Source organism: Homo sapiens, chromosome 9, assembly GCF_000001405.40.
Source record: "Homo sapiens chromosome 9, GRCh38.p14 Primary Assembly".
Lineage (NCBI taxonomy): Eukaryota > Metazoa > Chordata > Mammalia > Primates > Hominidae > Homo > Homo sapiens.
In genome coordinates this window covers 81,558,880-81,845,231 of record NC_000009.12, presented here as the reverse complement: position 1 = coordinate 81,845,231, position 286,352 = coordinate 81,558,880, and the positions used below count along the sequence as shown (strand labels likewise).

General features: G+C 43.3%; 1 protein-coding gene, 2 long non-coding RNA genes and 1 pseudogene across 26 annotated transcripts, besides 20 other annotated features; 2 read left to right on the top strand and 2 right to left on the bottom strand.

Moving 5' to 3' along the window:
* Window positions 706-1,486: an enhancer, noted in NCBI's record as "OCT4-NANOG-H3K4me1 hESC enhancer chr9:84458661-84459441 (GRCh37/hg19 assembly coordinates)". NCBI's record gives its function as "activates a minimal SCP1, AML or CMV promoter by ChIP-STARR-seq in naive H9 embryonic stem cells {active_cell/tissue: H9 hESC(naive)}" and the evidence as "EXISTENCE:reporter gene assay evidence [ECO:0000049][PMID:30033119]".
* Window positions 24,644-25,233: an enhancer, noted in NCBI's record as "NANOG hESC enhancer chr9:84434914-84435503 (GRCh37/hg19 assembly coordinates)". NCBI's record gives its function as "activates a minimal SCP1, AML or CMV promoter by ChIP-STARR-seq in naive H9 embryonic stem cells {active_cell/tissue: H9 hESC(naive)}" and the evidence as "EXISTENCE:reporter gene assay evidence [ECO:0000049][PMID:30033119]".
* Window positions 60,841-61,353: an enhancer, noted in NCBI's record as "NANOG hESC enhancer chr9:84398794-84399306 (GRCh37/hg19 assembly coordinates)". NCBI's record gives its function as "activates a minimal SCP1, AML or CMV promoter by ChIP-STARR-seq in primed H9 embryonic stem cells {active_cell/tissue: H9 hESC(primed)}" and the evidence as "EXISTENCE:reporter gene assay evidence [ECO:0000049][PMID:30033119]".
* On the bottom strand, window positions 68,332-155,519 carry TLE1-DT (TLE1 divergent transcript). Its single transcript, NR_109772.1, has 4 exons — window positions 155,273-155,519; window positions 97,153-97,264; window positions 95,420-95,546; window positions 68,332-69,294 (listed from the first exon to the last, which is right to left on the bottom strand). It is a non-coding gene; the product is annotated as a TLE1 divergent transcript (long non-coding RNA).
* Window positions 84,225-84,726: an enhancer, noted in NCBI's record as "H3K4me1 hESC enhancer chr9:84375421-84375922 (GRCh37/hg19 assembly coordinates)". NCBI's record gives its function as "activates a minimal SCP1, AML or CMV promoter by ChIP-STARR-seq in primed H9 embryonic stem cells {active_cell/tissue: H9 hESC(primed)}" and the evidence as "EXISTENCE:reporter gene assay evidence [ECO:0000049][PMID:30033119]".
* Window positions 110,900-111,061: a silencer, noted in NCBI's record as "fragment chr9:84349086-84349247 (GRCh37/hg19 assembly coordinates)". NCBI's record gives its function as "represses an EF-1alpha promoter that drives an FKBP-Casp9 reporter gene in an ReSE screen in K562 erythroleukemia cells {active_cell/tissue: K562}" and the evidence as "EXISTENCE:reporter gene assay evidence [ECO:0000049][PMID:32094911]".
* On the top strand, window positions 119,883-119,989 carry RNU6-1035P (RNA, U6 small nuclear 1035, pseudogene; annotated as a pseudogene).
* Window positions 155,138-155,287: a silencer, noted in NCBI's record as "silent region_19976". NCBI's record gives its function as "represses an Ori minimal core promoter by ATAC-STARR-seq in GM12878 lymphoblastoid cells {active_cell/tissue: GM12878}" and the evidence as "EXISTENCE:reporter gene assay evidence [ECO:0000049][PMID:35858748]".
* Window positions 155,438-155,787: a silencer, noted in NCBI's record as "silent region_19975". NCBI's record gives its function as "represses an Ori minimal core promoter by ATAC-STARR-seq in GM12878 lymphoblastoid cells {active_cell/tissue: GM12878}" and the evidence as "EXISTENCE:reporter gene assay evidence [ECO:0000049][PMID:35858748]".
* Window positions 155,438-156,374: a biological region, named in NCBI's record as "NANOG-H3K27ac-H3K4me1 hESC enhancer GRCh37_chr9:84303773-84304487".
* Window positions 155,660-156,374: an enhancer, noted in NCBI's record as "NANOG-H3K27ac-H3K4me1 hESC enhancer chr9:84303773-84304487 (GRCh37/hg19 assembly coordinates)". NCBI's record gives its function as "activates a minimal SCP1, AML or CMV promoter by ChIP-STARR-seq in primed H9 embryonic stem cells {active_cell/tissue: H9 hESC(primed)}" and the evidence as "EXISTENCE:reporter gene assay evidence [ECO:0000049][PMID:30033119]".
* TLE1 (TLE family member 1, transcriptional corepressor) lies at window positions 155,685-261,549 on the top strand. 23 transcript variants are annotated; one of them, XM_005252154.2, is made up of 21 exons: window positions 155,685-157,015; window positions 157,798-157,898; window positions 159,336-159,399; window positions 159,512-159,556; window positions 191,196-191,258; window positions 192,944-193,018; window positions 210,934-211,135; window positions 211,868-211,884; window positions 224,675-224,791; window positions 228,533-228,586; window positions 229,098-229,250; window positions 231,711-231,855; window positions 232,839-232,940; window positions 233,273-233,463; window positions 234,936-235,012; window positions 251,958-252,207; window positions 254,180-254,427; window positions 257,404-257,551; window positions 259,577-259,727; window positions 260,708-260,784; window positions 260,927-261,549. In XM_005252154.2, exons 1-21 carry the CDS (start codon window positions 156,992-156,994, stop codon window positions 261,032-261,034), a joined length of 2,412 nt encoding a protein of 803 aa, XP_005252211.1. In that variant the 5' UTR covers window positions 155,685-156,991; the 3' UTR covers window positions 261,035-261,549. The 23 variants fall into 23 exon arrangements, with proteins under 23 accessions (XP_005252211.1, XP_005252210.1, XP_006717321.1 ...); XM_005252153.2 differs by having other exon boundaries at window positions 210,931-211,135; XM_006717258.2 differs by having other exon boundaries at window positions 192,944-193,048.
* Window positions 160,030-160,937: an enhancer, noted in NCBI's record as "VISTA enhancer hs556". NCBI's record gives its function as "enhancer in: neural tube[3/5] | hindbrain (rhombencephalon)[4/5] | midbrain (mesencephalon)[3/5]" and the evidence as "EXISTENCE:transgenic organism evidence [ECO:0001131][PMID:17130149]".
* Window positions 168,844-169,138: a silencer, noted in NCBI's record as "tiled region #7656; HepG2 Repressive non-DNase unmatched - State 17:Gen3'". NCBI's record gives its function as "represses a minimal TATA promoter and a strong SV40 promoter by Sharpr-MPRA in HepG2 cells {active_cell/tissue: HepG2}" and the evidence as "EXISTENCE:reporter gene assay evidence [ECO:0000049][PMID:27701403]".
* Window positions 171,564-171,858: an enhancer, noted in NCBI's record as "tiled region #9381; HepG2 Activating non-DNase unmatched - State 14:Gen5'". NCBI's record gives its function as "activates a minimal TATA promoter and a strong SV40 promoter by Sharpr-MPRA in HepG2 cells {active_cell/tissue: HepG2}" and the evidence as "EXISTENCE:reporter gene assay evidence [ECO:0000049][PMID:27701403]".
* Window positions 181,615-182,116: an enhancer, noted in NCBI's record as "H3K4me1 hESC enhancer chr9:84278031-84278532 (GRCh37/hg19 assembly coordinates)". NCBI's record gives its function as "activates a minimal SCP1, AML or CMV promoter by ChIP-STARR-seq in naive H9 embryonic stem cells {active_cell/tissue: H9 hESC(naive)}" and the evidence as "EXISTENCE:reporter gene assay evidence [ECO:0000049][PMID:30033119]".
* Window positions 193,197-195,952: an enhancer, noted in NCBI's record as "VISTA enhancer hs1359". NCBI's record gives its function as "enhancer in: neural tube[8/10] | hindbrain (rhombencephalon)[8/10] | midbrain (mesencephalon)[8/10] | forebrain[8/10]" and the evidence as "EXISTENCE:transgenic organism evidence [ECO:0001131][PMID:17130149]".
* Window positions 220,961-221,484: an enhancer, noted in NCBI's record as "NANOG hESC enhancer chr9:84238663-84239186 (GRCh37/hg19 assembly coordinates)". NCBI's record gives its function as "activates a minimal SCP1, AML or CMV promoter by ChIP-STARR-seq in naive and primed H9 embryonic stem cells {active_cell/tissue: H9 hESC(naive and primed)}" and the evidence as "EXISTENCE:reporter gene assay evidence [ECO:0000049][PMID:30033119]".
* Window positions 222,283-222,898: an enhancer, noted in NCBI's record as "NANOG-H3K4me1 hESC enhancer chr9:84237249-84237864 (GRCh37/hg19 assembly coordinates)". NCBI's record gives its function as "activates a minimal SCP1, AML or CMV promoter by ChIP-STARR-seq in primed H9 embryonic stem cells {active_cell/tissue: H9 hESC(primed)}" and the evidence as "EXISTENCE:reporter gene assay evidence [ECO:0000049][PMID:30033119]".
* Window positions 222,899-223,514: an enhancer, noted in NCBI's record as "NANOG hESC enhancer chr9:84236633-84237248 (GRCh37/hg19 assembly coordinates)". NCBI's record gives its function as "activates a minimal SCP1, AML or CMV promoter by ChIP-STARR-seq in primed H9 embryonic stem cells {active_cell/tissue: H9 hESC(primed)}" and the evidence as "EXISTENCE:reporter gene assay evidence [ECO:0000049][PMID:30033119]".
* Window positions 248,653-249,346: an enhancer, noted in NCBI's record as "OCT4-NANOG-H3K4me1 hESC enhancer chr9:84210801-84211494 (GRCh37/hg19 assembly coordinates)". NCBI's record gives its function as "activates a minimal SCP1, AML or CMV promoter by ChIP-STARR-seq in naive and primed H9 embryonic stem cells {active_cell/tissue: H9 hESC(naive and primed)}" and the evidence as "EXISTENCE:reporter gene assay evidence [ECO:0000049][PMID:30033119]".
* Window positions 249,347-250,042: an enhancer, noted in NCBI's record as "H3K4me1 hESC enhancer chr9:84210105-84210800 (GRCh37/hg19 assembly coordinates)". NCBI's record gives its function as "activates a minimal SCP1, AML or CMV promoter by ChIP-STARR-seq in primed H9 embryonic stem cells {active_cell/tissue: H9 hESC(primed)}" and the evidence as "EXISTENCE:reporter gene assay evidence [ECO:0000049][PMID:30033119]".
* Window positions 251,701-252,900: an enhancer, noted in NCBI's record as "MED14-independent group 3 enhancer chr9:84207247-84208446 (GRCh37/hg19 assembly coordinates)". NCBI's record gives its function as "activates an origin of replication core promoter dependent on BRD2, BRD4, P300/CBP and CDK7 cofactors, and independent of MED14, by STARR-seq in HCT116 cells {active_cell/tissue: HCT116}" and the evidence as "EXISTENCE:reporter gene assay evidence [ECO:0000049][PMID:35650434]".
* LOC105376106 (uncharacterized) lies at window positions 255,122-257,557 on the bottom strand. 2 transcript variants are annotated; one of them, XR_929992.3, is made up of 2 exons: window positions 257,356-257,557; window positions 255,122-255,724 (listed from the first exon to the last, which is right to left on the bottom strand). It is a non-coding gene; the product is annotated as an uncharacterized LOC105376106 (long non-coding RNA). The 2 variants fall into 2 exon arrangements; XR_929993.3 differs by having other exon boundaries at window positions 255,122-255,329.
* Window positions 261,550-286,352: the final 24,803 nt, after the last annotated feature.

Below are 286,352 nucleotides of genomic sequence, written 5' to 3'. Positions count from 1 at the left end.
ACCTCGTGATCTACCCTCCTCGGCCTCCCAAAGTGCTGGGATTACAGGTGTAAACCACCGTGCCCGGCCTACAGTGTACTTTAAAGTAAATATTACAAAGTCAAAAGATCTACTGTAGGCTGGGCACGGTGGCTTACACCTGCAATCCCAGCACTTTGGGAGGCTGAGGTGGGTGGATCACCTGAGGTCAGGAGTTTGAGACCAGCCTGGCCAACAAGGCAAAACCCCATCTATACTAATAATAACAAAAAAAAAAGGTAGCCAAGCATGGTAGCAGGCACCTGTAGTCCCAGCTACTCGGGAGGCTGAAGCAAGAGAAACACTTGAACCCAGGAGGCAGAGACTGCAGTGAGCCAAGATGGTGCCACTGCACTCCAGCCTGGGCGAGAGAGTGAAACTCTGTCTCAAAAAAAAATTTGCGGTGCAAATAAACATGCACAGATATGAACTAATGACCCATTAATATGCCCTTTGGCTTTCAGTCTCTCACAACACATCGAGGGCAACTATTTTGGGGCCCTGTCTCATCTGGAATGTCTACTATAAGACACCAGGTAGGGAAATCAATTTGCTAAAGAAGTTCAAACCTGTTGTGTGACTAAACAGAAAACAGTAAATTAAATTAGCAGCCACATGAGGTTGAATGGTGTACCTGGGAATGACAATGACAGCAACCTAGCCATGAGACTGTCCTCTGGGCCAGAGGGCAGAGAGGTCAGAGTTCATAGTGGACCCTGACATATGTTCCCTCTCTGCTGACCTGGACCAGCTGTCCCTTCCTATGTACACAATGAGCAGAGGCCCCAGCTTCTGATGTCAGTGTGTTGGTGACAGTGCAGCTGAAGGTGTGAGAGGTGTCAGGGAATGTGACTGCTGATCTACATGCATTCCCTAAAAGGAAGTCTCAGATATGACTCAAAGCACTTATCAATCACTCATGTGGGCAGAAAATGACAAGCAAATTGCAGGCCCCATCAAACATTTCTTATGCTGATGCATCCGTAAGACAACCTATGGGGAGGACTCCCACAGAGCAGTGAATGTTTATGAGCGAAGTGATTAAAAGCTGCTTCAGATCCAGCTTTAAAACTGGTGAACAAAACACGAACTCAGTAGCGGTTTCCCCAGGACCCCGTAGACAATTATTTCAATCCAGTGGGGGTGCATGTCTGCCTGCGGGAGAGGGGACAGCAGTGCTGCCGAGCCGCAGACTCAGGCCCACCTCTGCTAAAGCCTGGCTGAGCCCTTCTCTGCTCGAGTCACCTTGGGCCAGTGAACACCTCTGAGGCTCAGTTTCTTCACCTGCAAAACAGGAGATACCTAAGTCATAAGAGTTGTGAGAAATAGTGGTAGGTGGTCATTAGTGTTCTGACAGCTTATAGAATGGTGCCACGTGTGCTGCAGGAGGTCAATACAAGAAGAACTAACACTTATTTAGAGCTTGCTTTGTGTGCCACATATTGCTTTAAGAACTTTAAGTGTATTGTTTATTTAATCCTCTCAGTACCACCAAGGCAAGTACTAATGTCATCTGCATTTTATAAGAGAGGAAAATGAGGAAAAGCAGTAAGTTCCCACATCTAATAAGTGAAAGAATTGGGACTCAAACTCAAGCTTTTTTCTGACACCAAAGTCCATGCTCTTCACCCGTAAATGGTGACAAGTCTTTGTCCTGAGAATTACTCATAGAAGACAAGATGGTGGCCGGGCGCGGTGGCTCACGCCTGTAATCCCAGCACTTTGGGAGGCCGAGGCGGGCGGATCACGAGGTCAAGAGATCGAGACCATCCCGGCTAAAACGGTGAAACCCCGTCTCTACTAAAAAATACAAAAAAATTAGCCGGGCGTAGTGGCGGGCGCCTGTAGTCCCAGCTACTTGGGAGGCTGAGGCAGGAGAATGGCGTGAACCCGGGAGGCGGAGCTTGCAGTGAGCCGAGATCCCGCCACTGCACTCCAGCCTGGGCGACAGAGCGAGACTCCGTCTCAAAAAAAAAAAAAAAAAAAAAAAAAAAGACAAGATGGTGTCAACAAACTGTGTCTTCTTTTTTTCTCCCCCCTAACTCCCTCCACCCTGTGAATCTTGCTCTCCTTGCACTCTGAAGGGGACTCAAGTCTTGCAGGAGCCCCCAAATCCTGCAGAGGCTGCTGAGTCCAAGCTAAACTGCTCTGGGTTGAGGGGAAATCACTCCAGAGCCTTTTCTAGCTTTGCTATGGGCACTCAGCCTAACCTTTATTTTGTAACTGATTTACCCTGCCCAGAAGTCAGCCTCAGCTACTTTCTGTGAGAACTGGGTAGACGCAGGAAATACTCGGCTGGCCAACCAGAAAATTAAATAAGAAAGTCATCAGGCCCTGAAGCTTAATACTCAAATGCCAAACAATTTAGAACAATGAGTCACTCTTTCAAAATAGAAATAGTTGTCTTCCAATGTCTTAGTTCTTGCAGAATAACATAGCGTCATGGTTAAAAACACAACCTGTGACTGGGCGCGGTGGCTCACGCCTGTAATCCCAGCACTTTGAGAGGCCGAGGCAGGCAGATCATGAGGTCAGGAGTTGGAGAGCAGCCTAGCCAACATGGTGAAACCCCGCCACTACTAAAAATACAAAAATTAGCCAGGCATGGTGGCACATGCCTGTAATCCCAGCACTTTGAGAGGCCAAGGTGGGCGTATCACAAGGTCAGGAGTTCGAGACCAGCCTGGCTAACATGGTGAAACCCCATCTCTACTAAAAATACAAAAATTAGCCGGGCATGGTGGCACACGCCTGTAATGTCAGCTACTCGGGAGGCTGCGGCAGGAGAATTGCTTGAACCCGGGAGGCAGAGGTTGCTATGAGCCAAGATCATGCCATTTCACTCCAACTCTGGGCAACAGAGCAAGACTACATCTCAGGTAAAAAAAATAAAATAAAATAAAATAAAAACCACAGCCTGCAAGCCAGAGCTCTAGTACCAGCTCTAGCTGTGTGACCTTGAGCAAGTTTCTTAACCTCTCTGTGCTACAGTTTCCTTATTTTTTAACATGAGAATAATAGGTTCTACCTCAGAAGTGGTTGTGGGGATTAATGAATTAATATTAGTGTTTCTATAACTCATGTCTTTCTTGCAATTCCCTATAAAGATCAAACAAATTCCCCTATGTTAAATTACTCATTTTGATAACTATGTGAGGAGATGATGCACAGATGGCTTTCAAGAACACTAATGACCACGTTCTTAAATACTTTGGAACATACCTGGCACATAATAAGAGCTATATAAATATTAGCTTGTATTACCATTATTATTCTATTGTGTTTCAGTCCAGGCATATAGGCTTTGCAGCAATGTCTTGAAAGAATTTTTCTTGAAAATCTTTTTTCCTATTTTTACCCTCTCACTACTAGCTACCCAACCCCTCTAAACCCCCTCCCCACCAACCCATCTTTTCCTTAAAAGCAAAGGAAATCACATTTAAAGGCCTCGTGGAATTACAACACTCAACATGCTCATAAAAGTCAGGAAATGCGAAAGTTAGTATTCTCTGAAGACGTTAAGTCAGTATAGTGGTTCTAACATAAACATTTCAGAGGGCTCAGTGTAGCCTCTTGAAGTTTCTGGTGGTGAGCTTTGAGGTCTTCACAACTGCCCCCGCCTCACCAACTGCTTTTGTCTTGTAGAATGCCTCCTATGGGTATCAGGTGGCCTCTGGACCTGTCATTTCAAAGGAACACTGCCCCTGCTGTAGACTCACAGCCATCTCATAGAGCAGTGCTTCTCACACTTAAGCATCAGAATCCCCTGGCAGGCTTGCCAAAACACAGATCGCCAGGCCCCACTCCCGGAGTTTCAGACTTAGTAGATCTGAGATGGGGCCTGATGATCTGCATTTCCATCAAGCGCCCAGATGATGCTGATGCCACTGGTCTGGACCACATTTTGGGAACCACCGCATGGGCACTTCTCTCCACTAGAAATATACTTCCCTCACTTCAAATCCCATAGAGCTCCCCCAGCTGCACCAAAAATGGAATGAAAAATTCTGTTCGCGGCCGGGCGCAGTCCAGAACTTTGGGAGGCCCAGGCGGGCGGATCACGAGGTCAGGAGATCGAGACCATCCTGGCTAACACAGTGAAACTCCGTCTCTACTAAAATTATAAAAAAAATTAGCCGGGCATGGTGGTGGGCGCCTGTAGTCCCAGCTACTCGAGAGGCTGAAGCAGGAAAATGGCGAGAACCCGGGAGGCGGAGCTTGCAGTGAGCCGAGATCGCGCCACTGCACTCCAGCCTGGGCGACAGAGCGAGACTCGTCTCAAAAAAAAAAAAAAAAAAGGAAAAGAAAAATTCTGTTCGTGAATGTATATGATTCCTCAATTTTTTAAGAAATGGAAAACAAATTCTGTTGCCACTCCAACACAGCCTAGACAAAACAAGACTCACCTCACCTCAGCTGCTGCACTCATTTTACACACACCCCCTTTGTCTTTTCCACCCGTATCTTTGCACAGATGCTCAGGATGGTGTGTATGTTTAGACATCTCCAACCCTGCTTGTTTACATGTACACATTTGTGTTTTTCCTTCTCCCCCATTAAACTATAAAGTCCTTGAATGTCTTTCTCGCCAAGGCTCCAAAGCACCTGATGCTGAACACACGGTGGGTGTTGAATAAATGCAGCTGACTGATAAAAATGTCGACTCTACTATTGTACCTGGTAAGCAAAGTGAACAGATATTGCCATGAGAACTTAAAACTCTGCATCAGAGACCAAAGTGTGTTTATTTTTGCAGCATTAATATAGTCAAAAGATGACTTTCCACTCATATATAAATATGCGATATGTTGCCAATCAGCATTTTAAATGCTTTGATGCCATTCTCAGAAATACCATCTGTGCCTCATCTTCTCACATAGTTATCAAAATGAGTAATTTAACATAGGGCAATTTGTTTTATCCTTATAGGGAATTGCAAGAAAGACATGAGTTATGGAAATATTAGTGTCATTGTAATCAACTTTGATTTTATGAGACATTCAAGGATGTGCAGCACCTATATCTCAATCTTTCCATAATTAAATAAACGAATGATATTAGCCCTGGAAGCTATTAATGAGAATATTTTCTGAGAGTTAATAATTAACCCAAAATTATTATTATTATGTACTGATTTACAAATCACATTTAGTTTCATGATAAAAAGGATGAGATCATTATTGTTTTATCTATTGAACAGCTAGGAGTTGAACTGCACCAAGTTAAGGATAGAGTATATTACCAGTCGTTCCCAAGCAAACAAAGACTTTTAGAGAGCCAGTCAGAAAGGTTGTCTTCCGTCCTAATGTCCTCTGAGGTCTAGAATATACATTAACCATAATGACATTGGAGGTCAAATATTTACCCAATACTGTTGAAAGAAGTCAGTGTTATACCTAGTCCCATGCGATGTGATAATGTGTGGTCTTTTAGCAGATTTTTTTTTTTTTTTTAAAGATTTGATGCTTAGCTGGGCGCGGTGGCTCATGCCTGTAATCCCAGCACTTTGGGAGTCTGAGGCCACCTGAGGTCAGGAGTTCAAGACTAACCTGGCCAACATGGTGAAACCCCATCTCTACTAAAAATACAAAAATTAGGCGGGCATGGTGGTGGGCACCCATAATCCCAGCTACTCGGGAGGCTGAGGCAGGAAAATCGCTTGAACCTGGAGGGCGGAGGTTGCAAAGAGCTGAGATCATGCCACTGCACTCCAGCCTGGGTGACAGAGAGAGACTCCATCCACCCCCCCCCCCCCCAAAAAAAAGAGAGAGAGAGATTTAATACTACATCTCACCTTCTACTGATTCTATTCTCTTCCAATCATTAAATTAAGGAGAATTTTGCTGGTGCATTCTGAACATTTAGTTTCTTTCAGCTTAAATCTTTCTAAAGTTCAACCAGGGACCAATAATGAGTTCTAACTGAGAATAAGTGTAGGTTGTTTCTGAATTTTTAAAAAAGTGATTTCATGCTATTGTTACTTTCATAATGAAACTTAGTGACATCTGGGTTGATTTCTTTTTCTGGTCTGATTCCCAGTGTTGCTTTTATACACCCAAGTCAGATCTTGTTTTATAAAAGAAGCTGTATTCTTTCACTTGAGCTGGCCTTTTCTTACACATACCACATAATTACAGGCAACACACCTCTCCTTCTTGCAATTAATTCATCTTTACCCCCAAAGAAATTAGGACAGTAGAGGACAAAGGGTACTCTTTTGTCTTTACAGGTTGAAATCACATGTTGCTATATCATATATAGATTTTAAGCTAGTCAGACTTTTGGCTTATGGAGTGAATTTAGAACCAAAAGGGCAGATGCTACACATTAAGATATGCCAAGAGCAACCATGGTCAAGAAAACCTGGAAAATAATCTTGATTCTCCTCTGCTCTTCCAAAAGCAGAGCTAGAACTGACTTCAAAGGAAACTGATCAATACTTGGGCTAATTCCTAGAAGATGAGAATTCAATTTAGTTTAACTGGTGCTAAAAACTGTAGATAATATGAAAGCAATAGTCCACACAAACCCAGTTTCAAGAAAGTTAGAGAACACTAAAGGAATGATAAGGGGTCAAAAGCTTTGGTAGCAAAGTATTTTATTTTTCCAGGATTTTGTTGTGGTTTATTTTCTGAATTCTATTGAGTTTCCAGTTAATAGACTCCTCCTAGACTTTGGAATCAGTAAAAGACAGTAATCAGTGGTGTAACTAAGCAGCATATTTCCATTAATAAACACAGATTTTTAAAAAGCCTTTTAAAATGCCTTTGGTGAGGAAATTCTTAGTGTGAAAAATATTTTTTAAACCTTTTTATTTGTTTACTAAGTTTAACCTTGTGGGATAAAAGAACTAAGCCTTAAATGAAATGATCTAGAATCAAGCCCATTTTCTGCAATTCACTTATAGGAGAATGCTGGCAACTTAGCATCTCTGCAAATGGACACTGGTTTATTTGCTGAAGATTCATACAGAGTTTGAGCTCATCACATACAAATTAATTGGGAATGTTTCAGGCTGAATCTTTTACAATTTTTTTTTGCAAGTCTCACATTTGTACCTGTTTGCTTTACTCAGTTACTGCCTACTGCAAAATCAATTTTGTCTCCATAAAAAATTCTTTGCAAGTTCCCAAATATGTAATTTCATCTCTCAGCAAACTCAGAATCTTCTCAGCTATATTTCCATGTATTTCTGAAGACATGTTCCTTTGAAGCTTAATGCTTTTGAGAAAACATGCCTCAGAGGCTAGTCAAATTCTGATGCTGTTCTGGACCTCTCCCTGTGATGGATGTAACTTGGCAATATGGCGGAATATGCACATGAGCTTTGAAATCAGACCTGCGTTCAGGCCCCAGTCCACTACTCAGCGCCTGTGTGATCTATGAGATTTTACTCAACCCACCCAAACCTCACTTTCCTCCTCATTTATAACATAGAGATGATAATAACTACCTGACGGGATTATTGTAAAACTAAATAATGTATGTCAGCCACTTTGAAGAGTGTCAGCAGATAGCAGCCACTCACTAGAGGTGACTTATTATTGCTGTTTAGTTAATATTAAGTAGCTTCCTCTTAAGTCCTCCTTTCACATTCTTTTTTTTTCTTTCTTTTTTCTTTGAGACAGCATCTCGCTCTGTTGCCCAGGCTGGAGTTCAGTTGTGTAATACCTGCTCACTGCAACCTCCATCTCCCAGGTTAAAGCCATTCTCCTGCACCAGCCTCCCAAATAAATGGGATTACAGGTGTGCACCACCACACCGGACTAATTTTTTGTGTTTTTAGCAGCAACAGTGTTTTACCATGTTAGCCAGGCTGGTCTTGAACTCCTGACCTCAAGTGATGCACCCGCCTGAGCCACCCAAACTGCTGGGATTACAAGCGTGAGCCACCACTCCCGGCCCACATTGGTTTTAAAATACATTGACATTTTCCTCAGAAATAGCTCATTCACATTACTCTGTATTAGTTTGCTAGGGCTACCATAACAAAATACCACAAACACGGTGGCTTAAACAACCGAAATTGATTTTCTCACAGTGATGGGGGCTAGTAGTCCGAGATCAAGGTGTGGGCAGGTTTGATTTCTCCTGAGGCCTCTCTCCTTGGCTTGAAGATGGCCACCATCTACCTGTGTCCTCACGCGGCTTGTTCCCTGGGCCTGTGATTCCCTGGTGCCTCTTTGTGTGCTTGAATCCTATAGTGCAATACATTTTGGATATTTCTCCCCACCCAAACCTCATGTTGAATTGTAATCTCCAGTGCTGGAGGGGGTGCCTAGTTAGAGGTGTTTGGATCATAGGGGTGGGTCCTTCATGGCTTGGTGCTGTCTTCACGATAGTGAGTTCTTGCAAGATCTGCTCCTTAAAAAGTGTATGTGGCACCTTTCCCCCATGACACTCTCTGTCTTCCCCGTTTCTGCCATGTGATGTGTAAGCTCCCACGTTGCCTTCTGCCATGAGTAAAAGCCTCTTGAGGTCTTACCAGAAGCCATGTTTCTTGTACAACCTGCAGAACCATAAGTCAATTAAATCTCTTTTCTTTATAAATTATCCAGTCTTGCCGGGTGCGGTGTCTCACATCTGTAATGCCAGCACTTTGGGAGGCCGAGGCGGATGGATCACCTGAGGTCGGGAGTTCAATACCAGCCTGACCAACATGGTGAAACCCTGTCTCTACTAAATACAAAAAAAAAAAATTAACCGGGTGTGGTGGTGCATGCTTGTAATCCCAGCCTCTTGGGTGGCTGAGGCAGAAGAATCACTTGAATCCGGGAGGTAGAAGTTGCAGTGAGCTGAGATCACACCACTGCACTCCAGCCTGGGTGACAGAGTGAAACTCCATCTCAAAATAATAACAATAAATAAATAAATAAATAAATAAATAAATAAATAAATAAACTATCCAGTCTCAAGTATTCCTTTATAGCAATGCAAGAATGGGCAAACATATGGTATCTCTTCTTATAAGGACAGCAGTGAGATTAGATGAAGGCCCACCCTAACAATGACCTCATTTTAACTTAATCACCTCTTTGAAGACCCTGTCTCCAAAAACACTCACATTCAGAGGTACTTGGGGGTTAGGACTGTAATACATGAATTTTGAGGGAAACAATTCGGCCCATAATACTCTGCTACAACACACCGTCTAACATTGATTCACCCACAAATTGCTCTTCACTCACTCCATGTATTTATTCAATATCCAGTCCTCAAGGATGTATTCAGTGCTTCCTTCAGACTAGATGTGACACTTGGGGAAGAGGGAACTCTTCATAGTGAGACTATAACACCATCACTCTTGTCAAGCTCACAGTTTCATGAAAAAGCCAGGTAATTTTCTAAAATTATGATTTAGTATAAAAGAGTTAAGAAAGGAGGCCAGGCACAGTGGCTCATGCCTGTAATCTCAGCACTTTGGGAGGCCAAGGCAGGCAAATCACCAGGTCAGGAGTTCGAGACCAACCTGACCAACATGGTGAAACCCTGTCTTTCCTAAAAATACAAAAATTAACCAGGCATGGTGGCGTGCACCTGTAATCCCAGCTACTAAGGAGGCTGAGGCAGGAGAATCACTTGAACCCAGGAGGCAGAGGTTGCAGTGAGTCAAGATCGCGCCACTGCACTCCAGCCTGGGCAACAGAGCGAGGCTCCATCTCAAAAAAAAAAAAAGAGTTAAGAAAATAGCAGACAAATGAATCTTTTTAAAAAAGGACATCTTTTTTGTTTTTTTTTCTTTTTGAGACAGAGTCTTACTCTGTCACCCAGGCTAGCGTGCAGTGGTGCAATCATGGCTCACTGCAAGCCTTGACCTCCTGGGCTCAAATGATCCTCTTGCCTCAGCCTCCTGAGTAGCTGGGACCACAGGTACATACTACCACACCTAGCAAAATTTTTTTAAAATTTTTTGTAGAGACAAGGTCTTGCCATGTTGCCCAGGCTAGTCTCGAACTCCTGGACTCAAGTGATCCCCTTGCTTCAGCTTCCCAAAGTGCCGGGATTACAGGTGTGAGCCACCGCACCTAGCAAAGAGGACATCTTGAAGGATAAATAGGAGTTGATTAGGGAGAAAGGACAGTGGCTGAAGGAGGTTTCAGGCAAAAGTATTGGGAAAGATGAGTTAAATTAATCAGAAGTTGACTAATGATCACAACATCAGAACAAGGGAAAGAAAATCAGTGATGGTGGGGAAAGCACTCTTGCACCTACGGATTGAGGGGGGACCCTGAGCTGTCTCTAGCTGACCACAGACATCAGCTCTCAGAGTGCAGATTGTGTCTGATATCCAGATCTTACGTCTCTCTGCTTGGTGAGCAACAAGCGTTGCCTCTATGATCTCCATTTGCTATGCTGGCCACCTATGCTTTAATGAGATACTGCTTCTCTTCTTCCAAATGTATTCTCTTTATTTTCTAAATAATTTAGCTATAAATGTAAATGATAAAATGCAGGTGACTTTGGCAAAGAAACAAACAAGCAAAAAAAAAAACAAAAAAACATCCTGCCCTTCTCATTTTAGCATTTGAGTATTTCTCTCTCTCTTTTTTTTTTTTTTTTTTTTTTTTGAGACGGAGTTTTGCTCTTGTTGCCCAGGCTGGAGTGCAATGGCGCAATCTTGGCTCGCCGCAACCTCCGCCTCCCGGGTTCAAGCAATTCCCAGCCTCAGCCTCCTGAGTAGCTGGGATTACAGGCATGGGCCACCACGCCCGGCTAATTTTGTATTTTTAGTAGAGACAGTTCTCCACTTTGGTCAGACTGGTCTCGAACTCCTGACCTCAAGTGATCCACCTGCCTCAGCCTCCCAAAGTGCTGGAATTATAGGCATGAGCCACCACGCCTGGCCCAAATATTTCTGTTTTAAGGGGTGTGTGCTTGGTGCTCTGATGGCAAGAGCTTCCCAGGGCTGCATGCCCATTATACCCCAGTTACACGTTTCCTTTACCTCATTTAGTCCTCTAGAAGAGCCTTTTTTCCTTGCTTTGGAGACAGGATCTCACTGTGTCATGCAGGCTGGAGTGCAGTGGATCATGGTTCACTATTGCCCCAAACTACTGGGCATAAGAGATCCTCCCACTTCAGCCTCCCGAGTAGCTGGGACTACAGGCACATGCCACCACACTCAGCTAATTTTTAATTTCTTTGTAGAAATGGGGTCTTGCTATGTTTGCCAGGCTGAATTCAAACTCCTGGCCTCAAGCGATCCTCCCACCTCGGTCCCCTAAAGTGCTGGGATTATAGGCGTGAGTGACCACGCCTGGCCTTCAACAGCCTTATGAAGGGAAGGTTTCAGTCTTATTCACTTTGTATAGATGCAGAAACAGAAAGTTTAGCAAATAGCTTGCCCAAGGCCACACAGCCACCCAGTGGCAAGGCACAGGCTTGACCCCAGGTCATCTGACTTCAAAGCCGAAGCACTAACACCAGGACTTGAACTGGGGCCAGGCAGTAAGGACACGCTCACTGATCTGCTGTGAAATGAACACAACAAAAACCAAAAGACCAAGGACCTTTCATTCGGGGATAGGTTTATTAAATATATCTTCCTCCTTGTGAGTCACATGTTTATCTTCTGCTGTCCACATGGTAACCATTGTGATCTTGAACTTTCCATTTTTTTTCTTTTCTTTTTCTTTTCTTTTTTTTTTTTTTTGAGACTGGGTTTCACTCTTGTTGCCCAGGCTGGAGTACAATGGCGCTATCTTGGCTCACCGCAACCTCCACCTCCTGGGTTCAAGTGGTTCTTCCGCCTCAGTCTCCCGAGTAGCTGGAATTACAGGCATGTGCCACTACACCCAGCTAATTTTGTATTTTTAGTAGAGACGGGGTTTCTCCATGTTTGTCAGGCTAGTCTCAAACTCCTGACCTCAGGTGATCCACCCGCCTCGACCACCCAAAGTGCTGAGATTACAGGCGTGAGCCACCGCGCCGGGGCAAACTTTCCATTTTTCATTGCCTGACTTTTAAGTGCTGCCACCTCACCTCCCCTAACGAGGACCCATTTCTTAAATGCATTTATATTTACAGGAGAGCAAGTGAATAGATAATATAATGGCTTTCTTCTGCCGTGGTTTCCACAAGAGTAAAAAGTCCAGCCCTTTCCTATCATAACTGGCTGGAAACATTCCACATCGGAGATGTCAAGTCATAACAATGTGGGGGAAAAAAACCCACTTTGCTCTCAGAACTACACAGTGCTATAGAAAAGACATTCTTAAAAGCTGTCTGCAATATCCTTCATTAATTTCCTCTGGTAAGGCATCTCAGACAAAGGGGTCTTATAAATGGATTAAATGTGGCTGGGTGCAAAAGTACAGTAAGCCCTCTGTGAGATGCTTTTGAGGGTGGACACCAAAACAGGGGCTTCCTTCATGAGGGTTCCCAGCAAACAGCTGACTTGAAGTTTTGTGGCCAGTAATAACCTCCTTCAAAATAAACCACTTATACCATTGCTTGACAGTGCCCCATCAATTATACCAAGAATGTGTGGCTTTTCTACCCTGGCAAACATCATCCACGTTGACAAAAGGATAAACAGAGGGAGGAGGCCGGAATGCTCCTTCAATGCTGTCACTGAACTCCACCATTTTTTGGCCTGTGCCTGGGCTCAGCATCTTCCTCAGCTGGAAGAAGTCTGGGATGGGGCCAGGCATGGTGGCTCATGCCTGTAATCCCAGCACTTTGGGAGGCCGAGGCCGGTGGATCACGTGAGGTCAGGAGTTCGAGACCAGCCTGACCAATATGGTGAAACACCATCTCTAGTAAAAATACAAAAAATTAGCCGGGCGTGGTAGCACATGCCTGTAATCTCAGCTATTTGGGAGGCTGAGGCATGAGAATTGCTTGAACCCAGGAGGTGGAGGTTGCAGTGAGCCGAGATTGCACCACTGCACTCCAGCCTGGGTGACAAGAGCGAAACTCCATCTCAAAAAAAAAAAAAAAAAGAAAGAAAAGAAAAGAAATTACAGAATTACAGAATGTGGAACCTGGAGGATCTCTCCAGAAACATCATAATTTCCATAAAGCAACAACTTCAAAATTCCTCCAAACTCAAAACAGCTTTCATAGGCCACTCCCCAGATCATAACAAGAAACAATTTTGTCTGACACTTATTCTGAAGTGCTATGCCTTGAAATCATAGCTATATAGTTTTATTTGGCTTTTCTTTAGTTAAGTAACGCAAGTAATCGCCAAATTAATATCCCTAGAAAACTTAATTAAGCCTTTCTCCTAAATAATTTTTTTTGCTCTTAAAAATGAAACCAAATATGTCAACAACAGTGGAAAGAAAAAAAAATCTCAAAAAAAGGCCCTATGTTCAGGAAATGAGAAAATTAAAGAGAAAAATTCTTGCACTTACACCAAATAAATCATATTATACTGGGTGTCATCCAAACCAAGATTTTTTTCTCAAGGAAACTGCAAACAAGATGGCTTGAAATTAAAGTCTTCATTCTCCACCCAGCCAAGCAATCTCCCAGAAAGTCAGTCTCCATTATGTCCTGAGGTATCTAGAGAAGGATGTTCCACTGCTGGTTTCAGCTGGCTGCATTCTGTCTGAGATTAGAGTTTTTCAGAGGAGTGCGTTACAGGTGTGCGTGTGTGTGTGTGTGGTTGCAGGAGCCAGCAGCAGCATTCAGAAGTACCAAGAAAGCATTGTCCTGAAGGGTAGAATAAGTACCACACCAAACACTGTGTGGACAAGCTTGCTGGCTGTACCAGGAGAAGGGCTGCTCACCTGTTTTCAACACCCCTCTTTCCTTCCAGGCACGCTCAGCCCTCCTTTAGACAAGAAAGGGAAAGAAACTGGAGGTGAGGCTGCGCACGGTGGCTCACACCTGTAATCCCTGCACTTTGGGAGGCCGAGGTGAGTGGATCACCTGAGGTCAGAAGTTCAAGACCAGCCTGGCCAACATGGTGAAACGCTACTTCTACAAAAATACAAAAAAGTAGCCAAGCATGATGGCAGGTGCCTGTAATCCCAGCTACTCTGGAGGCTGAGGCAGGAGAATCACTTGAACCTGGGAGACAGAGGTTGCAGTGAGCCGAGATCACCTGTTGCAGTGAGCCGAGATCACGTCACTGCACTCCAGCCTGGGCGACAGAGCGAGACTCCGTCTCAAAATTAAAAAGAAAAAAAAAAAAGAAAGAAACTTGAGGTGACACTGAGCTAGCTAGGCAAGAGAGGCATAGGCATAAAATAAGGAAGGCCAACTTCCAGCTACTCACAAATCCAGAGGATGTGTTGTTTTACCTTCCACATTATTCACGTTAATGTCTGGAGCTGACGAGCAGAAAATATGACTGTTAGGATGTTGAGAGAAAGAGAAACATGACTCCACAGTGCATACATATTTCAAAACATGATGTTGTACACCATTACACAAATTGTATAAATATACACAATTTTTGTTTTTTGTTGAGACAGAGTCTCACTCTCTCGCCCAGGCTGGAGTGCAGTGGCGCAATCTCAGCTCACTGCACCCTCCACCTCCTGAGTTCAAGCAGTTCTCCTGACTCAGCCTCCCAGGTAGCTGGGATTATAAGCATGCACCACTATGCCCGGCTAACTGTTTTGTGTTTTTAGTAGAGACGGGGTTTCACCATGTGGGCCAGGCTGGTTTCGAATTCCTGACCTCAAGCGATTTGCGCACCTCAGCCTCCCATAGTGCTGGGATTACAGGAGTGAGCCACCACGCCTGGCCAAATATACACAATTTTTATTGGTCAAAATTTAAAAGAAAGCTATGAATGTAGTGGCAGGAAAGACTAGAAGTGAGGGATGGTCATTCCGACACTTGTCTCAGCTAAATCCAGGCTCAGCCTCTTGAGTGTCGCACTTTATCTTCAAATGGTGGACTCTGGCCGGCAATTTGGAATTTCTGGACTTCCTCTATTGCACTGAAGATATTTATTTGGGTAGTTGGGCCTCCTTCCTCTTAAAATGGTAACATAAAAAGTCTCTTGCCAGGTGTGGTGGCTCACACCTGTAATCCCAACATTTTGGGAGGCCAAGGAGTGAAGACTGCTTGAGGCCAGGATTTTGAGACCAGCCTGGGCAACAAAGCAAGACCCCTGTCTCTACAAAAATTATGGGCTTGGTGGCACACGCCTATAGTTTCAGCTATTCAGGAGACTGAGGCAGAAGGCTGAGGCGGGAAGATTGCTTGAGCCCAAAAGTTCCAGGCTGCAGTAAGTTATGATCACACCACTGCACTCCAGCCTGGGTGATAAACCAAGACTCTGTCTCTTAAAAAAAAAAGAAAAAAAACTCCCTTATTTCATAAGTTGGAGAAACTGCAGGAAAACTCAAAGACTGGAGAAGCCTAATATACAGTTTCCCTCAAACTTACTACGTTTTCCCTTCTTCCTTTCATTCTGTGTTCCTCCAACCCCCACCCTTTTTGTTGTTTTCCTGTAACTTATTCAGGCATCTTTTCCTGGAACCTATAGTGAACACAACCCTTTTAAACTGAGAAATTACTCTTGAAAATTTCTCAAGGCAAAATTCCTTCAATTCCAGCAATCATATAATAAACTCCTATTATGAGCAAAGCATCCCATTATGAGCTTTAGAGAATACAAAAACATGCAAGCCCTGTGTATTTAGTTATCTATTGGCGCATAACAAATTACCTCCGAATTTAGCAACTTAGAGCAATAAACATTTATCATCTCATAGTTTCTGTGGCTCAGGAATGGAGACACAGCTTAACTGGGTGGTTCTAGCTCAGGGTCACTCTTAAGGCTTCAAATCAAGGCTCTTCTCCTCGCAGCCTCACCCCAGAACCTCTCTAGCAGGACAGCTGGGCTTGTTTACGTGGTGGCTGGGCTGAGAGAGAGGGAGAGGAATTCAGTAAGTCTGGGATGGAGCATGAGAATTTGCATTTCAGGTGATGCTGATGGCCTGGGTCCAGGGACCTCACTCTGAGAAACACAGACTTGAGCAAAGGCTCAGAAGTACAGCATATTTGGAAAGTAGCAAATAGATCTTTTTATTTGTCAATTTGGACTGATTCAGTTAGTTTCCTGATCCTCTTAGAAACAGTGGAAATGAAAGGCATTAGTCTATACTTAAAGAATCTTTAAAAACTAGAAACTTTTGGTGCTGGGGGGTATTCAGAGAATATAAACCCATCATTCTACAAATGAGCAAAGTGAGGGTAAGAAGACAGGCTGAAACAAATCGTAACAGTTTTCTCTAAAGTTAAATGGGTTTGTGTGGTTCCCTCACTCAGGGGCTCCTGGAGGAAAGAAGGAGCCTCTTTGCCTTTGGAGTCTTAGTGCTTTCTGTTTGAAATGAGATAAAGAGTTTGTGATGGATTCTCCCAATAGACTACTCTCCCGTTATAAAATGCATATGCCCATACTTTGGCATAGAAGGGAGGCTGAAAGAACTCTCAGAAAATCTCTGAGTCCATTAGACAAGTTTCCCTGTGCAAATGGATCTATGTAGCTCCTTCCTGCCTTCTATGGGATGAGAAGCCTTAGTCACATTTCTGCCAACTCCAGAGAGGCTGTTGTCCTTTTTCTTTCACAATGCCTCAGGTGTATAAATTTGACTGCCTAAACTTGTCTGCAAAACTTGGATTTGGGACACTGTTCCTTTTTAAAATCCAAATAATTAGCAAAATAAAATCTAAATGCAAACTGGGATGAACCCATCTTGACTCCTGAAATATACTTTCTTTGGAAAGAGGGTAGTGAAGCTCTGCAGTTTACTGCTTGCAATGTGTGCACAAAATTAGCTTGGTTCTTTTGTTCTGTCGTCTGAGTTTTTGTCACCTTTTATTTGACTGTACTTAGGGAACAGTATGAAGGCATTTAAAAGAAGCCCAAAGGAATCTCATCTGCACATGCAAATATAAGTGTTTTTATCATGATTAAGCCAGCTACCCCTGGCTTCCTTTACCTTCACTCTTCCCCTAATTTACCACCTCTGCCCCACTCTAATACATAGTCCTGCACCCAAGAATATATATGTGCATGCATATTCTTATATAGAAGCAAAGATTCTAAAGGCAGCTGACCCATAACCCCCTTGTGGTTTCCACTTGTGGTTTCTGCATAAACTTACTTAAATACAGGTGTCTCTTTAGTTATGACATTCAGCGAAGTCCTAGAGTTCACAGCTCTCACTTCCTCAGAAGGGTAAGACCTGTCCCAAGGTTTAACCTTGAGTAAGAAGGTAAACTACAGATGGAGAGAGGGTAGCCAAAACCTCACTGCTGCTTCTTTCATACTTAAACCTGGTTTCTGAGCCTACGTTTGTTAAGTCGTATGAAAGGATGCCACATAGCTAATGTCTTCCTTCGAGAAAGCTAAGAGGTCAGAGTGGCAGACTGTAAATTCATTTGATTCATTGCCTTTACCAGTTCAACCACAAATTGTTTTCTCCCACTGGGCACCATTTAATAAGCCATATCAGGTGCACAATGGAAACAGCAAACCACAGATAGAAAGGGATCACATCTTGTAAGGAAGTGCATGGGTCAGACCTGCCTTCCCACTTCCCAGCTCTTTGGTTTGGGCTTGGCCAAGTCACTTAACATTGCCCCAACTGAGGCTCCTCGTTTGGGCCTTGGTTTCTCCACTTGGGAAATGGAGTTGTCCTGCAGGTCAGGGACACTATGTGAAAATCCAAATCACCTGGTACTATCACCTATCACCCACCTCACTCAGCAGGTGTTCAATAAATGGTAGTCGTGATGGACCCAGGCAGTAAATGAAACATATGATTTTTCTCCCAAAGAAGCTCAGAATCTTTGTCTATGTTTTACCAGCTTAATTTTGTTTTTCCCTGGCTGAGAACCACTTTGTGTATCCTACTCTCAATTCCTGCTAAACTAGAGAAAGGCAAAGTTACATGAACACGAATCTAGAGTCAGCTTCTGACTGAAAACCTCTGCTATTGCACTGATGAGCTCTGGAATGCTTTTCCCAAGCAAGATGGAGTTATTAACAATAACATTATGTTCTAAGTCATTAGTAAGGACCTGTCAGAAAGGAATCAGTCCCTGCATCTTCTGGGGTTTGATAGAAAAAAAAAAAAGAATTAAAAAATGTTGGAGGCTGAAGCATCAGCAACTGACATATATTCATCTGAAACAAAGACAACTTTTTAAAAAAGGAATCTGTGGTGCACACAGACCTGGAAAGAAAGACACTTTGGCTGCGAAATCCCCCCATCTTCTCTGGGGAGACTCCTGCCTCCGCCTGCTGTTCATCAGCCCTGATTTTGATGGGGCGATTTTTAGTCAGCTGCCTCGATCATTTTGGCACAGACAAAAATCCTTTAAAAAATGTTACACTTCATCAAAGTGTATCATGAGACTTCACGGTCATTATCTCAATGGCCGCTCTGATGTGCTACAATTGGCAGAGACACAAACGGTAGGGGGTGTATGAGAAGAAAGCCAGCGTTTCATGCGGAAAGCTGGCAGGCCTCGCCAAGCTTCTGTCAACAACTCCGCGGTCTGATCCGATGCACTGAGCGTGCTGATGATGCTCTTGTTTCTGGAGGAAGTAAACAAGAAAATGAATTCCACCGCGCAACACAGCCTCTTTGTATCTTCAAAATGGTGTGACTGGACTTGGGCCAGCTGCGTTGAAAGTTGGGCCATTTATGTCATCAGGGCCCCAGTACTGATGGAGGCTTTGATTACGACTTGGACCCAGCTGTAAGACCCTTCGGGGGCAGCCACTCAGCAAATAAAGGCATTGATTGGTTGTTGGGTCAATTTAGCCATAAGGGGACAGAGCATGGCTCTTTTGAAAAGCCTAATGGATTAGCTACACAACCAGTCCCACTGTAGGCCTTATTTTTCAAGTAACTTCATGACAGTTTTCCAGCTTGGCAGGGAACCCTCCTCCAGAGCAAGCTTCAGAGCTGTTCTTGTTATCAATAGTGGGGCTCAAAGGATTAGACACAGCGGGCTTTACAATTTAATGAAAACAGCTGTTGAAACAACAATTACTGCAAACAGTAGTTTGCATGGAAAACTATTAATTATGTAAAGTTATGCAGAAAGTGGAATACTCTTTTATTCAGGGCCTTCTAAAACCAACTGATGAGGACAACGTGGAGCCACCTTCCATTCTGTGCCTCTCAAGTGCCAGGAAGTGGGGGTGCTTGTAGGAAGGGGCTCCATGGTGTGTGAGCTGCATGTAAGTAGAGCTCCAGGCTGCCACTTCACTGCAAAGTGAGTCAGAGGTAAAATATTGAGGAAAAGAATGTCCATTCAACTTACATTACCTTGGGTACCTCAGGTCTTCTCATACCAACTCAGGACTGCGTTTTCACAAGAATCTGAAATTCCATTTGAGTCTTAGTGGTTGGGGTCTCAACTTTAGCTTTTTTGAATAAAACCACTTCTATAATATGCTCTCCTTCAGGCCTCACTCACCCTAAGGAGACAATGCTGAAAAAATGATGGAGCCCCTTGTTCTCTGGACTAAATCAACTTTAATTACTTTATTATGATCCAATGTGGACTCGCAACCATTCCCCTTCCACCTTCATTCCCTCCTCCTCGAAATGTACAGTTCATCTTCTCCTTCCACTCTCTCAGCTTGCTGGGGCTTTTAAATTCATTGCTTCTCTCTTTGCAATTTCCATCCTTGACTAACAGTGCTGGGAATTGACTTACGGCCCTTCGCCTACCCTGTGCTCCACATCTCACTTTCCTCCCCGTCCGGGAATCACCAAGCCAAGAAGTCCCATTAAGAAGGTTATTAACTGTATACATAAACATTGCCTCCTGCCTATGGTTAGATTTATTTCTCATCACTTCCAAGTAACTGGTTTTAACACTCTTTCCAGCACGCCCAACACCTTTTATTTGACTATATTGTTTTAGAAAGGCCTTTGGGAATTTAGCTAATTTCATGCTGGAACTTAATAAGTGGGATTTGACACTCTTTGATAATTCCAAAACCATTAGTCAAGTCTCACTCCCTTCAGGGAAAGAATGAAAGCTTTATTAGTCATAGGGTCTCTATTCTAAACATGTCACCTGAATTTAGTAGTGTATCTGTGCTGAAATGCAATTGACTTTGTGATTGAATAGAACTTTCCCTGAAACTACAAGAAAGCTGTCACTGGCTATCAACAGCAAGAGAGCATCTGCCTTTTTCTGAAAATTTTCACTGGGTTCACATGTGCATTTTGAAATAATTCAGTGAATTTAATTTATCAACCTCTGCATGTTAATAAAATGAGAAGCACACACCCACACACCCACACCAACACTCTAATTCTCTCTGAGGACTTAGTTCAGTCTTTTCTTCACCCAAGATACAAGAATAGAGAATAATTTCCTTCCCCTCTTCTGACAGTTTAAAAAAAAATTTTTTTTTTTTTGAGATGGAGTCTCAGTCTGCCACCCAGGCTGGAGGGCAGTGGCACGATTTTGGCTCACTGCAAGCTCCACCTCCCGGGTTCACGCCATTCTCCTGCCTCAGCCTCCCCAGTAGCTGGGACTACAGGCGCCCACCACCATGCCCGGCTAATTTTTTTTGTATTTTAGTAGAGACAGGGTTTCACTGTGTTAGTCAGGATGGTCTCGATCTCCTGACCTCATGATCTTCCTGCCTCGGCCTCCCAAAGTGCTGGGATTACAGGCATGAGCCAGTTTAAAAAACCTTGAAAGATCATACCTCCAGAAAGCCCCAGAGCATAATTGAGTGTGCAAATGAAATTCATTACTATGGTCACAAACAATAATCCAATTAACATGTATTTGTGTAATGCCTTTAAAATCATTCTAAACTCAAGAACACATTCATCTTTGAAGTACAATGCCAGCTCAGTGCCATGTCCCAGCATACTCCAGTTCACACTTTGCACTGGAGATTACAAAACAGCATCAAGATTGCAAAAGCAATTATTCCAGTTATCCAGATGTGATTTTTCAATCATTGTAGGATTTTTTTTTTTTTTTTTTTAAGCAGTTCTTATTACGTGGCACAGATCGCAGCGCTCATGCTGGCTCGGTGCTTACATCTCTTCATTATTAATTCAGCTCATGGAGCTTAATTGGACAAGGCTAGAGCGAATTTGACAAACATCACAGCAGCAGAAAAAGCAATCACTCTTTCAAGATGAAAATTTGTTTGATGTCTTACTGTGTAACTCATTTACTCTCCTCGGGAGTCATGTGACCTGAATGTTAATCAGCCATTGATTGGTTTCTCTCCTTGGACAGTCACGTGACCCGAATATTAATGGGCTGGCACTCCGTAGCTGTACTGTTAGGCAACCTTGTGATTGGCTGCCAGGTTAAGATACGGAGATAAGTGGGTGCTTGATGAGCACTTGACAGAACTTCACAGAAAATTAAGGCCCTAAAATAGCATGAGAAAGTCTTGTCAAATCAAGCATGATTATCACTGAATGCTTAAGGAATTCATCATCTGCATGAAATTGATACACTTCAGCACCAACAGGCCCTGTAGTCAGCAGGGACTCGTCAGATTTTTATTTATATGTGTTCACCAAATCACATTAATTCTGAGAGCTAAAACATGCTAAGGATGAAGGTTATTTTCTGTTCAATCTAATTTATCTATGACAATAATCATCACTAATAATGTGTCAAATTGGATTGCAGTCATTTTATGCATGCATGCTGATTTGGAAAATAGTGTTAAACCATCCCGCAGTAATTAACAACCGGTAAAGGTATGCCGAGCCCAAAGTAATCAGCCTATCTAGATGGAAAATTAAGTTTTATAGAATGGATTTATAGATACATATCCTTATTTAATTCAGAATATAAATTATTCCTGGTAAAAGCCGACATCATTTTTATAACACCATTAAGGCCAATAACCATTGAGGGACTCGCATCCTTAATTTGCTCTATCCTTCATTTTTTCTCTCATTTTCTGTGGTTAACTTTCTAATGGGTGTGACTTCCTTATTGGCAAGTCCTCATTTTAGCAGGGTTTGGTAGGGCTAAGAGATGAATGAATATGCATTGGTGTAAGTGTTAATCATGGATGAAGGAAGCCACATCATACCTCTTAATACACAATGCCTTATAATTACTGGTGGGGGCTGGGAGGTGGGCAGTGAGGAGAATACAAAGAGCGGGGTGGAGCTAGACTTTGGCCTTTTGGTGTTTCTCTATTATTTCTCCTCACAAAAGAACAATAGGAAATTTTGCAGATTGACTCATAAAGGATTAATGTTTCTTGGGGAATCACTTAAGCCTAAATTGCTTTTGTTGAAATACCTTTTATGGAACAGAAGTTGTTTTTTTGGTGGTTTTTTTCTCTCTAACTTCCTGACTTATAGGGCATTTTTGGAGCAATGGAGGGTTGGAGTCATGGAATCTTAAAGAAATGTTTATACACTTTGCTGAGTGTGGCTAAAATATTTGAGAAGAGAATTACACCTCTAAAAAAGGGGAGAAATATCTATGTATAAACTGTTGTTTCTTTCCCATAACTCCCCCAACCCGGTCTTAATCCCTGAGCCACCAGCACTGCCCATTCTCTCCCTGTCTCTCAGGAGGTCTCTTTATTGATTAAATGAATCTGCTCCAAAGGCTGGCTCCCAGGCTCTTTGATCTAATCCGATCTGATTTTATCCTATCGCTTCAGCAGGACATCGGGGAATTAACAATAAGCAGCTTTACCACAAGTGTTTAATAACTCAACACAATCTCCTTATGGCTCCGAGCTGCTCAAGTTCCCACCCAGTCCACGGCAAACAGTGTAACAGATTGGCCATCCCCCCCTGAACCTGAGGAATTTTCATGCACTGTGAAACTAATCGCTTCAAGTTCCTTCATAAATCACACAAAGCAGATTTCAGCATCTTAACAAATTGAAAAAAAAAAAGAAAAACAAAACCCCAAAGGTGGAGGGGGAGAAGGGCTGGCAGAGAGGGCTCACCCTCCAGCTAAAAGTGGGTGGGAGGATATTGCAGAGAGGGGAAGGCCCAGAAATAAATTAACTTCTGTCCTCTCGTTCAATATGTTTCTCATCTCTTTATATATATATATATATTTTTTTTTTTTTTTTTTTTTTTTTTTTTTTTTGAGACGGAGTCTCCCTCTGTCGCCCAGGCTGGAGTGCAGTGGCGCGATCTCGGCTCATTGCAAGCTCCGCCTCCCGGGTTCACGCCATTCTCCTGCCTCAGCCTCCCAAGTAGCTGGGACTACAGGCGCCCGCCACTACGCCCGGCTAATTTTTGTATTTTTAGTAGAGACGGGGTTTCACCGTTTTTTTAGCCGGGATGGTCTCGATCTCCTGACCTCGTGATCCGCCCGCCTCGGCCTCCCAAAGTGCTGGGATTACAGGCGTGTGCCACCGCGCCCGGCCATCTCTTTATATTTTAACATGAATAAAATAATGTGGGCAGGCTCAAACCTAACCATGCTCCAAACCTGCAATGACCTTATTTTTTTTCCACTGTGATGAAAACGATGTGGTTTCAACCACAGGCCTCTTATTGCTGTTCCTGTGTCAGCCTTGAAATATGTAAGAAGCATACAATTAAACTAGGTCTGTGAGTCCTCCGTGATACAGACAGCAGAGAGGCTAGGCTGAAGTGGTGTGTCCCCTGGATTTCAAACCAGCATGCATGCATACAGGGGTGTCTTAAATGATCACTCGAGGTTGGGCACAGTGGCTCACGCCTATAATCCCAACACTTTGGGAGGGTAAGTCAGGTGGATCACCTGAGGTCAGGAGTTTGAGACCAGCCTGGCCAACATGGCAAAACCCTGTCTCTACTAAAAACACAAACATTAGCTGGGCATGGTGGTGCGTGCCTGTAATCCCAGCTACTAGGGGGGCCGAGGCAGGAGGATCGCTCAAACCTGGGAGGCGGAGGTTGCAGTGAGCCAAGATTGTGCCACTATACTCCAGCCAGGGCAACAGAGCAAGACTCTGTCTTAGAAAAAAAAAAATCACTCAATTACAAAAAGCCGTTCTTGAAATATTTTTACCCCCTATATATATTCCTATCTCTACATTGCAAAAGCAGAACTTATTTAATATCTTCCTCCCCACCAGAAAAAAATGCACCATGTCCCTCTAGTCTAAATATAAAATGCATAATATATAAAGTTGATCTTCTACTTTTCCAAGGCAGAAATTTCAATGCAATGGCTTACCCTTCTGCCAAAACAGTGCTGGGAGTCTATGAGAAACTGGGAGAGGAAATAGGCTTTAGAAAGCAGCCAGATTATTAGTGCCATGGGGGAAATATCACTCTAGCAGTAATCTAAAATAAAACATCTTTTCGTTGCTCTATTTAATACCTACTGTACATCAGAATTACCTATGAAAACATGTTTCATAACAGAGAAACAGCCGTCTCTCCCCATCTCTGTCACTGCACTCTCCATTACCATGGCAGTTCTGCGATTTCTCACTACATCAGCAGAGTAATGAAGTGCCCTCATACTGCACATCTGGGGGCAGAGAGAATTTTACGACTCAGGTTTAGGCCAGATTACTATGACTATGGTAGAATCTTTTTCCATATCCTCAGGGTCCAGGGTACGTGCAAATTCCCTCAGATACAGCTGGATGCCTTCTAATTGCTTTCTTAAGTAAAAAAAATTTACGTATATATCCTTCTCCACCCACATCCATTCATTAGTATTTATCTAGATTTTGCCACCACTGTCCATGAGTCCAAAATTTTGAAACTCCACCCCCGCCTCCAGAAAAAATGTCTACTCCAATTTTGTGATCTGCTCATTAGGGAATGGAATGCTAGTATAAATAGTGTTGTTCGTTCCTCTTTGGAAATGTCTTTTGCCTTACTTTTTTTTCTCCTGATAAACTATGTCATAACAGAAAAATCCCTATGAAGTTCTCCAAAGAACTTTGTGCTGTTTCCAGACCCTGGGACTATAATTATGCCATGTGTAATTAAAACAGAAAGAGCATCCCCTGCCAACTGTGAATGCCCCTGTTTACATCACAAAGAGATAGCAAAATGTACTCAGGAAGGTTCCAGCCAAAGTAATTGAGAGGGCTGCCTGAACCCGCTCTGCTTTCTAAATACTGTCCCTGGGTTAAGAACAGCGAGAGGCAGAAGAAATGAGAGGAGTGGAGGGGACCCGGGCCAGAGGCCTGTTGACTTTCTCTGCCTGGGCATGATGTCATTGAGTTCAGTGACTTGGGGGGCTGGTGTGGACTGGTCTTGTTGCACGTTTAATCCAGTTGCTTCTGCTAGGGAGCTTCATTCCACTGCGTGGTGGCCTTCAGAGGTCCTGAAGTCCTGCACTCAGATGCAAAAGTTCAGAGCATTAGGCCAGGGGGTAAACACATTCTTGACCTCGAGCAGTACAAAGAAGATTCTTCTGCCTGCAGCTCAGTAGGGTCACAGGTTGTCTTTCTCTGCTGCTTTCCTCCTAGGCTGCTGCAACTGGAACATTAAAAAGAGAGACAGAGACAAAGAGACAGGGACAGAGAGGAAAGAAAGGGCAGTGAGGAAAAGAAAGAAAGAAAGAAAAAGAAAAAAACAAAGCCACAAGTTGAAAAAAAATTCCCTATAAAATAAAAGTGCATTATGTTTTTGTATATTTTCAAAATGTAGCCAAACTAAACCATTAAATGAGGATTTTGTTTCACAAAGTCTGCAAACTATTCAACCACTAACCCACTATACCAAGAATGTGGTGCCAACCAAAATATGTCAAGATTAGTAGTACTCAATAAAATCTCAAAACCAAATGACATGCAAGCTGTATTTCGTGATTAGAGCGCTTCCTTATGTCAAGGAACATACATATTAACTTGTTTAAACACAGCACTGGGCTGTCACTCTGTTTGTCATAAGCAGAGGAAAGAGAATCTCGTGCTTACCAAACCCATCCAGATGATACTTCACACTTTCTATCTTCCTGGCAGACAGCATGGACACCATCCAATTAATCCTTACAGCTTCTCAGAGAAGAAGAGTTGAAGGCGAGAGAGACCACTTCCCACTTTGCAAAGCTGTACCCGACAAGCAGGGTTTGCAAATGGCTCACATGCAACAACAGAGCCGGGCTGAGAATCGAAAATGCTCATTTTTTTTTCTAGTAAGGCAGCAAGTCACCAAAATTGCAAAATGCAAACACCTTGTGTCTTTCTAGTAAGGTGAATCCTTTTTATTTTTAATCCCCAGAACTAACATTTGCATAGCGCTTCAATGACTGCAAAGGGCTCTTGGTGAATCCTCACCACTATCCTGGTCATTTATACATGATTATCCCCATTTTGTAAAAGAGAAGCCCAAGTGGTAGAAGAAGTGACCTGCTCAAGGAGCCTTATCAGAAACGAGTCAAACCAGAGCAGGATGCCTCTGTCTCAGGCCTCTGAACCAAATGGGAACTACACAAAACAACGCTGCTCCTCCCAACGCGTTGTCTCTTTTTGCACCAAAATGCCTGAGTTTGAGCAGGAATCTAAAAATGGAGAAGGGTAATTATCTCATTCTCTGACTGTCAACAGCCATGAGCTGCTGTGTGCTTCTACCTGGCAGGAGAAAGAAAGGGAGGCTGTTCTCTCATTTACACAACACAGTAGTAAGAGATGTGATTCTGTTACGAACACTTGAAGGGGCTTCTGGGCGAAAAGAAAACACCAGAGCTGGCTTCATCCGTTCTCTGGTGCTTCTTCACTTGCATGAGCTGCAGTACCTTCCGACTGGAAAGCCGTTCACTGACTTCACACAGCGACAGGGACTTCACAGGCAAACGATCAGCTGTCGCTGCCTCCATTGCCCCATCCACCTGCCCCCTACAACCACACACGTCCTTGTTCTCATGGACACTCTTGCTACTGGGGAATCCTTGCCTCCCCTAAACTGCTATGCAGACCCTGGGGTGTGGTGGAAGAGAACTCGAATTCAAATCCATATCTCATCAGACAGAGTACAGGGTGGCTTCTTGTAGTCTGCCCCTCACACTGCAGCCTGGGCGGCCAGCAGAGCCTATATAAGGTGGTGGTGTCCATTCCCCAATATCCTTCTCATCCTGATGAGAGGCCAGGCCTTTCAAGATGCAGAATGCCTGGTGTTCTGGCTTCATCCCAGAACACACATCCACACGACCTGACCCTAGCCCTCCTTCACAGATGGTTCTGTTATGGGCTGAAGTGTATCCCACAAAAACATATGCTGAAATCCTCAACCCCCAGTACCTCAGAATGTATTTGGAGAAAGTCCCTTTAAAGAGGCCACTGAGGCAAAATGAGATCACATAGGTGGGCCTAATTCAAACCGACTGCTGTCCTTATAAGAAGAGATTAGGACACCAGGGATGTGAGGGAAGACCACGTGGGGACACAGCGAGAAGGTGGCCATCTAGAAGCCCAGGCCCTGAGGCCTCAGAGAACCAATCCTGCCAACACCTTGCTCTCTGACTTCTAGCTTCCAGAACTGTGAGGAAATACATTTCTATTTTCTTTTCTTTTTTTTTTTTTTTGGAGAGATCGAATCTTGCTCTGGCACCAGGCTGGAGTGCAGTGGCACGATCTTGGCTCACTGTGACCCCCCCGCCTCCCAGTTTCAAGCAATTCTCCTGCCTCAGCCTCCTGAGTAGCTGGGATTACAGACGCGTGCCACCATGCCAAGCCAATTTCTTTTTTTGTATTTCAGTAGAGACTGGGTTTTACCGTGTTGCCCAGGCTGGTCTCGAACTCCTGAGCTCAGGCAATCCACCCACCTCGGCCTCCCAGAGTGCTAGGGTTACAGGCGTGAGCCGCTGCACCCAGCCTCTTTTTTTTCTTTTTTAATTTTTTTTTTTTTGAGACAGAGTCTCTGTTGCCCAGGCTGAAGTGCAGTGGCACAATCTCGGCTCACTGCAACCTCCACCTCCTGGATTCAAGCAATTCTCTTGCCTCGGCCTCCCGAGTAGCTGGGAATACAGGCGTGCGCCACCACTCTGACTAAATTTTTTGTATTTTTAGTAGAGAGGGAGTTTCACTATGTTGGTCAGGCTGGTCTCGAACTCCTGACCTCAAGTCATCCACCCACCTCGGCCTCCCAAAGTGCTGGAATTACAGGCGTGAGCCACCACTCCCGGCCTTACGTTTCTGTTTTCTAAGCAATCCCATCTGTGGTCTTTTGTTACAGGCAACCAAAGAAAAATAATACAACTTCTCATTCCCCTCATTTCATGCATACTGATTACTCTGCCCACGTGCACATCCCTGGACTATTGGCCTGGCAAACACTTCTTGATCTCCAATATTCAACTCCAATGCCTGGTCTCCTCCATGAGGCCTTCGCAGCTAACCATGGGCATCAAACATATCACGTGTGATTACATGACACCATGACATCTCCTGCACTTAGCTGATGGCCTATGCCTTCACAGACTGTGAGTTCCAGGGAACAGGGACATCTCTGACTCAGTCCTGAGGCTTAGCCTAATGCTCATCAGAGAGAAGATGATTAATATTTGATGAGGGAAGAATGGAAGGAAACAACAACAACAATAATAATAATAAGACTTACTCCATCTTTGTTATGTGCCAGACGCTGTTCTAACTGTGAGAATTAGTATATTTGTATTATTATTATCTTCTCAATCACCGTATGAAGTAGATAATATTGTTATCCTCATTTTACTGCTGAGGGCGGACATACTAAGATAAGAAACTTGCCCAAGGTCATGTAGAACCAGGGATTTAAAACCAGGCCTTTGGCTTCAAGAGTCTACATTCTTTTTTTTTTTTTTTTTTTTGAGATGAAATCTTGCTCTGTTGCCCAGGTTGGAGTGCAATGGTGCGATCTCGGCTCACTGCAGCCTCCTCCTCCCAGGTTCAAGCGATTCTCCTGCCTCAGCCTCCTGAGTAGCTGGGACTACAGTCGCGCGCTGCCACACCTGGCTAATTTTTGTATTTTTAGTAGAGATGGGGTTTCACCATGTTGGCCAGGATGGTCTTGATCTCCTGACCTCGTGATCCGCCTGCCTTGGCCTCCCAAAGTGCTGGGATTATAGGCGTGAGCCACTGCGCCTGGCCAGAGTCTACATTCTTAATAATATGTGTTTGGAGGGGAAAGGAAAGAAGAAAAGCAAGAAGACAAGAAGGGAACAAAAGAAGGGAAGAAATCACCAACTGTATAAACTCAAGATACTTAAATTCTTTGAAACTCAGTCTCTTCATCTGCTTATCTTAAGAGAGGCTCAAGTGAGATAATGTACCTGAAGGCATTTTAATTGCAGAGTACTGCAGCCTCTATTTTCAGTGGCCAGAAATCAGTCAAGTAATCACAGGCCTGTGACTTGAAGGCTGAATTAGCAGTGGGTGGTGGGCACATTTTGCATAGTGGGTAATCCTGAGGAGATAAATTTCAAAAAAGTGAAGAATGGGGTAGACAAGGATAAGAGTTGCAAAAAAGGCCCAGCGCAGTGGCTCAAGCCTGTAATCCCAGCACCCTGGGAGGCCGAGGTGGGCGGATCACAAGGTCAAGAGATCGAGATCATCCTGGCCAACATGGTGAAACCCTGTCTCTAGTAAAAATACAAATATTAGCTGGGCGTGGTGGTGCGTGCCTGTAGTCCCAGCTACTCAGGAGGCTGAGGCAGGAGAATCGCTTGAACCTGGGAGGCAGAGGTTGCAGTGAGCCGAGATCGTGCCACTGCACTCCAGCCTGGTGACAGAGCAAGACTCTGTCTCAAAAAAAACAAAAAGTTACAAAAAAATGCTCTTTTGCCTCCCACTAAGGAATGGAAGTAGTGCCACCTTTTTTCAGTAATCCAATGGCACCACTCCTGTTACAATACATGTGAATTCTGCCTCTGGGATTGTGCATTCCAACTGCCCTGACCAGGAGAAGCTTTGAGGATGCCCTACATGTGTGTTGCCGTTGGTTTAGAAACCACAGACTGATTACAGCATTTAGAGAATGCTATCAATCAATGTCATATTCAAATTTCATTTTACTAATGCAGCTTATTGGACCTAATAGTTAGAGCTGGAGTCCCAGTGTTACCTGTGGGTAGGATTTCCTGTTCTGTTTTCAGCCTGGACTTTCCTGTTGTTCTTTGGTTTTGGTTTGTTTAATAAAGCACCACTTTGTTCTTTTGGTTCTTTGGTTTCCTGTTATTCTTTGCTTTTGGTGTTTTCAATGAAACACCACTATATCTCTTTGTTCTTCGATTCAGAAATGCATTGAGCATGAAACAATGACTTAATGGGGCTTGGTAAAGAGACATGTCTCATTGTTTCACACCTGCAAAGACTCCTCTTCCTTGAAGGTTTTCAGATGACCTACTTACTTAGGCTGGGAGCAGAATGGTTAAAGCACTCGGAGGAAATCAACTGCAAATAGAAAGGCTATGTTTAACATAATCCTCTCCAGAAGCCTCTCTCTTCTCCAGGCACTGTAATCAACCCTGTAGTGTCAGGCAAGGTTCTTGATTATCTCCCTGTAGCATTATGTCTCACCACATAGCTGATAATAAACTGATGGATTATCAAACAAGATTACAGCTTTAGCAAATAAAATCATGTTTTGTGTTAAGAGAGAAAATGCTTACTATCCCTATCTGCCTGGCTAAATATTTACATATCACAGACTTTCTAGGGTCCCTGTTCTTTCAAATCTGATTTTAAAAAAACAACACAGAGGTTAAGTTAACAAAGAGGGAACACACTGTGCTTTTAACACTAAGCTAAATGCTCTTCTGGGAGAAAACAGGTACTGCCTAAAAGGGAGAACTAAGTCAATTCAAGGCCTCAGGTACCAGGGAGATCAATGGGTGCATGTGACAAATGACAGAGCTGGCTGTGCTTGGAGGGATTCAAATGCCTACTTTTAAAGGGAACATAGGTGAAAGATAAAAAGAAACCCAAAGAGCATGCATGCAGCTGTGGCTGTGTGTGTGTGTGTGTGTGTGTGTGACTGTATGTGCACAAGAAGAGGAGAAAGGGGCTTGTATGAAGTCTCATGCTGATCTGATGTTTTATGCCTTTCGAAAACTCTTTCTTCTTTATCACCTACACCCACCTCCCCAATTTTCCCCATCCTCTCCATTTGACAGCTGACACAAAGTGAAGCCTAGAAGAGACTTGCAAAAGGTTCCAGAAGGCAGGCGTCAAACCTCAGTCTTCTGACTCCTAGTGCATCCCATTTTCTGTGTCACTTCTCTGCTCAAACTCAAGGATGCAGAGGGAAAGAATAGCAGAGAGGTGTTTTTTCAGAAGTTGCATGTATTCAAATTGTCAGGATCTGTAGTTAAATTAGTATTTGGTTTAAGACTGGGCAGCAGCCAGGCGCATGGGCTCATGCCTGTAATCCCAACACTTTGGGAGGCCAAGGCAGACGGATCACATGAGACCAGGAGCTCTAGAGCAGCCTGGCCAACATGGTGAAACCCATCTCTACTAAAAATACAAAAATTAGCTGGGCATGGTGGTACACGCCTGTAATCCCAACTACTCGGGAGGCTGAAGCAGGAGAATTGTTTGAACCTGGGAGGCAGAGGCTGCAGCAAGCCAAGATGGTGCCACTGCACTCCAGCCTGTGTGACAGAGGGACAATCTGTCTCAAAAAAAAAAAAAAAAAAAAAAAAAAAAAAGAGACTATGGGCAGAAAAGGATGTAACTGAAAATATCAAATGGGCATGTAAAATACCTGTCTTTTAAAAGAGAGAGAGAAATAGGTTTGTACACTGGTCAGTTTAAATTTGTTTCTATCCCAGGGAAGAATACAAACCACGAATAGCCACCAACATGGCTAGTTGCAGAGAAAGTTATTTCAAATAATTTGACTTTCTTCTGTGAAAAATAGATCTTGTAAACAGAAGGGCAAAGATTCCAAATGTGATCCCTTACATGTGAAATTCACAGAAGCTCTTGGTCCCAGTGACTTTTTCCTCTGCCACACACAAAATAGCACTGGCCTAGCCACCATCACCAAGGAATCTCTGTTCAGTACACTAGGGAGATGCACAAAAGTACCGGAGGAAGATGCTCTATGCCTCTTCCTAGGCTTTGTCACGGGGCATGTGATCTTTCAGGCAAATCAACCAAAGTAATGCTGGAATGAGAACATGCCCACTCTCAGCCACTGAGCCTGAGGATAGTGTTTAATGCACAAATTGAGCACCCAATAAATATTATTGAGTGAAAAAAATAGCATAACACATAATAAAAATACAGTGTTTCTCTTTTGTAATGGAACATCATCTACAAAATATATCCAATATAAACTGGTGGATTCATGACTTTTCCCCTTTATAATTAGAAATATGAAAGGAGATAGAGGCTTTTCAAAATACAACAAAGAATGCATTTCAAATTATTCACAAGTTTATATTAACATCAGCGATGAAAGTACATCTTCCCTCCGCAACAATCCTTTTTTCCCTACTCCACAGGATAATCGATTTACAGTGTGGCATGTAATATGTAGTTTAGTTTTGGTTAACATATAACATAGATCAGGTCAAACTTTAGACCAGGCACGGTGGCTCACTTCTGTAATCCCAGCACTTTGGGAGGCTGAGGCAGGTGGATCACCTGATGTCAGGAGTTCGAGACCAGCCTGAACAACATAGTGAAACCTGTCTCCACCAAAAATACAAAAATTAGCTGGGCATAGTGGCAGGCACCTGTAACCCCAGCTAGTTGGGAGGCTGAGGCAAGAGAATCGCTTGAACTCAGGAAGCGGAGGTTGCAGTGAGCCAAGACTGTGCCATCACACTCCAGCCTAGACAACAAGAGTGAAACTCTGTCTAAAAACAACAACAACAACAACAAAACCTTTACACAGGTTTTGCCACTTTATTTTTTCCTCTAATATTATGTGTATAGATGCTCCATAAATTATTATGAATTCTTCTAACCTCAGGACACGGAGGTTATTTCCAATTTGGGGCTATCATGGGCAACAATGCCATAAATATTCGTGTGTGTATTACTTTGTTGAAAGTAATCCTGAGTTGAAAGAAATATCCAGCTTTAATTTTAATAGGTACTGCTATTAAGACTGTTTATAGGCTGGGCGCAGTGGCTCACGCCTGTAATCCCAGCACTTTGGGAGGCCAAGGCAGGCAGATCACAAGGTCAGGAGTTTGAGACCAGCCTGGCCAACATGGTGAAACACCATCTCTACTAAAAAAAATACAAAAAAATTAGTTGGGCGTGGTAGTGGGAGCCTGTAATCCCAGCATTTTGGGAGGCTGAGGTGGGCAGATGACTTGAGGTCCAGAGTTCGAGACCAGCCTGGCCAACATAACAAAACCCTATCTCTACTAGAAATACAAAAATTAGCCAGGTGTGGTAGTGCACACCTGTAATCCCAGCTACTTGGGAATCTGAGGCAAGAGGATCGCTTGAATCCAGGAGGCAGAGATTGCAGTGAGCTGAGATTGCATCATTGCACTCCAGCCTGGGTGACAGCGTGAGATCCTGTCTCAGAAAAAAAAAAACAAAAAAAAACAAAAAACTTTTGTTTCTCTTCAGATCAATAACTCTTTCAATTTTACCAAGTTAATAAAGTTTTATTCTCTATGTTAGAAGTTATTTTATTATGATTACTTTAAATCACAAATGGGTGTTGATATATATCAACTGCTTTTAGCACTATCAGGATGAACAAATGATTTTTCTCTAACTTTTTTTTTTTTTTGAGATGGAGTCTCTCTCTGTCGCCCAGGCTGGAGTGCAGTGACACGATCTTGGTTCACTGCAACCTCTGCCTCCCGGGTTCAAGTGATTCTCCTGCCTCAGCCTCCTGAGTAGCTGGGATTGTAGGCGCCGCCACCACGCCTGGCTAATTTTTGTATTTTTAGTAGAGATGGTGTTTCACCATGTTGGCCAAGCTGGTCTGCAACTCCTGACCTCGTGATCCACCTGCCTCGGCCTCCCAAAGTGTTGGGATTATAGGCGTAAGCCACCGTGCCCTGCCCTCTAACTTTTTAATATAGTAAAATATATGAACAGATTTCCTAGTGTCCAATCATCATTACATTCCTGGATTTAATACTAGTTGGCAATAATGAATTCAATTTGATAATATTTTCCTTGCAGTTCTGTATTTATACTTATAAGGTAGATTGGCTTATAGTGGTCATTTTGTGTGTGTGTGAAGTCATTGTCACTTCTGGTATCAACAAAGTGATACCAGAAACAGAAAAAACAAAACAAAACAATGAACTTTATCTATGAAACCCAAAGCTACTTTTCTGAAGTGGTGTATGAAGTAGGCAAAACCTTTGGTGAGACTGATCAAGAAAAAGTTGGACTGAATGATAATTGATAGAATGATAGTTGAGTTGGGGTGATTTCCATCTATTTTTTTTTTTTTTTTTGAGACAGAGATTTTGCTCTTGTTGCCCAAGCTGGAGTGCAATGGCACAATCTCGGCTCACTGCAACCTCTGCCTCCTGGGTTCAAGTGATTCTCCTGCCGCAGCCTCCCAAGTAGCTGGGATTACAGGCATGCACCACCATGCCCGGCTAATTTTTTTGTATCTTTAGTAGAAACGGGATTTCACCGTGTTAGCCATGGCTGGTCTCTAACTCCTGACCTCAGGTGATCCGCCCACCTTGGCCTCCCAAAGTGCTGGGATTACAGGTGAGAGCTACCGCACCCAGCTCCATCTATTTATTTACAGCAGGGATTAACTAGTTCTTCAAAGTTTGAATGTTTTTAAAGCCCATGTAACTGTCCAGGCCTTGTATCTTTTGAGAGTAGTTTTTATTATTATTACTATTACTGTGTAAATTTCTTCTATGCTTATTTTTCTCTTTAGATTTTCTACTACCTCTTGAAATAATATTTGTAATCTATGTATTCCTAGAAAAATTACCCTTTTCAAATAAATTTTGAATTTGTTATTTTAAGGTAAAAGACCCTGTACTTGAATAATTTTTTTTAACTTCCTCCGAATCTGTAGTTAACTCCTCTCCTTTATTTCCAAAGTGTATTTGCATATTTTTGGTTTTTTGTTTTGGTTTGGTTTTTGAGACAGGGTCTCACTCTGTCATCCAGACCGGAGTGCAGTGGCACAAACATAGTTCACTGCAGCCTCAGCTTCCTGGGTTCAAGTGATCTTCCCACCTTAGCCTCCAGAGTAGCTGGGACCACAGGTACATGCCACCATGCCTGGCTAAATCTTTTTTTTTTTTTGTACAGACAGGGTTTCACCATGTTGCCCAGACTGCTCTTGAACTCCTGGGCTCACACCATCCACCCGGTTTGGCCTCCCAGGTGCTGGGATTATATGCATGACCCACCAGCCCAACTTCCTCTTGATCAGTCTCACCAAAAGTTTTGCCTACTTCATACACCACTTTGGAAAAGTAGCTTTGGGTTTCATAGATAAAGTTCATTGTTTTGTTTTTTCTGTTTCTCTATCCTTAATTCAGTTTATTATCTCCCTTCTTGTGCTTTCTTTGGGCTTATTTTACTGCTTCTTCTCTTATTAGTGTTTTTTTTAAACCTTTGTTAGATTCTAATAAATGAACTGAGGTTGTAAAATTTACTTGAAGTGCTGCTTTAGCCATAGTAAGTCTTGATTGGTAGAGCTTCCAATTTTTATTTATATATTAATGGTGAATGGTTTTATTTTGGTTTTATTTTGTTGTTGTTTTTTTTTTTTTTTTTTGGAGACAGAGTCTCGCTCTGTTGCCTTGCTGGAGTGCTGTGGCGCGATCTCAGCTACTGCAATCTCCGGCTCCCTGGTTCAAGCTATTCTCCTGCCTCAGCTTCCCGAGTAGCTGGGATTACAGGTGCCTGCCACCATACCTGGCTAATTTTTGTATTTTTAGTAGAGACCGGGTTTCACCATGTTGGCCAGGATGGTCTCGATCTCCTGACCTCGTGATCCGCCCGCCTTGGCTTCCCAAAGTGCTGGGATTACAGGCGTGAGCCACTGCGCCTGGCCAGTTTCTTTCCTCTTTAACCTAAAAATTCTTTAGAATAGTATGGTGTTTTTTTTTTTTTTTTTTTTGGTTTTTGGTTTTTGTTTTTGAGGCAGAGTCTTGCTCTGACACCCAGGCTGGAGTGCAGTGGCACGATCTTGGCTCACTGCAACCTCCACCTCCCAGGTTCAAGCGATTCTCCTGCCACAGCCTCCCAAGTAGCCGGGACAATAGGAGCATGCCAGCACGCCCGGCTAATTTTTTGTATTTTTAGTAGAGATGGGGTTTCGCCATGTTGGCCAGGCTGGTCTTGAACTCCTGACCTCAGGTGATCCGCCTCCCTTGGCCTCCCAAAGTGCTGGGATTACAGGCATGAACAACTACCCGGCCCAATAAATAGTATGTACTTTTTTCAAAATTGATTAATTAGGCCTGGAGAATTCTTCTTTTGTTGTTACTATTTAATTTTACTGTATTTTGTTCAGAGATATGGACTATGATTTCTGCTATTTGGGTTTTATGGAGATTTTCCTAGTGAACTAACACATGATCAAATTTTGTAAATGTGCCATAGATTGAAAATAATGGGCCAGGCGCGGTGGCTCAAGCCTGTAATCCCAGTACTTTGGGAGGCCGAGGCAGATGGATCACGAGGTCAGGAGATGGAGACCATCCTGGATAACACGTTGAAGCCCCGTCTCTACTAAAAGTACAAAAATAATTAGCCGGGAGTGGTGGAGGGCGCCTGTAGTCCCAGCTACTCGGGAGGCTGAGGCAGAAGTATGGCGTGAACCCCGGAGGCGGGGCTTGCAGTGAGCCAAGATCGCGCTACTGCGCTCCAGCCACGACTACAGAGCAAGACTCCGTCTCAAAAAAAATAATAATAATGTGAATTTGAAGGTCATAAATACATAAAATATATATTTCATGTTTTATATCAGGACTATTAAATGTGTTTTAAAATTCTGACTCCTGGCCGGGCGCGGTGGCTCATGCCTGTAATCCCAGCACTTTGGGAGGCCAAGGTGGGCGGATCACGAGGTCAGAAGATCGAGACCATCCTGACTAACTAACATGGTGAAACCCCGTCTCTACCAAAAATACAAAAAATTAGCCAGGCGTGGTGGCGGGCGCCTGTAGTCCCAGCTACTCGGGAAGCTGAGGCAGGAGAATGGCGTGAACCCGGAAGAGAGAACGTGCAGTGAGCCAAGATTGCGCCACTGCACTCCAGCCTGGGGGACAGGGCAAGACTTTGCCTCAAAAAAAAAACAAAAAAATTCCGACTCCTAGATTTATTAGTTTTTGAGAAAGTTGTATTAAGTTTTCCCACTATAGGCCAGGCGCGGTGGCTCACGCCCATAATTCCAGCACTTTGGGAGGCCAAGGTGGGTGGATCACCTGAGGTCAGGAGTTCAAGACCAGCCTGACCAACATGGAGAAACCCCATCTCTACTAAAAATAGAAAATTAGCCGGACGTGGTGGCATATGCCTGTAATCCCAGCTACTCAGGAGGCTGAGGCAGGAGAATTGCTTGAACCCAGTAGGCGGAGGTTGCAGTGAGCCAAGATCGCACCATTGCACTCAGGCCTGGGCAAGAAGAGTGAAACTCTGTCCTAAAAAAAAAAGTTTTCCCTCTATAACTGTGAGTTTACAAACTTCTCTTTGCATTTGCATAATTTTTGTGGGTTTTTTTTTGTTTTTTGGGGGGGTTTGTATTTCATAACTTTGTCCTGCATACAATTTCATGACTATTGCTGTTCTTGTCAAACCTTTTGTATTATTTTGCTTTGGAGTGTCACATATTTTCATGGTATAAATTTGGATTTTTTTTCTTTATCCCGTCTGAAAGTCTGATTTTTAAAGGAAGAATATAAACCATTGACATTTAATGCAAGTACTTATATGTTCTACTTATTTCTTACCATTTATTTATTTATTTTTGAGACAGAGTTTCGCTCTTGTTGCCCAGGCTGGAGTGCAATGGCACGATCTCGGCTCACCGCAACCTCTGCCTCCCAAGTTCAAGCGATTCTCCTGCCTCAGCCTCCTGAGTAGCTAGGATTACAGGGGAGTGCCACCACCCCTGGCTAATGTTGTATTTTTAGTAGAGATGGGGTTTCTCCATGTTGGTCAGGCTTGTCTTGAACTCCTGACCTCAGGTGATTCGCCCACCTTGGCCTCCCAAAGTGCTGGGATTACAGGTGTGAGCCACTGCGGCCAGCCTTTCACCATTTACTTATATGTTTTTATTTGTCATCATTTTGCATTCTATCTCTTTTTATTCTCTGTCTTTTGTTTGATTAATCTAGTTGTTCTGTATTTTCTTCTTTTCTAAATGTTTTTTTAAAAACTGTTTCCTTTTCTATTCTTCTTAAGAATTGCCTTTACATTTTAATACTCACATTTAAATATCTACATCTTATCAATGTCTAGAAATAATCAGGGCCTCCATTGTCATCTTGATTAAGGCATGAATTTTAAAGATTTTAATTTTGACCCCACTTCTGTTTCCTATTCTCTAATCTCTGTACTCCCACATCTTCTACTTACAGGTTGAAATTCTAGTTCCATATTAACAATTGTTTCTATATTATGCATCAATAGTTCTTTAGACTCAGCTACATTTTTAATGTTTTTCGACCCACATCTTTCCCATTGTTCTATTCATAAAATACCTGTGTCTGGGCGCGGTGGTTCATGCCTATAATCTTAGCACTTTGGGAGGCCGAAGCAGGCAGATCACCTGAGTTCAGGAGCTCGAGACCAGCCTGGCCAACATGGTAAAACCCCGTCTCTACTAAAATACAAAAATTAGGCGGACATTGTGGCACACGCCTATAATCCCAGCTTACTTGGGAGGCTGACACACGAGAATCGCTTGAACCCGGGAGGCAGAGTTTGCAGTGAGCCGAGATCGGGTCTCTGCACTCCAGCCTGAATGACAGAGCAAGAGTCAGTCTCGAAAAAAAAAAAAAAAAACTAAACAAACAAAAAACATGTATTCATACATACATGTGTACAAATACAAATTTTATAAGTGTATAAAACTTATAAAATTTATTTTTCTTGTTTTCCAGCAAAGTGTTTTGAAGATTACTTTTGAAGAATGTCTGTGGTCATATCCCAAAGTATATTTTGTCCTCCCACTGGAACACAAGTTTGGTTGGGTATAGAATTTGAAGTACAAAATTAGTTGCTCTAAGGAATGTATAATTGTTAGTATTCTAGCTTTTTGCACCTAGTCACTAGTTTCAAAAACAGTGAAAAGAAAATGTGCGCAATTTTTCTGCTTGCAAAACATATTGAGGTTGGTGCAAAAGTAATCGTGGTTTTTGCCATTGAAAGTAGTGGCAAAAACCACGAGTAGTTTTGCACCAACCTAATATTATTGAGGCTGGCGTTTAATGCATATGAGAATTGCCTTTTTTCCCCCTTCTTCTTCTTCTTTTTTTTTTTTTTTTTCTGAGACAGAGTCTTGGTCTGTCACCCAGGCTGGAGTGCAGTGGTGCGATCTCGGCTCACAGCAACCTCCACCTCCCGGGTTCAAGCAATTCTCCTGCCTCAGCCTCCGAAGTAGCTCAGATTACAGGTGCCTGCCACCACTTCCGGCTAATTTTTGTATTTTTAGTAGAGACAGGGTTTTACTATGTTGGCCAGGATGGTCTCATACTCCTGACCTCGTGATACGCCCACCTCAACCTCCCAAAGTGCTGGGATTACAGGCATGAGCCACTGCTGCCAGCCTTTTCCCCATTCTTCTAATTTTACCTGGGGCAAAGAAAGAAAGAAACTGAAACTGAAAATGGAATTCAATCTTATAAATGTAAAATGAGTTATAAGTACCACCTGTTAAAAGTGAAGAGATTAACAGTAGGAAGGCAACTACAGGAGCTTCATGTGCCTGTTAATCATGTTCTTAAAGCCTGGGAACTATGTTCACTCTAGAAGAGGTCTAATTTGGTGCAGTGGCTCATGCCTGTAATCCCAGCACTTTGGGAGGCTGAGTTGGGCAGATCACCTGAGGTCAGGAGTTCGAGATCAGCCTGGCCAACATGGTGAGACCCCGTCTCTTCTAAAAATACAAAAATTAGCCTGGCGTGGTGGCGGGTGCCTGTTGTCCCAGCTACTTGGGAGGCTGAGGCAGGAGAATTGTTTGAATCTGGGAGGTGGAGGTTGCAGTGAGCCGAGATCATGCCATTGCACTCCAGCCTGGGCAACTCCATCTCAAAAAAAAAAAAAATGGTTCTCTACAATAGTAGTGTTGTTCAAATAATTAGCTATTGATAATAGGTAGTGCTAGTAACAAAGGAACCAGATCATAACAATGCATTTGTATTTCTTTAAATTTTGCTCTTAAGTACCCTGCTGTTTATACAATAATTTGGCAGTAGAAATTGTCATATTTTATCATCTTAACAGAGAACATTTTTCTAAAGAAATATTGTATCTATCTACATAGAATTTAACCAAAATCTATGTCCTCAATTACTCTAGTCAATGGACAAATTACTCACTGAAGTCACAAAACACAATCCCAAAAAAATTCTTAACCACATAAGTTTCATGAGCTATAGTGAAGAAAATCTCTGAAAGACTAGTTTTCCACACTGAAATATATAAAATGATGGAGAACACTCTTTTTCTCCCTCACTCTTCTCACCACCACCTCCTTCCTCTCCAATTTTCTTGTCATTCAAAAGGTAAAGAACTAACTTCACAGACTCTTATTCAAACCAAGGAGAATAATTCTTTGTTCATGTTTCAGATCTTCTACTGAAAGCTTGTGCTTTTGAGATCATCCACACCATTCCTCACAAGCCCGGCCTCTTAAATGACTAACAGCATCCAAAATAGAACGCACAAATCATAGCAGCTGAAAGGTTACAGAGAAGCAAGTTTGCATGACAAAATTTTATTATACAAATTAATCAAGGAATGTTCATGTAAGTAGTTATCTTTGGCTGTGGAAGGAGGGGTGGGAAAGACAGCGAAGCTGAAGGGACTCTACAGCCATTTTCTGTACACTTGTATACTTGCGTGCTATTTAAAATTTTACAGCCAGGCGCAGTGGCTCACGCCTGTAATCCCAACACTTTGGGAGTCTGAGGTGGGTGGATCACAAGGTCAGGAGTTCAAAACCAGCCTGGTCAATATGGTGAAACCCCGTCTCTACTAAAAATACAAAAATTAGCCGAGTGTGGTAGCGGGCGCCTGTAATCCCAGCTACTCAGGAGGCTGAGGCAGAATTGCTTGAACCCAGGAGGCTGAGGTTGCAGTGAGCGGAGATTGCACCATTGCACTCCAGCCTGGGTGACAGAGTGAGACTCTGACTTAAAAAAAAACAAAAACAAAAACAAAAACCTTTTACAATGAGAATATAATCATACATTAATTGTGTAATATTTAAGAATTAGGCAAAAATCGTAAACAAAATAGAATGTTAACAATGAAAGGACTATCAGAGATGACCTAGTCCCAAATCTCCCAATTTTAATACTGTAGACTAAATGTGTAGGTCCCCCCAAAATTCATATGTTGAAATCAGATCCCCAATGTGATGGTATTTGAGGGTGAGGCCTTTGGGAGGTGATTAGGGTCATGAGGATGGATGGTGGGATTAGTGACATTATAAAAGGGACCCCCCAGAGAGCCCCCTGGCCCCTTCTGCCATGTGGTAACAGTGAGAAGGCACTATCTATGAGCCAGAAAACAGACATCAACAGACAACAAATCTATCAATGCTTTGATCTAGGACTTCCCAGCCTCCAGAACTATGAGAGGTAAATTTCTGCCACCCAGTTTATAGTATTTTGTTACAGCATCCTGAACCACCTAAGACATGTATAAATGGTGAAACTGAGACTAAGAGGATCTAACTGATTTACCCCAGGTCATAAAGTAACCCAATTCTGAACTCCCAAACTCCATTTAAAGGCAGAGTGGGGGACTGCACAGAGCTTCTCTGATAACAGCCAATCCACCCTGGAGAAAACAAGAGATGCCAGGGTCTGAGAGATGAGTTAATCCAGAAGCTATACAGAAATGCTTTTGTTTAAATACTGGAGGAAGTAAGGAAATATGCCAAAAACAGAGGATATGGGTTGTGGAAGAGGCAAGTATTCAAGTCATAGATTCAATCCAAGGATTTAGGATCTAGGATATGGGAACCAATCAAGACATTCGCTTCAAACTGAACCAACTGGTTGCCTCCAGCACTGCGAGAGATTAGGTCTTTCCTTTGGGAGTTTATTTAGTGGATCCATTTGTTGCAAACAGCCAGTGGGATGGGGTGGCAGCTGATGGCAGAGAGCTGGCTAAAATACAAATACTATATGTCAAAATTTTATTTTAAAGATCTTTGTGCCACTCTATCATGTGTCAAACATCAGTAGAGCAAATTTCTTAGGCCCTCTGAGTGACACAAGAGCAGATATAAAAAGTTACAGATCCATGGGTAAGAGGAGCTAAAATCCTTCAACTAGAATGAGAAGCAATCACTAAGGGCTATATCTTTTAGATTCCTTAACCTAGTAATATTATTTTCATGTGATTGGGACTGAGTCTCGGGAAATCTTTTGGGCCACTATTTGGCAGAATCTAAAAAGACTGTGAGTTTCAGTGGACACAAAAGAGATGAATAACTTAAGGATCTGGACACAAATGGTTTTGGTAACCATAATAACTTCTGCTAGTCATGTATCTGCACCATACTCTTCTCAGAAAGAAAAACAAAATGGTGTCTTACAGGACAATAGAATAATATTATAGAATTCTAAATACCAAAGTACATTGAGATTCAAGTTAACTTTCACATTTATTAAAAGTCTAAATAAAATTCTTGATAATCTCTAAAATGTATAAATCTGCTGCAGACATGTGCACATAAATTATAATAAAGAACGTTGGTATGCAATTTGATTCAAAGTGCTTTTTAGTAAAGTACATAATGATGCACGCTGAGGAGATGCAGGTATATTTAATTGGATATAATTAAAATAATGATGTGTGTTTAAAATAATAATATATTTAAAAATTTTAAATGTAAGTGGCTGAAGAACCTATAATAAAAAGTCAAAGCAGTAACTAGTTTTTGATTACCTGATTATTCACAGAGTTAATGCCTTTCATTTACCAAGTAATGCAGGTAATGCTGTAATAATGTCACACTGGAGGGATTCAGGAAGCCGTGCTGACAACATAGGTTTCTGCTTCCCCCTCTTCAAACTAGCTTTACCTTCCAGGTCTCTTCTCCTTATGCCAACTCTCTTCATCAAAAAAAGAAAAAATCGCTGGGCGCAGTGGTTCACACCTGTAATCCCAGCTCTGGGGGAGGCAGAGGCGAGAGGATAGCTTGAGCCCAGGAGTTTGAGACCTGCTTGGGCAATATAGCGAGACCATATTCTCAAAAAAAGAAAAAAAATCTTCCCAAGCACAGCTACAATTAAGGAAGAAAAGGTAAATGTTGACAGTTGTTGAAGCTGGGCAGTGGTAACATGAGCTTCAGTATATTTTTCCTCTCTACTTCCTTGTATATTTGAAGTGTTCTTTTATTAATAGAAAAAAACTCCAGAAGTCTGTCTATATTTGAATGTAAGTTCTAGAATGTTTGATAACTTTGCTTCTTCCCTATGCAAAGGATGTAATTCATTAATGTGTGTGTGCATGCACTGGTGCTACTATATGAGGCCTCAGAAATTCCCTTCAAGTAAGTGGACAAATAGCAGATCAAGGCACATTTCTAACTCTTAGCCCTGGTTAGACAATGCCCCCTGTAAAGTCTGCTTTTCATCTCGATGTCTCCTACCATCTTGAGTTATTTTTTGGTCCCCTTCCTTGTCTTTCACTATTCTTCTGCTTCAAGTTGAACCAATGAGTCATATCTGCCTCATTATTTTTCAGAGTCTGGTCCTCATCCATACACCAGGATTCCTCAGATGAGCAGCCAATGAGCCAATGCCCTACTGCCCAGACATCTCATTACCTCTGTCCTCTGCTGCCCTGCTGTGACCTCCAACCGAGCTTAGTTCAACTCCCTGCAGGGTTGCATGGGCAATTAGTGTCCTTGAATCCCAAGTTCTATAATTCATGATCAGATCTTGGGAGAGGCGAGTAGCTTGGTTGATTTTTTAAAAAAATTCCTGCTTAGATGACTAAGCTTCTGCACTCAAAAGGAGAAACCAGGCTGATGGTGTATTTGTAATCTTTCTTTCTTCTTTCTTTCTCTTTCTTTCTTTCTTTCTTTCTTTCTTTCTTTCTTCTTTCTCTGTCTTTTTCTTTCTCTTTCTCTCTTTCTCTCTTTTTCTTTCTCTTTCTTTCTCTCTTTTTCTTTCTCTTTCTCTTTCCCTTCCTTCCTTCCTTCCCTCCCTCCCTCCCTCCCTCCCTCCCTCCCTCCCTCCTTTCTTTCTTTCTTTCTTTCTTTCTTTCTTTCTTTCTTTCTTTCTTTCTTTCTTTCTTTCTTTCTTTCCTTTCTTTCCTCTCTCCTTCTTTCTTTCTTTCTTTCTCTTTCAAAAGCATCTCGCTCTGTCACCCAGGCTGGAGTGCGGTGGTGTGATCTCGGCTCACTGCAACCTCTGCCTCCTGGGTCAAGCAATTCTCCCACCTCACCCTCCAGAGCAGCTGGGATTATAGGCACCCACCACCACGCATGGCTAATTTTTGTATTTTTTAGTAGAGACAGGGATTCACCATGTTGGACAGGCTGGTCTCAACCTCCTGACCTTAGGTGATCCACCCACCTCGGCCTTCCAAAGTGCTGGGATTACAGGCGTGAGCCACTGAGCCTGGCCTGTAACATTTCTTAGGACAAAAACTGTACATACATGTCTTCTGTATTTCCCTTCTTGTTTTTTTTTTTTTTTTTTTTTTTTTTGAGACGGAGTCTCGCTCTGTCGCCCAGGCTGGAGTGCAGTGGCGGGATCTCGGCTCACTGCAAGCTCCGCCTCCCGGGTTCACGCCATTCTCCTGCCTCAGCCTCCCAAGTAGCTGGGACTACAGGCGCCCGCCACTACGCCCGGCTAATTTTTTGTATTTTTAGTAGAGACGGGGTTTCACCGTTTTAGCCGGGATAGTCTCGATCTCCTGACCTCGTGATCCGCCCGCCTCGGCCTCCCAAAGTCCCTTCTTGTTTTTACGTTTAATTATTGTTACTTTATGACCATGTTTTTACTAGTTTGAAATAGCTATTCTGCACTTTTGAAAAATGATTCTCAAAAATTTGTTAATTCCTCTAGCAGTTAATAGTAACAGTTTTGCAGCTTCATTTTAAAAATAATCATAAAGTAGGGATATTGTCTTTGCACAAACACACACAGGACATCCTGAAAACAACATACATTGGAAATAAAGGTCTAGAAACTTTTTGGCATAATTTTGCCTTATGGCAATTCAATTTCAACTTATATGGACTACGATGCCAAGCTTTTTAATCATTCAATGGTGGTCGAGCACGGTGGCTCACGCCTGTAATCCCAGCACTTTGGGAGGCCGAGGCGGACAGATCACATGAGGCCAGGAGTTCTAGGCCAGCCTGGCTAACACAGCGAAACCCCATCTCTACTAAAAATACAAAAATTAGCTGGCCATGGTGGCACACACCTGTAATCCAGAGGCTGAGGCAGGAGAATTGCTTGAACCCGGGAGGCAGAGGTTGCAGTGAGCCAAGTTCATGCCATCGCACTCCAGCCTGGGCAACAAGAGCAAAACTCCAACTCAAAAAAAAAAAAAAAATCATTCAATGGTGATAATCCCATCTATAAATTGTACCTATCTTCAATTCCTATTTTTGTTCTGTTCATTTTTTCAATACTTTACTGCTCAATATCAACTTTAGTAAAGAAGAGGTCAAGAAATAATGGTTAAAAAAAAAACCCCACAAGCTAATCTACTGCACACGTTTTAGCATCTCTCCAATGAGACTGTTTGGAAGGAAACCTGAAGCCATTGACCAAAATGAAAACTCTGGAGTTTGAAGACACATGCCAATTACTCTTCTCCCAATGTTAGAGTCAATGAGGGAGTCATTTTTACATCTCAAATGTTAGCGAGATAACCACAAAATCCAATTCTTAAATACTGTGACTGAATGTTTATGAGATTTTTTTCAGCTAACATGGTATATATAAACAGTACCCTGTGAGTATTGGGATCCTAGCTGGATGTCTGAAAAAAATCATAGTCTGCATCCTACAATAGTGTTTGTGTTTGAATTCGTACATGTTATCAATGTCCCAAAGAACAGTTGAAGAATGAACTAATTTAAAATACTTTTAAAAAATTTTAGATAAATTTTTAATTAAAAAAATTTTCTCAGCACGTGTTAACATTGCCAAGTTTTGTTTTCTTGACGTTTCTCCCTGTTCCCTCTCATTTCCTTCTTAAGCATTCACTATCACTGACCCAGATCTCCACCACCAGATTTGTCCATGGCGGAGAAGAGGGAAACACACGGAGAACAAGGAAGGGTGAGGAGGAATAAAAGAGCCAACAGAAACTTACTGGGGCCAGGGTTTGGAGATTATGCTATAAACTAAACACAAAGCAGCCAAATTGTTTATTTTGCATTCAGTGGAATTTTCTTCTTCAACGTCAAGAGGCAGGAGCCAGACTTTTAGAAAGTCACAGTTTTCCCAAGACTTAAAAGAAAGATAGCCTTGATCATGCACATATTCTTGGAATGCTTGTAGGTTAGCACTGATGTTCTTCCACTGGGTGTATTTACAGGCCAAAATGCAATCAAGCCTAGGGGACCTTGGCTCCAGCTCCAGCTGCAAATGAGGTAAGTACAGATTTCCAAATCACATCTTCAATCTGCCACTGCATTCTCTACCACTCAACCCCCTTCCCCAAATTTGAAATTCTAATAATGACTCCATATTATTTGAAGTATTATAATCTAAGGAATTCACCTTATTTTCTAAGCCTTTGAAGGACAAAAAAAGGTATGCAGAGGTCAAAATACATAAGGTGTTCAATGCCATGCCAAGAGACAGTTTTCCTTTAGTAGGAGCTAAACAGGTTTTAAAGCAGAATATAAATGAACCTGGTTTATTTTAGAAAGATAGTTCTGGGCTGGGTGCAGTGGCTCACAACTGTAATCCCAGCACTTTGGGAGGCCGAGGTGGGTGGATCACCTGAGGTCAGGAGTTTGAAACCAGCCTGGCCAACATGGTGAAACCCCGTCTCTACTAAAAAATACAAAAAATTAGCCAGGCGTGGTGGTGGGTGCCTATAATCCCAGTTACTCGGGAGGCTGAGGCAGGAGAATCAGTTGAACCCAGGGGAGGAGGTTTCAGTGAGCTGAGATCGTGCCATTGCACTCCAGCCTGGGCAACAAGAGCGAAACTCCATCTCAAAAAAAAAAAAAAAAAAAAAAAGATAGTTCTGAAGATGCCAAACTCATCCAAAATAATGTATAAATTTATTACAATCAACATAAAACTCTCAGCACGTTTGTTTTCTTTAAAAAAAATTTAATAAAATGGTATTAAATTATATTTGAAAATAAAATGTGGGAAAAGAAACATTGGAAAGCCTCTGCCAGAAGATAAATAAATGAATAAATAAATAAGTTAAAGGGGAGGAGCAAAATAGGAGGACTTGGCCTACCAACTAAAGCTATTACATTTAAAACAACAAGGCATTTTTGTTTAAATTTGCAGCCAGGCTGATAGACTAGAATAGAAAGCCCAGAAAGAAACCCAAAGTATATATAAGAATTTAGTGTATGACAGAGTCAGCACTTCAAATCATTGGAAAAAGATTGCATTTAACTACAAATAATATTGAGAAAGCTGGTTAAACATGTTAGGAAAAACGAAGTTCAGACCATGAATTCATACCTCATGCTAAGGATTTCTAAATAAAAAAAATTTAAAACTTAATTATAAATCACAAAACTACAAAAATATTAAAAGAAATTGTATGTGATCAAGAATTCCATTTTACATTGAGAGATTAGTAAACAGATATGAAATATTTTCTTATTAAATTTCATTTATATGCCAAAAAAATCCATTTTAAGTAAATTTTTCCTAAGAAACAGAAAGATGGAGATCTATATATAGGTAAATCTAGAAAGACATTTAACACATCATTCATAAAAGCAAAATAATCTGAATGGCTATTGTATTAGTCCATTTTCACGCTGCTGTTAAAGACATACCCAAGACTGGATAATTTATAAAGAAAAAGAGGTTTAATGGATTCACAGTTCCACGTGGCTGGGGAGGCCTCACGATCATGGCAGAAAGTGAAAGATACATCTTACATGGTAACAGGCAAGAGAGAGAATGAGAGCCAAGAGAAAGGAGAATCCCCTTATAAAATCATCAGATCTCATGAGAATTATTCACTACCACAAGAACAGTAGGGGGAACCACCCCCATGATTCAATTATCTCCCACCGGGTCCCTCCCACAATACATGAGAATTATGGGAGCTATAATTCAAGATGATATTTGGGTGGGGACACAGCAAAACCATATCATCTATCAAAAGAAAATCATTTAAATAACTTATAGTACACTCACATAATGAAATAATTTCAAGCCACCAAAATTGATGTCGCATGTTTACTCATTTAGAAAAACACCCACACTCTATTAAATAAAAATGCAGATTATCAAACAATTATATTACAATCCAATTTTTGATAAAATAAAAATATAACAAGGTTGTGTATATCTGTATAATCACAGAAGAAAGTTCTAGGAGAATGCACATTGGCTTTTCATTGGGTGACAGAATTTTAGCTATTTAACAATAATGAAGTTATTACTTTTGTAGTGGAGATAAAACATTAAAAGGCTAGCATTTTTTATAAAAAATAAGATTTGTTCTGGTAGTAGAGGGGTTGGAGTAAAGAAAGCTGGTGTTGGCTGGGCGTTGTGGCTCACACTTGTAATCCCAGCACTTTGGGAGGCCGAGACGGGTGGATCACGAGGTCAGGAGATCGAGACCATCCTGGCTAACACGCTGAAACCCCGTCTTTAATAAATATAGAAAAAATTAGCCGGGCAAGATGGCGGGTGCCTGTAGACCCAGCTACTAGGGAGGCTGAGGCAGGAGAATGGCATGAACCCGGGAGGCGGAGCTTGCAGTGAGCCAAGATTGTGCCATTGCACTCCAGCCTGGGTGAGAGAGCGAGACTCCGTCTCAAAAAAAAAAAAAAAGAAAGAAAGCTGGTGATAAGGTAGGAGATTGCTACAAAAGTCCTGGTGATAGCTGATGATAACCTGAAGAGAGACAGAGACAATGAAGACAAATCCGAGACATATTTAGGTGGTAGAAGAAGCAGGACTTGGTGATCATCTGGGCTTCTGTAATTGGATTGTCATTTAGGATGCCTATAACTTGAGTAAATCACTAATAAAGGTGGAGCATACCACTGAACCTTAGAGTAGGTGGGCAAGGGAATAGATTTGCCTTTAGATATGAATTTCAGGACATTGTGGAAGACCTGTCCAGCAGAAAATTGGAAATAGGCTGGAAATTCAGACTTGGAATTTATTTGCTTGAAGGTATTGGTCAAAACCATAATTGTGGCTTTTAAAAGTACCTATAATTCTCAAGGGAAAATGGTCACCAGGTCCACACTGCTTCCAGAGCTTTTTTCACACTAGACTCCATTTTCCCAATTACATGGAATTTTATTTCCTGAAACTCTAATCATCAAGTTCTCCTATATCATTAGGACTATGACTCTATCATATTCTGGATTAAGTAACTGTCAGTCCCTGCTTTAAATCCTTCATTGGCTTCTCATTTCATTTTTGGAGGAAAAAAAAAAAAAATTCCTGGCTAGGATCTACCAGCCAGGAAGATGATCTAGACCAGTGCTATCTCTGGCCACATTTTCCTTCACTTTCTCCAAATAATGGGGAACAGATCTATTAGCTTACTGTGATCTCAACATTCTGGCCTTCTTTCTGATGCTTGAGCACACTGAGTTCTCTCCTATTTCCGGGCTTTGCACATGCTCTTCCCTTTGCTAGGAAGGTTCTTTCTTGGCTTGTCTCATGGGTGGTTCCTTCTCTTCATTCAGATCTCAGCTCAACTGCTACTTCCTCCAATAGACCTTCCCTGATGCCATTTCTGAAGAACCACCTTCACCCATATTCGTCCACTCTGTCACATCACCTTATCATACTTCTTTTATAGAAGTATGCCTCTACCCAAAATTATTTTGTTACTTGTTTATTGTCAATCTTTCCTTCAAGAATGTAAGCACTATAAGACAGACCATGGAGCACCTATAATAGAGCCCGACACAGAGCAAGCTTTCAAGTATTTGTGGAATACTATAATGTGGAATGAACGAAAAATGGAGACGTTTATCGTAAGTAGCACTAGATTTGCAAACAGAAGACCCAAATGAAATATATGCTTGGCTAAGTCAACCTCAATTCCCATATTTCTAAAACGTGGCCACAAAATGTCTACTCTGCCTATGTATTAGGATTTTCATGAGACTTGTTACACATTCATTTATTCATTCATCAACAGATGTTTCCCAAGTACCTTCTCTGTGATAGGCACTGTATTAATGCTGGGGCACCGCTATGAACAAGGAGTTTTGCCGGGTGCGGTGGCTCATGCCTGTAATCCCAGCACTTTGGGAGGCCAAGGAGGGCGTGTCACCTGAGGTTGGGAGATCGAGACCAGCCTGGCCAGCATGGTGAAATCCTGTCTCTACTAAAAGTATAAAAATTAGCCAGGCATGGTGGCAGGCACCTCTAATCCCAGCTACTCGGGAAGCCGAGGCAGGAGAATTGCTTGAACCCGGGAGGCAGAGGTTGCAATGAGCCTAGATCGCATCATTGCACTCCAGCCTGGGCAACAGAGCAAGACACTGTCTCAAAAACAAACAAACAAACAAACAAACAAATAAATAAGGAGTTTCATCTAGTATCTGAGATAGCCAGGTTTAGCAGCAATTACACATAGTACAACTGTTATCAAAAGGACCAAGCACAGAGTGCTATAAGAGCACATAGGAGCAGGGGCACCAAATCTATCCTCATGGAATCAAAGAAGGGTGGCAGTAGTTAGAAATCGACATGGTGAAGAAGGCTGGGGAGGTGGGTGGGCAGAGAAGGGGGAAATAGTACAGACAGAGGTAACAACATGTGCAAAGGCCCAAAGGCAAACAAAGACAAGGCATATTGAGGAACTACATGTTATTCAGTATGGCTAAGACTAGGAAGAAGGGATGATGGCAAAATTAAAGACTGGAGCCCCAGGGAGAATCCAGGCCATAATGGGCCTCTGCACAAGCATGGATATTTTGGAGAATTTTATCGGAACCAAAACAAAGGAGGCAGTGGAGAGGGGGCAAGGTTAACAAGGACATATCAGAGGTGTATCTAGAAATAGGGAAAAACCCGATTAGAGAAGGCTTTGGATGTCTTGTTAAGGGGTTATACTTCATGCTTAGTGTGATGAGAAGCTACTCAAAGAGTTTTAAGCTGGGCAATGACCATCCCAGCACGGAAAAAAACAAATTGGAAAGAGACAAAACAACAAGAGAGTTGTTCATTAAGCCAAGAGAGGAGGAATAGGTGGCTTGAATCAAGAATGATGATGGTCATGGATCAGAGAGACAACTCCAAGAGATACTTAGGAGACAGTGTGTTGTGACTTGGTGAATTAGGGAACACAGGAGAGGGAGGTCTGAAGGACAACTCTCAGGGTTGGGCCTGATCAGCTGAAATGATGTTGGTGTCATTCGTGGGCACAGAAAGCCCAGCAAGGGGATCAGATTAGAAGAAAGATGACATGTTAAATTCTGGCTGTGAACAGGCTCCTGAAAATCAAAATTGCCAGCTGTCAAGCCATGTCGCTGGGGGGACATCAGTGTGTTAAAGGCTTCCACTGACGAGTCCTTTTTTTTCTTTCTTTCTTTCTTTCTTTTCTTTTAACGGAGTTTCACTCTTGTTGTCCAGGCAGGAGTGCAATGTCACAATCTCAGCTCACCACAACCTCTGCCTCCCAGGTTCAAACGATTCTGCTGCCTCAGCTTCCCGAGTAGCTGGGATTACAGGCATGCGCCACCACGCCTGGCTAATTTTGTATTTTTAGTAGAGACAGGTTTTCTCCACGTTGGTCAGGCTGGTCTCGAACACCCGACCTCAGGTGATCCACCTACCTCGGCTTCCCAAAATGCTGGGATTACAGGCGTGAGCCACCATGCCCAGCGAAGTTTTTAATAATAGCTCTCTTTTTCTAAATCAGTGAAATTATAATAATTAATGGATAGCATTTCCTTAAACTCTTCCATGCATTTTTCTTAAGTTTTATATTCTGTTTCTGCTTGTTTATAATTATCTAGCTCAAGATAAAATTCTATGCTTAGTGATTGTTCAAGATTCGGGTCTGTAGGAAGTCGACTCCAAGACAGAGTTTAATGTGCAGGATATTTATTAAGGAGAGTCCTTGGGATCAACATCTGTGGAAAGGCAGTGGAAGCAGTACTGGGTGAGGCAGAGGTCAAAGGCAATGTGGGCCAATGACAGCCTTGGACAACCCCACAAGGAGCTCTGGAGCTAAAAACAGCCTGTCAGGGTTGTCCCATGCTGGACTGAAATGGCCAAGCCTCTATACCCATCTCAATCACCCACTGTGTGTGGGCCATCCCGAGAAGGGTGTACTTGGGCAAGGCAGTTTTCTGCAGTTGAGATTATCCCTAATAACTAAAGATTGTCTGCGGACCACATTTCCAGCAGCTGAGCCAATACACTCTTCAATGAAGGGGAATTGAAGCAGTGCACCTCCATGCCACAGAGTGATTATAGGTCTGTATTTCTTTCTTTCTTTCTTTTTGGAGATGGAGTTTCGCTCCATCGCAAAGGCTAGAGTGCAGTGGTGCGATCTCGGCTCACTGCAACCTCCATCTCCTAGGTTCAAGCAATTCTCCTGCCTCAGCCTCCTGAGTAGCTGGGACTACAGGCACACGCTGCCACGTCTGGCTAATTTTTTTGTATTTTTAGTAGAGATGGGGTTTCACCGTGTTGTCCAGGCTGGTTTTGAACTCATGAGCTCAGGCAATCTGCCTGCCTCAGCCTCCCAAAGTGATAGGATTAGAGGCATGAGCCACTGCACCCAGCATAAGTCTGTATTTCAATATCTCAAGATCCTCAGAGGACACCCTGCCAGCCAGGAAATATGCCACCCTGAGCAAGTTTGAGAACTTCTTCCCTTCCTATATTCTTTTAGCAAACATTTATTGAGCACATTTTTTATGTTAGGCACAGTGTTAGGCACTGGGTCAATGGCAGACAATACAGAAATAGCCTTCATCGAAATAATCTAATGGGGGAAACTTTAAATAATAATAATAATAATAATCATACAATTAAAGTAGTTTCCCATAGAGATAAGCACTCTAAAGAAAGTGAGGCTGGGTGTGGTGGTTCATGCCTGTACTCCCAGAACTTTGGGAGGCCAAGGCGGGAGGATCACCTGAAGTCAGGAGTTCAAGACCAGCCTGGCCAACATGGTGAAACCTTGTCTCTACTAAAAATACACAAAAATTAGCTGAGTGTGGTGACATGGGCCTGTAATCCCAGCAACATGGGAGGCTGAGGCACGAGAACCGTTGAGCCTGGGCGGCGGAGGTTGCAGTGAGCTAAAATTGCATTGCTGCACTCCAGCCTGGGCAACTGAGGGAAACTCTGAAAAAAAAAAAAAGAAAGAAGAAAGAAAAAAAAAGAAAAAAAGAAAGAGAAGGAAAGAAAGAAAGAAAGAAAGAAAGAAAGGAAGGAAAAAGAAAGAAAGGGAAAGAAAGGGAAGGAAGGAAAGAAGGAAGGAAGGAAAGAAGGAAGGAAGGAAAGAAAGAAGAAAAGAAAGAAAGAAAGAAAGAAAGAAAGAAAGAGGAAGGGAGGGAGGGAGGGAAGGAAGGAGAGAAAGTGAACAGGGTGAGTAACTGGGAGGAGTCTCATTACACAAAGTGCCCAGGGAAAGCCCCTCTAGAAGCCACCCACATCCCTGGGATCATGGCCCCTTCATCTTCAAAGCCAGCTGTGTGGCATCTTCTCTCCTCTCTGACCTCTGCTTTTGTCCTTATATCGTCTCGCTCTCACACCGATCCTCCTGCCCCCTTATATAGAGGCCCTATGATTACATCACGCACACAGGGATAATCCGGGATAATCTCCCCATCTCAGAATTCTTAACTCAATCACATCTGCCAAGTCCCTTCTGCTATATAATGCAATATATTCACAGGTTCTGGTATTAGGGTATGGCAGCCCGGGGGATGGGGGCGGCAGTATTCAGACTACCACATTCAATTACCTCATCTTTGTTTTTGTTTTTTGTTTTTTTGGAGATGGAGTCTTGTTCTGTTGCCCAGGCTGGAGTGCAGTGGTGTAATCTCGGCTCACTGCAACCTCCGCCTCCCGGGCTCAAGCTATTCTCATGTCTCAGTCTCCCGAGTAGCTGGGATCACAGGTGCCCGCCACCGCGCCAGGCTAATTTTTTGTATTTTCAGAAAGGACGGGGTTTCACCATGTTGGTCAGGTTGGTCTCGAACTCCTGACTTCAGGTGATCCGCCCGCCTAGGCCTCCCAAAGCGCTGGAATTACAGGCATGAGCCACCGCGCCCGGCTCAATTGCCTCATCTTTAAAATGGGTGTAATAACAGGTCCGCCTTATATGGTGGTTGAGAAAATTAAATTCATATAAAATGCTAAGAAAATCCTCAACAAATGTTAGTAGTTATTTTTACCATGTGGACTTCTTTATCTATCCCCTCTTCTTCATGCCTAGGGTTTCTAACTTAGTTCAGCCCCTGATGATTTCAAATGTTTTCACAATCATCTCTTTGTCTTCAGTTTTTGTCTTCTTATACACATATCCCTACAACCCACACTCACCACCCTCTATACCACCATCAGATAGAAACAAAATAATCACATTTCATTAATTCATCCACTCAATCAATATGTAGCAGGCAGCTACCGATGCCAAACACATGCAATTATTGTCCTCATTTCCAATTCCTGTGCCAGCTGGACTTCTTGAGCCAGGTGTTGAATCCTGTTTATCTCTTTCCACCAGCAGTTTACAGTCCCTGGACTAAACTAGGAGCTCAATAATGCCTAATGAATGAGTTAATGAATGGATGAATCTAGTTATAACATTCTATAGTTCTGTGATTCTATAAGGGTAGGAGCCCTATTAAATTCTCATCAGTGGAACGTATTTGGATGATTTGTAAGGCAGTTGAGATGCTGTAAAAATTCACCACTGTAGTTTGGTGCATCCCCAAGAAGCATACCTTAAGCCATCTTAGCCAGACTGCACAGAGACACTGTTGCAGAGAGAGCAACTGGGTAAGCTGACAAAGAGTCAGAATCAAGGAATGTCGCTACCATTTTGGTTAAGATATATTTTCTCTCTTTCAACATAATCTCATTTCCTCTTCACCACAAAAATTTAAAAAAATGAAAAGTAAGATACTGAGAAGGGCCTTTCTCAATGTTCCCCATTCAAGAGTGCCTGCCAAACCAATTAATACCTCCTGAATGTTATCTCCCTGCTATGTTAATGTTATGTTAATAAATGCAATTAAGATAACATTCAGGAGGTGTTAATTGGTTTGGCAGATGTACATGAATAAGAAGCACAGATATTTTGCTTTCCCTATTTATGGAGGCAGGAAGTGACACAAAGTTGGACAAAAGGAAACTTAATTTGCCTCCAGTCTCTTTTGATACCACTTAGGTCTTTTCTGTTAAGTAATATATGGGATTTTTTAAAATGCTAATTTAGATGGTATTACAAAGATGAAGCGATTGTCAAATGTTGCAAAAACACTGAAATTGTCTTTTGCCACAGGAATTAGCATGATGTTTACTCTCTTGAAAATGCTATATATGCCATATATGCTATATATACACATATACACACTCTCTCTTTTAAATGTGTCTATAGCATATATGCAAATGAGCTCTCATGCTAATCTATGAAGCAGATTGTTCCAGAAGACTAACTTCTAGACTATTCTTGATGTAATTACTCTTTAATGTATTCCAGTGATTTAAGAGCTAATGGTTCTTTTATTCTAACTTACCATAAGATGGTGGCTTTTACTTTTTGTGTTGGAGATTACACACACACACGCACACACACACACCAGTGCCTTTGCAAAACAGAGGTTTTCTCTGAAATGAAGACTAAATTTGCATAGACTTGGAGCAAAGAGAGATGACATCGCTTTGCCATCAAAGACATTGTGTTCATTTCTGGAAGGTGGCACTTGCCCGTGCATCACATGGCCTTTGTCAGGCTTAGCCCTCCCAGGGCTTTATCAGGACACAGCTCTGGTAGGAGTCCCACTAAGATCTGAGATACAAGAGGATGTCAGTGCACAGACCCATGGAGGTGCCTTCCAGTTTTGGAGGGCAAATTATTAATGTCGACTCTGCAACCAAATGGGGAAAACTAAACTGAGACACTATTAAAGACTTTATTCAACCTAGACTTCAAACAAATTGGAAGTGTATTACCTCAATTTCAAGATGCCAACTGTAAAATGCACCTGCTCTTTAATAAGGGTTTTCCAGGAGGACAAAAATAAGAAGGGAAAAGAGGATGAATAGAAGGAAGAGAAAGAACACATTACATTTTATGTTTATTGCGAGACTGAAGTCCAACTGCAGATATGCTAAAATGTACATCTCAAAGAATAAGCTGGGCACGGTGGTATGTGTTTCTAATCCCAGCTATTTGGGAGGCTAAGGTGGAAGGGTCACTTGAGCCCAGGAGTTTGAAACCAGCCTGGGCAACATATTGAGACCCTGTCATACCCCCACCTCCCAAAAAGGAAAAAAAGAATATTATGTATTACCTGGAAAAAAGTAAGAATAAGTTAGCCAGAGCATAGTCACTGCTCTGGTTCAGGAATACTGTTTTCAGCCAGTATCTGTTGCGCAATCCCAGAGACTGCTCCAATCCTGAGAAACATATGTAAAAGTTTGTTTGCTGAATGCCCATCTGTAACCCTTACATGTCCCTTCCTCACTTTTCTCTGTGAAATTTCCTTGGCTCTTACATACAGAATATTGGGAGTGTTCCTAGCTTTCAACCTGTGGGTATTGGTCTTAAGTGATAAGGAATTACTGTTGCTCTCCAGTGACAATGTCAGATGAAGATTGTTGTGAAATACCTTTCTAATCTATGTGCATGTGTGTGCAAATGTAACTGCAATATTTTCCAGTAACAGAATCATTGTGGCTCAAATTCTTTGGTTTTACAGTCCTGGCTTTCCTCCAGCCTAAGGAGGTAGAGGAACCCTCCCAAGTGCAGTGATGCTGACTCAGTGTTTAGGGGCAGTCCACACTTGGCTGTTGGCCTTGGTTGTCTCTGGTGGCAGCAATGCCTGGACACAAATTCCAATGAGAACCTATTTCCTTGCTGTATCCTTTAGGGGAGTATTGCTCACACTGGATACCTCCCCCCTGCACTGCCCTAAAAGCTCAGGAGCCCGCCTGAAGATGAGATTATGCAATGAACTCTCATGCTCAAAGCAATGAACTTTAGTCAGGAGGTCGGCAAACATTTTCAGGCTATTTCTTTTTAAGTAGGTTATCTTCGCTTATGGCAGAGATAGCAAATAGATTATATCTGAGTGCTATGGACTGAATTGTGTCACTCCAAAACTTGTATGATAAAGCCCTAACCCCTCGTACCTGAGAATGTGACTGTATTTGAAAAAAAGGTCTTTTAAAAAGATGATTTAAGTAAAAGAGGCAATTAGGGTGGGCCCTAATCCAATCTAACTGGTGTGCCTTCTAAGACGAGGAAGAGAGACACCAGGGATATGTGAGCCCAGAGAAATGGCCGTGTGAAGACAGAGCCAGAAGGCGGCCATCAAAAAGCCAAGGAGAGGCCTTAGGAGAAATCCAAACTGCCAACATCTTGCTCTTGGACTTCCAGCCTCCAGAGCTGGGAAAAATAAATCTCTGTTGTTTAAGCCTCCCAGTCTATGGTATTTTGTTATGGCAGCCCTGGAAAACTAATACACTGAGTTGTTGCTGTTGGCTGCCTGCAGCACTACATTTAAAAGGATTCTGGCAGTGGGGAGCAAAGACATGAAAGCAGAGGGGTGGAGCACACAGTAGATATCAGCCACCCTTACTCCATGAGGTGAATGGGGAAGGTTGGACCACCTATAAATGCACCTGTATATAAAAACAAACATGAAAGTACTGCATTAGAAAAAACTGGGTCATACTCAAGGGTGTTTATACATTCCACCCTCTAGTTAAAAACACGGCCAGGTGCAGTAGCTCATGTCTGTAATCCCAGTGCTTTGAGACCCTGAGGTAGAAGGATCATTAGAAGCCAAGAGTTCAAGACCAGCCTGGGCAACAAAGCAAGACTCGGTCTTTATAAAACATTTTTAAACAATTAGTTAGTCCTGATAACACATGCCTGTAGTCCCAGCTACTCAGGAGGCTGAGGCAATAGGATTGCTTGAGTGCAGGAGTTTGAGGTTACAGCAAACTATAACCTCAGAGCTCTATTGCCCAGGCTGGAGTGTATCACAGTACTGCACTCTAGCCTGGGCAATAGAGTGAGATCTTCTTTTTTAAAAAAAGATAAAATGTGTATGTCATCATCAGGTTCCTTAACTTTCACAAAAGAATATCCATCTTACCCCCAACTTTGCCAATTAGTAAGCATTACACTGCAAAGGAATTGAATCAACAACCCAGAATAGCTGCTTTTCCTGTCAGGAAGAAAAACTGGAAACTTAACTAATAATGTTAGGTGGGAAATCAATAAATATTCTTTATAAATAAATGAATTTCACTTGATGATTTTATTTTTTCTTGTTTTTTTTGAGACGGAGAATCACTCTGTTGCCAAGGCTGGAGTGAAGTGGGGTGATCTCGGCTCACTGCAAGCTCCGCCTCCCTGGTTCACACTATTCTCCTGCCTCAGCCTCCCGAGTAGCTGGGACTACAGGCGCTCGCCGCCATGCTGGGCTACTTTTTTTGTATTTTTTAGTAGAGACGGGGTTTCACCATGTTGGCCAGGCTGGTCTTGACCTCCTGATCTTGTGATCCGCCCGCTTCAGCCTCCCAAAGTGCTGGGATTACAGGTGTGAGCCACCATGCCCGGGCTTATTATTTGTTATTTTTTGAGAACACTCATTTTTAGCTTCATTTCTCCCTCCATTGGATTTTGGAAAACCAGTATTCCTTCCTTAAAGGATTTGTGATCAAAAGCCGTAAGTTGTGTATTTATGAAGGAGGGCCTATATGAGAGTCTAGTAAGGTTGCTTGATTTTTATTTTATTTATCTTCTAATACTTGTATTCATAATTTGGGGTGTGTTTTTAAAATTTATCATATACTTTTGGTTCTAACTAATCTTAACTGAAAAAGTGGATAACTGGGTTTGGGTTTTCTTGTTTGTTTGTTTGCTATAGTTTAATGTGTCCCTAAAGAATAAGTGTATTAATTTGCAAATGTCCCAGTGGAGTGCACAGTATTAAAAGTGGCTAAAAGTCTAAAAGAAATCTTGGTATAAAAATACCAGAGACTTGGGCTGGGCGCGGTGGCTCACGACTGTAATCCCAGCACTTTGGGAGGCCAAGGCAGGTGGATCACGAGGTCAGGAGATTGAGACCATCCTGGCTAACATGGTGAAACCCCGTCTCTACCAAAAATACAAAAAAAAAAAAAATTATCTGGGCATGGTGGCGGGCACCTGTAGTCCCAGCTACTTGGGAGGCTGAGGCCCGAGAATGGCGTGCACCCAGGAGGCAGAGCTTGCAGCGAGCAGAGATCGCGCCACTGCACTCCAGCCTGGGCGACAGAGCAAGACTCTGTCTCAAAAACAAAAACAAAAACAAACAAACAAACAAAAAATACCAGAGACTCACTGGGCACGGTGGCTCATGCCTGTAACCCCAGCTCTTTGGGAGGCTGAGGCCAGCGGATGACCTGAGGTCGGTAGTTCAAGACCAGGCTGACCAACATGGAGAAACCTCATCTCTACTAAAAATACAAAATTAGCTGGGCGTGGTGGCTCATTCCTGTAGTCCCAGCTACTTGGGAGGCTGAGGCAGGAGAATCGCTTCAACCCCGGGAGGTGGAGATTGCAGTGAGCTGAGATTGTGCCATTGCACTCCAGCCTGGACCACAAGAGCGAAACTCTGTCTCAAAAAAAAATAAAAAAAAATACCAGAGACTCTTGCCTGATGGACCCATCCTCCCTTACTCATGAACAAGGAAGAGGGGACAAGGGAGTGGTTATGCAATATTAGGACTTCAGAGAAACTTTTATTCCACTTAGTCTATTGTTTTTTTTTTTTTTTTTTTTGAGATGGAGTCTCGCACTGTCGCCCAGGCTGGAGTGCAGTGGCGCTATCACGGTTCACTGCAAGCTCCGCTTCCTGGGTTCACGCCATTCTCCTGCCTCAGCCTCCAGAGTGGCTGGGACTACAGGCGCCCGCCACCACACCTGGCTAATTTTTTTGTATTTTTAGTAGAGACAGGTTTTCACCATGTTAGCCATGATGGTCTCAATCTCCTGACCTCGTGATCTGCCCGTCTGGGCCTTCCAAAGTGCTGGGATTACAGGCATGAGCCACCGTGCTCGGCCTCCACTTAGTCTATTCTTGACCAAGAGAACTAGCTAGGTATCACCAACACAAGTAAACCCAATTTGAGCAATTCAGGAAGAACTCAAGAATTCAAGCAGGCCACTTGTATCCCTTTCACACATTTGAATCTTACTTAACTGTCCTCTCTAATTATTCTTTGCTTTCTCCAGCCCAGACCCTTTTATGTCCCCTACTACATAGTCTTGCCAACAGCATGCACTTGATTAGGTATCTGTATTCTTTTCTAAAAGAATTGTAGTTTTCACTAGGGCAAGGGGCAGAGGGGTTAGATCCTCTCCTCCCAGCTTACTGCATTTGTGTGATTTTCAACCTAAAGCCATCTTTTTACTATTTAAAATTATATTTTTAATTTATATACAATAAAATTTACTTTGTTGATATATAATTCCAAGAGTTTTGACAAAGGCATAGAGACTATGAAAATAAGTAATTCAAAAATCTAAGCTGGTAATATTTTGAACCTTAAGAGAATGTGATTATGGGAACTGAGTCATGTAAACAGACAGCTATAACTTAGGCAGCTGTAACCTTTGTTTCTCTAATTATAGATGAGCCTTTTTCCTTACTTACATTGTTTTGTAAAATGTTGTGAATGACTTAAGTGCACCAGGGCAGACCTCATTTCTCTTCACTGTTGATCTTCATTATAGATTAACTTTCTTCTTGCCTTTCTCACATAAAGACTTCATGACTGTCACATTGTCTAGGATTGAATGTTAAATACGTACTTTTCAATAGGAAAGAAAAAAATAAGCATATTAAAAAAAACTGTAACTAATTAAATTGTTGTCACTGATAAACCAGGCTTATATAAAAAAATTGTAATCCTACTAAATTTCTTTGTTTTGGGCCTATATATGAAAGACGTTAAGTTTTATTTATTTATTTATTTATATAATTTTTTTTTGAGATGGAGTCTTGCTCTGTCACCCAGGATGGAGTGCAGTGGTGAGATCCCAGCTCACTGCAACCTCCGCCTCCCAGGTTCAAGCGATTCTCCTGCCTCAGCCTCCAGAGTAGCTGGGATTACAGCTACCTGCCACCATGCCCGGCTAATTTTTGTATTTTTAGTAGAGATGGGGTTTCACCAGGTTGGTCAGGCTGGTCTCGAACTCCTGACCTCGTGATCTGCCGGCCTCAGCCTCCCAAAGTGCTAGGATTACAGGCGTGAGCCACTGTGCCTGGCTGATGTGAAGTTTTGATTCTGGAGCACTGATCCCCACTTCTCTGACATCCATATCTGCTGGATGACCATTCCCAGCTTTTCTCTTGAATAAACTTTTAAAAACTGGATTCTGATCCTTTTGATTATTTCAGGTTGACAAGACATATAACCAAAACCATAATCAAGATACAAAAAAGTTCCGTTACTTCCCCAAACTTCCTCAGACTGTTTTTAGTCAAACACCCCTCCACGTCCACACACACACACATACAACCGACCATGGAAAACTACTGGTCTATTCTCTATCTCTGTATCTTCAGCTTGTACAGGATGATATATAAATTGAATCACACGGTATGCAAACTTCGGAATTTGGCTTTTTTCACTCAAAATAATGGCTTTGAAATTCATTAATGTTGTTGCATGTATCAAAGTTTGTTCTTTCTATTGCTGAGTAATATTCTACTGCATGAGGGTACCAAAGTTTGGTTATCCATTTCCTCATTAAAGAACATTTGGGCCGGGTGTGGTGACTCATGCCTATAATCCCAGAAGGATTTTGGGAGGCTGAGGCTAGTGGATCACCTGAGGTCAGGAGCTTGAGACAAGCCTGACCAACATGGAGAAACCCAGTCTTTACTAAAAATAGAAAATTAGCTAGGCGTGGTGGCGCATGCCTGTAATCCCAGCTACTCGGGAAGCTGAGGCAGGAGAATGGCTTGAACCGGGGAGGTGAAAGTTGCAGTGAGGGGAGATTGCGCCATTACACTCCAGCTTGGGCAATAAGAGTGAAACTCCGTCTTAAAAAAAAAAAAAAAAGAAGAACATTTGGGTTGTTTCACTTCACTTTGGGGCAAATACAAATAAAGCTGCTATAAACATTCTTGTACAACTTTTCGTGTGAACATAAGCTTATAATTCTCCAGGATAAACAGCCAGGAGTGGCATGACTGAATGATATGGTAAATATATGTTTAATTTTATAAGAAACTGTCAAACTTTTTCAGAATGGCTGTGCCATTTTGCATTCCCATAGCAATGTGAGAATTCCAGTTGTTACGCAACTTCATCAAGACTCGGTATTGTCACTTGTCTGTTTTTTATTTTAGTTATTCTAATACATGTATAGGATATCTCACTGTGATTGTAATGTGCCTTTTCCTAACAGCTACTGCCTAATGATACTGGGAATTTTTTGATGCACTTACTTGCCATCTGATATGGTTTGGCTCTGTGTCCCCACCCAAATCTCATCTCGAATTGTAATCCCACATGTCAGGAGAGAGAGCTGATGGGAGGTGATTGGATCATGGCGGTGGTTTCCTCCGCACTGTTCTCATGATAGTGAGGGAGTTCTCACGAGAGCTGATGGCTTTAAAAATGTTTGGTAGTTCTTTTTTGTTTGCCCTCTCTCCTGCCACCGTGTAAGACAGGCCTTGCTTCCCCTTCACCTTCCACCATGATTGTAAATTTCCTGAGGCCTCCCCAGCCATGTGGAACAGTAAGTCAATTAAGCCTCTTTTCTTTACAAATTACCCAGTCTCAGGTAGCACCTTTACAGCAGTGTGAAAATGAACTAATATAGCATCTATACGTTTTCTTTCGTAAAGTAACTGTCGAAATTTGCTTTTCTTTCTTTCTTTCTTTCTTTCTTCTTTCTTTCTTTTCTTCTTTCTTCTCTTCTCTTTTCTTTTCTTCTCTTTTCTTGTCTTCTCTTTTCTTCACTTTTTTTTTTTTTGACAGAGTCTTGCTCTGTCACCCAGGCTGGAGTACAGTGGAGTGATCTCTGCTCACTGCAACCTCCACCTCCCAGGTTCAAGCAACTCTTGTACCTCAGCCTCCCAAGTAGCTGGGACTACAGGCATGCGTCACCATCCTGGCTAATTTTTGTATTTTTAGTAGATATGGGGTTTCACCATGTTGACCAGGCTGGTCTTGAACTCCTGACCTCAGGTGATCCACCCACCTCGGCCTCCCAAAGTGCTGGGATTACAGGTGTGAGCCACTGTACCCAATCGGCTTTTTCTTGCTTATAGTTGAGTTTTGAGAGTTCTTTATGTGTTTTAAGTTCAAACCCTTTGTCAAATATACGATGTGTAGGTATTTTTTCCCACCCTATGACTTGTCTTTTTATCCTCTTAACAGCAACTTGGACAAAGCCAAACATTTAATTATGGTAGATTTTCTCATATAAATCTTGCTTATGGTATCATATGTAGGAAATCTTTGCCAACTCAAGCCCATTAAGATTTTTTTCCTAGATTTTCTTCAAAATCTTTATGTTTTACATTGAAGTCTATTATCCATTTTGAGGTAATTTTGTATAAACTGTGAAGTATAAGTCAAGGTTCATTTTTTTCTTTCTTTTTTTTTTGTACATGGATGTCCAGTTGTTCAAACACCAGTTTTTGAAGACACTATTCATTATCTATTGAATTGGCTTTGTACCTTTTTCAAAAATCAACTGACCATATTTTTGTGAATCTATAAGAAGTCTCTACTCCATTTTATTGAACTGTGTGTCTATCTGCTCACCCATATTCATTGTCCTGATGACTGTAGCTTTATTCCAAGGCTTGAAATCAGGTAGTATGAGTCCCTCAACTTTGCTCATTTTCAAAATTGTATTGGATATTCTACTTTTTTGCCTTGAATGTGTTTACTTTTCACCTCTGAATTCTTGGCACCCTAATCCAGGCTACCATAATATCTCACCTGCACTAAGGTAACAGTCTCCTAACTGGTCTCTCCTTGTGCTGGGTCGCTGTTCATACTATTTCTTTCTTTTTTTTTTTTTTTGAGATGGAGTCTTGCTCTGTTGCCCAGGCTGGAGTGCAGTGACATGATCTCGGCTCACTGCAACCTCTGCCTCCTGGGTTCAAGCGATTCTTCTGCCTCAGCCTCCCCAGTAACTGGGACTACATGTGCCTGCCATTACGCCCGGCTAATTTTTGTATTTTTAGGAGCGATGGGGTTTCACCATATTGGCCAGGCTGATCTCGAACTCCTGACCTCATGATCCACCTGCCTTGGCCTCCCAAAGTGATGGGATTACAGGTGTGAGCCACCAGCCCCGGCCTCATACTATTTCTCATACAGGAGCCAAAGTGTACTTTGGTTGTTTTGATTAAAGAAGAATTTTAAGGCCAGATGCAGTGGCTCACGCCTGTAACCCCAGCACTTTGGGAGGACGAGGCGGGTGGATTGCTTGAGGTTAGGAGTTTGAGACCAGCCTGGCCAACATGGCGAAACCCCATCTCTACAAAAATACAAAAATTAGCCAGGTGTGGTGGCACACGCCTGTAATCCCAGCTACTCTGGAGGCTAAGGCAGGAGAATTGCTTGAACCTGGGAGGTGGAAGTTGCAGTGAGCCGAGATTGCACCACTGCACCCCAGCCTGGACAACAGAACGAGATCTTGTCCCCCCACCAATCCCCCCCAAGAAAAGAATTTTAGTAGAAACTGGATCATGTTTAGCTTCAAAACTCTGCAATGTTTTGGGCCCCCATGCTCACCTGTCTTCTGTTTCAGTCCCACTCTTGGCCCTATCTTAACGTGGTGTTTATCACCTCAAAGCCTGTCTTCCCACTTCTGCTATATATGTCTGCTCAGGTCGCCATCACAAAATACCACAGAGTGGGTAGCTGAAACAACAGCTCTGGAGGCTAGAAGCCGAAGATCAAGAAGCCAGGAGGGTGGTTTGGGGTAAGGCCTCTCTTCCTGGCTTTTAGACAGCTGCCTTCCTGCTATGTTCTCACATGGCCTTTCCTCTGTGTGCATTTAGGAAGACAGAAAGAGAGCACTCTGCTAGCTCGTCCTGTTTTTATAAGGACCCCAGTCCTATGAGATTAGGGATTCACCTTTGACCTCATTTAGCCTTAATCACCTCCATATAGGCCTTATCTCCAATACAGTTACTTTGAGGGTTTGGGCCTCAATGTATGAATTTGGTAGGGAACACAAATCAGTCCATAAGAGTATGTATCCCTAAAATATAGGCAGGCAGATAGATTGGCAGGTAGGCAGGTGGATAGATAGATAGAGTTACACTGTGGTAAAAGATATCTAACTATATTATATTTACATCAACTAATGAAACCTAAGGAAATTGCTATTAGTAATTTTCCACTTAATAGCTATGCTTTCCTCCACCAAAAACTCATATCAATCATGTTTTCAAGAACTGTTTCCAAGCTCTACTTTTTAAAAATCTACATGTGAATTCAAATTACAAAGTAGTAAAGTCACCTCTGAGACTTCATTATATGATTTACACAATGTGATGGAAATTATGATCATACAATTTTATATTCTTCATCTTTATATCCATATACTTGAAATCTCTCCTGTCTGAAATAAGTATTTTGTAATCATACAAATTAAACTTTAACTGTTTTTTAGTCCAGGCACAGTGGATTACACAGCTGTAATTCCAGCACTTTGGGAGGCCAAGGAGAGCGGATCACTTGAGCCCAGAAGTTTGAGACCAGCCTGGGCAACATGGTGAAACTTCATCTCTACAAAAAATTAGCCAGGTATGGTGCACTCCTGAAGTCCCAAGCTACTCAAGAGGCTGAGGTGGAAGGATTGGTTGAGCCCAGGAGGTAGAGGCTGCAGTGAGCCAAGATCGTGCCACTGCACTCCAGCCTGGGCAACATAGTGAGACCCTGTCTAAAAAAAAAAAATGCTTTTTAGAGGTGTAAGGATGGGAAGAAGAGAAATTGGTTAATGTGTACAGAAATAGTTATATAGAGAGAATACATTCTAGTATTCAATAGCACAGCAGGGTGACTATAGTTATCAATAATGTATATATTTCAAAATAGCTAGAACATTTGGAATGTTCCCAACACAAAGAAATGATACCTATTTGAGGTGAGAGAGATCCCAATTTGATCATTACACATTGAATGCATATATCAAAATATCACAAGTATCCCATAAATGTGTACAATTATATATCAATAAAATTTGTTTTTAAAGAATGAAGCCAAGAACTTTATTTCTAATAAAAAGGAAATTTCTTTTTAAAAAACAAAATCCTTTATTTAAAATTATGTGGACTGAGCGCACCTGCAATCCAAGCACTTTGAAAGGCCAAGGCAGGAGGATTGCTTGAGCACAGGAGCTGGAGACCAGCCTGGGTAACAGAGTGAGACCCCATCTCTACAAAATAAAATAATAAAATAATTAGCCAGGCATGGTGACATGCACCTGTAGTCCCAGCTACTTGGGAGGCTGAGTCAGAAGGATTGCTTGAGCCCAGGAGGTAGAGGCTGCAGTGAGCTGTGACTGTGCTGCTGCATCCCAGCCTGGACAACAGAACGAGACCCTGTCAAAAAAAAAAAAAAAAGAAAGAGAAAGAGAGAAACAAACAAACAAACAAACAAACAAACAAACTCAGGAGGCCGAGGCAGGAGAATGGCGTGAACCTGGGAGGCGGAGCTTGCAGTGAGCTGAGATTGTGCCACTGGACTCCAGCCTGGGGACACAGCGAGACTCCATCTCAAAAAAAAGAAAGAAAGAAAGAAGGAAGGAAGAAAGAGAAAGAAAGAAGGAAAGAAAGAAAGGAAGGAAGGAAGCCTCTGTAGAGAAGAAAAGTGTTATTTTCAAAGCCTTTTAACTATTCAAGTTTAGTGTAATGAAAAAAATTATAATCCTTATCTGGCACTGGAGTCATCATATTTCTAGTAAATTGGTTAAATTTTCTTTCATTACATCTCTCAGAATTTTGTCCTTTTGAGGAAGGCAAACAACTCAGCCTCGGCAATACTGTGTCTTATTTAACAATCTATTTCAGTCTTATTCTTGGCAGTTACCAATGACCTGGCGCTGTTGACACATTTTCAGTGTGTGTGGCTATGTGTGAAATGCTGCCATGTTGCTATTTTCCTACACAGCTCTCCCCTTTGATCACCAACCTTGTCTTGTCTCCCACTCTCCCTTGCAGCTCTAATTGTTTTTTATTCCTTTGAAACCATCTGGAAAAAAAGAAGGTCCTTAAAGAATAGTCTCCTTTCCAGTCGTTGCTGCCAACTTAGAAATATTCCAATTTCTTTCTTGCTGTGTATTTTTAGTTTGCTAAGAAGATTTTTTCTTCCCACCTAGCGAAGATTAGTTAAAACCTAGGTCTACCCGATTGTCCTCCAGCGGTAACATCCCAGGGCCCTCAGGTGTCACAGTGGGAGGATTACAGGATTAAAAATAAAAACATTTTATTTTATTTCAAGTCATAATCCCACCACTTTCCCAGCTAGAGACCTTGGGCAATCACTGAGCCACTCTGGGATTCAGTGTCCTCATCTGTAAAATGGGGGTGATCATACCATCTAGTTTTCAGGGTTGTTTTAAGGATTAAATAAATGAATGTACATGAATATCCCTTGAGAAGTATAATGCAGTGATGTTAATGTTTGCTCAGTTCAATAAACATTTCTTTAATAACTAATAGGGGTGGCAAACTCAAAGGACTACAGGTAACAGGTAACGTAAATGCATGCAGCAGGCAGGGCTCCACGTCTCAAGGACTGGGGAAGGTGTGTGTCTGGAGACCTTGAGCTCACAAGCCTGTCTGAGGACAACCTTGGCTCAGCTCCAGCCCACAGTCTCCATCTCAGAAAAAGATCTAGTGTTGCCAGATGTTTTGATTTTTCAAGAAAAGCTAGAAAATATGATAATTTCAATGTGAAATCTTTTTATTTTTAAATGTTGACAACTAATTTTTAAAAATCTCTTTGTGGGTGAAAAAACAATACTCATCTACTAGCTGAATTTGCCCTACAGACCTCCAGTTTTGCCTACTATGTGCCATATACTATGGGAGGCCCTAGGAATGCAAAGAAAAAATATATAGTCCATGGTGGACACGGAGATGCAACTGCCTTGATCCCCTTTTGAGAAAGGATGTGCTGCCCAGCTGCAGGGAGTACTGTCAGCAGATGGCCCTCAGCTGTCAGCCTCTTCAGTTATTGCTTCAGCTGCAGAGCTGCATCACTCATGGTCATGCCCCTTCCTGGTTGGCCCATACCCAATAATGGGTGGTGGCAGGGGTGTAAAGACCTAGCTACCTCACACCAATTCAGAACAACAAAAGGCCATTCTAGCTCCAGAGCTCTTCATGGTGTCAGGTGAGGCAGTTGTCAGGTTTGCATCAGAGCTTCACTTCACCCTAGGTCCACTCCTGCTTCCTTCTCTTCCTTTTCACAGGTGATGATCCAAAGGCCCACATAAATATTTAGTACACTAAACTCCATCTCAGAATCAGCTTCCGGGGGAATCCAGCATGCAGCATGATCCTTGAACTCATGGAACAATTTGTATGATGAGCCAGGTGGACAGATGAATTCAACACTGTGTGAGAAGTGCTAGGATAGACACATAAAGAAAATGCTATAGGAAGGGAGGAGAAGTACACCAATTCAATCAATGAGGCTCAAGTTCTTCCTGGAGTGGATAATCTTGAGATAATTTTTGAAGGTTTTTAAGCCTATAAAGAAGGAAGAACAGCCCAGGCTCAGTGGCTCACGCCTGGGATTTGGCTCAGTGGTGCCAAATCCCAGCACTTTGGCAGTCCAAGATGAGAGGATAACTTCAGGCCAGGAGTTGAAGACCAGCCTAGGCAACATAGTGAGACCTTGTCTCTACAAAAAAAAGAAGAAGAAAGAAGAAAGCGTAAGTAGAAAGGAGAGGAAGAAGAAGAAGGAGGAGGAGGAGGAAAGAAGTAGGGAAGGAGGAGGGGAGGAGGAGGATGGGGAGAAAGAACAGGTATTTCAGGCAAAGCAAACACTGAAAGCAAGCAGTAAATGGACATCCAAGAAACAGAGACCCAATATACATGGAGGATCAGCAGCAGTTTGGTACTAACAGAGCTTAAAATGTTAAGTTGGGAATGGGCCTGAGATGAAGTTGAAGAGAAAAATTTTAACGTGAGAACTTGGACCTTGGCAGGGCGCGATGGCTCACACCTGTAATCCCAGCACCTTGGGAAGCCGAGGTGGGCGGATCACGAGGTCAGGAGATCGAGACCATCCTGGCTAACACGGTGAAACCCCATCTCTACTAAAAATACAAAAAATTAGCTGGGTGTGGTGGCAGGCGCCTGTAGTCCCAGCTACTCAGGAGGCTGAGGCAGGAGAATGACATGAACCTGGGAGGCGGAGCTTGATAAAGTAAACTGAAAACTTTTTCTCCTAGTTTACTAAACATTTATTCTTTCTTTCTTCCAATAAGCTTTATATGTTGGTCCTTCCTGGAGCCTATTTTCATTCAATAGGCATTCCTTGAAAAGTTTCATCTTCTATCATAATCGAAAATCTAGACATGACCATCCAACTCATCTCCATGAAAATGGCCCATAGGAATCACAAATTCAGCATGTCCAAAATCAATTTAATCACCTGACTCTGCTAACGCCTTATCTTTCCAAATTTCCTACCTTAGTGAATGCTAGCACTGTCCACCCAATTGCTCAAGCTAGGGTCCTAAGCATCAGTCTTGGTTCCTTTCACTCCTTTACCCTCCCAATTCAGTCTCTTTTAATGTGTCCTATAAGTAATCTCACTTTAATATAGTTCTGATTACTCCATATCCAGTGCCACTTCCTTAGTTCAGTCAGAGCTCCTTACAGTTGGCTAATTTGCCTCTAGTCTTTTTTTTTTTTTTTTTTTTTACAAAAGAAAGAGGTTTAATGGACTTACAGTTCCATGTGGCTGGGGAGGCCTCACAATCATGGCAGAAGGTGAAAGACATGTCTCACATTTAATTTGCCTCTAGTCTTATCCCCTTTCAAGTCTATTCACCAAATAACTGCAAGAATAATCCCTCCAAAGCACAAATATGATCATGTCAAACTTCAACCTAAAGTCCTCCAGGGGTCTCCATAATCTTTGAGATAAAGTCCAAAGTCCTCAACAAAATTCATCATCTGATACTGATTTCACACTTTCTGCTTCACACACAATATATTACTTTAAATTCCTCTAGTTCTTTATGCCCTCTCTCACTCCAGAACTTGTACCAGCTTGCACACATAGTCTGCAACTTCTTTCCCTGGCTGTCTCTCCTCTCCTTCTTTTTACCTGGTTAACCCCTGTTAGTTGTTCAGGGCTAAATGTAGGTGTTGCTTTCTCTACCACCTTTACCCCATTATAAGCTAAGTGCCTTGTTTATAATTCTGTCATTGCACCTATCAATCTGTACTTCTGTCTCTCTACCACAAGATACAACTGAATGCAGAAAACATATCTATTCATTCCCAAATGTCCAGTGCTTAGCACAATATCACTTCCAAATAAATGAATGAATGAAATATGTTTTATTTCTAAATGCACCCTCTATAGCAATGTGACTAATTGTTTCAAGAGTGAACTCACTAGAGGCCAAGAGACATGTTATAAGAGGCAGTGATGACCTAAACCAGAAAAGCAGGAGTGGAAAAAAAGTAGCTATATGGAGAAATAGTTTAGAGGTAAAATCAGCAGAATTGATTATTGGATATTGGGGCTAAGAGAAAGATTACGGTATGAAATAATTTTTGGATTTCTGACTTGGGCACCAGGATAGTGATATCTTAACTAGGATACAGAATACAAGAGGAGAAGCAGGTTGGATAAAGGGCATAGAGATGATGAGTTTTAATGAGTTTGCTCAGGGCACGTTGAGGATTAAGTGCGTATGGAAAGACCAGGTGGACTTATTTGGACTTTGGCATGTGGAGTGAGGGGAGTAGTAAAAACCATAAATGAAATGGCATGATTAGCTTGTAGTCCCAGCTACTCGGGAGGCTGAGGCAGGAGAATGGTGTGAACCCGGGAGGTGGAGCTTGCAGCAGTGAGCCGAGATCGCGCCACTGCACTCCAGCCTGGGCAACAGAGCGAGACTCAGTCTCAAAAAAAAAAAAAAAAAAGGAAATGGCATGGGGGGCGAGCGCGGTGGCTCACACCTGTAACCCCAGCACTTTGGGAGGCTGAGGCGGGCAGATCACCTGAGGTCAGGAGTTCCAGACCAGCCTGACCAACATGGAGAAACCGTCTCTACTGAAAATACAAAATTAGCTGGGCGTGGTGGCGCATGCCTGTAATCCCAGCTACTCAGGAGGCTGAGGCAGGAGAATCACTTGCACCCGGGAGGAGGAGGATGGGGTGAGCCGAGATAGCACCATTGCACTTCAGCCTAGGCAACAAGAGCAAAATTCCATCTCAAAAAAAAAAAAAAAAAAAAAAGAAAGAAAGAAATGGCATGGGGGAATAGTTGGTGTAAGAAAGAGGTCAAGCACAGTGCCCTGGGAACATCAACTTTGTTACAGGTTGCACTAGATTTCTTCCTTTTGCCCCTCCAGATCCACTGTCTATCCCACCCCAGGAGATTGACCAATATGGACTATGCCAATGGGCTTCCTTGCCCTCTGGTTTTGCTTTGGTTTAGTTCGTGAGAAAGCCTACCAGTAGACAGAAGGAGAGAAGAGAATGACATCCAGTTATTTATTCTCCAGCTCACTCCCTGCTTCATCCCTCTACCAACTACCTCTTCAGGTTCCAGCAATGGCCCTCCCTACCTATCAGGGCCAGGTGTGGTAAGGAAGCCTCGCTGATACTAGCCAGGGGTACTGTCCTAGTCCTTCTTGCTTTTCCTAAGCCATACACACTTTTTAAATAACTCTTTTATTAAAATCTCCCCAATTACGGCCAGGCGTGGTGGCTCACACCTGTAATCCCAGCTCTTTGGGAGGCCGAGGCGGGCGGATAACCTGAGGTCAGGGGTTCAAGACCAGCCTGACCAACATGGAGAAACCCCATCTCTACTAAAAATACAAAATTAGCCAGGCATGGTGGCACATGCCTGTAATCCCAGCTACTCCACAGGCTGAGGCAGAAGAATCACTCGAACCTGGAAGGTGGAGGTTGCGGTGAGCCGATATCCCGCCATTGCACTCCAGCCTGGGCAACAAGAGTGAAACTCTGCCTCAAAAAATAATACATAAATAAATAAATAAATAATCCCCAATTATTCAGCTTGAAAATGCCATCAGTTTCCTAAAGAGACCCTGAGTGATACACAAAGGATGCTAGGAAAGAGAGGCAAACTAATCTGATAAACTAACTCTATCAAGGTGCTTTAGTAGATTACTCTTCCCAAGTAAACAGAGTTATCTGAAAACTAAACAATAACCCTAAAAGTGGAAATTTCAAGCACCAGGACAAAGGAGGAAGTGGTTGCTAGCTAGAATGAATGTAATGGCAAATAACTTGGAAATTCTAAAGGATTAAATTCCAACGAGGCACATTCCAAAGGGCTAAATAACTCTACATATAAGTCACTTCTATGTGCCTATGGTGACATGGTCTCATATTATAATAAACTTTGAAAGAGTTAAATGGCAGGGGTTCAAAATAACTGAGTATAAAATACTGGCATGTGGGGGATGGATCTAAAAGTATAGCAGTCTTGCTAACTTAATGGGATCCAACTAAGGGGTCCAATAGCTGAGCATCAAAATAGCACAAAAGATACGCAAAAATATTAAGAGAAATTCAGCTGTCTGCTCCATTGGAACCACAAATAAGTAATATTAACATATTCGGTTGTATTAAGATAGGATTTTGATATACATGTATATGGCCTCAACATTATTTTGAATACATTCAAGCTGGATAGTAGCCTTTATTGGAGTTCTTCAGATTATAAAATAGGTCACGCTGACTCTGGGCCAGTTCTGTGATATCCCCTTCCCTGTCTGTATCCTCCTGGTCATCTTTACTGCGCCACAATGTATGACTCACTTCTTACATGAGCCCTCTAAACAGATTCCACTTCATTCTAGGCAGCTGTTGTCGTAGCTACAACCCCCTCAGGACCCTTATACTGCCAGCTTGTTTACAGAAATTGGCTAGATTGCAAATTTAATTTGCTTTTCTATGATTTAGCCAATCAACCCTGCAAGAACACAGAAAAAAAAATAGTGGAGGCAACTCAAGAACAATTAAAATGTCAGCCGGGCACAGTGGCTTGTGCCTGTAATCTCGGTGATTCGGGAGGATCGGTTGCGGTCAGGAGTTTGAGGCTGCAGTGAGCTATGATGGTACCAGTGCACTTTAGCCTGGGTGACAAAGTGAGACCCTGTCTCTAAAAAAAATTTTTTTTTAAGGAACAATTAAAATGTCAACGTGTTTAGAAAGAAACCTATTCGTATTACAAATATGAAATACTTTTGATGTTGATATTCAGGTCATTAGAACTTAGTGTCAATCAGAGTTGTTAGAATTTTGCTTTGACTTACCAATGAGGCAAAAAAAAGGCAGCAGACCCGGAGCTTGTTTCCCCTACTTATCTCAAGTCAACAATCTAAAATCAAAGAAAAATCCCGAACTTCGAAATAACTCTAAAGTTCACCTCTTCTAACTTGCTTCTTAATTTGCTAATATCTTCTATGATGTCCCTGATAAAGTCACTTGTTCATGCATTCAACAGACACAAATTGAGCACCTGTTCTTGCCAAGCACCACTTATTTAACTCCAAAGATGAAAGCACTTTGGTCGCTACTTCCAAGAAACTCACACTAAGCCTGTCCTTGAATGGTGACTTCATGACATAAATCATTATGATCAAGTTCTCTTGAATCGAAATTGCCTCTGCACTACTTCGAGAAGAGAAAATTTTGTACTGTCTTCAAATATTTTTAGGGAGTATTAAGTTTTTGTGCTATCCACCCTGACCTCAAGATATTTTGGCAAAACATACCAAGTTCACTCAATTACTCCTCATATGATTTAGCATCTAAAACATTCAGAACCCTGGTCACACTCCTCTAAACACATTCAAGTTTGTCAAAGCCCCTCTTAAAGTGAGGAGATCAAAATAGAAAATCTATCACAGATGTTTTCTAGAATGACCTGGGTACTCACTTTTTTTTTTTTCTTAGATGGAGTTTCACACTTGTTGCCCAGGCTGGAGTGCAATGGCGTGATCTCAGCTCACTGCAACCTCCACCTCCCGGGTTCAAGTGATTCTCCTGCCTCAGCCTCCCGAGTAGCTGGGATTACAGGCACACACCACCACACCTGGCTAATCTTGTGTTTTTAGTGGAGATGGGGTTTCTCCATGTTGGTCAGGCTGGTCTCTAACTCCTGACCTCAGGTGATCTGCCCGCCTCGGCCTCCCAAAGTGCTGGGATTACAGGCGTGAGCCACTGCACCCGGCTGGATACTGACTTTTTCTAATGCAACTACAATTCCTTGGCCTTTTGAAAACACTTGTCTTTGGAGTCAGACCCAAGTTCATATAAATAGATGATTTTGTAATCTTGGACAAGTTGCTTCACGTCTCTGAATCCTACCTTCATCTGTGAAACAGAGATAATCATTATTTCCTTATAGATTTTTTGGTGAGGGTGAAAATATATGACATGTAAAGCCCCTTAGCACAGTACCTGGTACATAGTAGATGCTCAAAAAATTGCTATTGGGCTGGGCACAGTGGCTCACACCCAGCACTTTGGGAGGCTGAGGTGGGCGTATCATTTGAGGTCAGGAGTTCGAGACCAGCCTGGCCAATATGGTGAAACCCCATCTCTACTAAAACTACAAAAATTAGCCAGGCGTAGGGGCACATGCCTGTAGTCGCAGCTACTAGGGAGGCTGAAGCACAAGAATCTCTTGAACCTGGGAGGCAAAGGTTGCAGTGAGCAGAGTTCGCGCCACTGCACTCCAGCCTGGGGGACAGAGAAAGACTTTGTCTCAAAAAAAAAATTGCTAATTGATGCCCTTAATATAATTTTTACTTTCACAGACACAGCAATTGCTTTTTTTTTTTTTTTTTTAAACAGAGTCTCTTTTTGTCACCCAGGCTGGAGTGCAATGGTGCTATCTTGGCTCACTGGAACCTCTGCCTCCTGAGTTCAAGCGATTCTCCTGCCTCAGCCTCCCGAGTAGCTGAGACTACAGGTGCCCGCCACTATGCCCGAGTAATTTTTTTGTATTTTTCAGTAGAGACAGTGTTTCACTATGTTGGCCAGGCTGGTCTCGAACTGCTGATCTCAGATGATCTGTCCACCTCGGCCTCCTAAAGTGCTGGGATTACTGGTGTGAGCCACTGTACCCAGCCTTGTTTTTAATTTTCCACAGAAACTGACACCAAATTCAGTCCCATCCTTCCTTTATTCAACTGATTTTCTCCCTGACATTTCAGACTTCATGTTTACTATTGTAACATTAATGTGTGTTCATCTTATCTTCCCAGCGTATTGAGATTTTCTTTAGATTTATATACTGTTGTGTCACCTGCAGATCAGATACACCTGACCTTCAAGTCTTCATCCTGGTTGCTGGTCATGCTACAGATAGATGGACCAAGGACAGACACCCCCATGACACACCAGGAGACCTTCATCAGGTTTATGCCTGTTCGCAGTTTTCAGCAGTCGTTTAATGAGTTGTGAATAGACGTGCTGCATTGACACCCTACACAAATGCTATTATATTTCCACAAGCACATCCTAAGAGAAAAACCGGAGGATCAATTTGTCTCTGGCATTCCCCATATCTATTTGCCTAGTAACTCTGCTACATAAGAAAATATCTGCTATGATTTAATGAATTTATACTGGCTCTTGATGCTCATTTTCTTTTCTAATTATTTATAAGTCATCTCTCTAATAATTCACAGTATGTCTTTTCCTCCTCCTTCTTCTTTGTATTAGGCAAAATAATAATGGATCCCCAAATATGTCCATATCTTAATGCCAGAGCCTGTGAAATTGTTCTTTCTGTGGCAAAGGGACCTTATGGATGTGATTTTAAGGTTAAGAACTTTGACATAAGGAGAGAAGCCTGAATTATCCAATTTCCCAATCTAATTACATGAGTCTTTTTTTTTTTTTTTTTTTTTTTGAGATGAGAGTCTTGTTCTGTCGCCCAGGCTGGAGTGCAGTGGCTCGATCTCAGCTCACTGCAACCTCCACCTCCCGGGCTTAAGCGAATCTCATGCCTCAGCCTCCCTAGTAGCTGGGATTATAGGGGCCTGCCTGGTTAATTTTTGTAGTTTTTAAAGTAGAGACGGGGTTTTGCTATGTTCGCCAGACTGGTCTTGAGCTCCTGGCCTCAAGTGATCTGCCTGCCTCAGTCCCCCAAAGTGCTGGGATTACAGGCGTGAGCCACTGTGCCCAGTCTAATCACATGAGTCTTAAAAGCAGAGAACCTTTTTCAGCTGTGGTCAGGGGGGTGATAAAGTTCCCTGAGGGAGGTGCAATGTCGCTGGCTTTAGCAGAAGAGGAGGAGGGCCACAAGCCAAGGAAAGTGGGCAGTCTTTGGAAGTCAGAAAAGGCAGAAAACAAATTCTCCTCTACAACCTCCAGAAAGGAATGTAGCTGTGCCAAAAGTTGATTCAGCCCACTGAGACCTGTGTTGGACTTCTGGTCTTCAGAACTGTAAAATAATAAATCTGTGTTGTTTGAAGCCCCAAAAGTGCTAACTTGTTATAGCAGCCATAGGAAACTAATACCTTCTCATCATCTTTCTCCTGCTCTTTTGTGAATTCATACTTTGAGTTAACATAGATTTTTTTTTCAATTTCACTTTTGGCCAATTGGGGCTTAATTTGGCCATGACATTGGAGACCAGGATAAGTCTGGTGAATAGCAGGAAGTCATCAGTTAATCTCTCAATAACAAATCATTCTTGTCTCTCCATTTATGTAGGTTACAATGACATGCCTGTGTAGCAAAACTTTGTTGGAATTGTAATCACTATGACAACATAACTGTATTTCTTTTTTGACACAAGATCTCACTTGGTTATTCAGACTGAAGTGGCGTGAATATGGCTCACTGCAGCTTCAACCACATGGGCTTAAGTGATCCTCCCACCTCAGCCTTCCAAGTAGCTGGGACTACAGATGCACCATCACACCTGGCTAATTTTTTGCTTGTTTGTAAAGAGGAAGTCTCACTTTTTGCCCAGGCTAGTCTTGAACTCCTGGGCTCAAATAATCCTCCTGCCTCAGTCTCCCAAAGTGCTGGGATTACAACTATATTTCTTTTTTAAAAAAACATCTAAAAATTCATCTAGTCTTTACTCCCTTGCACTTCTGATGTAAATCAACAAAATTTGGTGTGGTTTTACTAAATATATTCTATCCTTACAACCTGTACAATAATGGTATTGTGGAAGCTACACTTGTGAGCCAGAGCCCAACTCTGTCACTTAACAGTTTTGTGACTTTCAATAGTTATTTCTTTCTGCACCTCAGTTTTCATACCTAGAAAAAAAAGGACATATGATGAGATAATCTCTAAAGTCTCTTTCTTCCTCCAAATTGCCGTGTTTTATCAGAGTATAGACCAAAAAAAAAAAATTGTCCCTGTTTCTTTGCCAAAAGGATAAACCAATTAAAATACATTACTTTATTCCTTTGTTCATGCCAGTCCATTTACATGAAATGCACTCTCCTTCTCCTTTATTTTCTTTGACCACTTATTTTTCCAGCTAGTAAAATGCTCCTCTGCTTTCAAGTCCCAAATCAAATGCCACTTCTCATGAAAACTTCCTTGATCACAGCATCAGGAGTTAATCTTGCTCTCTTCTGAAATACTACAGCACTCATTTCCTGTAGGCTTATCACACACTGAGTTATTCTCCTTTGTTGCCATGTCTTGCCACTCCAACCAGACTGCAGCCTTCTGGAGATGGGACCATGTTCCTTGTCTGCCAGTCATAAGTGTTGAGTAAATATCCTGGCCGGGCACAGTGGCTCACGCCTGTAATCCCAGTACTTTGGGAGGCCTAGGTGGGTGGATCACTTGAGGTCAGGAGTTCAAGACCAGCCTGGCCAACACGGTGAAACCCTGTCTCTGCTAAAAATACAAAAATTAGCCAGGCGTGGTGGCACACGCCTGTAATCCCAGCTACTCAGGAGGCTGAGGCAGGAGAATCGCTTGAACCCAGGAAGCGGGGGTTGCAGTGAGCTGTGATTGTGCCACTGCACTCCATCCTGGGTGACAGAGTGAGACTCAGTCTCAAAACAAACAAACAAAAATCCTGCCTTTTCTCCTGTTATAATGGAAGCAGTGTCCTACTTCTCCTATTTAAAGCCCATCCTCTTATAGTCTTCTGATTCCTCCCCTCCTGCCTCTCACAGACTCCATGACATCCATCAGCTCCTATCTCTCCTTTTCCTTTAACTTTTCCAGCTTCAGCCCATCAGCTCAACTGTCTCCCATTTGATTAAAAAAAAAAAAAAAATTCCTCCAAAGGCCCTATATCCAACTCCAGCCCCATCCCCAGATCTCCCACTGTCACATGTCCTGGAGGAGTGGAGGTGTGTACATCCACCCCCTCTACTTCACCACCGCCTCCTTGTGCTTCTGCTCACTGCCGTCTGCCTTCCACCCCATCACTCCACAGAACTTCCCCCAAGGCTACCAATGCCCCCTACTCACTATAGACAGTGGACACTATACTTATCCTCTAGGCATCACTTTCTGCTATTGACCAAGAGCTCCTTCCCGAAACCCTTTCTTCCATGGCCCTCTGTGGCAGGATGCAGCTCTTTCTGCCTGGATGCTCCTTCAGTCTCCAGAGCCTGCTCTCCTTCTGTCATTCACCTCCTGCACACTTACCCTCCTTAGAGTTCTATCCTGGGCCTTCTCCTGCATGGTCTACAGGTTTCCCTGTACCCTTTCTATCCTCAAAGCGCCCATCGTCACGCAAAAGAGCAAATTAGACTAGCAAGGCCTTTGCTCTCCAGAAGTTTATATCCTGATGTACAAACATAGACAACAGACAAGCAAACAAATAAATCCTAAGATAATTTCAGACAGTGATAATTGCAATGAAGGAAATAATTAACTGGAGGTGGATATTTTAGGAAGGGGGGTGAGAGAAGGCTTATCTGAGGAGGTGACACAGAAGCTGAAAAAAAAATACCTCTGGTTACTAAAAGAGCCAGTTCTGAGATGAGCCAAGGAAAAGCATTCCAGGCAAAGGGAATTTACAAGTGAGAAGGTCCTGAGATGGAGAAGATTCTGTCCTGTTTCAGAGAGACAATAGGAGGTCATGGCATTTGATGAGGTGGCAGCAGGATGCTGGAGTCCAATGCAAAGGGCCTTGTAGGCTGAGATGAGGAATTTGGATTTTCGTCTAAGTGCACAGAACAGCTATGGGTGATTGCAGCAGCCCCTCCTGCAAATTTCCTACAGAAGCCAAGTGTTTTTTAAAATGCAGATCTGTTCTTATCACTGCCCTGAGGAAATCTCCCCAGTAGCTTCCTATGGCCCTTAGGAAGGTCTGAACCCTTGAAATGACCTCCAAGGGCAATCATGCCTGCTGTGATCACTGCCTATATCCAGGCCTGTCCTTGCCACAACCCCCTTGCCCTTCACGTGCTAACCACACTCTAGTAGCTTTAGGTCCCTGGACACATTGGACTCACCGTAAACTCCAGACAGTGTTGTCCAAGAGAAATATACTGTGAGCCGCATATATAATTTTAAGCTTTCTAGTAGTCACATTATGCAAATAGAAAGAAACAGGTGAAACTAGTTTTTTGTTTGTTTGTTTGCTTGTTTTTGAGACAGGGACTCACTCTGTTGCCTAGGCTGGAGTTCAGTGGTGCCATCTCAGCTCACTGCAACCTCTGCCTCCTGGGCTCAAGCAGTCTTCCCAGCTCAGCCTCCCAAGTAGCTGGGATTACAGGCATGTGCCACCATGCCCGGCTAATTTTTGTATTTTTTTGTAGAGCCCTATTAATGGGATTTGTACTGTTCACCTGGTTGAAGGGATCACCTGGTTGAAGAGCAAAGACAATAGAGATAGGACCTCTTGGCAGTGTCAGGAGACATAAGGTGCATCTTTCGTTGTTGTTTTATTGACAGATGCATTGTTACAAAATTCAAAAGGTACAGATGTGAAGAGTAAGTCTTTCTTCATCCCAATTTCTAAGCCATCCCCTTTCTGGAGACTACAAATATTACTTGTTTCTTATATTTACTTCTGTTCTCTTCTAATGGAAAAAACAGAATCATCTTACAGACTAACATTTTTTAGTTTTCTCAATAATGCGAAGAATGAAAGAACCAACAACCCTTCCTTAGGAGGCACGCTTTAGACTATTATCTGCTCTCGGGCGTGTGCTACAGAATTAATGGATTTCTGTACTTTCATTTAAATGGGGAAGCAATAGAATTGGGAATTGAAATTTTTTTTTCTTGCTATGGGAATTGAAATGTTTTTATCCAAACAATTATCCTTAGTTGAGGTCTTTTCCACTGAAATATTACTAATCACTAAATGGAGTAGACAATTTTTTTCTCTTTTTTTGAGACGGAGATTCGTTCTTGTTGCCCAGGTTTGAGTGCTATGGCACGGTCTTGGCTCACTGCAACCTCCAGTTCCCGGGTTCAAGTGATTCTCCTGCCTCAGCCTCCCAAGTAGCTGGGATTACAGGTACCCACCACTATGGCTGGCTAATTTTTTTGTATTTTTAGTAGAGACGGGGTTTCACCATGTTGGCCAGGCTGGTCTTGAACTCCTGACCTTGGGTGATCCGCCCGCCTCAGCCTCCCAAAGTGCTGGGATTACAGGCATGAGCCACTGCACCCGGCTGGAGTAGTCAAATCTTTAGACTTACGTATCACTGGCCATGTAAGTAGCATTAAATGCCCAAGTCCATCCTTTTACATGGTGTAAGTGTTAGGTATTATTCTGTCTATGTCTGAGACGGAAATTTTCAATACAAAATGCCTTGACCAGTCAGGCACGGTGGCTCACACCTATAATCCCAGCACTTTGGGAGGCCAAGGTGGGAGGGTCATTTGAGCCCAGGAGTTTGAGACCAGCCTGGGCAACACAGGGAGACCCCATCTCTACAAAATATAAAAAATAAAAAACAAACAAAAAAACCCCAAAATGCTTTGACCAAGGCTGAAAGGTCATGAAGGGAACACTTTTAGGCATATGATTATTGATTTTTATTTATATTCCATTCCAGTCTCCACAGCCCCAACCCCTTGCTTGTATCTCTCTGGGCCTAGCAAAGCCTCAGCAGACCCTACAAAAGAGAAGTGGAGCCAGAAACCAAAAGATTCTCAGGGCCCATATGCCCTGACCCTTCCTGCCCCCTCTTCCCCACCTTTGGCCACCCGAGTAGCTGGAGAAGAGGCTCTAAAAGAACCCTCAATTGGTTCTGGCCCCTTTTATCATCACAAGAATGCGGGCCTGAAAAAAAAAATGTCTGTTAAAGGTACATTTTAAAAATTGGTAAAAATCAGGCCAGGCGCAGTGGCTCACGCCTGTAATCCCAGCACTTTGGGAAGCTGAGGCAGGTGGATCACCTGAGGTCAGGAGTTTGAGACCAGCCTGGCCAACGTGGCAAAACCCGTCTCTATTAAGAACACAAAAATTAGCCAGGTGTGGTGGTGGGTGCCTATAGTCCCAGCTATTCAGGAGGTTGAGGCAGGAGAGTAGCTTGAACCCAGGTGCCAGAGGTTGCAGTGAGCCGAGATCGTGCCACTTCACTCCAGGCTGGGCAAAAGAGTGAAACTCCGTTTCAAAAAACTAAATAAATTGGTCAAAATCTTTCAGATTTTGCTGTTTGAATGGCATGTGTGTGTGTGTGTGTGTGTGTGTGCGTGTGTGACAGGGTCTTGCTCTGTTGCCCAGGCTGGAGTGAGGTAGCCCAATCTTGGCTCATTGCAACCTCTGCCTCCTGGGTTCAAGCGATTCTCATGCCTCAGCCTCCCCAGTAGCTGGAACCACAGGCGCTTACCACCACACTCGGCTAATTTTTGTATTTTTAGTAGAGACAGCATTTCACTATGTTGGGCACGCTGGTCTTGAACTCCTGGGCTCAAGCAGTCCGCCTGCCTCGGCCTCCCAAAGTGCTGGGATTACAGGCCTTGAACCACAATGCCTGACCTTGAATGGCACATTTTTATAGACTGTTGTTGTTGTTGTTGTTTCGAGACAGAGTTTCACTCTTGTTACCCAGGCTGGAGTGCAATGGCACGACCTCGGCTCACTGCAACCTCCGCCTCCTGGGTTCAAGCAATTCTCCTGCCTCAGCCTCCCGAGTAACTGGGATTACAGGCGTGTGCCACCACACCCAACTAATTTTTGTATTTTTAGTAGAGACAGGGTTTCACTGTGTTGGCCAGGCTGGTCTTAAACTCCTGACCTCAGGTGATCCGCCCCCCTTGGCCTCCCAAAATACTGGGATTAGAGGCATGAGCCACCGCGCCTGGCCATTGTTGCTGTTGAGACGGAGTTTCACTCTGTCGCCCAGGCTGGAGTGCAGTGGCGCGATCTCGGCTCACTGCACACTCTGCCTCCTGGGTTCACGCCATTCTCCTGCCTCAGCCTCCCGAGTAGCTGGGACTACAGGTGCCCGCCACCACACCCAGCTAATGTTTTTGTATTTTTAGTAGAGACGGGGTTTCACCGAGTTAGCCAGGATGGTCTCCATCTCCTGACCTCGTGATCCGCCTGCCTCAGCCTCCCAGAGTGCTGGGATTACAGGTGTGAGCCACTGCGCCCGGCCTTTTATAGGCTTTTTACAAAATTAATTTAGCAATATGAATAAGGAATCTCAAAAATGCCCATTCAAGGGACTGGCCTAGGAATACCACTTCTTTGAATATATCTTAAAGAAATAACCCAAACATGGAAAAGTTTCAAGCACAAAGATGTTTATCACAGTGTTATTTACAATAGCAAATAATTGTCATATGCTGAAAAGGTAAAGTAATGGCAATACAATAATTTGAACTAATATTACTAAGATTATATGTTAATTTATAACAAAGCTGATGTCAGAATTAATACAAAACAAAAAGATAAATACATAGAAAGTACAGCATAGAAACTGGGATGAAGAAAAACTTACTATTCACTTCTGTACCTTTTGTATTTTGTAACAAGGACACAGTATAAGATTAGAAGAAAATATAAACAAAAAGTCCCCTGGGTCATTAGGCAATGGGTAAACTTCTGCCTTTACTGCATCAAATACATAAATACATTAAATAGTGTGTTTGAGGATAAGTCATGTGGGAAAAATGAAGCAGAGAAAGAGGGGGGAAGCACTGGAGGGGTGGGGTTCAAAATTTTTGTTTGTTTGTTTGTTTGAGACAGAGTTTCGCTCTTGTTGCCCAGGCTGGAATGCAATGGCACGATCTCGGCTTACCGCAAACTCCGCCTCCTGAGTTCAAGCGATTCTTTTGCCTCAGCCTCCCACATAGCTGGGGTTACAGACATGCGCCACCACGCCCAGCTAATTTTGTATTTTTAGTAGAGACAGGGTTTCTCCATGTTGGTCAGGCTGGTCTCAAACTCCCGACCTCAGGTGATCCGCCCACTTCAGCCTCCCAAAGTGCCGGGATTACAGGCGTGAGCCATCGTGCCCAGCCTAGGGTTTACAGTTTTATACAGAGTGGTCAGGAAGGCATCACTGCCAACATGAGATTTGAGAGAAGACTTGAGCCAAGGGAGGCAGGCAGCCACTGGGCATCTGGGGAAAAGCTTCCCAAGCAGTGGGAAAGGAAGTGCAAAGGTCCCGAGGCAGGAGTAGGCCTGGTGTGTTCCAGGAGCAAGGAGGGGTCAGTGGGGCTGCAGTGGTGGGAGCACAGTGGGAGCCGTGGAGACGCTGGAGCGGCACAGGGGCTAGTGCAGGGCCTGCTGGTAAGGGGGCCTTTGGCAGTCACTCTGAGAGGGAGGGGAGCCATTTAGCAGGTGGGAAGAAGAGGAGTCACAGGATCAGGCTCAGGCTTGAGCAGCCTCCCTCTGGTTGTAGGTTGAGAATGGACAGAGGGGTTGGCAGGAGCTGGGAGCTGTGGCTGTCATCTAGGCAGCTGAGAAATGGTGACTAGACCAGGCACTAAGAATAGAGGGAGTAAAAGCAACTGGACTCGATATATTTTGAAGGTAGGGCCTCTGGTGCTGTTAACAAGTCACCAACATAAATTGCATAAAACTCAAACATGGGCCGGTGCAGTGGCTCATGCCTGCACTCCCAGCACTTTGGGAGGCCAAGGCGGGTGGATCACCTGAGGTCAGGGATTCACGACCAGCCTGGCCAACGTGGTGAAACCCCATCCCTACTAAAACTACAAAAAATTAGGCATGATGGCAGGCGCCTGTAATCTCAGCTACTTGGAGGCTGGGGCAGGAGAATCGCTTGAACCTGGTAGGCGGAGGCTACAGTGAGCCAAGATCGCGCCATTGCACTCCAGCCTGGGCAACAAGAGCGAAACTCTGTCAAAAAAAAAAAAAAAAAGAAAAAAGAACAAAACAAAACAAAACAAAAACCCTCAAATATACTTTCCTCTTTCCTAAAACTTCTTTGGAAACTTAGCCTATGATGGAGTGCTGATGGAATAATGTGTGACCGTCTTTAAGGGAAAGACATTCTCATGGACCTCTGATGTCATCCCTAAGTGATTTTTATTAAAATGTTATTTTTAATATATGTAAACTTAAAACTAGATACAAAGAATGTTTTCATATAGACTTCATGCCACAATAAAACCAAAACAAACTTATAGGTGAACAAATGTAGGAAAGTCATACGATTCAAATGAATACTTTTAATTTAATGGAACAAATACAGAATGGTCACTCCCCTCAACGGCATGAAAGTGGTGCTCCCTGCCCAGGCTCTCCTGAGTTCAGCCTGCTGGCCTCATGCTTTGCAGTGACTCAATGCTTCCACTGCTTGTCTCTATTTACGTTATGCAGAACCTTCCTTTGTACATCCTGTGATGAGGTCATCGGACCTTCACTTGGTGAGAACACAACATTCACATGTCTGTGTGTTTTGTTTTTTTAAAAATTATTTACAATGATTTTTCAATGACAAAGAAACTGTCACTCCCTGTCACCAAGAAAATCTTAAACACAGATAAAAATGCAGGCCCTGAAAGTATGTGGAAGCTCTCCGTTAAGTTGATCATCCAAATGAACCAAAATATGTTGATCTTCACTGATTATTAGCATCAAAATGAAAATACAAAATTGAATTCTCACAGAGAACTCAAGGCCCCTTCAGAATACGACTGAAGACTTTCAAGGATCTTCAGACTTTAATTTGAGAAATATAAATGAAGTGAAAAAGGTCCTTGATTAAAAGTCAAAAAAATCTGGCTAAAAATCGCAGCCCTGACATTTGTAGCGAGTGGGCCTGGGATGTTTACCTCATAGATCTGTTAGAAAGATTAACTATGATCTGATAAAAATTATTTCTGAAATCATCTTATAACATGTTAGAAGATGCCTTGGCCAAGTATCCTGGAAAACAGTATGAGAGTAAGTGATACGTGCGTGACAGTGGGCGCTGCTGTCCCAGGGAAGCAGAGGAAAGAAAAGGGGAAAGGCCTATTGTTCAGTCATCATTATGGATAAGAATATTCCAACCTTCCCTTGCCCCCATTAGGGGGTTCAGATTTTGAATACAATTAGAAAAATACTAGTTCGCAATTTTGCATTTAAATTACATACAGAATTATTCTGTTTTTAAAATAAAGCCAACCCTCACCCCAAATTTTTATTATAAATAGAAAACATAAAATCTTTTATTCCTAGAAGCCATTTTGGGATTTTATTGTAGTATAGTCTCACGCCCTGATTACGGTCATGTGTACATGAAGTATATTTGCTGAAACTCGTTGCCTGATTTGAAATTCAAAACTTTAGAAATGCAAACATGCAAACATGATTGCAAATATGCAAAGTACAAGGTCTTATACGAATGGCCCTAATCAAGGCAAAGTCCTTTAAAATAAATACATAAAACAGAGTTTAGAATAGGCTAAGAAGCAGTAACACATGCAAAGTAGCTAATTGCTCTTGGTTCACCATGAATATTAATCTTATTTAACCTGTAAAAGATAACTACAGGGAAAATACCAAAAGGCCTGCTCCATGTCCCATCATTTTTTCCACCCAGCCATTTTGCAGTTTTCACTTCTCAATTTCAGGCTCTGTGCCTATTCTTAGACATTCAATAATACCCAGTATAAGCCACTGCATGTTAGGCATGAATTAATTAACAATAATATCCAGGTTGCTGGCAACATACTACCCGCAAGTAGGGTCAAGCAAGATGGGTGGTGGAGAGAAGGTGTGTTCTGTGGTCTTATGTCAGATACCACTGAGTTGAGTAAATGGACATTTGGTGCATTTCATGCTGCCTATGGGTCTTTGGACATTTTACCCACCATCACAGCCCTTGCAGAGATAGCCACCCATGCAGAAAGAGATAGGACCCTTTGAGAGCGTGCTGACTGACTCATCCAGGTAAGGAGGCCACAGTGAGCACAGCCCGTCCAGTGAGCTAGCAGAGGCAAGTCTCCAACATGACAGTCCTCCAGTAAAGGGTGGACATCTCAGCTCAGACCAAATCAAGCAAGAAAAAAACAACAGTGAGCATGCCAAAGAGAATCCAATCCAAGTAAGCCTAGAAAACCCCCTTAGCTGCGTCAATCCGCAGTGGTCACTGCTTCCTTAGGGAGGAGAAACTGAGGTGAATATAAGAACTCATTGAAGTCCCGTGCGCTATGGTACATATAAATATGAGTGTAACTGCTGTGTATTTAGTTTGCTTTAGAGTGTGGGTCCAGCCATTCTCAATATCTTCTGTCATCTTTGGAGTTTCGAGTTAAAAACAAACAAATGAAAGAATCTTATAGTTTTTGCCATATAGATGCATCTGATTAGGTTTTTGATTTCTGACTTTTACCAAGACTCTGATTATTACCAAGATGGCAAAAATCCCTAAGAAACATTTCTCAAGTCCATATGCAAGTATGTTATGTATGTTTAGTAAATGACTGCTGCTTGCTTTGATTAGAACCCATCCTTCCTTCCAAGAAAGCAGCTCCCTGTTTGGAATTGCTCCTTTCCGCCCTCTAAACATGTGGTTCAGGGGATGCGGGGAGTGTGGCCATGTTCTTACATGACCCCACCTCCACTAACTAGAGTTGCCTGGACCTGGCTGGGGCCCCTGCCTGAAGCCAGCACAGTCAGAGCCTTCCCCAAGACTTTTCTATCTAGAATTAAGAAACAAAATCAGGTTCTCGTTGGTGTTTTAACCCACAGTATGTAAGACTCAGATCTACAATGAGAGAGAAAGCCCTGGATACCAGGAGGGATAGAGCTGCAGACAGAGAGAGAAGGAATCCAGGGAGCACTTGGAGTCCTGGTTCCAGTTTTATTTCATTTTATTGTTAAATTTCTGGCTAGTTCCTTGTCTTTCTCATAGATTGACCTCTTAACCCCGCCTTCAGTTACTTAAAATATCCCAATATTTTCCCAATAAATTCCTCCTTTATTCTTAAACAAATTCAATTTGGGTTTCAGTTGCCAGCAACCCAGGGGATCCTGAATAATAAAACAATATGTAGTTATTGTCTCACTCCTCAAAGGATAAACATGAAAATGTACAACTGCTAAAGGACTAGGTGGTGATTCCAGCTACAACTTTATTTTAGCTAACATGGATAGGTGGCTTACCACAAGTTTAGCCTCAAGGGTTAGGCTGATATCAAAGCAAAAAAAAAAAAAAAACACTCGATTTCCACATTGTTGGATTTCCACACTAATGAAAGGGCAATCGCTGTAGGAGATAGTGGGAAACAGTAAGGATTTTCAAAGAGGGCTTCTTTCTTTCATTTTTTTTTATTATTATATTTTTAAAAATGCTCTGCTTCTGAACCCTTTGCTCCACAGGCAGTACAGCTGGGGAAGCCATGGGCGATCTCCCCCTCACTCTACCAGCAAGGCCCGAAATGACTTGCCTCCCGGTCATTGCCCCTAACTAAACAGGGCCCAAGGCTGGGAGAAATCAAAGAAGTTATTTTTACAAAGGAGGGTTTTTTTGCATGCTGTGCAGGTCCATTAGGAACTGTCTGGCTGGAAGCTGAACCGTCTGAAGCGACTGCAGCAGGAAGAAATGGCAATCAAGATCCCTCTGCCTAACTCTTCCCTCTGCTTTCCCTTCACTCCTGCCACCTTCACCAAACCCACATCCAAATGGCAGCAGAGACATCAGCACCTGTCTGGTTCAGAAGAGCCTTTGAATCTCCCCTAGGAGGGCACAGTTGGGAAGCAAAAAGTGTTTGCTTGTTTGTTTGGTTTTGCTTTCTTGAAGGAAACCTTAAGATAACACAGCACTGCCCTCAACATCTCCCACCATGTCGGTGATTGGGAGATGAAAAGGACAGACAGCACCACCCAAGGTGGAAAAGACAAATTAAGACTTGATCAACTGAGCAATCCCCTGCTGAGGCCCCCAACTTGGCCAGACCTCATACCAACACAGAGACAATCCCACAATGGACAGGCCAGCTCTGCTGCTGCCTGTGCAGTCAATTATTATTTTAAAGAAAATCTGAAATCTTCACCTCCCACACACATCTCCCAAACAATAGTCCTCCCCTCTGCTTCATCATGGAGGAAGTCTAAAAGGGTTGCAATTAGTGATTCCTCTCCCTTCCTCCTATATGTGGGCATTAGCTTCAGTCCGAAGACTGGCCTGATGTTAGCTAAATGAAATCTAGAGGGTTAGATTTTCAGCTGTTGTGAGTGTGCGTCCCTTCACAAAGACACATTAAGAACTACAGAAAGAAATGCCCTGAGATGAACGGAATTCATGCGTGGGTTTGCTCTCCTGTACCTTGGCAGAAAGGGCTATGCCTACGCAAAGAGAGTAGCTTCACTGAAAGTTGCACAAGTTAGGCTAATGTTTCAATGTGTCATTGAGTTAGTAGAGTGAGGATTATTTATCTTTTAATCAGTAAAAATACTTTTGCTGAGTATGAAAACCAATGAAAGTGTTTTATTGCCTGAATTGTATTCAGATCCGTTTATTACTTTTCATTGTTTTTAAGCCCTTAATCAAAGACTTCACAGCACATGGACCGAGTCCTGTGGATTTGTTTTGCAAATGGGTTTTCGCATGTGTTAACTGTGACTTCTGGTAAAGAAAACCAGAGCTAGACAGTGGATAAAGTGGTAAAAACAGATTTTATTCAGGAACTATTGCAATCAGGAAAAAGAGACCCCAGTGTAGAACTGAGCTCTATTGCAAATAAGACAAGAAGGGGTAGGGACTTATAGCCAAGGAGCAGGTTTGAAGAGTGGGGAGAGATTGGTGGATGGAAAATTATTAAGAGGAGACATCAAGGGTGAGGGTAGATTCTTGGTGCAAACAGGGCAGAGTGATCAGATATTGAAGGTAGGGGATGAGGAATTTGTTTAGATATGGAAGAATCTGATATCAAAGCTGTGAGATTCTCTTTCACTTAACTGGACTCTTGCTAAAACTGAGCAATGCAGGCCCAACAAAATGTACACTGAAGCCCAAGGTTGAGCCATGTTGAGAAGAGGGCTTAGAGCAGTCTCACTAGAGCTGGGTCAAGGAGAGAGTTTTTGTCATATTTACCATCCAGAATTTACAGGGCAGATGTATACTGTTCCCCTGAAAGCAGTCTTCTGAGGAGGCAACACTAACGCTGGCGTCACTTAAAGTATTCCTGGATCCTCCTTAAACACTGCCTACAGAAAAAGCGAACCAGATCTGGGTTTGAATTCTTGCTTTACCACTCATTTACAATCTAATCTGATAATTAATTTCTCAGCCTGTTCTTTCATCCATGAAATGGGGGTACTAATACCTACCTTTCAGGGTTGTTGAGAGGGTTAGAGAAGATAGCTGATGTGAAACACTGGTTAACTTTGGAAACACACAAAGCCTAAATAAATAGCTATTCTAAAGATCGCCTTTAGAGCTGGCGATGTTCTTCTGAATGTCCCTAGTGGTTACAGACTTGGTTTTCTGGATTTTTGAAATGGCCTAAATTTATCAAAGCCCATCCCTACGGGAAAGATATCAAACTGAGTAATACTGTTTTTGGTCAGAAACAAAATTTACCTCTTAACATTATGAGGCTGCTTTTGTCATATTACTTGGAAACTGGTTCTGAAGAAATGGCCAAAAAGAAATTCCTAAGTGGTTGCCATGGCCTTCCCTGGTGGTTGTTGGCTTCCACTCCAAGTCTGCACAGCTCTGTCTACCACTGTCCCCTGCCCATGTATAGTCTCAGACCCAACACCCATCTCAACCTAGGCTGCCTGGCTTCTTGTCCATTCAGAGGCTTAATGTTTAGTCACCTTCCCAGACCTGGTTTCTAGTAACACATTTACAAGAGCTGGACTCCTGAATCAGCCCCTGAATCATTCTATTACCATACAGACTGCATGCCCAAAAATCATACTTTTTTGTTTGTTTGTTTTGTTTTTGAGACAGAGTCTCATTCTGTTTTCCAGGTTGGAGTGCAGTGGTACAACCTCAGCTGACTGCATCCTCTACCTCCTGGGTTCAAGCGATTCTCCTGCCTCAGCCTCCCAAGTAGCTGGTTCTACAGGCATGCACTACCACACCCAGATAATTTTGTATTCTTAGTAGAGACAGGGTTTTACCACGTTGGCCAGGCTGGTCTCAAACTCCTGGCCTCAAGTAATCCACCTGCCTCAGCCTCCCAAAGTTGTGGAGGTGTGGCCGGCCATAGATGTTAACTTCTTTTTCTTTTTTTTTTTTTTTTTTTTTTGAGATGGAGTCTTGCTCTGTCACCCAGGCTGGAGTGCAATGGTGCAATCTTGGCTCACTGCAACCTCTGCCTCCTGGGTTCAAGTGATTCTACTGCCTCAGCCTCCCAAGTAGCTGAGACCACAGGCGTGTGCCATCACACCCGGCTAATTTTTTGTATTTTTAGTAGAGACGGTGTTTCATCATGTTAGCCAGAATGATCTCGATCTCCTGAACTTGTGATCCACTGGCCTCAGCCTCCCAAAGTTCTGGGATTACAGGCATGAGCCACTGTGCCTGGCTGATGTTAACTTCTTAAGAAGCTATTTTTACCTTCAGATTCCAATATTGTCCCAGTTCACTGACCTGGGCTCTTCCAACTCCCAGCCCTGACACGTGACCACGTTGAGCTCTCTCTATCACCCTGGCACCCCCTCAGCATGCCAATTCTCCTACTATTTGAAATGGGCCTTGCTACACAGAAGAAGAATCCCTGTATAGAAGATTCATCAAATTCTTCTTTGCAAGCAATAGAATCAAACTGACTAGTTTTAATAGAAAAGTAATTTATTGAAGGATACTGGGACTTAGAAGATCAGGAAAGGCTAGACAACCAGGCTCAGTAAATGGGCAAGAAGAAGAAAAACTAGAATCAGCCACAGCCAGAGCCAAAATCATACCTAAGTCCTTACTGGTGAGGACACTGCTGCCACCAGCACTGAGTGCTGGACCTCATGGCCACCACCTCAGCTCTGTACATCAGATGCAGCACCCCTCAGCTCCTGCCACTACAGGCATCCCCCAAAGGGATTCTCAACTGTACTTCTTGGTTTAAACAGCCTCTGCCGCAGTCTGGAGGGAGCCAATTGGATTGGTCTATCCCAGGTCGCAGGGCAGTGCCCCCACTTCAAGAGATCCTGGGAAAGTATCTGGCATCTTCAGCTTCCACAACAGGTGTCCAAAACAAGTATCTGTGAAGCCTCACAGGCTGTGTCTGCTATGACGAGGACATTAATCTCAATGTAGTAAACTTTAGCTCACTGGAATTTTAAAAGTTTGGAACACTTTTCTAGAAAGCTTTAAAAGAGGTTAAACCTTTGCATTAAGAAATTTCATTGCTGGGTGCAACGGATCATGTCTGTAATCCCAGCACTTTGGGAGACCAAGGCTGGTGGATCACCTGAGGTCAGGAGTCGGAGACCAGCCTGGCCAACATGGTGAAACCCCGTCTCTACTAAAAATACAAAAATTGGCTGGGCATGGTGGCGGGCACCGGTAATCCCAGCTACTCAGGAGGCTGAAGCAGTAGAATCGCTTGAACCCGGGAGGCAGAGGCTGCAGTGAGCCAAGATTGTGCCATTGCACTCCAGCCTGGGCGACAAGAGTGAAACTTTGTCTCAAGAAAAAAAAAAAAAAGAAAAAGAAAAAAGAAATATCACTTTTAAGAGTCTAGGATTAGGCTATAATGTGAAGCAGACTAAAATTTCTTTAAAAATATGTTTATTTTTATTAACAATTACAATTGGAAAAAACTAAATATTCAACAGAAGATGTTTGTTTACAAAATTAGCGTAGTCACTTAATGGTACAATATGCAGCCATTAAAAATACAATTACTGGCAAGTTGTGGTGGCTCACGCCTGTAATCCCTGTGCTTTGGGAGGCTGAGGTGAGAGGATAGCTTGAGGCCAGGAGTTTGAGACCAGCCTGGGCAACAATGCAAGTGATCCCATTCTATAAAAACATTTTTTTTTAATGAGCTGGGTGCAGTGGTATGCACCTGTAGTTCCAACTAGTTGGAAGGCTGAAGCAGGAGAATCACTTAAATCCAGGAGTTCAAGGCTGTTGTGAACTATGATCATGCCACAGCACTCCAGCCTAGCTTGGGCAACAAAGTGAGACCCTGTCTCTTAAAAAAAAAATTATAATCATATTAATTTTAAAGATACAAAGCAAGATATAAAACTGCCTACAGTAAAGGTAGAATTACATACAGAATGGTCTCACCTTGTAAAAGTATTGACAGATAAGGAGCTAGACAGAGATAAATGTATCAGGAAGGTAGTCATGCTCACAATTGGTAAAAGCCATAAAAATATTTATTTTCTTATTTCTACATTCTCTACCTTTCTGATTTTTCTTATAAAGGGGATGTACTGAATATATTCCTTATGTATTTTTAAGAGTGATTTTTAAAATATCTGTTTCATTTCCTATGGTCACTCCTGACATAACAATTTATCAATTAAGTTAGCTTATTTTAGATTTTAAAAGACTAAGAGCCATACAGTTAAATGCAATGACACACACAGTTCTTTTTTCTTTCTTTCTTTTTTTTTGAGATGGAGTCTCACTCTGTTGCCCAGGCTGGAGTGTAGTGGCATGATCTTGGCTCACTGTAACCTCCACTTTCCAAGTTCAAGCAATTCTCCGCCTCAGCCTCCGGAATAGTTGGGACTACAGGCGTGCACCACCATGCCCGGCTAATTTTTGTATTTTTAGTAGAGATGGAGTGTCACCATATTGGCCAGGCTGATCTCGAACTCCTGACCTCGTGATCTGCCCTCCTCGGCCTCCCAAAGTGCTGGGATTACAGGCGCAAGCCATCGCGACTGGCCAACACACACAGTTCTAAAAGTCACGTTATAAACAACTGGAGTTAGCTGAGTGTGGGCTCGGTGTTAGATGATATTAAGGAATTATTTTTGGAGATATGTTTGTTTGAATATTCACAATGTCTATAATTTAATTTTTAAAAATCAGAGAAAATATATGTAAAGGAAATATTAAAAAATTAAGGAGGCTGGGGGCGGTGGCTCACACCTGTAATCCCAGCACTGTGGGAGGCGGAGGTGGACGGATCACGAGGTCAGGAGATCAAGACCATCCTGGCTAACATGGTGAAACCCCATCTCTACTAAAAATACAAAAAATAATTAGCCGGGCATGGTGGCGGCTCCCTGTAGTCCCAGCTACTCGGGAGGCTGAGGCAGGAGAATGGAGTGAACTCGGGAGGCGGAGCTTGCAGTGAGCCGAGATTGCACCACTGCACTCCAGCCTGGGTGACAGAGTGAGACTCCGTCTCAAAAAAAAAAAAAAAAAAAAAAAAAAATTAAGGAAAGCCATATGAAATGTTCAAAATGATCAAAAATAATTGGATAGGAAAAGGAAAAGGATAAAAAAAGGATGGGCCTGGTGCGGTGCCTCATGCCTATAATCCCAGCACTTTAGGAGGCCAAGGCGGGAGGATCACCTGAGGTTAGGAGTTCAAGACCTGCCTGGCCAACATGGTGAACCCCCATCTCTACCAAAAATACAAAAATTAGCTGGGCGTGGTGGCAAGTGCCTGTAATCCCAGCTACTCTAGCTACTCGAGAGGTTGAAGCAAGAGAATCGTTGGAATCCCAGGAGGCAGAGGTTGCGGTGAGCCAAGATGGGGCCACTGCGCTCCAGCTTGGGTGACAGAGCGAGACTCCATCTCAAAAAACAAAACAAAACGAAAACAAGCAAACAAAAAAACCGGATGCAAGCATTAACCAGAAGAAAGAAGGTATAGCTATATTAATATTAAATTAGTGGTTACAGCAGAAAGTATCGCTAGAGATAAATAGGAAAACTTTATTATGAGAAAAAGGTTAAGTTTACCAGAAGATATAAGAATTCTAAATTTGAATTCATCCTAATAACCTAGCCTCAAAATATTTATAGCAAAAACTGAAGAAAGAAATGAAGTCATACTTTCAGTGAGAGATTTTAACACCCCTCTCTCAATAAATGATAGAATAAGCAAACACTCAAAACAAGCAAAAAATAAGAAAATCATTAACAATACAGAAGGCTTGAACAAGGTTAATAAACTTGACACAATTGACAAGAGGAACACTCCCACCAACAACCACAGAAAACATTTCCTTTTCAAGTGTATTTGGAACATTTATGAAATTGATGTATGCTGGACAACAAAGCAAGTCTGAACTATCACATTACTGAAATCATACAGAATCTGTTCCCTGGGCTTCACAGAATTATGCTAAAACATCACTTGTAAAAGAAATACAGGGCTGGGCACGGTGGCTCCCAGTGCATTGGGAGGCAGAGGGAGGGTCGCATGAGGCCAGGAATTCAAGACCAGCCTGGGCAACAAAGCAAGATCCCGTCTCCACAAAAAATAACAATTAGTTGGGTGTGGTGGTACGTACCTGTAGTCTCAGCTACTTGAGGGGGAATATGGTTTCAGGCGAGAGGGTCACCTGAGCCCAGGAAGTCGAGGCTGCAGTGAGCTATGATCGCACCACTGCACTCCAGCCTGAGCAGTAGAGAGACACCCTGTCGAAAGAAAGAGAGAGAGAAAGAAAAGAAAAGAAAAGAAAGGAAGGAAAGGAAAGGAAAGGAAAGGAAAGGAAGGAAGGAAGGAAGGAAGGAAAGAAAGAAAGAAAGAAAGAAAGAAAGAAAGAAAGAAAGAAAGAAAGAAAGAAAGAAACCGTTAGGAAAAAGGTAACTAGAAAATTCATAAATTGACCCGGCGCAGTGGCTAATGCCTGTAATCCCAGCACTTTGGGAGGCCGAGGTGGGCGGATCACCTGAGGTCAGGAGTTTGAGACCATCCTGACCAACATGATGAAACCCCGTCTCTACTAAAAATACAAAAATTAGCCGGGCGTGGTGGCATGAGCCTCTAATTCCAGCTATTCGGGAGGCTGGGACAGGAGAACTGCTTGAAGCCGGGAGGCGGAGGTTGCAGTGAGTGGAGATCGCACCATTGCACTCCAGCCTGCGCAACAAGAGCAAAACTCCGTCTTGAAAAAAAAAAAAAGAAAGAAAGAAAATTCACAAATTAAGTGACCTAGTTTTAAATATCTTGTGGTACAAAGACTAAATCACAAAAGAAATTAGAAAATATCTAGAACCGAATGATGAATAACTCATCCCCCTCTAAGATATTTTTATGCCACATTACCAATTTACTAAACCAAAGACACTCCATTTTTGTATAAAATAACAATACTTTTCTTATTCCAAAAAGAGCTACACATGACCAGGCAAAAAATATCAAGGTCAACTTTTTTTTTTTTTTTTTTTTGAGACGGAGTTTCGCTCTTGTTGCCCAGGCTGGAGTGCAATGGCGCGATCTCGGCTCACGCCTGTAATCCCAGCACTTTGGGAGGGCGAGGCAGATGGATCACCTGAGGTCAGGAGTTCGCCAGCCTGACCATCATGGTGAAACCCCATCTCGACTAAAAATACAAAAAATTAGCCAGGCATGGTGGTGCATGCCTGTAATCCCAGCTATTCGTGAAGCTGATGCAGGAGAATTGCTTGAACTCTGGAGACGGAGGCTGCAGTGAGCCACGACTGCACCACTGCACTCCAGCCTGGGCAACAGAGCAAGACTCCATCTCAAAAAAAAAAAAAAAAAAAAGTCAAATTAAGAAAACTAAGAAAGGCAGAGAAATTTCTCCATATTAGAGGAAACAAAGGAGACATAGGAACTCAGTACAAGGCATGATCCTAGACTGGATCCTAACCTGGGGAAAAAATTAGTTTATAATCAATTATTGGGACATCATTGGAACAATTGAGAAAATCTGAATTTACATTTGAACTATGGCTTACATAGATAACACAAAGCAAGACAGCAAGTGGGGCAAGATATAAATAATGAATGAATGTAAAGGGCATATGGGAGTTCCTTGCACAATTCTTGAAACTTTTCATGAGATGAAAGGAAATAATTGTTCCTGAACCATCATAACGGACTGGGTAGAAACAAACCCTGTCTTGTTCCCTTTTTGGCCTTTTAATTTGAAGTCAATATTTTAATAATCTTTTTGATGCTCCAGTTGGTTGCTCCCAGCCTGCAAATGGACCACTACCAATATGTAATTAAAGGAGAATAACAAATAGAATATAGATTACACAGGTGCTGACTTACAAATGCAAATGTTGTAGCAGAAGATTAAGCTCCCCGGAGGCTAGAGGTGCGAATCTTTGCTTATTGCCATCATAATTCATTAATGGTCAAAGTAACGCTGAGATCAATATTCCTGCAGTCATGGGAATGAAAAAAAATGATCACCACCAAAACAAGATACAGAGACAGTCTCAAAATGTTTCTCCCTACATAATTAAGAAACCAGTCATTGTCATGAATTTTAAAACTTAACAGATTTTCTTAGCTATTGTGTGTTCAAGAGGTGGCTTACATTAAAGGATGTTGAAAAGAATTATTGTTCCCTTACATAGAAGGGTATGCAAGAGAGAGAGAAACAGAAAGAGAGAGAAACAGAAAGAAAGAGAGAAGCAGAGTTGCATATGTTTATCTTGTTATCTTTTTAGCTCCTCAAGAACAAATATTTTCCTTGAAGTCTTTTTTTCTTTTCTTTTTTTTTTTTTTGAGACGGAGTCTTGCTCTGTCAACGGGCTGGAATGCAGTGACACGATCTTGGCTCACTGCAACCTCTGCCTCCCGGGTTCAAGCAATTTTCCTGCCTCAGCCTCCCAAGTAGCAGTGACTACAGGCGCCCACGACCATGCCCAGTTAATTTTTTTTTTTTTTTTTTTGAGATGGAGTCTCGCTCTGCCACCCAGGCTGGAGTGCAGTGGTGCCATCTCAGCTCACTGCAAGCTCCGCCTCCCGGGTTCACATCATTCTCCTGCCTCGGCCTCCTGAGTAGCTGGGACTACAGGCACCCGCCACCACGCCCAGCTAATTTTTTGTATTTTTAGTAGAGACGGGGTTTCACCATGTTGGCCAGGATGGTCTCAATCTCTTGACCTCATGATCCACCTGTCTCGGCCTCCCAAAGTGCTGGGATTACAGGCATGAGCCACCACGCCTGGCCTACATTTTTCCTATTGGCCATTTGTGTGTCTTCTTTTGAAAAGCGCCTATTAAGGTCTTTTGCCCATTTTTAAACTGGATTATTTATTTTTTGCTATTGAGTTGAATTCCTTATATATTTTGCATATTAATTCCTTGTCAGATGCACAGTTTGTAAATATTTTCTCCCATTCTATAGGTTGTCTTTTCACTCTGTTGATTGTTTCCTTTGCTGTGCAGAAGCTTTTTGGTTTGATGTAATTCCACTTGTCCATTTTTGCTTGTGCTTTTTTTTTTTTTTGTTTTTGAGAGGGAGTCTCACTCTGTCACCCAGGCTGGAGTGCAATGGTGCAATCTCAGCTCACTGCAACTTCAGCCTCCCGGATCCAAGCGATTCTTGTGCCTCAGCCTCCCAAGTAGCTGGGATTACAGTCACTTACCACCACGCCTGGCTAATTTTTTTGTATTTTTAGTAGAGATGGGGTTTCGTCACGTTGGCCAGGCTGGTCTTGAACTCCTGACCTCAGGTGATCCACCCATCTTGGCCTCCCAGAGTGCTGGGATTACAGGCATGAGCCACTGCGTCCGGCTGTGCTTTTGAGTTCTCATCCAAAAAAATCTTTCCCCAGATCGATGTCATGAAGTATTTCCCTTATGTTTTTTTTTCCAGTAGTTTTATAGTTTCAGATCTTACATTTAAGTCTTTAATCCATTTTGAGTTGATTTTTGTATATGGTGAGAGTTTGGTGTCTAGTTTCATTCTTCTGCATATGGACATTCAGTTTTCCCCACATCATTTATTGAAGACACTGTCCTTTTTCCAATGTATGTTCTTGCTACCATCACAGAAAATCAGCTGGCTGTGTGTGGATTTATTTCTGTGTTTCCTATTTAGTGGCATTGATTTATGTGTCTATTTTTATGCCAATACCATGCTATTTTGGTTATCATAGCTTTGTATAGTATATTTTGAAGTCAGATAGTGTGATGTCTCCAGTTTGTTCTTTTTGTTCAAGAATGCTGTGATTATTTGGGAACTTTTGTGATTCCATACAAATTGTAGAATTGATTTTTTTCTATTTTTGTGAAGAATGTCATTTAAAGTTCGACAGGGATTGCACTGAATCTGTAGATCACTTTGAGTAGTATGTACATTTTAACAATATTAATTCTTTCAGTCCATGAACACAGAATATCTTTCCATTTATTTGTATCCTCTTCAATTTCTTTCATCAATGCTTTATAGTTTCCATTGTAGAGATATTGTACCTCCTTGGTTAAATGTATTCCTAGATTTTATATATTTATATATATTAGTTATTATAAATGGGATTATTTTCTTGATTTCTTTTTTGGATAGTTCATTATTGGCATAAAAAAACACTACTGATTTTTGTATGTTGATTTTGCATCCTGCAACTTTACTAAATTGGTTTATCAGTTCTAACAGTTTTTTTGGTGGAGTCATTAGGGTTTTCTATACATAATATCATGTCACCTGCAAACAGGGACAATTTGACTTCCTCCTTTCCAATTTGGAAGTCTTTTATTTCTTTCTCTTGCCTAATTACTTTGGCTAGCAGTTCTAGGACTATGTTGAATAAAAGTGATGAAAGTGGACATCCTTGTCTTGATCCAGATCTTAGAGGAAAACTTTTCAACTTTTCTCCATACAGTATGATGTTAGCTGTGGGTTTGTGTGAGACTTTCTGTTAAACATTTCTTTTTTTTTTTTTTTTTGGATGGAGTCTTGCTCTGTTGCCCAGGCTGGAGTGCAGTGGTGCTATCTTGGCTCACTGCAACCTCTGCCTCCTGGGTTCAAGTGATGCTCCTGCCTAAGCCTCCCGAGTAGCTGGGACTACTGGTGCCCACCACCACACCTGGCTAATTTTTGTATTTTCAGTAGAGATGGGGTTTCACCATGTTGGTCAGGCTAGTCTTGAACTCCCGACCTCAGGTGATCTGCCCTCCTTGACCCCCCAAAGTGCTGGGATTACAGGCATGAGCCACTGTGCCAGGCCTCTCTTAAACATTTCTGCTTTTAGTTTTCTAGTTGTAAAGAGGCTCTCTCACCCAAAACTTTTAAAATAAATACTGCTCTTTTATGATATGCTCATATTTTACATAAGTTGGAATAACAAGGCTAAGAGTGGTGTGACTCACGCCTGTAATCCCAACATTTTGGGAGGCTGAGGCGGGAGGATAGCTTGAGTGCAGGAGTTCGAGACCAGCCTGGGCAACATAGAGGGACACTGTCTCTACAAAAAAAAAATTAGCTAGGTGTGGTGGTGTGTGCTTGTAGTCCCAGCTACTTGGAAGGCTGAGGTGGGAGGATCACTTGAGCCTGGGAAGTCAAGGCTGCAGTGAGCCCTGATCGTACCACTCGCACTTAGCCTGGGCAACAGAGCAAGACCCTGTCTCAAAAACAAGCAAACAAAGAATAATGAATATTTGAAATAGTATAACTGGCCTAGTAAGAAAGTCCCAGCTTTGGCAGGCACAGTGACTTACTCCTGTAATCCTAATATTTTGGGAGGCTGAGGTGGGAGGATCACTTGAGCCCAGGTTTTTAAGACCAGCCTGGGCAACATGGTGAGACCCCACCTCTGAAAAAAATTTTTTAAAAATTAAAAAAATAGGCCAGGTGCCGTGGCACATGCCTGTAATCCCAACACTTTGGGAGGCCGAGGCAGGCAGATCATGAGGTTAAGAGATCGAGACCATCCTGGCCAACATGGTGAAACCCCATCTTTACTAAAAATACAAAAACTAGCCAGGCGTAGTGGTGTGTGCCTGTAGTCCCAGCTACTTGGGAGGCTGAGGCAGGAGAATTGCTTGAACCTGGGAGGTGGAGGTTGCAGTGAGCTGAGATCACGCCACTGCACTCCAGCCTGGCGACAGAGCGAGACTCTGTCTAAAAAATAAAAATAAAAAAATAAAAAATAAAAAAAATAGGCCGGGCGCAGCGGCTCACGCCTGTAATCCCAGCACTTTGGGAGGTCGAGGTGGGCAGATCACCTGAGGTCAGGATTTCAAGACCAACCTGGCTAACATGGTGAAACGCCATTTTTACTAAAAATACAAAAATTAGCCAGATGTGGTGACACACACCTGTAGTCCCAGTTACTTGGGAGGCTGTGGCAGAAGAATTGCTTGAACCCAGGAGACAGAGTTTGCAATGAGCTGAGATCACGCCACTGCACTCCAGCCTGGGTGACAGAGCAAGACTCCGTCTCAAAAAATAAATAAATAATAAATAAATAAATAAATAAAAATAAATGTTTTAAAAATAAGAAAGTCCCAGTTTTGTGCAAAATTTGAAATCATTTAACTCCTGTCAAGAGTAATTTTTTAGGCCGGGTGCGGTGGTTCACGCCTGTAATCCCAACACTTTGGGAGGCTGAGGCCAGTGGATCACCTGAGGTCAGGAGTTCAAGACCAGCCTGGACAACATGGTGAAACCTTGTTTCTACTAAAAATACAAAAATTACCCAGGCATGGTGGTGGGCACCTGTAATTCCAGCTACTTTGGAGGCTGAGGCAGGAGAATTGCTTGAATCTGGGAGGTGGAGGTTGCAGTGAGCCAAGATTGTGCCACTGCACTCCAGCCTGGGCGACAGGAGCGAGACTCTGTCTCAAAAAATAAATAAATAAGCTGGACTTGGTGGCTCACGCCTGTAATCCCAGCACTTTGGGAGGCCGAGGCGTGTGGATCACGATGTCAGGAGCTCGAGACTAGCCTGACCAACATGGTGAAACCCCATTTCTACTAAAAATATAAAAATTAGCCAGGCGTGGTGGCATGCGCCTGTAATTGCAGCTACTCAGGAGGCCGAGGCAGGAGAATCGCTTGAACCCAGGAGGCGGAGGTTGCAGTGAGCCAAGATGGCATCACTGCATTCCAGCCTGGGCTACCCAGGGAGACTCCGTCTCAAAAAAAAAAAAATTAAATAAATAAGTAAATAAATAAAAATAAAAAGTTATTTTTTAAAAGCTGCACAATTTCAAAGCTAAGAGGCAGTAAGAATGGCAACTGTCTTAATCTTTGTGGCTATGTGGCATGCCACTTTAGCTGGTAATCAGAAGTACAATGGAACTTGTAATTATGTCCTCTTTGATAACATGAATTTGGATATGACGAGTTTGGTGATTGGCTCCTGTCCTTTTGCAGCAGGATCATCTTAGTCATTTTATTAACTTTGTACTAAATTGGCATCACATGTTATGGAATTGAATATTGTAGACCCTACTTACTGAGTTACAATGAGGTTTTACTTGCACCTGCCATCATTTAACAGTGGGTTGTAGACCATGCTATTATTGAAAAGTTATGTAAATTTAAATCTAGAAGTGGTTCAATGGACTTTTATGTTGTTAACTTATTATTGTTATTATTATTATTTGAGATGTAGTCTCACTCACTCTATCACCCAGGCAGGAGTGCAATGGCACGATCTTGGCTCACTGCAACCTCCAGCTCCCAGGTTCAAGCGATTCTCATGTCTCAGCCTCCTGAGTAGCAAAGATTACAGATGCCTGCCATCACACTCGGTTAATTTTTGTATTTTTAGTAGAGATGGGGTTTCACCATGTTGGTCAGGCTGGTCTTGAACTCCTGGCCACAAGTAATCCACCTGCCTTGGCCTCGCAAAGTGCTGCAATTACAGGCGTGAGCCACTGCACCTGGCTGATGTTGTTATTTTAATTTCAATTGTAATTTTAAATTAATTAATTAATTTTTTAAGACAGTGTCTCACCCTGCATGATCATAGCTCATCTCAATTATTTAAAAATGTATTTAAGGGGCCAGGCGCAGTGGTTCACGCCTGTAATCCCAGCACTTTCGGAGGCCGAGGTGGGTGGATCACCTGAGGTCAGAAGTTCAAGACCAGGCTGCTCAACATGGTGAAACCCCGTCTCTACTAAATATACAAAAATTAGCCAGATGTGGTGGCGGATGCCTGTAATCCCAGCTACTCGGGAGGCTGAGGCAGGAGAATCACTTGAACCCAGGAGGCAGAGGTTGCAGTGAGCTGAGATCGTGCCATTGTGCTTCAGCCTGGGCAACAAGAGCAAAACTTTGTCTCAAAAAAAAAAAAGTTCTTTAAATAAAAAAAATAATAATATTTTGTAGAGGTGAGGTCTTACTTTGTTGCCCAGGCTGGTCTCAAGCTCCTGGGCTCTAGTGATCTTCCCACCTCAAGTTCTCAAAGTACCGGGATTACAGGTGTGAGCTACCACCCCCGGCCTATTATTTTAATTTTTAGAGTTACAATGTATAAATAGTTTTTATTCTATAACAAGGTCATCTAAGGAGCAAGTTCCAGTGAGCATTTAATTCAGTGAGAACAATAACCCAATCTTGAAAATATATTCTTTTGGAACAGAAGTCAGAGACAATAAAACACTAGATAAAGGCCACATGGCCGTGTACCAAGCTATTAAATTTTGGAGACAGTACTCTGTGAAATATCAAAGATAATTCCGGGAAAATTTAAGAGAGTATTAAAGCAAATACAACTTTAAGTTTGCAAATACAATCTTATAACTGGGCATGGATAATGAAATGGAAAAAATGCTATGGCTGCAAGATCATTCGTAACACAATGTGTCCTTATGCTACAGAGATTGTCTGCACCTGTGCTCTGAGATTATACCCCCATGACCATACAGATCTGCCTATAAAAAAACTACTCATGAATTATGCATGCTTTGAATATATGAAGTGTTTGGAAAAAATCACTCTTCTTTCCAATTTCTTGGTTATCTAATGGCCTCCAGGTATAAAAGATAAGAATTTAGCTCATTTATGTTTTCTTCTTCCTCCCAATTCCTTCAGTGTTAGGTAGTTATGTCATTATTTTTAAGTTTTGTTGTGGTTACCCTTTAACTTAAAATAGTATGCTACACATCAATTTTTCATTCCAAAAACTTGAGTCAGTATCCTGACTTCAGATTATAGAAGTTGCAGGTATCTATGATACTATCCTTCTCTTCATATTTCCTTCTTTCCACTTCCCACCTTTTGTCAGCTATACTTTTATATTATGAAGAATAATGCTTGCCTTTTTTTGCAAAATAATCAAGATCTTCCTTTCTTTGTCCTTAAGTTGACTGTAAAGGATGAACTTTAACTTAGAAGATGAATACATTCTAGAGATCTAATATACAGGATGGTGACTGTAGTTAAAACAACAACAACAAAAAGTAATTACATTAGTAAGACTACATCAATATTGTGCACTGCTGAACTAGGTAGCATATTAGGAATGCAATTTTCCTTTCTATGAGGGCAGTGTCATATCTTCATATGTTTATCATACCCTTCATATATTCAATGAAAAATGTCTTAGCACCATGTACTAGTCTTTTTCTTACACTCCCTAAATTACTGAAAATTATATGTTATTCTTCTAAATTGGGCCATAACATACTCAACTGGCTTTTTGTTTTTCTGGAATTATTAATTGCCTATCTTTTTATTGACTAAATATATAGTTTATCATATACTAAAACTTTTGTTGTTGTTGTTCTCCTAGTAACACTATGGACTACATGCAATTCTTTTGTCCCAGAGTCCTTCTCTTTGGCACTCTTTGTCCTCCTACTTCAAAATGGATGATTTTTTTTTTTTTTTTATCACACACTACTTTCCTTTCTCGTGTTAGAAAGATCCCTTGCCTTAATCTTTCTTGGGTAACTTCTTCATCCTGCTGGAATACATGCTCAAATAACTTAAAAAAGGAGTCTTTCCAAGTAAATTTTACAAGTCCTGGTTTGTATGAAACACCAACATTCTACCCTCACAGTTGATTGATAGGTAGGCTGGATATGTAAATTAGTTTCAAATTTAATTTCTCCCAGAACTGAAAGGACTACTCTATTATTTTCCAGCAGCCAGAGATGTTAATGAGAATTTGGCTGTTCAATTTACATTCCTCTATAGGTGGCCTAATTTTTCCTTCTCAAAGCTTTCAAAAATTTTGTTTATTCTTAGAGTTCTAAAATTTTACAAAATTATGTCCAAGTGGGTTATCTTCCCCATTTATCACAGTTGGCACTTAGAGGGTTATTTTAATGTAAAAATGTGTCCTTTTCTCGGAAATTTTCTTATATAATTTCTCGAGTAATGTCCCTTATACCGTTTTGTCTGTTCTCCACTTCTGGATCTCATATTACTTAGCTGTTGGACCCCTTAAATGAGTTTTTACATCTTCTATTTTCTGTCATATTTCTCATCAGTGATGGAGAATGCCATCTTCACCTCACTACTGTCATCTTTGTCTACATCAATTGATTAAAATAATAATAACAATGGCCAGGCACGGTGGCTCACGCCTGTAATCCCAGCACTTTGGGAGGCCGAGGCGGGCAGATCACGAGGTCAGGAGATCAAGACCATCCTGGCTAACATGGTGAAACCCCGTCTCTACTAAAAATACAAAAAATTAGCTGGGCGTAGTGGCGGGTGCCTGTAGTCCCAGCTACTCGGGAGGCTGAGGCAGGAGAATGGCATGAACCCAGGAGGCGGAGACTGCAGTGAGCGGAGATCACGCCACTGCACTCCAGCCTGGGCGACAGAGCGAGACTCCGTCTCAAAAAAAATAAATAAATAAAAAATAAAATAATAATAATAATAATAATAATAATAATAATAACAACTACTACTAATACCTATGTCAACCTGGAGTAGAATCCTTGTTTTTACCATTTTGAGGGTTTTACCCAGAATCATGCCTACCCAACTGCTGTTCAAGTAGCATCCTCTCAGAAGATTGATGCTGAAAAAGCCAGGAAATGGAATATTTTAAATAAAAAAATGAAAATTAAAAACCTTATTGAAGTCCAGTTGTAGATATTGCTTTCCCCTCTTCTGCCAGGCTCATCACTCTATCATAGATAAAATTAAATTGGTGTGGCATAATTTGCACTTCACAAAATCACGTTGATTACGACCCAGTAGCTTGTACTCTTCTAGGTGGTTGCAAATTGATTGTTTGATGATTTGCTCTTGTATCTTCCCAGGTATCCAAGATAAACTGAATAGTCTATAATTACTACAGCTGTCCTTTTCCCTCTTTTAAAAAACAGGTACTCCATCTGCTGATTTTACTTGTCAGGACCTTCTTCTGTCCAACCTTCATTTTCTAAAATAAAGGCTGGTGGTCTTGCAATTATATTTGCCAATTCCTTAAGTGTCCTGGGATGCGAGTAATCAAGCCCTGCTGATTTGAATGTACCAAGCTTTCTGAAGTGCTCTTCAATCACTTCTTTCTCCTTGTTTGCCTTTGCACCTCCAAGATGATAGCACTTAATCCAGTTTAGTTTCCTTATCATTGCTGATTAAAAAGGAAAATGAAACAGGTTAAAAACACAGTGAAAGCCTCTGCTATTACAGTTCTTTGTTAATAGTTTTTATTTAGCAGTATCTGTTGATAGTATTTTTTTTTAGTAGTTTTAGTGGTTGCATTTTACATCCTATAGAGCAAATTCCTGCCGGTATTCTTCCTTCCATTTTTTCTCCCTTCCTGCCTCATTCATTCCTTCCTTTCTTCTTCCCTCCCTCCTATTTTCCCTCCTTCCTTCTCTCTATCTCTTTCTTTCTTTTAAATTTCTTACAGAGGATAAGATAAGGGGAAGGGAGGAAAAAAAGAGGCCAAGAATCCCACATCACATTATGACCAAGACATCTACTAATCACCAAATGCCCACATGCTCCCCACAATTTCTCAGCCTGTTTGTAGCTGGAGTGAGGGGGCACATGACTAGTTCTGGTTAATAGGTACTGAAGACCTATGAGTCCCCAGGATCTCTTTCCTCTGCACCAGTTAGCTAGAAGTCACATGTTCTGGATGGTGAACCAACAAAAGGCAAGCAGCGTGGACCCCTGAGTCACCATTAGAAGGCCGCAGTCCTGGAGTGTCATCAGATCCCCAGGGGACTATGTGTTAAGCCACAGATATTTGGGCGTTTGTTTTTTCTAGCTTATCATCACTAATACAGTACCAATTTCTGGGTTAATCAGATTAGGCTAGGTTTTTGCCAAGGGAACAAATTAACCCTGAAATCTAAGTGGCTTAACATGACAAAGGTTTGTTTCTTACTCATGGTATGTGGTAGCTAGTCTCCAAAAAGGGCTCCCAATGACTCTTCCCTCCTGGCAATCGCACCCTTGGAAAGTTACCTCCCACTCTGACTCTGCACGATCTCATGACTCATTTTAAACAAGGAAGTGTACAGAAATAAGTGTGGCAGAAGTGACACTGTGGCTCTCCCCAGTGCCTTAGAAATCCGGGCACTTCCTGATACTGCATTTGGAGCCATTCACAATATAAAATATCTGAAGAATGAACCTCTATGCAGAGGAGCACCAAAGTGCCAGACATAAGCAAAGAAGCATCTTTAGTTCAATCACAGTCAAGCTTCCTAAGCACCCCAGACCCAGGCACCATCTGAACACAACCACAGGACAGACTCTAAGCGAGACTGTAAGAACTCCCCAGGTGAGCCCAGCCAACTCATAAAATTGGAGAAGTAACAACAAATTGTTGTTTTAAACCATTTTGTATGGGATAGCTTGTTAGGCAGTAGTAGCAAACTGAAGCATCGTACATACCCAGTGTGGGTGAATGGGCATTGGGCTCCACACAGACATTCATGGAAACAGGTTGATATGGGTTACACCATCTTGTATCTGCACCATTGGGAATGCGACCTCTCTGATGGCAGTAGTAAGGGAAGAGAGGGCTGAGGGGTTCCACAACTTTTAAATGTTTCCATCTCTGCTCCCAGTCCATTGGCCGATGAGAATTATCAGGGAGTAAATGGAGATTCAATGCACATTACATGACTCTGCCACAGACCTTGCCAATAAAATTTGCCCTTGTTTCCTATAGTATTATAAGAAGGCTTATCCAAGTACCTACCACCCAACTGGCTTTCCAAGAATTATAAACAATGATGTAGGACTCGCTCATACATCTCACAGAACCAACTGGGTGTATCTCCTCCCAACTTCGCATTCTGTGATGCCATGTGGTAGCCAGAAGTCAAACATGGTAGAAATATTTGCACCATATAGCTTGGCAAATGCTACAAATCAGGGCTTTCTTCCCATGTATCTAGTTACACCAGATCCAAAATATACCTACTATTCAGGCTGCCTCTATATTCATGCATATTTGTTTATTATTATAGGTAGAATTTTTTAAGCTAGCCATTGATGGTCTCATTTCTTTCCCTATTGCAAACAGACCAATCTATGAAGTGAAGATGTTAACATAAACCTGATTAACCTTTTATTAATAATAAAAAGATGGCTGTTTGAAGTTTCTTCTATATAACCAGAATGTGCATATTTTAATACACAGACACTATGTTAATATTCACATTAGTACAGTATTGGAAATGTTGCTATAAAAGAAGTATTAAATGTACCTATTTTCAGTCAGCATCAACAAGGTTTTCACCCCTCCAGTAATTATTGCATCTAATGACACTGTCATAGCTACTGATTCATTCTGGAAGCTTCAGTATCTTTTAGGCTTTAGAGTTTATAAGACTAAACTCCTTTATTTTAAGCCTTGCTGAAAGAGTTAATTCAGTGTTCTGTTCTAGTTCACCAACTCTTTATTCCCAAACCTTCACCCTCCACATACAAACAATCAGGAGAAAGGCCATCAATAAGGTTTCAGCTTCTATTACGGGATATGAAGCAATAACATTTTAAATAGCACCTAGGAGGCCTGGAGGAATGAATACATCTTTCAGCAGTCTCTACTTTATAGCTCTGAAGTATTTTGAACCCTGAAAATCTGGATTATTTACGAGGAGATTGAGAAGGGTCCAGTTGGAGGGAAACCTCATTTCTTGTTTCTCATACAAACAAGAAAGGGTATGCTTTGATAAGGTTTGAATCTGTGTCCCTTCCCAAATTTCATGTCAAACTGTAACCCCCAATGTTGGAGGTGGGACCTGGTAGGAGGTGACTGGATTTTGGGAGCAGTTTCTCACGAATGCTTTAGCACTATCCCCTCGGGGCTGTTCTTGTGATAGTGAGCTATCATGAGATCTAGTTATTTAAAAGCGTGTAGCACCTGGCCGGGCGCGGTGGCTCATGCCTGTAATCCCAGCACTTTGGGAGGCCGAGGCGGGTGTATCACAAGATCAGGAGATCGAGACAATCCTGGCTAACGCGGTGAAACCCGGTCTCTAGTAAAAATACAAAAAATTAGCCAGGCGAGGTGGCGGGTGCCCGTAGTCCCAGCTACTCAGGAGGCTGAGGCAGGAGAATGGCGAGAACCGGAGAGGCAGAGTTTGCAGCAAGCTGAGGTCGCGCCACTGCACTCCAGCCCGGGCGACAGAGCGAGACTCTGTCTCAAAAAAAAAAAAAAAAAAAAGTGTGTAGCACCTCCCCCACCCCCAGCCCTTGCTTCTGCTCCAGCCACGTAAGGTGTGTCTGCTTTCCCTCCGCACCTTCTGCCATGATTGTAAGTTTTCTGAGGGCTCCCCAGAAGCAGAAACAACCTTGCCTCCTATACAGCCTGTGAAATCATGAGCCAATGAAACCTATTTTCTTTATAAATTACCCAGTCTCTAGTCTTTTTCTTTCTTTCCTTTCTTCCTTCCTCTCTCTCTCTCTTTCTCTCTTTCTTTCTTTCTTACTTATTTGAGACAGAGTCTCGCTCTTTTGCCCAGGCTGGAGTGCAGTGGCGCAATCTGGGCTCACTGCAACCTCCGCCTCCCAGGTGCAAACGATTCTCCTGCCTCAGCCACCCGAGTAGCTGGGACTACAGGTGCCTGCCACCACGTTTGGCTAATTTTTTGTATTTTTTAGCAGAGACTGGGTTTCACCGTGTTAGAAAGGAGGGTCTCCATCTCCTGACCTCGTGATCCACCCACCTCGGCCTCCCAAAGTGCTGGGATTACAGGCGTGAGCCACCGCGCCCAGCCTCCAGTATTTCATTATAGCAATTCAAGAACGAACTAATACATGCTTACAAGTAACATTTGAAAACAAGATGACTAGAAACCTTTCATTACAAATAACAAGGGATTTGAACTTGATTCATGCCAAATTATGTAGTAAAATAAAACACAGGACAATTACAGAACGAAAGACCAGTCATCTTTAAAATGCTGCTTCTTGGATAGAATTCAGTGAGACTACCTACGGATGAGTTTGATGTTCATCAATTCAGAGCAGGAGGGTAAAGAAAGAATTATCACTACACCCACCAACCCATTTCCCATCACAACACTGATAATTTTCTAGGAATTCTAATGCCTTTTTTATTTTTTGGGATTAATCCACATTTTTTTTTCTTTTTCCTTTTTCTCTTTTGAGACAGGGTCTCACTCTGTCACCCAGGCGGGGGTGCAGTGGTGAGATCATAGCTCACTGCAGCCTCGATCTTCTGGGCTCAAGTGATCCTTTCACCTTAGCCTGGAACTTCAGGCTGCACCGTAGCTGGAACTTCAGGCATATGCCACCGTACTCAGCTAATTAATCCACATGTTAATCAACATTCGTTTGTTTACAAGTATCACTGATTGTATTTTCCAAAGATGGACACCTAATATACCTTCTGGCCACACGCTCATTTTAAAATGTAATGCTGGCCGGGCGCAGTGGCTTACGCCTGTAATCCCTGCATTTTGGGAGGCCCAGGCAGGCGGATCACAAGGTCAGGAGATCGAGACCATCCTGGCTAACACGTTGAAACCTCATCTCTACTAAAAATACAAAAAATTAGCAGGGCATGGTGGCAGGAACCTGTAATCCCAGCTGCTTGGGAGGCCTGAGACAGGAGAATCACTTGAACCCGGGAGGCAGAGGTTGCAGTGAACTGAGAATGCACCACTGCACTCCAGCCTGGACAACAAGAGCAAAACTCCGTCTCAAAAAAAAAAAATGTGATGCTGACATTCCTTCACTGAGAGATGGGGTCCCCCAACCAAGGTGGATCTTTGTAACTGCTTCCACAAATAGAATGAGATCAAATGATATTCCATGGCTTCGGAGGCTGGGTACTAAAAGGCGATGTGGCTTCCACCTGTCCCTCTCTCCTTGGGACCTGTGCATTTGGAGCCCTTAGCCTCCATGGGAAAGTTCATCTATCCTGAAGCTACCATGATAAGAGACCACAGAGAAACAGAGCGGTTCCTATGCAGCCCCAACTCTTCCAGCCCCAACTGCTTGGGTCTTTGCAACCCAGGAATCAGGCATGTGTGAGTGTTATACAGTGTCAGCCCCCAGCCTTCAAGCTGTCAGCTGAAACCAAGTTGGAGTGGAAACGAGCTGTCCATGCTAAGCTTTGCTCAAATTACAGATCTGTAAGAAACGTAAGTGTTGCTCTTGTTTTAAGCCACTGAATTTTGCAGCCATTGTTTCTGAAACAGCAAGTAACAGATGCCCTTCAAGCTAGCATCAGCAACATGTTGAAGAAAGTTATAGTATGAAGGTCTACAATCATCTGAGGAGCCCAAAAATAAGAGGAACAGCTGGGTCTCATGATGGGTTGACCAGAACCTAAACCAGAAGACCAGCAGAAGTCAAGTCAGCTACTTTGCTCCAGTGCCCTCCTCTCTGTGCCTCCATGGTCTTCTCTGGTCTCTTACTTTGTGGCCCTCCTCTCTGCCTCTCGGCACGTCAACTTCCTTCCTTCTCTCTGCAGTCTGGTGTTGTGTGTTTCTTCTTGACTGTGATGCAATGCCAAAGCTCTTCAGTTGAGATGCCCTTAGTTTAAGAGACCAGCCTATACTAACTTGCATCCTTTCTCTCCAGTGAAAAATTCTTGGGATAGATGATCTAATTGGCCAGCCTGAGTCAGATGTCTCTTTCCGGTCCAATCAGATGACACTGGGGCAAGGCCACATTGCACCAACATGACTGCCACTCCCGCTGCCCAGCTCCCTGTGAAAATTCTTAGAAAGGGGCTCAGAGGCTCCCAAACATAGCAATACATCCGATGCCTGAATATTAGAAGGCATTTTGGATAGTCTTATCCATGTGTAAAAATCTACCACAGCCAGGCATGGTGGCTCACACCTGTAATCCCAGAACTTTGGGAGGCCGAGGCGGGCGGATCACCTGAGGTCTGGAGTTTGAGACCAGCTTGACCAAAATGGAGAAACTTCAACTCTACTAAAAACACAAAATTAGCCGGGCATGGTGGTGCAGGCCTGTAATCCCAGCTACTCGGGAGGCTGAGACAGAAGAATCGCTTGAACCCGGGAGGCAGAGGTTGTGAGTTGAGATTGTGTCATTGCACTCCAGCCTGGGCAACAAGAGTGAAACTCCGTCTCAAAAACAACAACAACAACAACAAAACCCTACCACAGACTCCCCTGTAAATTGCTTTTTGCTTTATTTACAAATATGCTTAGATAAGTGTATGCCAGCCCCTTCCTCATTCCCAGCCCATTCTCACAGGTATTTGAAAGGGCACTTCTGGATCTCCACAAGAAGGTGGTGGATTCGAATGATGTAACCTCAAGAAACGGAACTCAATGATTGATTTCTCTTATATTTATTGTTTTAGGTTTATCTTATAATGTGAAGTTGGCACCTTACTTTCTTTTTTCTTTTTTTTTTTGAGACAGAGTCTTACTCTGTCGCCCAGGCTGGAGTGCAGTGGCGCAATCTCGGCTCACTGCAACCTCTGCATCCCGGGTTCAAGCAATTCTCCTGCCTCAGCCTCCCGAGTAGCTGGGATTACAGACGCACGCCACCATGCCCAGCTAATTTTTGTATTTTTAGTAGAGTTGGTGTTTCACCATGTTGGCCAGTCTGGTCTCAAACTCCTGATATCAGGTGATCTGCCCCCCTCAGCCTCCCGAAGTGCTGGGATTACAGGCGTGAGCCACCACACCCAGCCAAAACTGAGGCTTCTTGATGAACTTCGACAATTTTCCCACATTAAAAATTTTCTGGCCACGTACGGTGGCTCATGCCTGTAATCTGAGCATTTTGGGAGGCCAAGGCAGAAGGCTGGCTCGAGGCCAAGAGTTCAAGATCAGCCTGGGAAACATAGCAAGTCTCTGAAAATAAGAAAAAGATTTTAAAATTTCCCATTGCTAAGTAATCTATGGTGTCAGAAGTCAGGATAGAGGCTGCACCTAGGGGAGGGAGAGACTGGACCGGGTCTCTGGAGTACTGGGAATGTTTTGTTTCTTGTTCTGGGAGGTGGATGCATGAGTGTATTCCAGTTTGTGAAAACTCATGAAGCTATACACATATGATATGTACATTTTTCTGTAGGTATATTATCCTTCAATAAATGTTTAAATATACTTCACTAATTATAAAAGATTGCTCAAACTAGCGTCACTATCACATGTTGCTGATTAGTTTGTAGAAATATAGATAAAATATATGGTGTACATATATATACATATGATTTAACAGTACAAATAACATCTTCTATAAATACATACATGTTTGTTAAGGTGCAAACTCCGTAATTTCTTCAGGATGCTGTATACATATACTACCTCTCATAGAAAACTCAGGTCCCTAAAATGCTCCATTTGAGAGACAGTGGAATAGTGAATGGCTCCAGAGTCAGACTGTTGGGGCTCCAATTCTACTGCATGCTAGGTTTTTGTTGTTGTTGTTGGTTTTTTTTTTTTTTTTTTGAGACGGAGTTTTGCTCTTGTTGCTGAGGCTGGAGTGCAATAGCACAATCTCGGCTCACTGCAACCTCTGCCTCCCGGGTTCAAATGATTCTCCTGCCTCAGCCTCCCCAGTACCTGGGATTACAGGCATGTGTGACCACACCCAGCTAATTTTGTATTTTTAGTAGAGACAGGGTTTCTCCATGTTGGTCAGGCTGGTATCGAACTCCCAATCTCAGGTCATCTGCCCACCTTGGCCTCCCAAAGTGCTGGGATTACAGGCGTGAGCCACCACGCCCACCCTTTGTTTTGTTTTTGAGATAGGGTCTCAAACTTTTTTTTTTTTTTTTTTTTTTGAGACAGAGTCTCGCTGTGTAGCCCAGGCTGGAGTGCAATGGCGCAATTTCAGCTCACTGCAACCTCTGCCTCCTGGTGTGTCTGGAGTTGGTTCTTGCTGGTGGGTTTGTGCTCTCACCGAATTCAAGAACGGAGCCACGGACCTTCACGGTGAGTATTACAGCTCTTAAAGGTGAGTATTACAGCTCTTAAAGGTGAGTGTTACAGCTCTTAAAGATGGCATGGACCCAAAGAGTGAGCGGTAGCAAGGTTTATTGTGAAGAGCAAAAGGACAAAGCTTCCACAGCGTGGAAGGGGACCAGAGTGGGTTGCTGCTGCTGGCTGGGGTGGCCAGCTTATCTTCCCTTATTTGTCCCCTTCCATGTTCAGTTTCTGTCCTATCAAAATGCCCTTTTTTCAATCCTCCCTGCGACTGGCTACTTTTAGGATCCTGCTGATTGGTGTGTTTTACAGAGTGGTGATTGGTGCATTTTACAATCCTCTTGCTAGCTACAGAGTGCTGATTGATGCATTTTTACAGAGTGCTGATTGGTGCATTTTACAATCCCCTTGCTAGCTACAGAGCGCTGATTGGTGTGTTTTACAGTCCTAGCTACAGAGTGCTGATTGGTGCATTTTACAATCCTCTTGCTAGACAGAAAAGTTCTCCAAGTCTCCACTTGACCCAGGAAGTCCAGCTGGCTTCGCCTCTCACTGGGTTCAAGCAATTCTTCTGCCTCAGCCTCCTGAGTAGCTGGGATTACAGGCACCTGCCACTATGCCCAGCTAATTTTTGTATTTTTAGTAGAAACGGGGTTTCACCATGTTGGTCAGGCTGGTCTTGAACTCCTGACCTCAAGCAATCCACCTGCCTCAGCCTCCCAAAGTGTTGGGATTACAGGTGTGAGCCACCGTGCCAGGGGAGACAGGGTCTCATTCTGTTGCTCAGGCTAGAGTCCAGAGTGGCGTGATCACTGCAGCCTTGACCTCCCAGGCTCAGGTGATTCTCCCACCTTCTCCCAACTTAGCCTCCCTAGTAGCTAGAACTACAGGTATGCACCACTGCACCTGGCTAATTTTTTAATTTTTATTTTTGTAGAGACAAGATTTCACTATATTGCCCAAGCTGGTCTTGAACCCCTAGGTTCAAGCAATCCTCCTGCCTTGGCCTCCCAAAGTGCTGGAATTACAGATATGAGCCACCAAGCCTAGCCTGCATGCTAGTTTTATGACCTTGGGACAGTGATTTAACTTCAGCTTTCTCATCTAAAATGGAAACATTAAAAATACCTACTTCATGGGAATGTTGTATGAATTTAAAAAAAAATGCATGTAAAGTGCTTGAAAACAGGCCTGTCCTATAGCAAACACTTCATAGATATTAATTATTATTGTTGTTGTTATTAGACTACCTGAAAATCAAAGAAGAGAGCATCACACCTTTTTCTACCTTTTACTATCCCATCCACTCTAACTCAACAGAACTCACTTCAATTCAGTTTATATTGATTGGGCATCTCTAGGGGCCAGGCAACATGCTCAAATCTGGGCAGAGTAGATGCTTAAAGCATATTTCTGGCTGTACAGAGTCCCCTACTGCAGAGACCTAACCCCCTGGGAAGATTCTATGCTGGTAGCATTTCCCAAAGGTTCTGTGGCTCATTTCTACCCAAGTTCACTTCTGGTGCTATTAGAAATTCTACAGAGTTCACTCTTGTGCCAGTGTGTGAACACAGGCAAATCTCTCTGGTGGGGTTCTCATCAGAGGAGCCTGGCAAGGTAAAAAAGAGGAAGCAGGTTGAAGGCTGTGTTTATTTTTTGTTGTGGATATTGTGTTGTGTTTCACTGGGGTGCCAGTCTACTTGACGTAAACAGAAACAACCTGTGTAGTCTTGTGTGACACTGGTATTGTTTTAAGTCAACATTAGGAGGTGGGACAAGAGAAAATGGCTGTTAATTAGAACTTAAGCCCCAAGCTCTCTCTATATACAATGGGGCACCTGTGGAGCTGTCCAAGCTGAACAGCTGTTTGGAGGTCATTTGTAACCAAGATAAACTGCTACGGACAGTATTGAAAACGATAGTCACCTCCTTCGTGACAGAATTCACTGTCACCGTTGTCTTTAATAACTCCTATTTTTACTGTTCACATCTAGCACTGCACCAATGGATGAGCTGAGAACCTCTTCAAAAGGAACTTGTGAAAAATGTAAAGGAAATATTACTGCTAAATAGGCAAGGCTAATGTTCTTGCAATTGTGGAAAACAAAACTGAAAACAAAACACACCACCAAAGTCCTAAAGCAGTGTTTTTGCATTCATTTTCTCCCTCCATCCTTCCTTCCTGAATAAGCAGCTAACGGAGAACAGCCTGATAGGCATTCCTCTTCCCTTCCAGATAGAGAACTGGGTGCTCTGCAGCTGGGCTTCTGTCCTGTCCATACCCGGCAGGACACAGCTGGTAAAAGAGGAAGAAGAGACTGGGTGCAGGTGGCTCACGCCTGTAATCCCGGCACTTTGGGAGGCCGAGACTGGCAGATCACCTGAGGTCGGGAGTTCCAAGACCAGCCTGACCAAGATGGAGAAACCCTGTCTCTACTAAAAAAATAAAATAAAATACAAAATTAGCCAGGCGTGGTGGCACATGCCTGTAATCCCAGCTACTCGGGAGGCTGAGGCAGGAGAATTGCTTGAACCCAAGAGGTGGAGGTTGCGGTGAGCTGAGATCGCACCATTGCACTCCAGCCTGGGCAACAAAAGCGAAACTGTCTGAAAAAAAAAAAAGGCCGGGCGCAGTGGCTCACACCTGTAATCCCAGCACTTTGGGAGGCTGAGGCGGGTGGATCACGAGGTCAGGAGATTGAGACCATCCTGGCTAACACGGTGAAACCCCGCCCCCCCGTCTCTACTAAAAATACAAAAAATTAGCCGGGCGTGGTGGTGGGTGCCTGTAGTCCCAGCTACTCGGGAGGCTGAGGCAGGAGAATGGCGTGAACCCGGGAGGCGGAGCTTGCAGTGAGCCGAGATTGCGCCACGGCACTCCAGCCTGGGCGACAGAGCGAGACTCCATCTCAAAAAAAAAAAAAAAAAAAAAAAAAAGAGGAAGCAAGAAGAGCAAGGGTAGAGGAAGCAGGAACTCCGCAGTGAGCAGGGAGGTTAGGCAGCCCTGTACCATGTACAGTGTCATGTGGGAGGTAAGGACCCTTCCCCACATGATTGTTTCTGGGCAGAATCCAGCATGGTTAATAGCATGGGCTGGCACCCAAAGTGCTTGGCTTTGAGTCCTGGCTCAGCCATTTACCTTGCATAAGTAATTTAGCCTCTCTGTGCCTCAGCTTCCCCATCTGTAAAATGGGGATAACAGTAGCACCTGCCTTCTAGAGTTGTGATGAAATTAAAGTAGTATGTGAAAAACAGTTAAAACAGAGCTTAGCACATATAAACCACCCAATAAATGTTAGCTGCTATTATTACCTCCTTTAAATAGCTCCAAATCATAATTACAGTGAACATCATTGTATTATTTTGTTCTCCAGTTGCATCCCATGAAACCACAATATAGGCAAAAATTACCAAGTCCTTTTCCTATTTTAGTGACTAAACAAACACTTTATCAGACTCAAGATGAAACACTTTGGGCTGACTTAACAGTGATGACTAAAGTGAGGTCCAGGATGCTATTTTACTAGAAATCTTACCTCTAGAAATACCTTCTAAGGGAATTTTCAGATATGCAAATCCAAGGTACAAAGTGGATCACTGCAGTATTATTTATGGAGTGAAAAACTGGACCCGGCCTAAGTGTGGAACAATCTGAGAATGATGAAATGTGTTATGGTGCAGAAATAGGCTTTTGAAGAATTTTTAATGACTAGGAAATGCTCATGAAATAAACCTAAGTAGAAAAGCAGGCTTCAAAACTGTTTACAATTGGATCACATTTGGTAACTATGTAAGCACATTTGCAGAGAAAACAAAACCCTAGTGAAATCTAGCAAGATGTTCACAGTGGAGTTTCTGAGGGTGGAACTTAAGCATGGTTTTTGTTTACATTTTCTTTATATTTTTTAGTGCCTTCCATGTTTTACACAGGAACACACACAATTTTTATATTTGGGAAAAACATTAAGTCATAAAACCAAAACATTTAAAGAAAGAAAGAATCCTTCAGAAGACATACAGTGGACTGAGAGGAACTAGGAATTGAACCCATGTTTCCTAAACTCTAGTTTTTTGTTTTTTTTTAAAGCCCAGAATGCCACATAAAAGAGACAGGTGTTGCTACTTTTTTAAAATTAATTAACTTTTTAAAAAATTTTTTTTGAGGCAGAGTCTTGCTCTGTCGCCCAGGCTGGAGTGTAATAGCGTGATTTCGGCTCACTGCAACCTCCTCCTCCTGGGTTCAAGTGATTCTCCTGCCTTGGACTCCTGAGTAGCTGGGATTACAGGTGCGCACCACCACACCCGGCTAATTTTTTGTATCTTTAGTAGAGACGGGGTTTCTCCATGTTGGCCAGGCTGGTCTCAAACTCCTGACCTTGTGATCCACCCCCCTCAGCCTCCCAAAGTGCTGGGATTACAGGCGTGAGCCACCATGCCCGGCTGGTGTTGCTACTTTTCAACTTACTTTGCTCTGGGAAGAAAAGCTACGTGAAATCTGTGGGTTAAAAAATTGTAGACAGCCCAGCGCAGTGGCATGTAACTGTAGTCCTTAGGAGGCTAAGGCAGGAGTATTGCTTGAGCCCAGGAGTTTGAGGCTGTAGAGTGATATGATTGAGTCTGTGTACAGCCACTGCACTCCAGCCTGGGCAATACAGCCAAGACCCCGTCTCTAAAATTAAAAAAAAAAAAAAAAAAGATAAATGAAAAGATACAGGGCCGGGTGTGGGTGCAGTGGCTCACGCCTATACTCCCAGCACTTTGGGAGGCTGAGGCAGGCAGATCACGTGAGGTCAGGAGTTCAAGACCAGCCTGATCAACATGGAAAAATGCTGTCTCTACCAAAAATACAAAATTAGCTGGGTGTGGTGGCATGAGCCTGTAATCCCAGCTACTTGGGAGGCTGAGGCAGAAGAATCACTTGAACCCAAGAGGTGGAGGTTGCGGTGAGCCGAGATTGCACCATTGCACTCCAGCCTAGGTAACAAGAGCGAAATTCCATCTCAAAAAAAGAAAAGAAAAGAAAAGATACATAGATATGGATGAGGACAGCTGGGGAAAATAGCAGGGACTTCTTAAGGTGTAGGATACAATTTGATATTGAATAATCACAACCATTTGTTTTTACATGGGGGAGAAACATGCTTGGCCCACAGAAGAATGGACGAAAGCCATCCATCCACTCTTTTGGAAGAAGTTTTAAAAAAAATTCCGTGGTTTAGCCAGGCGAGGTGGCTCACGCCTGTAATCCCAGCACTTTGGGAGGCTGAGGTAGGCGGATCACGAGGTCAGGAGTTGGAGACCAGCCTGGCCAACATGGTGAAACCCCGTCTCTACTAAAAATACAAAAAAAAAAAAAAAAAAAAAATTAGCCAGGCATAGTGGCGGGCACCTGTAATCCCAGCTACTCAGGAGGCTGAGGCAGGAGAATCGTTTGAACCCGGGAGGCAGAGGTTGCAGTGAGCCGAGATTGCGCCATTGCACTCCAGCTGGGCGACAGGGCGAGACTCTGTCTAGGAAAAAAAAAATCTATGGTTTAAAAAAAAAAAGAAAAAGAAAAGCTAACTAACACAAACAAACAGGACAAGAGACATATCTAAATAGACAAGTAACAGAATTCCCAAATTCCCATGACTCTGCACCCAGGACCTTGCTAATAAACCTCCCATTTGGAGTCCTACACCTCAAGGAAGATTACTAAGAAGAACTCAACTTCGAAAGGGCTTGGAGTGCTCACTTTGGCAGCACGTACACTAAAACTGGAACAATACAGAGGAGATTAGCATGCCCCCTGCGTAAGGATGACATGCAAATCTGTGAAGCGTTCCATTTTTTTTTTTTTTTTTTTTTTTTTTTGAGACAGAGTCTGGCTCTGTCACCCAGGCTGGAGTGCAGTGGCGCAACCTCGGCTCACTGCAAGCTCCGTCTCCCGGGTTCACGCCATTCTCCTGACTCAGCCTCCCGAGTAGCTGGGACTACAGGTGCCCGCCACCATGCCCAGCTAATTTTTTGTATTTTTAGTAGAGACGGGGTTTCACCGTGTTGGCCAGGATGGTCTCTATCTCCTGACCTCGTGATCCACCCACCTCGGCCTCCCAAAGTGCTGGGATTAGGGCATGAGCCACCGCGCCTGGCCCATATTTTTTTAAGAAAGTTTTTTTAAAGAAAAATAAAAAAATGAAACAGCTTGGAAAACATCAGAGAAAGCCAGCAGACGATACAGGCCACTGGATCCTATTCAGCCAAGCCTGGGATCCTGCCCTGTGCAGCTGTGTGCCTGGGCCTGCAGCTTAGCAGGAGAGGGACCTTGCAGGACTCACACGTTGGCCTGAGAGGGCAGAGTAATAAAATTAGGATTATTTATGATGCAGAAGTGATTTAATAACATTTTTCAAGAACCTGAAGGATTCATGTAGAGGAACTGCTGTTCTAGTAACTAAACCCTTTTGGGTGGACTCCAAGATAAACCAGGCTTGTCTAGCTTCCGCCCTGAGCCCCTCCACCTCTTCCAGTTGCTCTTGGCAAATAATCTCTTCCACTTTACTGGAGGGTGATGGTCAAGGAGATGACCTTCTTGGCTGCTTTATGTACTCTCCTCCCCACCTCAAAATATCTCTCAATATCTCTCTTTGTTCCTTCACTTCACAAAGGAAGAATCAAAGGAGGAGGGAGCTAACATTTATTGACTGCCTGCTATGTGCCAGCAGTTTGCAGAAACATTACCTCATTTAATTCCCACAAACACCCTGTGAGGTAGGCATAATTATCCCTGTTTTGCTTGTTAGAGGATGGAGGAAATCATATTCTTTTAGCAGCTGGTATGAGAATTTCTCTTGGGGGCGAGGCGTGGTGGCTCAGGGCTGTAATCCCAGCACTTTGGGAGGCCGAGGCGGGCGGATGACTTGAGGTCAAGAGTTTGAGACCAGGCTGGCCAACATGGCAAAACCCGTCTCTACTAAAAATACAAAAAATCAGCCAGGTGTGGTGGTGTACGCCTGTAATCCCAGCTTCTCAGGAGGCTGAGGCATGAGAATAGCTTGAGCCCAGGAGGCGGAAATTGCAGTCTGCACTCCAGCCTGGGTGACAGAGCAAGACTCTGTTTAAAAAAAAAAAAAAAATTTATCTTGGGGAGAGAATCATCTTCATGGGAAAATGCCTTGATCAGCCTCTTTGGACAATGTGGCGGGAGGGGAGAGAGATGAGGAAATATGTGTGGAATGGGCAGGGTGAGGGGATGGTGGGCTCCTCATTCAGAAAGAAGAGGAGAGGGGAAGAGGCAAGAAAAGAGCAGGAGCTTTAGAGAAAGGCTTCGTGTGGCACAATATGCCCCTACCCTCAAAAGCATAAGTCTTAAAATCTCAAGTAAATTTACTAAGCTCATGAAATGCTGAAAGAGAATTTTTGAATGGGCTTTCTGGCATAGGGTGAAACAGAAGCCACGTGTGTTTCACCTGAGATGGTGACAGGCAGTACTATAAAGGAAGTACATTTCCTAAATTCAAGAGCAGGAAGGCCCCCCACCCCCACCCCTTGACATCTGAGTTCCATAGAGGGGGGAAAACCAAGGCTCAGAAGTTAATCAACTTTACTAAAGTCACATAGCATCACTAACAAAGGGAATTGATCCCAGGTCTGTTTATCTCGAATGCCTGTTGTTTTTACTCTATTCCACATGCTGCTCGAAGAAAGATAGCTTTTTCCTCTCCCAGGCCAACTCTTCCTCTGTTGTACTCCATCTAATCACAGTAATTAATAGCAGTGAATATTTATTAAGTGTCTACCATATGCCAGACATTGTTGATGCATTAGCTCATTTGCTCCTCACAATGACACTATATATTTGACCATATAATTATTCACATTTTATTATATGGAAACTGCTGCTCAGAGAGGTTAAGACACTTGCTCAAGGTCCGTCCCACTGCTATAAGTGGTGAAATCAACATTTGAATCAGAGCCCATGGTCTTAACTCCATCGCGTTCTCTCATCTCATCCCTTCTCACCTCTTGAAAGAATAGTTCCTCAAATTAACCCATCTAATTAACCTGTTCTCTCCCTACCGCTCCTAGGATGGGACCTGGTGGGGTTTGCAGAGGTCAGGCAACACTGAACAGGGAATGTGTTCTGATGGGCTTGGGTCAAAGCCACTGTCACAGCTCAGACTAATAGTGTAACTTGGGGGTTGGTAAATTTTTTCTGTAAAGGGCCAGACAGTAAATATTTCAGGCTTAGGGGCCATATGGTCTCTGTAGCCAACTACTCAACTGTGCTGTTGTAACATGAAAGCAGCCATAGTCATAAGTGAATGGGCAGGACTGTGTTCCAATAAAGCTTTATTGATGGACACTGACATTTGAATTTCCTAAAATTTTTATGTGTCACAAAATACTATTCTTCTTTTGTTTTTTTCTCCAATCATGTAAAAAGGTAAAAACCATGCTTAGTGTAAAAGTTACATAAAAGCTGGAAGCAGGCTGGATTTGGCCTGCAGGTGACAGTTTGCTGACTCTAGTTTTACCAAACCTTCCCTTCTTTTGGATTCTACATCCAGCTGGGCCAACTCCAGACTAAACAGCTTCTAGGCCGGGCTTTGAGCCTGCTCTCCTTTGCCCGCTCCTCTCACCTATGAAACCACACGGTTCCAGTCCACAAGCCTCTGCTCATCACTGCCCCATCAGGAGCTCTCCTCCAGTCTTCCAGCATCTCCTGACCAACCACAAGCAGTTATTCTGCTGTCCCTGCAGGAGGTGGCCATAAAGAAAGATGGAACTGCCATCATTTAGATGACCCTGGTGAAGCAAAGCCCCCAGGACAGGTTAAAGGGGCATCACCCAAACACTATGACAAGGTTTGCAAATAATATGCTTCAAATAGACTGAACATCATAAAAGGAAATCTCTAGGAAAGGTGGAGAAGACATTGCTAACAATCTGGGTCCAAGGAAGCAGTCCCGAAGACAGAAATGGAAATGCCTTTCTCCTCCAGGAGACCAAGGCCAGAGGACAAGATATGGAAGACAGGAGTGCACCAGGGTCAGAGGACAGTTTAGGTCTAGTACCACAGAGAGGACTAAAAAGCACTGACAGCTGGTCGTGGTGGCTCACGCCTGTAATCCCAGCACTTTGGGAGGCCGAGGCGGGTGGATCACCTGAGGTCAGGAGTTTGAGACCAGCCTGGCCAACATGGCAAAACCCCATCTCTACTAGAAATACAAAAATTAGCCAGGCATGGTGGCACATGCCTGTAATCCCAGCTACTCAGGAGGGAGGCTGAGACAGAAGAATCGCTTGAACCCAGGAGGCAGAGGTGCAGTGAGCTGAGATCGCGCCACTGCACTCCAGCCTGGGTGACAGAGCAAGACTCTGTCTCAAAAAAAAAAAAAAAAAAAAAAAAAGGCCGGGCGCGGTGGCTCACGCCTGTAATCCCAGCACTTCGGGAGGCCGAGGTGGGTGGATCACGAGGTCAGGAGTTCAAGACCAGCCTGGCCAAGATGGTGAAACCCCCGTCTCTACTAAAAATACAAAAAATTAGCCAGGCGTGGTGGTGGGCACCTGTAATCCCAGCTACTCAGGAGGCTGAGGCAGAGAATTGCTTGAACCCGGGAGGTGCAGGTTGCAGTGAACCAAGATCGTGCCACTGCACTCCAGCCTTGGCGAGAGTCCGAGACTCCATCTCAAAAAAAGCAAAAAACAAAAACAAAAACAAAAAAAGCACTAAGGAAAGCCTGAGAATAACAACAACAACAACAACAAACTGATAACATTTATTTTTTATTAAACACCTACTGTGTTCTAGGCATACGTTGTTGGTTTTTAAAAAATAACACTGTCTCTTATTTAACTCTTTCAACACTCTGGCAAAATAGTCATTTAAAAAATCTTCTTGCATTCACTTTTTTAAAATAAATATTATGCATCTTTTATGTGGCAGACACTATGCTAGATGCTGAGGATAAGTAAGTAAGCAAAAATAGACCTTGTGCTTGCTTTCATGGAGATTATACAGGGATTGGCAATTTTTTTTTCCATAAAGGACCAGATTGTAAGTATTTTAGGTTTTGTGGGCCATAAGGCCTCTGCCGCAACTACTCAACTCTGCCACTGTAGTGAAAAAGCAACCACACAATATGTAAAAAAGTAGGTGTGGCTGCATGCCAATAAAACTTTTTTATAAAAACAGGCTTCAGGCCAAAGCTGGCTATGGTTTGCTGACCCCTGTTCTAGTAGGAGACAAACATTAAGCAAATAATTACACAAAAAGCAATCATTAAGTGACATCAGGTAGAAGTTCCTGATACTAAAAAACACTATAATCAGAGAGATTTAACCTATTCAGGGAGAGCAGAGGTTTCCCTGAAGGAGTAGGTCTTAGATCTAATGTAGTAGTTAATTAGTGAGGTGAGGGCAAGACTATTGCAGACAAAGGAAACAGCGTGTGCAAAGGCCTGGGGCAGAAAGGAGCACAGTAAACCCAAGTTAAAAGAGGTCTATAGGCCGGGCGCGGTGGCTCACGCCTGTAATCCCAACATTTTGGGAGGCCGAGGCGGGTGGATCACAAGGTCAGGAGTTCAAGACCAGCCTGGCAAAGATGGTAAAACCCCGTCTCTACTAAAAATACAAAAATTAGCTGAGCGTGGTGGCAAGTGCCTGTAATTCCAGCTACGCTGGAGGCTGAGCGAGAGAAGTGCTTGAACCGAGGAGGCAGAGGTTGCAGTGAGCCGAGATCTTGCCACCTTACTCCAGGCTGGGTGACAGAGTGAGACTCCGTCTCAAATAAACAAATAAATAAATAAAAGAGGTTTATGTAGCTGGGGCAGAGTCAGTGAGTGTGAGCTCAGGCTGAAAACAGCAGGGAGTGCCGGGCCCTATAAGGTCTTGTGGGTCTTGTTAGGGGATAAGCTCCCTATTTAAATACAGAGACAGCTGCACATGGAGTTAAGTAACATGCTCAAGGCCATGTAGCCTGCAAAAGGTGGAGCTAGAAGCCTTATCTCTAGACCCATGTATTCTCTTTGTGTTCATTTTGGTTCTATGTTTGCCCAGTGTCTTTACAAATTTCCCTCTATGAAATTCCCAAATCATTCAACGAAATTAAAAGGAAAGGGAAAGCCGAGTCCTGCACCTAGGCTAGGAGGCTAGCAGGGCCCTGACACCAGCGGGAAACCAGAGTGAACTGGGCAGATAAGTCCTACCACGGAGGACCTAGAGGTCTGGGGAGAGCTGTGTTCCTGCTTCTTTTTTCTCTGATGACCCCTTATATGGAGTCTTAGCAAAGCTTCCTCTGTCCTCGATGTCAAAGAAGCCTTCAGAATATTGCCCAGACTCCTCCCCCTGCGCTGCCATGCTCCCTGGATCTCGCCCTGCCCACCTCTGCACCCTGTCCTCACTGCCTCACTTGCACGCTCCCCTTGGGGACACTTGCACGGCTTGCTGCTCTGTGAACACTCCACATCCCCTCCTCAGTTCCACGCTGTTCTGCTGCTGGAAGAGCACATGCCTCGCCTTGCCCCTTTGTCTGGAAACCTTCTCTTCTTGAAAAATCCACAAAAATGTGGCACATATACACAATGGAATACTATGTAGCCATAAAAAAGGATGAGTTCATGTCCTTTGCAGGGACATGGATGAAGCTGGAAACCATCATTCTCAGCAAACCAACACAGGAACAGAAAACCAAACACCGCATGTTCTCACTCATAAGTGGGAGCTGAACAATGAGAATACATGGACACAGGGAGGGGGACATCACACATTGGGGCCTGTTGGGGGGTGGGGGGCTAGGGGAGGGATAGCATTAGGAGAAATACCTAATGTAGATGATGGGTTGATGGGTGCAGCAAACCACCATGGCACGTGTATACCTAGGTAACAAACCTGTACGTTTTGCACATGTATCCCAGAACTTAAAGTATAATAAAACAAAACAAAACAAAAAACCTTCAAAGAGGAATCTCCAAAAGAAAAAAAAGAAAAAAAAAAGGATCTACCCAGGAGACCGGGCTCAGTGGCTCACACCTGTAATCTCAGCACTTTGGGAGACAGAGGTAGGTGGCAGGTGTCTGTAATTCCAGCTATTTGGGAGGCCGAGGCAGGAGAATTGCTTGAACTGGGGAGGTGGTTGCAGTGAGCCGAGATTGTGCCACTGCACTCCAGCCTTGGCGACAAGAGCAAAACTCCATCTCAAAAAAACAAAAACAAAAGCAAAACAAAACAAACAAACAAATCCACCCAGGAATGGTTCCTGATGCTTTCAGGTCTGCAGGAAGCTGTGCTCCCCTTCAATGCCCACACAGTTCTTGGTGTGAATGGCTAACATCCTAAACTATTGTTCACGTCGGCCTCCCACACTGCACCTTGAGCTAGAAAAGGGCTTATGTGATGGGCGTTTGGCACTTTCCATATGGAGGTTAACCCATTTACTTGTTAACTCCACTTATTCCCACCTCTTAGGCATCTGCATATTTCTATCCTTCAGATTTCCTAGCACTGATAGCAGCAGTTCTTGAAGTGGGGTCCCCAGTCCAACAGCATCGGCATCACCTGGGAACTCTCTAGAAATGCAAATTCTAGAGCCCTCCTTGGACCTCTGAGATCGGAAACTGGGGGCGTGCAGCGATCTGTGCTTTCATAAGCCCTCCAGGTGACGCTGATGCAGGCTAACATTTGAGAACCACAGCCTCACCAGAAGTTATTGCTCATTAAATTGTTGATTCCCTGAGGATGGTAACTGGTTATTTTCAGCCTAGAAAAGAAAAAGAGTAACCGAGAAAATGACAAGAAAAGCTTTTACTAGGCTGGGTTTTTAGAAAAGAAATTTTCTGACATGGTATTTCAAATATGGGACTTTCAAAGAAGGCTCTGCTTTGTAAGCGTTGAAAAACAAGATAGATTCTCCTCTGTCTGGCTTGGGTGTGGTCTTGCTGAAGGGCAGGGGTTTGGATGAGATAACCTTGCCACATGCCCTCCACTGCTCAGATTCTCTGCTTCTGGATATTCTATGCTCTAGGAAAGAAATATAAGTTAGGGAGCAGGGCATTATTGCTAGGGGACTTTGGGCTTTCAGCCCACAAGGAAGTATATACTTTTTTCCTCTTCTAAGGTGAGTCTTTGCCAGTCTATACTCATAAAAAGAGATGACCAGGACCTTTGAGAAAGGTAATTGTTTGTTTTTAGGTCATAAAAATGAATCCTTGCTTTGTTTTCAAAGGAACATGCTCTTCATGCAATCTATACAATCTGAATGACAAGTAGGTGAGGTCTAAGATTGGAAAGATAAAACTTCATTGTTGGTTTTTGGCCTGGAGCTGAAACAATGGGACAAAGGAGTGATTTGTTGGTATAAGCTCTATAAAACACAATAATATTAGTCATGTAAACAGGAGAAAATAGGAGAGGCTTAATGAGATAAATTACACCGAGTCACCACATTAGGGATTAAAATATTCTGATTAAGCAAACGCTAAAAGGTACAAAAGAAAGGATAAAGGGAAGAGTGGTAACTAGTTTTAGAAAACAATGGGTCCTTCTATCTCGGGTGCTGTTTGACAAGGGGAGCTTTCAGAGGCTGCCTGAGCCGACTGTGAGCGTCCATTAAGATCCCACTTTTCATATAAAAAAAAAAAAAAAAGAAATCATCCTATACTCAAACCAGGGCTCACAAAGCCAACACATTCTTCTTTTCTTCCTTATTCTTTTTTTTCCTCTTCACAATTGCAAAGCAATCTATTTTGCTAGATGAGTCTGTGAAGGGAATAAAAGCACTCCAGGTTTCTGACTCTATTTGCATTCCCAGATTTGCTGGCCTAACTTCCAAAGTGTGACTGGCCATTCTTAGGCTAAAGGGGAAAACAGCCAACTCATTGATGTTTAAGATTGCCTGTGTACCTGTGAGAACAGCCACTTTTTCATAACTATTTTTATAGGGACATTTGAACAACTGAAGTAGAGGGTACAGATGTGTACTATTTCAACTAACAGAGCTGCTGAGCCTTGAGTCAGTATTACATGCTCATCATGTAGCTGTCTGTATTAAAGTGCACATCTACAAATGAGAAGATATAAAACTCTGTCAAAACGTAGAGCGGGGAAACTCTCACTGGCTCACACTTTCACACACTTCTTGGCAATGGTAATAAGTGCAAGGTTGCCAAAGGCCAGCGAGCCTTTATATATATGTCTATTTTGAGACAGAGTCTTGCTCTGTCACCCAGGCTGGAGCACAGTGGCACCAGCTCGGCTCATTGCAACCACTGCCTCCCAGGTTCAAGCGATTCTTGTGCCTCAGCCTCCCGAGTAGCTGGGATTAGAGGTGCGTGCCACCACAACTGGCTTGGAACAAATTTTTTTTTACATAAGTGTAAAAAATAAGCTCCCAGAAGTAGAATTGCTTTCAAAGGGTAGGAATATTTTAAAATTTTTGACATTACTTACACATGCCTTTCAGAATAGTGATACTAGGCCAGGAACGGTGACTCACGCCTGTAATCGCAGCACTTTGGGAGGCCAAGGCTGGCGAATCACTGGAACCCAGGGAGTTCAAGACCAGCTGGGCAACATGGGGAAACCCCATCTCTACTAAAAATACAAAAAATTAGCCAGGTGTGGTGGTGCACACCTGTGGTCTTAGCTAGGGAGGCTGAGTTAGGAGAATCACCTGGGCCCAGGGAGGTACAAGCTGCAGTGAGCCAAGATCCTAACCTGGGAGTGCACTTCAGCCTGGGAGTGAGACCCTGTCTCAACAACAACAAAAGAAAAGTGATACCAAATTCATTTCTACTAACAGAGAATGACTTTGCTTATTTCCTTGATTCCCTGAGCCATACGTTCTCATACAAGTATTTGCCAATTTGAGGAGCTAAAAATGACATTCCATTTTTTGTTTTAATAAGTATGTCATATTCATGTTCTATATATAGAGAGAGAAAATTGTTTTTTCTTTTTTCTTTGGGAATTGCGTATTCATGTGTTTGCACATATTTTTTACTGAAATAGCAGTAGTTTTCTGCACGGATTATAAAAACTTCATATATTAATGATACTACTTTACATGCTCATATATGCTGTAGGATTTCCCTCTAATTTTTCATGTTAATTTTTTTCATGGTGTTTTTGACATGCTGAAGTATTTAACATTCATGTAGTCAGATCTGGAAATGCTTTGTTTTCTTCCTTTGCTTTTAAGCTTACAAAATTCTCTACTGGCAAGGTATGGTGGCTAAAGCCCGTAATCCAGCACTTTGGGAGGCTAAGGTGAGAGGACGGCTTGAGGCCCAGAATTCAAGACCAGCCTGGGCAACGTAGCGAGACCCCATCTCAAATTTTAAAAATTAAAAACTTTAAACATTAAAAATAAATAAGTAGGGCCAGGCGTGGTGGCTTACACCTGTAAAACCAACACTCTGGGAGGCTGAGACAGGAGGATCACTTGAGCCCAGGAGTTTGAGACCAGCCTGAGCAACACAGCAAAACCCTGTGTCTATGAAAAATAGAAAAATTAACCAGGCGTGGTGGTGCATGCCTGTAGTCCTAGCTACTCAGAAGGCTGAGGTGGGAGGATAGCTTGAATCCAGGCATTCAAGGTTGCTGTGGGCTATGATCATGCCACCACCCTTCAGCCTGGGCAACAGAGTGAGACTCTGTCTCTAAATAGTAAATAAAAAATAAATAGAAACAAAGTTCTCTCTCTTGTGAACAGGTGAAAAATGTACTTATGTATTCTTTTTTTTTTTTTTGAGACGGAGTTTCACTCTTGTTGCCCAGGCTGGAGTGCAATGGCATGATCTTGGCTCACTGCAGCCTCCGCCTCCCAGGTTCAAGCAATTCTCCTGCCTCCGCCTCCCGAGTAGCTGGGATTACAGGCATGTACCACCACACCCGGCTAATTTTTTGTATTTTTAGTAGAGACGGGATTTCTCCATGTTGAGGCTAGTCTCGAACTCCTGACCTCAGGTGATCCGCCCGCCTCGGCCTCCCAAAGTGCTGGGATTACAGGCGTGAGCAACCACACCCGGCCATGTACTTATATATTCTTCTGTTATTTTATGGTTTCTCCAAAATTTTTTTTTTCTTTTTTGGTTTTGTTTTGTTTTGTTTTGTGTTAAGAGATGGGGTTCTCTCTCGCTATGTTGCCCAGGCTGGAGTGCAGTGACTAGGTGACTATTCACAGGCATGATCATGGCCATCATGGTACACTATGGCTTCAAACTCCTGGCCTCAAGTGATTCTACAGCCTTAGCCTCAAGAGTAGCTGGTACTACAGGAGGGCCCATCACGCGTGACTGCTGGCATTCCTTGTTACATTTATGCCTTTGTTACTTCTCCTGTCCTCTCAGTGGCACTCCACAGGGCTCTGCAGGGAAGTGCTGTTCCTTCCTGGGAAGCACAGAATGTCCTGGTTCCCTCTTCTGCTCTTGCTTCTCCAACTCTTCTCAGCTTCCCATAGTGGCTCTTGCATTTCACAATCCCTTAAATAAGTATTTATTTTTATTTATTTTTTTGAGACAGCATCTTGCCCTGTCACCCAGGCTATAGTGCAGTGGCAGGATCATGGCTCACTGCAGCCTCGACCTCCTGGGCTCACATGATCCTCCCACCTTAGCCTCCTAAGTAGCTGGGACTACAGGCATGTGACACCATGGTGGGTGTCTTTTGGGCTGGATGCGGTGGCTCGTGTCTGCAATCTCAGCACTTTGGGAGGTTGAGGCAGGAAAATTGCTTGAGCCCAGGAGTTTGAGACCAGCCTGGGTAACGTGTTAAAACCCCATTTCTACAAAAAATACAAAAATTAGCCAGGTGTGGTGGTGCACACCTGTAATCCCAGCTGTTCAGAGGCTGAGGTGGGAGGATCGTGTGAGCCCAGGAAGTTGAGGCTGCTGTGAGCCATGATCCTGCCACTGCACTGCACCTGGGTGACAGGGTGAGACCCTGTCTCAAAAAAAGATTAAAAAAAAAAAAAAGTAAGTATTTCTTAAGCTAATGTGTGCTTTAAAAAGTCACTTGGAGGCCAGGCGCGGTGGCTCACGCCTGTAATCCCAGCACTTTGGGAGGCTGAGATGGGCGGATCATGAGGTCAGGAGATCGAGACCATCCTGGCTAACACGGTGAAACCCCATCTCTACTAAAAATACAAAAAAATTAGCCTGGCGTAGTGGCGGGCACCTGTAGTCCCAGCTACTAGGGAGGCTGAGGCAGGAGAATGGCGTGAACCCGGGAGGCGGAGCTTGCAGTGAGCCGAGATCGCGCCACTGCACTCCAGCCTGGGCAACTGAGCAAGACTCCGTCTCCAAAAAAAAAAGTCACTTGGAGGCTGGGCATGGTGGCTCACACCTGTAATCCCAGCACTTTGGGAGGCCAAGGCGGGTGGATCACCTGAGGTCAGGAGTTTGAGACCAGCCTGACCAATATGGTGAAACCCTGTCTCTACTAAAAATACAAAAATTAGCTGGGCGCGGTGGCAGGTGCCTGTAATCCCAGCTACTTGGGAGGCTAAGACAGGAGAATGGCTTGAACCCGGTAGGCAGAGGTTGCAGTGAGCCAAGATCACGCCACTGCACTCCAGCCTGGGCAACAGAGCAAGACTCCGTCTGAAGAAAAAAAAAAAAAAAGTCACTTGGAGAGCATCAGAACATCTTTAAAATGCAGTTGCCTCATCCTCTGAGGTGGGACCTAGAAATCTGCATTTTCGCCAAGCATCAGAGAGAATTCTTCTGCAAGGTGGCACAAGAAAATTTTCAACACTGATTATCTGATTTGATACACAGGTATAAATCAACACCCAAATCTGTATAGTACCACTGATCATCTCCAGCTGTACATCTCCCGGGTACCTACAGCTCAATCCAAAACAGAATTCAACACCTCTCTACCCAAAACCGTTCCTCCTCTAAGTATCATTTTCCTTTCTGACACACACCACGAGGTTTCCTTGCCCCAGATCTGAATCAGCCATGTCTCCAAGGAGCTCTGGTACCTTCTCATGGGTAATGGCATTCAGATACTAAGATATTGGCAGTAGGTATCATTAGAATTCTCTTGTCTTAATTTGAATTGTTTTCTCAGGATGCAGTTCCAACAGTGGGATTATTGAATTAGGAAAGGTAAAATATTTTATGGCTCTTAGTTCAATATTTACAAAGGTACAGCCAGTCTACTGTTGGGCTCTGTTGGGACTGTATTCCTTTGCCTCTCCTTCGCCTATTAGTGTCAGTCGCTAATATTAAAGCAGTAGCATTGGCTGACAGTGTCCTCAAATATGAGAGCTTCAGAGAAGAGTTCTGATGCACAGCTCCTGTCATTCCCCTCTCTGGTCCTCTAGGGATCTTTGCTGAAGAGACACATTCTGAACTAGAGCCAGAGGGGGAAGAAAGAACTAGCTTGGTAAGTGTATAAACAGCTTGACTTCTACCTCCTCCCCAAATTAGTGCAGCTGTGGTTAATTTTGTGTGTGTGTGTGTGTGTGTGTGTGTTGAGATAGAGTCTCACATTGTCACCCAGGCTGGAGTGCAGTGGCCTGATCTAGGCTCACCGCAACCTCTGCCTTCTGGTTTCAAGCGATTCTCCTGCCTCAGCCTCCTGAGTAACTAAGATTATAGGCGCCCACCACCACGCCTGGCTAATTTTTGTATTTTTAGTAGAGATAGCATTTCACCATGTTGGCCAGGCTGGTCTCGAACTTCTGACCTCGTGATCTGCCCACCTCAGCCTCCCAAACTGCTGGGATTACAGGCATGAGCCACTGCACCCGGCCAACTCTGGTTAATTTTTAGGAGAAGATATGGCCAAGGCCGGAACTCCTGAGCAGGGCATTCCACTTCTGTTTCTTTCCTGAGTCTAAGCAGCATCAGAATGTACAAGGAAGACTAGCTTGATCCTTTGGGGTGGCAGGAGGTAAGAAAGAGTAAAATGGAATGTGGTTTCTCAACTTTAATGAACAGTAATGACACACGCTGATAAATGTGGCCCAGATTAGTATACTGAGGGGAATGCAGGGTGGTGAGGGGGTAGTCAAGTGGAAGGTACAAAGGGGACGGAAGTATGAGGGCAAAGAGGGCTCTGCTAGAGCCATTTTATTTTTTTTTTTTTTTTTTTTTTTTTTTTTTTTTTTTTTAGCTTTTTTTTTTTTATTTTATTTATTTATTTATTTATTTATTTATTTATTTTTAATTTATTTTTTTATTGATAATTCTTGGGTGTTTCTCACAGAGGGGGATTTGGCAGGGTCATGGGACAATAGTGGAGGGAAGGTCAGCAGATAAACAAGTGAACAAAGGTCTCTGGTTTTCCTAGGCAGAGGACCCTGCGGCCTTCCGCAGTGTTTGTGTCCCTGATTACTTGAGATTAGGGATTGGTGATGACTCTTAACGAGCATGCTGCCTTCAAGCATCTGTTTAACAAAGCACATCTTGCACCGCCCTTAATCCATTTAACCCTGAGTGGACACAGCACATGTTTCAGAGAGCACAGGGTTGGGGGTAAGGTCACAGATCAACAGGATCCCAAGACAGAGGAATTTTTCTTAGTGCAGAACAAAATGAAAAGTCTCCCATGTCTACTTCTTTCTACACAGACACGGCAACCATCCGATTTCTCAATCTTTTCCCCGCCTTTCCCGCCTTTCTATTCCACAAGGCCGCCATTGTCATCCTGGCCCGTTCTCAATGAGCTGTTGGGCACACCTCCCAGACGGGGTGGTGGCTGGGCAGAGGCGCCCCTCACCTCCCGGACGGGGCGGCTGGCCGGGCGGGGGGGGCTGACCCCCCCCCCACCTCCCTCCCGGACGGGGCGGCTGGCCGGGCAGAGGGGCTCCTCACTTCCCAGTAGGGGCGGCCGGGCAGAGGCGCCCCTCACCTCCCGGACGGGGCGGCTGGCCGGGCAGGGGGGCTGACCCCCCCCACCTCCCTCCCGGACGGGGCGGCTGGCCGGGCGTGGGGCTGACACCCCCACCTCCCTCCCGGACAGGGCGGCTGGCCGGGCGGGGGGCTGACCCCCCCACCTCCCTCCCGGATGGGGCGGCTGGTCGGGCGGGGGGCCGACCCCCCCCACCTCCCTCCCGGACGGGGCGGCTGGCCGGGCAGAGGGGCTCCTCACTTCCCAGTAGGGGCGGCCGGGCAGAGGCGCCCCTCACCTCCCAGACGGGGCGGCTGGCCGGGCGGAGGGCTGACCCCCCCACCTCCCTCCCGGACAGGGCGGCTGGCCGGGCGGGGGGCTGACCCCCCCACCTCCCTCCCGGACGGGGCGGCTGGCCGGGCAGAGGGGCTCCTCACTTCCCAGTAGGGGCGGCCGGGCAGAGGCGCCCCTCACCTCCCAGACGGGGCGGCTGGCCGGGCGGGGGGCTGACCCCCCCACCTCCCTCCCGGACGGGGCGGCTGGCCAGGCGGGGGGCTGACCCCCCCACCTCCCTCCCGGACGGGGCGGCTGGCCGGGTGGGGGGGCTGACCCCCCCATCTCCCTCCCGGACGGGGTGGCTGGCCGGGCTGAGGGGCTCCTCACTTCCCAGTAGGGGCGGCCGGGCAGAGGCGCCCCTCACCTCCCGGACGGGGCGGCTGGCCGGGAGGGGGGCTGACCCCCCCACCTCCCTCCCGGATGGCACAGCTGGCCGGGCGGGGGGGGCTGACCCCCCACCTCCCTCCCGGATGGGGCGGCTGGCCGGGTGGGGGGCTGACCCCCCCCCCCACCTCCCTCCCGGACGGGGTGGCTGCTGGGCAGAGATGCTCCTCACTTCCCAGATGGGGTGGCTGCCGGGCGGAGGGGCTCCTCACTTCTCAGACGGGGTGGTTGCCAGGCAGAGGGTCTCCTCACTTCTCAGACGGGGCGGCCGGGCAGAGACGCTCCTCACCTCCCAGACGGGGTCTCGGCCGGGCAGAGGCGCTCCTCACATCCCAGATGGGGCGGCGGGGCAGAGGCGCTCCCCACATCTCAGACGATGGGCGGCCGGGCAGAGACGCTCCTCACTTCCTAGATGTGATGGCGGCTGGGAAGAGGTGCTCCTCACTTCCTAGATGGGATGGCGGCCGGGCGGAGACGCTCCTCACTTTCCAGACTGGGCAGCCAGGCAGAGGGGCTCCTCACATCCCAGACGATGGGCAGCCAGGCAGAGACACTCCTCACTTCCCAGACGGGGTGGCGGCCGGGCAGAGGCTGCAATCTCGGCACTTTGGGAGGCCAAGGCAGGCGGCTGGGAGGTGTAGGTTGTAGTGAGCCGAGATCACGCCACTGCACTCCAGCCTGGGCACCATTGAGCACTGAGTGAACGAGACTCCGTCTGCAATCCCGGCACCTCGGGAGGCCGAGGTTGGCGGATCACTCGCGGTTAGGGGCTGGAGACCGGCCCGGCCAACACAGCGAAACCCTGTCTCCACCAAAACCAGTCAGGCGTGGCGGCGCGTGCCTGCAATCGCAGGCACTCGGCAGACTGAGGCAGGAGAATCAGGCAGGGAGGATGCAGTGAGCCGAGATGGCAGCAGTACAGTCCAGCTTCGGCTCCGCATGAGAGGGAGACCGTGGGGAGAGGGAGAGCGAGAGGGAGACGGAGAGCGAGAGGGAGACGGAGAGGGAGAGGGAGGGGGAGGGGGAGGGGGAGGGGGAGGGGGAGGGGGAGGGGGAGGGGGAGGGGGAGGGGGAGGGGGAGAGGGCGCTAGAGCCATTTTAGATGTGCAGGAGAAGAAATTCCCTCTCCCAAATCTACTGCCAGGCATACCCTCCAGCCATGTTTACCTCTCCCTTCCGTTGGTAAAGCCCACCGAAACTAACTCCAAAAGAGACTGAGAACCCTAGAAAGAACAGGTCTTGCTTCAAGCTGTTTCAATATCTTTTTTTTTTTTTTTTTTTTTTTTGAGAAGGAATCTGGCTCTGTCGCCCAGGCTGGAGTGCATGTTGCAATCTCGGCTCACTGCAACCTCTACCTCCCAGGTTCAAGCAATTCTCTGCCTCAGCCTCCCGAGTAGCTGGGATTACAGGTGCCCGCTACCACGCCTGGCTAATTTTTGTTTTAGTAGAGACGGGGTTTCACCATCTTGGCCAGGCTGGTCTTGACCTCCTGACCTTGTGATCTACCCACCTCGGCCTCCCAAAGTGCTGGGTTTACAGGCGTGAGCTACCATACCGGGCCTGTTTCAACATCTTTAAGAACTAGAAGTGAAGAAAAAGATGTTAGGTAAGAACCAGAGCATATATTGTTCAACTTGACAAATCTTGTACTTATCTAAAACGTGCTAATACTATGTTGCTTCTACTGTCTGTGAGCTCAAGAGAGAGAGTGCTTCCTTCCCAGGCTTTTCTGCTGCTCCTGGGTAATAGAGATCCTAATATCTTCTGATTGACCTTCTCTTTTTATTCTATTTATTTATTTATAATCTAATTTTAGAGACAGGGTCTCACTTTGTCTGTAAACTTCAACTCCCGGGCTCAAGCCATCTTCCTGTGTTAGCCTCCCAACTAGCTAGAAATATAGGCGTGTGCCACCAAACTCAGCTATTTTTTTTTTCTTTTTGTAGAGATGAGTGTCTCACTCTATTATTGCCCAGGCTGGTCTTGAACTTCTGGCCTCAAGTGATCCTCCAGCCTTGGCCTCCCAAAGTGTTGGGATTACAAGTGTGAGCCACCTCACCTGGCCCAAATTAGGTTAACAAATAGAAATTTTTAAATTTAAATTTTCATGCCATAAGTTTTTATACCTTTAGTGCTAATAAGTATTTGGAAATAATTAACACGTAGAAAACGAGTATTATTGGAAAAGTTCAGAAACAGTTGCTTAGGCCTAGCACAACGGCCAGATTATTTTTCATGAAGATATATCTGTGGTTTTTTTTTTAGCCTGCGTAGATAGGAGAGCCATTTTCCACGAGTAAAATTGTCTTCATTTGGTTGTGTTCTTCCAGGAGCACAGCATCAAGACTCAGTGACACTCATGACACCATTTCAAGTCACATGGCCTCACTAGTTCATCCAGCGCTCTCTGAAGCTAACCCTTATTTGATCCGTAGCATATATTCTGTGATAGTCTTCTACTATTACTTATAATTTAAAGTATGAGTTTTGGATTCCTGGCTATCCTGTATGTTTTGAGAGAAGAATTAACATTTATGTAATAGTTCCTTATGTCCTCAATACCTAGAAGAGAACTGTATTTTTTGGTAGATCTAAATAAACATATTGGCTGATAACTTGTTACCTGGAACAGATTATGCTTGAAAACTTTAACTTTCATTAACGCATACACGCCCATCCTTGAAAGTGGATATGGGGCAGCTAAATCTTGATGAGTAAGGGATTAGACAATGTCCACCTACTAAGGACCAACAGCCCAGGAGTTTGAATTCTACGAGGACCATGAGAGGTGTACAGCTGGACTTCGATGAGAAGGCCATTAGCCCCTAAAAGAATTGTCATAGCTTTTGGGGAGAAAATGCTTCACTAAAGAAATTCTATTTATTTTATGACAAGATGGGGCGCATTCAGGACGGTATGGCCTATTTATTCTATTTATTTTAAAGGCTTGCTGGACGCCATCTAGCCACTAGCAAACTGCAAACTATTTGCACTTTTCTGGGTCCCAAAGCCAACTTAAGAAGAGGCTGCTTCCCTACCATTCCTTGTACCTGTGAAAGAACTGTTTTTTTTTTTTTCTATACAGACCTCTGAGCTAAACTCAGTGAAACTAATTCCAACTTGGGGTACTTACTAATTATCTGTTGAGATTGTAGAACTAGGCAGTGTCCTATCAGAGTATTTTTCAAGAACTGAGAATGATAGTATTCATAAAACACATCAGGCTCTTTTTGCAATGGAAATAACAATTCTCAACATTAATCCCTTCCACCTGCCACCACCACCACCATCACTACCTTCCCACCTTTTCCTAATACCATCTTGGCTGCTATCTTCAATCCAAAAGGATGATGGGGAATAGAATATTCCCTCCTTATGAAAGAGCTTCCTAGGGCTGGGTGCAGTGGCTCATACCTGTAATCCCACCACTTTAAGAAGCTGAGGTATGAGGATCACTTGAGCCCAGAAGTTCAAGACCAACATGAGCAATATAGTGAGACTTCATCTCTCCAAAAAGTTGAAAAATTAGGCCTGGTACAGTGGCTCTACACCTGTAATCCCAGCATTTTGAGAGGCCAAGGTGGGTGGATTGCTTGAGCTCAGGAGTTTGGGACCAGCCTGGACAACATGATGAAACCCCGTCTCTACAAAAAATACAAAAATTAAGCCGGGCGTGGTGGCTCATGCCTGTAATCCCAGCACTTTGGGAGGCTGAAGTGGGAGGATCACGAGGTCAGGAGTTCAAGACCAGCCTGGCCAACATAGTGAAACCCTGTCTCTACTAAAAATACAAAAATTATCCAGGCATGGTGGCACATGCCTGTAGTCCCAGCTACTTAGGAGGCTGAGGCAGGGGAATTGCTTGAACCCTGGAGGCGGAGGTTGCAGTGAGCCAAGATGGTACCACTGCACTCCAGCCTGGGCTACAGAGTGAGACTCTGACAAAAAAAAAAAAAAAAAAATTAGCCAGGCATGGTGGTACACACCTGTGGTCCCAGCTACTTGGGAGGCTGAGGTGTGAGGATCTCTTGAGCCCAGGAGGTCGAGGCTGCAGTGAGCTATGATTGTGCCACTGCACTCCAGTCTGGGTGACAGAGCAAGACCCTGTATATATATTTAAAAAGTAGGCTGGGCATGGTGGTTCATGCCTGTAATCCCAGCACTTTGGGAGGTCGAGGCAGGCAGATCACAAGGTCAAGAGATAAAGACCATCCTGGCCAACATGGTGAAATGACATCTCTACTAAAAATACAAAAATTAGCCAGGTGTGGTGGTACGTGCCTGTAATCCCAGCTACTCGGGAGGCTCAGGCAGGAGAATTGCTTAAACCTGGGAGGTGGAGGTTGCAGTGAGCCGAGATTGCGCCACTCCACTCCAGCCTGGTGACAGAACGAGATTCCATCTCAAAAATAAATAAATAAATAAATAAAATAAAAATAATAAATAAGTAATAAATAAAATAAATAAAAAAAGTTTCCTAGCTCTAGCCTGGTACAATCGTGGACCTTCCAGTCCATGCTGTTCCTAATGCCTGCTAATGTATTATTATGTGAATATACCTATCGAAAAAAGAGGAATATATTCCAAAGAATGTATCTGAAAACATTGGATGACATATAACAAACTGCAAATCCTAAGGATGCCTCCCCATTTGACACTGAAGAAATTCTTACTAAGTGAAATTTAAGCAGAAACTAAATACCACCTTCTCCTCCTCCTTGTTCATTATTCCTTTCTCTTCTCCCCTCCTCCAAATCTGAGAGCTAGGCACTGCTTACAGCATAAAGATAGGCTTTGTTCTATCTTCCCAAATAGAAATTTTCTTAAATGGCTGCAATGGGGAAGGGAGTAATAGCAATGTAAAAGCTGGTAGAATTCGTCTAGGGATACAGCAGTGCTAAGCAATCTATGGTTTTTGTTTGTTTTGTTTTTTGCTTGAACTGTGTAGCCAAGATTGATTACCTGATGGTCTAATATTTCCTTACTGAGAAAAGCTAAATCTAGAGAAAAATCCCTTCTCCTTTTCTTTCATTTTTCACAAATGAAGGTTTTGTATTTTGATTTTTTTTTTCGTCTTTCTAAAGTAGGCCTGATTTCAAAGGAAAGATTTCAAATGAAAAAAGACACAAAGAAGAGGTTCTAGGAGTCTCCTGGTAGACAGAGAATTGTTGAGTTAAAAGATAATTGGGTTAGGCCAGGCGTGGTGGCTCACACGTATAATCCTAGCACTTTGGGAGGCTGAGGCAGGTGGATCACTTGAGGCCAGGAGTTCAAGACCAGCCTGGCCAACATAGCGAAACCGCATCTCTACTAAAAATACAAAAATTAGTCTGGCATGGTGGTGCATGCCTGTAATCCCAGCTACTTGAGAGGCTGAGGCCAGAGAATTGCTTGAACCAGGAGGCGGAGGTCTGAGTGAGCTGAGATCCCACTGCTGTACCCCAGCCTAGGTGACAGAGAGAGACTTTGCCTCAAAAAAAAAAAAAAAAAAAGATAATTGAGTTTGACTTCTACCACATAGCGGCAACCCATAGCCATTAGAATTCTTATTTAACCAGGGCTCATCAATTCTCCCTAAACCTTATTCACAGATTTGAGAGACCTCAGCCATCACTAATAAAATTGATGTGAAAGGAAAGTCTCCAGGAGGAAAAATGGAAGTTCCTAGTTAAAAACTAATACTAGACCAGATCATATTCCTTTTTTTTTTTTTGAGACAGGGTCTCGTTCCATCACCTAGGCTGGAGTGCAGTGGTGTGATCTCTCGGCTCACTGCAAACTCCGCCTCCCGGGTTCATGCCATTCTCCTGCCTCAGCCTCCCGAGTAGCTGGGACCACAGGCGCCTGCCACCACGCTCGGCTAATTTTTTGTATTTTTAGTAGAGACGGGGTTTCACCGTGTTAACCAAGATGGTCTCCATCTCCTGACCTCGTGATCCGCCCACCTTGGCCTCCCAAAGTGCTGGGATTACAGGCGTGAGCCAACGTGCCCGGCCTCAGATCATATTCCTGAAAAGAATCCAGCAGATATCTCATTGACTTCCTAATTTCTATACGTGTTTCTCAAGGTCTTTCTAACATACAACTTCATATTCATTGGGTGACATTCTTTGGATGGCCAATACTCATTGGATGGCATGACATTCAAGGAGAGCATATGTGAGACCTGATTCCATTAACCTCTCACTGATTAGCACCATTTGTTCTATTATTTAAATGGGCAACTCAGGGCAGTAGCCACCAAAAATAGCTGATGTATATTGTTCATTATTTGTTTTCACAGCCCTCTCACCCAAAGTTTGAAAGTTTGCATTTCCAGTTCCAAAAAGATATGTTCGTGCTGCTTTTTCTTTCTCTTTCTTTTTTCCTTTTTTTTTGAGACAAGGTCTTGGCTCTGTCACCCCGGCTGGAGTACAGTGGCACGATCTCGGCTCACTGCAACCTCCGCCTCCTGGGTTCAAGCAATTCTCCAGCCTCAGCCTCCTAAGTAGCTGGGACTATAGGCATGTGCCACCACACTCAGCTAATTTTTGTATTTTTAGTAGAGACAGGGTTTTGCCTGTTGGCCAGGCTGGTCTCCAACTCCTGACCTCAAGTGATCCACCCACCTCGGCCTCCCAAAGTACTGGGATTATAGGCGTGAGCTACCGCGCCCGGCCTCTAGTGCTGTTTTTTCATGAGTATGAAACAGTCTATGAATGGGTAGGGGGTGGGAGGGCATTCAAGGTCATTGGCTGCTGCCTTTCCCTGAGATCCATTTATCCTGCCCCCTAGAAATACCATGATGATGTCTTTCTTGGACCCTGGAGTTTTGGGCCATAATTGGACTAGAGTTTCACAGAACATTACTTTTGGAGTCCATGCTGCCCTGTGATTGTCCAGGATGCATCTCTAGTCAGGGTGTTATTTTCCCAGCACCTGCTGACCTCAGACAGGGCCTTCAACATGCCTCAGGCAAAAAAGGGAAAGGGAACAATGTTCACAAAGTTAAAACACTGTGTTAATTACTTTACTACCCTATCTCAGTTCTCCTCTTTCAGTCCAAGAAACCACCTTGAGAGACTGTTATTATCCTCATTTTATAAGTGAGGAAACTGAGGCCCGGAGAGTGGCAGTGGTTTGCCCAAGGTCAATCTAGTAAGGTGGGGGGTGGGGGGCGAGGAATTCCCTTTCAGGACCCTCTGTCTCCAAGCTTGGTTCTCTGTTTTTGGACCACTCTAGGCTTGGGGTGAGTAGATGGGCAGGGAGGCAGCTGAGAGATGCCATGAGATGTGGCAGACAGGATAGGGGTGCTGAGATTGGGGGTTCAGGTGGGGGCCTCAAGGCAGAAAAGAGCCAGCAGGGAAGGGAGCGACTACAGAGTTATTCAGAAATTCTCTGAAGAGCTTTGAATCCTACTGATTTGAAATTTAAGGTTAACTTCACCAAAGGCAGGGATTACGACTTCTCATTGCAAAAGGGATAAAGGAAAGAAAAATCTGTTCTGACATTATTGAGCAGACTATGTTGCCATTTTTCATGAGAACATGGTTTTGAGGACAATAACTTTCCAAGCTAGAGGGTTAATAATCAAATTGAAAAATCCTATAGCATAATTTAAAGCAATGTTTTAAAGCTGTGTGTTGCAACCTGTATGTGTGTGTATATGTGCACAACGCTTGTTTGAGATGTTTAAAATATACTTCTTTTTTTTTTTTTGAGACTAAGTCTGGCTCTGTCACCCAGGCTGGAGTGCAATGGTGTGATCTCAGCTCACTGCAACCCCCGCCTCCCCAGTTCAAGCAATTTTCCTTCCTCAGCTTCTGGAGTAGCTGAGATTACAGGCACCTGCCATCATGCCTGGCTAGTTTTTGTATTTTTTGTAGAGACAGGGTTTCACCATGTTGGCCAGGCTGGTCTTGAACTCCTGACCTCAGGTGATCCGCCCGCCTCGGCCTCCCAAAGTATTGGGATTACATGAGTGAGCCACCGTGCCCAGCCTAAAATTTACTTCTTACTACAGTTCATGGTTAAAGATCTTTAAAACTATTGATTTCAATAGGGCATTGCAGGCTAGAAACACATCCATTGACATTCAGCAGACCAAATGTTTCCAAATGTGACATCAGTACTCAGACTACACGTCTACTATTACCAAGATCATCCCAAACCATTGTTAATCACAGAACTTTAGATAGATAGATAGATAGATAGATAGATAGATAGATAGACAGACAGATAATCTTCTGCTTTTCCCCCCTTAATTATAGCATTTACCAAGTTGTAAATCATCCTTCCTTTCTTTGTGGAACTGCAATTTAGGGGATGAATTGGGTGTTGCCAGAAAGCACACAACTGAAGGTGGCCATGTTTTTCCACTGGCAGATACAGTTCTAGAGACCTGAGGCAGCTAGAATAGAACTATTTGCAGGAATATGAATTCTTAAAGTATCAACTTCACCTCAAAAGTACCAAGAGAAATCCTACCAAGCTTGTGGGCAAAATACATATACACATTTTTCTATCAGTAGATCCATGGGGAATGTGAGAACAGAGGAAGAAATGGCACTGGAAGACTAGCTAAGAAGTCAGCTGTGGCTACTGGCTGCCAGTGAACTCTCTAGAGCACCAGGATGGGACACCCAGCTCTCCTGCTTGTGACTCTAGGAAAAGTACTGGGCCCCACATGCCTTTTCAGTGAAATAGGGATGATAACAGTGCCTACCTAATAGAAATGATGTGGGAATTGAACAATGAGAACACATGGACACAGGAAGGGGAACATCACACACTGGGGCCTGTTGTAGGGTGGGGGGAAGGGGGGAGGGATAGCATTAGGAGATATACCTAATGTTAAATGACGAGTTAATGGGTACAGCACACCAACATGGCACATGTATACATATGTAACAAACCTGCACGTTGTGCACATGTACCCTAAAACTTAAAGTATAATTAAAAAAAAAAAGAAATGATGGGTACAGTAAATTACATCATATTAACATGTAAACTACTTAGAACAGCATCTGGCACATAGTAAGTACTCAATAAAAAATTATAGGCCAGGGGCTGGGCATGATGGCTCATGCCTGTAAACCTAGCACTTTGGGAAGCTGAGGCAGGAGGACCACTTGAAGCCAGGAATTTCAGATCAGCCTGGGCAACTTAGAGAAACCCTATGTCTACAAAAACAAAACAAAACAAAACAAAATAAAATAAAATAAAACAAAATAAAATAAATCTTTAAAAATGTCATGCAGGCCCAGCACGGTGGTTCATGCCTGTAATCCCAGCACTTTGGGAGGCCAAGGCGTGCAGATCACCTGAGGTCAGGAGTTCAAGACTAGCCTGACCAACATGGAGAAACCCTGTCTCTACTAAAAACACAAAATTAGCCGCCATGGTGGTGCATGCCGGTAATCCCAGCTACTCGGGAGGCTGAGGCAGGAGAATCGCTTGAACTCGGAAGGCAGAGGTTGCGGCAAGCTGAGATCACGCCGTTGCACTCCAGCCTGGGCAACAAGAGCAAAACTCCGTCTCAAAAAAAAAAAAAAAAAAGTCATGCCATGCATAACTTTAGAAAATGAATAGGCGCCGGGCGCAGTGGCTCACACCTGCAATCCCAGCACTTTGGGAGGCCAAGGCGGGTGGATCATGAGGTCAGGACCAGCCTGGCCAACATGGTGAAACCCCCTCTCTACTAAAACTACAAAAAATAAGCCAGGCATGGTAGCATGAGCCTGTAATCCCAGCTACTCAGGAGGCTGAGACAGGAGAATTGCTTAAACCCAGGAGACAGAGGTTGCAGTGAGCCGAGATCGTGCCACTGCAGTCTGGGTGACAGAGTGAGACTATGTCTCAAAAATAAATAAATAAATAAATAAATAAATAAAATAAAAAAGAAAGTGAATTGGATGAGAATCCAAAATAAAACTGGTACATGAAAAAAGGAATCCTATTTTTTTTTTTTTTTTAGATTGTGGTAAAATATAGATAACATAAAATTTACCATCTCACCTTTTTTTTTTTGAGACGGAGTTTTGCTTTTGTTGCCCAGGCTGGAGAGCAATGGCGTGATATCGGCTCACTGCAACCTCTGCCCCCTGGGTTCAAGCAATTCTCCTGCTTCAGCCTCCCACATATCTGAGACTACAGGCATGCGCCACCATGCCAGGCTAATTTTTGTACTTTTAGTAGAGACAGGGTTTCACTATGTTGGCCAGGCTGGTATCCAACTCCTGACCTCGTGATCCGCCCACCTTGGCCTCCCAAAGTGCTGGGACTACAGGCGTGAGCCACCGCACCCAGCCTAATTTACCATCTTACTAATTTTTTTTTTTTTAAGACATCTCATTTTGTCATCCAGGCTGGAATGCAGCGGTGTGATCTGGGCTCACTGCAACCTCTGCCTCCCTGGCGTGAGCGATTCTCCCACCTCAGCCTTCCCGAGTAGCTGGGACCATGCACGGCTAATTTTTGTGTGTGTGTGTGTGTTTTTTTTTTTTTTTTGTAGCGACGGGTTTTCGCCATGTTGGCCAGGCTGGTCTCGACCTCCTGGTCTCAAGTGATCGTGCCTCAGTCTCCCAAAGTGCTGGATTACAGGTGTGAGCCACAGTGCCCGGCCATCTTACCCATTTTCAAGCATACAGTTCGGTGCCACTGAGTGCATTTACCTTGTTGTGCAACCATCACTGCCATCCATCCACAGAACTGTTTCACCCTGCAAAGCTGAAGCTCCATACCCATTAAACAAGAACTCTCCGTTACACCCTACTCCCAGCCTTGGGCAACCACCATTCTACTGTTGCCTCCAAGAATGTATTACTGTAGGCCCCTCATATAAGTGGAAGCATTTGGCATTTTCTTTTTGTGACGGGCTTATTTAACTTAGCATAACGTCCTCAAGGTTCATCCATGTTGTAGCATGTGTCAGAATTTCCTTCTTTTTTGGGCCTATTGACTTTTAATCTGTCAATTCTTTTTTCAAATTTTCAGAAAGTTAAGATGTAAATATGATAATCCTCTCTTCTCTCCAGCAAAGGCAAAAATCACATCTCTTCAAACACTGCATTTACCTGCACATAGAAATGCGAATTGAAAACTGCTTAAGAAAGGTATCATTCCTTGAGGCAGGCTGTTTACATTAATCAACGTTTCTCTAATACTTGTCAGTGTTTTGTAACACTTTTTCAAGTGCCAATTGCAACTTGCTAGTTCTTCTGAAGTGTGGAGGCTGCAAACGGGGGAAACCAGGAATGGGAACTCTGTTCCCCTGGGGCATCTACTGCCATGGAGAAGCATCAATTCTTTTCATGGTTTCGTTTTACATAATAATTAGTTATGTGGATGGTGGCTCAAAGTATTGGATGGATGGATTATCACCATGTGTGAAAAGTCCTGGTTTCCCAGTATTTTCATATTTGCCTCCCTAAACACTCAAATTTTACATCACAAATAGAGGATTTAATCTGTTCACTCGTTAACTAGAATCTTGTTTACTAATGTCACAGAAAGTTTTCCCTTCAATAAACATAACAGTGATAGGAAAAACACAACATACTAAATAGCTATGATTAAAGGAAAAAAGAATTGATAGACGGGATATCCCAACTGTCATCTCTCAGATTATGCCTTGTCGTTTTTCACAACTTTTCTGGAAAACTGCTTATTTATTAGCACATCATGAATACATGCCCTTATGATTCTGCATGAGCACAACTTCAGTGTCCAAGATTTAGTGCTATTTTCATTTCTTTTTTTTTTTTGAGACGGAGTCTCGCTCTGTTGCCCAGGCTGGAGTGCAGTGGCGCCATCTCTGCTCACTGCAAGCTCCGCCTCCCGGGTTCATGCCATTCTCCTGCCTCAGCCTCCCAAGTAGCTGGGACTGCAGGCGCCCACCACCACACCCGGCTAATTTTTTGTATTTTTAGTAGAGACGGGGTTTCACCGTGTTAGCCAGGATGGTCTCAATCTCCTGACCTCGTGATCCGCCTGCCTCGGCCTCCCAAAGTGCTAGGATTACAGGCGTGAGCCACCGTGCCCACCCATTTTCATTTCTTTTCATGAGTAATATTTAAAGCTTGGTACACGCAATAATCTGTATCAGCATTACATTTCAAAATATTAAGGAAATTTAAAAATCAAACTAACAATTTCTAAGTTTCACTGCTAGGTCAAATGATGAAAAGGCTAGCAAAACAACTATTCATAATAGAAATATAGGGGCTGGGTGCAGTGGCTCATGCCTGTAATCCCAGCACTTTGGGAGGCCGAGGCGGGCAGATCACCTGAGGTTGGGAGTTCAAGACCAGCCTGATCAACATGGAGAAAACCCGTCTCTACTAAAAATACAAAATTAGCGGGGTGTGGTGGCCCGCACCTGTAATCCCAGCTACTCAGGAGGCTGAGGCAGGAGAATCACTTGAACCCAGGAGGAGGAGGTTGCAGTGATGGTGCCATTGCACTGCAGTCTGGGCAACAAGAGCAAAACTCCGTCTCAAAAAAAAAAAAAAGGCCGGGCGTGGTGGCTCACCTCTGTAATCCCAGCACTTTGGGAAGCCAAGATGGGTGGATCATCTGAGGTCGGGAGTTCAAGACCAGCCTGACCAACATGGTGAAACCCCATCTCTACTAAAAATAGAAAATTAGCTGGGTGTGGTGGCGCATGCCTGTAATCCCAGCTACTTGGGAGGCTGAGGCAGGAGAATCGCTGGAACCCAGGAGGCAGAGGTTGCAGCCGAGATCGCGCCATTGCACTCCAGCCTGGGCAACAAGAGTGAAACTCAGTCTCAAAAAAAAAAAAGAGAAAGAAATAAAGAAAAAAAGAAAGGAATAAAGGAATTAACGTTTATTTGCTGTTGCCTTATTCTTAACATAAAACAGTTTTCTTCTTTATTTTATAATAGATTTTCTGGTGATTCTGAGATTTATGGATCATAAAACAATGCTTTAGAGGATTATTAATGTAATACCCTAATGTATTTAAAGATTTACATTTTATATTAATTGGTAACTAATGGACATTTGGGACTCCTGAAGAAAACCAAACAAAAATAAAATATCATAAATAATAAAATAAAACTACTAAAAGATCCAGAGCAAAAACACTGGGTAATACTTCGGTTATTAGTATGACAGCTTTCCCATGATCAGGGGAAAAAATCATTTTTTCATATATATATGTATATACATATACATATATATACACATATATACATATATGTGTATATATGTGTGTGTGTGTATATATATGTGTGTGTATATATATGTGTGTGTGTGTGTGTGTATATATATATATATATATATATATTTTTTTTTTTTTTTTTTTTTTTTTTTTCCGAGACGGAGTCTTGCTCTGGCTCTGTCACCCAGGCTGGAGTGCAGTAGCAAGATCTCAGCTCACTGCAACTTCTGCCTCCTGGGTTCAAGCAATTCTCCTGCCTCAGCCTCCCGAGTAGCTGGGATTATAGGCACCCGCCACCACACCCGGCTAATTTTTTGTACTTTTAGTAGTGATGGGGTTTCACCATGTTGGCCAGGCTGGTCTCGAACTCCTGACTTCGTGATCCACCAGCCTCGGCCTCCCAAGTGCTGGGATTACAGGCGTGAGCCACTGCGGCTGGCCTCATACTTTTTCTTTTTTCTTTTTTTACTAGAAACATTACAAGTAAATCTTTTAACTATGAAGTGAATTCCATTATAATGCACAAAAAAAAGAGATGTAGACAATGAACCTAGAATTGTTTTCCCAGACTTTTCATCATGAAAAATTTTCAAACATAGAAATATTGAAAGAATAGTAAAATGAATAGCTATAGACATTATCCTGAAATTCTGTAATGGTTAACACATTGCCAAATTTGCTTTCTTTTTCTCTCTCTACATACACTTTTTATTTGCAGTTGCAGGTGTTATTTGAAGTTGTATGCTTCACCATCTATCTTCTCAGAATAACATCTTCCAAAATAACCACAATATTCTAACATCAAAAAAAGGAGAAGCATAATTCTATACTATCTATAAATATCCAGTCCAAATTAAAGTTGCCCAAGACATCTTGCATGTTTTTTTTTTAAATCCAGGGGCCAATAAAGATTTACACATTGCTTTTTCATTATATATCTTTGTTTTTAAGGAATAGTCCTTCCCCACTTCTCTCCTGTCTCTCTCGACATTAACTTTTTAAATAGCTCAGGCTAGCTGTCCTGTAGAATGTCCCAACATTCTGTATTTATTCCATTTAACTTGCTCAACTAGACTTAAAGTTTGTATTCTGGAAACGTGAAGGTACCTGGAACATACACTTGCACTCTAGTCCCCTTCCCATCCCGAGAGTTCGCCTGCCTTCAGCTCTGAAGAACATCTGAAGATCATCAATTAGTTGAACTCAAGCTTTAACCCTTCAATGATATGGCTGGCTTCAGGAAGAAAAGTTATTTAAATGATGCTGCCAAAGTGAAAGCTTTTAAAGGAAAAGGAAAGATGTCTCAGTTTAAAGTTGATTTCCTAGCAAGTCCTTGGCCTGCAGCAAAGGTGGCTCAAGCAGAGAACATTAAGGGGCCCAGGTCTGCTCTTGTTATGTGAATATGTAGGAAGGAGCATCAAAGGTGCTTCCTTTACTTTTTTCTTTTTTCTACCAAATGCTCTTCAGCTTCAGTCGAGCTAAATGCTAAACTGAATGAATTTTTTTAAAAAGTGTATAATCCCAACTTTCCTCAGACTTTAGAACGGGTTAAAAAAATAAAAAGAAGGCCGGGCGCGGTGGCTCACGCCTGTAATCCCAGCACTTTGGGAGGCCGAGGCGGGTGGATCACAAGGTCAGGAGATTGAGACCATCCTGGCTAACACGGTGAAACCCCGCCTTGACTAAAAATTCAAAAAATTAGCCGGGTGTGGTGGCGGGCGCCTGTAATTCCAGCTACCCCGGAGGCTGAGGCAGGAGAATGGCGTGAACGCGGGAGGCGGAGGTTGCAGTGAGCTGAGATCGCGCCACTGCACTCCAGCCTGGGCGACAGAGCGAGACTCCGTCTCAAAGAGGGGCAGGACAAACTTCACTGAGATCTTTTATTATGGTCTGAACTCCAGGCAGTGTTTCATCGAGCCCCAAAATACTGTTCTTGCTTTTCCGGGGCATCTCGCTGGTAGACAGGGAAAGCTCTGGCAGAAAGGCCCTCTGCTTGAACTACTTCAAAGAAACTAATCATGAATATATCCTATTGGTGTGAAAATCCCAAATTAATCAGGTAACATTAATACATAGGAGTGTGCCGTACATATGCATTAGTTGTAAACAGACTTGGTCGGGCGTGGTGGCTCACACCTGTAATCCTAGCACTTTGGGAGGCCGAGGCAGGCAGATCACGAGGTCAGGAGTTCGAGAACAGCCTGGCCAACACGGTGAAACCCTGTCTCTACTAAAAATACAAAAATTAGCTGGATGTGGTGGTGGGCGCCTGTAATCCCAGCTACTCGGGAGGCTGAGGTAGGAGAATTGCTTGAACCTGGGAGGCGGAGGTTGCAGTGAGCTGAGATCGTGCCACTGCACTCCAGCCTGGGTGACAGAGCAAGACTCTGTCTTGGGGGGAGGGGAAAAAAAGATGTAAACAGACTTAGTAAGGGGCATTAACAGGCAGAAGAACGTCGTACAATGGGATTTATATCTGCACTGCTATGATTGCTTATAAACACATGCTATTTTAGACTGATATCTTTCTTGAAATATAGACTTAAGTAAACAAAAGTTCGGCCGCAGCTGAGGTGGTGTTCTTCTGCAAGCCTCAGACACAGTCAAGCTTTTTTACAAACGTGATTGGTGGGCTAAGAAGTTTATCCGCCTGGTTCCTCAAATTCCCAAACAGTTTATTTGAATACTGAGTGAATAGCTAATCTGGTACAAGTTCTGGGGCTTTAACAAGGTAAACGAATGGGTGGGCTGTGAAAGTAAACACTGCATTTCCTCCCAGGCTCACCCTAGCTTCCAAAATTCCTCTCCCTCACTCCTTTCACTCTCCCCAGCCTTCTAGTTCCCAAGCTTGGTCTCTCGTATCCTGTAAAAGTACTGAAATTGCAAAGGAGACATTTTTAATTATAAGTACTACAGTAACGAATTCAAGTACACTCGTTTATCATAAAGGGCTTTCCCATCTGTCTCTAAAGTATACTTAAAAATGCTGTGTATTTGATAACATTAGCACCAAGCATCTTCCACATGTTAATATCCAGTGTTTTAGATGTTCGCTCCCCCCACCTCAAAAGACCGCACAGTGCTGGTTCCAGAAAGAGAACATTTATCTCTCCATGTTTGGGAGTGCCTGTGTGGTCTCTTCCTACTTTATTTGCACTCCAATCCTTGGGGATCTCATCGCAATCCCCCTAGGCAAAGGGAGATTAGGGAATAGGGCTTTCTGCTTCTCCCCACTCTGACAGAGAAGGGAAAACAACTTCCCCAAGTCCCTCAAGTTCTTCTGGCCACAGTACAAATTGTTCTTGAGCATGGAGGGCTTCCAAAAGCCCTAATTAGCAACTCACAGCAAACATTTCTTTGCATTAGCTAATGATCCGGCTGCACTTGTAAGCAAACAGAACCAACATATCTAATCAATGCTGAAAAACCAACCAAATGCCTATTAAACATCTGGATGTAATTTTCTAGTTAGAACAAAATGAAAACATATGCAGGTTCCTTTGATCTTCGTCTTAACAAAGAAATTGTTGATAAAAAAGCATACTGGTCAGTCAATGTGTCATTTTCATAAAGTCTGCTCATTTCTCTTCAAATGCTCCCAGTTTAATTTAGTTGGTTTCCTGCAATCTCTAATTTTACCATATTGTGTGAAACCGCAAGAGATTCTTTGGAAGTGATTTTATTTGAGGTTTTACTGCTGCATGGATCTGCTACTGATTTTTTTTCCCTTCTCTGCGTTCTTCCTTTCACCTCCACGTCCATCTTGCCCTTTTCTTTGGTAAAGGAGTGGGGGAGAAAAAGATTACCAAGAAATGCTGGGAAAAATTCTTCTGGACCCTACATTCTTAGGTTTAAGAAAACTATCAATTAAAAAAAAAAAAAGGTGGGGCGGGGTGGCTCACGCTTGTAATCCCGGCACTTTGGGAGGCCAAGGCGGTCGGATCACCTGATGTTAGAAGTTCGAGACCAGCCTGGCCAACATGGTGAAACCCTGTCTCCGCTAAAAATACAAAAATTAGCCGGGCGTGGTGGTACACGCCTGTTATCCCAGCTGCTCAGGAGACTGAGGCACATGAATCGCTTGAACCTCGGAGGCGGAGGTTGCAACGAGCTGAGATCGCACCACTGCACTCCAGCTTGGGTGACAGAGCGAGATGCTGACTCAAAAAAAAAAAAAAAGTCAAATGAGGAAATGTATGAGCAATAATTCTCAGCTAAAAGGAAGAGAACACAACAAAAGTGGTCTGTTAAAAACTATAATTATTGGCCAGGTGTGGTGGTGCATGCCTGTAATCCCAGCACTTTGGGAGGCTGAGGAGGGCGGATCACGAGGTCAGGAGTTTGAGACCAGCCTGGCCAACAAGGCGAAACCCCGTCTATACTAAAAATATAAAAATTAGCCGGGTGTGGTGGCACACGCCTGTAGTCCCAGCTACTGGGGAGGCTGAGGCAGGAGAATCTCGAACCCAAGAGGCAGAGGTTGCAGTGAGCTGAGATGGCACCACTGCACTTCAGCCTGGGAGACAGAGTGAGACTCCGTCTCCAAAAAAAATTAAAAAATTACAATTATTATTTCAAATAAAAAAGTAATAGATTTAAAAGATGTCTAGTTGCTACGATCAGCATCTATAACTTTTCCTATTTTGTTTAGTATCTGTACTAGATAACATCTAGCTTTTGTAATTACTTAGGCTATTGCTGAGTTGAAAATTTGATAATCAGCAACAAATGAATGGGAATATACCCACATATGCATCAAAAGAAAATGAACAAGCTGACAATCTTTCTGTTTCTCTGCAGAGCATAAAAAGGGTACTGTGTTTTTCAGAGAAAATTTCCAGTGGGAGCATCATACATTTCACATAAAAACATCATTGACATATGAATGTTAAAGGTAAAGAAGATTATGGTTAACAGGCTTTAAATGGAAGACCAAAATTATAGATTTCATGAGGAGGACTATTTTCTTTTAAACAGGCTGTAGGCAATCTGCACATATATTATTTATTTAAAACATAAGATTAAAGCTACTTGACTGTTTAAACGCCGTCATTTGTAATGCAGTTTGATGAGAGTTTTGTAGTATAATTATTACAGCATGACAATCGTGGAGAAAATATGACCTTGAAAAGGGCAGAGCCTTCTCCCACTCTGACAGACGATGCTCTAAATGGGAAAAAAAGGCTTCAAAAACCAAAACCAACCATTTTTATGCACACAATTAAAGGCCTTCCAATTTTAAATTCATAATGCTCTGTAGATACTACAGATACTTCATTATAAGGAAATCAGAAGGCCTGGTGTTTCAAACTCTATTGGCAAGGAAAGACTAGTTAAAAGAGAATTTCTAGTGTTTACTCATGGCAAACTGGGAAATATGGTGAGCAGACACATTGTCTGTGAGTAGTTATGTTAGAGAACATTTAAAGATGCCTTAGTACTGATTTTGAGGGCAGCGGGGTGGGGAAAGAAGAGAAGTAGCAACACTTTTGCCCCATCTCAAAGCATATTTTAATGGCTCTGTTTAAACTTAATGGGAGTGTGCCAGTTATTCAAGATACAGGCACCACATAAAGCCTGGGTAAGCCGGGGAGGAATATCAGTTGCTCCAGTTGTCACAGCATGTATACAAGCATACTTGTGGCATCCAAGCACTTTCTGTCCGGTCCTGGAGCTGATTATGGGATGAACTGGCCGCAGACTGGTATATGTGGCTCAATCACTAGATAATTTCAAGGAAAACAGGTTGCTAAAGGCCCTGGGATCCTATGATTCCAAAAAGTCCTGTATGTCGAGCAAAACTGTCATCGTCACCAAATTTAACCAAGGAAAGTGAGGCAGTGCTTTCTTCTTTTTTGTTCTCCATGTTAGCAAAATGAATAATACAGCCGCCTTCCCAACTGTACTTAATGAGAACACCACAAAGCTACAATGCCCAACTTGTTTAAGAATTTACTATGGCTTCGTACAGACTGGTTAAAATCGCTTTTTTATTTTTTCATTTATAATTGATATTTGGGAGTGATGCAATTATAGACAAATCAATATCATACATATTTAAAAACAACTCCAACAGTGAAATGTATTATCTAAAATGACTTCTAAAACTATTTCAAGAAAAAGAACTCTGTAAAAGCACATCTTTAAATAAAATGTATGTCTGTTTAAATAAGCTCCTTCCCGTAAGTCTCTTGAAGGTAAAATAATAAAATAATAACGTGGGGGTTATTAATACCAAAAACTTAACTAGTTTCCAACATAAGATAAATACTTGTCCAAGATGTGCCCTTATGGAAGAAGTTACCACCGTTTGGCTAAACCAGCATTATTCATTCACTGCTCATGTGGAAATGTTCCTCAAACAAAAGCATAAATGCGGCAATACTGACGGTTTTCTGCTGTGTATTTAGAGACATACACAAAAACCAAAGACTCTCAGCATTAATTATACAGCATGTCTTGATTATTACAATCTCAAAATCCCTTTTAACTCAAGTTCCACTTCATAAGAACCTTAGCCACGTCATTTACCTAACTCTTCCCATTTAGCTCTTCACACAGCTCAGCTCAGGAGTACCACCCAGACTGTGGGGGTGGGGTGTGCGGGACAGGTTTTTCAGGTCTCAGTGCTGGTTTATTACATTGTCTCTCTTTGTTCCCAGGAATTGGAAACAGACTCGTAGTCTTGTAGCTGAGAAGTTCCTAAAAACCTCAGCCGCTCCCCACCTCTCCCAACACAGCGAAGTCAGGACTTTTAAGACGAAGACCTGGGATTTCGCGCCCCGGGCAAAACGTCTCATCTGCGGACACGCGTGCCTTGTTCTGGCAGCACCCTGGGAATCCTTCCCGCCAAACGGGACAGGACGATCTTTTTGAAAAGTGGCTTGAAATCCTGCAATAAAAATCAAATCCTACCACTTTGGGTGCAAAGGGGGTGGGTGGGGTGGGAGGACATCACAGTCGTCTTTGCTGGTGTACCTACGCCAACCGTGGCGTTGCTCATTTACGCATTTCCAACTAAGTGCACAGTCCACTCCCTCTCGTACATCCGTAAAAAGGCAGCTCAAGGAAAAACAAACCTCAGATAAATTTTTGAATGTGGCCTCACTTTTAGAGTAGCATCAAACAAGGGGTCCAGCACTGAAAAACACATTTGCTCGAATTACCAAAAGCCCCCCTCCGCCTCCAATAAGAAACTCCGCAGCTAGTCTTTGAGTTACTTTCACTTAGATCTGAGGATTTTCATTAAAGGGAAAAGTGAGCAAGTGGCAGGATTTTTGCTAACTCGAGCCCTCAGCTTCCCCGGCTGCACGCTCGCCAGTCCCTCCCGCTAGCGCGCGCCCGCGCGCTCTCTAGCCAGCCCCACGTTACTTTGATTGACAGCCCAGCCCCGCCGCTCTCCTTCCCACCGACCTTCCCATCATCAGTGCCAATCTCCGCGAATCGCCGCTTCCCATTGGCTGGTTTTGGCGTCCCGCGGCTCCTCCAGGAACAGTTCCTCACCAAGCCCGGGAGGACGCGGCTGGCGGAGGAGGGGCCGGGATGGGAAGGGAGACCGAGGAGACGGCGGAGATGGAAGCGAGAGGAGGGGGGGAGGGAGAACGCCCCGTCCGGCGCTGCGCTGCCATACGCTCCGGGGAGGAGCGCGTCAGCGCCCCACGTTGGTTGCAGCGCACGCGATTGGCTGATGCGGGCCTTCTGCCCCCCCCCCACCCCCCAACCTCCCGGGCTCACGTCCCCCGCCGGCTCCGCGCTCGCGCCCCCCGCCCGAACGGGGCTGGGCGGGGCCGGCGCTGGTTAGCTCCGGAGTGTGAAACCGCGTGTTAATGTAAGCGGCGCGAGAGGCGCGGGCGGCGGCGGCGGTGGGAGCGGCGGCTGCAGAAGCAGCAGCAGCAGAAACAGCGGCGGGTACTCTGTGCCCCGCGTCCCGGAGGCAGCCGACTGCGCCACCCCACCCTCGCACGGCCGGGCGGGACCCGCGCCACCAGCCCGGACCTCCGTCGTCCCGCGGCGACCAAAACCCCCGCTGGCCCCACCGCTGTGACTACTCTGGACTCGCCCGCAGAGTTTGCCCGCCGGGGAGGGTGGCCGATTGGCGGAGCGCACTCCTGCTGTTTTCCCCACCATCTCGTGGATGTCGTCCCTCGGGTGGTGAGAGAACTTTGCAGTGGGCTGGAGCGCCCTTTGCGGAGAAGCACACGAAGGTGAAGGAAGGAAAGAAAGAAGACCGAGGAAGAAGGAGCTCGGAAGAAGGGTCCGGAGCGGCCGGTCCGGCCGTGCAGGGCGAGTGCGCCCGAGGCGCGGCGCCCTGATGCTCCCCGGGCTCGAGGAGCATTGGGCACTTGCGGGACTGCTCTCGGTGGAGTAGCCCCGTCGGGCCCGGAGGGTTTGTGCAACCGCGGAGAACACCGAGTGCTGGTCGCACGGGGCGTGCCGAGCCGCCTCCCGGCGCGCCCTCCGCACTTTCCCCGCCTCGTCATCCGTCGCTCCCCGGCCAGGAGCCTCCGCTGCGTCTTCAACCTCGCTCCCCTTTGCGTCCCGGGAGCCTGCGAGCACCCGGCCGAAGGCGCAGCCGAATCTTGCGGGAGTCGCCCCGAAAGCGTCGGGTTTGTGTGGGGTTAGCGGGGGCCGCCGCGCCACCTGCACCTCGCCCGCCGCCGCCTCGGGGAAAGCCCGAAGAGGAGGCGGACCAGGAGAAGAGCAAAGAAAAGCAGTCCGTCTGGATTTGTTTGCCCAGGACTGGCGCCGCGCACGCGGATCGCCGAGGGGAGTGCGGTCGGAGTCACCGCGCCCCCGCCTCCCCGCCCGGGCAGCTGAGGCCGGGGGTTGGAGCGCTGCCCCCGCGCACAGTCCCCGAGCGCCCGACGTCTCCGCGCAGGTTCTTGAAGCAGCTGGGCCTGGGGCGCCCACTAATGTGGCCCTGAGGGCCGGAGCCCGCACCGACGGGAGCGGGAGCCGGAGCAGCTGCGGGCGCCGAGTGGCCGGTGCGCCCGGCGGAGCGCGCGTGCGTGGCCAGCGCGCTCCCCGCTTCTGCTTGGCTTTCCGGCTTAATTTTCCTCGGCGGGATTAAAGTTGGAAATTGACCGGAGAATTGAGTTGCCGGGGAACAGAGCCCCGGCCGCCGCCAGAGCGATGTTCCCGCAGAGCCGGCACCCGGTGAGGCGCGGCTGGGTGGTGGTGGGGGGCCAGGATCGTTGGGGAGGCGCTTCTCCCGGGCGGTAGGGAGACTGGTGGCTTCTGAGGCCCGGCGGACCTTCTCGCCCTCAGCGGTGTAAGGCTGGGGAGGTCTGGGGCCCTCTCTTCCTGGGGTGGGGAGTGGGCCGAAACTCTTAATTTTCTCCCTCCCTTTGGGCTCCTTCCTACTTGACGTCTATACCGAGCGGACAGGGGCGCTGGGGAAGGCTGGGGTTTCTCTCCTGCAGCCATATCCCCTCTACCTTCCCCGAGTGGGGGCAGGGCGCCCCCCCCTTTGTTTCTCCTCTCGCCTATTTACATGTCAATGCGGCCCCGGTTCCGGTGCGTCTGGAGGTGGCCCCGGCGACTCTGGGAATGGGGAGCGTAAAGGAGTTGTTTTTCTCCTCTGGTCCCCGGGGTCATTATCGCCGCCGTGGGGGAAGGGGCGGCGACACCGACAATCTGGCCTGGTCTTCCCTGGCCGCCGGGGAGCCCCCTTCCCTTTGGCCTGGTGACCCGGGCGCACTTAGCGCAATCCGCCCTGGAGACTGGGAAGAGCTTCCGAGCCTCTTTAGAAGCCGGGGCCCGGGGAGGGTCCGCTTTCCCCCTCCCCATAGTGAAGGGCAAACTCGAGTTTGGGGCCTCGTTTTCAGCCACTTCTAACTTTATGTTTATGTCCCACCCGTTCTTGCCTTCTCTGACTTACTGCTTTATTCATCCGCCCGCATTCCCGTCCCTCGGTCCCCCTCGCTGGTCGCCCCCAGACGCCGCACCAGGCTGCAGGCCAGCCCTTCAAGTTCACTATCCCGGAGTCCCTGGACCGGATTAAAGAGGAATTCCAGTTCCTGCAGGCGCAGTATCACAGGTGCGTGTCCGGCCGCGCCATGCGAGTGGTCGCGGGCGTCCCGGTGCCCCTTGCACCCAGCCGGGTGGCGGCGGCGCCTGTACTTAGTTCTTGCGTCCAGGCGGTGGCGTGTGGAGTCTCAGTTAAGACCTGTCATTCAAGTTACCCCCTTTCCTGGTTCTTCCCGGGCCGCCTCTTCTCTTGTCTCCTCCTCCTCCCATTGTTTCCCTTTTGCCGGTTTGCACTGTTCCAGGGAGTCCTTTTTCATGTCTTTAGGAGTTGCATGAGAATCGTCAATATTTGCACTTCATGTATTTATTTTTCAGCAGACTGAGCTGAAACATTGGTTCAATCGATGTCTCAGTCCTGGAGTGTGGGTTCAGGGAAGCAAAGCCATGTTGAAATCGCTGTTTGCCATACTAGAAAATTGGGTTTTCTGAGGCAAAGTCCATTAAGGAAGGCTAGATGCTTATAACATTGCCCATCATTGGTGATGGTGAGGGAGGTGGGTATAATAGTATAAAGAAGAAAGCTCACCTGCTTTGGCGTCATTTCGGATTGGTTTGGGTAGGATGAGAGAGTGGAGTCACATTTATATCCATCTCAGCCTTAGTTTCTTCAAGTAATGAGACTTACCTTCAAAGGACTTATAAATTTTTGTAAAATACTTTGCCAATAGTGAACTTCCCAGAAAGGTTAGTTTCTTTCCCTTGTTCCTATGAAGTTTTACCTGATTCTAACTCAGAAATAACTGTATTGACATTTTTTGCTTTTGTCATGCTTGAGAAAAAGCACACAGATGAGGCGAAGTGGCTTGGGTGTGAATTTTCTTACTTTGTCAGGGGCTTTCTCATTATTGACCTTTTGTCTACTTGTAGATAATATCTCTGCAGCTTGAGGCATACTTGCACACACCGTGTTTACCCAGCAGGGAGAACTTCAACCCACTTTATTGCAGTAGCTACTTGACATATTTTGGCAGGGATTTAAAAACCAAAGGTTTTGAAAGGGACCAGCAATTGTAGGAGTAACTTAACAGATAGGATTTTCAAACCTAGAGACCGTTTGAGTTGGCAAAGATGGCACAGCCTATGCCTAAGAGTGAAGATTGTGCAAGGGCCGGATTTTGGTGGAGTACAGAGAAACAAACTGATGCAGGAAGGTAGGGAGCAGATGACCATGAGGAGGAATCAGTTAGAGGTTCTGACAGATTTTTTTCATTCTTGTCATCTAACCAGATAGGCACCAAGAAGAATGGTAGCTGAATGGACACCTTGTATTGTTCACATTATTCCTTTTCCCTATTAAATGCAAGGACAAAGCTTTTGGGTGTTTACCTAGATAGTTTATGGCTTTTCCAAATTGGTCTGTGTTTTTACTTGAAGTGCAAATATGTGAGGCAGATGTTAAAACAAGTGACATAATGTTTACATTAAGTTGCCTGTTTTGTTTTCCTAGCCTTAAATTGGAATGTGAGAAACTGGCAAGTGAAAAGACAGAAATGCAGAGGCACTATGTGATGGTAGGTATCAAAGATTGGACTTTTTCCTTTTTCATATGATATTAGCAAACGTGTTAGCAGAGTGTAAAAAACATGAGTTAATGAAATGCTTGATTCTTTTTTCTCTTTACAGTATTATGAAATGTCATATGGATTAAACATTGAAATGCACAAACAGGTAAGCTTTAGTTGAACTTCAAGCTGAAATGAGACATCAGTTCATATGATTTAATAATACTGGCTTTGTTCTCAGTAGTGGGCTCTAGGGGTGGGGGTTTGTATGCTATTTTTCTGCCTTGGTTTCCTGTCCTGTGGATTGATGGTAGTATTCTGCATCAAGGGTTGCTTCTTGATAATTACAAGTGTTTAAATGACTAGGAGAGGGAGAGGTGTTTTGGAAATATAAACTAGCCTCTTTATTGACAGATAGGAATTAAGACTTGAGTTTACTTTTTCACCTGTATAGATTTATCCTCTTGAAAGGGCTGGGTATCTTCTACAGTTGCTGAAGTTTAGAATAGTTAATGTTTTTGTGCTGTTTTGCAAGGAAGTGTGGACCTGTTGGGGGGAAAGAAGGGTATTCAGGAGTTTTTTTTAATCGTGGTAATCAAGGTATATGACTATCTGTGGAGTATTCTTTATGCTTTGGGGCTGCATGAAGCAATAGTCAGGATTAGTGGCTTATTAGCAAACAAATTTTTGAAAAATTTCTCAGTTGTTGCAGGTGTGGATGTGAAAAAAGCATCTTTTTATGGCCAGAGCATATGTTGGGAGTTGCTTCAGTCCTAGTGGTTTTTAAAGCATGAAAAGATTAGTGACTGGAAAGCTCTAGCAATGACTATGAGTTTGCAAGTTCCCATAAAATTCACACTTATGGCTACTATAATGGTGTATAAAAAGAGTATTGAGCTGGAACAAGGCACTAAGGACCTCATAAGAGAAGAAAAGCTAAATGATTGCTCAGCCCAAAGGACCCTCGATTGAGTAGTCATTGTCTGCCAAAGAAAGCATTAATGGCAGGGTGTAAGTATTCTGGAGATACGCTGACATTCACTTTTTCATCAAGACGCTGGTACAATAAGTCTTTTAGAAATCGATTGCCTCTTAAAAAATTATCATCAGATGAAGTTGCACAGTTGGACACATTTCAAAGTGCAACAATACAATTCTTACTTGATGTATATGTGCTATTTCATCTCAAACCCTTGTTTCATTAAATTAAAGAGCATGGCTGACCGGCTGGGGCACAGTGGAGAAATTGATTAGTTCAGCCTTCAGATCTTCCTTATATTCAAAGACTTTCATTAAGCAAGTGTGTTTCAGAGTTGAATTCTGCTTTTGTAACTCCGCACTCTTTGATTTTTAATTCATCATAGATTTCATAATGTTAAGTTATCGTGTACATTAGATCTGTTCTCAGATTTGTGTTTGGAAAGAGATTGTGATTTTCAGGGCCTTTTATTAATAATGTAATTGGGCCTTTAAAAATGCAGATTTTACTATGATTTACAAAGTTGGTAGCCTACTTTATGTTGGGTTTGTGCCTTTGTTTTTGTGTGTTTCTCAGTGGCTAGTGCCTTATTCAGGCACTTGTAACTTCTTGATAGTAAATGGGCTAGAAGATCTGTGGCTAACATCTATCGTCATTTAAGTGAATTATGCAAATAAACTTGGCCTAGGCGGTTTAATCTTTTTTTTTTTTTTTAATTTACTCTGAAGGGCACTTTTTTTTGGATAACAGATATTATGGAAGAGTAAGAGGAGACTGAGCTTTTTCTTAAACCCATAAACTCAAAGGATTTAATAACCTCATTGACTCTTTTACAAGGGAACACCACCTCAGTGTGATGCTATATGCTGGTGCTGGGTTTATTGGAGGAGCTAAAAGAGGTGTGTAATTCTTCTGGGTTCCTGTAGGTTATGTGGCGGGATGACCTCTTCTTTATCATGTAGGGAGAAGGGGTGAAGTGGGTCAGAAGCACCATGGTGTGAGAATAGTTTTCTAATGAGTTTCTATACAGAGTGAGGCATTTGTGGCTATATACTGTCTGTCCGTGAGCCTGTATGCATTAATAATATGCTGTGTATAATTGGCTTAGCAATTTGAAAAACGTGAAAAGCTGAGAGACACCATGTTCTTCATAGTAGGGTACTGAGCCTCCTGAAATTTAGTTGATATTGGAAATGCTGACAGACCCTTAACTAGAGTGCTGTGCAAAGTAGTGCTATAATTCAGTTTAAAGTGGACTTACATTTGAAAAACATCCTTCTGAATGTCACACATTAATAATAAGTTCTGAGGAGGCATTTGGTGCAGCTAGTAATCATAATTCTTATTAAAACTGGTGACGTCTGGCCCCCAGGGTGTAGCCAAGCTCAAATTGATGCTTTTTGCCGCCTGATCACCAGCATGGCCTAAGTGCTCATTATATTGTAGAGAGGGCCTTTGGAGCTCTCATTAGATTTGACAGGAATTCTCTCTAGGGGGAAACTGGGCATTAGCGAGACTCCTGACAGGCTGAAATTATTCCTGCTTTATGGCTTATAACCAAATGCTAGCAAGGCATCATCAGGGGACACAAAAAATTGTCATTTTTGACAACATCTTTGTTACTAAAAAAAAAAAAAAAATGCAGTGATGGGGAAACTTTCCGTACAGAGAGCTTTAATGCTGTTAAGATTTGTCTCCAGTGTGACGACCGCTCTCCCTTCCCACCTTTCAACGGGTTTGTCGGAGTGAGTTCTAGAGATTTCAGTGTCAAATCTCACTGCTGACTTTCCTGTCTGGAAGTTTTAAAGTGAAAGTGCATCCAAATCAAGAATGGTATAATTGTGGTTTCCTTTCCTGGTGTGGTGCCCACAGCCCGTGTTTAGGTTGTGTCAACACTTCCTGATAAGCCTTGCCTTTACTTTCTCTGCTCCCGTTTGTGGCGGGTTACCGAAAAGGCAATGAAACAGGAATGGTAATAGATACTTAAGTCTTTCATGGTAGCACTAAGAATATTTTTTTCTTGGAGCCCTTTATAGATCCCTGTCTGCCCATCTTTATCTGTGTGGATGGTAAACTCTAGATATCTCTATACAGTAGAGGTAGACAATGTCTCATGGAAAATTGAGGCAGTTCTGATACCATCAGAGTGTTAGGGTGCATTAAAAAACAGCAAGTTGATGTGAGCCTGGTGGTTTGCCTAGCTGTGCCTAGTGTGTGTGGTGGCGTGATCTTTAAATGTTTTTGTCTGTCATATGGTTTGATATTACCTCATTTGATATTTTTGGGAACAAGATGTACTGTAAATGCACACATAAACCTTATTTTAGCCCACTCATGTTATCTTTTCAGCATGCTGATGAAGCCATGCTATAAATTGTCATTGGTGGCTTTAATTTGCACAGTAATGAACAGTTTTCAATGTGATTTGTCTTCTGTGACCTCCATAGGCATCCTCCAGAGTAGATTGGGTAGGTGTTTTGCTCTGCCTACAGCTGTGTGCACGTGTTCAGAGTCTGGGACTTGCTCAAGGCCACGCATCTATTGAAGCTTGAGTTGGGTTGCCTCCTCCAGGGTTGTCTGTGCTGCTGCTGCTGCTTTTTTTTTTTTTTTGAGATGGAATCTCGCTTTGTTCCCCAGGCTGGAGTGCAGTGGTCGATCTCTGCTTACTGCAGCCTTTGCCTCCTGGGTTCAAGCAATTCTCCTGCCTCAGCCTCCGGAGTAGCTGGGATTACAGGTGTCCGCCACCATGCCCGGCTAACTTTTTTTTTCTTTTTTTTGTAGTAGAGAGAGGGTTTCACCCATGTTCGCAGGCTGGTTTCGAACTCCTGACCTCAAGTGATCCACCCACCTTGGCCTCCCAAAGTGCTAGGATTACAGGCATGAGCTACCACACCCGGCCTGTCTGTGCTTCTTCCTATCCCCTCATGCTGCCATCAGGAAGATGAGGTGGACCATGTCTCCCTAGTGCCTGCCTCTTCAGTTCTGACTCTTTGTGCTGATGAACTTCATGATTTGTAAGACATGTCAGGACTGAATGTATGTTCTAAAAGTTAGGAGAATCAGCAGTGCCGCTGACTGGTCTTTCTGGGGAGAGGAGGGTCACAGGCCATGGGTAGATAAAACTACTGAGCAGTACTGTCCTCAGGTTAAAGTATGTTTAAGAAGAAACAAGTCAGGAATCCTGGTGGAGACCCAGTGATGGGGAGGGAGTTTGATCAGTCACTTTGTGCCTGTGTTCTGCTGAAGAATGGGCAGAGTGAGAGCACTGGGCTCTCCAGGATGGTGAAGAATTTTTTTTCTTTTTTTTTTTTGCGCGACGGAATCTCGTTCCGTCACCCAGGCTGGAGTGTGGTGGCACAGTCTCGGCTCACTGCAACCTCCGCCTCCCAGGTTCAAGCGATTCTCCTGCCTCAGCCTCCTCAGTAGTTGGGATTACAGGAGTCCACCACCATGCCTGGCTAATTTTTTATTTTTAGTAGAGATGGGGTTTCACTATATTGGCTAGGCTGGTCTCGAACTCCTGACCTCAAGTGATTCCCCCCGCCTCGGCTTCGCAAAGTGCTGGGATTACAGGCATAAACCACTGTGCCCGGCCGATGGTGAAGCATTTAAAAATAAATGAAAAGACTAGCTCTGAAAATCTGAAAGGAAGGATGATATATTCTGCAATCCTGGTTGGGAAAGGGAAAGAGCTCCATGTGATATTTCAGCAAGCAACATCTCAGGCCATGTAAATTTTGGAGTGAAACTGCTTTTACAGTTTTGATGTGTGCTTTAAAATTTCTCTTAGAAAAATGCGTTGTTCTTTAGTGGGTTTTTAAAAAAGTATTTAGATGGGACTGTTAGGGACTCACCTGTGGGATATTTCCTTAGATGTGATTCTTTTACTCTTTTGCAAATTTTACCTTAGTGTTTTTTTTGTTTTTTTTTTTTAACCCTGTGTGTTTTTGTCTACAGTTTCTCACTTTGAGATTTTTTTTCCCCCTAAGTCAACATCTCACACAGGGAAATGACTAGCTAGAGTATAGGCACTTAGAGTTAAGCTCCAGCAGGTGTTAATAATCTTGTCATACAAAGAGGGTAGCTGTCATCAAGATTGGAGTGGTCCTCAACTTCATTAGCCAGGCCTGTTCTTTGCAAGCATAAGTTAAAAGAGAGAAAGCTCTCTGCATTTAGAGCCTAGATTCCGAGGTGCAAGATTAGCCTTTGTTTCTTATCAGCAAGCAGGACTGATCTCTCACCTCTCAGTCACCTTCCCCACCCTTCAGCAGTGGGCCAGTGGCTGGTTTTTGTCCTGGACTTGCACTGGAGTAAGGCAAGGGAGTCCCTGGGCATGGATTTTAAGAAAATCACAAAACATAGTTATCATGATCAATATTTTGAAAATTCAAACGGAATGCCCCCAAAATCTTCAAGGAACAACATGTCCAAATTTTGTATTAGGGCAGGATCCAACAGGGGGAGTTGGGAATAGGGTGAGGACAGGAGGTAGAGTCAGGCCATTGCAGGGCCACAGCACCTCCCTTGCCTCCCCCTCTTTCTGCCTTTGGTTACCTGTCCTGTGGGGAGTGGCCATGAACTATAGGCTCTGACTTGGTTCCGTTGTAGTTCATTGAAGTCATTTAATTGGGGATTTCCATTCGGGACTGGGCAAGTCATGAACACGTTCCCTGGCTTCAGTTCCCCTCTCTGTATAATGAGGGTTAGACTAGACAAAAGTCTGTTTGTTCCCTCGCATGGTGGGAGCCATCCCAGCATACACCCGCAGAACCCAGCACCTCGTGCGTGCAAATTGAGGAGCGTCCTTCGCCAGAGGACTTAAGATGTTCTCCCAAATAGTGTTTATTAAGAAACAGAAAGAAAATCTGTTTCTTTAGTAAATATTTAAATAAATCATCTTGAGTGGTAGTTAAACTAAAAATATATTCAGTTACTGGCTCATGGAACCATTTTAAGTTTCCATGGATCTGAGTCTTTGCTGTTTTATTATTAAACCTTTTGTGGTCTCCAGAAGTGGATTAAAGGGGAGGAAACTGAGAAACTTACTGGCTTTCCTCAAAGCTTTGATTGATTTCGTTTCCTACCCTCTCCCCTCCCCATTGCTTATTGTTGCCTCTGATTTTTAAAAATGGAAATTCTCACAACTAGTACCTTTACTACAGGGTATTTAGTATAGTGGTTTTTAAGTAAATTTTAGACAGCTGTTTCTGTCGGTGGGCTTATTTGACAAGAATAGGCATCTGTACCTTCAAAATACTCCTCACCAGAGGATTGTTCTGTGAATACGGTGTGATGTTTTAAGTGGAACTAGGATGCGCAGGTGTGGGCAGGAGGAGAGAGGTTTTCTGATTTTTTTTCCCCGTGAGGTGTGGTTTGATCTGAAAAGTGAAATAAATTTGCACTGAAATTTTAACATAAATTAAGATATTCATGTATTGCCATTCACCTGATTTAACAAAAGTATGGTTTCTAAAATTGTTTGCAAAGGAATGATTTCAGATTTGCTGCTTGTGTTTCTTCCTGAGCAGGGTCCACAGGGGAAAAAAAAAGAAAAAAAAGTGAAGAAAAATTTTTAAAATTATTGTTTGTAGACTACCCAGTCACCGTAATATTTTTTAATGAAAATCCAGGAAGTGTTGATATATGATTTTATCAAATAACCTGTGATTTAGCAAAATTACATGTTTCATTATTTAACATTTAATTTTTTTAATGGCGATAGAGTCTTAATCTGTTACCCAGACTGGAGTATAGTAGCGCAATCTTGGTTCACTGCAGCCTCCGCCTCCTGGGTTCAGGTGATTCTCCTGCCTCAGCCTCTGGAATAGCTGGGATTACAGGCGTGCATCACCACGCCTGGTTAATTTTTTTTAAATTATTTTTTGGTAGAGATGGGGTTTCTGCATGTTGTCCAGGCTGGTCTCAAACTCCTAGCCTCAGGTGATCCACCTTCCTCAGCCTCCCAAAGTGTTGGCATTACAGGTGTGAGACACTGGTCCCAGCCCCTAATTTTTTTTTTCTTTGAGATGGAGTCTTGCTCTGTCATCCAGGCTGGAGTGCAGTGGCTCGATCTCGGCTCACTGCAACCTCTACCTCCCTGAGTAGCCGGGATTACAGGTATGTAGGTTCAAGCAGTTCCCCTGCCTCAGCCTTCCAAGTATCCGGGATTACAGGCACGTGCCACCACACTCAGCTATTTTTTGTGTTTTTAGTATAGACGGAGTTTTGCCATGTTGGCCAGGCTGGTATTGAACTTGTGGTTTCAAGTGAGCCACGTGCCTCAGCCTCCCAAAGTGCTGGAATTAACAGGCGTGAGCCACTGCTCCCAGCCCCTAAATTTTTAATAATTACTAAGTTGCAAGCCAGGCATGTGGCTCATGCCTATAATCCCAGCTCCAGAGGATCACTTGAGCCCAGGAGTTAGAGACCAGCCTGGCCAACATAGCGAGACCCTATCTCTACAATAAAAGATTTAAAAAAAATTAATTGGGCCTGGTGGTACAGACCTGTAGTACTAGCTAGTACTAGTGCTGAGTGAGGCAGGAGGATCTTTTGATCCCAGGAGTGGGGAGGTTATAGTGAGCTGTGATCACACCTCTGTACTCTAGACTGTATGACACAAGCAAGACCTTGTCTCAGAACACACAAACAATAAATTGTATTCTATTTACCTTCTTTGAAGCAATATAAAAATCATAATGGTGGGCACAATTGTTTATCCCCTCCCCTGTAAGGTCTCATAGTAGGTATAAAAAACAGCTATTTATTTTAGTTTTTCTTATAGTAGTATTTGCTGCTTAGTCATTCTTTGACCACAAAATATGTTAGCAGAAAAAGAGTAGGATACAAGTCACTTTGGGTAGAAGGAAAAAGCTGGGAGGAAAAAACAAATTCTGAAAATTCTATCCGTTGAATTAACTTTTTCATCTTCCAAATAGAGAAAAAATTAAGTATGCTAGATATACACCACTGTACGCTGGAAGGGATAGAGTTGTATATGTAGCTTGCTGATCATCCCTGAAATCTATTCCCAGTGTACTAATGGATATTCATTATCCATTAGATGAAGTGGAATCAGTCTTTGAGAATGTAGGTGTGTTTGAACTTGCGCGTCCAAATCTTGCAGTTTGTCAAACTACTGAAATACATGTACCATGAGACTGGGTTTGGTATTAGCACCATGACTGATCTAAGTAGGTTACTAGTCTATGATACTAGTCTAGGTATACGTACAACCTCTTGGTGAAAAGCTTGAGTGCGTTTACCTGAGTTGTTTACTTTTTTTTTTTTTTTTTTTTGAGATGGAGTCTCGCTCTGTTACCCAGGCTGGGGTGCAGTGGCATGATCTCAGCTCACTGCAAGCTCCGCCTCCCGGGTTCACACCATTTTCCTGCCTCAGCCTGCTGAGTAGCTGGAATTACAGGCGTCTGCCACGATGCCCGGCTAATTTTTCGTATTTTTAGTAGAGACAGGATTTCATCATGTTAGCCAGGATGGTCTCGATCTCCTGACCTCATGATCTGCCCACCTCAGCCTCCCAAAGTGCTGGGATTACAGGTGTGAGCCACTGCGCCCGGCCTGAGTTGTTTACTTTTAAATTTGTAAGGTCTTTTTTTTGGGGGGGGGAAGACGAGTCTCGTTCTGTCTCCCAGGCTGGAGTGCAGTGGCACAATCTCAGCTCACTGCAACCTCTGCCTCTGGGGTTCAAGCTATTCTCCTGCCTCAGTCCCACGAGTAGCTGGGACTACAGGCACGTGCCACCACGGACCCAGCTAATTGTTACATTTTGGTAGAGACGGGGTTTCTCCATGTTGTCCAGGCTGGTCTTGAACTCCTGGCCTCAAGTGATCCGTCCATTTTGGCCTCCCAAAGTGTTGGGATTATAGGCGTGAGCCACCATGCCCGGCCAAATTTGTAAGTTACATACATACATTGTTGTATTACACTGTTGTATACATTTAAAATAAATGAACATTTTAAACAGTGGTAAAATGAAATGTCAGCACACATTCCATTGACTTGCCCAGTGTCCCCACTGCTCAGAGACTGCTAGCCCATATGTCAAACCTGGCCGCACCCTGGGAACTCCAGCCCTGGAAAGGGAGCATCTTTAAGATAGCAGATGTAAATTGTCTTCAGGGTCTTGGGATTACATCCATCCTATCCTGCATGTGTGTTCTTTTAAATTTTGACTTCCCCCTGTGATGACCTCTTTGTCCCTCATAGCCTGCTGTGTCTACCCCTGAGTACTTTCCCTTCCTGTCTTGGCCACTGCTTCTTTCTCTTCCTGCATTTCCTTTTATCCTGCCAAATAGGCCTCTTCTTGCTGAAAGTATGTTTTGAGTTTTCCTGTTTTCTTTATAAAAAGTCCAGGCTTTTGTATCAACCTTCAGATGGCCTTCCTCAGTCTCCTTCAAGTCCCAGTTCAAACACCACCACCTGTTTACTTCAAGGCGGCCTGGGACTACCCAGTGGCAGGCTGTCACAGCACTTGTTTTGCTCAGTGTCCTGTAATAATGGTTTTTCATGTGCTTCTTTCCTTGCTCCGACTAGGTTGCAGTCTGCTTGAAGCTGAGTTAGGGACTTCCATCTACCCTTCCCGATGAGTTATCCAGAGTAGGCATTGATTATATTGTGTTTTGGGTACTCCTTATGTGTAGTGGTAGTTGTATCCATTTTGGACCCTGAACGTTTGAAAATCAGGTGAAAGCTACTTTGCAAGAAAAGTTTGTACATGTTTTTACACACAAATACCCAGGATAGCTTTGCCCAACGATTTTGGCTGTTTGTGTGCATCTCAAGATCCTTCAACAAGTCCATGGAATTCAGATTAAAAACTCGAATCAAGAAAACTAGTGTGGGTCGGCCTGGTGTGGTGGCTCACGCCCGTAATCCCAGCACTTTGGGAGGCTGAGGCGGGCGGATCACGAGGTCAGGAGATCGAGACCATCCTGGCCAACATGGTGAAACCCCGTCTCTGCTGAAAATACGAAAATTAGCTGGGCGTGGTGGCAGGCACCTGTCATCCCAGCTACTCGGGAGGCTGAGGCAGGAAAATCACTTGAACCAGGGGGTTGGAGGTTGTGGTGAGCTGAGATCATGCCACTGCACTCCAGCCTGGCGACAGAGCGAGACTCCGTCTCAAAAAAAAAAACAAAAAAAAACTAGTGTGAGTCCTTATGCTAAAATTAAAAATGAAATCTTTTCAGTTCTAATAACCTTATCTAACCAGTTTTGCTCAGTTTTTCTTTTGGAAGAGTGATCTGTAGTCAGTAACCACTGAGAGTTCTTAGTGAGGAGTTTTATTGTAGTAATATGTTTGGGTTTGGACTAAAAAAGAGAGATAAACAAAACTAGCATGTTGCTGGGGCCTAGGTTTGGTGTGAATTGAGCATGTGCAGGCATTACTGTCCCTGGAACTGCAGCTGCCAATAGAGTGTAGATGAATTGCATGACAAGCTTCTCTCAAGGCATTAAACTTGACTTGTCACCAGATTTCTTAGTAATAATGAGTATAACCACTGATTATTTACTTAGTCTTTACATAGTGTCTTCCATTCTCCCAAACATTTTATTATGAAAAATTTCAAATTACAGAATAAAAGAGAAATACACAGCAATACCCATATTATACCCACCTGTATGATACCTGGAGTCTATAAATTAACATTTTGTAATATCTATCTGTCATATATCTTCCATAGGCTCCTCCTTCCCCCAAAATCAAGAAATAAATTAATAATATGGGGAATTTGGAAGGACTTGATAGAGGATCAGGCCTTTCTTTAGCTACCGACCTTGGCTTAGACTGATAACATGAAGCAGGGATTTCCATGTACTTTTTTTAAAATTTATTTTTTGATTTTTTTCAGTAGAGATGAGGTCTCACTATGTTGTCCAGGATGGTCTCGAATTCCTGGACTCAAGTGATCCTCCCACCTCAGCCTCCCAAAGGGCTGGGATTACAGGTGTGAGCCACCACACCTGGCGTCCATGTACATTTTAAGAATTCTGTCTTCACCTGTTTTTATAGGGTTTTCCTCCTAGACTTGCCCTTTGTACTTTTGGCGTGGTTGTATTAGGTGATCCACCATTACACGGTTTTTAGGTGATTTCTTTCTCAACTGTCACTTGAGATTTTATTTAACGCAGAAAAGCTGGACTCCCCTTACAAAGTCCTCCTCTCTTTGTTCTGACCCCTCAATGAAACTTGACTTATACTTTACCTTTAAGATGTAACCAGTATATTTGCTGGGGGAAATATTGTTAGCAACGATAGGTAAGAAAATAGAAATAATTTTGCAAAAGGACTCTGATTTTGAACTTTGTGTGTATGGAATTGTCGTGATGGAGATTTTCAGTTGGCCTCAGGGACCTTGGGTGGTAAGGGGGTAAGGACCAGAAACAAAACCTCATTGAGGACCCCAGTGTGTGGAACCAGGCCCTTCAATGCTGTGGCCTTCCGGTTGCTCCTCAGGAGCATAGTCTTTGTTTCCTCTTGGTGCCCTCTTGATGCCTTGAGCAAACAGCTGGTCAGAGCTTCTTATAAGTACAGTGGCCAGCCAGTGTATTGACACGCACAGACACAATAGAAAACTGCATTAGAAGGCAAGCCATTGGGATTTGCAGTAAATGTATTACAGAACACAAGTGACTTGCTGATACTGCTTGTTTAGCAGTTTGCAAGGGCAATGGCAGTATGGATTTTTGAATTAGAAGGGAAGGGCTGTTCTTTCTCTGTGTGGGAACATCTAGTTGATGGCTGGGGAGAAAATTGATTTAGAGAACAAAATGCAGCCACCGTTATTTGTGCCATTTGAAAGGCCTCTATGGATTAGTGAGTGAAAATAAAAAGGTTGCTTTCGGTTTAGGAAAGAGGGTCTTAACATTGATCTGCGTCTTGGTCTGGTATGGAGAGAATAAAGGATGGACCACCAGATGGAGAAAGGGCATCCAGGCCCCATGCAGCCTGCAGATACAGGTACACACTCCATTCTCACATAGTTGTCTTTCTCAGCTCTTTGGCTTTCAGAAGTCGGCTTTTTGGGTTTATTATTACAGTAAGCTTTTCCAATGACAACATTAGAGTTGTCATAGCCCCCATCCGTGGAGCTCCCATGTGCCCTAGGAATTGGTCCGCCAGAAGCCGCCCCCTCCCCGTGTCAACCTTCCCAGCCTCCCTTTGTGTGGATACTAATTATTCCACCTTGAAAAAGAGAAAACAGGTGAGTGGGATTAGGGGATGACAGTAGCACCTACCCCATAGGGTAATTACCAAGATTAAGTGAGTTACCAAATGCAGGAGCAGTTGCGTAGTTTCCTGGCATGGGGGCGCTCTGAGGGATAGCTGTGATCTAAATAGCAGTCCCTTTAAAACTCTACCCCTGCTCTTGGACTTCTAGGCCATGCTTCACTGATACTTCCGTTTTGTTTTTGCAAACCCAGCTTCCTTCCTACCTCTGAACTGATTTTCCCATTACCGTGTTTTATTTCTTTCCTTCTAAGATCATAAGCATTTATCTTTAGGCTTAAAAGGAGAAAAAAAAAAAAGGACTTGTTGGCAGTCTGTTTTTTTTTTTTTTTTTTTTTTAAATGAAGTCTCGCTCTTGTCCCCCAGGCTGGAGTGCAATGGCGCAATCTTGGTTCACTGCAACCTCCACCTCCCAGGTTCAAGCGATTCTGTTGCCTCAGCCTCCCGAGTAGCTGGGATTACAGGCGTGCACCACCATGCCCAGCTGATTTTTGTATTTTTAGTAGAGTCGGGATTTCACCATGTTGGCCAGGCTGGTCACAAACTCCTGACCTCAAGTAATCTGCCTCCCTCAGCCTCCCAAAGTGCTGGGATTACAGGCGTGAGCCACCGCGTCCGGCCTTGTTGGCAGTCTTTATTGTCTAAGTAAAATGTCTTACTTTGGCCAAACAGCAGAATGTGTCCTTGGAAGGCAATAGCTTTAAGTAATGTAACTATCAGTAAGAATAAAGTTGTGTTGAGTTTTTTCATTTAAAGGGATGGAAGAACAACAAAGGATTTGGTTCATTCTATCAAAGTAAGTTTTGGCAGAATAAGGACTAGGAGGTATATTTCAGAGTTTTTCTTTCGAATGTAACATGGAAAATTTGTCATTTTGAAAACAAGCAGGGTATGGAATTAGAGGGTCAAGTTGTTGCTTGGTTACAGAAAGAAAAAATTTCATTTTGATGAGGGATATGTACACCTGTGGGGAGTGTGTGCATGTAGTTTTCTTTTTGCTCTGTAAAGTACTGTGCAAAAGTTGTGAGTAGAGTAGTTGTGGTGCTGTCTTTCTTCGTCTACTCCATGGGCTTGAGATTTTTGTTGACAGTCAAGGTTCACAGCTGCTGCTGATGTACTAATATTTGGGGAAGCAAAAAAAAAAAAAATTGTTGGGAGGCTGAGGCGGGACAATCACTTGAACCTGGGAGGCGGAGGTTGCAGTGAGCCAAGATCGCACCATCACACTCCAGCCTGGGCAAAAAGAGTGAAACTCCATCTCAAATAATAATAATAATAATAATAATAATTTATTGCAGGGGAGAAAGGCAGAGCCATTGGGATTGGTCAAACTGGAAGTTTAGGCTGTTTACTCTTAATCCCAAGCACAATGCAGTAGAAACTTCTTGTGTGTCTTTGTAAGTATTTGAGATAAAGCAGGGCACAGTTCAGACAAGTTGTGCCAGTACCTGCTCTCAAACAAGCTCCAAAGTTGGCCGCCTTCTGATCTGGGTGTGCTGAGAAGCTCCGCGTTCATGGCTCTTTCTGCTTAGCTTGAGAAGTGGCCCTGACACCCTGAGGATCTGTAGGGGAAGCACTAGGTTCTTGACAACCCCCTAGCCTGCCAGTTGGCCTGGGTCCCAGAACTTTTTCCATTTGTAAGTGGGCTGGCTCATTTACAGTGCTTGGGCCATGAGCTCCCTCAGAGCCAATGTCTCTGCACAGCTACTGAGGAGATTGGAATTGGACCATTGAAATGTATCCAACTTCTGTACTTTTTAGCTGACCAAAGGCCAAAATCATACCACTAACTTAGGAGGGGAACTGCTGACATTTGAATCTTATAAGAAATCTGTATTTTATAATCGACTACCCTAGATGCTATGATATTTATGAATTAAATGGAAGTATAAGGAGGAAGTATAAGGAGGTTTCAAATACTGACTGGATTTTTCTGAGTATATAGATTTTTTTTCTTTTTTTTTTTTGAGACGGAGTCTCACTCTGTCGCCCAGGTTGGAGTGTAGTGGCGCAATCTTGGCTCACTGCAAGCTTCGCCTCCCGGGTTCAAGCGATTCTCCTGCCTTGGCCTCTCGAGTAGCTGGGATTACAGGCACATGCCACCACGCCCTGCTAATTTTTGTATTTTTAGTAGAGGTGGGGTTTCACCATGTTGGTCAGGCTGGTCTTGAACTCCTGACCTTGTGATCCGCCCACCTTGGCCTCCCAAAGTGCTAGGATTACAGGTATGAGCCACCATGCCCGGCCTTCATTTTTCTTAAATAGAGACAGGGTTTCGCCATGTTGCCCAGGCTGGTCTTGAACTCCAGGGCTCAAGCAATCCGCCCGCTTCAGCCTTCCAAAGTGCTGGGATTACAGGCATTTGCTACCATACCCAGCCTAAGAATACATTAGTTTTGAACTGGTTGTTAAATCTGTATTCATCCTTGTTTCTTTTTTGTTTTGAGACAGAGTCTCACTCTGTTGCCCAGGCTGCAGTGCAGTGGCGTGATCTCAGTTCACCGCAGTCATTGCCTCCCAGGTTCAAGCTATTCTCCTGTCTCAGCCTCCCAAGTAGCTGGGATTACAGGTGCTCACCACCATGCCTAGCTAATTTTGGATTTTTAGTAGAGATGGGGTTTTGCCATGTTGGTCAGGCTGGTCTCGAACTCCTGACCTCAGGTGATCCATCTGCCTCGGCCTCCCAAAGTGCTGGGATTAACAGCATGAGCCACGGCACCCAGCCCATCCTTATTTCTTGACTAATTTATTAAGTATGGCTTACCTACCGAAAGGGTCCCAGACAGATCAATGTCAGTGTATCACTGATCTTATGCAGCCATTGTTTGGGTTATTATTTTATCCAAGATCAAATACCCAAAAAAAGCTGTGATTTTTTTTTTTTAATTTTTTTTTTTCTGATTAGCTTCTGGAACTCTCAAAGTGCTGAAATTGCTCAAAGTTAATAAGGAATAAGTAACAATTGTTGCTTCTCAAAGCAATATAAAAGGTGGCCATGCCTGCAATCCCAGCACTTTGGGAGGCTGAGGTGGGCAGATCACAAGGTGTCAGGAGGGTCAGGAGTTCGAGACCAGTCTGGCCAATATGGTGAAACCCCGTCTCTACTAAAAATACAAAAATAAGCTGGGCACAGTGGCGCACGCCTGTAGTCCCAGCTACTAGGGAGGCTGAGGCAGAAGAATCACTTGAGCCCGGGAGGCGGAGGTTGCAGTGAGCCAAGATTGCCCCACTGCACTCCAGCCTGGGCGACAGACCCAGACTCTGTCTCAAAAAAAAAAGGGAAGGGACTTTTGTGTAGACTTTGCATTGTGAGAATATTGGTATTGACACCATTTATAATTTGGAGTAGAGTTTGAAGACCAGATTCTACTGTTTGTCGCATACTGGTTAATATGGCTGTAAAGAGGAGATGAATGTGGCTACTTTTCCAAGTCTATTACTCAGGAGGACTGTAAATTTGATTGGCTGTTACAATTCTAGCAGAATCATTCGATTTGAGAGCAATAGAAAGATAAGATATCCAATTACCCAAATGATTTGCAGGGTTGGCCAACGTTGTCATGGAGACACGAGTTGGAACAAATTAAATTTTAAGCAATAAAATAATCTTAAAGCCCGTCTGGGAACAAGAAAATTTGGCAGTGGCACTTACCTGAATTGAATCTTAGCTTGACACGATGTTGTTTGACATTGATATACTGTGGGGGCCTAAACTTATATGTGGTACAACATTATCTTTAAAAAGTCGCTCGGCCAAACCAGCAAAGGGGGACCGTTGGTATAAAGTCAGGGTTATTAACATTTATTTATTCTATGGCTTAAATGATGATTAGACTCTGGGTTCCCAAGAATATTTTGTATCTAAGGATTGAAATGCCTAAATAATGATTAAGCAGCTTTAATTGGACACTTGGGGAAAAAAAGATTTATTTAGCAGCAATGCGCAGTTTTTGGAACTGCCCTTCCTCTTTGTGTGCATGTCTTTTGGTGTGGGGGGGGAGGGTGGAGGTGTAAGCATGCATATATTTGCATGTACAAGTGAGGAGATTTTGGCACATGCCCCTACACTGCAGATGATTCTCTGTATTAGTTAAAATTTCTACTTTACAGTACTGCTTGCAGACTGGAAAATTGCGTTCCAGACTTCAGCTGATGATCTAAAACCTGAATAAGCATTAGTCTGTGGCTTAGAAGGTTATTTCCCCTCATTAATATATTGTTTAACTGGTTCCTGGCTTGTGCCACGGATTTGAAAACAGCCGAGTGGCCCAGAAGGAGGGAGGGCTTTTTATCCACATGTCTATTAGACAGATGGAGATGAAAATTGGTCTGAGGTCAAGCCATTTGCAGCGTTCTCACAGCCTTCGATTTTCCTCTCATCCTCACCACAGATCATCTCAAATGATTCAGTAATGACCAAAAGTGCAACATTGACCTTTATTCCCTGGTGGATTACTGTGTTTCACAGTCCAAATGGCAGGAAGTCTTTTCTGTTCTTCCAGAAGGAGTGCAGCATTATTGAGCCAACCCAGCCCTGTGGGAACCACACAAATGCAGACCAGTGTAACAGAATACGTGGGTTAAATTTGGTTTCTGGTGCTGTGGGAAACGAGAATTGACATGTCCTGGAACCCACATAATTAATGGAAGACTATCTAGGATGTTTTCTAAAAACACACAGGAGCATATAAATTGATTTGTCCACTTGTAAAATAACTTGTGAATTACAGGAGTGGTAACTTCTGGTGGCCCCTGGTTTATAAATTGTTCTTGTTTCCATTATCTTCAGTTCCTCTCTCCTTATTTAATGCTTCCCTAGTATATCTTAGACAATACTGTAAGGCTTTATAATTTTAAAATTATAAATTGACATGACTGAGCATAAAGGGATGAAGGCCTTTTTTTTGGCATACTTTTAATTATGTGTATTTTTGGTCAGTCCCTGTAACTCTGAATAGATTCTGTCCCATACGACACTTTTTTTCCCATCCTGAAAGTAGGTTGATTGTTATCTTGGAGGAATGGTGATTATTTTTCTCTTACTTAGATTCCTCTGTGGATTGTATAATGATGCAGTGATTGGGGTTTTTTTTGGTAAAGAAGTAATTTGTATTTAAAATGTTATTCCTGTTTGCCTCCACATGCATGGGTGAGTCAATATTCTGTGAATCCATACACCATGGCACCTGTCATCTAGGATCCTTTTGCTTACTCTCTTCTAAATACTTAAAATAATCTTTTCCAAAGGTTATGCTTTGAAAAATTTAGCTAGCATCCCAGATTTCATTTTAATCGTGACTAAAATGCTTTTGAGAAAATAAAACTTCTTGACTGTTAACTGTTCACAGGTTCTTTTTCTGCCTCAGTGGCTCCAAATTTTAATCCCTACCCTTGCCCACCACAACTTCCAACTTCCTTTACATATCCTTCTTTTTTTTTTTTTCGAGATGCAGTCTTGTTCTGTCGCCCAGGCTGCTGGAGTGCAGTGGCGCGATCTCGGCTCATCGCGACCTCCGTCTCCTGGGTTCAAGCAATTCTTATGCCTCAGCCTCCTGATGTAGCTGGGATTATAGGCATGTGCCACCACGCCCGGCTAATTTTTGTAATTTTAATAGAGACAGGGTTTCACCATGTTGGCCAGGCTGATCTCGAACTCTTGGCCTCAGGCAATCCACCCTCCTCAGCCTCCCAAAATGCTGGGGTTACAGGTGTGAGCCATCACGCCCGGGTCTGAGTATCCTTCTGGCTACTTTGAGAGTGAGTTGCGGAACATTGCAGGTTTTTTGGCATGTGATATTGATTAAAAACATAATTCCAGGTTCCATCCGGGAAGGCAGCAACCTTATCTTCCTTCCCAAAGGACCACCTCTCCCCAGCCACTCAGCTTGGGGGGGAGCAGGAATACAGCTCAAGGGCTGGGACTTCCCCGCTGAAGTTTCAGCACTGAGTTTGAGGGGCCAGGAATGGCTTTGATACATATATCAAAATTGGAGCCATTATGTGGCACTGGGGGCCTAGATCTCCTTGTAGAGAGCTGTTTTCCCTAAGAAGTTGCTCAGGAAGGAGAGTGGCAGCTGTTACTCATGTATGTGGGTCATTCAGCTGTAGCATGGCCCATGTGCAGAAAGTTCCTTTTCTACCATCTAGATTGGCTGAAGATTTAAATGTGTTAGGGAAACATTCAGAGGTAACTTGATTTTTGCTTCTTTTTTTTTTTTTTTTTTTTGAGACAGTCTGTCTCTGTCTCCCAGGCTGGAGTGATCTCTCGGCTCACTGCAACTTCTGCCACCCGGGTTTAAGCGATTCTTGTACCTCAGCCTTCTGAGTAGCTGGATTACAGGTGTGCACCACTACACCCAGCTAATTTTTGTATTTCTAGCCATGTTGGCCAGGCTGGTCTCAAACTCCTGACCTAAAGTGATCCACCTGCCTCGGCCTCCCGAAATGCTGGAATTGTAGGTGTGAGCCACCGTGCCCGGCTGATTTTTACATATTTTTATCTCACTCTGTTGCCCAGGCTGGAGTGCAGTGGCTTAATCAAAACTCCAAACTCCAAACCAAGGATTACTCCGAACAAGTGATCCTTTGCCTAAGCATCCCCAGTAGCTGGGACTATAGGCCACACCACCACACCCGGCTAATTTTTAAATTTTTTCTGTAGAAATGAGGTCTCACTATGTTGCCCAGGCTGGTCTTGAACTCCTGCTCTGCGGTGATCCTCTTACCTTGCTCTCAAAAGTGCTGATAGATGTGAGCCAGTGCTTCAGGCCTTTGTCTTTATTTACACAGGCATATTTTATTTTATTTATTTATTTATTTATTTATTTATTTATTTTGTGAGACGAGTCTTGCTCTGTCACCCAGGCTGGAGTGCAGTGGCATGATCTTGGCTCATTGCAACCTCCGCTTCCCGGGTTCAAGCGATTCTCCTGCCTCAGCCCCCTGAGTAGCTGGGATTACAGGCGTGCACCACCACGCCTGGCTAATTTTTGTATTTTTAGTAGAGACTGCGTTTCGTCATGTTAGTCAGGCTGGTCTTGAACTCCTGACCTCATAATCCGCCTGCCTCGGCCTCCCAGAATGCTGGGATTACAGGTGTGAGCCACCGCGCCTGGCTACACAGGCATATTTTAGTTTCATAATTGTAATTTTAACCTTCAACCAGTGATGATGATGATGTAGTCTACTTTTCCTCCCACTAATCCTGCCATTGTGTGGTATTACCTAATTTCTTATGAGCTCTCTAATGACTAAGATATGTGAAGAGGTTTAAAGGTATAGGCTTGCTTGGGGTGTGGCCCAGGGAGAGGCTTGCTTGCTTTCCACAGGAGAGTAGGTGATGACTTCACGGTGATGATCTGTGATTCACTCTGCGGAGTTTGGAGAAAGATTTCTTTCTCCACCACAGAGTGCATTTTCCTTTAAGCCCACCAAAAGCTGTCCTTTTTCCATCCTGGGACAAGTCAATACCATTTCCTGTGAACAGGCTCTTTCTGAACTCCATAACAAGGGTTTCTGAATAATGGAAATGTGCTATTTAGGAACTAAAACAGCTGTGATGCTTTTGTCAAAGATGCATCTTTACCAAAATGACAAATTAAAGCCCAAATGCTCTGCTTGGCAACAGTTGGGTCAAAACATTTAAGTCATTAATTAGACGGAACTGAAGGGGGAAAAATTTACACAAACAGCATTGCAGACTCAACTTCATCTTGGAAAATGCAACTGAATTCTTTAAAAAAAAAAAAATGAGGGCAGCCCTCAAGTGGGGCCTGGCAAGCTTGTCATTTGCAAATAAATCAAAAGACCATCATTGCAGGAAGGAGAACCAATGAATAGAGTTGCTTTGTCATTCTTTGATGGGCCCCACACTCAAGCCCGCTATTAAAAATGAATGCATTCAAGAGCCTCTGCATTAAGAACATAAACAATTAAGGGCACTTGAGTTGCTCTGCTGAGAGCTGCTGCGAAGATAGGAGAGCTTTCTCCGGAGATGCAGGCCCCTGCAATCTGCCTCACGAGGAGCTAGAGAATGGGAGCAATTAGTGTTGCTATCTGTGCCCAAGCAGCCTTCAGCACGGTTTTTTTTTTCCTTCCTTTCTTTTAACCCCTCCTTGTTTTCAGAGAACTGCGAGTGTGAAAGATGAGGAGTGAAAGGATAGTATCTGGGCCCAGTTGGAGAGAGCTCAGATTTAGAATGCTGCAGGAGCTGCCAAGTGAGGAGATGGAACATAAAAGTTATTATCTGCCAGTAATTGGTGACTTGTGTTCTGATTAGTTGAGCCACTAAAGGGTTTCTGTCATCTGGTACTCTTTGTTTTGTTTTAATCACAGGCTTGAAGAAGGGGCGAGATTACATTGCCATGGGTGGAATAACTTAAATGAATATTGTGCGAGGTTTTCCACAGAAGGCAAATGTGTTCCTACACCCCCGGTTTGTGTTCTTGCCTCAGTGTTTTGTAAAAATGTGTGAGAGGGCAGCTCTCATGTTGCTGCAGGGCTCTGGAGAGAGACAGGCCTGACCTCTCCTCTCCACTGTCTTGTTCTGATCTTAGGCAAGTTATTTTAGTCTGTTCTCCCAGGGGACCTGGTGTCCACATGAAGATTAGAGAGAGGGTGTCAGAGCACCTGGCAGGTGCTAAGCAGTAGATGCTGCTGAAATAGATGGCAGTGCTTCTCAAAGCATGTTCCCCAGTCCAAGAGCCTCAGGGTCACCTGGGAACTTGTTAGAAACGAATATTCTCAGGCCTAGACTCCAACAGGAACTCCGCAGGTGGGCCTAGTCATCTGTGTATTAACAAGCACAAGACCATCCTCGTGTACGCTGGAGTTTGAGAACCACTGATAACCTCACTAACCATTATAAGGTCAACTTAAAGGTACCTCACTTATTTTTTTTTTTCTTAATTAAAAGAGAGATTGAGTTTCCCTATGTTGCCCAGGCTGGTTTCAAACTCCTGGGCTCAAGGTATCCTCCTGCCTCAGCCCCGCAAAAGTGCTGGGATTGTAGGCGTGAGCCACTGTGCCCGACCTCCCCACATTTTTTAAATTTGGATTTCCCCAAAATGTGATTAGTTATTTTATCGGCATAATTATATTTTAAACAAAAGCTACTCAGACACATTAGATTTAAAGATGAATTTACCTTTTCATGAGCTATTGGTGAGCAAGGCACTGTGATGGGAGAAATCTTAAGACTCTGAGTAGCAGATATCCTGAAGGAGGCCTCTTGGCAAAGAACTCTTCCTTTCCTATGAAGGGAAAGAGAGTATTGGAAGATTATTTGCAGTGTTTTGTGTGTATCATTTTTGGTACACAGTTTTTATTCATGTATCCCTAATTAAGTTTTTTTTTTTTTTGGTAGAGGCAGTGTCTTGCTGTGTTGCCCAGGCTGGTCTCGAACTCCTGGCCTCAAGTGATCCATCCCGCCCAAAATGGTGGGATTATAGGCATGAGCCACCATGCCTGGCTCCTAACTTTCTTTAGGTATAAAAATAAGACGTCATCTTCAGGAACTAGAGATGTGTTTGTGGATTTTGTTCTACTGGTGGGCCAGATGGTCTGATGTTAGGGTTGATGCATCATTCTTTCTGCCTGTGAAGGAGAATATTAAAGTGGAGTTTGGCTGCAACTCATTTACTTAAGGTTTGCAATTTATAATTGAGGTCCCTTATAAAATGTCTATTCTGGCCAGGTGTGGTGGCTCACACCTGTAATCCCAGCACTTTGGGAGGCTGAGGTGGGCGGATCACGAGGTCAGAAGATCGAGACCATCCTGCCGACATGGTGAAACCCCGTCTCTACTAAAAATACAAAAATTAGCCGGGCGTGGTGGCAGGTGCCTGTAGTCCCAGCTACTCGGGAGGCTGAGGCAGGCGTGAGAATGGCGTGAACCCGGGAGGCAGAGCTTGCAGTGAGCCGAGATTGCGCCACTGCACTCCAGCCTGGGTGACAGAGCGAGACTCCATCTCAAAAAAAAAAAAAAAAAAGTCTATTCTGTGCGGATACCTCTGCTAGGGTAGCAAGGGCACGGTGACCCTGTCATTGACAGATGAGAGGCACTTTCTGTAGTCCCTTTGTTGGCTGAGGGATCATGCGGACTTGTCCTTGTGCTGCTGCAGCCCTGTTTGGGCTGTATGGCCTTTCAGCAGCTGCGTTGCTTTGCAGGCAGGGCCGAGTTCATCAGCTCTTTCTTGTTTTATCTCCCAATTCTCAACTTCTGCTTTCTGGAGAAAGAACTAGACAGGGAATATGTGGCTTCTTGCTCTATGATCTTGGACAAATCATTTCCTTTAGACCTCTGTTTTTCTACCTGTGATTTGAGGATCGTAAGAGGGCTGGGTACCCAAATAGTTCCAGGTTTGCCAGCATTGTTGTGTCTCAGCACCACTGTTGATCGCAAACGTGGTGAGCCTGACGGCGCTTATCTCCCTTCCTGATGAAATATTAAATTTAAACAGTAAATTGGTCAGGTGCAATGGCTTGTGCCTGTAATCCCAGCACTTTGGGGGGCCGAGGCGTGTGGATAATTTGAGGTAAGGAGTTCGAGACCAGCCTTGCCAATATGGTGAAACCCCATCTACTAAAAATGCAAAAATTAGCTGCACGTGGTGGTGCACACCTGTAGTCCCAGCCACTCGGGAGGCTGAGGCATGAGAATCGCTTAAGCCCAGGAAGCAGAGGTTGCAGTGAGCTGAGATCATGCCACTGCACTCCAGCCTGGGCAACAGGGTGAGACCCTGTCTCAAAACAACAACAACAAAAACATTTAAACAGTAAATCAAGGGCAATGATTCCAAGTCACTGGAGGGAAGAAAAAAAGGTCACTAAAAGCCCTACCACCTCAGCATAATTACTCTTAATTTTGGATATCAATTTACGGTGCTTGGCCACTTTGCTAATTTTTTTTTTTTGATACGGAGTTTCACTTTTGTTGCCCAGGCTGGAGTGCAATGGTGCGATCTTGGCTCACTGCAACCTCTGCCTCATGGGTTCAAGCTATTCTACCACCTCAGCTCCTCAAGTAGCTGGGATTACAGGCATGCATCACCATGCCCTGCTAATTTTTTTTGTATTTTTAGTAGAGACAGGGTTCACCATGTTGGCCAGGATGGTCTCGAACTCCTGACCTCAGGTGATCCACCCACCTCGGCCCCCGCAAAGTGTTGGGATTACAGGCGTGAGCCACAGCTCCTGGCCCTTTAAACACACACACACACACACACACACACACACACACACACACACACAAAACAGGCACACTAATACTAACACCGTGTCTCCTGCATCATCTAGTGAATGTCTTGGTCATTTTAGCATCATTATCAAAGTATGACTTTAATGGCTACTTGCCATGCCTGTGGGTTGGTGTGTAGCGTATTTAACTGTTCTCTTAGTTTTAGACAACTGATTTATTAGGAGGGCAAATGTTAACTTTCTCAAAAACTCGGTAGATGGTTGTGATGTGTTGAATTGCTGTTACATCTTTACCTGTTTTTTTCTCTTTTCGCTTTGAAACTAGTGCTGCAGTGAACAGCTTCATGCATGGAATGCTTTTCATTTGAACTATTTCCTTAGGATAAATTCTTAGCTGTGGGAAGCCTTACCAACGGGTTTGAATAATTTCATGCTCTTGAAACACATTGCCCAGTTGCCTTCCAAGACAGCGCTACCAATTTAATGTCATCAGTAACGTATGATTGTTCCACTTTCCCTGAGGATGCTTCATCATTGGATTTTGTTAATTTTTTAAAAATTGCCTTAACTTCCTGAATGACCTACCTTACTTACAACAAAATTTACATTTTTGTTTGGTTGCCGGTGAGGTTTCTGTGTACATTTTTTTTGGGGGGGGGATTTAAGGTTGTCATTTCACAGACTCAGAAACTTCTAGTCAGAAGGGATTTAGAGGTTATCTGTTTATTTCCTTTGTGTGCTTTGTTTTCATGTTCTTGCCCATGTATCTGTTGCCAGACACTTCTTACCAACACTCCACTGTGTTTTTATCTTGGCTTCCCGCTTGGTTCAAAGAAACCAGAAGATCAGTTTGCCAGCCCTCAGCATAAGCACCATTTTTTTATGATCCATCAATTTGCAATTTAATGCTGGTGGAGTTTCCCCTCCCTAAGCTGACTTTGGGCAAGGTGCCATTGGATTGCTTTGAGGCCCATGGGCAATTACTCTTAAGCAGTCCTCACCCTGTTTTGAGCTTCAAACAGCACTCATTATGCACTACTGTATGTGTAGTGGGGAAGTGTGCGGGCGCTGAGGAGTGGGCTCTTCCGTATTGCAGTTAGACAAAGTATGAGAAGTAGGAAAGGTGGTTTTAGGAATTATAGAACCCTAAACTCTTAAGTTCAGCTACTCAGAAGACCATATCTTGAAAAAAAGATATATATATATATAAAAATACATATATATATAAAAATACATATATATAAATATATATGTATTTTTTATTTTTATTTATTTTTATTTATTTTTATTTTTGAGACCGAGTCTCACTCTGCCAGGCTGGAGTGCAGTGGCGCCATCTCAGCTCACTGCAACCTCTGCCTCCCAGGTTCAAGCAATTCTGCCTCAGGCTTCTGAGTAGCTGGAACTACAGGCACGTGCCACCACGCCAGGCTAAATGTGTGTGTGTGTGTGTGTGTGTGTGTGTGTGTGTGTGTGTGTGTTTAGTAGGGATGGGGTTTCACCGTGTTAGCCAGAATGGTCTTGACCTCCTGACCTCGTGATCCTCCCGCCTCGGCCTCCCAAAGTGCTGGGATTACAGGCGTGAGCCACCACGCCCGGCCATATCTTGAATTTAAAAGTCGCAGAATACACTAGAGTTTGATTGATTGCTGATCTCTGAGGTCCTTGGCCGTATTTCTGCTCAGTTAAAACATACATGTAGCTGGGCATGGTGGCTCATGCCTGTAATCCCAGCACTTTGGGAGGCTGAGACCGGCGAATCACGAGGTCAGGAGTTGGAGACCATCCTGGCTAACACAGTGAAACCCCGTCTCTACTAAAAATACAAAAAAAAATTAGCCGGGTGTGGTAGCAGGCACCTGTAGTCCCAGCTACTCAGGAGGCTGAGGCAGGAGAATGGCATGAACCCAGGAGGCATAGCTTGCAGTGAGCCGAGATCGCGCCACTGCTCTCCAGCTTGGGCGACAGAACGAGACTCTGTCTCAAAAAATAATAATAATAAAATAAAAAAATAAAACCATACATGTACATGAATTTTATACTTACCAACGTATGATTTTGTTTTTTTTTTTTTGTGAACAGCCTTTGTCTAGCACTGTTTAGTAATGGTTTATCTGGTTGCACCTTGGCCATTGAATTTAGGGGTGCATGGAGATTAAGTTTTGGTTCATTGAGGCATGACTTTGAAAGTATATTAAATATGTACCCTGGCATCAGTTTTAGTAGGGGAGGTACGGCAAAGAAATGTGTCACAGTATTTAGTAGGAGTCGTGTTCTCGTAATGCTTCCCATCTTGTTGTGTTGAGAAGGCTTTTAGGTAGAAAGCTGTTAAGAAACTGTATGGAAGCTTTCTTTGTATGACATGGTGATTTTTAAGCACATAGGTTTAGTTTACCAAATGACAGTAAGTGCTGTGGAGGATCTTGAAGGGCCTAGAGAAGAGTGCGTTTATTGGCGTTATGGGGGAAAGGCAGCTTCTCAGTGAATTTGAGGCAGGCCTTGAGGGATTGGGAAGATCTCTCATATTTGTACAGCACTTTGGAATAGTATACCTTACATACCAGCTCATCAGCTCACTCGATTTTGATGAAACTCTCAAGTAGATTGGTGGTAATCCTGTTAAGTACGAGACCTGGTTGGGACCCAGTGGTTTAAGTGATTTAACATAGAACCCCTAGCAGTAGTTTGCCAAGATGCAAACCCTAATTTTTGGATGATGAGGGCTAACTGTATTACCATATGCAAATCAGTGAGGAGAGTTGGCATAGGTAAGGAGAATGAAAGACTGTTGTAGACAGGTAATTTGGACTCCTGCTTCCTCCTGCCTCAGTAGGTGGTGGCCATCCATGAAGAAAGTCTTGTTGCTGGAGCCTTCATCCTGCTGCTTACATTTCTGAGTGGAGGGTTTCATGCAGATTTGGTTTGTGGATAGCTCTTGAATGCAGATTTATTGTTGTTGCCTTACACAGTATTAAAAAATCTAGGCACAGGGAAAGTTTATAAGCATTATGACTTAGTGGGTACCAAATAGGTATTCATCATTGGGTAGGAAAATTATTTCTAGGTGGGAAATACAGTTAGCCCTCAGTTTTTCACTGGAGTTGTCTAGCCTTTGCAAGAGGTGGAAGGCAGCAGGGTCAAATACCCAGGTTAACCTGCCAGCACACTCCAATCAAGAATAGAAGCATGGGCAGGAGTCACTACGAGAGGCCAGGCGCGGTGGCTCACGCCTGTAATCCCACCACTTTGGGAGGCTGAGGTGGGCGGATCACGAGGATCAGGAGATCGAGACCATCCTGGCCAACATGGTGAAACCCCATCTCTACTAAAAATAGAAAAATTAGCCAGGTGTGGTGGCGCGTGCCTGTCATCCCAGCTACTCGCGAGGCTGAGGAAGGAGAATTGCTTTAACCAGGGAGTCGGAGGTTGCAGTGAGCTAAGATGGCTCCACTGTACTCCAGCCTGGTGACAGAGCAAGACTCCATCTAAAAAAAAAATAAATAAATAGATAAATAAATACATAAATAAAATAAAGTCACTACGAGACTTGTTAATTTGTGCTAAATTAAGAATCTTACCAGAATACCCTTTTGTTGAAGCAAGAGATAATACTAAGAATTATTGCCAGTTTGTATGCTGCTGCAATCCAGACTATTTGAAGGGAAGATGTTCATGAAGTCCTCTTGGAGAGCTAGTGATGTTTTAGGACTCACAGAGCATTGTTGGGTAAGCTGTGTACCCTCACCTGCCAGGAGGTAGGTTGTGCAGGTGAAGGAGCCAGGGTATTTCAGAGGACGTCAGCGCCTTTTCTGGGGTAAACCAGCTTGTTAATAGAACAGTCCAAGACTTGGATTTAGATTTTCTGGCTCAAAAGTCAAGCTGGCTTGTCAGTATAGTTTAAGATTAGGGTTTAGAGACCTGGCAGACGGAGGGGAAGTCTTGGGTAAGACTCTCCTCTATTGCTCCTATTTGCTTCTTCTCCAGACCATTTATGTAGAATTTCCAGGACATATGGTATGGCTTTCGATGTTTTTCATCAGTTTGAGCTTTGATTTCTAACTTTTCTCCTCCTGTTTCAGGCTTATCCAGTCTAACCCAACTTACATAGTACAGTCGGCCCTTTGTATCTGTGGGTTCTGCATCTGTGAATTCAGCTAACCATGGTTTGAAAATACTTTTTTTTAAAAAACATTGCATCGGCCAGGCACAGTGGCTCATGCTAGGATTATAAATCCTAGCACTTTGGGAGGCTGAGGCAGGTGGATCACTTGAGGTCAGGAGTTTAAAATCAGCCTGTTCTACATGGTGAAACCCCGTCTTTACTAAAAATACAAAAAATTAGCCGGGCATGGTGGCACGTGCCTGTAATCCCAGCTACTTGGGAGGCTGAGGCAGGAGAGTTCCTTAGAACCCGGGAGGTGGAGGTTGCAGTGAGCCAAGACTGTGCCACTGCACTCCAGCCTAGGTGACAGAGCGAGACTCTGTCTTAAAAAAAAAAAAAAAAAAAAAAATTATGTCTGTAGTGAACATGTACAGACTTTTTTCTTGTCATTATTTCCTAAATAATACAACAACCATTTACCTAGGATTTACATTGTATTAGGTATTTTAAGTAATCTGGAGATGATTTAAAGTGTATGGGTAGATGTGCATAGGTTATATGCAAATACACCATTTTATATAAAGGACTTGAGCATCCTTAGATTTTGGTTTCCATGGGGGATTCTGAACCAATCCCTCACAGATACCGAGAGACCACTGTATTCATTGCCTTTGCTTTCATATGTCTTTCTTTTCTTTATTTTATTTTTGATAACTTTAATATTATTAAAGGTTTACAAGTTCATTTCATTCAGACTGGATCTTAACTGTCCTCCGACCATGTTCAAGTCTACTTTGATGCCATTCTAGGTAGTAACACATAGTTGCTATCATAGTTAAAGATGAGGGCATCTTTTCTTAAACCAAAATAAATTCCAGTTAAATAGTTAAGCATAAAAAGTGCAGCCATAGCACACTAGAAGAAAAGTAAGAATGGCTTTTATGATATTGATGTGTTCTAATCTTTACCTAAAGGCCAGGAGCATAGGAAGAAAATGCTTTCATTTGACCACATAAAGACTTAAAGTTCTATACAGCAAAAAAATCATATTAAGCAAGGTTGAAAGACAAGTGGCAAGCTGAGCAAACTCTGATAAAGGGTTAATATTTGTCCCATTCAAGGAAGCACCACCAAAGGACAAAAATGATTAAGCAACAATGGAAGAATGGAGAAAGGAAACATAGAGTGGAGCAATAAATACATGAAAAGATGTTTAACTAGAGGAAGAATTCAAGTAATGCAAATAAAAATGAGGTCATTTTTTAATCCATTAGATGGATGAAGATTAAAGGAAGGTCAACAAAACTCAATATTGACACTGGGTGGGAGAGCAGGAACCCTCCTAAACTCGCAATAATTGGTACAGCTTTTCTGCTGGGCAGTTTGGCAGCATGCATTGCAACTTAAAATATGCATACACTTTGACCCAGCAGTTTCACATCTAGGGATTCCTTTTAGAGATCTGTGTGGAGGCGTATTTGACAGAGTTGTTAATTGTGCAAAATTAAATGAAACATAAATATTCACTGGTGTCAATAGTACTTAGACATCTATATGCTTGTATGGTGGAATGTTTCAAGGTACTTGTTAATCTGTATTGACTGGGATGGTGTCCCTGACACATGTTTGATTAACAAATTATAGAAAGGCAGGGTATGTAACGGAAACCCCTTGGTATTAAAATGTGTCTCTCACTCTGGGCTTCTGTGCACATAAGTGAGAACCTGGAATGATGGTATCCTAAAATCACCAATATGTTACCCATGCTTATCCTTGGATGATGGGCTCAGGGTTATTTTAACTTTCTTTTATATTTCTGTATATGTATCTGTGTGCATGTGTATGAGTTCAAAGTGAGCATATATCATTTTTAAAACTGGAAACCTTCAATGTGAATTTCCGAGAAGAGGAATGTACAGAGTGTTGCAGGAATGTGTGGTAGGTAGGGAGTTGGGAGCAAGGACCTAAGTAGGATACCTACCAAAGGCATCTCTACTCCTTTACATGCACTCAAATAGACAGTGCAGAACCCTGTTGCAAAGGAAAGCCTTGCCCATGCTTTCGAGGAGAGCCATGACCTTGAGGTAGCTTGAGTGGGTGGCTGTGATCAAATGAACTGGGTGGGGCTGACCCAGTTCTGTTTTTGTACCTGGTACAGCTGCACCCTTTTTGCATATATCTGCCTCGCTGGCTAAAGCAAGGTCATGCACGGGCTTCCTCTCTCTACCAGTCATTTCCCCTTCTAGTACATTTTGTCCAAGGCATGGTCTGTCTGTAACCTTGTCTCATTGGTGGTCAGGGAGAATTGGGTTGGGTCAGACTAAATCCAATCTTATAAAACCAAAGACTTTGCTTAGTTAATTCAGATCATCTTAGAAGATACAAGGCTGCTGTTTTTTATATGCTTGATTGTAAAGTTCCTGGGGTTTTGTTCTTTTCTTTTCTTTTTTTTTTTTTTTTTGAGACAGGGTCTTGCTCTGTCGCCTTGGCTGGAGTATAGTGGCGCGATCTCAGCTCACCGCAGGCTCGACTTTGTTCCTGGGATTTCTACTTTGTCTTTTTCCATTCTCTATTTCTCAAGGTCATGGACTGCGTGCTTTTAAGTTTTTTTCTTGTGATCCTTTTCATTGCTTAATTCAGTAATATAGGTGGCATTTAGTAAGCATTGACAAAATGATGAAATAAGTAAGGTCAAGGATGGGCCTCTTTACAGATGACTTTTTTTTTCTTTTTTAAAAAAGCAGAACTGGTTCTTCCTAGGTAGAGGAAAGCAGAGCTGCTTTGCATTGCTGTAGGGTGTTGGAGGTGCTGCAGGTGGACCCTTCCCTGGGCTAGAAGTAGAGTACCCTCTGTTCCCTCTCTTGCCAGTTTTTGTCCCTTGTAGCAGAGGGACTGCTGTGGATGTGGAGCGGAGCAAAGGTTTTTCCAGCCTTCTTTATTTTTTTTATTTTTTGAGGTGGAGTCTCACTGTCGCACAGGCTGGAGTGCAGTGGCGTGATCTCGGCTCACTGCAGCCTGCACCTCCCTCGTTCAAGCAGTTCTCTGCCGCAGCCTCCCGAGTAGCTGGTATTACAGGCGCCCACCATCACGCCCGGCTAATTTTTGTATTTTGAGTAGAGACGGGGTTTCACCATCTTGGCTAGGCTGGTCTTGAACTCCTGACCTCATAATCCACATGCCTTGGCCTCAGAAAGTGCTGGGATTACAGGCGCGAGCCACCGCACCCGGCCTTTCCTGCCTTCTTTAAAACAGCCCGTGCTATAGACACTAAGGACACCTTTTATTATGTTCAGCTGACCCCTGGGCCCTGTCGGTGAGGTCTTTGAGTTTGTTACTGAACTGTGGCGAAACTTTCCGAATACTCAGGATATCATGACTTGACCATCACCCTCTAGACTGGAATGTTTTTAGTCATGTTTTCTTGGTTTGTTTGAAAGTTTGAGACTTAGGGAAGCTATGAACAATAAAATCCTTTTTCAGTTGTACAAGAGCTGGGACAAGTGGCAAAGAGGTCAGCAGGCCTTTCTTCTACTCTATCACCTTAGGCCTCATCTTTGAAAGGTGGACTGCTTTGACAGTGCTGCAGCTGCAGTGGCTTCTGACACCCGCTTGAATGAACTTGCAATAATGACATAAATGTGTCATGGTGTGCCATCATTGAAAAAGTACACTTGGCTGGGTGCAGTGGCTCACGCCTGTAATCCCAGCACTTTGGGAGGCCGAGGCGGGCGGATCACGAGGTCAGGAGATCGAGACCATCCTGGCTAACACGGTGAAACCCCACCTCTACTAAAAATAGAAAAAAATTAGCCGGGAGTGGTGGCGGGCGCCTGTAGTCCCAGCTACTTGGGAGGCTGAGGCAGGAGAAGGGTGTGAACCCGGGAGGCAGAGCTTGTGGTGAGCCGAGATCGTGCCACTGCACTCCAGCCTGGGCGACAGAGCAAGACTCTGTCTCAAAAATACATATATATATGTGTATATATATATAGTCACCATATTAAATGATCATATAGCCTTAAACCGCCTAGATTTTCCAACTCAATCAAACTACTCATCTCTTATTACAATGAAGTGTGCAGTTGTGGCTTACTTTGCAAGTGGGATTAATATCTACTGTTTATTTCAAGATAAGTATTAGTAACATAACCTGGGGAAACCATTTTATACACATTTCCAGAGCAAGGGAGAGGAGGACTGAAGTGTTAGGGGTATGAAGTTTTACCTTTCTGAACTGATTGTGAAGTATTCTAAACATTTGTGTGGCTTTGTCTTTATAGACTGAAATCGCCAAGAGATTGAATACGATTTGTGCACAAGTCATCCCATTTCTGTCTCAGGAAGTAAGTAAAATTGTTCAGCTGTTAAAGTGCAATTATGTTGCTTCTCTGTTTGCAAATTAGCTAGTTTTAAGATGTTAATTTTATCACAAGGAACAAGTGTGAAGAACATCTGTTACAGCTGAAGTGTGTAAACCCCCTGCTAGTCTATCCAACACATCTGAGGGCACACTGTAGAAATGGTGACAATAGCTCAACCCCCAAATTAATTTTTTTTCCTGTGGAAAACTGCAAAATGACTATCCAATGTACAGCTTTTGCTTTAAGTAGCATAAGCTTGAGAGCTACTGAAAATTCAGGTGTCTTTTATATCTTTTAAATAGAAAGCTGTTCTCATACTGACTTTTAAAAATGGTTCCATCAAGGTAGACTTTACTATGGAGGCAGATAGTTCTTTTGTACTTATGTATCAAGGCAGTTGTCTTAATGCTGTCCTTGAAGGGGTGGATGATAATAGTCCAAAATACATTAACTTAATGAGTCATATGTATGTATAAGCTATTTTGTTTAGTTACAAAGTCATAGAGGTTTAATCTTAACATTCTTTGAGGGAGGAATCTCTTTATATGAGTAATCTATGAAACTGACTCAAGACTATTGTATTTTAGCTTTGCCTTGAAAAGTTTACCTTCCTTCTGGATATAAGCTAGTAAATGCTGTAACGTGTTCTAAGTGTGCACGGGATGAATGCATCTTCACGCAGGGTGGAAAGTTTATTGGACTAGGAGTTGGAATACTGGGTATCCTGGTTGGCACCTGTTGCTCCATGCCGGATGGTCACCATCTCATTATTGTTGTAACAGCCTCTTCCACCATAACCTTTGTCTGTCTGATATGACAATAGATTTGTCTGCCTTTTGAGTATATCAGTAGTTGTTAGACTTTAGTGATCCACGGCTCTATGTTACATTCTCATGCCTCCCAAAGTAAATTTATGGCTTTGTTTTTATTTGTGGGTGGAGTTGGGAGTTGGGAGGTGTGGGGTGAGTTTCCATCTCTGAATTGAGGCTGGAGTCCTTCCTTTGCCTTGTGGAGGGTAAAGAATCAAAAGGCTATAAAAGAATGAGAGGAATTCCAGGAGTTTCCGAAAATGACTGGTGGGTCAAGATTGGTTGATCAGACAAGTGATCAACCAATCAACGGATTTAATATTAAAGTTTTAGGTATTAAAATGGGTATTTTATTTATTTATTTTAAAAATAGAGACAGGGTTCTGCCATGTTGCCCATGCTGGTCTTGAACTCCTGGGCTCACCCTGTCTTGGCCTCCCAAAGTGCTGGGATTACAGGCATGAGCCATTGCATCTGGCTGTAAAATGCATATTTTAAAATTGCTGTAAACTTATGAACCCCTTTTGTGAACAAGGGTGATCTTCCAAATTCTGTTCTATTTATTTTTTAAGGTCCTATGTTATCATTCTTTATGTCCTTTTTTGTTTTCTACCATTCCAAGCCGAAATTTACAGCCAGAAGTAGTGACTGGTGTTGTTTAGAAATAAAGGGCAGCGCCATTCTCAGTTTTTCTTTCCCTATCTATGTTCTGTGAAAATAAAGTGTGGTTGAGAAATTCTGCATTTAAACCCTTCTACTTCAGCCTGCATTGCACACAGCATTTGACTTTTTGTTGTTAGAATATACAGTGAAGTTTTTGGCTGTTGCTAATGCCCTTTCTTCTCCTTGTTTTCAAAGCATCAACAACAGGTGGCCCAGGCTGTTGAACGTGCCAAACAGGTGACCATGGCAGAATTGAATGCCATCATCGGGGTACGTGGCCTACCAGGTCTACCTCCTACAGTGTGTATAACCAGCTTTCATTTCTTATTAATTTGATGGCTTTACGTGTGTGTGTGTGTGTGTGTGTGTGTGTGTGTATCTTAACGTTGACCTATTTGATAAGGGTGGGAGGAGGAGAGGAAGAGACTTGGGATGTGCTAAGGTATATGGAGGAAGAGGGCTTAGCATAAGGAAGATGACAGGAGAAGCATTTTAGGAGGGGACAAAAAATCTATTAATTAAAAAAATTCTTTTTAAACAGACCGGGGTCTTGGTATTTTGCCTACTCTGGCCTGGAACTCAAGTGATCCTCCTGCCTTAGCCTCCTGAGTAGCTGGGTCCAAAGGCAGGCACCCCCTTGCCCGTCCCTAAATCTACTTTTAAGTGGGAAAATAAATGTAGTTCATCCTGTGACACCTAAACCACCCTTGCTTCATTAGTCTAGTAAAAGCTTTAGGTTAGAATTTTAAATACTTTCCTCACTTCTGTCTTACAATGTTAGATCACAGTGAGGTCAAAATGGGTCTCTGAATTATCATTTCATTTAGTTATCCTTGCTTTTTGCCTTTTGCTTTCTGGGGTATTCGAACCTATAGAACTGTTGGCTCTTGTTCTTTCTTGTGCCTCTTTCATGAATTTTTAAGTCACACACCAATGAAAAGAGCGCTCTCTTGCCATGGAAGAATTGTTAATTGTCTGCCCTAGTGCTCCCTGGCTTTTCACCGGGGTTCTGCTCTCCTCTCTTGAGTTCAGTTAGTGCTCCGTGCTAGCCACTGGTTGTCAATCACAAGTCATTTGCTCTGCATTAATGAATCTGGTGAACCGTGCATTCCATCCCCTGCATGAGTTCATCCTCCGCCCCCCACTGCAGGACCTGGGATGGTTCTCATGTGTTCGTCCCCTTCCACACTAAGCCAAAGAAGGAGCTGAAACAAGGGACCGTCCTTTCTGATTTTATTCATATGTGAGTGCCTTGAGCAGATTCAAATCACTCATTTATCAATTTATGTTAATTGCTTGTGAGATGATGCCCTGCTGGTCTTTATAGTTCCCTCAGACACTTTGTAATGATAATTAGACATGCTGCTGTACGGATTAAGAGTGCCATAGTCCAATGACGGCCACAGACAATGGAACCAGTTAATCCATCAGGGCTTAAAATTACATCCCAACTGGAGATGGAGAAAAAACATAAGAGCCAAGGAGGATTAAAGAATGAGCCTCAGCTTGAAAACTCTCCTTTCATCAGTTTCTCAATTGCAGATCTGCAGTTGAGTTGTCTGTGGTAAGCTATTGGCAGTCAATTAGGTGAAATAAACTAGGAGGGTGACCTTCATTTCCTTTTAATAGCTTTTTCCTCCCTGAAATGGGGAGCTTCAGTGGATTTTCAGCTTAAATTTTATTCAAGCTGCTTTATTACACTTGACAGCTTAGCTCTGCATAAACAATTCTCCCTCCTCTTCCCCCCAGATCCAGGCACTGCCTTCCCCCTCCTTCAGTATCACATTTTTGACTGTTACTTAGTGGGCTCTCTAATCACATTCAACAAAAAACACAATTACATCTGCATTTGTCTGCTGCCTTCTGTACCCTTTTCTTGTGTAATGAATTGCTTTATTTCAGAGATCAAATCAAATATTCACTGGTACTTTTGCATGTACTGTGTTTGATTAGCAAAGACTAATAGTGAATTGTACTTGTAGCTCAAGCACAGAATTTTTTCACCCAAATGAATGAGGATGGAAAAGCCTGTTTTGATTAAAAGAAAACATATGCAAAGCAGTTCTCAAGTACCCGGTTAAACTTTGTGGAACATGTTTGTTTTCTGATAGACTCTACATTACGACATATAATTTCATGATGGCAAAACTCTGACGTTTAAATTCTCAAAGGCACCGCCCAGCTCTTGTGAATCTCCTTTGCACCTACACTTTAGGAAGGAGGAAATCGCATTAACCAGATGTTCATAGGTAATACCCATTTTGAGCTGAATCAGAGAATAAAAATAGCAGATCTTTTTAGAAGGGCAAATGAATTTCTAATTTTACGAATGGCTTTAGTCCAGGAAAAATGTTGTGGAGGTTATTATAAAGGCAGGTTAGCTCTGGATGCCTTGGCAACAGTAAACCAAAGTGGTGAATCAGGCGCAATGCAAGCGAGACTTAGGCCCATTGTGTGTCTTGGGCATACTGGCATGTGCGGTTTTTATCATTGTAATTTTTGGATTAGTATATGAATTTATGTCCGAAGGCTCTTTTCAAGTTTGTGGTGATCAATAATTATCCCACACCTTAAGTTTCATGCTGTGGCATATGCTTGATTTTTGCCTGAAAGGAATTGTGTGCGTTCTGGAAAATTGAAGTAGCATAAAATTGGGTTGACAATTCAGTGGACCTTTGCACCCCTTCATTGAACATGCAGTGTGTCAACCTGTCTCCCCAGAGGGGAGGAGGTACCGGGAAACTGTCTGTTCCTACAAGCAGCAGCTGCGCGCAGAGTAAATGCAGCCTGGTTTGATAGCAGCTGTCAGTATTGTTCAGGGGCCGACTTAGGGTAAAGAACAATGGGAGAGGCCACGCTCTTAGTCTGCATCCACTTTCAGGCTAAGAAAAGAAATAGTAATTTAACGGTTTAGACATCTATTACAAGTGTGAAAGATCATGAAAGAGTACCCTTTAAAATGCAAATGAGCCGAAACATTCTCATTCCCTTTAAGGTACAATCAAGGAGCTTTACTGCTTGCTTGACAGGGCTAAAGATATTTCTCTTTATCAAACCTGGAAAAAGTAAATCATCTCAAGGACATCCAGCTTCTAGGTTAGTTCAAGGTGTGTCTTGGGCCTGTGGGTGCTCTTCGAGGAGACAGAGAGAGGTTGTATTTTTTCTGTGCTTGTTGAGTGAATTAACAGTCCCCATTTCTCACCAGCATAGAAATTGTAGTTCTCCTGTCTGACAAAAAATACTGAATTTTAATTCTTTCTCACCATAGCACCTGCCTTCAACTTACATAGAGTACCGGTATTTAAGAAAAATAAGCTTCTTAGGTATTTGATACTGGAGAGACTATTGAAATATTTTTGTAGACCTTTTTTTAAACAGCTTTGACAGCAAATTTGATGACTGGCAGAATAATAACTACAGCCCTACTTTTTGACTGTTGCTTCTTACCAATTCTTTTCCTATTAAATGTATTGTAGTCTTGTCACAATGAAAAGGATAATTTATAGTGCAAAGGTGTACAAAATATGTACAAGGTTTATTTGGTTTGACACACAGCTCACTTAGGCCTTAGAAAACAAGTCGCATTGTGGGAGGGGAACTTACTCATTTGAGACCTTGAGTTTTTAGATCAGGATCGTTTTTACACCATAAGCAACATTTTTGTTTGTTTTTTAAAATTTCTATTAAGAATGATCAAAACAAAATTGGTTATTAAATGTTGTAACATCTTATTTGTGGAATGGCTAATGGCTGCCTGAATGCAGGGATAATTGATTGAAAGACTCTTCAAGACCACTTCTCCACTTTATTATTTGGGGAGTTTGGAACTAAAAGCTCTCTTCTACCTGCTCTGATAGATATTGAATAATTGATTTCAGTTGGGATTGGGATTTTAAATAATTATTGTTCTCTTTACATCACAGATAATCGAGGGATAATATAGAGAGATACATATCTGTACACACATATATTTGTTTTTTTCAGTTGATGTATAATTGTAATATAGTGAAATGCACAGCTTGATTTTTGATACCTGTGTATACCTGGTAACCCACATTCCACAATAAGGGGGTGGTTTCCAGGACCCCAGTGAATTCCATTATTCTTACAGTTTTTCCCCTTCTCCTAAAGAAAGATATTTGCTTTTTTTTTTCTTTCTTTCTTTTGGCATGTGAAAGAAGAGCTAAAGATGCTTGGGTTTTTTTTTTTTTTGGAGACAGTGTTACTCTGTAACCCAGGCTGGAGTGCAGTGGTGTGATCTCGGCTCACTGCAACCTCTGCCTCCCAGGGTTCCAGTGATTCTCCTGCCTCAGCCGCCCGAGTAGCTGGGATTACAGGCATGCACCGCCATACCCAGCTAATTTTTGTATTTTTAGTAGAGACAGGGTTTCACCATGTTGGCCAGGCTGGTCTTGAACTCCCAAACTTAGGTGATCCACCCGCCTCAGCCTCCCAAAGTGTTGGGATTACAGGTGTAAGCCACCGTGCCTGCCCATAAAGATGCTTGTTTTTTTAACTGAAAAGTTAAAAGAGAATCAGCTAATTGCATTTTTAAAAATATTAATAGTAAACAATGGCACAGTTGTATATTTTATTTCTAACCACCTGTTGGTCCATTTCATGGTGTTTTTGGTAATCCACATAGGAATATTTACATTGTGTTGCCTTGGACAAAGCATGGGCCTTGGGATCAGATGGACTTGGGGAGGATACTTAGCTGCCATCTATTAGCTTTATGACCTCATATAGTCAGTTAACCTCTATCAGTGTCCCCTATCTGTAGATGGTAATACCGTCTACCTTCCCACCCTTCCCTGAACATGTGGTCCTGACTCCTTGAACTGCAGTTTTGTCTGCCTGGTTTCCCTAAGTGCTTGTAGCAGATCTGTGGGTCCAGTTGGTCAAGTCCTGGTTGGTGGTGGTTGTGCCAAGCAGCAGTGCACCTCCTCCTTTGTCTTTAGTGGTTACAGGGATGTGGGTGTTTGAGATTAGACCCAGCCAGAGGCTTTGCTCCTGCCATTAAGTTGTTGTGCATGAATGACTTTTAATAAGGAAACAGTAGTGAAAAAGGATGGCCATTTAGCTTTTGATGTGCAAACTTAAGTTTGGGGAACAGATGGAGACAGAATTGAGAGCAAAAACGTGAAGACATCATTGGCTTCCTTACCTAACACAAAGAATAAGGCAGATAGTGTCATTGTTGGCACAAGAGGTTATAGGAATCATTCTGTTAAAATTGGGAGGGAAGAGAGAGTTAGAAGACATCGTCAGATGACCAGTGGGGACTGTCCTCCCGTCCACAAAATGCCAGGTTTCTATTTGTGGCCTCAGAGCTGACAGTTGGGTGCAAGAAAATTTGAGCAGTTACCCATAGTAATGCCTGTGAACTTCAGGAGATCAAGAAATTTGAGTTTGTTTACATATAACCTATGCACAAGAGAAAAAAAAAACCATGAAATTCGGGTTTAGGCAACCTCATTTTTCTTTCTCACTTATTTGGATGTAGTCTGACTTATTTTTCATGAACATAACCTTGGTCAAGGCATATGGGGCTTATATGGGAATCTGTTTATTGGTCAGATTTCTATATTCCTTCTCCATAGGCAAATATCTGATTTTGTATATTTTAAAACAACTTAGTATAAAATTAAAAATAAGTCTAGGGTATTTTGTGATGTCTGACTAGATGTTTTTGTGTAGGGGATGGCTGTGAATTCAAACTCCTAAAACATTTGTAGAAGGAGCCTGTCTATCCCTAAGAGATTGAGTTGTAGACCTAAAGGGCTCTCCACTCTTGCATGAGATGATTGGTTTAAGGATTAGTAAAATGTTGGATTATTTTTCTCCTTTGGCTATAGCTGTCAGCTATCTATGGGATTGTAGTGTGTGAAGTTTAAGAGGATGAGGTTGGCCTCTTATTCTTATGAGTATGTGGTTAATCCCTGGAAAGCCATCAGTAACCCAGCTGTAAGTTTCTTTATAAAACAAATTCTCCCTAGGAGAATAATGCATATCCTGCTACCGAGAGAAGACTAAATAGCTACAACAAACATGGATCTTCTAGCTCTACTAACTTGTATTTAGTGACGTACTCTCTACTTAAATTCCAACACTCTAGCCCTTTTATTAAATTTCCGAAGGGAAAGAGCAATATTGCAAAGAAGTCTTCGCAGTCCGTTTCTCCTTTGGTTAAATTTGTTTGTTTGTTTTTACTGAGAGCACAACTAGGCGCCTGACAAATGCAGAACTTTTCCTCAGTGTCCGGATTATTGTCATCATGCTTTGTAGTTATTAGAAAAGTGTTGAAGCATTTACTTTTTAATTTCCCCACATATTTCTTTCCTTTTTTAAAAAAATTTTAATTTAAGTTCCGGGATACATGTATAGGATGTGCAGGTTTGTTTCATAGGTAAACGTGTGCTGTGATTGCTGCACCTATCAACCCACCCACATAGTTTCCTGTGATTTTTACTTGATTCCCTGGAATAAAGCATTATATATTCTTCATTTTTCCAGAAGGAGAAAAAAGCTTCAGAATAGAAAATAGAGTACCCCATTATAGGAGTTACACCTGTGTGTTTTTAAATTTTTTATTTTTGTGTGTACTAGGTGTATATATTTATGAGGTACAGGAGATGTTTTGATGCAGGCATGCAGTGTTTAATAAACACATCATAAAGAATGGGGTATCTATCCCCTCAAGCATTTATTTTTATTTTATTTTATTTTATTTTATTTTTTTGGAGACAGAGTTTCACTCTTGTTGCCCAGGCTGGAGTGCAGTGGCTTGATCTCAGCTCACCACAGCCTCTGCCTCCCGGGTTCAAGCGGTTCTCCTGCCTCAGCCTCCCAAGGAGCTTGGATTATAGGCATGTGCCACCACGCCTGGCTAATTTTGTATTTTTAGTAGAGACGAGGTTTCTCCATGTTGGCCAGGCTGATCTGGAGCTCCTGACCTCAGGGGATCCACCCATCTCGGCCTCTCAAAGTGCTGGGATTATAAGTGTGAGCCACCAGACCCAGCAAGCATTTATCTTTTGTGTTACAATCTAATGACACGCTTTTAGTTATTTTAAAATTACAATTGAATTATTATTACTATTATTTTTTTTTTTTTGGAGACGGAGTTTCTCTCTTGTTGCCCAGGCTGGAGTGCAATGGCGCGATCTTGGCGCTCACTGCAACCTCTGCCTCCCGGGTTAAGCGATTCTTCTGCCTCAGCCTCCCCTCCCAAGTAGCTGGGATTACAGACATGCGCCACCATGCCTGGCTAATTTTGTATTTTTAGTAGAGACAGGGTTTCTCCATGTTGGTCAGGCTGGTCTGGAACTCCTGACCTCAGGTGATCCACCTGCCTTGGCCTCCCAAAGTGCTGGGATTACTGACGTGAGGCACTGCACCCAGCCTATTGTGTGTTATTTTTAAAATTGAGATATGATATATACACCATGAAATTCACCTTTTTTTTTTTTTTTTTTTTTTTGAGACAGTGTCTCACTCTATCACCCAGGCTGGAGTGCAGTGTGCAGTGGTGCGATATCGGCTCACTGCAACCTCCGCTTCCCGGGTTCAAACGATTCTCCTGCCTCAGCCTCCCGAGTAATTGGGATTACAGGCACACACCACCATGCCTGGCTAATTTTTGCATTTTTAATAGAGATGGGGTTTCACCATATTGGCCAGGCTGTTCTCAAACTCCTGACCTCAGGTGATTCACCTGTCTCTGCCTCCCAAAGTGCTGGGATTACAGGCATGAGTCACTGCACCTGGCCAAATTCGTCTTTTTTAAAGCATACACTTCTGTGGTTTTTAGCGTATTCACATTGCTGTACAACCATCACGACTATAAAATTTTTCTAGAACATTTTTGTCACCCTGTAAAGAAACTCCGTATTCATTACCATTTATTCTTCATGTCTCCTCCCCTAACCTCTGGCTGCTACCAATGTGCTTATCCATCTCTATGAATTTGCCTATTCTGGACATCTCATATGAATGGAATCATATAATATGTAGCCTTGTATGCCTGGCTTCTTTTACTTAGCATGTTTTCAAGGTTTATCCATGTTGTCGTATCACCAGTATTTTAGTCCTTTTTATTGACAATTAACATTTCATCAATATACTGCAGTTGCTTATTCATTCATAAGTTGATGGATATTTAGGTTATTTCCACTGATTGGCTATTTTGAATAATGCTGCTATGAACATTTGTGTACAGGTTTTTGTGTGGGCATGTTTTCTCTTGGATTTGTCTCTGGGAGTAGAATCACTGGGTCTATGGTAACTTTTTGAGCAACAGCCAGACTGTTTTCCAAAGCGGCTGCATCATTTTACATTCCCACAATAGCGTACGAGAATTCCAATTTCTCTACATGATCTCTGGCATTTCCTGTCCATCTTTTTTATTCTCCGCATCCTAATGGGTGTGAGGCCGCATCTCCCGTTTTTGATTTGCATTTTCCTGATGGCTGATGATGTTGAACATCTTTTCAATCAAAACCTGTATAGTTTTTGTAGTGGATCCACCTTCACATGGCTTGTCATAGCCTTAATGGCCTTCCAGGGAAATGGGATGAGCAAGGCAGTGGTCATGCAGGAGGAGTTGGCCTATGTGGATTAGCTGAAATGGAGAAAGAATAAAGACAGGCCAGGCATGGTGGCTCACACATGTAATCCCAGCAGTTTGGGAGGCCAAGGCAGGAGGATTGCTTGAGCTCAGGTGTTGGACACCAGCCTGGGCAACATAGCAAGACTTTTTTTCCACTGAAAATCAAAAAAATTAGCTGAGTGTGGTGGTGCGTGCCTGTAGTCCCAGCTACTCAGGAGGTTGAGGTGGGAGGATTGCTTGAGTCTGGGACTTCAAGGCTGCAATGAGATAAAATCATGCCACTGTATCCCACCTGGGTGACCAAATGAGACCCTGTCTCTAAGAAAACAAAACAAAGGGCTGGGTGCGGTGGCTCATGCCTGTAATCCCAGCACTTTGGGAGGCTGAGGTGGGCGGATCACCTGAGGTTGGGAGTTCCAGACCAGCCTGACTAACATGGAGAAACCCCATCTCTACTAAAAATGCAAAATTAGCCTGGCGTGGTGGCACATGCCTGTAACCCCAGCTACTCAGGAGGCTGAGGCAGGAGAATCGCTTGAACCCAGGAGGTGGAGGTTGCCGTGAGCCGAGATCGCACCATTGTACTCCAGCCTGGGCAACGAGAGCGAAACTCTGTCAAAAAAAAAAACCAAAAAACAAAAAACAAACACACCACAAAGTACCATTTTAGCAAATTTCAAGTATACAATACCGTTATTATTAACTATAGTCACCGTGTTGTACCTTGGAAATCCAGATCTTCTTTATCTTGGGTAACTGAAACCTTGTACCCTTTGACCAATTGCTCCTCATTTTCCCCTACCCCGCAAGGCAGCCGCCATTCTACTCTCTGCTTCTGTGAGTTGTACTCTTAGATTCCACATAGAAAGGAGATTATGCATTATTTGTCTTTCTGAATCTGCTTATTTCGCTTAGCCTACTGTTCTGCACATCTGCCCATGTTGTCGTAAGTGGTAGGATTTTCTTCTTTTTCAAGGCTGAATGGTATTCCATTGTGTTTATAGGTACCACATTTTCTTTATCTGTTCATCCATCAACAGACATTTGGGTTGTTCGGTATCTTGGCTCTCGTGAATAGCACTGCAGTGGTCATGGATTGCAGATGTATCTTTGATATACTGATTTCATTTTCTCTCTCTTTCTTTCTTTCTTTCCTTTCTTTCTTTTCTTTCATTTTTTGAGACGGAGTCTCACTCTGTCACCCAGGCTGGAGTGCAGTGGCACCGTGTTGGCTCACTGCAACCTCTATCTCTTGGGTTCAAGCAGTTCTCCTGCCTCAGCCTCTGGAGTAGCTGGGATTATAGGCACCCACCACCATGCCTGGCTAATTTTTTTTTTTTTTAAGTAGAGACGGGGTTTCACCATGTTGGCCAGGCTGGTCTCGAACTCCTGACCTCAGGTGATCCACCTTCCTCGGCCTCCCAAAGGCTGGGATTACAGGCATGAGCCACTGTGCCCGGACCTCGGACCCCAATTTCATTTTCTTTAGATATATACCCAGAAGTGGGATTGCTGGATCATGTACAGATTGAGCAGCCCTAATTCTCAGCCAGTAAGAATATTGCAAATATTTAAAAATCTGAAAAAAATCCAGAATCCAAACATTGCTGGTCCCAAGCACTTCAGAAAAGGGATAATTAACCTTTTTGAGAAAGTAGTTCTATTTTTAACTTTTTGAGAAACCTCTATACTGTTGTTTTGCATCAGGGCTGTACCAATTTACATTCCTAAGAACAGTGTACAAAGGTTTCCTTTTCTCCACACCATCACTAACACTATCTTTGTCTTTTTGTTACCCACCATTTCAGCAGGTTTGAGGTGACATTTCTTTCTTTCTTTCTTTTTTTTTGGAGATGGAGTTTTGCTCTTGTTGCCCAGGCTGGAGTGCAATGGCGCGATCTCCGCTTACTGCAACCTCTGCCTCCCAGGTTCAAGCAATTCTCCTGCCTCAACCTCCTGAGTAGCTGGGATTGCAGGCATGCGCCACCACACCTGGCTAATTTTGTATTTTTAGTAGACACTGGGTTTCTCCATGTTGGTTGGGCTGGTCTCAAACTCCCAAACTCAGGTGATCCGTCCACCTCGGCCTCCCAAAGTGCTGGGATTACAGGCGTGAGCCACTGCGCCCAGCCTGAGGTGATATTTCATTGTGGCTCTGATTTGCGTTTCCTTCATGATTAATGATATTGAGCATTTTTTTGTATATCTGTTGGCCATTTGTGTGTCTTCTTTGAGAAATGTCTGTTCAGGAGGTCCTTTGCCCATTTTTAAATTAGGATACTTATTTTTTAATTTTTGTACTATTGAGTTTTTTGGATGTTAACTCTTATTTGAGGTATGGTTTGCAAATATTTTCTCCCATTCCTTAGGTTGCCCATGCATCATTTTCTGTGTGCTCCTGCATTGAGATGGGGCCTTTAGTGGATTGTTATTTTAGTTTTTGTTATTGTCTTCAAGTGGCTGGAGAATTCTTGGCCCCATAAGCAGTTTCTTCCTGTTGATCACCCTTGCCCCTCTTTACGTGAGAGGCCATTCACATAATGGGAGGTTTTGCGATAACTCCTGCAGTAGTGTCCTTGATGTTTTCTGCTGCCAGACAGCTCTTTTGCACGTGTTTACGTAGCATACCAGTTTTCTTCTTTATTTTTATTTATTTATTTATTTATTTTGCTGTCTCCCAAGATAGGAATTGAGTGTTTTAAAGAACAGGGAAATAGCAGAAATCAAGGAAGAGTGATTTGGAGAGAACTGTCAACAAATGCTCTTTTTCACGTTTTTGTCCCCTTAAAAGAAAGTGTTTAAATACCGGGTGCTATAAATGCCACTTACTGTCACTCTTAGCATCAGAGGTGCCACTTAGGGGCATGGTTTTAGTTTGGGTTGGGTTAAGTCTGTGATTTTTATGACATAGTTTTTCTTGGGGTTACAAAGCGGGTGAAGTTTCAGAAATTAAAGTTGATTCCATGGTTGGTGGTAAGGAGCTTAGTTTCCGGTCAGGAGAAGGTGGGCATTGGCCTGTGTTTTCATACTGGGTGTCCTTCCCAGTTGTTAGAGGCTACAACAACATGGTGATAAGCCATGTGCTGTGACTGTGTGTAGAAACTATACCATTACAGTAACACTCTGAATGTAAACAGCAAAGTCAGTTTCATTATAGTAATATAATTGACCCAAGCTGCACTAAGTAAAATGTGAATTAAAATTCTCAATGCGTGGCTGTTGTTTGACATGGATGAGATCGCTTTATTCCTTGTGGGTTTTCAGTATCATTAACTCAGGGTTTGGCATTTGTTTTATTTGTCTCACTCTCAGCCTATTCAAATGATTTTGGTTAGAGCAAGTGCACTGATCTCTTTATCCCCAAATCTGAATGTTTGTCATTCCCTTTAGGGCCCCAGAACACCAGTATGTAAAATTTCCCAGTGTAGTCCTTTCTCAAATTGCTTTGTAAAATACAAGGATTTTTTTTTTTTTTTAATTTTTGAAATTGTTAGTGGAATCAGCTTAAGAAAGCAGATGTTCATTTTTTTGTGTTGTGACAGGGTACTCAGATGGCGATGAAAGGACAGTGAATGTGATTGAATGTTGAATAGTATTTTTATTTTTTAAACAAGAATTTGGCAAGTCTTTTAGCATACAAGAACATGAATTCTAATTAATGGCACAGAATATCAGCTTAGGTCTAAATTCAAGTTAGTGAACCTTAGCACTGTTGACATTTTGGGCAGGATAATTCTCTGTGGTGAGGGCTGTCCTGTGCATTGTAGGATGTTCACAGCATCCTTGGCCTTCACCCATTAGATGCACCAGTAGCATTCTTTTCCCTCCCCCGCAGTGACCTCCACACATGGCCATATGTCCCTGAAGCAGGGAGGGGAGGGGTGTCAAAATTGGTTCTGCTTGAGAACCAGTGGTCTAGAATCATAGCCTGAGAAACCAGCTATATTGCTAGAAACTGTCATTGCTTATCAAAAATGCTTTTTCTCAGCTGGGCGCGGTGGTTCATGCCTGTTGTAATCCCAGCACTTTGGGAGGCCGAGGTGGGCTGATCATTCGAAGCCAGGAGTTCGAGACTAGCCTGGCCAACATGGCAAAACCCCATCTCTACTAAAAATACAAAAATTAGCTGGGTGTGGTGGTGCTCACCTGTAATCCCAGCTACTGTGGAGGCTGAGGCACAAAGAATAGCTTGAACCCGGGAGGTGGAGGTTGCAGTGAGCCGAGATTGCACCACTGCACTCCAGCCTGGGCGACAGAGCGAGACTGTCTCAAAAAAAAAAAAAACAAAAAAAAAAAACAACTTTTACTAATCACTTTACAAACTTTTGCATGTGTGTTCTATGTTGTATAAATCTACAAGCATTTTGACTTTTAAGCAAATTTCCTAATTACTGTAAACTAATGCCTAGATAGAAGAATAAATTTCCTCATCCTTCCTGTCATGTTGAAAAAAACATCTTGCAGTTTTCCAAATGACGGGCAGGTTTTGGTTAGAGAGTACAGATGCAGGCCAGCTATGGTAGCTTACGCTTGTAATCTAGCACTTTGGAAGGCCGAGGCAGGAGGATTGCTTGAAGCCAGGAGTTCTAGACCAGCCTGGGCAACATGGTGAGACCCCATCTGTGTAAAAAAAATTAGCCAAGCTGTGGCCAGGCACAGTGGCCCACACCTGTAATCCCAGCACTTTGGGAGGCTGAGGCAGGAGGATTGCTTGAAAACAGGAGTTCCAGACCAGCCTGGGCAACATGGTGAGACCCCATCTCTATAAAAAAAAATTAGCCAAGTGTAGTGGTGCACACCTGTAGTCCCAGCTAAGTATGTACTTAGGAGCCTGAGGTGAGAGGATTGCTTGAGCCCAGGCATTTGAGCTGCAGTGAGCCATGATTGCACTGCTGCACTCCAGCCTGGGTAACAGAGTGAGACTTTGCTTCAAAAAAAATGCATGTATCGGCTGGTGTGGTGGCGCACGCTTGTAATCTCAGCACTTTGGGAGGCCGGAGTGGGAGGATCACTTGAGGTCAGGAGTTGCAGACCAGCCTGGCCAATGTGGTAAAACCTCATCTCTACTAAAAATACAAAAATTAGCTGGGCGTGGTGGTGTGCACCTGGAATCCCAGGTATTTGGGTGGCTGAGGCAGGAGAATCGCTTGAACCCAGAAGGAGGAGATTGTAGTGAGCCAAGATTGCGCCACTGTATTCCAGCCTGGGCAACAGTGAAGACTCTGTCTCAAAAAAAGAAAAGTGTGCATAAATTCTCCTGATTGGCAGAGCTATTGGGTTTTGGCTATATAGTAGTATCAGTATCACTTTTTCCTAAAATATATTCAAGTAGCATCCATACTTTTTCCTTTGTTGAAGGTGATAAGTACAAGATTGTCTCAGGTAAGCCTTGTTGAGAAAAAATGGGCTTCCAAAGACAGATGGGACAGAGGAGCGCTGTCCTTTTGGAGATAGCTGTTTTACTCTTCTAGATTTGGACCCTCTACTCATTTAAATAAATATGTTATCTTAGAAATGACACTTTGTGTTTATAATGTTAAGCATCTACTTCTGAGAAAAGCCAGAGCCAGCACTGTTAGGCTTGATTCTTCTTGACGTGCTTCTTTGGAAGAGAGCTGGGGGCAAGGGATAGTGTCCTTTTGCAGATGTAGGACAGGCATTGAGAAGGGGGGACAGGAGATGGTACTCATGCAGTCTAAGCGTAAACTCCCCCGTCACTGCCATTAGGCCTGTTGGTGAGGGTGGATTTGTCTCTGTGTATGTAGTATCAGGTGTTCTCAAGAGCATCTGGTTAGCTGAGCAGTGGGGGAAATGCGAAGTCTCAGTAGAGAATGGCTTTGCCCTTTTCCTTTCTTATTCTGGAGAACATGATTGAGCTGCTGGGGTTACAGGAGAAATCTTGTCCTAGGAAACAAAAGGTTTGTAGCCCTCATTCTGGCTCTGAGCCCTGTAGCAAGCCTCTTGGCTTTGAGCCAGTATCGTCTGTGAAATGGGTAGGTATCATGATACCTACCCTCCCTGACTCAGATGTGTTCCAAGCTTGTGCCAGACGATGGACACTTAGATATTATCTAGGAGCACTGCCCTGCAGAAACAAGAAGTCGAATATGAGGTGGAATGGCCACATTTCCTAGAATCACGACATCTTCAGCAGTTGTGATCCATTTGATTGTTACTTAGTACTCCTTTCAATTTGATAGGATTTTGCTTAAAAAAAAAAAAAAAAAAGAAACTTTCATTGTAGCCAAGCAATGGATGGAAGAACCCAGTTACCTCTAATAACAGACAGTGAGCTGTTTGTTCAGGGGACCTAGAAGGTCAGATTAGGGTAGAGGTGGAAGTTACCCATGGCCAGTTAGGCTGTTGAATGTTGCTGTTGATAGATATTAGTCAAACTGTTGGGTTTAACCACAAAAGTTTACTTCACAGCTGTGGCAAAGCCCCATTATGTAAGCCATCACCTCTTCACAGTAAGATATCAGAATCTACTACCCAGTTCATCTTTTTTCTTTTGGAGACTGAGTCTCACTCTTGTCACCCAGGCTGGAGTGCAGTGGCACGATCTCAGCTCACTACAGCCTCTGCTTTCCAAGTTCAAGCGATTCTCCCACCTCAGCCTTTCAAGTAGCTGGGATTACAGGCATGCACCACCACGCCCGGCTAATTTGTATATTTTTAGTAGAGACAGGGTTTCACTATGTTGGTCAGGCTGGTCTCAAACTCCTGACCTCAAGTGTTACACCCGCCTCAGCCTCCCAAAGTGCTGGGATTACAGGCATGACCCACCTTCCCCAGTTCATCTTTCTGAAAGCTAGCTTGGATTTATGGGAGGGGAAATCTTTTTTTTTCTTTTTTCTTTTTTTTTTTTTTGAGACGGAGTCTCCCTCTGTCGTCCAGGCTGGAGTACAGTGGCGTGATCTCAGCTGACTGCAACCTCTGCCACTCGGGTTCAAATGATTCTCCTGCCTCAGCCTCCCCAGTAGTTGGGATTACAGGCATCCGCCACCACACCTGGCTTATTGTTGTATTTTTAGTAGAGACGGGGTTTCACCATCTTGGCCAGGCTGGTCTTGAACTCCTGACCTCGTGATCCACTTGCCTTGGGCCCCCAAAGTGTTGGGATTATGGGGGTGAGCCACTGTGCCTGGCCGGAAATCTTTACTTTGTTAGTATCTAAATATTACCGGAGTATGTTTGGTCTGACATAAGAATCCCACCTCTGAAGTCATCTTCTGGTGACTCCATTCTAGATTTTTAGGGGAGTGGGGGAAGCAGGGAGAGGGGTGAGAGGGTGGCATCCTCCACCCTGTAGTTAGATTCCTTCCCCTCTGCTTAGCCTCTCTCATCTTCTTTTAATTAGTGCCGTGCTTAATTACCCGCTGCACTTGCTTGTGTATGCATCATTGCATTCCCCCCACCCCCCACCCAGAAGCCTGACACAGCTCTTACTCTCCAAGTAATGATAGTAATTGCTGGTAGGGCAGTCCTGTTCCTCATCCTTCTCCAAGCACATTTCTTATGGCAGGTGTCTAGTTCCTAATTAAGTGCTAATGAGCATGCCTAGTGGACCGTGATGCCACTGCAAGCTTCTTCAGTTTTATGTCTCACTATTGCCAAGCTCTTAAAAGGTGACAGAGCAAGAATTAGTGTCTTTGGGATGACAGGAAGGTGATTTTATGCATAAAGAAATTGTTATTATGATCTCAAATGGTGAATGAGTAGTTTATACTTTCCAAGAATGCTATGAATGCTGCCTGTTCTGACCTCATCCCCTTTTCCATTTTGCTTCTAATTAGAACCATGCTCTCTTTGAAAAGAATGAAAGTTTATAAAGATGGTTGGCTGGCTCTTAGACATTTTTATTTATTTATTTTTAAATAGAGATGGAATCTCCCTATGTTGCCCAGGCTGGTCTCAAACTCTTGGGCTGCAGTGATCTTCCTGCCTTGGCCTCCAAAGTGTTGGGATTATAGGATTATAGTGAGCCACTGTGCCTGACCCTAAACATTTTTAGAAAAGTTGGAGTGCTTGAAAATTCATTGTAAAATTTCCACAGACACTGATTTCTGCCTTAAGATGGTGTTTTCTCTAACTTTTGAGGCTGGGAACTGTGTTTGGGATTCCATTAAAAATCAGTGGGCTGGGTAGAAATGACTGAAGATCTGGCATGAAGATTTAATATGTTCAGTGCACGCAAAGGGATAATAAATAAAATGAGTAATTGAGTCCCAAGGAAGTGAGCACAAATCAGAATCTGGAGAATTTTCTAACATTGCACCTTAGAAATTGAGCCTTAATCATTTTTACTGTCTCATCAAAAATAAGTTTTATATTGGACAGCTGAAATGTGGCCAGATTCATGGTACAGGGGCCATTTCTTGGATACTTTTTCATTTCATACAATGTGCTTTTAAATATAATGTATAAGAGCAATGATACTGTGTAATGAGAACAGACTTAGAACTTCTGGAATGGGTTAAGCAATGGGGGCAAAGTGCAGTCATGGAAAAGGCATTTGGGAACGGGGGCTTGGCTCGCTGGCTGGAGTCCCACACATAAGTGCTTTCCTCATCCACGGTCCTACCCATTCTAGGTCTCAGTATTTTCATCAGTCACAATGAAAGAGTGGGTTTGAGTTGTGGAGCTTGGTAGGAAGGAAAGGATAAACAAAGTTTCGTTTCTAATGTTTCTTCCAGCGGCCACAAGCCTGGCTCCCTGAGATCCTCTCCCCTGTCTGTGGCAGCATGGTAAACAGCAGCCTTAAGAGTTGCTCCTGTACTGACTGCAGTCCCCTCTTGCCTAGGGATAGAGTTTCAGCAATTTAGTCAGTGCCTTTGAGCCTTCATTCCTTCTGGGAAATGGGAATTGCAATACTTCCTCACAGTACTGAGAGGGATTGATGGAATAAGGGGGCATAAGTGCCTGGGTGGTGCATGAGACACCCACCCAGATTACTGGGTCTTCCTTTCCAAATTCTATTCCTTAGTGATAGTATTTTGGTTTTGTCTCATCATACTACTGTGGTAAGTCAATGCAAGGGTGTAGGGTGAAATGGAGTTACCTGGTGACAGGTTGAGAGTATGGCTACTATATTGTGGGATGCATCCCCACCCCCATTTTAATCCCTCTGAAAACAGCGTGAGTCTGAAAATCTGTGGCATCTTAGATTGAGTGACATGCTGGATCTCATCCCTGGAGGCGCATAAAGACAGAACTAGCTCATGTTTACTTACTGATGTAGCCAGCCTTGCTTAATAATAAACAGCTCCCCTCTCGGAGTGAGTGATACCAGAAAGTGACAGTGTAGATGTGAGGATTATATTTTGGGAAGGTGGGAGAGGTAATTGAGCAGGTGAAAGCTTTTGATGAACTGAAAGCACTAATCGCATTTTTTCCCCTTTCCTCCCTCTCTTTCTTGGCTCCTTTTGTGTGTTTGTTGAACCTCCTGTTCTGTTTCCGCCTTCCCCTCCTGTCATGTCTGTTTTCCCCTGGATGCCGCCTCCATCGCCATCACTGTCACCACTACCTCCTCCTCCTCCTCCTTTTTCTCTCTCACCACCACCACCAACAGCAGCAGCAGTTGCAAGCTCAGCATCTTTCTCATGGCCACGGACCCCCAGTTCCCCTTACGCCTCACCCTTCGGGACTTCAGCCTCCTGGAATCCCGCCCCTCGGGGGCAGTGCCGGCCTTCTTGCGCTGTCTAGTGCTCTGAGTGGGCAGTCTCACTTGGCAATAAAAGATGACAAGAAGCACCACGATGCAGAGCACCACAGAGGTGAGAGGCCGGGCAAGCCAGATTAGGACTTTGTCCTCATACTCTTACAGTGCTGCAAAGTTGTGTGCATCGCTAAAGAGAGCCCCAACCTATACAGAGAGCAAACAATGAGATAAGAGGAACTGTCGCAAAGCTTTCCACTGAAACACAGGTCACCCTGGAAGTTTGCAGGGTTTGCTGTGGGCATCTGTAGATTTCTCGATCTCGTTAGATTGCAGGCATCTTGACATCTTGGCAACTGCCTAGTTAATGCCAGTGGCCTGTACCATATTATGGAAAACTGTTAACTGCTTAATTGGGTAATTTTCAAAGAAAGTAATGTTGTTAAATGGGGCGAAATAAGAAGTTAAATTTGAAAGTGAATGTGTTCAAATGAAAGGTTTGATAATTGCATCTGTTACTACTTAGTTTCATAGGCTTTAATTCTAGTATGCATTAAATATTGGGCAAAATTGCACTTGACTAATTTTTTGAAGAAAAGTAATTTATTCTGTCAAGAAATAAAAAAATAGGCTTTGTGTATGGTTAAACTGTAAATCTTATGTTTACAAAATACTGTAATTTTCAGGAAATCACTGTATTAGGAATGTGCAATGACTTATATAAATAAAAGCCATTTTTAAAACTGTTTGGGGCTTGTGTTCTAATTATTCCCCCCTTTTTTTTATTTCTGTTCTTGCCTCTGTGTCTGAACGGGCATGTCTGTGCGTTTCTTGGTAACCTCGGGAGCAGACAGAGAGCCGGGCACAGTAAGTACTCAAACGCCTGCTGCACACACACACACACACACACACACACACACACACACGGTCCCCTTCTGACAACACTTCTCCACACAGGCACAGACAGACATGCACACTCTCCCTGTCTCTCTCAGTGACCTGGCTTTTTTCTTTTACTTTTTTTCCTTTAAAATTTCTTTTTCTTATATGACTGTTCGCTCTGCTCTTGTCTTTTTACAAAACTTGCATCAGACAAGAGAGGCATAATTTGGAGGCAAAACTATTTGCTGTGATTACTTACTTGGAAATACACTTTGATCTGTATATTCCCCTGCCTCACTTTAAAAGTGTTAATGGTTGCATTCTAAGTCTGGTTGACTGTAGTTTAAAAGAATATTCATTTTTATATCTTAAATCAGTTTTAGAGGCAAGAGATCACAATCCCTTTGTGAAGTTGGTTAGTAATGTACCATTTCTACTTAAACCAGTCATCCTCTGTGAATGCATCTTGGTTGCTAGGTTTCCATATCTTGTTTTCTTTGCATAATTGTCCTTGGAATGTGAACTTGATCTTATATCTATTTTAGACATAAGAACTGAGCATACCAGTAAGCTCTTAAAAAGAAGGAAATTCAGTGGACAGGGCTGTGTGCGTAGAGTTCATGTTTTCACCAGCCTAAGTCACACTCATTTTTCATGTGTACATTTGATCTGTACATGCATCTGCCAGTTAGCTCTGGAGAGACCTGTACTTAAAGTGTGTCTCAAATGTTGTGTAGCAAATAGAGAGAATTCAGCCCCTTTTCAGCTGGGATAACCTACAGGTTTTGCCTCCTTCTTTCTGAACATAGCAGTATTTTGACTGTGTTTAATATGGTAAAAAAAAAAAAAAAAAAAAAGGGATACTGAACATTTAAATCTGATAACTTTTTTGGTATAAGTTTTGGGGGGAAGATAAAAGTTCAGGGTTTTTTCCCCCCTCTTCTGTGTAGAATAGTAGCTACTTTTAAAATTGTCTTTGAGACAGATCTTGGTATATTTCATGTATCTGGATGTGCGTGGAGGAGTGAGGAATGGTTGAAGGAAAGGGTAGCTAGTTTTAAAATTCTTGTCCTATAAATTTCTCTGGAAAATGTTGAGAGGGGATTGGGGGGACAAAAAATTATAGCTGGGAAATAAAATATTCTACACACAGAGTACAGATAAGTAAACTGGCTTTAGTTTATGGAGGAAGCCTTATTGTTTTGCCATTCCAGGGTTCCTATAGATAGTCTTTTTTTTTTTGAGATGGAGTCTTCGCTCTGTCACCCAGGCTGGGGTGCAGTAGCACTATCTCGGCTCACTGCAACCTCCGCCTCCTGGGTTCAAGCGATTTTTCTGCCTCAGCTGGGATTACAGGCCTGTGCCACCACACCTGGCTAATTTTGTATTTTTAGTACAGACGGGGTTTCTCCATGTTGGTCAGGCTGGTCTGGAACTCCCAACCTCAGGTGATCCGCCTGCCTCAGCCTCCCAACGTGCTGGGATTGCAGGCCTGAGCCACCATGCCCGGTGAGATAGTCATCTTTTATGTCTGTTCAGTAGAGTGTCAAATTTAAAAACCTAACCCTGGATGAAATCACAGAAGAAATTTGGGGAAAGCCCATGCCCTTTAGGCTGTTATGCGTTTTAAATCTATTGAACTTATTCTAGCTTTGGGACTTCAATTTAACATGTTTTCTTCAGTACTCCTGTTTCACCTTAAATGGCTATGTTCATTGAGTGCATACCATATATGTAAGGCATTATGGGACACGCATCTGCAATTCGAGGTATGTAAGCATGCAACAAAGCCCTTTCCCAGAGAATCGAGGAGGAGTGAGTGACACAATTACTAAAAGAAGCAAGACTGGAGAAAGTTTCAGCAAAAGTCCTATAACTTACTGGTATCAGAATTGTGGAAGTGATACCACGTGGTATGTGCCTCTCTGAAATGCCAGGGGTGTGAATAGGCAGAGGTTTGTATGCTTAAGCTAGTAGAGATGTATTTTATACCTCTGTGTCTTTCTGAATTTCCGAATGTGTCGGATAACCTCCTGTTGGTATTTTTGACAGAAAAATATATGCAAGTACTTAATTCATGGGTTCATTGGAGTGGGTGGAGGGAGGGTTATTGGTTGTCCCCTTCAAGAAGTATGAAGCAGTTCTTGAGTTACAGGCAACTGTGGGTTATTTGTAAGTCTATAAGTTAGGGTTAGCAGTCAACGAACTTTCTAGTTCAAATGTGGATTTATGTGTTTTGGACATGTATCTTTTTTATATCAAATTTTTGACAAGTTCTAATCATTTCAATGAATATTTTCAGAACAAGTATATATGCTGTGTTTCCTGCCTAATTACTGCAGAAAACTGTTGGGCAATGATGATTAAAATGGGAAAACTACACTAATTGTAACCTAAGCATTTAATTCAGTCCATAGAGAGGAATTAAACTGTTCACTGTCCACATTAGTGGGATTTTGCTACAGTTACATAAAATTAAGTAGCTCTTCAAACTTTGTATAAAAATGAGTATGAAAAGCAGTGGATAATGAGATGATGTGTACTATTAGTGCCTAAAATATTATAGTACTTATCTATTTAATAAAGTGGTTTGAATTAGAAAGTCTAATTTTACTTGGCAGATTAAGTCAGCCAATTGCTGTTTGCTGCTGTTTTTTAATCCAGTGAAAGGTTAAGGGTGGTTGCTACAGGCCAGTGATTTTCAAAGCCTTATGGCCTCATGATCTTGATACCCTTGAAATCAAATTATTGAGGGCCCTGAAGAACTTTTTGTTTATCTGGGTTATATTTTGATATTTACTAGGTTAATATTTTGATTTTTGATACTTACTGGGTAAGAAAGAAAATTAAATCACTTAAACAGATGAAGAGCTACTTAATTTAAATTGTGTTAATACAAATAACATTATTAATGAAAAATAACTTTTCCAAAGCAAAAAAAATTATAGTGGGAAGAGTGGCATTGTTATGTATGTCTACAAATGTCTTGAATGCCTTGTAGTTTATTGAGTTTTAAAGAGGATAGCTGGATTCTCATCCTCTGCATTCGCTCTTTTGTGGTATTTAGTTGACGTTTAGGAAGAGAATCTGCCCTCATAGATTTGCGAGGGTCTCCGGGACCCTTAAGGGATCCTCGGACCAAAGTCTGAGAACCTTTGGCCATAAATAAGACGAACTCCTTACTGTTTTTTTTTTTCTTCTTGTTTGTCTTTCTATATTGAACATATTATTTATACCAAGTGCAGAAATCAGAGACTGATGGGATCCGCAGGGAATGTGGGTGTGTATGGATTTTTATCTGTGAGCCTAAAACTGGTTGGTAGGTAGTTTGTTTATTTTTAGTGGCAGAAATTAATTTGCTAGTTAAAGATTTTATGGTAGGAAAACAAATGAGCCTTAAATAAGCAATCTGTTTTAATGTGAAGCCTAGGAAATAGAAGTGTAATCAGTGCACTGCATAACAACACTTCCATCAACAGTGGATTGCATATATGATGGTGGTCCCCTAAGTGTATAACACCGTATTTTTACTGTACCTTTTCTATGTTTAGGTGTGTTTAGATACACAAATACTTACATTGTGTTGTAGCTGCCTGTAATATTCAGGACAGTAACATGTACAGGTTTGTAGCCTAGGAGCAGTAGCCTAGGTGTGTAGTAGGCTATACCACCCAGGTTTGTGTAAACACACTATTCGATATTTGCACAATGATGAAATTGCCTGACATGGCTTTCTTACAAAGTATCCCTGTTGTTTAGTGACACATGGCTGTTCTAAGAGTGAAAGTTTTTATGGAAACTGCTTTAAAGTTTCTTATTTCTGAAAGGGATGAACAATAAAGCTAGCAACTTTATAGAGGTTTGGCTTTGGTTTAAAAAATTATTTTGGCTGTTTTAAAATTTTGATTTCTGTTTTTTCTTATATAAGTGCAGCTCTTGAGCAGAGAAATATGAAATGACCTAAGAAAGGCCATTATTTCTTAGTAGCATTCAGTAGTAATAAAAAAATAACTTTAGATATTTTAATTAATTTAAGGATAAATTGCATTAAATTTTGGCTGAAGGGAATGCTATTTTTATCTGCTTGAAAGAGATAATTGACAAAAAGTTGTATGGTTTAAAAAAATTTATAATAGGGCATGCTTTTAAATACTTTGAGTCATTTGACAAATATTTGTTGAGCCCTGACTATGTGCCCGAGTACTGTTTGAGGTGCTGCGTATACTTGCTATCATTTTGCAGTGATCCATTTTATGTCACAGTTAAACATTTGTTGAATGTAAGGCACTGAAATACCTAGCTAGTGTGATCACTATTTGGAAAAGGGAGGAGACTCTGGAGGAGACTCCAGAGCAGACGGTGTATAGACCTACGCAGTGGCATTCATGGATGGACTGGGTGGGTCCGTGCTCTTTTGCAGAATTCTGGGGAGAGACTATAACTCATCAAATTCTCAGAAAGGGCTTCCTAACTCAGAACAGTCTAAGCACCACTCATCTGTCTTTCAGGTCATATGGCACAGCACCATGGTTTTATCAAGGAGGCTGGGTGCATCCGGTCACATACTTAGTTAACAGATTGAGAGTTAGTAATCTGAGCGACCATGTTGTCACTCTGTAATTGACTTCTAAAATCACCAGGAGTTTGTATTTAGAACTTGCCTAGAGATAATTATGACAAACATCACCTTGTTTTATATAAAGTGGTTTCTTTCTTTTGTTACTCTTCTCTAGCTGTTCTTGACTAGTTAATTTTGTCAGAGGCAGGACCAAATCCTAGTTAGGACCACCCATCCATCACTTTGTCTCAAAATGACAACATTATAGAAGGCAAGGAGGAGTTAAGATGTGAGGCTTGCTTTGGAAAAGAATACTGTTGGTCTTTTTCTGGAAAAAAAAAGAAAAATCACGTTCATTCCCGGAGGCCTATGGGAACCATGGCGGCATCAGGGGTGGTAGAATGAACATGAGTTTTGTACAAAGGCAGACTTTAGTGGAATTCTGGCTACACAGGCAAGGCTTTTTCATCCTTTTGTGCCTTCCTAGTCCCATCTATAAATGGTGATAGTAGTGGTTGCCTCACAGGGAGGGGGTTAGGAGGCCTCAGGTGGGAGGGTAGCAGACAGCATAGAAGGTGCTTAGGGAATGCCCTCCTCCCACCGCCATTTGCAGAGTAGCAAGACGGCAGTGAATGCATCATTCATTACATTCAATGCAGTTACTTCTGGGTTTCTCTCCTATTTGTTTTTTAAATTAAAACAATTTTCTTTTAATTTTTGTACAGTCAGAGTCTCAGTATGTTGCCTAGGCTGGTGTCGAATTCCTGGCTTCAAGTGATTCTCCCACCTTGGTCTCCCAAAGTGCTGAGATTACAGGCGTGAGCCACCGCACCCAGCCTTGGTTTTCTCTCCCTTTTTAAAATACACATTACACAGGCGGTTATGGAAATAAGGGTCCACGTGCCAAGGTGGCAGTTACTGATGGTTCTCAGCATGTCAGCACCGTGAAACTGATCTCAGCTGCTTATTAACGTGATCACTTTCCTGATAATCAAATTTCTCAAAAGTAGACACAGCCTAGGAGGTACTGTTTTTGCCTAAATATTTATGAATTAATCATGACCTGACATGTTAAGAGATTGCCTGGAAATAAAGGCTAAAACTGAGATGAGTCACCTAAAATTTCAATTTTTGGGCACAATGGAAAACACTTAGGTTTTCTTAAGCAGACTCCTGGGCAGGTTTCCCTTCTGGCCAAGTTTAAAACTCTGCTTAAAAAAATGGTTCTTCTTTGAGAAAGTTGGCATCACTGCTGTGAATAGGGTGAACCCTTCAAAGGAAAGCCCCAGTGGTTTCTAGATTGTCAGGAGCCTGTACCAGGTAGAGGTGTCTGTTTACTGTGGATGCAATAAGTCAGGTGGATATCGGGGCCTTGGTGGGACTGGATTAACGTTCAGGTTTTATTGCACTGTGATTACAGTGAAAATAGGGCATCTTTACTCTTAAAAAAAAAAAAGTGAGAGAACAATTTTTCCCTCCAAAACCTCTTTTTGACTTGAGTTTGTGCTCTGTAATTAGAAAACCTGCAATTGTGAGCAGGTTTTTTTCTTTTGTCCCTATAATCTTTTTATCATTTCCTCACTGGGACATAGGTGGACAACAAACTCTGTGTCCTCATCTTTGAGATAAGGAGGTATAAATGTAAGTGCTGTCCGATACACAGATGACTTAGTCAAGTCCTGACCTAATGGCTTTTTAGTTTCAGGGCCATTTCTTGCATTAGCAAGTATTTCAACAGGGGCTGGAGAGCAAAGAGGCACAGAAACAGCTGAGCAGCTCTTAGAAACCATGCTTTCAAAAAAGCTTTGACATAGAGATTTTGTTTTTGCTGTGATTAGGTCCTGAGCTGGGGAACGGCAGTGTCATGAGGTTATTTAAAAATTAATTTTAAATAATTGTATTTATTGTCTGCTCCAGAGTTTGTTTTGTTTTGCCTGGAGGAGGGTAGAAGGGCCAGCTACAAATGAGAGGGTGGTGACGAAGGCATCGTGGTTTTAGCACCCTGTCCTGCCTCAACATTAACCGGCCCTGTGTGTCACCTGCACAGCTATCTTTCCATGAGTCCTCCTAACTGAGTCACCCACCTGGATTCTACAGTGATGAGTTGCAAAATCGAGTTGCAGGAATGCACTGGTTCTTTCCCATAGTTTGCATTTAAACTGTGTGAAACATCAATGTGTGCCCTTCAGACTGGCTGCACAGGCAGGGTTCTGAGATATGATATGGTTGCCAGTGGACAGATTTTCAACTTTGTCCATGTTGTTAACAAGTGGGGATCTCATTAGTTTTATGGGTTAAAAATACATTAGTTGAAGTGTTAGGCAGAGTACGTGAATGACCAGTTGGACCGTAGCAAAAAGTGCAGCGCAGGGTGATGGCTTGATTGACACCAGGTGTAGATGGAGAAGGCACACAGATGTGATGGGGTGCGTCGTTACCTAATTGTTTTAATGTTCACCGAGAAGTTAATTGTCAGTGTGGAGTGTGCTAGTAAATTAGGTTCCTACTGCCTTAGTGTAACTGAGGATAAATGAGGTGTCACGAGTTTCCAATCTGTACCTCTGACACAAACACTTTTCCTGCGGGGAGGAGAAAGTTCCCAAGGGGAATCAGCATGGCAGCTAAAGAAATCCATTTGAATAATGTGCTTTATTTTTGCATTAGGGAAACCTGTCTTGCTTTTGCTGTATGCATGAATGGGTTTTCCTTTCCATTTTGCTGCTGGTGGTTTCAGGGTTCGAACTTGTTGGCAGAGAAGTTGCTTGGAGGTCTTAGGATTCATGAAGGCCTCTGTAACTAGTGTTTGATAGCATTGACAGGGCAGCATTTTATTAAAGTTGCTTTTTTTTTTTTTTTTTTTTTTAGTAGTTTCTGAGGTTACTTTCCAGAACATGTTAGTAGATGTGAACAACCATTACTGTTAAATTGCTAAAGAAAAGTCAAATTCTTGGAACAAGACTATAAAGACTGGTTGTTATCCTTATTGAAGTGGCTGGGTCTTTGCTACCTTGGTCTTGAATAGGTGTTTGGAGCATGAAATAGACACATCACTTGTGTTGAATGGTCAGGATAAAGTAATACAGAGTCCCAATCTTAACATTTTCTTTTGACGCCACTGGGTGCTCTCTGAGGTTCAGTCAACCCACCTACTTACATTGTAAGTTCTTACATGAAGGTATGTGGTTTCATAATTGTGTTGGAATGTTTAGTTTTGTTTTATTTTAAAAGAATATATTGGCCTCTCGCATCCAGGAAATTCAAACACTTCGCCAATTATCTGGTTACCTTCAGGCCATTGAGCTACCACAGGGAAAGATCCTGCTGTGTGTTTAATAAAACATGGTTCCCAGAGTTAGGAAATTGTGCTCAGAATTTGTCTCAGAATGCACACAGGCTGTAATATCAGAAGATCTGCCATTCCTCTTTTCTTCTGACCAGCTCTTTTGCTGTCATAGCCATTCTGTTCTGTCATCCTATTAGTGCAAGTTAGATGTAACCCTTAGGAAGCATATATTAATAAATAGCAATTTGCTTGTTGCCAGTGAAGATGCCCTCTTGAGATCTGGTGTTCTCACAGAATTCCAGATTTTCGTGAGAGAGAGAGTCCAGTCCCTTCTTATGGAGTATATGGTTTCTGTGTTCTTGCACCTCATCTAATCATCTCAAGTACTTTCTATATAAAAGTTATGCCAGTTCTGCCCATTTTTGGACCCTCTTTATGTTTCTGATACTGAGCATTCTAGGAGGATCTTTTCTTTTAGACTTCTCAGATATGCTTCTCCCTTTATGTACAGGGTACTTGACCCTGTACCCACAAGTGTATGCCATATGTAGGTGTAGAAAATTATTTGGTTTTAGAATTTCAGTTTGTTTTGAACAGTGTGTTTTCAGCTGATTTGCCCAGGTTTGTAATGTCCTCCGTGGGCTGTATTACTCCTATTTTGAGTTTCTGTAGGAGATGTAAATAAGGTGATTTTGTTTATTTGTTTATTTTTTTAATTTTAAATGAAAACTTACATACAGTCTAGAAACCTCAGTCCTTGGGACACTTGTAATAGAAGTCTGCCCAACATTTAAAGTCTTTAAAAAAATCCTGGCAGATATTTACATTTTACCAGCTGCAAGGTGAAATAAAACTTTGGGTTTCTTGGCTGGAATTAGAGTACATCAGTCAGGATAGTAACACTGGTTCTCATGTTGATCAAAAAGCTGATTCTCGATTAAATATTTATTTGGCAAATAAATATTTGAAAAATGAATTCTACTTGATGAATCCTGTTTGGTAGATTAAAATCTTTCAAAGTATAGACTCTAGGAAGAGGTGTCTGCAGTGGCAAATAGGTCTGTAGGATGATTACCTCTGGTGATTGGCATGCCATGAAGCCTGTGTGTACCTGGGCTGCTTTGTCACTCTGCTGAGGCCTTTTTCAGTGTTAATTTTGGGTTCTGAGTGGAAAGGCAGGAATTTGGGACTATTCCTAGTTCATTTTAAAGTAGAGTTTAAAATGTTCATTTAAAAATTACACGTTTCTATTTTTGGTATGGAAGACATCTAACCTGATTAAAGCAAGGCATTCTGTTGGTTAGGAGGTAGGTCAGAGAAACCATGCGTCAGGTATTATGTCACATTAGAATGTTAAGTGCAGTAGTTGAAAGAGCCAGGGTGGATTTTAAGTAAGTTTTTGGGTACAAGTGTTCCATGTATGTAAACTTGAGTTTAAAAATCACTCTTCTGAGAGGGGAGGCACTTTGGCTGTAATGGGAATCAGCAGGTGGTGGACAGAGCCGCTTGGCCTCAGGCAAATCACCTCTGTCTCTGGACATCCTAGTCCTCCAGATTAAAGGAGCAGGAGGAGGAAGAGGAACGAAATGTCTCAGTGGTTGCTTTGGCCTCTTCTCAGGTTTGATTCCAGTTATTTTCTGTGTTTAGAAAGCATGACCATTTTTATTTTTTTGATTTTTATTTTTCATTTTATTATTTTTTTGAGGCAGAGTCTCACTCTGTCACCCAGGCTGGAGTGCAGTGGCACGATCTCTGCTCATTGCAACCTCCGCCTCCCAGGTTCAAGTGATTCTTGTGCTGCAGCCTCCTGAGTAGCTGGGATTACAGGTGTCTACCACCACCCGGCTAATTTTTTTTTTTTTTTTTTTTTTTTTAAGTACAGATGGGGTTTCACCATGTTGGCCAGGCTGGTCTCGAACTCCTTTTCACAGGCGATCTGCCTGCCTCGGCCTCCCTAAGTGCTGGGATTACAGGCATGAGCCACTGTGCCCGGCCTCATGACCATTTTCAAATAGCTTAATGCAAAGCAACCTCTGTTTCATTCTTTTGCAAATGGTGTCCTCATAAATGTTGCCTCGATTTGTTAGAATGGGACCCAGACAACATAGCATTCGAAATTTTGGAGGATCAAAATGACAATTTAGTCAATACCCAGGTTTAGTCTCTGAATTCTCGAAATATGTATAAAGTAGCTCTTAATGGCCATCAAAATGACTGTATTCTACCCTGGAGCCATAAGCAACACACAGTAGGGAGTGCACGAGGAGAAATCACAACATGAGGGAAAAACACCTCAAGAAATGCAGTACCCACAAAGTCACTTTTGGGTTTCTGGGAACAAATGAGGGAATCATGAAGGTAAGGGTCCCCCAGGCAGTAGTTTAAAAACCAGAATGTTTGCTGTTGCTGCCAGCGAAGCTCATTAGGCTGGAACTGTTTGCTTATATCAAGAACAACAATGAAAGCAGCGTCAGGGCTGGAAGAAGTCAGGGGCAATTATACACAGAAAACTGGGTTCATGGGAGCAAGAGTAAAAGGAAGCGGTCTGTTTTTGGTGGGGTAGACTTTAGGTGGAAAGCCTGCCGGGCGTCCGGCAGCTGCGTGGGCCAGGGATCCCTGGGTCTGAGTGTGGTGTTTCTGGGCCTTTCCAGCCCACACTCTGCTGCCTTGTTTTGAGTCAGTTTTACAGCATCAAAGGTATGATGAGGCATCTTGTTTTGTAACTTGTTGAAGTCTGCTGTTGAATGGGGCCCATTTTCAGATAAGCAGGGGTGCTAATTACTAGCCCTGTCCACCACATTTAGAGGAACTTTCAGAGCTTTTCAAAACCTATTCAGATTATAAGCTTCATTTAAGCCGCTCAAGCGGAAATTACAGTAGTAACTTTGAACACATAGACGCAGAGGCCTCAAAGCTTGACAGTCTTAAAGGTCCAGCCACGGAAAGGTTATTGTTTCTAACAGAAATTGTATTGTTTCTAACAGAAGTGTAGTTTACTTTTACGTTCACAGTACCATTTGACATCATTAAACGACAACAACAAAAAAAAACAAGACATTAAGAAGCTGTCTTGGAATGGCCCTGTGGCTTGGATGCGCAGTGCTGATGACAGCAGGAGGGCTTGGAAGGCTGTGGAGAGAGACTTGAACTTAAAACTGGTCAGCACACCCAGCCTCTGTGCCCCATTTTGCTGGGCACTTGGGCGGATTTAAAGTTGAATAAGATACAGCCCTGCCGTGGATGCTGCACAGAGTCTGGAGGAGGAGACCTCGGGGCTGAAGTAAACTAGGAGGGGTGTATTTAAACACGTTTCCCATGTGTGAACAAGCAGCTGCTGCCCCGGCCCAGCTTTTCAGAGGGCGTGTTAGCACTTTGCAAGAGTTAGGTCTCCTGCAGCCTTGTCAGCTGGGGGTCTGGGTTGGAGGGGTTAGCTTTTAGCGGACATGTATCTAGGTAATTAGTTCGGGGATCCAGCCGGCTCACCTTTCATCCCCAAACACTGTGGTAAAGACATTACTTAGAGCTTCTCTATATTGAATTGCGTTGGTCCCTCCCAGCTGCTTTTATCTAAGCCTCCTGGCATTTGTGTAGCTTGAACAGTCATGAATAAAAGAGCCCAGCTCCTCTAGAGTCAGTCCCTGAGGCGGGCCAAGAGGCTTGGGATTGCCTTCCGGTCCTCAGTTTTGATTTCCTCCTGCATATGGTTGAGCTGGAGACAACCCTCCCATGGTGGGGTCCATGGTTTTCAGGGGAGCTTTGAGGGCTGGCCACCTGGCTGATTACCTCTGGCTGGTTAGGAATGAAACTCAGGGCTTTTAAAAAGATACCATAAAATATTTGCTCCTGTTGTATACTGTTGCATTAGATGTGGTCTAACTTAAAGGTATCCCCCAGCCCCTTCTATTTTAAATTGTGGCAGAGAAAGGTAACATAATTGTCTGTTGGCCCTGGACACTGTCCTCTTAGTGCTCAAACATCTTTCAGAGATTGGGGTTATCTGGGCTTTGTGAAAGGAGGTTTTTGCACAGCTCATTCAACATTGTTCAGGGCAGTAACACATCACTGAACAAATTGCCCCCTTGCATATGCTAATCCCACACTTAAAAGAACTCATTGTAACATGTTCTGATGCTTTAGCCTGAGGGGAGATGGGAATTGAAGAGATGTCAGATCATGTCATGTGACCCCAAAATATCTAAAATGCCTGTTTTCTTTGGGTCAACAGTTCCTACTCGGCATATGCGAATGAAAGTATCCTGTGTCATTTGTGGAAAAGATTAGTCCTTGTTCCTGCTTTTGTGTGTGGGAGCTGGCCTTGCTATTGAAGATTCACTGGCTGAAATTCCCCCCTTAGATCTTAAATTTCAGTGCTATTGGCGAGGAACACCAAGTCTTATTTTCAACAATAAATTAAAAGAATTCAAAAGAGTTCCTTCATTGTTGCTGTGGAAAATGTGATTTGCCTTTTAGGAAACCATGCTGTTAATCCCACCGCTTCCTTTGTGCCTTTTTAGAGTGGTACACATTGACTCTTACAGTTAAAGAATATGTCTAATAGAGTAATCTCAAGATTTGCTCATAGGCCATTCGTATTCCTGACCAGGAAGTCGCAGTGGGAAAGAATAAAAACACATCCACATACAACACAGCAAGCTCCTATTTCTCAAACAGTAAATAGGACAGAAGCACATTTCCAAGGAGGCCTGAAGAATCCACCTAGCTTTGGATGGTTTGATTGCAAAGTCAGGGTCTCCCTTTTAAGTGTGTAAACCTGTAGATATGTTTGCCATCAAAGTCTTTAGATGAGATGAATTAAATGGAATGAAAGGCTGTGTAGGTATCACCTTTCAAAAATAGTTCTCACATCGAGGTTGGGTTTCATGTGTACAAAGAGGCTTGGGAAGAAATCTTTGATTAATTTTTTTGTCTTGCAGAGTAATTCCCTCCTGGTCCCAGACAGTCTAAGAGGCACAGATAAACGCAGAAATGGACCTGAATTTTCCAATGACATCAAGAAAAGGAAGGTGGATGATAAGGACTCCAGCCACTATGTAAGTAATTAAAGGACTTGAAATAATATTTGTTTGCTTACTGCTCACCTGAGTATCCAAGTATATTCTAAGATCTTAGTGATAATTCCATGTCCTTAAACATAATACTGTAAAGAGGAGAGGTTCTTACATTGTAGGATAGTATTTCCCTTTGGGGCTGTAAATTATGCTTCTGCCGGGCTCAGTGTTAAGCTTTAGACTTCCTGCCTTTGTTACTCAAAAGGGAATATGAAAATGCAGGGCTGACTTTGTGGGCTGTGCGGTTGCTCAGGGCCCTGCTCTTGTTAGGAGTCCCCCGGGCCCCCCGCCTCCCTTGGTGTAATGCTCTGATCTCACCATCTTTGCGTTCTCAATTTTTGAATAAGGTCTCTGCATTTTTCATTTTGTCCTGGACTCTGTGAATTTAGTAGCCACTCCTGCTAAAATAGAGTAAAAATTATAGTGTCACAAAAGCTTTGTGGATGCTGTTCTGATAATATAGGCTCATGGTACTTCTCAAGGCAGAGCTCAATGTCTTCCATAGTGAGCATTCTAGTGATCTAAGTTCATGGTCAAAATGGAAGAAACCCCAGAGGCATCTTGTTTAAATTCTGTAGATGAGATCACTCTACTGGTTGATGGAGTGAGGGCTCTTGTCACAGATCCAGCTAAAACCACATTCAAAAGGAAACCAAACCAAGCCAGATGGCCATTGGCTCTGTTCTCAGGGTTATAAACATTGCAGCCGATGTATGACTTGGAGTTGCCTGTGTGTCCCTGAGTGTCTGTTTCAGGATGGATGCATTCTCAGGAACAGTATGAAAGTAAAGTTGCTGAAATGGGGCTACGTCCCTGATGCCCTTGCAGGAAGAGGTATCTACTGTGCAGGCTATGTGGAGGTCTAAACACTAGACAGAGGATAGTGTCTCCTGCTGGCTGGCCCAAGCCTATAGCTGATGATAGGTAACATCTTTTTGAGTGCCACCTGGAGTTAGTGCCAGGTACCTTGTGATTTTTTCATGGATTATTTCATTTAACTCTTATAACATCCCAGTGATTTGCTGGAGCCAGCTGTAGTATCTCTGCTCTTCGACACAATGCTAAGATGTGCAAACCCACCTCCAGTATTGGATTATTTTACCAGAGATCCTCAAATTGGTTCACACTTTGCACTATGCTTTAATAACATACTAAGAAACAAAGCTGTTGGTTCTCCCCACCCTAGCCCAACACTTTTTAGCACATATCATTCTCCCCTTGCCTGTTGCCCAGAGCTGATGTCCCATGCATGTACTTTCATTGTGTACTTTCAGTGTTAATAAGCAAGTTGGAAGGTTTATGACATGCAGAGATTTGCTGATGTAGAATTCTGAATTGCCCTTCATGAGGCTGTTGTGTATAGTAAGTTATTTAGTAATGAGTGCTCTAGAATCCATAAAGCTTGCCGTGGTAGTTTTGTAACCTGCATGTACTAGGTTTGTCTGGTTGGATAGATGGTTAGGGACCATGTGTGGAGAGTATGTTGGAGAATCTGGAACAGAGGCCTCAGACCTTAGATCACTGATGACAGACATGTACTGTCCTGTGAAGGTTTATATTTGCAGAAGGGTCCGGTACAAAGCTAAGATTTAAATTACGGTAAACTCACTTCAGAGTTCCATTGTAACAAAGGAATAGTTTGCTACTTTTTGCTAGTTCCTTATGTGTACTAAATTAGCCATTTTCATAATTTTCTTTTTAGAAGAGAAACTCTTTTAGTTTATATTTTTTCACCACCACCACCCTTAATACCTGGAAACATTTGTGCTTTGCTGTGGGCTTTACCAAGAGAAAACAGATTTTCGTTAGTATTAGTTTTGTTCTTTATTGCATGAAAATATTTATTTCAGTAGACTGTTATTTAGGATTACCCAGGCTTCCTCATTGGTTGTAATTTGAAGTTGTTACTAGTGAATTGCATGGTGACCCTGTAACCATGGCTAAAATATATCTTGTAACACGCTATTGAAGAAAATAAATTGGGTCTCTCACGTGTAGTGCTCTGGGTATGATTAGGAAATAAATCATTTAAGACCTGAATTTAGAGTTGAGGGTAAACTTTCTAGACTAGATTTGTGGGCCTACTTCAGAAGGCCAATGTGGATAATATTTGCACTTGTTTGTACTAATATTTTTCAGATATTATTTCTATATTCTTCACTGACAACAGCATCAGTAAGAGAATTGTTTAGATCATAAATTCAGGACCTCTTCCTTTCCAAGAATTCAAAACCATTGAGATGTCCTGCTTTTTCCATATGCCTACATTGTATAATGTATTACTCTGCCCTAAAGGACATGAGACGTTTTGGCTAAGAAGGTAGACTTTTTCAGCCTGCCTCAAACTTGATGTAGGGATGATCGCATCATTGAATTTTTTGTTGTTGTTGTTGTTTTGAGACGGAGTCTTGCTTTTGTCACTCAGGCTGGAGTGCAATGGCACAATCTCGGCTCACTGCAACCTCCACCTCCCAGGTTCAAGCGATTCTCCTGCCTCAGCCTCCGGAGTAGCTGGGATTAACAGATGCACGCCACTAAACCCAGCTAATTTTTGTATTTTTAGTAGAGACGGGGTTTCACCATGTTGTCCAGGCTGGTCTCGAGCTCCTGACCTCGTGATCCACCTGCCTCGGCCTCCCAAAGTGCTGGGATTATAGGCTTGAGCCACCGCGCCCAGCCCACATCATTAAATTGAACAGGCTTTATTTTATTTATTTTTTTGTGACAGAGTCTTGCTATGTCGGCTAGGCCAGAGTGCAGTGGCACGATCTCAGCTCACTGCAACCTGCACCTGCTGGGTTCAAACGATCCTTGTGCCTCAGCTGCCTGAATAGCTGTGACTGCAGGCATGCGCCACCACGCCCGGCTAATTTTTGTATTTTTAGTAGAGACAGGGTTTCACCACGTTGGCCAGGCTGGTCTTGAACTCCTGGCCTCAAGCGATCCACCTGCCCGCCTCGGCCTCCCAAAGTGCTGGGATTACAGGCGTGAGCCACTGTGCCCGGCTGAACAGCTTTTCCGAATCTTTTCCAAACCCAGTGCTACCTTGGAGTTTCCTCTGATTAGTAAATATGATAGCTTTATGAGGGGACAATGAGAGCCCTATTGCAGAATGCCATTGCCCTTCAAATATTGCCATCTATTATCTTTCCAAAAATACTTCAAGCTGATTGCTAAAAAGGTTTATTTTTAATTTACTTTTTTGTTACTTAAGAGAAAAAGATTGGGTTTTGTTTGCTTATTCGATCCACCAGCTAGCTTTCCAGGATTCTTTTTTTTTTTTTTTTTTGCATTAACTAGTAATCCCATGGGAAAATGGTTTCCCTTGAAATCATATGGAAAAACTCTGATATAAGGGTGTGCAGATCTCAAATTAAAGATTTCATCCCTCGAGAAATTCAGCTGTTGCAACCATTTACTGAGCTCTTACAATCTGCCAAGTATTTGCAACTTGCCATCACCTGTAAACAAGTTGTGATTGGATAGTTGGTTTGCTACTGCTACAGAATTCCTGCCTGAAGCTTTGCCTAGCCCCAGGTCAGATGAGAAGAGGGGGAAGATGATAATAATTACTAGGACTGGCAAACTGATAGAGAGCCTGCAGGCCTGTCCCAGGTAGTTTTTTTAGTCTGTCTGCTACCAGGAACTATAGAAAGAAATCTAACTGTGCCTCAAACCTATTCTTAGCTTTTAGTAAATGGCGTTAATGTTTCTTTTTTCCAGGACAGTGATGGTGACAAAAGCGATGACAACTTAGTTGTGGATGTGTCTAATGAGGTAACCATTCTTTTCATCAAAGTTTGTCTTCAGAATGATTTGAATAATGTTATGAAAAAAAACTAACAGTGAATGAAGGAAGTAGAGCCCCTCGGTGGGGGGACCTCTTGCAACTTCTTACATTAAGAAGTTAATGGTTGCTCATGTATGGAGCAATAATGGTCTAACTGACATAAAGTTTTATTTCCTTTAAAAAAAGATATTTCTCTAGACATTTTGAATGCCTAAGTTGGATGTTTGGCTCCCCTTTCCTTCCAGTGCCCTCTAGGCAAAGTTCTTAAGCATGAGGCACAAAGAGGGATATGACTGCGGGGTTTTTTTTTTATGGCATGTTTGCAGGTATGTTTGCCGACACCATATTGCTCATTTATAACATGGTGTTGGTCACCTTGTACAACCCCAACCCGAAGGACTTTCAGCTCTGTCCTTAAATTTAGAGAATGAGTGTGGAAAGGGAAAAGTCTGTCTGTTACAAGCTAAATCACGAAAACTTTTGATTATGCTTGTTGAGGACCCTTCTTCTCCGCGAGCAAGCCCTGCCCACTCGCCCCGGGAAAATGGAATCGACAAAAATCGCCTGCTAAAGAAGGATGCTTCTAGCAGTCCAGCTTCCACGGCCTCCTCGGCAAGTTCCACTTCTTTGAAATCCAAAGAAATGAGCTTGGTAGGTAAAGAAAACTGACACTTGCCTGTTTGGCAGTGTATTTTTCATTGTGGACTGGAGGACTCTGAAGTATTGGAAATGTGGGGGTTTTGCTGCTTGAGGGTTGTATTTTTAAGAGTTTAATAGTGAAACTCATCCTTCTGTTCTTTGTCACCATTCAGGGTTTACTTTTTCCCCTCAGTCATCTCTTTTCGGCCATGATTAGAGGGTGTACACGCATCTGTGTTCATTGCCTTCTTCTTCTTCTTCTTCTTTTTTTTTTTTTTTTTGAGACGGAGTCTCACTCCATCATCCAGGCTAGAGTGCAGTGGTGCAGTCTCAGCTCACTGCAGCCTCTGCCTCCTGGGTTCAAGCGATTCTCCTGCCTCTGCCCCCTGAGTAGCTGGGATTACAGGCGCGCGCGACCATGCCCAGCTAATTTTTTTTTTTTTTTTTTTGTATTTTTAGTAGAGATGGGGTTTTGCCATGTTTGTCAGGCTGGTCTTGAACTCCTGACCTCTTTGATCCACCCGCCTCAGCCTCCCAAAGTGTTGGGATTACAAGCCCAGCCTCATTGCCGTCTTACTTGGGGGATATGTTCTTGCCACACAGCTCTCTGAAACTTCCCAGTTGACAAATGGTTCAAACTTCTGAGATTCTTTTTTTTTTTTTCTGAGACGGAGTCTCACTCTGTTGCCCAGGCTGGAGTGCAGTGGCGTGATCTCGGCACACTGCAACCTCCACCTCCCAGGTTCAAACAATTCTCCTGCCTCAGCCTCCCCAGTAGCTGGGATTACAGGCACTCACCACCACGCCTGGTACCACCATACATTAGAGAGGGTGTACACGCATCCATGTTCATTGCCTTCTTCTTCTTCTTCTTTTTTTTTTTTTTTTTTTTTTTTTTTTTTTTTTTTTTTTGAGATGGAGTCTCACTCTGTCACCCAGGCTGGAGTGCAGTGGTGCAATCTTGGCTTATTACAGGGTTTCATGTTGGCCATGCTGGTCTTGAACTCCTGACCTCAGGCAATCTGCCTGCCTTGGCCTCCCAAAGTGCTGGGATTACAGGTGTGAGCCACCGCACCTGGCCTCAAACTTCCGAGATTCTTAAGTCTTCATTTTCTTAGGCTGGTCATTTACCTGGTAGACTGATCCTTAATATCGGGGCATGTCATAGAGCATGCCCCGATATTATGGAGCTCGTCAGATCAGTGATGCACAAAGGAGGCCCCAGGGGAAGCCAGGAACTGGTGCATCAGAACCCACTCATGTGGTCACTCATTCAATCAAACTTTGTAGACTGCATCATCTTTTAACAATAACATTTCATAACAACCCTTCAGTTAATCCTTACCTGGTCCCGGTAGGCATTATCCCATTTTACCGGTTGGGAGGGATGAATAACTTAACAAGGCTACACAGCCGTGGCTCATGATCCAAGGTCAGAAAGAGCTCTCTTTAGCCCGTGCTCTTTGCCACGCTGTAGTGGTTCTTGGACTGTGTTGTAAAGCACATGAAAGGTTGAAAGGCCAGAGAAGGTGCCCTGTAACCCTGTTACTGTCTGGTCTCCGAAAGGCCCCTTGCTGGTGTTCAGTCTCTGATCTGCACTGGTGGGTCCACTTTGGTTATGTAGGCAAGTGGGCAGTGACTCTTAACTCCAAAGTGTTGTTCTTTTTAGGCATATTGGTAAGGTTAGCCCTGGGGCTTTTGTCTCTGAGATACTGGCCCCACTCTCTCTCACCATTTGTCTCAATCCCAGGGCTACCTAAAAAGGAGACTTGAAAAGGGGTCTTCTGGCCTGGCGCGGTGGCTCAGGCCTGTAATCCCAGCACTTTGGGAGGCCAAGGCGGGTGGATCACGAGGTCAGGAGATCGAGACCATCCTGGCTAACATGGTGAAACCCCGTCTCCACTAAAAATACAAAAAAATTAGCTGGGCATGGTGGCGGGCACCTGTAGTCCCAGCTACTCAGGAGGCAGAGGCAGGAGAATGGCGTGAACCCGGGAGGCGGAGCTTGTAGTAGGCCGAGATTGCGCCACTGCACTCCAGCTTGGGTGACAGAGTGAGACTCCATCTCAAAAAAAAAAAAAAAAAAAGAAAAGAAAAGGGGTCTTCCTTGGACTTGGCGGCCAGGACATGTGTTTCTGAGTGCCTGGGAAATATTCTCTGGGTGGTCATCTTTCTAACTTGGCGTAGACCCAAAGTCCACAAGGCTGATGGAAAATACTTTTAAAATAAAATCTGCGGAGGAAGAAGTGTGATCATGTTCTGTGTCTCTAGCTCGAGTTTTAATTCTGGCAGGAAGAGGAAAGGTCAACATTTCTCGCTCACAAGTTAATGCTGTCAACATTGTGTGGATTTATGAAAATTGGCTGAGGGAGTAGCTAGAAGGTGCCCAGTGTCCCAGCTGCTGTTGTGATAAATTGTGTAATATGGCTTGGATTAAAAATAATACTCATTTAATTTGTTTAATGACACCAGCATGAAAAAGCCAGCACGCCTGTTCTGAAATCCAGCACACCAACGCCTCGGAGCGACATGCCAACGCCGGGCACCAGCGCCACTCCAGGCCTCCGTCCAGGTCTCGGCAAGCCTCCAGCCATAGACCCCCTCGTTAACCAAGCGGGTACAGCATCGCCTCTTGTTGTGCTTTGTTTGGTTTCTCCCATTCCCAGCTTGATTTGTTGTCTGTTAATGTTGTGACGCAATTGCCCTACAAATATGAAATGTACGTAGGGCCACCCTCCTTCCTATCTCTGAAAAAGCCATGATAAGAAACAGATGTTTGTCCTGGGGTTTCAGCAGCTGCACTCTGTTCAGTCTCCAACTGTTTACATTCAGCTTTTCTTTTTTTCTTGAGACGAAGTCTCGCTCTTGTCCCCCCAGGCTGGAATGCAATGGCGTGATCTCAGCTCACTGCAACCTCTGCCTCCTGGGCTTTGAGACGAAAGTCTTGCTCTTGTCCCCCCCAGGCTGGAATGCAATGGCGGGATCTCAGCTCACTGCAACCTCTGCCTCCTGGGTTCAAGCGATTCTCTTGCCTGAGCCTCCTAAAGAGCTGGGATTACAGGCGCCTGCCACCACGCCTGGCTAATTTTTGTATTTTTAGTAGAGACGGGGTTTCACCATGTTGGCCAGGCTGGTCTCAAACTCCTGACCTCAGGTGATCTGCCCATCTCGGCCTCCCAAAGTGCTGGGATTACAGGCGTGAGCTACCTTGCCCAGCCTTCTTTTAGTTTTAAATAATTCAAATCCTAGGGACTTCAGTAAAGTTTCTGATAATTATTTTGAACACAAGCCTCCCCACCTAACTAGCATTGTGCGTCTGACTTTGCTAATACTGGCTGAAACAGCGGTTTGGCTGGCCCAACCGTGCTCCTTGCAGACTATAGTTTGCTGGTTTTCTGCTAGGGGAGGCTTCAGGAATCAGTGGTCTCTCCTGCAGTAGAAATTAGGAGGGTTTCTCTGCGACTCCAGCCCTTAAAAAACTCATAATTTGCAACCTGATATTCCCCAGTGGGAAAGGAAAAAAGCAACAACCTGGGCCCAAAGGAAAATAGGCAACAGAATATTCCTCCTAAACCCGTGCTTTGGTTTACGTAAATCCAGGATTGGATTTTCATTTGGAATTGGTACCAGGGAATGGAAAGTTCGGACTGAAAGAGAAATCTTGGATTTTATCGAGAAAATCTTCTTTTGAGATTAAGTCAGGTAAACACTTGGTGCCTGTGCCTTGGTTTGCCCTCTGTAAATTGGGTAGGGAATACTCTTAATTCCCCTGGCTTCCTGGTGCTGCCATTTACACAAATGAGAAAATGTGTGGGTTGTGCTTCCCCTGGAGTCTTTTCTTTCCTGGAGATGCATTCGCTCTGGGGAAGGAGGGATCCAGTGTATAAATTGGAGGTGATTTTCCCCCTCCCCTAGAAGCCTTACCTCTTTCTCTCTCCCCATGAGTGACACTAACAAATGATGAGGCCAGACTTGCTGGTCAGGTTTGATGGAGTGGGTCAGTTGAATGATGTGCGGCTTGTGTTTCCTTTCAGCAGCTGGCTTGAGGACACCCCTGGCAGTGCCCGGCCCATATCCTGCTCCTTTTGGGATGGTCCCCCACGCTGGCATGAACGGCGAGCTGACCAGCCCAGGCGCTGCCTACGCCAGTTTACACAACATGTCGCCCCAGATGAGCGCCGCAGCCGCCGCGGCCGCCGTGGTGGCCTACGGGCGCTCCCCCATGGTAGGCCGCTGTCGGGTGGGCTGTGGTTGGGGTAGGAACGCTGCATGCTCCATTGAGCGCTGTCAGGTTTGGGGCCAGGCCTCTCTGCGCTGCGTGGGCAGGAGCAGCCAGCCCCACACACCTCGGAGACAAAGACGCCCAGTCTCCCAGCCACACACTCACCTTCCTCTTGTCAGCTTTCATCAGCATGCTGCTTCATTAAGTGAGGGCCAAACGTTTTTTGTTTTAGTGTTTTTGTGGATGAAAAAGGCAGTGTTTAGAAGCTCCTTCAGTGGTTCAGGGGACATCTGGTTTTCTCCCACCAAAGTCGATTTTTTTTATTTGAAGGCGATGAAATGATTCGAGTGGTTCACAGAAGCCTTTTCATTCATTTTCTTGAACTTTTTTTTTCTCATTAAACCTTAGGAAAAAATGTCTGAGAAGCCATCGCTTTCTCTTTCTATGCCTATGTTACACTTTAAACCCAATAGCATGACTTATATATAAGCAGTGGTCTCTGTAAACAGGTAGAATTCTGGACAGACTGAACCACGGGGGCAGGCTGTCTCTCGTCTGTTTGCCCTGCCTCTTGCCACTGTGCAAATGATCTAATTTTTGAACAAGAAGAAACAAAACTGCATTTGAAGGGTAGAATTGGCTCTGTGATCGTTGATTGCATTAAGGGTATAAAGTCCCACCGTCATTTCTCTTGGCTGTTTGAAAAATGTCCTCTACCTTTCTCTCTTGTCCCCTCTTCACATAGCATTACCTCCACTAGTTTGCGGTGACATTAAGATTCATTTGTTTTTCCTGATATTGCACTTGTAGGAGAGGCTGTGCAGTGGCGGGCAAAGTGTTGAAAGTAAGGTGGTCAGCTGAGAGACTACATGCTGTCCTTAACGCTGCACAAAGTAGGGAATCCATGTATGAATCCTTAAGCATTAAATTAGACCCATGTATGCAACTGGGGATGATTTTGTCCCTTGAGGACATTTGATAATATCTGGAGACACTTTTGATTATCATAACTGGGGGTGGGAGGGGGGGCAGGTATGGATTCCTCTTGGCACATAAACAGTAGGGGCCAGGAATGATATTCAGCATCCTGCAACGCCCAGGACGGCCCCTAACAAAGAAAAGAACTGTTTGGCCCCAAATGTCAATAGTGCTGAGGTTGAGAAATCCTAATACAACATACTGCTCTGTGAACTTGCTTGCAAGTCTAAGGGAAGTATTTACCATGGGGAAGTGGTTCTCAGTGCACAAATAGATCACATCTCCTCTCTACCTCCCAAAAAGGAAGTGGGTCTTGTGGCGTTCAGGGGTGCTTATATTACCTCTTGCATAGTAATTAAAAAGAAAAACACTAGGCCATGTTACTGTTCCCATTTATGTTGCTTTGGGGATCTGTGAGTTTCTAATGAACAGTATTGATGTTCACAAAGTGCCTGCTGCAATAAACTGAGTCTGCAATGCCTTATTTTTGTTTCCAGGTGGGGTTTGATCCTCCCCCTCACATGAGAGTACCTACCATTCCTCCAAACCTGGCAGGAATCCCTGGGGGGAAACCGTAAGTACCTCAAAGACCTTGGTTTTGTTTTAAAGGTGGTTACTCAGTCATTGGTATTAGCAGACTAGAATTCCAAAGGGAGTACAGGCTTGGGCGTTTCCAAGGAGATTTCTGGTGTCTTTTCCTGAGGAGTGTTAACACTTTCTATAAATAGGCAGCTTGTAGGTGTCATGCCTCTGTCTTCTCCCTGGGGGTGATCTCCTTAGTTATTTCTGGAGAGAAACTGTTGGAGATGAGGACGAGGTGGGAGGAAAGAGCTGGAGGTGGCTGGCCCTCTTCGCCTGACCCCTCAGAAAGCTGCTCTGCTCTGCTCTGCCATTTGGCTAGAGGGCAGCTGCTGGAGATTCCCAACAGTGCTGTGCTGTGGGCAGTCAGCTGTCACGAACTCTTGCAGGCTTAGACACTTTTTTGAAATGTGTCATCTCTTTACTCAGCTCTGTGCCACCTTTTTCTTATTTTGGTGGAAACAAGAGTTATTTGAAGGGTAGGTTGTGTTGGATGCCAGCACCCCAGGTTTACCCCCAAGTAAAGTTTTGATGAGTGCTCCAAGAGATCTAGAATTATAAAAAGCAAAGTGGCTTCGTGGGGAAGCAGGAAAAGTTAATGTTCATTTTGTGTCCAGTGCACAAAAGAATTGGAATTTAAAAAAACTCAATTGGCTATTCTTCCTGGGTCACTTTAAAAATTGCTTCATTTTCATAATGTTAGTAATTAGAAGTGTGATTTCAAAGAATTGCTAAAGTTCTCAAATTTTTTAAACAGCAGAATTGAAATGTGAAGGTCTGTTTTGCTTAGCAGCAAAACTCTGCCTTCTCCTAAGATAGAAAATAGCAGAGGCCAGGCGCAGTGGCTCACGCCTATAATCCTAGCACTTTGGGAGGCTGAGGCGGGTGGATCACCTGAGGTCGGGGGTTCGAGACCAGCCTGGCCAATGTGGCGAAACCCCGTCTCTACTAAAAATACAAAAATTAGCTGGGCGTGGTGGTATGTGCCTGTAATCCCAGCTACTCGGGAGGCTGAGACCAGAGAATCGCTTGAACCTGGGTGGCGGAGGTTGCAGTGAGTGAAGATCATGCCACTGCACTCCAGCCTGGGTGACAGAAGGAGACTCTGTCTCAAAAAGGAAAGGAAAGGAAAGGAGAGGAGAGGAAAGGGGAGGGGAGGGGGCAGGTCTTTGCAAATGTTGTTTTTTTTCTTTTTCTTTAAGGCAGCAGATCTTTGCAAATGTTGTTGCTTTTTTTTCTTTTTCTTTTTCTTTCTTTCTTTCTTTTTTTTATTATTTTTGAGACGGAGTTTCACTCGTTGCCGAGGCTGGAGTGCAGTGGTGCGATCTCGGCTCACTGCAACCTCTGCCTCCCGGGTTCAAGCAATTCTTCTGTCTCAGCCTCTCGAGTAGCTGGGATTATGGGTGCATGCCACTATGCCTGGCTAATTTTTGTATTTTTAGTAGAGATGGGGTTTCATCATATTGGTCAGGCTGGTTTTGAACTCCTGACCTCAGCTGATCTGCCCTGCTCAGCCTCCCAAAGTGTTGCGATTACAGGCGTGAGCCACCGTGCCCAGCTGATTTTGTTTCAATAAAGGTACTGGTGCTACATGTCTTAGGCCTTCAGTTTGTTTTTGTCATACCCTTGCCTTCATGTGGTTGCTTTCAGCTTTTATCAGTACGTCACTTGCATGTCACATTAGTGAGTTTTTTATTTTTAGAAACAGGGTCTTGCTCTGTTGCCCAGGCTGAAATGCAGTGGCACAATCACAGCTCACTGCAGCCTCGACCTCCTAGGCTCCAGCCATCCTCCTGCCTTGGCTTCCTGAGTAGCTAAGACTACAGGCGTGTGTCACCATACCTGGCCAATTTTTAAATTTATTTTTGTAGTGACAGGGTCTCCCTATGTTGCCCAGGCTGGTCGTTGGGGCACTTGTGAGCATTTCCTATCTGTGGTTGCCAGCAGTGTTGTAGCTATTGTATTCCACTGATTGGTGAGTGGATAAGGGGCAAACCGGTAAAGTTGTGAGGCCCTGGCTTCACACAGTCCTCCTGCCTTGGCCTCCCAAAGTGCTTGGATTACAGGCATGAGCCACCACGCCCAGCATGGTGAATTATTTTGAGCAGTCCACTCAGCTGCCCGGTCATCCTTGTGTGGTTTTGATAAGAGCCTTGTTTCAAATAAACCACCAGCATGAGATAAAATTGAATTTCTTACCCTGTCACCTGCTTTTTAGGAAAGCCGATTCCCATTGCTCTACTTTTCATATATTATAATATCTGTTTCACAATAATTTGATTCATTATGAAATGAGGTTTTTGTCTACACTAGGAATCAGTAGCAATGTTAGGAATTTATGATGACCTCTGTGCCCAATGAAGGGAGTCAGGGGTAGTATTGCTTAATGTTCACTTAGCTGGTAGTTCTCTTCCAGTTGAGTACCCATGAACTAGTTACTACCTGGTGTGTTTTCTTGGGAATTTGGGAATGCCCCCCTGCTTCCAGCCTGGGAGGTCCTTGGGGCACTTGCGAGCATTTCCTATCTGTGGTTGCCAGCAGTGTTGTAGCTGTTGTGTTCTACTGATTGGTGAGTGGATAAAGGGCAAACCAGTAAAGTTGTGATGAGAAGCAGTAATACCAGTAACCAATGAACCTTTGGTGGAATAACAGGCAAATAAGGCCAAGTTCAGCTGATCCTTAGGGAAAAAGCTAGCTTCAAGAGTTAGAGGTACGGGGCGTGTGTTCAGCTGCTAAGCCCCCACTTGGGTGTAATAGAAGATGCAGTGGGGGAAGGCGGGTGAGCAGAGCTGTGAGCTGTGATGCTAGGGTGGAAGGCTGGTGGGTGGGCACAGTTAAATTGGACCCTATTCCTTATATGTGTGTGTGTGTGTGTGTATTAACAGGGTCAGTTGTAAGACAGAAGTAATATCATGCTTATTAAAGTATTCATGTCCTTGGCTTGTGAGCACCTTGCATTTCTTTGTGTTCAGAGCCATGCAAACTAGAATCACAATGTGCCTAAGGACAAGGACAGTGGACACAGTGGCCAATGTTGTGATACTATGTCGGGGTACTTTTCTCATCTTGGTCAAAATCGCCATTGGCCTTTGGCAATCATTGCTTGCTCTAAAATAATTAAAATCTCTCTCTCTCTCCATTTTTTTTTTTTTTTAGAGACACTGGGTCTCCCTGGGTTGCCTAGGCTGGTTTCAAACTCCTGGGCTCAAGTGATCCTCTTGCCATGGCCTCCCAAAGTGCTGGGACTACAGGCATGAGCCACCATGCCTGGCCTAAAATATATTTTTTAGGATTCTCTTTCATGTTTGAGCCATATTATGTGAGGAAGATAGACTTAATATCAGAAGGAAAAATGAACTTTGCCATTGTTGCCAGGATCTGGGTTATATACAATCTTACTGCCTCTCTCTCTATATATATATATATGGTTTTTTTTTTAATTATACTTTAAGTTCTAGGGTACATGTGTACAATGTTCAGGTTTGTTACATAGGTATACATGTGCCATGTTGGTTTTCTGCACCCATCAACTCGTTATTTACATTAGGTATTTCTCCTAATGCTATCCCTCCCCCAGTCCCCCACCTGCTGACAGGCCCCAGTGTGTGATGTTCCCCACCTGTGTCCAAGTGTTCTCATTGTTCAGCTCCCACCTATGAGTGAAAACATGCAGTGTTTGGTTTTCTGTCCTTGTGCTTGTGATAGTTTGCTGAGAATGATGGTTTCCAGCTTCATCCATGTCCCTGCAAAGGACATGAACTCATCCTTTTTTATGGCTGCATAGTATTCCATGGTGTGTATGTGCCACATTTTCTTAATCCAGTCTATCATTGATGGACATTTGGGTTGGTTCCAAGTCTTTGCTGTTTTGAATAGTGCTACAATAAACATATGTGTGCATGTGTCTTTATAGCAGCATGATTTATAATCCTTTGGGTATACACCCAGTAATGGGATGGCTGGGTCAAATGGTATTTCTAGTTCTAGATCCTTGAGGAATTGCCATGCTGTCTTCCACAATGGTTGAACTAGTTTACAGTCCCATCAACAGTGTAAAAGTGTTCTTATTTCTCCACATCCTCTCCAGCATCTGTTGTCTCCTGACTTTTTAATGATCGCCATTCTAACTGGCATGAGATGGTATCTCATTGTGGTTTTGATTTGCATTTCTCTGATGGCCAGTGATGATGAGCATTTTTTCATGTGTCTGTTGGCTGCATAAATGTCTTCTTTTGAGAAGTGTCTGTTCATATCCTTTGCCCACTTTTTGATGGGGTTGTTTTTTTCTTGTAAATTTGTTTAAGTTCTTTGTAGATTCTGGATATTAGCCCTTTGTCAGATGGGTAGATTGCAAAAATTTTCTCCCATTCTGTAGGTTGCCTGTTCACTCTAATGGTAGTTTTTTTTTTTTTGCCGTGCAGAAACTCTTTAGTTTAATTAGATCCCATTTGTCTATTTTGGCTTTTGTTGCCATTGCTTTTGGTGTTTTAGTCATGAAGTCTTTGCCCATGCCTATGTCCTGAATGGTATTGCCTAGGTTTTCTTCTAGGGTTTTTATGGTTTTAGGTCTAATATTTAAATCTTTAATCCATCTTGAATTAATTTTTATATAAGGTGTAAGGAAGGGATTCAGTTTCAGCTTTCTACGTATGACTGCCCATATCTATTAATTAGTATGAGAGGACTTGTTGTTCTTACTATTTAGTAAAGTAATATTGCCTGAGGCAGTGCTGCTCAAACTATTTATGGTGACAGACCAGTTCCCCGCCCCGCCCCGTAAGTCAAAGATAGGTACATTTGTAACATACAATACAAATGAATAGGAGGGAAAAGATACCAAATCCAAGTCCATTTTTTGTTGTTACAAGAGTCAACAGCCCTAAGTCCTCAGGTTGCTGTCGCTCACTCTCGATGACTGCACTCATCTCACTGCAAACAGTAGCCAGTGTTTGCTGACCACACGTTGAGTAGGGCTGGTCTGAGGCACTTAAGAGAAATGAGGACAAACTCATGTGTCCAGGATAGAGTGAACAAGGCGTTAAAAGTTATACAAATAATTCTCTGAAAAATACCCACGGAAAGAATGCTTGGGTGAGGCAGACGGAAGGCACAGTTGCCATTCATAGACTGAGTGTGAACTGTCAGGCTTTGTGTGCGATGCCAGGCATGCTCCAGGAAAGAGGGTGCTCTCAGCCTTCTCTGCCCTTGGGGGCTTGATGATGTCATTAAAAGAAAAGTAAATATCCTGGTTTGACTTGTGATATGTGCTCTTGAGGCAGAGCAGTGGGTGATAGGGAGACATGTAAAGAAGTGACCAAAATTAGGGTCAGAAAGACTTCGTGGGGTGAAGCTGAAGCGCATGCAGGAAGGAATGAGTTTCCCATGGAACCGGGGAGGCACAGTCTGTGTCGTGCACAGAGAGAGAGCTTGAGGGATCCATGTGCAGGTGGATGAGTGCCTCCTGAGTGTTACAGCCAGAAGAGTTCAGTTGGGGCAGGAGGGACCTTAATGTCCCTTTAGTATAAATGCTCATCCATGGTTCAAGTCTGCTAAGATAGCCTCGTGCAGTGACAGTGTGCCTCTGACCGTGCGTGTCCAAGGATGGGGGACCCACTGCTGCCCAGAACAATGCATTTTCCATGACTGTGTGAAAACTCTTCTAGCCCTTGAGCTGAATCTGTCTCCCTGGAACTTTGACTCATCAATCCTGGCTCTTTCCTACCCGCTGAGACCACACAGCACACTGCTAATCTATCATCCTCATGGCAGCTCTTCAGTGTTTGGAGACCTCCACACCACCCTGAGGCTTCTCTTCTGGCTAGAATTTGTCTGTCGCTTCAGCCCTCTCTTGTGGGCCATGGTTTAGGGTTCCCACATCACCTGCTCACTAAGATCCAGATCCTGTCACTTCCTTTCCATCCACACTTTCACAGATTTTATTGAGACCTCCTGCATAGGCATAGGGGACCCCACCGGGAGCTCACAGCCTAGGATGGGGTGCAGGGAAGGAAAAATTCTCCTTTGCCCTCTCAGAGTCTGCCGCTGGGCCTGAGAATCAAACTGACATAAGATAGATTAACAGGAGAAATGCATGCAAGTCTTATTAAGAATTTAGGTGTACATGGGAGTCTTCACAAGGAAATGAAGACCCAAAGAAGCGACCAGAGCAGACAGCTTGTATCACCTTTTTTTGTTGTTCTGTTTTGTTTTTTTGAGACAAAGTCTCGTTCTGTCATCCAGGCTGGAGTGTAGTGGCCCAATCTCGGCTCACTGCAACTTCTACCTCCCGGGTTCAAGCGATTCTCCTGCCTCAGCCTCCCGAGTCGCTGGGATTACAAGCGTACACCGCCATGTCCGGCTAATTTTTGTGTTTTTAGTAGAGACAGGGTTTCACCATGTTGGCCAGGCTGGTCTTGAATTCATAACCTCAGGTGATCCACCCACCTTGGCCTCCCAAAGTGCTGGGATTACAGGCATGAGCCACCACGCCTGACCTTGTATCACTTTTATACAAAGAAATGACAAATTTGTGAAGACATGACAAGAAAAAGAGTTTTGGGCTGGAGGCAGTAAATTGTGGGGAAGTAACTAAGAGATAGATATATTGGGGGAAAACTTGTGGGAGACAAAGGTTATTTTGGTAAGTTTATTTGTGGAAATCCCTTTTAGTGTTGATTCCCAGACTCTGGTGATAAGGCTGTTCTTCTGTTTCTGGTACAGGGAGGGCACCTTTCTCGTGGGAAATTTTATGGCCTGTTTTTGTATAGAAAGAGAGAGGTCAGAAAGTCTTTCCTGGATCTCTCATTTCTCAAGTGTTTTCAGCTCAATATAACCAATATACCGAAAGGGCATATTTGGTGTGGCATATCCTGAACAGGATCCTTCAAGGGGAACATGAGTTAAATAATCACAAAATCCAAGGCAGAATTGTAGACCCTGAGGCTACCACGGAGCTATTACAGAGGAACAGTGTCCTAGAAAGCCTATGACACAGCATGGGGGACTGATCCCATTGAGAATAGTCAAGCAGGGATTCCCTGCAGAAGGGTTTTCAGAGCTGCACTAACCCAATAGGGGAAGGGGCTGAACCTCTAGGTGGAGAGAGCAGCATGTGCAAAGGCCCGGTGACTTCACGCTGTTGTCAATCAGAGTGGAACAGAGTAAGATGACTTGTAGTGCTACCATTCCACACTCCTGTTTCCGGTGTTAAGATGACAAGATGGGTTTCCCAACCACCCTGGTCACCTTCCCTCCTCTCTCATACCCATTCCAGCCTCCCCAAACTTCTTCTCTTTGTTAAAGCATCATTCCCATTCCCTCTGACATCTGAGCCCAAACTTTAGTGTTAGATTCTTCCCCATTTAACTCGTTTTTTTTTTAACAGTCTTATTCTTTGTTAAAATTCTCACCTTTCTCATGCCCAGTTTTGTCAGTAAGGTCCTAGCTGAGTGTTGTCTTCCTTCCTCATCAGATTGCTGTCAGTGTATTCTTTATTGTAAAGCACTTATCAGGTCCATGTGTTGCACAGAGATCTTCAAAAGTTGAATACAGATTGAGCATCTTAATTCGAAAATTCAAAATCCAAAATGCTTCAAAATCTGAAACTTTTTGAGTACCGACATGAGCCACACATGGAAAATTCCACACCTGACCTCATGTGACAAGGTGCGGTCAAAACACACAACACACAGTTTATTTGGTATCCCCAAGGGAAAACTAAAATCACCTTCAGGCTAAGTGCATAAGGTCTGTATGAAACAGAAATGAATTTTGTGTTTAGACTGGGTCCCATCCCCAAGATGACTCATTTATGTATATGTAAATATTCTGAAGTCTGAAAAAAATCCGACATCAGAAACACTTCTGGTCCTGAAGCATTTTGGATAAGGGATGTTCGACCTGTATAAACCGACGTGCCCTTCAAGGCCCCGCTGGTAATATCCCCCCAGCCTGCTTTTCCGGTGCCATGTCCTGTGTGCTTTACATCCTGTGCTAACACAATGGGATGAGCCTCTGTTCCCTGATGACTCCAGCCCCTGCTCCCTGGAGCAGCTTCCCTTCTCACTGGTCTCTTTCTGTTGAAGTATTTTCTGTCCTTCAAAGCCCACTTGAGTTGCTACCTCCTTCATGAAGCCTTCATGGATGCCTTCCCATCTATGGTCTCCCTCCAGTTGCACCGTGAAACATCTTATGACACTTCTCACACTTTTGAGAGCTTGGATTATAATCGTGTACAAGCCGTGTTTCTATCTGCTTCCTCCCCAGGAGGATGGAAGTTCCCGAAGTCTTGTCCCTTGAGCATAGATACCCAGGAAACAAATGTTCGTTGCCTTGAATAGGTGGGAGACAGGTCCAGGATTGTGTAAGATCCTGTGATTCATTCTTTTCTAAAGGAGATCCCTTGTTCGCATTTTCGAATTATTAAGTAGTGTTGGTTTATAAGAGGTAACCCTGAGCTTGTTTTCATACCCTCAAGGCTGGATTTAATTGGTATTGTTTAGTTCAGCATAACTTGAATTCATTTTTAGTTTTAGGACATTTATTCCCCTGAGCTCTGTGGAGATCATTGGTAAGAGAAATTCCAAAGTTTAGTTAGACTTTTTTTTTTTTTTTCTGGCACTGTAGCACTGCTGTTCTCCCTATAAATACCTGGGGGCTGTGCTCTACCTGCCTTATATATTAGCACCTAGAGGTCAGTAATAACTCAGGCTAATAATAGTTTGGCTTAAGAGTCTAGGGTAGTTACAGGTCCTTTCACCCTATGTTTTAATGCCAGACATGTAATTTAGAAATCTTCTACCCACTTGTTTAGTGTTTAAATAAATCTTTAAAGTACCTTTTTGGTTTAGAGCCTAAAGGGAAAAGAAAAATCTTAACTACGTTTGGGGTAAAATTGCCTCATAGGAAAACACTTGCAGCAGTGATTAGAGACCCTTTCCAGGCTTTTAGCCAAGAAAAAGTTTCAGTGGCCGGGGGCTTCCCCCTTTCACCCCACTTTTTCTGTTTCTGATCTTCTGGTTTCTCTGTTTTTGTCTAGATTCCACAGCTCGCTTATTTAGTGGACTTGAAAATTGATTCAGCCCTCTTTTTATTTGATGGGGTTGTATGACTCTGGGTTCTCCAGAGAAACAGAACCAATAAACTATAGATATGGATATGGAGAAGGAGTTATTTGGAGGGATTGGCTCACACGACTGTGTAGACTGAGAAATCCCATGATTTATTGTCTGCAAGCTGGAGGCCCGGGAAAGCTGGCGCAGTTCTACTCCAAGCTGAGGCCTGAGAACCAGTAGCACTGATAATCGAGAGCAGCAGGTAGATGTTCCAGCTCAAGTGAAGGGCACACTTGCTCCTCCTCTAACTTTCTGTCCTGTCCAGGCCTTCAGTGATACCCACCTGCACTGGTGGGGGACCTTCTTTACTCAGGTTACCTATTCAAATGCTAATCTCTTCTAGAAACAGCCTCAGAGGCACACCTAGAAATAGTTTTATCAGCCACTCTGGTGTCCCTTAGTTGATTTAATCAAGTTGACATATAAAATTGACCATCACAGTGATATTTGGGTAGGTTTTTTTTTTTTTTTTTGGTCTATTAAATGCTAAAAATAACATGCCCATTTTGTTCCTTATTATTGCCATGTGGGTATTAGTTTAATTTCTGTTTTTCTACCTTCTGATATAGGAATATGTAGCTTAATTTTTTGAAATTAAGTTGAGGTGAGGCCGTTCCTTTTTAAAAAGAAAAATGAGATGGGGATCTCCAGGGTGACCTCAAACTCCTGAGCTCAGGGGATCCTCCTGCCTCAGCCTCCTGAGTAGCTGGGAGGACCTTCCTTTTGATGTCAGTTGTGTTTAGCTATAATAATTCCTCACTTTACTTCTCTCTCTCCCTCTTCACCTTGTCAGAAATGACTTTTGGTTTATGGGATATAAATGTAGTGTGTATATTTCTTGCTTGGATAATGCTCGTTTTTGTCTGTAGTGATAGTTCCTTTGCTGGAATTTTTTAGTTTAGCTTTGAAATAGCAATATATTAAGCCTCTTTTTGTTTTACTTTCCATCCAAGAATTTCTCCATTTGTATCTTTGTCCTGTTTAGGAGCCTTGTTCCTGCCCCAGCACATTGAGAAGTTTGGAAACGTGTAATTGATAGAGGAAGTTAGGTCCTAGAACTCAGAATCTTAAATGTTGACTTTGGCTGGAATACTTCCTCATTTATCAACTTAGGTCATCTGTTTCTTGTTTTCTTTGCTTGTAATCTTCTTTTACATATCCATTTTAAGAAGTTTTGTATTTGCCTTTAAAAAAAATAAATGAAAATAGAGTGTATGCCTCTAAATAAGGAAACAAAGAGTCTCCCAACCTAATGCTTTGAAGTTTGCTACTTTCAAGTTAGTTGTTAATAAAGCCCTCCGTTAACACAGAAATGCTGTCTTCCAAATAAGGTGGGAATTATACCCTGTTCTGCATATTTTCTATTTGGAAGAATACGCAAATGGCCAAACTGGAAAAATTTTGTAGATGTCATGGGTTAGATGTGCAGACCCTTAAAAAAAATTGACAGAGGAAGGTTTTACCCATAGCAGGTAAATTATACTTTCTTCTAAAGTCTTAGAATAATAAGACTGATTTTCTTATGAGCCCCATGTCACTATTCCTCCCAGCCACCGCCTTTATTAGTTTTCAGGCTAAGAGTATCCTCTGGAATCATAAATTACATTATTCTCATCCATTCCATAAGGAGCCCGGTTCCCCCAGCCCCCACAGTCACACTCACGATGTCGACATGCCTTATGTTGCTCACGATGTGTGGGGTAGGTGTCTTTGTCCTGGTGGGTCCCACGTTATCCCTCTTGAGGGGATAACGTCACAGGTAGTGCTGATGTGGAAGCTAAGGTAAAGATTAACAGCTCCACTTTTGCAGCTGGGCTGAGCTGGAGTTGGTCTACCGCTTACTAGCCGTGGTTATGGGCGAGTTACTTAGCCTATCCTGTGCCACCTTCCCTCATCTCTAAACAGTAAGGGATAGTGAGCCCCCTCCTGTGATGTGGCAAACAAAGGTTGACTATATTGCGCTTCATAGTTTTCTTGAAGTACTTTCCCATGTGGCTTCATTACTTCACACCTCAGCAGTCCTGTTCATAGGCTAAGTTTTGTCAGGGCACATTGTAAAAATGGGGAAATGAGGCTCAAGTTAGTTAGGCTTGGTGCCCACATGTTACTGGTCATTAAACTGAAGCAATTGCTTGTGCCTTCTGACTTCTTGCACTTGACTGTGTGGGTCCTGCTTTCCAGGGCCCAGATGCAGGATGGAGCTTGTTCCATGTGACCTCTGGTTGCTTCTGCCACAGCTTACTTGGGAAGGGCCCAGCATCCACTGGATTTAGCTGGCTTAGGGGAAAGCTATGGATTTCACTTCATTATTGTCATTGCTTTCATTATCTTTTCTGTGGTCTAAGTCAGCTGTCTAGAGACTGCCTTTCCCCCTTAGGAAACTGCTACCATCTCTTAGTGACATTTGGTATAATTGCTAGACGTTGCCTGGGAAAAGTTGGCTGGCATAACCCAGGGGCTTAGAGAGGAATGCCCACCTTATTTTAGCAGATTTTCCTTACCAGGGCAACTTTTCCTCAATATATAAGTGATTAGGTAACAGTAGACAGCTTGTGGTGTTCTGATCCTTTGATGGAGTGCTGGCTGGTGAAACCTTCTGCCTGCCCCTGAAGAACTCTGGAATCGGAAAGACTTAAATGTTCACCATATGAGAAGTACTATTAGAGAGGTTAATAGGAAAGGTTAGGACCCTGGGAAAGAATCATCAAGGCTGGGGAGTTCGTGGCAGGCAGAGGGAGGGAGGAAGCGGCGTGTACTTGGGAGGGAAGCGGTGCTGTTCTAGCGGGAGGGAACAGTTTGTGCGCAACTTGGAGATGTGACAGCATGTGATATTTTAGGGGACTGGCCTGTTGTCCTGTGTGGCTGGGAGTTTAAGGTCACATGAAGTAAGACTTGTTGGCACTAAATTGTAAAGGGCTTCATGAGCCCTAAAGAGCTTGAAGAGCGAATGAAGGTTTTTGACACGATCAGATTTTTGATCCTTGTTAATATAGCTAACAATTTCACATCCAGAGTGCCAAGTCCGTAGGCAGCGGGGCTTGACCACAGCCGTCCTCTCTGGGGTCTGTGGTTCTTCATTATTGTTTACTTGATTCTGCCACTGCAGTTCCTATTTCCAGGAAACCAACAACCCTGTAAACACCTGTTTTCCTTTGACCACAGAACACAGCATAGTTTTATTAACAGGAGCCTGGTCTGCTAGGAAAAAACAACCTGCCCCCTTGGAACACAGTCTTGTTTTCCAGTTCACCACAGCTGCGAAGGAGCCCGGTGGGGACTCTTTGCTTTTAGTTCCTTCACCTCTGCTGTGTGCCCAGTAAATGAAAAGCCCCTTGCTCTTAATGGGTTTTTATATCATTCATGTTTTACATCTGTGAAGTCGAGTGGGCTTTATTCTTTTCGATTCTGACACCAGACTTCAGAAGCAGAAGCGATCCTGATCTGTAGGAGCTTGATTCAGAAAGCTAGGTGGGGGCTGGGTCTCAGTTCTGAGGCTTTCTGAGATGCAGGTGGGCTTCGCTGTATGGCCCCTAAGGAGGGATCCAGGACTGACTGTCTGCCCTGCAGTTTGCCACGATTCTATCCAAACGTCCATCTCTACTCTTTGGGCGTTTGTTCTAGTCTTTGCCAACTGCCATTTCCCCCACTCTCACCTTTGATGACTTAAGAATTTTGTATTTTTTGTTGCCTCATCACTGCCCTTGTGCTTTCCTGATCCCCACCCTGCGTCTTCCTCCCTTTCCGCATTCCCTGACCCACATACTTGTCCACTGGTTGAGATAAAGCCCTCAATTCAACGTATCTTCACTTGGCTTTTTTTTAAGTCGTGGTGGTGCGATAACAATACTGTCATTTCCTGAAGACTCACTGCAGGTGTCAAGTGCTGTGTTAAGTGTTTTGCAGCTGTTACCACTTTAATCCTTACAGCAACCCCTGCGACCTCTGTGTTTTATTATTATTCCTATCTTATGGATCACGAAACAGACACATTCTAGACTGCAGGCTGGCTGATTGGCAAGACCGCAGTTGACGTAGCCAGAGAACCAGAGAGAGGTTCATTTAACAGCAAAGTTTGGGCACTTGATTTGCCTGTGGACCTAATCTAATGTGTTAACTGGTTACGAGCCTTCCCCTCGACTTCCTCTTGAATAAGTAAATGAATCTAAACTTTAAATATTGGAATACCATACACATACAGAAAAGTGCATGAATCATACATGTCTAGCTCAGTGACTTTTCACCAAAGGCAGCCACCTGTGTAACCAGCCCTTGGATCAAGGAACAGAGCAGGATCATTGCCCAGAAACCCCTCCCATGCCCCTTGCAGTCACCAAGGTTAACCACCACCTTGACTTTCAATACTGCAGATGAATTTTGCCTGTGTTCGAAATTCTAGAAATGCGGTCATTTCCATGTCCATTATTTTGTATCTGGCTTCATTCTGAATTCAGGTGTGAGCGATATTCATGAATGCTCACTATCTGTTTATACATTCCTCTTTCTGATTGGTTTTACTTTTCCTAGTTCCTCAACCAGTAGAGAAAGTTAAGTTTCCTTCTGGGATCCCTTCACCATGGTCATGATGAGCCCTCAGTGTGGCCTTTTATTGAAAAAGCTCTGTTATTATTGTAGGTGAATAATTTCCTCCCCTGGTTTTTTCCTTCCAGTTGATCCCTCCTAAAGGCCCATCCACCCTTTGTGTTGCTCTGGCGTGTTCATTTGATTTGGCTCTCCAGCACAGCAGGCAGCACCAGCTTCCTGCGAGGCCCCCTGTGACTGATGTATTAACATCCATATGGGCTTCCCGTGGGACGGATGAGTGTTCACAGCTTCTGACAGCAGCTCGCTGCATTGTGAATCAATTTTAAATTGCCTCCATATGATGATCGCAGGCCTCCTGTGCAGTTTAAAGAAGAGGACACCTGGGAGAGAAGTGGGTGTCTTCCAAAGATCAGCAGACAGATCTCCCGTCTGTTACTCGGTGCATCTATTTAATCTGGAACATTTAACTCTATGATAAGCAGGCTTCCAGTTGGAGGAAGATAAAATCTCCTTTCTCTGAAAAATCTGAGATTGATGAAAGGGTGCCTCATGGAAACCTGGCCTTACCTGGAGGCGCCCAGCTTGATTTGTGGTACACAGAGAAAAACTAATCCTCACATGTGTAATTTCTCTCATGGCACCGAGATCTTTGAGAAGCAGTTTCTCCATCTTAAACACCATCCTTTAAATCATGTGCAACTCAATTGTTTTACTTTTATTTTTTAATTTTTTTTTTTTTTTTTTTGAGACAGAGTCTCTGTCGCCCAGGCTGGAGTGCAGTGGCACAATCTCGGCTCACCACAAGCTCCGCCTCCCAGGTTCACGCCATTCTCCTGCCTCAGCCTCCCGAGTAGCTGGGACTACAAGCGCCCGCCACCATACCCGGCTGATTTTTTTGTATTTTTAGTAGAGATGGGGTTTCACTCTGTTAGCCAGGATGGTCTTGATCTCCTGATCTCGTGATCCGCCCGCCTTGGCCTCCCAGAGTGCTGGGATTACAGGCGTGAGCCACCGCGCCCAGCCTCAATTGTTTAATTTTATGGAAATTTACTTGTCATTTCTTCAGTATCACCTGGCAATTTTTTTGTTGTTTTTGGACCCAGAGTATGGAGCCTGATTCTGAGTCATAGAACTTGGCTACTGGACTTTGTTCGTTGAGCATTCTTCAAAGCCTAGAATTCTTGTAGGACATGAATAGACTTAAACTCCCATAGTTCTGTGGCAGTCTTCAAGGGCAACAAAATGCTATTTGATTATGACTCCAAGTATCCCATAATAAGTGGCATAGGTTCCTGTTCAACTAACTATAATGTGCATGTTGAAATATCATGTGGACTCGATATATTGCTAAGGACACCAAATAATCCTGTTGGATAAAAAATGAGATTGAGTGGTTTGGTGATGTGAGGGCTTTGAGCTATATTGTTTTTATATGTGTATTTATTCCCCAGGACAGTCTCCATGGTTCCCATTATACGTGCTTATTCATTCAAATTAAGAGTAACATTAAGGATTTGGGCCAAAAAGCTATTTACTATTAGTTACTGGAACCAATTTGCCAGCAGATAACAGATTGAGATTATGTCCTGTGATTGAGTGGAGGGGAAGTTTAAAAGTCTTCATGTGTCTGATATTTTGCTTTTATGGAGGGAAGATAATAGCATGCATTTTATTTTCAAGCAAATGTATGTGGGTTTTAAGTGCAGGGTGCTAGAGACCTGGCATAATCGGTTTTCAGTTTTGTGCTTGCTAAGTTACTTTACAAAATTTGAGTTTGTATTAAAATGAAAATTTAAGCTCTGTGTTAGTACTCATGGTGTTTACATTATATTTAAAGCTGCCAATGACAAGCTCCAGAAAGGGCCCAGACTTTCTCGAGGGTAATGGGAAGGAGGAAGCAGTGCATACTTCACTTATTGTTTATGGTTTGAACTTCTAGCTCTCTTAGTGATTTCAAGTTAAGAAAGTGGAAGTAGTGGTCTTCAAAGTAGAATGTGCATAATTTTTTTTTTTTTTAAGACGTAGTCTTGCTCTTGTCGCCTAGGCTGGAGTGCAGTGGCGCGATCTCATTGTTCTCATTGTCCAACTCCCATTTATGAGTGAGAACATGCAGGGTTTGGTTTTCTGTTCCTGTGTTAGTTTGCTGGGAATGATGGTTTCCAGTTTCATCCATGTCCCTGCAAGGGACATGAACTCATCCTTTTTTTTATGGCTGCATAGTATTCCATGGTGTATATGTGCCACATTTTCTTTATCCATTCTGTCATTGATGGGCATTTGGGTTGGTTCCAAGTCTTTGCTATCCAGCAATTGATTTCTGTCTTTGAAATCAACTTGTGGCCCAGAGGGGCCGTAGGAGCACCAGTCATCTTGCTCTTAGCTCAGGCAGTGGGAAGGAAGAAGAGAAGAGGGCAAGTATGCTCTCTCCCTATTTATTTTTTTAGAGCAGTTATAGGTTCTTGGCAAAATAGAGTGGAAAGTTACAGAGAGTTCCCATATCCCCCATCCCTCTCCCCTCTTTCAAGTTCAGAGCTTCCTCAAAATGCCATCCAACAGCTTCTTCTTACACCTCATTGGTCAGAACATAGGCAGGCTGGGCTAAAGGAGACCGGGGAAGAGTAGTTTTTTAGCTGCACACTTTGCTGTTTTATATAATGGCGTTCCTGACCAAGGTAGGCAAGGAAGATTGTTGAGTAGGAAACCTAAAATCTCTGTTTACAGCCATATAAGATAATCTCTTATTTTCTCTTCCTTAAGCAAGAGAAAGTTGAAGTCCATACCATAAACTGGTATTTTTAGAAAGCTGTTTTTTTGGAGGTTGTTTTTGCTGTTGAAATATATCTACTCTGTTTAATTATTATTAGTTCTTAAGGGCTTCATCTTTAGCAGGGAAAACAATCATTTAAAATTATACTAAGAAATCATACAATTACACAAGATACATGGAAGGAGGTATTTTATGTTCATTTGGAAGTACATTAAGTGTTTTATAATGAGATTTGAGGGAATGCTTTACAGAATGGGTAAGAACAATTTAAAACCCTTAAAAAATTTTACATACAGTTCAATATATATGTCATTTGGTACACGCTAGATTTCTGCTATTAATTATTTTAAATTTGCACCAGCAGTAAATGCTTCAATTTGTATTGATTTCAAAGGAAACTATACAAGAGAATCTTTCCTTTTTTTCATCTTTTTCATAGTCGTAGCACATTGCCGAGATAGGGATTGCTTCCTCTGTAAATGTGTTTTCTGTCTTCTCTCCAATCGTTTTTCCAAAAGTGCATACTCCTTCCACGTTACTGCAGACGGTCAGATGCAGCCTGTCCCTTTTCCCCCCGACGCCCTCATCGGACCCGGAATCCCCCGGCATGCTCGCCAGATCAACACCCTCAACCACGGGGAGGTGGTGTGCGCTGTGACCATCAGCAACCCCACGAGACACGTGTACACAGGCGGGAAGGGCTGCGTCAAGGTCTGGGACATCAGCCACCCTGGCAATAAGAGCCCTGTCTCCCAGCTCGACTGTCTGGTGAGTGAACAGGAACTGGTGCACAAGGGCAATTTCTCCCTGGAGATTCAATAAGGAAATAGCTGTGTGGGCCTGGGTTTTATTCCCATTATGAGGAAATAGAAGCCCCTTCTGTTTCCTGTGTTGGTTATTTAACCCCCTCGGCTCCCCATTTAAATGCGAAGGTTTCATTTGTTGCTGTTGTACTGGCTAAATCCCAGAGTTGATGGATTTCTTTTTAAAAAATATTTTACAGTGGTTTACAGAGGCTCTCCTCATGTATGGATGTGTATTACAAAAGAGAGTTTCCCATTTAATGGACAAAAGCACAACTGGGCCTGGACTCTGATCCCTGCCATCCACTCGTTTTTTAATTGACCTACAGCCTTTAGATAAATATAGAATAGTAAATATTTGATAACATGGCATAAAAACCATTCTGAACAGGGTCTGTGTTTTTAAGGGAGACCTGAGAGAGCTGGTTAGGTTTTATGGCCTTAACTTCAGGAAAGGGTTAAAGGCTGTCACTGCAAAGACCCGGGGCAGCCATCAACGAAAGAGAGCAGTGAGAATGCTTTCCCAGAGTACCTAAGCCACGTCCGCTCAGAGCCTGAGAATACCATTTAGCATTTTTCAGGGACATAAAACATGTTGGGACATGTTCGGATCTCTTTTTTCTTTTTTCTTTGAGACGGAGTCTTGCTCTGTCGCCCAGGCTGGAGTGCAGTGGCCGGATCTCGGCTCACTGCAGGCTCCGCCTCCGGGGTTTACGCCGTTCTCCTGCCTCAGCCTCCCAAGTAGCTGGGACTACGGGCGCCCACCACCACGCCCGGCTAATTTTTTGTATTTTTAGTAGAGACGGGGTTTCACCATGTTAGCCAGAATGGTCTCGATCTCCTGACCTTGTGATCCGCCCGCCTTGGCCTTCCAAAGTGCTGGGATTATAGGCGTGAGCCACCGCGCCCGGCCATGTTCCGATTTCTAAACCATAACCCCAGGATTTACAGAGCACATACCACTGGCCTTAAGCAGACTCCGAGCTGCCCTGCCCTGCCCTGCCCTGGTGTGGTGTCTGCCTGCACTCTGCTGTTGCAGATGGTGCCACGTACCCACTGCCTGCCTGGAAAATTGTAAGGATTCCAGAGAAGGTGTTTCCAAAAAGCAGAGTGGCGGTGTTTTGGAAACACAGACTTTTTTTAGAGTAGTTATTAGTGCATTTTTTAAAAAAACCAAATAACTTCAAAATGTCTTCATTCATGAAATTCTTATTTAAATATGGCCCAATATTCTATAGCAGTAGGAGTATCCTTTGTTGAAGTCATGTGCTTAAAGTTTCTTTAATCTTTGAAAGATAATCCATCGTTAAAAGCATGTAAGCAAACTTTAGCCATATCTGCATCTTTCAGGAGTTGATCATATGAGGGCCCCCCACCCACAGCCCCTTCATATGTGTCGGTTTTGATGGAAAGATGCCTGCTTTTATCAGGTTCTTTGGCCTTTGCATTGAGGGGCTTAAGTGTAACAGCAGCCACATGACAACTTGAGAAAGCAGCTCTGGTAAATTCTTAGCAAGAATCCTTCTGACTAATGAGGTAATGTGCTCAGCATAACGAAGACCGAAACATAGAGGATGGGCCTGCAGTTTCCAAGTGGTAAATAATGCAGGGTGATGAGGTAGATTTATAAACTAGCTTGGAAAAGTGGTTTCTTCTCAGGGAACTATGTGTACACCTGTACCTCATACCTAGATAGTTTCAGCTCTGTGATGCAGGACACCAGAAGCAGTTACCTAAGCTCCTGTGAATTTGTTTTGTTTACTATTTTGAAGGAGACAGTTGTACTTGGACCCCAATCTTGACTAGAGAACTCTTGCTCTGTTAGAGTGTCCATGAAACACCACTCTTAACTCAAAAAACCAAGACAGCCATTAGAGAACATGGTGCTATGATTGCTCGGTAATTCATTATAGCAATGAATTATGTTTATTCTACAGAACAGAGACAATTATATCCGTTCCTGTAAATTGCTACCCGATGGCTGCACTCTCATAGTGGGAGGGGAAGCCAGTACTTTGTCCATTTGGGACCTGGCGGCTCCAACCCCGCGCATCAAGGCGGAGCTGACGTCCTCGGCCCCCGCCTGCTACGCCCTGGCCATCAGCCCCGATTCCAAGGTCTGCTTCTCATGCTGCAGCGACGGCAACATCGCTGTGTGGGATCTGCACAACCAGACACTAGTGAGGTGAGCAAAGATGGTCGTCTAAGGAGGGGTTCGCTTCTTTAGCAGCTGGGCCTATCACCTCTGCTTCTCTCTGGCTGCCTGCAGCCCACACAATAAGAGCCTCTTGAATGCCAGGCATGGGGCTAGGTGATGAGGGAACAAAGACAACTGTGTTGCTGCCTTTGGGGGGCTTACAGTCTTATTACTATGCCTGGTGTCACCCGAGACTTTCTATCTCCTTAATGTGCCAATTCTTCAGCCCACATACAGACTCCAAACTTGTTCTAAAAATATTTCTGGCTTTTGCCAAGGGGTGGCCTAATGTGGATTACACGGCAGCACAAAAGGCCCTTGATACTAGATGTTTTGGGCTTTGGCTAGAACTTGGTGCAGACAAGAGCCAACTGATAAAAGATAACAGAAAATCAACAAAGGGACATGAGAAGAGGAGATTCTGTGAATTTTGCCTACAAAATGATTTTAAAGTATCTCAATAATGAAATAGACCTGCCCAGGGGTGGTTCCACCCAGGAGCCCGCAGGGCTCTGCCTGGCCTTCTGGCATCAGCCCTGTCACCTTAGCAGCAGCTGCAGTTCTGGTACCCATGTGTCTCTCCTCAGCTCCCCCGCCAAATGCTCCCTTCAGAAGTCAGTGCTCACACCAGAGCTGTTCTCAAAAAGTCTTTTTAAAGTAAGCATGAATGAAACATGAAAGGTAAAATGAGTACATGTTTTACTCTTGTTTCATCTTTGCTGGGAAGCCGTCCCTGCGGATGGTGCAGTTTGGGGTCTGTGGCTTGTTTGGTAAGTCCCCTCTCATGCTGCACAGAGAAGGGACGGGCTCCAGAAGTCATCATGACAGCTCACTCTCTTCAAACCTCCGCTGTAGAAATCCATGAAGTGTCATTGAGCCGGGCCCGGTCCCTGCGTGTGGGTGACAGTGCGGCAGTTACTTTCCTCTTCTGTTTGCTGGGTAGTGTAGGTGAGCAAAATGGAATGATGGAGCCAGGGCCGAACGCCCTCTCCACCTTTTATCCTAGCAAAAGTTACTTGTTTTTTTCTTTTTTTAAAACTCCATAAGTAGCACTTTCAAAATATCAATTCTAAGCACTTTTCAAATATTCCTCCACTTAGTTCTCATAACGTCTGTCCTGCTATTTGCCCCATTTTATAGAGGAAGTGCCTGAGGCTCAGAGAGGGTAAGTTACTGGCTTCAGGTCACACAGTCAGATGTGGTGGAGCCAAGTTGAGGCCCAGGCATTCTGCTCTCGTCTGTACTCTGAACCCTTGCTCCGTGCCGGCTCCTGGGGAGTAAATACCTGTTGGATAGAATGGGGTAGCGTCTTACAAATCTTTCTCTGGACCACTCACAGGTGGCTAGTGGCTGCTGCATGTAATAGGGCCATGTAAAGCCTATTGAATGTCTTTGTATCCACTGTAACCCAGCACGTTCTGAACAGTCATAGGATGTGCCTGAGAGTAATGCTGGAGTATAGTATATGGACGGAGAGAGGGCAGAGGGATGGGGGAGCAGCTGCCAGGTACTGTATGTCAGCAGAGGAAGGTGTTTTCAGTCAAGGAGGAACAGCGTTTCATGAGTTAGAAAGGTCAAAAGAAGTCAGAGGGTCACTGGATTTCCAGAGCTGTTTGAAGGGAAGGAAAGCAACACTTTCACCAAGTGAAGCAGGGACTGCTCCAGGCCTGGGTGTTCTGTGGGGATGTCTGGGAAGCAAGCGGAAACATTGGAGGTCCAGCTGCACGGCCGCAGGAGAGAGGACTCAACCTGGATCCTAAAGTGCAGAAGTTGGGGATGGCTTGCAGAGAGAAGATTTTAAAAGTGATGGTTCACGTCTTGGCTTAGAATTTAGGGCAGTAGTGGTGCTTTTTCCTTCCCTTGCACTCTTTAAAATCCAAGCTCAGGTTAAAAGTTTGGAGCTCTACAGGAATGATAAGGTGTGGGGATCCTGGAGGAAGAAGCAGCATGGTAACTTTCTTCTCAGTGTTGAAATTCCCACGCAGTTCTTTACTGGATCCCGCCTGCTTCTGAGGGTGGGTCTAGACTTTGCTCGCCTTTTCTGGCTGCCTCCCCCACCACCTTCCTCTCAGCATGCAGAACTGAGTCCACCAGTCACCGTCCCTGCTGGGGCTTACACTGACCTCCCCTCAGCAGCTCTGCTAGTTGCCTTGCACAGCATCTGTGCTCAGCAGATCCCTGTTGGCTGATCGTTTCTGATGGCGATTTTTGAATGAAGCACAAGGTTCTTTAAAGAACAACCTTGTGCTCCGCTTGGAGGCAGAGTCTTGCTGAGGTGCCCGTGGGTCTGCCTCAGCAATTACCTGTGTCTCTGCCCAATGCCTCTGAGGTCAGGAGGCCGGCATGCGTGACCCTTTGTCTCTGGGAGTCCAGATTTCCTAATGCAGGGCTCTTTCTAACACAGAAAGCAAGGTTGAGTAAATACATGAGCTCATGCTCTGTTGGCACGTAGGGCATTGCTGTGTTGATTCACTCATGGAAACAGGAATGCTTCTGTACACCCTGTGCTTGTAACGTCCCCATTTCTTTCTCTCACGGACTCAGGCCTGCACGATTAAAGAACAGACCTTTATCTTCCCATAAGGAATACAATCGGGATTTTGTGTGTTTGTCTTTTATTTTCTATTTAACAATTAAACACTTTTCCAGACCTGGAAAGAATTTTACCTTCCAGACGGTTTTGTCAGAGTAGCATATTTAAGTTCTGGGTAGTGACCTGCAGTGGCATTCCATTTCTTTAGCACTTGGATCGTGGAAAACAGGGAAAGACAATCGCAGGTGCTGTTTCCCCTCCTCCTCAGGGGAAGGTTAGTTTGATCTTGCACATCAGCAGACACTGGCGGGATCACACACACACACACACACACACACACACACACACACACGGTCCAAAACTAACAACACAACAGTGTTTACCTTGAGCTCTGGCAGGAAATCATTATTCAATCTGGTTTGTTTTATCAGGCAATTCCAGGGCCACACAGACGGAGCCAGCTGTATTGACATTTCTAATGATGGCACCAAGCTCTGGACGGGTGGTTTGGACAACACAGTCAGGTCCTGGGACCTGCGCGAGGGGCGGCAGCTGCAGCAGCACGACTTCACCTCCCAGGTGACTGAGTGGCTTCCGCCTGCCCTGGAGTCTGGGAGGTGGCTGGGGTGTGTCTTCCTCCTCACAACCCTCCCTCCTTTACCCTAGGATGGTAGTGGCTGGACAAACAGATCAGGGCTGAATTTGAGATAACTAATTTAAAAACAATGACCACCACCTCCTCCTTCACGACCCTCCCCCTACCTTCCCCAAAACTAGAGTGGTTTTTAGAATCCTGTAGGTTAAGGTGTGTTCTCTGTTATATTTACATATGAGTTTGTTTAAGGGATTTGTACATTGAAGAATGTATAGTTTTCCTTCAGCAGTGTTTGATCTGTGGCACATATTCTCACCATCTAATGCAGGAGTAGGAGATGATTTTTTGATTCCTAAATAAATAGAACTTGAGAAATCTGCAGAATGTCACTAAGAGTAGAGAAAAGTCACAGCTCCTCTGAAAGTTCATTTATTTACCCCGCACCAGAGAGCTCAAAAAAATGCACAGATACCTCAGTGATACCCATTTTATTCCTCATCCTTTAAAAAATGAACTGGTGGCTGACTAGATTTGCAGACTTTTGAAATAATGTATAAATGGCAACTTTGTAGATTGTGAAAAGTATTTTGATGTCCAATGTCTGAATGTAGACTTGTTTTGGAAAAAACAGTGTTTGCCATTTTAAATGCTTTCTGGTGGTAGAATTGTTCTTTCGATCATGACTTGGCATTTATTTTTTACCTTGTTTTGTAATAAAAATAATTCTACTCAGAAAACTAGGACAGAAACAGAAAACAAGCATATATACTTCTAAATTTCATATTCCTGTTAACATTTTGTTGAGTTTCTTAGAGTCTTGCTGTTTTCACTCTTTCCCAACATAAGCAGGATACAATTTTTGTTCTGCCTTTTTTTAAAACTTCTTAGAGAAATTCTCAAATACATATGAGTACAGCAAATGTCCAAGCATTTATGAAAGCACAGAGAATTGTACAATAAATGCCACATGCCCATCGCTCAGCTTGAAGTTATTTGGCCATATGATAACTCTCGTTCCCACCCCCAGACACTGGATTATTTTAAAATAAACTCTAGCAGCATATCATTGTATCCATAAGCACAGCCATGCACCATATAACCTTTTAGCCAAGGACAGACCGCATATGTGACAGTGGTCCCTTAAGATTATAATACTATATTTTTACTGTACCTTTTCAATGTTTAGATGTATCTGGATGTACAAATACTTCCCGTTATGCTACAGTTGCCTACAGTATTCAGTACAGTAACATGCTGTGCAGGGTTGTAGCCTACAAGCGATAGGCTCCACTCTCTAGGTGTGTGTAAGTGCACTCTCTGAAGTTCACACAATAAAGTCACCTAACAAGGCCAGGCACGGAGGCTCACGCCTGTAATCCCAGCACTTTGGGAGGCCGAGGCGGGTGGATCACAAAGTCAGGAGATCGAGACCATCCTGGCTGGCACGGTGAAACCCCGTCTTTACTAAAAATACAAAAAATTAGCCGGGCGTGGTGGTGGGCGCCTGTAGTCCCAGCTACTTGGGAGGCTGAGGCAGGAGAATGGCGTGAACCCAAGAGGCGGAGCTTGCAGTGAGCCGAGATAACGCCGCTTCACTCCAGCCTGGGCGACAGAGCAAGACTCCGTCTCAAAAAAAAAAAAAAAAAAGTCACCTAACGACACATTTCTCAGAATGTATCCCCCTTGATAGGTGATATATGATCGTATTTCAGTTAGTGTCTCTAAAAGGTAAAGCCTCCTTTAAAATGTACAGATGAATGCCATTATTATTAGGAATCATTTCTTAATTTTATCCCAAAAGACAGAGGGGTTCAAATGTTTCCAGTTTCCTAAAGGTTTTGACACTTGGTTCATCTGCGTTAGATCACTTGCCCTGTGGACCTCCCCACAGTCTGGACTTGGCTGATTACTTCCCCCCATTCTTGCTATTTCCCCACTTTTCACATTGCGTCTTCCCTTCCTAAGTGTATCAGGCGGAATAATGAGTGAGCCTGTCTTGCTCCTTGTAGATCTTCTCCCTGGGGTACTGCCCCACCGGGGAGTGGCTGGCAGTGGGCATGGAGAGCAGCAATGTGGAGGTGCTGCACGTGAACAAGCCTGACAAGTACCAGCTGCACCTGCATGAGAGCTGCGTGCTGTCCCTGAAATTTGCTTACTGTGGTGAGTTCAGCCGAAAGGAAACTGGAGGCCGTTGATGGCCCAAATGGAAAATGCTTCTTAAAAAAATATGGTAGAGATCATAATCTGGAAAAAATGTTCTCCGAGCAGCTGGATGCAATAATTCTATTGTTTTAATATGCCCTTCAGAGCACAGCAATGTCTGTTTCAGTCTGTTTTGCTAATTTGAGAAAAGTCAGCAGGCAATGTGATTGCCTAATACACGGTTTGGACACAAGTTTGTTTTGGAGGGGTTGGGAGACGACAATGAGTTTCTACTCTGAAGAGGGGTGGGCGGGAATTTATTGAAGAATGGAGCAGGGGCAGTGGAAGTCATTATGAGCTGGCCATGATGAGGAATCCAGGGTTAGAGAAGTCGATATTTAGGTATACGCAGACACTTAGTTACACTCTACTCTACAGTGAGGATGAAGAGGGAAGAAGTTCATGTGGTGACCCTTCTTGTGTGCTGCAGATGGGCAGATATCTGTTCACAGTATGCATAGATGGATGGATGGATGGATGGATGGATGGATGGATGGGTGGATGAGTGCCTATCACTTATTGAGCATTTTTCTTCATGCTATATGATGTGACTGGCATTTTACTTAAGTTGGATGTTTAATCCTTTAATTCCCATTAAAGATGGGAATCTTTAATCCCATTTTATCATGAGGAGACTGACTAAAATAGAACACATTCTTCATTGATTTCTATATTTGAGGGTTACCGTGTGTTGGATATGATGCTACTAGTCCTGTATCCAGTGACTAAGGAGGCTGATACCTCTTAGATTATACCCAAGATCACTGATAAATCACTGAGGAGCCCAGATTAAAACCTCTGTTCATATCATGGACCAGTCCTTAGGGCATGATAGTTCATATATTAAAAATGTTCTTAGTTTGATTAAGTCCAAGTTGCTAATTGTATAGTAGGAATTTTAACCTTGTGAAAACTAGATATTCCTTTGCTAATTCTAGGTAAATGGTTTGTGAGTACTGGAAAAGATAACCTCCTCAATGCTTGGCGGACCCCCTATGGAGCCAGCATATTCCAGGTGAGTAAGTACTCCTCACCTAGATCCACAGTTTGACCACAGTGTCGCCTCTGAAGCCAGGAGTGAAGGTGCCTCCGAGGGAGCAGGGCCTCTGAGTACCGTTGTTCCACATTAAACACATGTCCATTGTTTTCTCTTCCAGTCCAAAGAGTCCTCGTCAGTGCTTAGCTGTGACATCTCTGTGGATGATAAGTACATAGTCACTGGCTCGGGGGACAAGAAGGCTACAGTCTATGAAGTCATCTACTGAAAACATTATGTGGTTTAACGTTTATAGTTGAATTGGGCCAAAATGTTTCGAATTTATAGAAATAGAAAAGTTGTAACTTTAAAAGAGAAAAAAAATTACAAACACCTGTTTCCAAACCTTGACAGAAAACTACTTTGAGTCTACAAAGAGGAGGCGACAAGTCCATCAGCAGAAAGTCACCTGTCTACATAGACCAAATGGAGCACCAAGGCCAAGCGGACAGAGGGGCCATGGGTTGTAGGATTGAGGAACGGAATCTGCCGACTCACATGACAGCCCATTCTTTCTTTCTGGGTGATCTGGGGATCACGCCTTGCCCAAGTGTGAGATTACCTTTCTGTTCCTTGCAGTTCACCTCACTTTCCGTCCTTTGTAGAGCAGTGGTGTCTCCAATGAACTTGTTTCCTGGTTTTGCATCTTGTGAAATGTTTTTTTGTATTTTTGTTGAAGGTTAAACATTTGTATAAATTGTAAATATATTTGGTTTATTACAGTAAAGGCTTTAGTACCAATAAGTGGTTTTCCTTTTCTTTCTTTATTGTTTTTTATTAAAGCTTTGGGATCATCAATGTGGGTTTTATAAGCAAAGATTATACATTTGTAGAGGAAGTTTTGAATTGCACTGCTTATTTTATAAATATATTTGGTGGTAGGCTCCCATTGCATTAGAACCTAATCCTTCACAAGCTTGAGTTACTGGGAGCTCAAGACTAGGAATTGTGAGTAATTGAAGGTTTACTAATGACAGTTTTCTTTAGGAAAGTAAAATTACTTCATCAAGATTTGTTCTTTTGTTATGATACTATTGTGATTCAAGGTCAAAGATTAAAGCTCTACTTTTTTCTGGTGATTCATTGGAAGGCAAAATATTCCTTTTTCTAGGAAGGCCCAATCTCCTCTTCCTTTTCCCTTTCTCTTTCCCTTTCTCTCTTTCTTTCGTTCTCTCTCTCTCTCTCCTTTTTTTTTTTTTTTTTTTTTGTTTAAAGATTTGAGTTCACATTGTTTGTTACCCAGGTTGGAGTGCAATGGCATGATCACATCTCACTGCAGCCTTGAACTCCTGGGCTTAAGCAATCCTCCCACCTCAGCCTCCTGAATAGCCAGGCTAATTTTTTTTTTTTTTTTAATTTTTATTTTTTGTAGAGGCAGACTCTCACTTTGTTGCCCAGGCTGGTCTCGACCTCCTGGCCTCAAGTGATCCTCCCGCCTTGGTCTCCTAAAGTGCTAGGATTAAAGGCATGACCCACTACATGCTGGCCTCAGTAGTTTCAAATCTGTATTCTCTCTCTTCACAAGCTTCACTTGGGTTTTGTGTTATGATCTATGATACACAGAAAGCTGCAGAGTTCATTAACCTGTAAAAGGTGGAAAGTCAGCTGGTTTTGTCTTCATTAATACTTATTTGGTCTATTATATTAAGTTACTTAAGCCAACCATACCCATCACTTCTCCGCATTCTTCTCATTAAGGCCCTCCCTGCAGCTCTAGCCATTATTATCTATCATTAGTCTTTGGTCTTTATCTTTGTGGACATGCTTTTACTAATGTGATTAGATGAAATCTGTAATCCTGGGCTTTTAATAAGTTACCATCCATGTTTCCTCCTGAAAAAGCTACATGGCTTATTTTTTATATACTATATACTATTATACACCATTATTTTCTATTATTTTATAAAATAATAGCTAATAAATTTAAGGCAGTGTTCCCGGCTGTTTAAAAATAGCACCTAAGGAATTTTTAATGTTCTTGTTCTCTTATGATCCAGCGAGTTGTTGGCAGTTTGTCTTAATATTTTTCATTTGTTACCAAGACCTTGTTCTTTATATATTCAAAAACATTACTTTGTTTGCTTTTTGCCAAAAAAAAATGTTTATATACTGAGTTAAATATTTTCACTTCTCATTAAGTGAATGGCAAACCCCCATTACTAAAGCTGATTATGCTGTCATCCCTTCCTTGTATAACGAAGTAGGTTTCTATCTGACAGACTCAGATGGCTTGTTAATGGAGTAATGGAGTGTTTATCTTTTCTGTTCTCTCTCCCTCCCCGCCTTACTTCCCTATTTTCTCTAATACCAACAATGAAGTAGCTTAAAGACCATTAGAGTTTGTCTCCCTCCTACCTGTGACCCGGAGACCCAGGCCCACAATGCAGCTCTGCACTTGTAAGGCCTCTCTAGTTGCCACCACTTCCAGCCAGCAGTGGGGAAAGAGCAGAAGTCCAGGGAAAGCGATGTGTTTTTAAGCAGGTGACTAGAATTTGTTCCATCACTTTTATTTGCCAGTCCGTCGGCAGGGAGTTTGTCACATGGTGGCCACAAGGGAGACTGGAAATGCGATGTCTTGCTTTGCAGCCATATGCCCGTGGAGAAGGGGGATGCATGTGTGTGGGTTAAAGAGATACTCCCGTTTTCTGTTAGTGGATTTTCTCCCTTCATTTTCCCTCATACTTTATAGTTCCCAAACTTGTGACATTCTTTCTGTAACGGTATTTTTCTGAAACTTTTATCAACTCATAGATCATCTTGAATCTGATGAAGCCACTTCTATTTGATTTTGGAAGAGGCTCTGACTGTGTTGGTGGCAAGAGTCCTGGAGATGACTAGTGCAAGCCCAGCTACAGAAGGGTTAGAGTCTTAGGAAATTGCCCAGACAATTGAGTGTTTCCCACTTGGAAAATGGGAACAGTAAAAATTGTGTCTACCTTTCAGGGTCTGGAGGATGGCGGTAGGTATGAGAACAGGGTTGTGAGTAGTGATTCTCACAAATGCAAGTGCAAGTGGGAGAGCAATTTCTTCCTAAGCTGTGACCGTAGGAGTCACCACTCCTGTCCCCCAGGAGACTGGAATCATGTGATTGTTGAGATCTAGTAAGCCAAATATTTGTATACCTTTTGCCCTGAATATGGGTTACAAAGTAAGTTTCAACAAATTCAGATTCTTTGGTCACCATGTGCCAAGAGGTATGTGGCAGTCTCGCATATAAAAATGTCAGAAGGTGGTTATCATTATCCTCATATAACCAAGGGTCAGGGAAGCTGTGTCCCCATGGCCTCACAGGACAGACCAAATGCAGGTTCTGCCATGAGCCTTGTCTGTGTTCTTTCAAATTTCATACAGTGGGCTGTGATTTTTTTTTTTTTTTTTTTTTTTGAGTTGGAGTCTTGCTCTGTCGCCCAGGCTGGAGTGCAGTGGCACGATCTTGGCTCACTGCAAGCTCTGCCTCCCGGGTTCACGCCATTCTCCTGCCTCAGCCTCCCAGGTAGCTGGGACTACAGGCGCGCGCCACCACGCCCGGCTAATTTTTTGCATTTTTTTTTTAGTAGAGATGGGGTTTCACCGTGTTAGCCAGGATGGTCTCGATCTCCTGACCTCGTGATCCGCCCGCCTCGGCCTCCCAAAGTGCTGGGATTACAGGCGTGAGCCACCGCACCCAGCCAAGTGGGCTGTGATTTTTGTTTTTCCCCCTAGTTCTCCAAATTCCCTCTTCATTTCATTTTAAAGATTTATAATTTGTGGCCGGGCACGGTGGCTCACGCCTGTAATCCCAGCACTTTGGGAGGCCGAGGCGGGCGGATCACGAGGTCAGGAGATCGAGACCATCCTGGCTAACACGGTGAAACCCCGTCTCTACTAAAAATGCAAAAATTAGCTGGGCGTGGTGTCGGGTGCCTGTAGTCCCAGCTACTCGGGAGGCTGAGGCAGGAGAATGGCGTGAACCTGGAACCCGGGAGGCAGAGCTTGCAGTGAGCCAAGATCGTGCCACTGCACTCCAGCCCGTGCGACAGAGCGATACTCCGTCTCAAAAAAATATATAATTTGCACAGTTCCCTTAAGTAGCACTCTTATGTAATATTAGGTATATAAATACGTTCGCGTTCACTAATTTATAACCTAATTTATGTAAATATTTGTTTTCCTTGTTCTTTACCAACAAATCATATATATTTAATATTGATGTTTTAAATCACTCACAGTCTTTACTCATGCCTTGCATGTATGTTTCTACCATGTAACTCATCTATGGAATTGGGTTGAAAAATCAAAGTCCTAGTGAGATTGGTTTTGTAATACTTTTTTCATAGCTAGATGTTTCTAGCACCTATTATATAATAAGGACAAAATATTGCATCAATATAATTACCATTTATTAAGTTTCTGTTGTTTGTGAGGTGATAGGGTAGGGGTTTGACATAAATTCTAATTTTTGTGGTGGCTGATGGGATTTTGATGGGCTCTTTTAAGATATGACTGGTAAATAGCAGCTGCCCCAAAGCTGAGAACATTGATATGGGGATTTTTATTTTTATTTTATTTTTTGTATTTTTTGTAGAGGTGGGGGTTTCACCATGTTGGCCAGGCTGGTCTGGAACTCCTGACCAAGGTAATTTGCCTGCCTTGGCCTCCCAAAGTGCTGGGATTTCAGGAGTGAGCCACCATGCTCAGCCCATATGGGGATTTTTAAAATTACACTTCTGCTAATAGTTTTGACTTTTCCCAGATTTGCCAACAGATCAGAGAAAGGGATCAGATTCTTAATTTCAGCATGTTGTTTAATTCCCTCAAGAGACTGCTGCCTCTGTCATCATGGCGAGGAAGTTGAGTGGTGACATTTCAAACTCTCTGCTCGGGTGCGTGGATTGTTTACTTCTCAAAGATGTCCTCTCTTCATGTGGCAGTGACATCATCAGATCACCACAATTTCAGGCTTCCCTGAGCAAGATGAAGCCATATAAGGGTCATTTTCTGCCCCGGGGAATTTACTATCCAGATATCCAAAGCTTTTTTGCCTCATATTTTAAACTAGCACTTAATAAACAGTTAAATATTTTGTTCTTAATCAGGTTCACGTTTCTGGAGAAGTTGTCAAACTTTTGTCTGCATCAGCATCACTAGTTAAAATTCTGATTTCTAGACCCCAGTCTCAGAGTTTCTGTTTCGGTAGGCCATGTTGGGACCCGAGAATTTGCATTTCTAAAGCGAGTTCCCAGGTGGTCCTGAGACTGCTGGACTGGGGACCACACTTTGAGAACTAGTGATCTGGCATAATAATCTTTACAACAGAGCCATCAATTTAATAAACTGTGAGAGTATATTAATATTTCCTAAAGACTGGAACCCTCTCAAGTATTTGAGAGTTTGAGGCTGAAGATTAAAAGGAAGATGGCAATAAAGTGTAAGGCTTACTGTTTTGAAGTTGCTTGACATCTGTTCTTTGAGTAGTCTCTGCCCAAAACTAACTTTTGAAGCAGAGTACTATAAGAGCCCTACAATAATTGAGTTCTTAAAAATGTTGCTTCTTTCTTAGACATAAATCAATGTGAGTCTGTGGAGGTTTGGAAAACATACCACAAGGACCTAATGTGGAGGCCACAAGAATGTACATGGTGTTTAACTGGAGTGGTGATGCAGAGTTAGAAATCATTCCTTGAAAATTGGAATACCTAACTGTGTAAAACAGTAAGCTGCTGACTTGACAGAGTGTTGTCCTTCAAATTATCATATTAGATTCAGTCAACCAGCCATTTGACTAAAGCAGGGTGGTCACTGGGCTGGTGACTAAGATGGAGTTATTCCAAAGAGGGAAGTTGGGGAAGAAGCTGCTGATGGCAGAGAAGAAAATTAAAACCCACCATAATTGTTTCACCTAGAAACTGTTCTTTTTTTTTTTTTTGAGGCAGTCTTACTCTGTTGCCCAGGCTGGAGTGCAGTGGCACGATCTAGGCTCACTGCAACCTCCACCTCCCAGGTTCAAGTGATTCTCGTGCCTCAGCCTTTCCAATGCTGAGATTACAGGCACATGCCACCACACCCAGCTAATTTTTGTATTTTTAGTAGAGACAAGGTTTCACTGTGTTAGCCAAGCTGATCTCAAACTCCTGACCTCAAGTGATCCACCCACCTCGGCCTCCCAGAGCACTGGGATTACAGGCATGAGCCACTGCGCCCGGCCAAAACTACTCTTTTTTGTGCCAATCATGCCAAATGTAATACAGATTATTAACAATGTGTTTGCTACTTACCAAAGGACAGTTAAGCACTTTGTGTTATCTCACTGAACCTTCACAAAAGCCCAATGAGGTAGTTACTGGGTTCATGCTTATTTAACAGATGAGGGAACCGAGGCACAGAGATTAACTTGCTTGAGATCACACAGCGAATTGTGGCATCAGATTTTAACTCAGATGTTCAGACTCCAAAGTTTTAATTCCGTTCTACCTTCTTGTCCATGAAGTTTTATAACCTGCTTCTCACTTTTTTTTATCACTTGAAATTTACAGTGTTGGGTATATTATAATTTACCTATTTCTCATTTGTTAGGTATGTAGGCCATTTTAAACATGAAGATATTATAATCCTTATAAAGAAAATGTTCATATATAATTTTCTCTCCTCATTTCTGCTCCTTTCCTTAGGATTAATCCTAAGAAGTTGAATTACCACATCAAAAGATAAGATATTTCAGATCTTTGATATTATAAACTGCCAAATTGCTTTCCAGAAATACTGGGCTTATGTATACTGTCCCTAGCAAAGCACGGCAATAGCTGCTTTTCTCAGGTCAACCTCATTAATATTCTTACTCTAAGAAAGTATTTGCTAATGATAGGCAATAAATATCTTGTGTTCCATCTAGTTTTGTTCTAGCTTCCATTCATTATTTTCTAAAGGATCCTGAAGTCAGTTCATAGGCTAACACCATCTTTAAGAACAATAGATGTCTGTCCTGTTAACAATTCCTAGAAAAGCTTTCATAGACTCTTGATAGCTTCTTTTAGACACTTAATGTGAATGCCTAATTTTCTTGATCAGTTTCTGTTGTATATACTTGTGTGTTCTGTTTTTCAATATTAAGAATCTATAGTTTTCCAGGATCATAATTATTTTTCATTGTTATCATTTACTTGCCACAAAGGGGTAATTTAGAAACCCCAATGATGATAAACCTTAATAAGAGTGGGGACCTATAACCTACTCCTATATTCGTATTATTTAAAAGGATCTTCTGTAGTTGTAAGAGTAATATGCCATGGGCACTGTAGTGTGTTAAGAAGGACACTGCATTTGTAATCAACTCCAGACCAGGCACAGATGGCAGGTGTGATACGTAGTTACCTTTTCTGTATATCCTTGAGCGACTTCCTCAGCCCTTCTTAGAATCTTCAGCTGCAAGATTGGAATAAAAGCGTATACCTCACAGAGTTGTTAACAGGTACTGCACTTTGAGAATTTAACATGGAGGCTAGTCATGCATTTCCTTGAGAAGTTGCCATGTTGGGCCCAGTTTGGCTGGCCACTGGACCTCCCCAGCTGGTATCTACTTGGGCCTGCCTTGAGTGGTAAATAAATGGGTAGACTTTAACAAAAGCTTGTACAAAGTGTAACTAGCACAGTCAGCAACTCTTGTTTAGTTTGTTTAAGGGCATGGGTGGTGACTGGGAAGTCAGGCCTCAACATCCAGGACCTTCTGAACTGGCGTCTTTTCCTAGAAATAACCAAATTCAAATGTTACCTTCGGAAAAGGTGATGTTTGAAGAAACTTGTAATGCTTTGCAGCATGCCTGGATTGTAGGGGTATGGTCGATTGTGTGAGTCCTGATATGATCAACTTATGTTTGTCCAATCTGTGGATAGCTTCTCTCAGCTCTAAAAAAAAGATGCTGATGGTGTCAGTAAATGGGTTACCTAGTATGTTACTGGTCTTGAGGATACCCTTATTATCCTAGAACAATGATTGTTCAGACCATTTTCCATAGAAAGAAAATGTGTTTCAATACCCCTTAAAGCATAGGTGGCATTTATCTCTTGCAATTTAAAGGCTATACTTACATTCATATCTCTCGAAATGAGTGAGCTCTATTAAGGCTTGCACAGTTTCCACCTGTTATATGTTCCTGTTAATTGTCAAGTTTTCAGCAATTTCTTGATGTAAGTGGTCATTTCCTTTGCTGTGAATAGGATATGCTACTCTTTATCCTGTTTTCCTTATGCTAAGTCTAGTTAGAGAAGTAACCAGTGTAATGACTCAGCTCACATGCCACGAACTGATGCAGTAAGCAACAGCCAACATGCAAATCCACTTGCAAAAGTGAGGCAGGAAGGGCCCAAACATTCAGTTTACTGCCTTATTTTATATATTGTTGGAGGAAAAGCCTACAAAGCATTAAAAAACAAAACTGCCAGGCAAAAATATCTCTGTTTTGGTGCATTTCCCTTACATTTATTTCTACATGCATGCAGACATATGTAAACACACCACCCATTCCATTTTGTGTTCTGCTCTCACTAGCTATCACAAATTGTTTCCCCTTTATTTCTGCATAGTCTTCTGGCTCATGCCTGTAATCCCAGCACTTTGGGAGGCCAAGGTGGGCGGATTGCTTGAGCTCAGGAGTTTGAGACCAGCCTGGGCACCATGGTGAAACCCCATCTCTACAAAAATTAGCCAGGCATGGTGGCAGGTGCCTGAAGTCCCAGCTCTTCAGGAGGCTGAGGTGGGAGGATCGCTTGTGCCTGGGAGGTGGACGTTGCAGTGAGCCAAGATTGCTCCACTGTACTCCAGCCTGGGTGACAGAGTAAGATCCTGTTTCAAAACAAAAACAAAACTCTTCCATCCTAGTATTTCTATTTTTGGTATATTTCCCTTACATTTATTTCTTCATGCATGCATACATATGTAAGCACAACACCCATTCCATTTGCTATCACAAATTTTTCCCCTTTATTTCTGCATAGTCTTCTGTACTTTTTATTGACCCCATCAAATAATACAATGCCATTTATTAGACTACTGCCATTTTGCATGGTTTGGTTTTGTTTTTTCCTTGAGATGGTCTCACTCCTCTTACCCAGGCTGGAGTGCAGTGGCACAATCTCAGCTCACCTTCCTGGGCTCAAGTGATCCTCCCATCTCAGCCCCCTGGGTAGCTGGGACTATAAGGCGCACACCACCATGGCTGGCTAATTTTTTGTATTTTTAATAGAAACAGGGTTTCACCATGTTGGCCAAGCTGGTCTTGAACTCGTGGGCTCAAGACATCTGCCCATCTTGGCCTCCCAAAGTGCTGGGATTACAGGCGTGAGCCACTGTGCTTGGCCTTGCATGGTTATTTTAACTCTAATAACTAATACTGCATTAAAGTCTCCATATATAGAACTTTCTTTTTATTCTTTTGAACTATTACCTTGCAATAATCTCAAGAATGAGATTGCTACATCATAGAGTGTGACTATATCATAAGCCTATTTTCCATTTCTGTTGTTGGCTTGCATAAAAGTAAAATTTACCTCCACCTGACACAAGCATCTCAATCAAGAGTTTTCTATTTATCAAGCAATTTTGGTATAGCCTTTCATAAGAATGTTTTATATGGCAAAATTAAAGAAAAGGAACAAACTGTTTCCCTTTTCATTATAGAAACCATCAACACTCAAGTACGGCCTATGCCAAAGCCTGTGCCCTTCTAGATTTCTTCTGATGTTGTGTGTAGTGACCCATATCCTTCTGCATAAAAGACAGTCGAGAAAGACAAAGCTCTTGGTCTTTGGGTGAGTGATTCATTGGTTGATTGCCTGGAGTTTTCCACTTGGGAGCAAATTCCTTCTGTGGTTTCCAGGCTTTAAGAGACATTAGTTTGCTTTTCAATTTACATGGCCATTCTACTGAATCCACTGCACAGCTCTCTGCCATTGTAATAGCCCTGATACATAACTTCACATTTGGAATGTAGAGTGCAACCATTCTTAATAGTTTACTTTAATGGCCACTCTTTTCTTTCCCTTATGGTTTCTTGTATAGTATTATTTTTTTAAGCAGACAGCCATTGTAGTGCCACCACATTCTGCATTTAGCATACCCTCTGCAGCGAAAATCCTTTAAAAACAACTATAGTTCCTTGGAAAGCAAAGCACTCAGTATGAAGAACATTGATTGGTGGGGAAAGAAAATGACCTAATGAGCCCTTGTCTGGAATTTTCCTTTCTTTTTTTCTATCTAAGAAAAGTGAGCATGATGTCTAAGACAGCGCACGAGCAGGTGGTCCAAGCCACAGAGAGAGGAGCTGTGTGGACCAGCGGGATTAGGTAGTTACCCGCATGATGGCAGTTTTTAAGGTCTGAGCCAGGCCTCACTACCCGTGTATTTGTTTTACTTGAATGACTAGTTTTTGAAATAAAGGAAACCCTGTTGTGTTTCTTTTAACCTTCTTAGAAAGTTTCAGGTCACTTCCAATTCCTTTTCTTCTTGACCCCCTTCTGCTGATTGAGGGAGTTGCAGCCTGGGCTGATTGTCCTCTTCAATGCCGTCGTTTGAGACCAGCGAAGTAAGAGTTCTTGCTCTCAGATCTTGGGGGGGCAGCACCCCTGATGCCGTTGTCAGGGAAACCAGTTTCAGATGGGTGCAAAGAAGGTAAAGGATTCAAACATCTCATTTGAAATAATGAAATAAAAACGCAACCCATAACTCTCCCCTCCCCCTCACCTATCTAATGTCAATTTCCATGGAAACAAGATCAGAAAGGCCGCTGACAGCCGGCCGCTGACAGCCAGCAGCTGACAGCAAACTCCCGTGTCTCTCTAGGTGGCAGGCATCCTTTTGATATCTGCAAATGCCAATTTGTACAATCCCATGACATATCACTGGGCTGGAAAGACTCTTATTTGAAGAGTGAATAAAATAGAATACACCTAGCCAAGATGTCTATCCTTCTAGCATTTTATCAAACAAATTATAATTCAGGAATATGGCCCAGGTGCTTATTATTGCTTTTCATGATATCCACTTTGTCAATGTGCAAAACTCGTCATCTACCATGTTTGTCTTTCTCATTTCTGGACCTGCACGTAGCAGCATGGTAACCATCTACTCAGAGATTTGGAAGATGCAGACCTCCTGTACCTTCAGTTTACAGAACATAAATATTAGTGTTGTCTTTTTTCTGAAAATCTCTGTTAGTGCCTAAAAACTTGGTCATAAGCCGGGCATGGTGGCTCATGCCTGTAATCCCAGCACTTTGGGAGGCCAAGGCAGGCGGATCACCTCAGGTTGGGAGTTCAAGACCAGCCTGACCAACATGGAGAGACCCCATCTCTACTAAAAATACAAAAAATTAGCCGGGGGTGGTGGCACATGTCTGTAATCCCAGCTACTTGGGAGGCTGAGACAGGAGAATCACTAGAGTCTGGGAGGCAGAGGTTGTGGTGAGCCGGGATCACGCCATTGCACTCCAGCCTGGGCAACAAGAGCGAAACACCGTCTAAAAAATTAAAAAAAAAAAACTTGGTCATACTGTCTACTAATTTATATCCATTTCATTTTATTTCATTATTTTATTTTACTTTAGACAGGGTCTCACTCTGTCACTCAGGCTGGAGTGCAGTGGTGCAATCACAGCTCACTGCAGCCTCGAGCTCCTGGGCTCAAGAAATCCTCCCATCTCAGCCTCTCGAGTAGCTTGAGAATACAGCCACACACCATCATGCCTGGCTAATATTTTCTATTTTTTTAGAGACAGGGTCTCATTATGTTGCCCAGCCTGGTCTTGAACTCCTACATTCAACTGATCCTCCCGCCTTGGCCTCCCAAACTGTTGGGATTATAGGCGTGAGCCACTGTGCCTGGCTTGTATCCATTTTAGATGTTTTAACTTTTAGACAACATGGATTTTTAGTGTGTAATATTTAGAAATCTCTAATATACGCATCTAAATAGTTAAAAGCTCTATGCTGTTGCTAGCATCTGTGGAGCAGAATCCTCCACAGGTAAGTGAGATACTAATGTCTCATCACAGCCATAATTCAATTGAGCATTTCAACAAAGCATGATTATTTCTTAGTAACGTGGACAAATTCGTAGCAGAAAGGACTCAATGAAGGAAAAGAAGCTGAGTGCAGTGGCACACGCTTGTAGTCTCAGCTACTCAGGAGGCTGAGGCAGAAGGATCCCTTGAGGCCAGGAGTTCAAGGCTGCTGTGTGCGTTGATCATTCCTGTGAATTGCCACTGCACTCCAGCCTGGGCCTTTCCCATGTAGGGATGCCAGATCACTCACATGAATTTTAGATGGGTTTTAGCCTTTCCAGCCATCTTTTGTTAAAGTGAATACAATTCAGAATGCTCTCTACTCTCTACTCTACTGACATTAGACTTAAATCATTGAAAGTAAATCTATTAGAAGTTTTCTGCTTTAAGTTTTAAACCTCAATGAATGATTTGCACTTAGTAAATATCAATTGCTACCTATTAATGGTGGTTCAGAATATATAAATTATACTTTTTTAGCATAGACCTGCCTGTGTGGTAAGAGAAATCTAAGGCAACACACAGGTATGAGGAGCTCAGCACCATGGCCGTACTGTCCTTGCCAGGCATGTTCCTCTTACCATCAGCAGCTGAAGGAAGCGTTCATGGTAGCCACAACTGAACACGTTTCTGAGAGTGAGGTGCTTGGTTGAATGGCTCACATAAAAAAAATAGTGAATGGGCTGGGTGCGGTGACTCATGCCTGTAATCCCAGTACTTTGGGAGGCTGAGGCGGGTGGATCACCTGAGGTCGGGAGTTCGAGACCAGCCTGACCAACATGGAGAAACCCATTTTGTACTAAAAATACAAAATTAGCTGGGCATGGTGGTACATGCCTGTAATTCCAGCTACTCGGGCAGGAGAATCACTTGAATCCGGGAGGCAGAGGTTGCAGTGAGCTGGGATCACACCACTGCACCCCAGCCTGGGCAACAAGAGCAAAACTCCATTTCAAAAAAGAAAAAGGAAAAAAAGTACTGAATGGATTTTGTTGCTGATCTTTCTTTCCACTCCTGGGAGCAGGAAAACATTAAGATAAATCACCAGTTAGCTAATACTATCACAAGCTAAAAAAATATTAAACTGATCACTTTCCCTTTTCCTTCCCCTTCTGCTTCTATCTTTACTCAACTGGTAAACGGGGCTAGGATTGACTGAAGTCCTTGATGCATGTGTGATTTCTTTATTTTGGTGGGGAGATACACAAATGTGTGAAATAAACCTTTGATTTGATTTGAACAGAAATTTCGTTGTGTTGTGGTAAATGTGATCCTTTATTTTGGCAACTGACAGCTGTTCAAAAGCAGGTTATTAAGTGGCTTGCCTCGCGTAATTGTGAGAACTTTGGGAATAGCTTCTTGATACAGTCACAAAAATATCAGTGACTATCCTGCCAGAATGGGAAATTTTTCTCCCAGCCTTTCTGTAGGCTGTTTTCACAAGATTCAATTGTCACTATTGTTTACATTGAGAATTCTGGTTTATGGCTATTTCTACTTTAAGAATTACAATTCTGTAATTTGCTAGTAATTGAAATCTTTTTTTTTTTTTTTTTGAGACAGGGTCTTGCTCTGTTGCCCAGGCTGGAGTGCAGTGGTGCAATTATAGCTTACTGCGGTCTTGAACTCCTGGGCTCAAGCGATCCTCCTGCCTCAGCAATTGAAATTTTTAAAGTCATTTGGACCAACTCTTCAATGATTCTATACTGTGAGGAAAATCAGAAGACTGTACATAAAACTACAATTGATGAAAACATTGGAGCAAATCCTAAAGTCAGTACTGAATTATACTTTATTTTATTGAACTTTAAATAGAAAACAACCACAGTGACATGTAATCATCTGGAAGAGAGGCTGCCTGGTGCACTTTTTATTGAATTATAATGTTATTTTAATCACCAGTAGAATCTCAGAGCAAATGTGTATCCTCACTGCACTGCATAACAAGGAAAGCAAGAGAAACTGCCTTTTTTTCTCGCCCAAGTAGAAAATCTTTTCTCCATCCGGGATTCATCTGCTCTACCTGAAAGCACAAGGCTTGACTTTTAAAAATGCAACCTTCGAAATGTTAGAAGTGAATATAAAGCTATGGACAGGCCGCAAATAACAAATTTGCTGAGCTGGACAAAATAGGCAACAATGTGCTTTTATTAATAAAATAGGTGAAAGGTAAAGGTAAAAGGATATTTCAATTATATAAAAAGCAGTTACATCATTGAACATTTAGTATGTACAAATAACTCTGGTAGGCACTATTTCATAATAGTAATTACTATGATTAACATTTTTCCAGCACTTACTATATGTCAGGCACTTTCCTAAGTACTTTACTTGAGATATTTTCAAAAATTAGAAGAAATGGTTTCTGCCCTGAAGGAGCTAAATCAAGAGCCAGGATTAGAGTGAGGTGAGGAAGGCATTGGCCTTAGGCTCAAAATTTAAAGTGGTGCCAAAAAATGCAGTGACCAATATATTTTACTGCAATATTAAAAATATAAAAATTAGTTCAAAATATGTATGAGGATGTGGAGCAATAGGAACTCTCATTTTTTGCTGGTGAGAATGCAAAGTACAGCCACTTTGGAAGACAGTTTGTTGGTTTCTTACAACTAAACAAACTCTTACCAGAGGATCCAGCAATCTCACTCCTTGGTGTTTACCCAAATGAACTGAAAACTTATGTTCACACCAAAACCTACACACGGATGTTTATAGCAGCTTTACTATAATTGCCCAAACTTGGAAACTACCAAGATATCCTACAGTAAGTGAGTAGATGTGATGCTTTATTTTGTGTGTCAACTTGACTGGTCCATAGGGTGTCCAGATATTTGATTGAGCATTATTCTGGCTGTGTCTGTGAAGGTGCTTCTGGATGGGAAGAACATTTTATTTGGTAGACTGAGCAAAGTAGATTGTTCTCCCTAATGTGGGTGGACTTCATCCAAACTGTTGATGGCCCGAATAGAACAAAAAGGCTAAGAGAGAATTTGCTTTGTCTATCATTGAGTTGAAACATGAGTCTTTTCTGCCTTTGGACTTGGTCTCAGACTGGAACTTAACATCATAGGCTCTCTGCATTCTCAGGCTTCTGGACTTGGACTGGATCTGTACCATCAGCCCTCCTGTGCTGGGTTTCTGCTTGCCAACCTCAGACCTTCAGATTTCTCAGCTTCTATAACTGCATGAGCCAGTTCCTTATCATCAGTCCATTTCCCTGTACCTTCTGTACCTACCTATATACATATATACGTACATACACACATATATATACACATGTATATATATATCCTATTGGATAACCCAGCCTAATATAGTAGATAAACTGGAACATCCAGACAAAGGAATATTATTCAGTACTAACAAGAAACAAGCTATCAAGTCACAAAAAGACATGGAGGAAATTGATATATTACTAGCCTAAGAAGCCAATCTGAAAAGGATACATGTTGCATGATTCCAGCTATAGACGTACTGGAAAAGGAAAAACTATAGAGACAGTAAATAAGTCAGTGGTTGCCAGGGCTTAGAGGGGAGGGAGGAATGAATAGGCAAAGCACTAAGGATTTTTAGGGCAGTGAAATATTCTGTGTGCTACCATAATGGTGGATATGTGTTATTATACATTTGTCCAAACCCACAGAATGCACACCAGCATAAGTGAACCCTAATGTAAATGATGGACTTTGAATGGTGATGATGTGACAATGTAGGTTCCCTGATTGTAATAAACGCACCACTCTGGTGTGGGATGTTGATAGTGGGGAAGGCTGTGCATGTGTGGAGACGGGGCGTGCACAGGAACTCGCTGTATGTTCCACTCAATACTGCTGTGAATCCAAAAACTCTTGTTAAAAAATCTCATATCTCAGATTGTGTTTCATGGATGAACACAGTATGAACATGTAGAATAAAGACTGTGCAACTCTGCATTTGCACACAGCCTCACTCGCCTAATGCTAATCTTGGCCCTGTTGGAGGCTGTCTTTACTTAAAACTTTCATACTGTGTTCATCATGGATCTTTTTTGCATTAACTTTGATTTTTAAAATATTGCATTAAAATAGTACTTATTTTGATTACAGGGTTTTCTGGTGTTTCCTTAAATTTTGTGCACATGACAAATGCCTTAGTCACCTCACCCTGGTCCTAGTCCTGAGTATGGTAGATGTCACACACACGATTAATTATAAAATAAGGTAATAAATTATGCATTGCATGAAGGTAACTTTTATCATCTCCAAAGAGGTGTGAAACATGATCCACCAGAGGCATAGGAAGAAAAAAACAGGTATAATATACATAAATATATAATTAATATAATTTATAATAATATAAAATATATAGTTATATAAAATCTGTAATAAATAATAAAATAAGGCTTCCTACTATTTAATAGCAGGTTTGATGATATAACCCCTACCTGATCCATATGTCAGCAGGACACATATCACATTCAGTTCACAAGGTATCTCGAGGGATGGCAGGGATGGTGAAGAGGGATTGACACTGTTGTTCTATTAGCAAATTATGATGTGTTGCAGATTCCATGTTCAGGTAAAGCAGATTTCTGTATTAGCCTGTCCAATTTTAAGCAACGCTTACCAATTTTATAGGTGGTTTAGAAACCCTCCAGCGATGGAGCTGGAGGTTGAATAAGATAATAGTAATCATGCAAACATAAGGCAATCAAAAATGCCTATGCTGACACTTTTCCATTTTGGAATACTTGAAACTCTTCATCAGCCAAATTATGAGGTTCAAAAAAAAATGAGGTTTTCATTAGGCCTAACAAGTTTTTCCTGAAGAAAAATTCAAAATTATCAAGAAGACGATTTGTAAAAAAGGGTTTACATCTATTCTGACAAAGGATGTACTTCAACCTAATTTGTTGGATTCTTTCGTTGAATGATCAGCAGTGGGTAGAAATTCTTTGCCTCCTCTGCCACCATCTCACTACCAGATGAGGGAATCGATCAATATAATAATGGCTTTCATGGGTCATTCTTTCCTGTGGCCATGCCTCTTTGCAATGTGATGTTGCTGCTAGTCCTAACAAGAGACAGAGTCTATTTCTCCGCCCCTGTTGAATCTGGGCTGGCCTGTAACTCACTTTGACCAAGGGCATATGTCAGAAGTGATGTTGAGCTAGTCCTCTAGAGGCTATTTAGCTTCCACTCTCATGCCCTTGGAAGCCTGAGATCATCATGCTGTGACAAAGCTTAGCACTGTCTCCTGGGGAAGCATTAACAGAGGTGCCCCCATCGACAGCTGGCACCAACAGCCAGACATGGGATTCAGGACAGTCCCAGCACTTTGGGAGGCCAAGGCAGGCGAATCACGAGGTCAGGAGTTCAAGACCAGCCTGGCCAACATGGTGAAACCCCATCTCTACTAAAAATACAAAGATTAGCTGGGTGTGGTGGTGGGTGCCTGTAATCCCAGCTACTTGGGAGACTGAGGCAGGAGAATCGTTTGAACCCGGGAGGCAGTGGCTGCAGCGAACTGAGATTGCGCCACTGCATTCCAGCCTGGGCGGCAGGGTGAGGCTCCATCTAAAAAAAAAAAAAAGGACCCAGATTGCCAACCAACAGAATCATGAAACATAATAAATCATCGCTTCAAGCCATTGGGTTTGGGGGTGGTCAATAGCAGCAGATAAGTGAAACAGGTTAAAAATGGAAGCTGGTCTCAGACAGAATTCTTTCACGTGTAGAGACTTGTAAGAAAACAGGTTCAAAAGCATCATACAACCTTTTTTCTAGGCTTGGTGCAGCCCCTGTTCTCTGTCCTTTTGGGCGTTCAGAACAGCCCCCTGCGGGGAAGAATCAGCAAGTCTTCCAGCTAGATCAGGCAGCAGAGTCCTCTGTGAATGGGGCCATTCAGGACCACATGGAGTTCTGTAACTGGGGTACCGCTTGGAAGGTGTTGGACTGCAGGGCGGTGGTGCATGCATAATCATTTTAGCCAACTATACACCTTGAAAACATTTTCCCAATGTAAAGCCTAAATCTAACATCCATATGCTAATTTAGGAGCCTTCTGGTGCTGATTTAGAGGTTGCTATTTGGAGCATTTGCAGAATCTGGAGAATGGACTCATGTTTAGGATTCTTCACTTCCTAATCATCTGCCCCTAGAGTGGGGATTCCTGAGGAGGGCTTGTACTAACTCACAGCAACCAAGGAGATTGACATTAACTAGCACATACATGTGGATCACTGATTTTATTTGTTTCCTCCCTTTCTCCAGGCAGCAGCCTCAAAGGTAAGTGTAACATGGTCCTATACAAGGCTGGTGAATGGAAAGAGGATAGGAAGTCTCCAAGACAGACAAGCAGAGCTGGTGATGGAGGACGGAAGGGTGCTGGGGTCCCACCATGGAGAAGCCAGGCGAAAGCAAGAAGGCCTTGTGTCACTTTTGACTTCCATCCATCCAGTATTTTAAAATCAGATTTCCCAGTGTTCTGCAGTTCATGGCACTTACAAAAAAGGAAAATATTCATAAAATACTACAAGGAAGACAGAGGCTGCCAGTACTGTGGATCACTGAGGGGATCTTGTGGTTTCCCCAGGGTGCCTCAAGGCAACAATGGGATGTTTTGTATATTTGTTTAAAAAAAAAAGCCCTTCTGTATAACTTATATATTTAATTAAAGTAAATGAAAGTTGACAGTTTCAATAAAATGTAGGAAAAATTCAATACCCCTTGAGATCACTGGGAACACCCTAGGCAGAGCACAGCCAGGGGTAAGTCTCTGCACTCAATCATATTTAACCACAAAAAAACTCAGTAGGAATAAGCAGAAGAGTGAGAGGAAGGAGACAAGTCTAAATCAATGGCAATTTAAAGTTATATATTTTAGAAACAAAAGATTGCTTTACTACTTCCATAAACTTTACAAGTTAGACACTAAGGTATAAGTAGTAATTTCATAGGTTAAATGAGAAGAGTTAACGAACTACAATTCCCAAGTAAACAGAAGTCTCCCAAATTGCCACATCTGCTGTCTCGAGCTAGTTGGGTCAAAGTACAATTTAGTCACATGGGTAATGATGGGAACCTCATGTATTGAGTGACTGCTGTGTTCCAGAGACTTCCGCATCCTACCTCATTCCCTTCAGCATATTTCAGCTCATGTAGCTGTCCTATCTCCCACCTTAAAACCAAAAACCAAAACCTAAAACCCAAAGCCCCAAACAAAAACCAAATCAAAACTAAGTTTTCTTAACTCCACGTTCCCCTCCCCTCCCCCCTCCCCCCTCCCCAGGTACTGCCCCATTTGTTTTCTCACAACATCAGTTCTTTTCAGAATTATTCCACACTGCTTGTCTCCACGTCTTCGTTTCCCGGCTTCAATTCAACACACTCATCAGGCTTTTAATCCCAAGCACGCCATGGAAACTGCTCTTGACAAGGTCTGCAAAGCACTCCTTGCCAAATCCGTTGGCCAATTCTTTATGTTCTTCTTGTTCAACCTCTCAGCAGCATTTAGAACAGTGGATGACTCTGTCCTTCTAAAAACGCTCTCTTTTCTTGGCTTTGGAGACACCAAACCCTTCCAGCTCCCTTCCCGCCTCCCTGGATTCTGGCTTCTCCTCACTGGCATTCTCCTGTTTCTTTACTACTCTCCAGCTGCACTTGCCTGCTTTCTGTTTCTGAAGCATGCCAAGCTTGTGCCTCCTGCCCAGTGCCTTTGCACAAGCTGTTCCCTCTGTCTGGTTGCCACATGGAGGTTCTTTTGCATCGTTCAGCTCAAATATCATGACCACATAGAGTCCCTGGCCTCATTATCTGAAATCACAGCCCCATCCCACCCCGTTGCCTGCTTGTTTTATTTTTTTTTATACATGTATTTCTGTCTTAAATCCCTATTTGTGGACTTGCTTACTGTTTGTTGTCTTCCTCAGGAATGCAAACTCCTTGAGAGCAAAAGCAATGTCTGTGGCTACCTGAAGATACCCACTACGACAGCCAGCCTCCAAACTGACCTCCAGTTATCCTTGCCTCCTGCTATTCACGCTCTCGTGCAGTCCTTTCCTACCTCGCACTGGGGCTAACCTATGTGAGCAATAGAATACTAAACAAAGTGACAGCCTCAGACTTTCTGCCTTGGCCTCTTGGATTGCTTCCTTTTGGGGAAGCCAGTTGCCATTTTGTGAGGTCACTCAAGCAGCCATCAGTGGAGAGGAACTCAAGCCTTTGCTTGACTTTAGCCTGCCAATATCTGGCTGCAACCTCATCAGAGACCCCAAGCCAAGCCAGAACTGCCAGCCACATGTGTCCTGAATTCCTGATCCACAGAAACCATGAGAAATAATAAATGAGTATTGTCACTTTAAGCCATTAAGTTTTTTGGTGGTTTGTTATGCAGCATTAGGTATTCACAGAAATGCCTATATTCAGTTGAAAAGGATGCTCGAACTAGAAAATGAATTCCTGCATGTCACTTCATATTTGACTTCAACATGAATCCACATAATACCCATCAGCCTATCGAGAAGTATTTGTTGAGCAAATGCCATGTGGCAAACACTGTGCTAAGCTGGAAATACAGAGCTACACAAGGTATGGCCCCTGCTCTCAAGCAGCTCTTGATGTCATTTCTAAGACAAGACAATAGCTATTTGGGAGATAAATATGACTGTTGAAAAGTTAACAACATAAAATAGAAATTTAAGGGATGGTGATTTCAGAGGAAGGTAAGAGACCTTAGGGTTCGGTTAGCATAAAACATTTTTATTGTAGAGATGGGCATGGACCTACACGAAAACACAGATCTAGAATATTTGCAGTTCTCAAACTTTAGAATGCATCAGAACACCTGGAGAGCTTAAAAGTCAGATTTCTGGACCCTATTCCCAGAGTTTCTGATTCAGTTGGACTGGAGTGGAGGTCTAAGAATTTGCATTTGTAACAAGCTCCCAGATGTACTGATGATGCTGGTGTAAGGGCTACCCTTTGAGAAACCACATACCTCTAGATGCCTGCCACTCAGCGTGGTTCACACACCAGCAGCAGAAATGTCTCCTGGAACCTTGTTAGAAATGTAGACTCTCAGACCCCCACCTTATGCCTACTAAATCAGATTCTGCAAGTTAACAAGGTCCCCAGGTGTCTCACATACACAGGGAAGCTTGAGAAATCCTGCTGCAGAGGGTAGATGGGTTATGCTCCCTTTAGCAAGCTGGGCAAGAGCTGGATTTGCTGGGCACATCTGAGGTCAGGTATGACTTGTGTGTATGTGAGAATTTTTCTCGATGGTCACCCCGTTTGGGTTTCATTGATTTTCTCAGGCAGACCTTTTTTTGTTTTGTTTTGTAACTCATTGATTTTTGCGGCAGACTGAGTCCTCCTCATCAGTTCTCTGCAGGTAATTTCAATTCATTTTGATTCACTTCCTCACCGCCTTGGCATTTCTCCACCCGCACTTGGCAGTACCACTAATTGTGCTTGCCCGTGAGTGACTGGATATGACACAACTGTGGAAAACTGCAAAAGGTCAAGGGGTTACTGCCTTGTGCAAAAGCAGAGAGGCCTGCATGCCTTTTGGAAAGCCAGGAAATTTGAACCAGGGCCAGGCACAGGAGCCCCGTGATGTTCATGCTTTTCACCAAGTAAGAAGCAGGTGACAAAATGAACATGGCTGTGGCAATGCTTTGAACACAGCTGAAAAATTCTATGCTTGCTCAAGGCGAATGGGCTGTTTTCCACTGGTGATTATGAGATAGATATGGTGACATCAACTGCTCTAATGTTCAGCCCAAGGAATTTTATCTTATGTCTTTTGTGCTCACATGAAGGCCAAGCCACTCCCAGGGACAGAGGAGGCCATTGTGTCTGCTCTGTCATGTCAGGACACAGGGAAAGCCCCATTCCTCACATCTCCCTGTCTAAAAATTTCCTTGCTTTCTTCTCTGTTTTGTGGGTTTTCAAATTTTATCCCGTCAATTGAAATCACACGTTAGCCACGCTCTTCTGGGAGTAACAAGCTGCTAATGTTCCCCCTTTCATTCAACTGCCATTCAGCAAACATTCTCTGTCTTTGGACAGACAAAGACGATTAAGACAATGCCTTTTTTCAAGGGGGAGGAAACACGCTTACTTTCAAAAACTGCAAATCAGTGTGCTATGTATTGTATAAATACTGCTAAATTTATACAATCATTCAGTTCTCTTAGGCAGAGGTTCCCAAACTTTCTCTGTTCACGGTACCCAGTGATGTTTTCATGGCACTCCAAACCTAAAGAAAATATCTACAGTTCTGCTTTTTTTTTTTTTTTTTTTTTTTTTTTGAGACAGAGAGACAGAGTCTTGCTCTGTCTCCCAGGCTGGAGTGCAGTGGTATGATCTCAGCTCACTGCAACCTCTGCCTCTTGGGTTCAAGCAATTCTCCTCCTTCAGCCTCCTGAGTAACTGGGACTACAGGTGCACACCACCACGCCCAGCTAATTTTTGTATTTTTAGTAGAGACAGGGTTTCACCATGTTGGCCAGGCTGGTATTGAACTCCTGGCCTCAAGTGATCCTCCCCTCTCGACCTCCCAAAGTGCTGGGATTATAGGCGTGAGCCACCATGCCTGGCCCAGTTCTGCTTATTAAGTAATTAGGGTAAAACAACTTAATAGTACCTGCGCCCTATATATTACTTAGTAAACATTTAAATAAATACACATAAATCGGAAGAAAAAAAATTTTTTAGATGACCACACTTACTAATGAGATTGTGTACGCTAGTTGAGAACACTACGGCTTCTCAAATTATGGAAGCACCACCAACCCTCACTTTCTGTTTCATATTGAATTTTGTGACCTCATGTTAAAACTGAACTAGTTGAGGCTAGCAGTTTGTACAGTGTCTGGCAGTTGTTAAGTACCTCTGTGTTTCTCTTGAGAATTTAAAATATCTCATGGTATCTCTATGAGTTTGCTGGGGAACCACAGGGAACCATGAGGTCTTATGTAAATACTGAAAAAATAGGCAACTCGAAAAATCCTGGAGCCGTGTATTAGTCCATTTTCATGCTGCTGATAAAGACATACCTGAGACTGGGCAATTTACAAAAGAAAGAGGTTTAGTGGGACTCACAGTTCCACGTGGCTGGGGAAGCCTTACAGTCACGGCGGAATACAAGGAGGGGCAAGTCCTCTCTTACATGGATGGCAGCAGGCAAAGAGAGAATGAGGAAGACGCAAAAGTGGAAACCCCTGATAAAACCATCAGATCTCGTGAGACCTACTCACTACCATGAGAACAGTAAGGGAGAAACTGCCCCCATGATTCAATTACCTCCCACCGGGTCCCTCCCACAACACGTGGGAATTATGGGAGTATAATTCAAGATGAGATGTGGGTGGGGACACGGAGCCAAACCACATCAAGTGCATATTGCTCAGTCTCCTCAAGGACTCAAATTTATTAAAGTGCATTCCAATGAACAAATGTTAAAAATGAGGTCCATTTTTTTTCTGATGTTATTTAGATTCATTATCCCATTATCTAATTCATTTTTTTAACCCATTTTAAGGTCTCTGATACTGTAAATAGTTTTGTTGGTTTAGAATTATTTCTGTCATAAGTTTATTTATTATAATATACATACAGTAAAAAGAGCAAGGGTGCTTCGAGCAAGTGTCTTCTTGCTGGGTTTTTACATAGGTATACACTATTGCTGTGTGGGCTGGATAATTCTTTGTTGTGGGGGACTGTCCTGTGCAATACAGGATGTTTAGCAGCCTCCCTGGCCTCCACCCTCTGGGTACCAGCGGCATACCCACCCAGTTGTGACAGCCAAAAATATCTTCAGACATTGCCAAATGTCTGCAGGGGCAAAATCACCCCCAGTTGATTTTATATCATGTCTGCAGGGGCAAAATCACCCCCAGGTGGTTACCTGTTCTATACCATGTAACCACCACCCTCAGGTTGCCAGATTTAACAAACAAAAATGCAAGACAGCCAGGTACATTTGATGTCAGATAAACAACAAATAATTTTTTGTATTAATGTGTCCCAAATATTTAACTGGGCATCCTGTATTTTATCTGGCACGCCTACACCTCCCAGATCAAGATAGAGAACATTTCCAGAACCACAGAGGGCTCCTTTGTGCCCCTTCTCAGTCAGTCAATACCCACACCCCAGGGCCAACCACCATTTTGAATGAAGTCAACTTTTATGTTTTTGTGAAATCCACAGCAACACTTCCCAACAACCCCTTTCTCTGTTGCTCAGTTTTTTTCTCCCCTGAAGGGCCTCAAAACCTCTCCCATGCTAAACTTAAAGAATCTCTTAGACCCGACTCCTGTACCTTTTCAGTTTCCCTCCCCCTCCTCACTCCCTGTGACCCATTCACCTTCTTGTTTTGCTCTTTCTGCCCTGCTACTTCTCTTCACAGAAATAAGAAACTGAGAACCAATCCCGCAAGCAGTTATCATTCCACATTCCTGTTGCCTGTCTCATACTCTTCCTGCCACACATTTTCTGGATTCTGCATGACCACAAACTCAGAGCTAGGCTGACAAAGCCTTCTCTGTAGGGAGGAGAGGGATCTGGAGGGCAAATCTGCAAGAAGTAAACGGCAGGCAGTCTTCGCCAGTCCATCCAGTGGCTGTCAGGGTTGATGTAATCTCTGGATCCTTGTAGCATCTCCCCCACCTCAGTCCCTTTAGGCCTTTCTCCTGGCATCTAACTGGGGGACAAGACTGAAGGATATGGCTTCAGGATCCCTCATTCCGGGAACAGGAACAAATCGCAAGCCTCCTCTTTGTGTTGGTGTCTCTCTACCACACACTCTCATTGCATAGCATTTACGCACACACTGAATTACCTTGTTTTTTTGTTCGTACAAAAGTGTCATGTCAGTCACATTTTAGAGGTAATTAAGGGAACAATTTGGGTAGGGCTGAATTTGCAGAAATCAAGTGAATGTTGCTGAGAGTCGCTGTCATGAACTAGGTAAGGTTTTGACACCAAAAGTAAGCCACGACCTTTGCTTGAGTGGGTGTGAGTCAGGGAAGTTTCTAGAGGAGGTAATGCTTGAACTAAGATTTTGGCCTCAGATTTTGCTAAATAGTTGTGACTGAGCAAGTGTGTTCTAGATTAAGAAGATTTAGAAGAAAGGTAATCATGTCAGTCTGGGTTCTGGGACAAGAAGAGAGAGAAGCAGGGTTGATGTCTGGGCAGAGCTGGGTTGAATAGGGTGAGGATCCAGGAGGAGTAAAGTTGGGAACTTTCACATTTTCTGTGGGTCACAGGGAATCATCATTTTAGACCGTTCACCCTAGTGGTTCTGTGGAGAGGGAAGAGTCAAGAGATTTGTAATTTAGGTCAAGGGGCCAATCATTCACCCCTTAGTGTGAATTTCTATACACCTATCAATTCTGTCCAAAGCTCTAGATGGCATTGGCAGTAAGGAGAGAGGGTTTTACTGAGGCAGTGAGAAGACAGTAAGACGTTTTGAGGCAGTGGATCCTGTGAGGGAGTTCAGGCTTGGCGGAGGGCTGTGCCTCACTGCAGA

Bases quoted from the DNA above. Each gene is read 5' to 3' on its own strand.
- TLE1 (XM_005252151.2), top strand. From the start codon at position 156,992: ATGTTCCCGCAGAGCCGGCACCCG. The intron at 159,400-159,511 runs GTAGGTATCAAA...TTCTCTTTACAG, and splicing joins TGCAGAGGCACTATGTGATG to TATTATGAAATGTCATATGG. The intron at 235,013-251,957 runs GTAAGTACCTCA...TTTTTCCAAAAG, and splicing joins GGAATCCCTGGGGGGAAACC to TGCATACTCCTTCCACGTTA.